Raw genomic sequence first — 288358 nt, 5'->3', positions numbered from 1 at the left:
TGAGTTACTTTTTTTTTTCTTTTTTTTAACCCCTCCAGCCCTATTGTAGTATGCATTCTGTATTCAGAATACAATTCACAGTATTAATTAATGATATATATTTTGTAGGAACAATTAAACTGTATCACTGATTTGTTATCCTACTTAAAACTTAACTTTTATCAGATAGTATATATATAAAATATATGTCCCACAATAATAATAGTGATGACTGCTTAAGGAAAGAAACACACAGACCTTGCTCAGGCGTATAGATAGGCAGAAGTTACTAGGCACTAAGTATATGTATATACCGCATCAGATTACATACACACATACATAGTCCTGTAGCATAGATAGTAACACTATGGTAAAACCACTTATTATGATAACCACTCACGGTTTGATGCATGGAGGATGGGTGGTCACAATGTTTAGGGCAGCTTGGGTGATCAATTGGATCCGTAGTAACCTTGGTCTGCTGAAACAAATGTGGTTCCAAGTGATGTTAAATTGCTAAGTCGCTTGAGGCAGTAGGTCAGACAGGTAGGTAGGAGAATGTCCCTAGCAGGCTATTGTTCTCCTGCCTAAAAGCGGAGAGGTCTCCCGCCTATATGCGGGAGAATCACCCCCTGCGGAGCGACCCCACTTCTCGGTGGCTGTCCCTGTTATTCTGGCCCTGTTGTTATCTCCTAGTGCTGGCCTGTTCAGATGTTTCTTTTCAAAGGTCGTTCCCGACGCGTTTCCTCTGACAGATGATGCTGTCAGATTCATCAGGGGTAAAGTAGATGTAGATACGGTATAATAACCGTAAAGCCCTATTGTAGTATGCATTCTGTATTCAGAATACTATTATTTTCCCTTATAACCATGTTATAATGGAAAATAATACAATCTACACACCACCGAACCCAAACCTGAACTTCAGTGAAGAAGTTCGGGTCTGGGTACCACATTCAGTTTTTTATCACGCGCGTGCAAAACGCATTGCACCCGCGCGATAAAAACTGAACAACGGAATGCAATCGCAGTCAAAACTGACTGCAATTGTGTACCTACTCGCGCGGGTTTCCCGCAACGCATTCGCAACGCATCCCTATCCGGACACGCTCGTCTGCAAGGGGCCTAAACATAACGCATCTGAAAATGTCAGAATAATTAAAATATACAAATATTTTTTCCTGCGCAGTGTACGCTTTAACATAAAAAAATAAAAACACGGGACTCTCCAATTTTTGGTCTTCTTATCCCCTCAAAAAAATCATAGTGACCAAAAACTTGTATGTACCTTAAAAATCCCATGCAAAGTCATCAACTGCAGCGCTCACCTGTGAGCTTTCTCTTGGAAGCTCGGAAAAAGGTCCCGGACAACGACCATGTAGCCTTCCATGTCATGATGAAAGACCGCTATGTCTAAGGTCTGAAACGCGTAGACAAAGTTTGTATATTTAATGTCTGGAGATTTTATTACAAGGAAATAAAGCTTTTTTACGGGAAGCTGGATTAGATTTTTCTTTGTGGAAGGGTACCTTAAAAATCGTACCAATAAAAATTACAGTTCATCCCACAAAAAACAAACCCTCATACAGCTCTGTGGATGGAAAAATCAAAAAAGTTATGGCTGTCAAAAAATGGCAATGCAAAGAAAATGTAGATTTTTTATATTTAGTAAAATGGAAAAAAATATATATATAAATTTGTTATCGCCATACCCACAGAATAAGGACGCCATGTTATTTTTAGGGCACTATCGAAAACCAAAAGAGTTTGTCAGAATTGTGAGTTTCTTTCAATTTACCCCACAAAGACACGGTAAATTAAATGGTGCCATTAAAAAATATAACTTTTCTTGAAAAAAATAAATCATAATATATTATTATGGCTATATGAACGGAAAATGCGAAAAGTTATGGCTATTGAAACATGGGGAGGCAAAAATGAAAATGGGCCAGGGATTAAAGCAAAATGGGATTTCTGCTTGCAGATTTTATGTTTTCCCGTAACACAACAAGGATTACCAGCAAAACAAACTGCAATATTTGCAGTATTATTCTGATTCTACAGTTTACAGAACCATCCCATATGGGGTTGTGAACTGCTGTATGGGCACACCACAGGGCTCAGAAGAGGAGAGTCATATGGCTTTTGGAGGGCAGATTTTGATGGAATGGTTTTCAGGTGCCATGTCATATTTGAAGAGACCCTAAGGTGCCACTACAGTATAAAATGACCCCATTTGGAAACTACACCCCTAAATTTTTTTTATTGAGGGGTGTAGTGTGCAATTTAACTCCACAGATGTTTTGCCACAAATCAGCGGGTGTGGACCCACTGAACCCCGTGACCAACCTCCTATAAAGGCGTTATCTAAGTGAACCCCTCATTCTTCACAGTACCCCTAATGGCGAAGATAGACTTTCCCGAGGCGAACACCAGCAGCTGGCCCAGGCAAACATGGGGTACCAGTGCGTAGTCAACAGGCCGAGTCATGACCAGGAGCGATAGTGCAGGACCAAAGAATGAGGCAGAGGCGAAGTCGTATAAGCAATGGGTCAGGGCAGGTGGCACAGTTACAGGTCAGGCAATCCTGGTCAGTAACAGGAGAGTCGAGACTGAGCAGGCAAGGATCAGACAGGTGGCGGAATCCAGAAGACAAGCACAGGTCAGGAGTTCAGGAACACAAGCAGGTACAAAAGTGACCTTAGCAGGACACAATGACCTTTGAAACTCAGGCATCTGGGAAGAGGGCTAGACCACTTAAATAGATGCAGGAAGGCTGGGATTGGACAGAAGGCCCGCACAAGTCACATGTGCTTAACCCTTAAGTCACAGGAAGTGCAGTGCGCCGGCCCTTAGAAAAATGTGCTACAGGAACAGGCTGGAAGACATGCCGCGCCCGGGGTGTAAGAAGGTACAAGCAATTATCGTGGATGATAGGTACGTGTCACCGAGGTTCCAGGCCTCGGTGGAGTAAGAGCCAGTTTTTATGTGTCAGCAGCAGTTGCTGTTTGACACCTTGGTACTTAGCATGGCTGTAATAGCTGATCCAGGATGGCTCTTACTGGGAGTAGTCAAAGTGCTGGGTGGATGACTACTCCCCACGTTCCAGGCCGGGTTTTGGCAGGCATAAAAACCAGCCAGCACTGCCAGGGGAAGAGGATTACCTCCGTCTGACAGTGGAGCTCAGGAGGTCTGTGTGCTGGGATCTGAGGCCTGTGCTGGACTGGTGTGCAGAGACCCGTGTGTCAGGGGAACAGGCCGCCTAAAGCCTGCATTTGAACTTTCTGAGGCAGAACTGCCACCAAGGTGACTTTTGTTTTCTTAACTTGTCATTGGGTGTGAAGTAACACCAACACTGCAAAAGTGACGTTTTGTTTTTGGCATCATGTGTGAATAAACAGTGAAGTTTGAATTACGAACTTGTATTTTGCCTCTGTACTGCGCCCGCTTATCCTAACTACCAGAGCGAATCCCCACAAGGGCTAGAAGGAAACGGTGGCTGTGTCTGGGGAGGATGGCACCTGCAAGGACAGAGCCTGGGACCGTGCGCGGTGGTGAATAGGGAAACACCAGCACGTCCGGCTGGACGTGGACAATGATGGAAACATCCAGGAAGGACAGTGCTCACCATGGAACCTGGGGCCACAGTGGTGAGTAGAGGAACATTGGCAGTCAGCAACCGCCGTTACACGTTTCATAGAGTTTAAAAACATTTGACAATGAAAATGACAAATTTCATTTTTTCCAATAGATTGTTGCTTTAGCCCTAAAGTTTTCCATTTTATAAGGGGTAACAGAGGAAAAAGCATGCCACAACTTGTTTTGCAATTTCTCCTGAATATAGCAACTGCCCATATGTGGTCGTACATGGTACATTTAGGCATAACGCAACGCTTTTTGTGGGCAGATTTCACTGGAAGGGTTCTCCGGTGCCATATCATATTTGCAGAGCCCAGTACAGTGTAAACCACCCAGTATTACCCCATTTTAGATACTAAACCCTTCAAAGAATTCACCTATGGGTATAATAATTGGCTTGACCCTATAGGCTTTTCAGAGATTATTTTTTTTAATTAGCACAGGAAATTAAAAATGTTTCAATTATATGTAATTTTATCCTCAAATGTTTCATTTTCTCAAGTGGTAATAGGAGAAAAGAGACCCCAATGTTTGTTATATAATTTTTCCTGAGTATGTTAATACCCCCTATGTAGTCATAAACTGATGTTTGGGCACACTGCAGGTTTCAGAAGAGAAAGAGCACCATGTGCATTAGAGGCCTGGTCTCCTGATTTATACAGCAATGGCAGACAACAGAAGGCTTTCTGAGATGAAGTAAATAAAAGAATCTTCATCCCCAAGAAGTAACCCCATTTTAGAAAACATACCCCTCACAGAATTTACTAAGCGGTGTAGTGAGCATTTTAATCCCACGGATGTTTTGCAATAATTAAAGCAGATATGCCATTTCAGTGCCCGATATGTTGCGTCCAGTGTGAAAAGTAAACCCTGTCGTTATTATGCAATTTCCTGGTTTTAGAAACACCCTTCATGTGGCCCTAATCTTTTGCCTGGACATTCAGCATGGATCAGAAGTAAATGAACCCCATGTGTTTTTAAGGCCCAATGTGGGGATTTACGCATCTTGTGCTGACAACTGTAGAGGCTCTGGGGTGAAATAATATATTGAACCTCTGAGAATTTACCCCATTTTGGAAACTATGACCTACTGTAGCATCAAGGTATTTATTAAGGGGTGCAGTGAGCATTTTGACCCCACAGGTGCACAAATGAATGTGCAATGAACCATGCAAAATGAAAATATAACATAATTGTTAGGCGGCTTCTACTGGTACAGAAATGCTATAAACGTGGACACACGGCAGGACTCAGAATGAGTGCCATTTGACTTTTGGAACTTTCTTCACTGATATGGCATTTCAGTGGCAAGTATTTTGAGCCCAGATTGTGATCCTCATGTGCCTGACCGTGTGACGTCCGTGCCTGTATTGCGGCCTGCAAACAGCGGATCCTCAATATACGGGCACAGGCCCTGTGCGCACCGTTTCATGGATGCGGACCTATTCACTTGAATGGGTCCGAAGTCCGGAAAATACGGTACGGAGGCATGGAGCGGAACTATGGAGTGCTTCCATGGCATTTCGGTCCATGCATCTGCACATGCTCTATTTTTTTGTGGTGATAGATCACACAGGTAGCCAGAAAGTGGCCAGCCCCTTTAAGTACCCACAGGTGTCCTACCACTGGCTGGTGAAAATTGGGAAGCATGCACACGCCCTATGGGTCAGTGAAAGCTGCCTAGTAGCTAGACGCAGGGTACGGCCTTCAACGAGGGACACAGAACTCTGGCTGCCAGCCCTTCAACTGAAAGGCAGGGAAGGATAAGCAGGGCTCGGCCACCAGGCAGCAGCAGGGTAAACGATGCGGCGCCTGTGTCCTCCCTGGATGGCCAGACAACAATGGGCATGGAGCACCGCCATAAAATCTTCCCACAGTATGATCCAGCAAAGACAGCTGTGCCCTGAATGAGCAAGGTGAGCAAGTTCTAGTTTTCATCCTTCCCTATACATACAATACTGTACATTGTCAATACATACTGGCCTGTGAGGCACTCTGCCTGTTTTCTTTGAGGCCCAGGAAGGCAGCCACTGTGAATTCAGGCTGTCCTAAGTTTGAAATACAGATCAGCAGCTAGATAGCCAAAAAAAAAAAGAATCACTTTACATATTTTATGTACAACCCCAATTACAGAAAGTTAGGACACTTTGTAAAAAGTTAATAAAAACAGAATCAAATATCTTAGACTCACTTATAGAATACATATCAGATGTTGAAAGTGATACATTTTACCATTTCATGAAAAAAATGTAGTAAACAAAGTTGGAACAAGGCCATGTGTACCAATATGTAGCATACCCTCTTCTTTTAAAGGGAACCTGTCATCAACTTTATGCTGACCTCACTGAGGGCAGCATAAAATAGTGACAGAAATGCAGAACGGAAATATGTAACGGAATGCACACGGAGTACCTTCCGTTTTTTTTGCGGACCCATTGAAGTGAATGGTTCTGCATATGGTCAGCAAAAAAAACAGAACGAAAGCGGCAAGAAAAGACGTGTGTGCATGAGCCCTAAGTAAATGTCTAGGAAGTGAGCAGACTAATTACTGGAGTTTTGGGAAAAGAATGTTGTCTCGTTCTTGTCTGATGTAGGAGTCTAGCTGCTCATTAGTCCTGGGTCTTCTTTGCTGGGTTTTTCATTTCATGATGCTCCAAATGTTCTCTATTGGTAAAAAGGTCAGCACTGCAGGTATGCCCATTTAGAACCCAGACTATTCTTCTGTGAAGCCATGCTGTTTGGAGACAGTATGGAGACAGTATGTGTTTTAGCAGCGTCTTGCTGAAATATGCAAGGCCTTCCCTGAAAGAGACGTCTGGGTGGGAGCTTATATTGTTCTAAAACTTCTACGTACTGTTCAGCTTTGATAATGTCTTTCCAGATGTGTAAGCTGCCCACATCATAGACACTAATGCAGCTCCATACCATCAGAGATGCAGGCATTTAAACTGCACTGTGAACAAGCTGGATGGTCCCTCTCCTTTTGAGTCCACAACACACAGCATCTTTGGTTTCAAAAATAATTTCACATTTTTATTTATCTGATCACAGCTCTGGTTTTCATTTTGACTTTAGCCAAGAGAAGACGACTGTGTTTCTGGATTGTGTTGACACATATCTTTTCCCTTTTTACCTTGCATTTGTGGATTGCATGGCAAACTGTGTTCACAGACAATGATTTCTGGAAGTGTTCCTGAGTCTACGCTGTTATTACCAGTAAGGAATTATGTCTGTTTTTAATGCCTGTGGACCCATAGATCAGGAGTATCCAATATCTTTTGATGACGTTATGTACTGTAGATGGAATATTCAACAGCTTCTCAATTTTACATTGAGGAACATTCTTCTGAAATTATTTCACAATTTTTAGGCACAGTTTTTAGCAAATTAGTGAATCTCTACCCATCTTTGCTTCTGGGAGACTCTGGCTCTCCAACATGCTCTTTTTATAGCCAGTCATGTCACTTAGTATCAAATTGCTCCTCCAGCAGTTTATTTTTATTTTTATTAGTACCACTTACTTTCCAAGCCTTTTGTTGCCCTTGTCCCAACTGAGATGCATTGCTGCTGTCAACTCATGGAATGGTAGAATGTCTTACTTTTAACATCTGATGTGTACTGTGTGTTCTATTGTGAATAAAATATGGGTCTATAAGATTTGCAAATCATTGCATTCTGTTTTTATTTACATTTTACACAGCGTCCCAACTTTCTTTTGGAATTGGAGTTTTATACATTCTGCATATACCACAGAAAATTTGTATTAGAGGCATTCTTCCCATAGTATACCTTTGACATAGGCTGTAAACACATTGTGAACAGAGCCTAATTTAAGAAATAGCTATATTACTTATTTTATGGTTTGACCACAGGATAGGCCATCATTATCTGGTTGGTGGGGTCCAACACCTCCCACCCCGCTGATCAGCTGTTCTGCAGTAGCTTCACCACCAGAAGTTATGCAGGGTTTTAAGTGTATAATACAGTTGGAATCAGTAGCTGTTGGCGCATGCACAGTTCTGGACTTCTGCATCTGCAGCACCCCAAAGTGGTGTTACCACTCCTGCACCCTGCTACTATCTTTTTTGGGCTAACACCAATGTCATCTATGTATTTTGTCCAGGCCCTCCACACTGTGCATTCCTAATCTGTTTGCAACTGTTGTATTCATGTAATGTACCTGGTTCACCAGCAGGTGGCAGGAAACCCGGCAGAGCTGTACTTAGGTAGAATGGAGTCTTCCATTCCATTTTTACCCCCCTCTGGAGAGAAGTGGGATTGTCCTATTTCATTTAGGAAGGGTGGGGACCAGTTAGGTCCAGTTTAGGTCTTCCCTAGACAGGGGAAGGGTGTGCAGGGGCAAATCTCTGCTGGAGGTGCCCACGCCAGCCAGAGCACCTTAAGCTCTGCTAGCCATGGAGGCCAAAGCTTGAAGCCTCAGGAGCCAGGAGGAAAGTTCCCTGGCATGAAAAAACAATATTAGAGAAACGCCAATAACTCAATATGTGTGGCAATATGCAATAGCTCACCAAAAATCTGAACACACACATATAATATAAATTCATTCTTTATTGTTTAAAAAATATAAATACATGATATTAAACAAAATACATATAATGGCAGCAATGCAGGACAATACTGCGACAAGAAAGAATCCCCCCCTAAAATCCCGCTATCAGTTTTACAACTCCTGAGGAATCTGTGCAAAATCTATGCATCATCATTGTACAAGACCAATTTATAAGTGCTGGGAGTCTCACTAAGAAATACTCCCATGTACACAAATAATCACCAGCATAAAAAGTAAATAGTGACACATAAACAATAGTGCAAAATAGCATGACAAAAACCAGTACAGACCAGGAGTAAGGGAGGGACACCAACCCCGACGCGCATTTCGTCTCACTTACTCTTGGGGGCGCATTATTTTGCACTATTGTTTATTAGCTACAGAGAAAAAGTGAAGCATACAGAAATAGTTGAGTTATACAGCCAGCCTGTCAGTACAGCAGAGTCAGAGAGCAACAAAGACATAGCAGGGTTGAGTTTGCCTGCCAGATTAATGCTAAAGCCTGCTGGAACCAAGACAAAGCCTGAAACTGCTTGGAGAAATGTTTATTCAAGTAAAGCTGCCATTGAACTTTATCTCAAGGTCTGGACTTATTTCTTCAAGTCCCTCAATTGTTCCCCCTATTTATTGCTTCAGAGCCAAAGCCTGGGTTCCAGCGGTATCCTGGTAGGAGCACCGTGACACACATAAAGAGACATTTTAGGCCGCACTATACCACTTGGCATTCCTACACCTGGGACATGCGATATATAGAGGGCCCTGGGGGGAGGCCGCCCATTGCACATCAAAGCGCCATAATATCATTTTGAATTTACGAGGTATGTGAAGCAACATAATAGTAGGGAGCTTAGACCTCTTTGGACTTTTCTGGGATGGGGCTGTGAAAGGAGATTTTGTAATAAATATTGTTTTATCTTTAGAAGCCGGAATGCATTTACAGGAGAGAGCTATTCTTGTGAAATAGCATCACATCCAGCTCTGCATGTCAGGTGCTTTTAGCTCATTTACACCAGAAGAGTAAGGTTGATGTACTAATACAGTGCATTCAAAAAAATCTGTAATATTCCTACCAATGCATTTATATTGCTAAAGCTCCCACATGTATGACTAGTTGTGAGCTGTCATATTCAACCGGATATTTTATGTCCTTCTGTCAAAAGGAGGTCAACAGCATGTTTTGGTGACCTTGGCTGCCTTTCATAAGACAGCACAGCTGAGTCACTTGTATTTAGAGAGAACAGACCTAAGTGCCTTCAGCTTTGAGGAAGAAGCCTGCTGTTATTCCCAGCCAAATATTACAGCCCAAATCTCTTTCTTTCTCAGCTTTTCTAAAGGTCTGTCTTATTCTATGACATGCACAAACCTTATAAACATCTTGTAAATGATAACTTAGAACACGGCTCTCCGGACACCTCCAATTGTGGAATAAAAGAGCCATATAATAAAATATTGCATGTACAAACATATATAAGTGAATGTTTGTTGGTTTGTTCTTCATAGGCTCCTACAGTATGTGCCATGCAATCTCTGCACCCAGGGCACATACTGTAGGAGCCTATGAAGAACAAACCAACAAACATTCACTTATATATGTTTGTATAGAGCTACCATATAGATCAAATGGGATGATAGAGCTACCATATAGATCAAATGGGCTGGGGAGCGTTCAGTGGAACGGACTTACCCCTGGGCACTGCACTGGGGGATTAAAACATGGATATCTCAGTTATGGAACCTGCACCTAAGATATGTTCACACTGATCTCCCTGCCACCGATATGGTGCTGGCAGTAGTTCTTCAGACAGACTCCAATTAAGCTTTTATAATGCATTGGGGTGGGTATTATTGGCAACATCAGATAACAGTTTATTGACTATTCAGTTGGGAAGATTTCTGTCACTAGGGTGTCACGACCTATTGCTGACCCTGTGGTGCCTGGGGTCAGAAGGTTGCAGCGGGTGGCTACTCGCCCGATCTCTAGGGATCGCTCAATGACCTAGTTGTGGGAATTGATTCCGGTCCAGGTTTTCCTGTTTTAGTTTACGATCCTTTTTGTCCTATCTAGGTATCGGTAGTTTTCCATTCAGCTGTTCTGGGTATGCCACTCCCAGCTACTATATATTCTCTCTTCCTACTTCCCTTGTTGCTAGATATAGATCTTCCTTTCAGGTTATCTATTCTGACCTGAGGTGGTGTTGCTGTGGAGCTGCTGGAGCAGTTGGAACCAGTGCTGTCGAATCTCTGGTTCTCTCCAGTTTGTTGTCTATTGTTTGTTGTCTCCCTTCAGGGATTATATGTGGTGTTTGTGTTGTTTGTCCACTCCCTGTTGTTACCCTAGGTGTCAGTGGTGAGGACTAGTGCTCCCACCGCCACCTTCCAGGGTAAGCCAGGGATGAGGCACGTGATCGGCGTACGGGTGAGCAACCCATCTAGGGACATCAGGGTAGCCAGGTGCCAGTGCTAGGTGAGTTAGGGGTCACCACTCCTCCCTCTGACTTGTGTTAGGGCACCTGGGTTCCCTTTCCTCTGCGCAGCACGTCGTGATAATTTCAGCCTTGAATCCTGCAAAATCTGTGGGCTAGATTACAGTATGAAATTTGGCACCATTACAACATAAGTAATGTAATTTATTAACAAAGTTACTCAAATATGTAAAATAGTGTACACTTAAACATTCCAGAAAAATTTATATTCTGTTGTCCAGACTACAATTTTATGGGCAGAACCTTATTCAGCCTATTCAGGCATTAATAGTCCTGTGACTGTGAAAACAAATTGTATAAACTTCCACAGGAGTGTGACCCAAGAAAAAAAAAAAAAAACCTGGAGTGGTGCCATTCTAAATTTAGCTGTAGAGCACAATGCTTACTGCCACCCAGTTGGTACAGCTGGGCGGCAGTAAGCACCCCTGTGCAAGGAAACTTAGGCTATGTTCACATATGCGTGAATACTGGTAGTTTTTATTCAGAGACATGGGCACCGCTGGATCCCCATTGACTATAATGGGATCCTACTGTGAGATGGGGAAACAGCTCTCCTTGTCTGAACACTGTTTGTGTGATTAAATTAAATGTTCTAGACTGACATTCTGCCGTTTGGCCACAAGATGCCGCTGTTTCCTAACACAGCTACAGACTGCACATATATCTCCATATTCATGAGAGAGGTGGGGTTCACACAAGATCTGGAGAGGAAGAGAAAGACAGAGGAGCCATCTTAGAGGGAGGTGAAGCTAAGGAGCTGTGTGAGCAGAGAGTCTGACAGCATTCAGGTGTGAGAGCAACCCTCAGATACCAGAACCGCAGCTGAGTAAAGCTGATCATGTCCAAGACCCTGATCCTGTCCAGAGGAAGGAAGATTGTGTCCAGAAATGCGGATGAGAGCAGAGTTACAAAGCAATATACACTGCGGTACCCCATGCTTGTTGGAGAGACGTTTGTTCTCTTCGGAGTCTCCAGCGGATGCAAAGCAGACCGGGGTCGGTAAGATCATGCACGCACCTCATCACAGTCTTGACGCCTAGAGACTGAGACCAGGCCTGTAGTTAGTTAGGGTTTCTGTTTGTGTCAGGCCACAAGTGTTAATACTTTTCAGTGCAAGGACTCCATAACTTAAAGGGACATTTTACCTTGGAGATCTGATAAATCCCCACAAACTTAAGCCAGGCAGGCGTTTTGCTCAGAAGGAATACTCAAAAAAAAAAAAGGAAAAAATATACAGTACAGACCAAAAGTTTGGACACAACTTCTCATTCAAAGAGTTTTCTTTATTTTCATGACTATGAAAATTGTAGATTCACACTGAAGGCATCAAAACTATCAATTAACACATGTGGAATTATATACATAACAAACAAGTGTGAAACAACTGAAAATATGGCATATTCTAGGTTCTTCAAAGTAGCCACCTTTTGCTTTGACTACTGCTTTGCACACTCTTGGCATTCTCTTGATAAGCTTCAAGAGATAGTCCCCTGAAATGGTTTTCACTTCACAGGTGTGCCCTGTCAGGTTTAATAAGTGGGATTCCTTGCCTTATAAATGGGGTTGGGACCATCAGTGGCGTTGAGGAGAAGTCAGGTGGATACACAGCTGATAGTCCTACTGAATAGAGTGTTAGAATTTGTATTATGGCAAGAAAAAAGCAGCTAAGTAAAGAAAAACGAGTGGCCATCATTACTTTAAGAAATGAAGGTCGGTCAGTCAGTCAGCCGAAAAATTGGGAAAACTTTGAAAGTAAGGGCTATTTGACCATGAAGGAGAGTGATGGGGTGCTGCGCCAGATGACCTGACCTCCACAGTCACCGGACCTGAACCCAATCGAGATGGTTTGGGGTGAGCTGGACCGCAGAGTGAAGGCAAAAGGGCCAACAAGTGCTAAGCATCTCTGGGAACTCCTTAAAGACTGTTGGAAGACCATTTCAGGTGTGTCCAAACTTTTGGTCTGTACTGTATGTCGTAATTGTTGTTCAGTAGTGAAGTTACATTGTACTACAGCCATTTACGGGGTGTATTAAGGAAAGATACCTATGTCCTATTAGCTGTTCTGCATTGATTTAACATTGTTTAACTTTTTTTTTGGGGGGGGGTGTATTAATAGGAAAAAATATATGTCATAATTGCGGTTCAGCAGTGAAGTTACATTGTACTACAGCCATTTACGGGGTGTATTAATAGGAAAGATACGCACGTCCCATTAGCCGTTCTGCGGTGAATTGTGATTGTTATATTTTTTTTTTTTCGGGAGTATTAATAGGATAAAAAAAGGAAAAAATATATGTCATAATTGCCGTTCAGCTGTGAAGTTACATTGTACTACAGCGATTTACAGGGTGTATTGAAGGGAAATAAGCCTACTTTCTATTATCCGTTCTGCAGTGAATTATGATTGTTATTTTTTGGGGGGGATTTTATTAATCTGAAAAAATATATGTCTTAATTGCCGTTCAGCAGTGAAGTTACATTGTACTACAGCCATTTGCGGGGTGTATTAAAAGGAAATATATGTAAGTCCCATTAGCCGTTCTGCAGTGAATTGTGATTGTTATATTTCTTCTTTTGGGGTGTATTAATAGGATAAAAAATACGATGAATTGCCCTTCTGTGGTGAAGTTACATTGTACTACAGTCATTTACGGGGTGTATTGAAGGGAAATAAACCTAATTCCTATTATCCGTTCTGAGGTGAATTGTGATTATTATTTTTTTGGGGGGGTATTATTTTAATTTAATTCTTTTATTATACAGTATGTCAGACAGACAAGTGACAGGCCCTTCAAAAGAAACAGCCGGTGGCCAAAATATTTCTGTTGCAGGCAGCAGAAGAGGAGGGGGGGGGGGGGGGGGTAGGGTGGCAGCAGCAGTCGCAGCAAGAGGCCTAAGCTTCCACTGTCATCTAGCAGTCGTGTCTTGACCAGCAACCCAGCGATGCTTCAGTGGTTGACTTGGTCTTCAACTTCATCGCAAGTGACATCAGACACCCCCAGCCAAGAGTTGGTAGGTTCATTTGACACGACGCTTAGTTGGAATGGCCCAGAAGTAGGCCCTGTGCCACCAACTGTCCTCAACCAGCCTCTGTAATTTTCTGCTTCCTCAGCGCGAGAAGTATTATATGCCATAGGATCGGCTCCACTTTTCAGTGAGGACGAGCTACTAGAGGACAGTCAGCAGCTACTACCCAGCCAAGATCTGGAGGAGACATCTGCCGCTTCCTCCAGTAGTCGGGCAAGTAGTGATGATATGAGTCGCATGGGAGCAGATGTTGAGAGCGATCAGGCTCCTGGCACTGAGACCGTTGAGGGGGACATTAGTGATGTGCAGACAGTAGCGGATGATGATGATGTAGCTGATCGCACTTGGGAGCCAGGTGAAGAAAGGGCTTCATCATCATCAGGAGAAGAGTGTGGCAGCTTGCGCGTGAGGCCGCGGCTGAACCAGCAGGGTGGTAGCGTGGCCGTGAGTCAGCAGGGTGGCAGCAGTGGGAGGTCGGGAGCCAAACGTGCCCTGAAAGTAGCGGTGCAGGGGTTCATGGAGTCAGCGGTAGCAGGCAGTCAGCACGGAGTGTTGGGGGGAAAATGGCATACTCGACGGTGTGGCAATTTTTTGTTAGGCCGCCGGAGGTGATCATGGCCATTTGCCGAATTTGTGGGCAGAAGGTGAAGCGTGGCGAGGGTGCCAATGTTGGCACCATGGCCTTTCATCAACACATGCAGCGTCACCATAAAGTGGCCTAGGAGAACCGTGGCTCCGATGTGGTGGTCCAGCCTGCTGCAGCAACCGCTGCATCACCCAGTGGCATGCACCCAATTTCATGCAGTCAAGGCTCCACCACCTCAGCCGAAGGGAGCTGTCTGTCCTTCACATCATCTGCTGGTCGTGATGCTCCTGCTTTTCCTCCTCCTCCTCCTACACTTCGTCAGTCATTCCATCAGTAATCGATCACCGAAGCAATTAACAATAGGCAACAGTATGCGTGCACTCATCCAACGGTGCAGAAGCTGAACATCCTTCTGACCAAGTTGCTGGTGCTGTAGTCCCTCCCTTTCCAAATGGTGAACTCTGAACCTTTCAGACTTTTGCCGAGCCGAGGTGGAGAGTCCCAATCCGTCATTTCTTTGCCAAAAAGACAGTACCAGTCCTGCACACATATGTAGAACAGAAGGTCTGCCAAAGTGCACAGCAGCGCCGATGTGCGGGGCTGTAACTATGGTCATGGACAATATATGTACTTTACGGCCCACTGGGTAAATGTGGTTCCTGCCCAACCAGACCAGCAACTTGACCAGTTGACGCCGCTATCACCTCCACGTTCTCACGCCGTTGGTCCTGCGACAATGTCCGCCTCTGCCTCCTCATCCTCAACTGTGTCGCCAGCCTCCACTACAGGGACAATTCACAGTGCTCCTCCAGCATACCATATGTGCAGGGCACAGCGGGGCCACGCTGTTCTGCACCTTTTTTGCCTGGGCGAATGGAGTCACACAGGGGAGGAACTGCTCTGCGTCCGTCATCAAGAAATCGAATACTGGCTTTCTCCTCGACAACTCAAAATTGGAACCATGGTGACCGACAACGGGAAGAACATGGTGTCGGCGCTTGCGTCAGGGAGGGCTGAGCCATGAGCCCTGTATGGCGCACATGTTCAATCTGATGGTAAAGCGGTTCCTGAAGTCTTCACCCCATCTGCAAGACATCCTAACAATGGCCAAGAAACTTTGCATGCACTTCAGCCACTCGTACACCGCAAAGCACACCCTCATTGAGCTGCAGCAGCAGAACAGGGTCCCCCAATATAGGTTGATATGCAATGTTTCCACCTTCCATATGTTTGATCGATTATATGAACAGAGAAAGGCCATAAATGATTTCTTGATGATACAGGTGGACAGAGGTACTCCCCTGTGTAACTTCGATGTTAGCCAGTGCAGCTTATGCGTGACACCTGCTATTTGCTAGGGCCCTTTGAGGAGGATACTTTATTTGTCAGTCGCCAGTACTATGGGATGAACAACGTCATTTCACTGATTTATGTCCTGGAACAGATGCTGCTAAATCTGGCTGGCCAGGGGACAGGAGATGTGGTGACTTCATCTCACTGCCACATGAGCCCTGTGGGGGCTGAACTAGAGGAGGAGGAGGACATTCAAGCACAAGCAGAGCTTAGAGAAATGGGTGGTTTTTCTACACTGGTGACAGGGGAGCAGGAGCAGCGGAAGGAACTACAGGGTGATAAGGAGGAGGAGGCAGAGGACCCAGACACACTGTGGCAGTATGCAGTGGAGATGAGGGCAGAAAGTCCCACTGAGTCACTTGCGCAAATGGCCCAGTGCATGCCCAGTTGATTGCATAGTGACAGCTGAATTGTCACCATTCGGCAGAGGGATGACTACTGGCTCTCTACCATGTTAGACCCTTGCTACCGGTCCAAAATGGGGGCCTTTTTTTATACCCGCTGAGAGGGAGAACAGACTGAACTACTATCAAGACATCCTATATAGTCAGTTGCCAGCTGCCTTTGTGCGCCATCGCCCATTCCCACGCAGGGTCCTCTGCGCTCATGTTCCACTGCCATGGCTGCTGGTGGGGAGGGGGGGGGGGTCAGGAGCAGTACCAGCGCCATCAGCAGCAACTTAAGTCTAGAGTCGCTGATGAGCAGTTTTTTTCTCCAGCCTACTGAAAAAATTACTCACCAGCAGCAGCAGCTAGACACAGAGCAGAACCTGAACCAGCAGGTTGTGGTATACTTGGAGTGCACCCTGCCACCCGATATCAAAGATCCCTTGGACTACTGGGCACCCAAACTCGATTTGTGGTCGCAACTGGACAAGTTTGTCCTGGACAAGCTTTCCTGCCCTGCCAGCAGTGTGGCATCAGAGCGGATGTTTAGTTTGGCGGGGGCCATAGTTGCCCCAAGGAGAACTCGCCTGTGCGGAAACTGACCTTTGTGAAGATGAATCAGGTGTGGATCAGTCAGGATTTTCAAACACCAATGCCTGATGCATCAGACTAGATCAGGATCAGAAACCTTCGTCACTCCAGCTGTTGTGAAACTACAACTCACAGCATGCTCCTTTCACTTCTGTGGGAGTTCAGAGGACAGCAAAGCAAGTGTGCATGATGGGAGATGTAGTTTCACACCACCTGGAGTGCTGGAGGTTGCTGATCCCTGTACTAGATCATCCATGGTGCCACACCTACACTTTGTCAAAAGAGACCTGTTTCTTCTGCTATCTGATTCAGCTACTATTCTGATGCTGACACCCGCCTGATGCCACACCTGCTGGCAGGTGCTCCTACTGCCACCCACCATCTTCAGCTGGTACTGGTATTGCCCCCCACCTCCCCACTCTGTCTCTGTGGTCTCCTCATGCTGCTGCCACATCACCACTCTGTGGTCTACTCATGCTGCCGCCTCACCACTATGTCACTGGGCCACTCTGTGGTCTCCTCATGCTGCTGCCACCTTAACACTCTGTGGTCTCCTCATGCTGCTGCCACATCACCACTCGGTGGTCTCCTCATGCTGCTGCCTCCTCTAAAATATGTCACTTGGCCACTCTGTGGTCTCCTTATACTGCTACCACATCACCACTCTGTGGTCTCCTTATGCTGCTGCCACCTCAACACTATGTCACTGGGCCACTCTGTGATCTCCTCATGCTGCTGCCACCACCTCCCCACTCTCTCACTGTGCTATTCTGTGGTCTCCTCATGCTGCTGCCATCTCCCCACTGTGTCACTGAGCCACTCTGTGGTCTCCTCATGCTGCTGCCACCTCAACACTCTGTAGTCTCCTCATGCTGCTGCCACATCACCACTCGGTGGTCTCGTCATGCTGCTGCCACCTCAACACTGTGTCACTTTGCCACTCTGTGGTCTCCTGATGCTTCTGCCACCTCCCCATTCTGTCACTGGGCCACTTTGTGGTCTCCTCATGCTGATGTCACCTTAACACTCTGTGGTCTCCTCATGCTGCTGCCACATCACCACTCGGTGGTCTCCTCGTGCTGCTGCCACCTCAACACTATGTCACTTGGCCACTCTGTGGTCTCCTTATGCTGCTGCCACATCACCACTCTGTGGTCTCCTCATGCTGCTGCCACCTCATCACTATGTCACTGGGCCACTCTGTGGTCTCCTCATGCTGCTGCCACCTGCCCGCTATGTCGCTGGGCTACTCTGTGGTCTCTTCATCCTGCTGCCACCTACCTCCCCACTATTCCACTGGGCCACTCTGTGGTATCCTCATGCTGCTGCCACCTCCCCACTATGTCAATGAGCTAATCTCTGGTCTCCTCATGCTGCTGCCACCTCCCCACTCTGTCACTGGGCCACTCTGTGGTCTCCTCATGCTGCTGCCATCTTACCGCTCTGTCATTGTCCACTCTGTGGACTTCTCATGCTGTTCCCACCCTCCCCACCCCATGACTGGGTCACTATTTTGCCTTTTTGGCCTGGCTGACATCATCATTTTTTTACCCTTCTTCTGATCTGTCAGAAGGAAGGAAAAATGAGACGCAAAACGGATCCTGTCTATGTAGCAGTGTAAGGCCTGTATGACATGGTCCCTATTTTACATCAGAATTGGCTTATGATTTGGTAGCCAAAAGCAGGAGTGGGTAAAAAACACAGAAGACATGCAAATATTCCATTCACGTGTCTTCTCTGTTTTGGATCCACTCCTGTTTCTTTTTTGCTTTAGCAATACTGATGGATTACTGACCCAGTGCTGACTGAGTGAAGGTGGATGCTCAAAAGACAGGATCCCTTTTTGGGGGTTATTGTTTTGACAGGTCAGAGAAAGGGCAAAATAATCAGTGATGTCTACACAAATTTACTGCTGACACCCTCCCCACTCTGTCAGGGGGGCTCTACTTGTATAAGCGTTTAATAGAACAGGTTCTGTAGACATCTATGTGGAATCAGCTGACGACAGTGTAAAAGTAGTGCACTCTTTCACGCTATAGTAGAATCTTGGGCCTCTGCATGGTTCTTTATACCTGGCGCTAACATTGACCTGTAAGGCTGAGTTCACATTTGAGTTATTTGGTCAGTTTTGGCCCCATAATTGACCAAATAAGTAAAGTGTGAAGTGATTCTAAGAGCGATGCCTGTGTCATACTGGCTCACAGTATTGTTTTACCACCACAGCGTGTTACTGCAAGGTACAGTATTCTACACCACTATACAGGCTCTCTGCAGCCAGGAAATAGCTGTTTTTTAATGCAATTCGCCACAAATAAATTCGGATCGAGTCAAATCTCTTTGGAAAATTAGGCGAACTGACCAAATAAAATTTTTGCGAAATTCACTCATTTCTAGTCATAGTATTAAAGCCGCATGCCTAATATAGTGTCAGTCGCCTTGTGTCTGAACACCCATAATCATAATAAATGGCACCAATTATAACATCATTGTACTTTCCTTGATATGCTTCTTACATTACATTAAAGAGTTTGTGCAGTGATACAATATTGAGGATTTCTCTTCAGGACAGGTCATCAGTATCAGATTGGCTCCCCTCCCCGCGATCAGCTGTTTGAAGAGGTAGTTGCTTTTGAATGAGCACTGCATCCTCTTCAAAGTTTAACTGCACCAAATTGTGCGGATTTTGTAGCAGAAACGCTATGGACTTGCCCCAGATTTCACCCTCTGCATTGCAAATGGGAAACTGCAGAAGATGTCTGCAAACATAAATTGACATACTGTGAATTTAAAATGTGCACTGCATGTCATTATGTGCAGCTTTCACTGCAGACACACTCTGCAGCATGTAGATGAGATTTTTTAAATGTTATTCACTTCGCTGCTATTGTAAATGCTGCAGATTTTCCACACGGAGAATCTTCTGCGGAGAAGCCACTGCATTTATGCTACGTGTGACTGTACCCTTATGGGATCTGTATTTTTTAACCAGAAATCAAACTGATCCCATTGGGATAAAAAAGGAAAATTTTATTAAAAGGTGCTTTTTAGCTCATGGTATCCCATGATGGTGTTGGCAACTCCTATCCAGAGCCATATTATGGCATTTAATGTTAGGTCGCGTGCACATCTGCGGCAAGTTGATCCGGCTACCCGATCCAGCACAATTGCCAGCTGTCGGCCGGACCAAAAACGTTGCATGCAATGGCCAGAAATCGGTCAGATCAGCAAAAGACCTCATTACAGTCAACAGGGATCTGGCGGAGAACTATAGAATCTAGCGATGCTGGATCCAGTGAAATACGGCAGGCTGCTCTCTGCCGAAACAGCCTACCGGATCTGCTGGCAAAGATGTGAACAAACCCTAAGTTTATGTTCTTTGCTACAGATTTTCATGTGGATCTACATGTCAATAGGCCTTGATCGAAAATGGTGGTGTGTGGAAATGGAGTAAGCTGAAGCTTTCTAACTAGGAAACCATGAGGTAAATATACAAACAGAGGGCAACTTGCGAAATCCATGCAGATGTCTTCTTGGCTGGATTGATATGAATCACTGGAGAACATCAGAAAAAATGTTTTTACACAATAGAAAAGTCACTGCCCAAAACACAGAGCTTGGTGCCCTGATAAACACACATTTTATATCAATATATTCTGTTCTGTTCATAAACCTTCTGCCAAGTGACTCCAGTGTTTCTTGTTGGTAAAGTGGTCATGATCAGCGCAGGCCTGGTAGAGGATCTCTGAAAGCGCACAATGTCACTGGTCAAAAGCAGAATTCCTATCTTTTGAAAGGAGTCATACTTAGCAATTGATTAATAACCTTTAATTCTGATAAAACAAAATGTAGAGAACATCTTATGAAAAATGGTATAATATAAAACTTAAGTCTACACATCCACTTCCTTTCTTCAAGTAAACTGTAAGAGTTACATTTAACACACTACTTAAAATAGCTCCCTTTTCTAAATATTTCCCTATAGCATTTTAGAACCTTTTCCACTTCATTCCAGAAGTTATATAAGGGTATGTTGACGCTAGACTTTTAGTTTGGATTTGATACCCCCCATTCTTCGTCTTAACTTTAAAGGAGCCTGCCAGCAGGTTTACAGCTATTTAACTAAGCATAGCAACTGGTTAAGTTTGTAGACAGCATGACATCCGTACCTTTCTTAGAGCAATCCGTTGCAGTGTTGTGTAGAAAAAGCGCCTTGTTCTAATATAAAAATTAACTGCTTGGTAGGTCAGTGCACCGAAATTTCATCCCTCTGCAGAGTAGGCAGCAACAGATTGTCTGCTTAGTTTAATAGGCAAAAACCTGCTGACATATTCCCTTTAAGGGCCACCAATTGGGAAATTAGTCTAATGCTTCACTTTCACCATTAATATTAGTGTTGAAAATAAAATAAGGCATAAAGATGTTTTGATTATAGGGTATGTTCCTTGAATGGATAGAAAAGTGTATACTTTTCTCTGACTCTATAGAAATTACTGGTTGGGTTACTTTGAGACATAATTGTACTCCAAAACTGTGGTGCAATTTTGGTGCTATATGGCGCATCTTATGCCCTGCCCCCTTTCCCATAAAGCACCACCCTCTTCCCACTAAACCATGCCCTTCTCATGCCTGTTAGAAAAAAGTGTAGAAACCTTAGATTGCACCACTTTTTAGACAGATTTTTGGCGCGGACACTTTGGTAAATCTAGGCCATTATGTGGTCCTGGCTGCATCTGTTTGGCTCACAAATTGTGTGGCTGTATTGTGCCTGCTGGAACATTTGAGCCTTTGAGGCGCTGTCCATGGGTAATAGCACCTGTTTAAGCATAGTGCAGGGCTAAACACTTTTATCTAACTCTATATCAATTATTGGTTGGCTAACTTTGAGACAGAATTTTCCGCCAGAATTTTGGCGTCAAAGTCACATTTTAGGCCTCACCCCAGTTCCCATTAAGTCACACCCATCTTCCAGTAAGTCACATCCTTTTCAGACTAGGCCTCTAAAACTTTATCTAAACCGAGATTCCATTATTATTAGTTTACTCCCATATTTAACGCTGACCAGTGGAGACTCTCCGTACAATATATAGGGGGGGGGGCACATAAGATACCATCAAAAATGGGGGAGCACTAAGAATTTTCACCACTTAATCACACTACTGAAAAAAACGAAATAAGTATATTATATAAATAAGATTACAAAATACGAGAGTATTGCGGTATGCAGGGATGCCTTTTTATTGTACTTTCCTAATACTTAAAAGACAAGCTTTCAGGAGTTTTCCTTTCTTCCTCGGTATTGCTTCATTACCTGAGAAAGAGAGAAACACTCTCGAAAACTTTTCTTTATAGTTTAATGCAATTTCAGCAAACACCAGGGCTGTGTAAATAATCCGATATGTTAAACATGTCACTAAAGAAAACCAATGAACAGACGCTCACAGGCTTATTCACAAAAGGGTGAAGAGTTTGGAGAAGAGAACAATCTAGGACAACATAACTGAATAGGAGAGTGAGCTGAATTGGAGAATTTTTTTCAAATCAACTATGTTGTCCTATATTGTTCACTTCTCCTGACTTCTCCAAACTCTTCACCCTTTTGTGAAATAACCCTGTGGGTGTTGTTGGTGTGTGCAACTAATACTACTTATTCTGCTTGTAACGCAGAATGCGGCGTCAGGGGTGCTTGTAACGCAAGGTGCGCTAGTCAGGGGTGCATGTAACGCAGGATGTGCTGGTCAGGGGTGATTGTAATTCAGGGGGTGCTGGTCAGGGGTGCATGTAACGCAGGGGGCACTGGTCAGAGGTACATGTAAAGCAGAGGGTGCTGGTCAGGTGTGCATCGCAGATAGAAAAGGTACTTACATTTCTGACGTTCTTGATTCTAGGTGACCCTGACTCCGTCCGTATTAAGTGCAGGGAGCCGGTGGTCATGTCCCCTCACTATTATAGGGTTTTCAGGTGTCACACAGTCTTAGGTACGTGTGCATGCAATCGTCTACCATTGAGACCCTTGCATGTGCATAGGGTCAGGGAGAGCTCTTAGGGTTTTAAAGGACTCACCTATATGCTCCTTAGTTTGGGATCAAGCCAGTCAGTCGTTTATTTATAAGTTGAATTTTCTGATGTGTTTTCCGAGAGTGGTGTCCAGGAGTTGCCCCCTCACCGGGAGTACGACTACCCTATTAATCTCATCCCAGGCGCCAAGCTGCCAAAATCACAATTGTACAATCTCTACCAACCTGAAAGAGTCGCTATGTGTGCTTATATCTCTGAGAGCCTGAGAAAGGGACACATCCGACCCTCGAAGTCACCTGTTGCCGCTGGGTTTTTTTTTGTTAAGAAAAAAGATGCTTCTTTAAGACCTTGTCTGGATTTCAGGGAGCTTAACCGTATCACGATTCGTGACCCATATCCGCTTCCTCTGATCCCGGACCTGTTTAACCAGATTGTTGGGGCTAAAGTTTTTTCTAAGTTGGATTTAAGATGGACATACAACCTAGTCAGGGTTAGGGAAGGGGACGACCCCTGAGGGTCATTTCGAGAATTTGATTATGCCCTTTGGTTCGATGAATGCTCCGGCCGTCTTCCAACATTTTGTGAACAGCATTTTTTATCATTTAATGGGGAAATTTGTACTGGTGACATTTAGATTTTTTCTCCTAATTTCAAGACTCATCGGGACCACCTATGTCAGGTCTTGCTGATTCTGCGGGAGAATAAATTGTACGCTAAACTGGAAAAATGTGTGTTTGCGGTTCCGGAGATTCAATTTCTTGGTTTTCTTCTCTCCGCTTCTGGATTTCGGATGGACCCTGAGACCACCTATGTCAGGTCTTGCTGATTCTGCGGGAGAATAAATTGTACGCTAAACTGGAAAAATGTGTGTTTGCGGTTCCGGAGATTCAATTTCTTGGTTTTCTTCTCTCCGCTTCTGGATTTCGGATGGACCCTGAGAAGGTCTGCGCTGTGCTTGATTGGGAGCTTCCTGAGAATCATTAGGCGCTGATGCGGTTTTTGGGTTTTGCCAATTATTACAGAAAGTTCATTTTGAATTATTCCTCTGTTGTTAAGCCACTCACTGATATGACTAAAAAGGGGGTGGATTTTTCCTCGTGGTCAGTAGATGCGCTTAAAGCCTTTTCTAGTATTAAAGAGTGTTTTGCTCGCGCTCCCATTTTGGTACAACCTGATGTCCCTCTACCTTTTATTGTTGAGGTCGATGCTTCTGAGGTGGGTGTGGGTGCAGTCTTATCTCAGGGTCCCTCTTCTGCCAAATGGCGACCGTGTGCCTTTTTCTCAAGGAAACTCTCCTCTGCAGAGAGAAATTATGATGTGGGAGATAGGAAGTTGTTGACCATCAAATTAGCTTTTGATGGCCACCCTATTACCGTTTTTACCGACCATAAGAATCTGGCCTACTTCGAATCGGCCAAGCGTCTGAACCCGAGACAGGCCAGATGGTCTTTGTTCTTTTCCAGGTTTAATTTTGTTGTCACTTTCCGCCCTGGGGTTAAAAATGAGAAGGCGGATGCCCTGTCACGTTGTTTTACGGAAGGGGGGAACATTGAAGACCCGGGTCCCATTTTGGCTGATGGGGTGGTCGCTTCTGCTCTTTATCCTGATTTGGAGGCAGAGGTTCAGGCAGCCCGGGCTCCTGATCTTTGTCCTCCTGGGAGGTTGTTTGTGCCTCTCGCTTTATGACACAAGGTTTTTAAGGAGCACCACGATACTGTCCTTGCTGGGCACCCGGGGAGTAGAGCCACAGTGGATCTCATTGCTTGGAGATTCTGGTGGCCGGCTCTTCGTAAGACGGTTGAGGGTTTTGTGGCAGCCTGCGAGACCTGCGCTCGTGCCAAGGTCCCTCATTCACGACCATCAGGTTCTCTCCTCCCGTTACCCATTCCTTCTGTCCATGGACTTCATTACGGACCTGCCTCGTTCCTCAAGGGAAGACTGTGATTCTGGTGGTAGTGGACCGTTTTAGCAAAATGGCGCATTTCATTCCCTTTCCTGGGTTACCCAATACTAAGACGCTGGCGCAAGCGTTTGTTGATCACATTGTTAAATTGCATGGCATTCCTTCAGACCTCGTTTCTGATAGGGGCACCCAATTTGTTTCCAGATTCTGGAAGGCCTTCTGTTCTCGCTTGGGGGTTCGGTTGTCGTTCTCTTCTGCTTTTCACCCGCAGTCGAATAGTCAGACCGAACACGTCAATCAGAATCTGGAGACATATCTGCGCTGTTTTGTGGCGGAGAATCAGGAGGATTGGTATTCTTTTTTGTCCCTTGCTGAGTTTGCTTTAAATAACCGTCGCCAAGAGTCCTCTGATAAGTCACCATTTTTTGGTGCATATGGGTTTCATGTTCAGTTTGGGACATTCTCTGGAAAGGGTCTTCTGGTTTACCTGATGAGGAGAGATATTTCTCGTCTTTGTCATTTATTTGGCAAAAGATTCAGGGTAATCTGAAGAGGATGAGTGAGAGATATAAGCGTGTGGCGGATAAGAGACGTGTGCCTGGTCCGGACCTGAATGTGGGTGATCTGGTGTGGTTGTCTACAAAGAATATCAAACTGAAGGTTCCCTCCTGGAAGTTGGGTCCTAAGTTTATTGGGCCTTACAAGATCTTGTCTGTCATCAATCCCGTTGCCTTCCTTCTTGATCTTCCTCAGACTTGAAAGATCCATAATGTTTTTTACAGGTCCCTATTACAACCTTATGTCCAACCCACTGTACCCTCCTCTTTGCCTCCTCCTCCGATTTTTGTTGATGGTAATCTTGAATTTCAGGTCTCTAGGATTGTGGATTCTTACATTATCCGTGGTTCTCTTCAGTACCTCGTTCATTGGGAGGGTTATGGTACTGAGGAGAGGATGTGGGTCCCAGTGGCGGACATTAAGGCCACTCATCTCATCAGGGTTTTCCATAGGTCTTATCCTGAGAAGGTGGGCTCTGGAGTCCACCCGTAGAGGGAGGGGTACTGTCACCGCCAGTTCTGTGAGAAGGTCTGACAGACGTTCTTCTCTACCTCTTGTATGACGTTCTTTGTTTTGGTTTCACTTTGTCATCTCCTTTCCTTCTGCCAGGTGTCACTTATTTAGACTATTCGTATTCCTTTATATTCCCTCCCATACTGCCTCACTTTGCGGTTTATACTACTTCCTGGATGAAGGAAGTACACTGCTGGAGGCTGCTGCTGCTGTTTGCTCAGATAAGTCTTTTCCTTTATTGTGTTTCCTTGCTGGCTTGATTCTAGGTGACCCTGACTCTGTCCGTATTAAGTGCAGGGAGCCGGTGGTCGTGTCCCCTCACTATTATAGGGTTTTCAGGTGTCACACAGTCTTAGGTACGTGGGCATGCAATCGTCTACCATTGAGACCCTTGCATGTGCATAGCAGTCAGAGAGAGCTCTTAGGGTTTTAACCACCTCAGCTCCCCTAGCTTAAACCCCCTTAATGACCAGACCACTTTTTACAATTCTGCACTACACTACTTTCACGGTTTATTGCTCAGTCATGCAACTTACCACCCAAATGAATTTTACCTCCATTTCTTCTCACTAATAGAGCTTTCATTTGGTGGTATTTCATTGCTGCTGACATTTTTACTTTTTTTGTTATTAATCGAAATTTACAGATTTTTTTGCAAAAAAATGAAATTTTTCACTTTCAGTCGTAAAATTTTTTAAATAAAACTACATTTCTATTTTAATTTTTCTCTAAATTTATTGTTCTACATGTCTTTGATAAAAAAAAAAATGTTTGGGTAAAAAAAAAATGGTTTGGGTAAAAGTTATAGCGTTTACAAACTATGGTACAAAAATTAGAATTTCCGCTTTTTGAAGCAGCTCTGACTTTCTGAGCACCTGTCATGTTTCCTGAGGTTCTACAATGCCCAGACAGTAGAAAAACCCCACAAATGACCCCATTTCGGAAAGTAGACACCCTAAGGTATTTGCTGATGGGCATAGTGAGTTCATAGAACTTTTTATTTTTTGTCACAATGTGTTTTGGGGTGTCTTTTTACACATGCCCATGCTGGGTGAAATAAATATCTCTGTCAAATGACAACTTTGTATAAAAAAATTGGAAAAGTTGTCTTTTGCCGAGATATTTCTCTCACCCAGCATGGGTATATGTAAAAAGACACCCCAAAACACATTGCCCAACTTCTCCTGAGTACGGCGATACCACATGTGTGATACTTTTTTGCAGCCTAGGTGGGCAAAGGGGCCCACATTCCAAAGAGCACCTTTAGGATTTCACAGGGCATTCTTTACACATTTTGATTTCAAACTACCTCTCACGCTTTAGTGCCCCTAAAATGCCAGGGCAGTATAGCTACCCCACAAGTGACCCCATTTTGGAAAGAAGACACCCCAAGGTATTTCGTGATGGGCATAGTGAGTTCATGGAAGTTTTTATTTTTTGTCACAAGTTAGTGGAATATGAGACTTTGTAAGAAAAAATAAATAAAAAAAATCATAATTTTCCACTAACTTGTGACAAAAAATTAAAAATTCTAGGAACTCGCCATGCCCCTCACGGAATACCTTGGGGTGTCTTCTTTCCAAAATGGGATCACTTGTGGGGTAGTTATACTGCCCTGGCATTTTAGGGGCCCTAATGCGTGAGAAGTAGTTTGAAATCAAAATGTGTAAAAAATGCCCTGTGAAATCCTAAAGGTGCTCTTTGGAATATGGGCCCCTTTGTGCACCTAGGCTGCAAAAAAGTGTCACACATGTGGTATCGCCGTACTCAGGAGAAGTTGGGCAATGTGTTTTGGGGTGTCTTTTTACATATACCCATGCTGGGTGAGAGAAATATCTCTCTAAAAGACAACTTTTCCCATTTTTTTATACAAAGTTGGCATTTGACCGAGATATTTCTCTCACCCAGCATGGGTATATGTAAAATGACACCCCAAAACACATTGCCCAACTTCTCCTGAGTACGGCGATACCACATGTGTGACACTTTTTTGCAGCCTAGATGCGCAAAGGGGCCCAAATTCCTTTTAGGAGGGCATTTTTAGACATTTGGATCTCAGACTTCTTCTCACACTTTAGGGTCCCTAAAATGCCAGGGCAGTATAAATATCCCACATGTGACCCCATTTTAGAAAGAAGACACCCCAAGGTATTCAATGAGGGGCATGGCGAGTTCATAGAAGATTTTTTTTTTTTGGCACAAGTTAGCAGAAATTGATTTTTTTTTTGTTTTTTCTCACAAAGTCTCCCTTTCCGCTAACTTGGGACAAAAAGTTCAATCTTTCATGGACTCAATATGCCACTCAGCGAATACCTTGGGGTGTCTTCTTTCCGAAATGGGGTCACATGTGGGGTATTTATACTGCCCTGGCATTTTAGGGGCCCTAAAGCGTGAGAAGAAGTCTGGAATATAAATGTCTAAAAAATTTTACGCATTTGGATTCCGTGAGGGGTATGGTGAGTTCATGTGAGATTTTATTTTGTGTCACAAGTTAGTGGAATATGAGACTTTGTAAGAAAAAACAAAAACAAAAACAAAAAAAAAAAAATTTCCACTAACTTGTGCCAAAAAAATGTCTGAATCGAGCCTTACAGGGGGGTGATCAATGACAGGGGGGTGATCAGGGAGTCTATATGAGGTGATCACCCCCTCGTCATTGATCACCCCCCTGTAAGGCTCCATTCAGACGTCCGTATGTGTTTTGCTGATCCACGGTGTCCGTGTTTTGCGGATACGGACGTCTGAATTGAGCCTTACAGGGGGGTGATCAATGACAGGGGGATGATCAGGGAGTCTATATGGGGTGATCAGGGGTTAATGAGTGACAGGGGGGGTGTAGTGTAGTGGTGATTGGTGCTACTTATTACAGAGCTGCCTGTGTCCTCTGGTGGTCGATCCAAGCAAAAGGGACCACCAGAGGACCAGGTAGCAGGTATATTAGATGCTGTTATCAAAACAGCATCTAATATACCTGTTAGGGATTAAAAAAAATCGCATCTACAGCCTGCCAGCGAACGATCGCCGCTGGCAGGCTGTAGATCCACTCGCTTACCTGCAGTTCCTGTGAACGCGCGCGCCTGTGTGCGCGCGTTCACAGGAAATCTCGCGTCTCGCGAGATGACGCGTATATGCATCTAGGAGGAATGAATCGACCACCGCCAGGACGCATCCCTGCGTTAGGTGGTCGGGAAGCAGTTAAAGGGCTCACCTATATGCTCCTTAGTTTGGGATCAAGCCAGTCAGTCGTTTATTTATAAGTTTCAGCTATCTGCAACTTCACCTGTGACTCATGCTCTGTCCTCGTGCCTTCTTCCTCTAGGCGTGGTGGCAGGGGAGGGGCGCGCAACAATGTTTCCTGATGTTAAATCCCCAAGCCGCATTCTTTTCTACCTCTGCAGACCCTGCTTGGCTGAAATACAAAGGCAGCCAAAGGCAGTGCTGCCCTCTCCCTCCCAGCCAACAGCAGCTGAGGAGGACGGGGGAAGATTCACTTGGCTACCGACTGCAGAGGAGCCCGTAGTGAAGCAGGTGGGCAGCATGGGCAGTACTTTCAGTTTGGCAAAACTGACAGACACAGATACACGGGGGGCATGCGGGGGCGCAAGTAATAACCTTGGGGCAATTGCCCCACCTGGCACCACTGTAGCAACGCCTATGACGCTGACATATTCCGCAGGACTTTACAGACATTACAAAGTCCATCAAGAATAACTCAGTGTCACGGATGATGTTGCAGATAGCTGGAACTTATGAATAAACGTCCGACTGGCTTGATCCCAAACTAAGGAGCATATAGGTGAGCCCTATAAAACCCTAAGAGCTCTCCCTGATTGCTCCGCCCATGCAAGGGTCTCAATGGTAGACGATTGCATGCCCACGTACCTAGACTGTGTGACACCTGAAAACCCTATAATAGTGAGGGGACACGACCACCGACTCCCTGCACTTAATACGGAAGAAGTCAGGGTCACCTAGAATCAAGCCAGCAAGGAAACACAATACAGGAAAACACTTATCTGAGTAAACAGCAGCAGCCGCCTCCAGCAGTGAACACTTCATCCAGGAAGTAGTATAAACCGCAAAGTGAGGCAGTATGGGAGGGAATATAAAAGGGAGACAATTAGTCTAAATAGGTGACACCTGGGAGAAGGAAAGGAGATGACAAAGTGAAACCAAAACAAAGAACATAATGCAAGAGGTAGAGAAGGACGTCTGCCAGAACTTCTCACAGAACTGGCGGTGACACGCAGCCGGCACTGTCAGGTGTGTATGCTGTCTAATTGTCACGAGTTGGAGGTCCCAGGAGAGACCTCCGCGTCGTCAAGCAATAAACAAATGGAAATCAGGTACAGACACACAAGAGTTTATTGCACAAACAAAAACCAGGGAAGGCAGCACAGACAAAACATGAGCTCTATGTACCGTCAGCACAGTGGGAGAAAACCCCCACTGCGCCACTACTAGTAATACTCCAGAGGGGCGTGACTAAGCAACTCCTGGTATTCACTAGGGTCCCAGATGGTAGGGTTAGACTTTGCAGCAGGAAGTTGCCACTTTCCACTCCAGAGCGTGAACTAGACAGTGACAGCAAGAACGAATGGACAACAGGTGCCAGAAGGTACCGATGGCACATAGGCAAACATAACATAGACAGGCAAATAAAAACAGGGCAACCAATAACACAAGCAGGAGTACATTACAAGGAAACAGGAGTGACAATGAGCAGAGAAGGACTTGCTCCACCAGTAGTAAACTGCATGGCCTTGCCCATGGCACTCTGCTGCAAAGAAAGGTGCAGCAAGGGCTTGCTGAACAGAGACATGAATATACACAAGGTAACAAACATAACTGGCAGAACAGATAACAAAACACAGGAAAGAGGACGGGAATGAACAAGTAGGAAACCCACAGAGCACAGACAGACACAGATCCCATGGGTCAGCAGCATGGGAGAGTGAGTACAAACAAGGAGCAGGACGAGACAACACACACCAGGAGAGCTGACACAGAATTGAGGAAACCTCAGCCTAAGGGCTCATTCAGACGGCCGTATGCTGTCCGCAAAAATACTGAATGCTATCCGTTTTTTTGCGGATCCGCAAAAAAACGGATCTGCAAAAAAACGGATAGCATTCAGTATTTTTGCGGACCCATAGACTTCAATGGGGCCATGTCCTGATTTTCACGGACAAGTATAGGACATGTTTCATTTTTTTTGCGGATCCGCAAAAAAACGGATAGCATTCAGTATTTTTGCGGACAGCATACGGCCGTCTGAATGAGCCCTTATATACAGGTTCCATGGGTGCAGCAGAGAGGCCACACCCAAGGAGCAGACAGAGAGGATTAACTCCTAATAGGCACACAGGGGAGTTAACCCATAAAGAACCACAAAAAACACACAGGAACGGAGCTGCAGCGAGAGCATAGACAGAAGGTCACAGCCAGAGGTAACGACTGTGACACTAATTGACCCTTGGAAGCACAAGACAAATTGCGATAATGAGTGGTGCTCTGCTCCATGAACTCGTGTAAAAACTTAAAATAAGAAAAATAAGTAGCGGCATTCACCGTAGTATACACTCCGCAGCTTTAGTGAAAAATAAAAAGGTCGGACACAGGCACTGCACAAAGGGTCAGGCAACAGTCGTTTCACGCTCCTTGCGCTTTGTCAAGCCCACTTTACAGACATTATCCTTATCATCACTTGCTGCTTCCAATCGAGCTCACAATCTAAGTTCCCTATCAGTATGTCTTTGGAGTGTGGGAGGAAATCGGAGTACCTTGAGGAAACCCAGGCAAACATGAGGAGAACATACAAATTCCATGCAGATGTTGTCCTTGATCTGATTCAAACCTAGGACTACAGTACTGCAAGGCACCAGAGATAACCACCAAGGCACTGTGCTGCCCACATGTCATGACAGGTCTGTTGGATTGATTGAGGACATTAGCACTATAAACACAGACAAGACTCTGTATGCAGATCCTCTCTCACTACCTGGTTTGCAGGGGAGGAATCTGTACTCCCTATCACATCCTAGAAGTTGGAATTGTCTATGGGCCAGATTTTTCATTAGCTCAAGTCAAAATAATGGAGTGAAAAAGTCGCAAATTTTGGCACAATCACTAAAACTGCGCAAAAATTGCGACTTTTATTGGCTCTGCTCTATGCTCGCCAGTTTTATGAAAGTGGGCGTGTTTTCTTATGTAAATGAATCTCTAGACAGATTTAGCATTGCGGCAATTTAGAAAAGTCGCTAAAAATTGCGCAATTTCACTCCAGTGAGGACCATGCTTATCTTATGCGACTTTTTAATAGAACATGTGACTTTTTCGCAAAGACGTGCGACTTTTGTAAAGCCGCGTACTGAAGGATAAACTTCTACCGTCAAACCACATTTATCACAGTATCAAAGGACCATAATTAAATCTGACTTAGCCAAAAGTGACTTTGGAGATATGTAAAAGTGGAGTAAGATGTAAGTGTAATGATAAATCTGGCCCTATGTCTTTTCTCTGCTAATTGACTCCACTTCAGCTGCCATAAAGCACACACACTCCCTGCTACACTGTCCATACGGACAACACAAGAAGGGTTTGTCTACAATATGGGCAAGTAAAGGCAAAAATATAAAATAAATATATAACATAAAGAATGGGAGACAAAACGAATACAGAGTGTAATACCGCGTCCAAAACACGTGTTAGTTCCAAAAATAAATTATATGATTGAATCCATCGTCCTGGCTGTCCCCTCATTCTGTGACAGCGCCTTTCCTCAAAAGGCCTACTTTTCTCTTTTACAAGAATTATTTAAAAAAAAAAAACTACATATTATTCCTCTTCCACAGATGTATATACATTTAATGTAACTGAAATCAAACACATGAGGTATTCCCTTTAAGGCTACAACAACTGAAGTAACTAGTCTAGGAGGAGACAATATATTCTTTGATCCACAAAATGGATGTAGATTTCACAGTCATTGGCTCCTAATTTGTCCTTACGCTTCTGCCCTCTCTCTATTTTCGTAAAAGGAAATAAATGAGAGTCCCCCGTGTAAAACATGCCAGAGGGAATATGTGATTGCATAAGGTCTAGTCACTTTGAGTCTGTTCCCCAGCCCCCCTCAGTCACATAATGATGTGTTGTCCACATTTCACACTTGGTGCTAAATAGGAAACGTCTATGTACATGCTGTAAATTGGGATGTAGGAGCATGGACATTGCACACAGCTGAGGCCTGTTTCTTACTGTTCCCTGCTGAGCCGTGCCATAATTAATCAAGCTTTTTTTTAGGTTTTGGTTAATTGTCAGCCCACAATAAATTGTTTTATTTTTTTGGCTTTGTGCCAGGTCTGATGATTTCACAGTCTTGAGTTTGATGTTCACACAGTACCAGACTTGAAATAGACTGGGGAGGGAAACACATGGACCTCAGGTCTTATGATATCTGGAACAGCTAGATCCTATAAAGATTTGATGATCTGCATCACTTTCCATTTAAAAAAGAGAAAAGGGCAATCATGTCATTTTTGGTTGTTTTAGGGCTCTTTCACACTTGCGTTCTTGTCTTCCGGCATAGAGTTCCGTCGTCGGGGCTCTATGGCGGAAGAATCCTGATCAGGATTATCCTAATGCATTCTGAATGGAGAGAAATCCGTTCAGAATGCATCAGGATGTCTTCAGTTCCGGTACGGAACGTTTGTTGGCCGGAGAAAATACCGCAGCATGCTGCGCTTTTTGCTCCGGCCAAAAATCCGGAACACTTGCCGCAAGGCCGGATCCGGAATTAATGCCCATTGAAAGGCATTGATCCGGATCCGGCCTTAAGCTAAACGTCGTTTCGGCGCATTGCCGGATCCGACATTTAGCTTTTTCTGAATGGTTACCATGGCTGCCGGGACGCTAAAGTCCTGGCAGCCATGGTAAAGTGTAGCGGGGAGCGGGGGAGCAGCATACTTACCGTCCGTGCGGCTCCCCGGGCGCTCCAGAGTGACGTCAGGGCGCCCCAAGCGCATGGATCATGTGATCACATGGATCACGTCATCCATGCGCATGGGGCGCTCTGACGTCACTCTGGAGCGCCCGGGGAGCCGCACGGACGGTAAGTATGCTGCTCCCCCGCTCCCCACTACTACTATGGCAGCCAGGACTTTAATAGCGTCCTGGGTGCCATAGTAACACTGAACGCATTTGGAAGACGGTTCCGTCTTCAAATGCTTTCAGTACACTTGCGTTTTTCCGGATCCGGCGTGTAATTCCGGCAAGTGGAGTACACGCCGGATCCGGACAACGCAAGTGTGAAAGAGGCCTTAGAGTCTTTTTGTTATTTGTTGTAACATAGTAACATAGTACATAAGGCCGAAAAAAGACATTTGTCCATCCAGTTCGGCCTGTCATCCTGCAAGTTGATCCAGAGGAAGGCAAAAAAAAAAACTGTGAGGTAGAAGCCAATTTTCCCCACTTTAGGGGAATAAAAAATTCCTTCCCGACTCCAATCAGGCAATCAGAATAGCTCCCTGGATCAACGACCCCTCTCTAGTAGCTATAGCCTGTAATATTATTACACTCCAGAAATACATCCAGGCCCCTCTTGAATTCCTTTATTGTACTCACCATCACCACCTCCTCAGGCAGAGAGTTCCATAGTCTCACTGCTCTTACCGTAAAGAATCCTCTTCTATGTCTGTGTACAAACCTTCTCGTCACAGTCACAGTCCTGGGGATAAATAGATGATGGGAGAGATCTCTGTACTGACCCCTGATATATTTATACATATTAATTAGATCTCCCCTCAGTCGTCTTTTTTTCTAAAGTGAATAACCCTAATTTTGATAATCTTTCAGGGTACTGTAGTTGCCCCATTCCAGTTATTACTTTAGTTGCCCTCCTCTGGACCTTCTCCAGCTCTGCTATGTCTGCCTTGTTTACAGGAGCCCAGAACTGTACACAGTACTCCATGTGTGGTCTGACTAGTGATTTGTAAAGTGGTAGGACTATGTTCTTATCACGGGCATCTATGCCCCTTCTGATGCAACCCATTATCTTATTGGCCTTGGCAGCAGCTGCCTGACACTGGTTTTTGCAGCTTAGTTTGCTGTTTATTAAAATTCCTAGATCCTTTTCCATGTCAGTGTTACCGAGTGTTTTACCATTTAGTATGTACTGGTGACTTGCATTATTCCTTCCCATGTGCATAACTTTACAAATGAGCATTCTCATTTTATATACTAACCTTTTATGTGGTACAGTGTCAAATGCTTTGGAGAAGTCCAGACATACGACATCCATTGATTCTCCGCTGTCAAGTCTAGAACTTACCTCCTCATAGAAACTGATTAAATTAGTTTGGCATGACCGGTCCCTCATGAAGCCATGCTGATATGGCGTTATTTGCTTATTTCCGTTGAGATGCTGTAAGATAGCATCTCTCAGAAAACCTTCAAACAGTTTACCCACAACAGATGTTAAACTTACCGGCCTATAGTTTCCAGGCTCTGTTTTTGGACCCTTTTTGAATATTGGCACCACATTTGCCATGCGCCAATCCTGTGGGACATTCCTTGTCAGTATAGAGTCTGCAAATATCAGAAATAAGGGTCTGGCTATGACATTACTTAATTACCTTAGGATACGGGGGTGTATGCCATCCGATCCTGGCGATTTGTATTAAGGCTGATTTCAGCCTGCATTTGTGGGCAGGGCGTAGCTCCCTATATATGCCTGCTAAAGTCTCCCCCCAGGTGGTGTGTCTCACTTACGATCGTAGGAGGAGCCACATCTAGCCGTCTAAGCAAGCTTCCCGGTTTTTTCTGTCTCGTCCAGGGCGATTTGCTGCACGGTACTACATTCCGGTGAGAAGTCTTTCTCCCCAAAGTAAGTTTTTTATGGAGCACGATGCTCCAGTACCTCCACCAGCAGGGCTCCTTCAAAATCGCCTTTGCGGTCCAAGGCGGAACGCATGCACTTCCGCCCGCCTCCTGTACACGCACTAACCAGCAGCCACTTCCACCCGAGGCGTCTTGCGTTCCAAGGTGGAACGCTCCTACTTCCGCCTGCCTCAGTCAGCCTCCCCAACAGAGCACAGACCGTTCCCACTCACTCACCCACCGGAGCCGCACCGGAGCCGCACCGGAGTCCTCCTTCCCCAGCATAAGGTACCGCGTACAACTGCAGTGGGTGGCACGGGTCTCGTGGCGTTCTATCAGGGTCTTATCCGTGGCACACATGGCGACACGGCCGGGCACACCGAAGATGGGTCTCATCCACCACGGCGAGGTCCTGACAGGTCGCCGTTCCTAACCGTTCACCCACTCAGATTTTCTCAGGCATGTCAGGTCGTCTGCCCAGCACACTCCGCGTGTCACTCTGATTCATCTTCATGTTATGTGTCTCCTGGATCGTCCAGGTTCAGTGCCAAACGTTGCATGGCACCTGGATTGTCCAGGCCAGTTTAAATGTTGTCTGTTACCTGGATCGTCCGGGCCCTGGCCTCATGTTGTATGTTACCTGGATCGTCCAGGCCCAGTCTCATGTTATACGTTACCCGGATCGTCCAGACCCAGTCTAAATGCTGTATGTTATCTGGATCGTCCGGGCCCAGTCTAAATGCTGTACAGTCATGTGAAAAAATTAGGACACCCTTTGAAAGCATGTGGTTTTTTGTAACATTTTTAATAAATGGTTATTTCATCTCCGTTTCAACAATACAGAGAGATTAAAGTAATCCGACTAAACAAAGAAAACTGAAGAAAAGTCTTTTCAAGATCTTCTGTAAATGTCATTCTACAAAAATGCCTATTCTAACTGAGGAAAAAGATAGGACACCCTTGCCCCTAATAGCGAGTGTTACCTCCTTTGGCTGAAATAACTGCAGTGAGACGGTTCTTGTAGCCATCTACCAGTCTTCGACATCGGTCTGAGGAAATTTTACCCCACTCCTCAATGCAGAACTTTTTCAGCTGTGAGATGTTTGAGGGGTTTCTTGCACGTACAGCCCTTTTCAAGTCACCCCACAGCATCTCAATGGGATTCAAATCTGGACTTTGACTTGGCCATTCCAGGACTCTCCATTTCTTCTTTTTCAGCCAATCTTTGGTTGATTTACTAGTATGTTTTGGGTCATTGTCATGTTGCATGGTCCAGTTCCGCTTCAGCTTTAATTTTCTAACTGATGGTCTCACATGTTCTTCAAGCACCTTCTGATACACAGTAGAATTCATCGTGGATTCTATGATGGTGAGCTGACCAGGTCCTGCTGCAGCAAAGCAGCCCCAAACCATGACACTTCCACCTCCATGCTTCACAGTTGGTATGAGGTTCTTTTCTTGGAATGCTGTGTTTGGTTTACGCCAAACATGTCCTCTGCTGTTGTGTCCAAATAATTCAATTTTGGACTCATCTGTCCAAAGAACATTATTCCAGAAGTCCTGGTCTTTGTCAACTTTATCGCTGGCAAATGTCAGTCTGGCCTCGATGTTTCTCTTGGAAAGCAAAGGTTTCCTCCTTGCACACCTCCCATGCAAGTTAAACTTGTACAGTCTCTTTCTGATTGTAGAGGCATGTACTTCTACATCAACAGTAGCCAGAGCCTGCTGTAGTTCTCGAGATGACACTTTAGGGTTTTTGGATACCTCCTCTTTTAGCATCTTGCGGTCTGCTCTTGGGGTGAACTTGCTGGGGCGACCAGTCCTGGGCATGTTGGCAGTTGTTTTGAAAGCCCTCCACTTGTAGACTATCTTCCGGACAGTGGAATGGCTGATTTCAAAATCTTTTGAGATCTTTTTAAATCCCTTCCCAGACTTATAGGCTGCTACAATCTTTTTTCTGAAGTCCTCTGACAGCTCTTTTGCTCTCACCATGGTGCTCACTCTCACTTCAACAGTCAGGAGCACACCAAACTAAATGTCTGAGGTTTAAATAGGGCAAGCCTCATTCAACATGCAGAGTAACGATCTACTAATTATGTGCACCTGGTGTGATATACCTGTGTGAGATCTGAGCCAATTTAAGAGGGAATACATGTGAGGGTGTCCTATCTTTTTCCTCAGTTAGAATAGGCATTTTTGTAGAATGACATTTACAGAAGATCTTGAAAAGACTTTTCTTCAGTTTTCTTTGTTTAGTTGGATTACTTTAATCTCTCTGTATTGTTGAAACGGAGATGAAATAACCATTTATTAAAAATGTTACAAAAAACCACATGCTTTCAAAGGGTGTCCTAATTTTTTCACATGACTGTATGTTATCTGGATCGTCCAGACCCAGTCTAAATGCTGTATGTTATCTGGATCGTCCGGGCCCAGTCTAAATGTTGTATGTTACCTGGATCGCCCAGGCCCAGTCTAAATGTGGTATGTTACCTGGATCGTCCAGGCCCAGTCTAAATGTGGTATGTTACCTGGATCGTCCAGGCCCAGTCTAAATGTTGTATGTTACCTGGATCGTCCAGGCCCAGTCTCATGTTGTACGTTACCTGGATCGTCCAGGCCCAGTCTAAATGTCGTATGTTACCTGGATCGTCCAGGCCCAGTCTCATGTTGTACGTTACCTGGATCGTCCAGGCCCAGTCTAAATGTTGTATGTTACCTGGATCGTCCAGGCCTAGTCTCATGTTGTTTTGTTACCTGGATCGTCCAGGCCTAGCCTCATGTTGTATGTTACCTGGATCGTCCAGGCCTAGTCTAAATGTTGTATGTTACCTGGATCGTCCAGGCCTAGTCTCATGTTGTATGTTACCTGGATCGTCCAGGCCTAGCCTCATGTTGTATGTTACCTGGATCGTCCAGGCCTAGCCTCATGTTGTATGTTACCTGGATCGTCCAGGCCTAGTCTAAATGTTGTATGTTGCCTGGATCGTCCAGGACTTGTCTTGCATGCGCACCTCCTGGATCGTCCAGGTCAAGTTCCATGTGGCATGTCACCCGGATCATCTGGGCTGTTTCAATAGTGTGCCTCTGGGTTCACCACACCCTGTCTTAGTCTGCCTCAGGCTCGGCTCCTGAGCCCTGCGGACGTTCAGGGGTCTCACGGTTCCCATCTTTTTTCTCGGCTATGTCATTCAGTTTACTTAAAATTTTCCCCCAGATTCCTAGGAGTGTTCCAGCTACTATAATTTCCAGGTAGAAAGTAGGCTAAAGTCTCGCAAGGTAAGATATCCGATACAAGAGCTATATCACTGGTAGGTCATGTTCTTGCTTTTCAGTCCGCATACACCTTGTCTAACTCTTATGATTGGTTTTCTGTCCGCGGCAATTCAGATCAAGTCATTCTTCAAAGTCGGTTCAGCTTAAGGCGGGTCCAAGATGTCGCAAGTGTCCGATTTAGAAGATAACATCTCTTCCTTGGGCTCGGCTGTCTCAGGTCGGGCCACCAACGGATCCCTCCGGAGCTGGACCATTCCAAAGTTGATTGCTGAACTGAATAGAAAAGGGATCCGGTATCCCGCATCTGCCAGAAAAGCAGAACTTTACAGAATTTTGATGTCTGAGGCTGGGCCCTCTGGGGAACAAACTTCCCTGTCATCCATTCAGCTCTCACTGTCCCAGCTCCAATCCTCCATCAGTGGTTTGGTCAGTTCGGTCTCGGGCATCCAGTCCAGAGTCGACGTTCTGGAAGTCCAGCCCTCAACATCCAGTCAAAATCAGGCTACCACGGCATCCCTGGCCACCTCACAGTTTCTCCCAGGTATTCACATACCTACCCCCCAAATTGCCCCGTCCCACTTCCTACCAGAGAATCTAAAAAAGGACATTCTGGCAGGGAAAGATATAAATCTAGCCTCCATCCTCATTGCATCCCATGATGTTCCAGGAGATCGCGTAATTAACTGTGGGGACGTGTCCATAGTCATGAAAGCTAAAGATGCACGTCTCAATAAGAAACTGACCATTCCGGAATTCGTGCTAGCTTTCAGTGTATTTAGAGATGTGGTCTGTTCAGCCCAGCCAGGCAGAAGGGAGGAACTGGACAGATACCTTTACCAGGTCACCGACCTGGGCCAGAAATATGGTGGATCGGCATTTTACGATTACCACCGGTCCTTCTCCGCTAAAGCAGCAGCAGCACTTTCCCATTTCCAGTTTGTCACCAATTGGGCGGAGATGGACACCGAGCTATTTTGCCGGCACTTTGCAGGTCTTAGGGCCCCCACCTGCTCGAACTGCCAATCCATATTTCATTTAACAGATTGGTGCCCGAACTCTAGCCCCGGCACGCCGCAAGGGGCGTGGCCCGGTCCCTCGGGTCCTCAGGGCAATCCCAGTTCAGTGGACAAACTAGGCCGGCCCATAGTATACCTCGGCAAAAGCCAGTTATGTAATAACTTCAACTTGGGTAGTTGTGCCTTTAATGCGTGTCGGGCCCTGCACATCTGTTCTTTGTGTTTCAGAGCTCACCCACGTGTCTCGTGCCCTAGGAAAACCTCTAAACAGTCATGACTAACCGACATCAATGTCGAATTACTGTCAAGTCTCCTAAAAAACCATCCTGACCGAGTCTTCACTGAATTCTTAATAGCTGGGTTCCACGAAGGGTTTCACACAGGGCTAGTCGCTCTTCCTCAAGCCAACTGGGAGGGTTCCAACTTATTGTCAGCCAGTCATGACCCAGAAGCAGTCGAGACATTGATACAAGCAGAGGTCAATAAAGGTTTCTTGCTGGGCCCTTTTTCTGATGTTCCCTTTCAGCACTGGCGCATTAGCCCTATCGGCATTGTGGCAAAACAATCATCAAATAAAAAACGTATGATCTACGATTTGTCCGCTCCACATGCTTCGTCCACCCCCAGCCTGAATTCACTGATTCCATCAGAGGAGTTCTCAATGAGATACTCTTCTATTGATCAGGCAGTCCAACTCATCTTGCTCTCAGGCAAGGGTTCTTGGCTCACCAAGGCAGATATAGCCGACGCCTTTAAGCTGCTGCCTATCCAGCCACAGCTTTGGGGTTTTTACGGCATCAGATGGTCCAATAAATTTTATTTTGCAAATCGTCTCACTTTCGGTTGCAAAAGCAGTCCATGGCTCTTCGACCAGTTAGCCCAGGCTCTCCACTGGATATTGGTTCACCACGGCGGTTTGCCAATGGTCATCCACTATCTGGACGACTTCCTGATAATTGAGAAGCGGCATCCTCACCCGACCGGTTTAAACACGTTGACGGAGCTCTTTAATCAGTTACAGGTCCCGTTAGCTCAAAAAAAGACAGAAGGGCCAGCCACACAGGTCACCTTCCTAGGTATCATCTTGGACACGGTCCGTATGGAAGCCAGGCTTCCTCCAGAGAAGTTAAGTAAAATCCGCACAGCCATGGACAGAGCCGTACTAGGAAACTCCATTACCAAAACGGAACTTCAGTCTCTTCTGGGAATGCTCAATTTTGCGACCAAGGTCATGCCGCAGGGCAAATCGTTTATGTCGAGGTTGCTGCAGCTTTTGCCCGAAGCTCAGGATCAGGACAGTATAATTTCGTTAGATAGTCATGCCAGGGCAGACCTGCACATGTGGAATTCTTTTTTGTCAAACTGGAACGGTATTTCTTTATTCATCCCTCCCCGAACCTCACTCTCCCCCATCGTTTTTTCAGACGCAGCGGGGTCAGTCGGGTTTGCTGCTATTTCCGGCAACCATTGGATGGCGGGCAAATGGCCCCCAGAATTAAGCTCCGACATAGATGCCTTAAAATCATCCCCCCTCATAGAGCTCTACCCCATAGTGGCAGCCGCTCAAGTATGGGGAAAACAGTGGGCCAATTCCTCTGTCCTTTTTGTCACGGATAGTCAGGCATTAGTTGACATCCTCGACAAACAAAGGGCTAAATCCCCGAAAATCATGTCGCTGCTACGCAGACTAGTATGGTTGTCCCTTTCTTTCAATTTCCGTTTTTCAGGGGAACATATCCAGGGACATAAAAATGTAGCAGCAGATGCATTATCTAGATTAAATTTTTCGATTTTTTTTCAGGAGATGCCCGACGCGGATCCCACGGGAGCCTCAATTCCGCCACACAACAATCTCGTGATGGACTAGAATCCCTCATTTCGACAGCAAAATATTTCATAAGTCAGTCCTTAGCCCCAAACACGGCCAGGAATTACAGAACCGGGTTGAAAGCATTCAGCAGGTTTAGTCTCCTTTATCCTCAAGACGGCCGGGACGAGACATCGTACTTACTGGCGTTCATAGCTTTCTGTCAATCCCAGCTCAAACTCTCTCACAGTTCCATCAAATTATATCTAGCAGGCCTCCAACACCACTTCATGCTTAGTAATCCGGACCGTTCTTCCATTTTTTCAAACCAGGCCATCAAGGCAACCCTTAGGGGAATTCAGAAAACCGCCAAACAAACTCCTTCCCGCAGACAACCGGTGTCCACCAAGCTGTTCAGGGACCTATCTGCCGCGCTAGACGGCTCCCCTTTTGGGCCCTTGTCCAGCACGGTATTACAAGCAGCCATGTTTTTAAGTTTCTACGGCTTTCTCCGACCAGGAGAATTCACCGGCAACACCCCGGGGCACGGCTGTCTTCGCAAAGACCAGCTGTCGTGGCACAATGATCATTTCGTTCTCAGCCTACCTCTGACCAAAACAAGCCAAACAGGGCCACCCACGGAGATTAAATATTTTCCTACCCAAAACAACTGGTGCCCAGTCCGGATTCTTAACAAATTATTATCCCTGTTACAGTCTGCTCCTCCCAACAGTCCTCTCCTACCCCTCAAAGATAAACCCCTCTCTTCACATCAATTCATCTCCCATATACGTTCGTTAACGGCAGGCCTTGGGTACGACCCAGGCGTCATCTCGGGTCACTCATTCCGCATCGGAGCGGCTTCGTCAGCCTCGAAACACCAAGTCCCTGCTCATGTCATCCGGTCCATGGGACGCTGGAGATCTTCTTGTTTCAATCGATACGTCCCGAATCCACATAGAGAAATATCCCAGGCTTTTCAATCGCTGGCGTTATAGGTCATACGAGACGGTAGCACACAATAAACCGATTGGCACGACTCAGTGTACTTGTCTTTTTTGCCCTCTCCAGGCCTACCCACGCCCGTGGCTCCCGGCACAACTCAGCCATAGTTTAGGTTTGGCATGCCTTACCCACGTTCAGGACGCATTCAGCCCTGCCCATAAGTATTAAGGCTGATTTCAGCCTGCATTTGTGGGCAGGGCATAGCTCCCTATATATGCCTGCTAAAGTCTCCCCCCAGGTGGTGTGTCTCACTTACCCCTCCCTCCCACCCCTCTTCTCACACACTCCAATAGGGTACGCCCTCTCCAGGCCTACCCACGCCCGTGGCTCCCGGCACAACTCAGCCATAGTTTAGGTTTGGCATGCCTTACCCACGTTCAGGACGCATTCAGCCCTGCCCATAAGTCTATTTTAATCTTTTTAAGTCGCTGATGAACTTCTTCCTGGGTCAGACAGTACACTTTTAATGGGGAATTTATTTTTACATTCTGCATGTCATCTGACAGTTTATTTTCCTCAGTGAATACATTGGAGAAAAAAAAATATTTAACAGCTTTGCTTTCTCCTCGTCGCTCTCTGCGACTCCCCCCTCAATACTCTTTAAAGGGCCGACACCTTCAGATTTATACTTTTTAACATTTATATAATTGAAGAACATTTTAGGTTTAGTTTTACTCTCTTTGGTAATTAATCTCTCGGTTTCTAGTTTGGCCGCTTTTATTAGTTTTTTACATGTTCTATTTTTTTCCTTATAGTTTTTCAGTGCTTCCGTGCTATCCTCCTGTTTTAGTGATTTATATGCTTTCTTTTTGTCATTTATTGCTTTCTTTACAGTTCTGTTTATCCACATTGGTTTCTTTTTGTTGCTTAACCTTTTATTCCCATACGGTATGTACCTCTCACAATGAAATTTTAGGATGTTTTTAAAGATATCCCATTTTGTGGCTGTATTTTTATTTTTGAGGACTTTGTCCCAGTTAGTTAGGCCTATGGCCTCTCTTAGTTGGCTAAATTTAGCTTTTTTGAAGTTTGGTATTTTTGTTCCTCCCTGTAGAAACGCTCTTTTGAATGATAATTGGAAGGTTATTACTTTATGGTCACTATCTCCCAGGTGTCCACCAACCTGCACGTCTGTTGTTCTGTCAGGCCTATTGGTTAATACTAAGTCCAGTATGGCCGTCCCTCTAGTCGGGTCCTGAACCAGTTGGGAGAGGTAATTGTCTTTGGTTATTGCCAAGAACCTGTTTCCCTTATGAGATATACAAGTTTCAGTTTCCCAGTCTATATCTGGGTAGTTGAAGTCCCCCATAATGACCACCTCATTATGATTTGCCGCCTCGTCTATCTCGTTTAGTAGTAGATTTTCTGTGGACTCTGGTATATTAGGTGGTTTATAGTAAACTCCTATTAGTCTCTACCCACAGTGACTCCACATGTTCATGTCCCTCACTTATATATTCCCGAAGTGTGGGCTTTAGACAGGACTTTACATAAAGGCAAACCCCTCCCCCTCTTCGGTTTTGACGATCCTTTCTAAACAGACTGTAACCTTGTACATTAACTGCCCAGTCATAGCTATCATCCAGCCATGTCTCAGTTATTCCCACTATGTCATAGTTCTCCTCACACATCACTAATTTCAGTTCACCAGTTTTATTAGTCAGTCATTTGAGAGGTTTATGTATATTTTTTACCCTACACTTTTCCTTCTGAACTGTTCTAGTCCCTCCTTCCTTTCCTCCCCCCATCCGACTACCTTTCCCCCGGTCTCTATCTGCACTATCTTCCCCTCCTATAGTGTAATTTCCCTCCCCCCCAGTCCCTAGTTTAAACACTCCTCCAACCTTCTAGCCATCTTTCTCCCCAGCACAGCTGCCCCTTCCCCATTGAGGTACAGCCCGTCCCTACGATAGAGCTTGTAGCCGATAGAGAAGTCGGCCCAGTTCTCCAGGAACCCAAACCCCTCCTTCCTACACCAGTTCTTGAGCCACTTGTTAATCTCCCTAATCTTCCACTGCCTTTCTTGTGTGACTCGTGGTACAGGCAGTATTTTGGAAAATACTACCTTTGAGGTCCTTGCCCTAAGCTTTTGACCTAAATCCCTGAAATCATTTTTAAGGACTCTCCACCTACCTCTAACTTTGTCATTGGTTCCGATATTGACCATGACCGCTGGATCTTCTCCAGCCCCTCCCAGTAATCTGTCAACCCGATCCGCGATGTGTCGAACTCTAGCGCCAGGAAGACAGCACACTGTTCGGCGATCACGGTCTTTGTGACAGATTTCCCTATCTGTTCCCCTAATAAAGGAGTCTCCCACTACCAGCACCTGTCTGGCCTGCCCTGCTCTCCTGGTTGCCTGCTTACTGGAGCTGACATTCCCCTGACTGGCAGAGGAAGTGTCCGGCTGCAGCAGTGCCGTCCCTGGACTGACATCCCCCTCATCTGCCAAACGTGCAAACTTGTTGGGGTGTGTCAGATCAGGGCTAGCCTCCCTGGCACTCTTCCCTCTACCCCGCTTTCTAACTGTTACCCAGCTAGCTACCTCACTTTCCTCAGCCTCCTCTCTGTCACCCTCCCCCTCATCTACCCCAAAGAGTGCTTGCTCGGTGAGAAGCAAACTCTTTTGCAAATTGTCAATGCCTCTCAGTGTTGCAACTTACCCGTTTAGAGACTCGATTAGCGATTCCAGACGGATAATTTGCTCACATCTTGAACAAAGATATACACCATTGCACGGCTGTTCCAGGACTGCATACATCATGCAAGATGTGCACTGGACTGCGTTGTCAATTGTGCAACACATACTAAATGGGGATTACAACAGTAAAAGTAAAACAGTAAATATGATTTAGAATTAGACCCTGTCTGCTGTAGTTGAAGGACTACCTAGAATTAAGCCAACAACACACAAGGAAATTATATCCAACTCCTTTTCTTAAACTCCTTTTTTTTTTAACTCCACTTAATAAGAAGCCCACTTAGTAGAGTAAGCCTCAGGAAGAGCAGGCTCTAGAGAGTCTAGTGGTTCAATTTATAGCACCTGGTTGCCCAGGCCACTCCCCTTAATCAAGCAGAGAAAAAAAATGGGCTTAAATAGCAACACCCAGCAGAGAAAAAATAAATAAATAAAGTTTTAAATGGCAGTACTAAAATGCAAAAACTTAACTTTCAAGGATCTCTGCTTCAAGCCACACTCAGTCACCTGCAATCACTCCCACAAATTCACACTCAGTACTAGAACTCCTTTTTTTTAACTCCACTTAATAAGAAGCCCACTTAGTAGAGCAAGCCTCAGGAAGAGCAGGCTCTAGAGAGTCTAGTGGTTCAATTTATAGCACCTGGTTGCCCAGGCCTTTTTGGAGGGGCCTGGTTGCCAGCCTCTTGCTCCAGGATTATGGGCCTTCTCATCAGCCCATGCTAAACTAAAACCCCATGGCGATTTGACTGTGTTTGTGGCATCTGAGCGCTGTTTGGATATTTTGAGCGCTCAGATCCAAGCCATCTGGGGATATGTTAAATGTCTATGTTACTGTAATGGTTGGAAGATTGTATATTTAAATAGTGATGTCTGTCCTATTGTCCCCACGTGTGTATTGGCGATTTCCTTTTGTTCTGAGAGATAATTGAATTACTCCTTGGTTGTCTCCAGGACAGAAGACATTGTGTATTCTCCTGCCTGTGATAATTACATCAACCCATTGTGTAAGGTAATTGTATCATAGGCAGAGGGGAGGATTTTATGTGGGAGTGTTTTACTGTATTGTACGTGTTTATTGGTTGTTTTTGCAAAACCCTGTGGGTGGTACTAGTGTGTAACAATGTTATATAAGATCAATAAATGCACAGCTCTGGGTGACTACTGCTTGACCCTCAACACGGAGCCTCGTCTCGTTCTTGGGGGGATTATGGGCCCTCTCATCAGCCCATGCTAAACTAAAACCCCATGGCGATTTGACTGTTTGTGGCATCTGAGCGCTGTTTGGATATTTTGAGCGCTCAGATCCAAGCCATCTGGGGATATGTTAAATGTCTATGTTACTGTAATGGTTGGGACATTGTATATTTAAATAGCAATTTCCTTTTGTCCTGAGAGATAATTGAATTACTCCTCGGTTGTCTCCAGGACAGAAGACATTGTGTATTCTCCTGCCTGTGATAATAACATCAATCCATTGTGTAAGGTAATTGTATCACAGGCAGAGGGGAGGATTTTGTGTGGGAGTGTTTTACTGTATTGTATGTTTTTATTAGTTGTTTCTGCAAAACCCTGTGGGTGGTACTAGTGTGTAACAATGTTAAATAAGATCAATAAACGCACAGCTCTGGGTGACCACTGCTTGACCCTCAACACGGAGCCTTGTCTCGTTCTTGGGGGGATTCATTGTATGCTGTTAGAGACTGATTGCTAGGAGTGTAAGCCGCTTGGGTGCGTTTCCTATTCGTCTGCTAGCAGCTATTCATGGGGTTCTGTTCGGAGTTTGGAGCATTCCCTTGTATGCTGTTACATTTGTAATGTTCTTTTTAAAGTTTGAAGGATTGACTGGGGAATGAACAGAGCACTTACTTGATGAACACCTTTTCATCTTTTCAGCTGTAGATCAAATGATCCTGGGCTCTTCTTCTGTCATCCAAGACGGCCACAATCTTCTAAGATTACCTGATGCATACTTTGTATTGGTAGTCCAAGACACTTCCTGCTTATCCAACTCTACTCTTGGATTGGCCACTACTGCTCACATGAGCAGTGTTGGCCAGTCTGAGGATAGTAGAAACTGTCTTTGGCTACCAAATGCACAGAATGCATGTCACGACTGTAGACAAGGAAACACACTCACACGGTGAGTCCTAACTGAAACCCAACCTTCTGTCCCTGCCTACTTCCAGAGCAAGCCCTAAGCGGCGAGTCCACAACTGGTCGACTGTCTCTATGCTGTTAAGTGCAGAGAGCCAAACCAAGCACCTGCAGTAAACACTGCAGGGACCTGTTCACATAGCACTGACAAACACACAGAGAAGGGTCGTACAGAAATAGATCAAAGCCGGGAGGTCAATACAGTACCAAATCACAGAGAGGAGGGTCACAAATAGCCAAGACAAGGGTCAAAACCGGACGGGAAACAGGGTACAAAATCGCAGAGCAGAGAGAGTGGTCCAAGTCAAGCCAAAGTCAAATCCAAATAGCAACAATCCAAAAACGCACAATAGCAACAGGAGCTCAGCAAGGGAAAACCTATAACTGGCAAGGGTGTATTGCCAGCAGGTGGTTTAAATAGAGCACCGAGTCCCTAGATCAGAACTTAATAGGTTAATAGGACTCAGCACCCCATCGAAACAGAATACAAGCTGTCCTGATATAGGCAGGCTGAGCAGTCACTCAGCCTGCTTCACAAACATACATGGGTGATACAAATAACTCACTATTCTCCCCCAGCCAGCATGTCCGCTCACGTCACCTGGGGGCATGGCTTCAGTGGGACAACACAAGGGGCGTGACCTAAGAGACGCATCACCAGGGGCCGCTAGAGCTCAGACAGGTAAATTGGTGACAATGCATCAGGTAGAATAAGAAGCAGTGTGGCCATCTTGGATGGCAGAAGAGGAGCCCGGGAACTGGCGATCTGTAATTGAAAAGATGAAAAGGAGGTCACTATGTAAATGTTCTGTTCGTTCCCCAGTTAATGTGAATTTTTCTTTTCTTTTTTTTCGTGAACCAGAGGGTCATTTAAATTTCCCCCCCTTTGACCATAATTCATCTCTATACTAGTTTAGAGTTTATACTTCTACTTACCAAATAACTTTGCTATGGCTCAAGCATAGACTGGTGACTTTTGCAAAAAAAAAAAAAACTTGCTTCTGATATTCACGTTTACAACATTTCCAATTTTACACTTCTATTAAGAACAAGATTAAGTCTACTTTCACACTAGCGCTTTTTGCGGATCCGTCATGCTTCTTATTCTACCTGATGCACACCTCCATGCCCACACAGAATAGTACACAGGGGTAAACCATTTGTATACCCTACCCTTATGTCTACATAATAGCCCACATACAGTACATCCTAAGAATAAGCAATGCAAACATTTATTTAAAGGGAAAGGAGCAATGTATATAATTCACCCTGAGTTAAAAGATGCTATAAGCAAATAATTCCTATTAATTACTACCAAAGTTAGTATATAATCCTTAAATACATTGAGAGTACAAAATTGATGACCAATCCTCAGGACAGGTCATCAATATCTGATCGGTGTGGGCCCGACTTCCGACATCCTTGCTGATCAGCTGTTTGAAGAGGCCATGTTGCTATAGTGAACATTGCAGCTTCCTCACAGCTTACAAAGCACAGTGCCGTACATTATATAGTTTCTGTGCTTAGTATTACAGTCCAGCCCCATTCACTAAAATGGGCTGAGATGCAACTAGACCAGGTGACCAATGAACATGATGTTACTGGCCTAGGAAGAGGCTGCAGCACTCGCCTGAGCACCGCAGCGTCTTAAAATAGCTGATTGGCGGAGGTGCCGGAAGTCGGGCCCCCACTGGTCAGATCTTGATGGCCTATCCTGAAGTCTCTGTTTTACTCCCTAAAAACCCTTTTAATTTTCTATTCCTCACTCTACATTGTGAAAAGAACGTGTCATTGTCAATGCCATACACCAGTATTTGTAGGCTAAATACTATATTTGTACTTAAGGAAAACATGCAGTACTTTTTTCCACTGATGGTTATATATAAAATGTAAATTGTCTAAATTTTATTTCCCTCTAACCCCCTGTAAAATATAAGTATAGAGTCTATGAGGTCACTAATACCAGTTTTATGGATTTTCCACCTGCATGAGTGTAACATTCTACCCTCTGGAACATGGAGTCCAGGCATTGGGTGACTGTTACAATGACCACAATTTTCATGGCCAGCTTAAAAAAGATTGTTAAAAATATCTTCACGTATGACAGACATTAAAGTCTCACATGGTGTGTGGATAAATGTTATTTTATTGCATCCCATCTATACCTTTTAAAGAGGCTCAGTTATCAAGAGTGAACTGTAATGTAAGATCCCTTTTTTATTACAAGAGCAGTGGAACAGAAATGATCACCTTTCAAAGGCTGTTCTCTTTAATCTGCCATCAAGGTTACTACATTACTGGACTTGGGTTTATGCTTTTTTCTATTTGCTCTGGTTACTGATCCACATATTGTTGACATGGGAAAATAGCAAAATCACCAAAGAATTTCTAGAATACCATTGAGATATTGATACCGTGACTCAGTCCAACCAACTTGCAGTTGACATAACCAGTAACCTCAACTGCCTGACCACACAGTTATTTGTGCACAAACGTCTGTACTTCACAAAAGAATTTAAAAGATATATATATATATATATATATATAACTATGTAAGTGCATAACAGAAAATATATTACTGGAAAATATAATTGCAAGTTGCAACACAAGTACTTTCACAGATACCAGAGCAGAAAACCATGCTTAATATAAACCTCTCTGAGACAATCACCCCAAATTGCATGGAAAAATGGTCTTCTGAATGTGTGGACTTCTGAAAGAAGTACTACCCTACTGTGCTCTCTCTTTCACCGTTACAGCTAGGTGACTCCCGTATACGCCATTCTGAAAGAAGATGACCACTATCCATACTGTTGTGTATGATGCAATTGCAAATCTGTCACAGGAATCTGGTCTGGATAAAGTAGTGGTCTTCTCAAAGAGTTAGTATTTTGGGGAGGGTTCACTGTAGTTTGCCGTCACCTACGGTGGCCTAATTGTGGAATAATAGGTACTACAGTTATAGTCTGGAAATGTTTATTTCAAATTTGGATAAGAGAAGGTATGAATTGTTATATCATTTGTGGCCATGTTTCTCCAATTTTATGTATAATAGCCATCATGTATTTCTCACCCCTTCCAGCTAACAGCAGTAGCCAAGACTCACAAGTAAGTTGCCAATGAGCAAAGAAAAAGTTACAAGCAAAAACCCATTCCATAGCCCGGTGGCCCGACATTGAGGTCTATTGGTCCTCACTTTGAGGCCTACCAGTAGATCACAGACTACTATTTGGCCCCCACTGGCATAGAAAGGACCTAATGGAAATCCAAGCAGACCGTTATAATTTTGCAGTGACCTTCAATCCCACCCTTAGAATAGTGTTTCCTTTTTCTGCAGCATGTTTATACACAGTGAGGGACATTTATCAAGACTGGTGTTCCCAAACGCCAGTCTTGATCCCTTGTGCGCTGGAGTGAGATGCACCTAATTTATTAAGAGGCAGATTCCTCCTAATAAATTAGTTGTGTCTCTGGTAGTCTGTGCACCAGAAATGGAAGTCTACGCCAGTTAGGGGTTAGTGTAGCCAACAGCTCTAACTTACTCCAGGCTCTGCACCATAATTTGAGCCTTATTTTACACTACAATAGTGGAGTAAATACTTTAACAAATTGCCCTCATTGTCTACAACTTCATGTGCAATCACAACATATATTGTGCACAATCTTTTCATGGACATGGATCATACATGACTATGACATAAATGGAAGCAATATTTTTATGAAAAGTTTGGTGTAATTTTTTTCTGCTGCAGAACTCGGTTCTGTAGGACACACCTTTTTGATTTCATGAATTGTTGCTTGTTTTCTTTTCTACTTTCACTATAAAGCATCCTGAAATCTGCCAACCAATCTGCTGAAAAGGTCCCAAATTGTAACAATGCCAGTTATTTACAAGACTGTTGAACTGGACTATAGCCATCATCTTTCCCAGGTACTAACAGTGATGTCTCCTGATACTCAGATACGCCAAGGATGTAAAGAAGGGATGAACTGTATAGCAACCAGTCACAAGAATAAACACTAGCAGGTAACTTGAATATAATATATTTAGAACTCACCAATAGATAACAAGAACTGCATGTAATAATAATGGATAATGGTCCAAACAGATGATGACAATAAGGTAATGGAGCAGACAAATTATGAAGAGTTCCTTCAGATCAACTTTGAATATAAATGTCTTTTTTTAGTTTTACATATTTTACAAAGAAAGGAGCCATATGTGAACTCTAATTATGTGCAAACAGTAGAGCCATTTAAATTAACTGATTACTATATATTTGTTTACTGAATAAAATATAGCATGCATAATAAATAATATATAAAACATATTGGGGCAGATTTATTAACCATGTCTGATATTTAGACAGCGTAAACCTACCTAAACTCAAATTGTATATGTATTTTTTAACTTACAGGGATATTAGCATTTTTATATTCAGTTATGATTGGCATTTTTGCAAAAGTTGCAGCAGGAGGTGAAGTTATTTGTGTTAACACTAAAGAAATTAACTTCTCAGAAAATGGCATTAAAACTTACATAGAACCTTTGCCCAGTTGCCTTATAAGTTGGCTAGTATTGAAACAGTCATATGATATATTGGCTATAATTTGCCAAAAGGCACGTGGAAAGAGAAGCTTGGTTTAAACCAAAAACTCCATGCCACCAAAAACCGTTCAAGGGAATTTATAATTCCCTTTACTCTTCTTTTTGGTGTAGAAAAATGGCAAACTGACAGATTTTCAACTTTTCAATGCATTTGTAACTTTTCTAGTGGCAATGTGCATTTTCACCACCTTTGCCAAGTCTACGAAGAAGGTGCGTGGTGAGGGCAGAGCAAGGGCATCGCGAGGGCCGGGCCATTGGTCCCGGGTGATTTATCATTATTTAAGCCAGAAAATGGGCTCTGAGCTGGCATAGATTTAATTATGGCACACGGAGAGGGCAGGTAATTGTCACGGATGGTGTACAGGAAACAAGACAATACCGTATAAACAATGTCTCTCTGGATCCACAACTAAGGAACAAAGGGAGACCCCTGCAATAGAGCTGCCGCTCTCCCTCACTGCTCAGCCTATGCGAACACCCCAAAGGTGGATGGCCGCATATCCACGTTCCTCGGCTATCTATTACCTGAAGACCCTACAATAGTGAAGGGACACGACCACCGGCTCCCTACACTGACACGGAGGGAGTCAGGGTCACGTGGATCCAGAAAAGACAAAAACATAAATACATAGACAGCACTTATCTGCAGATGACTGAGGACTGAGGACTGGGAACTGGGAACAGCATGCACACACACTCCAGGAAGTTGTATCAGCCGCACACTACTGCATTATGGGAAGGAACTTAAAGGGTAGCGATCAGTCTGACTGCATGACAGCTGAGATAGACTAACGAGATGAGAAACTAAACCAAAACAAAGAAATTCAAGGAGGAGGATCTGAGAAGCTCCTGTGAGCGCTTCTCAGCTGTCTGGCTGTGACAGTACCCCTCCCTCTAGGAGTGGACTCCGGACACTCAGGGCCCACCTTCTCGGGATGGGACCTATGGAAAGCCCTGATGAGACGAGAGGCCTTAATGTCCGTCACTGGGACCCACATCCTCTCCTCAGGACCATAACCCTCCCAATGAACGAGGTACTGGAGGGAACCGCGGACAAGACGAGAATCCACAATCCTAGAGACCTGAAATTCAAGATTTCCATCAACCATAATCGGAGGAGGAGGCAAAGGCGAGGGTACAATAGGTTGAACATAAGGTTTCAATAAGGACTTATGAAAAACATTATGGATCTTCCAAGTCTGAGGAAGATCAAGACGGTAGGCAACAGGGTTGATGACAGACAGGATCTTGTAAGGCCCAATAAACCTAGGACCCAACTTCCAGGAGGGAACCTTCAATTTGATATTCTTGGTAGACAACCACACCAGATCACCAACATTCAGGTCCGGACCAGGCACATGTCTCTTATCCGCCACACGCTTATATCTCTCACTCATGCTCTTTAGATTATCCTGAATCTTTTGCCAAATAGATGACAAAGACAAGGAGAATCTGTCCTCATCAGGCAAACCAGAAGAGCCCTCTCCCGAGAAAGTCCCAAACTGCGGATGGAACCCATATGCACCAAAAAAAGGTGACTTATCAGAGGACTCCTGACGACGGTTATTTAAAGCAAACTCAGCAAGGGACAAAAAAGAACACCAATCCTCCTGATTCTCCGCCACAAAACAGCGCAGATATGTCTCCAGATTCTGATTGACGCGCTCTGTCTGGCCATTCGACTGCGGATGGAAAGCAGAAGAGAATGACAACCGAACCCCCAAGCGAGAACAGAAAGCCTTCCAGAATCTGGAAACAAACTGCGTGCCCCTATCAGAGACTATGTCTGAAGGAATCCCATGCAATTTGACAATGTGGTCAATAAATGCCTGCGCCAGCGTCTTAGCATTGGGCAAACCAGGGAAAGGGATAAAATGCACCATTTTGCTAAAACGGTCCACCACCACCAGAATCACAGACTTCCCCGAGGAACGAGGCAAGTCCGTTATGAAGTCCATAGACAGATGTGTCCAAGGACGGGAAGGAATGGGCAAAGGAAGGAGAGGACCTGATGTCCGTGAATGAGGGACCTTGGCACGAGCGCAAGTCTCGCAAGCTGCCACAAAACCCTCAACCAACTTACGAAGCGCAGGCCACCAGAATCTCCGAGCGATGAGATCCAGTGTGGCTCTTGCCCCCGGGTGCCCAGCAAGGACCGTGTCGTGGTGTTGTTTAAAAATCTTGTGTCTCAAAGCGAGAGGCACAAACAACCTCCCAGGAGGACAAAGATCAGGAGCTTCTGACTGGGCTGCCTGCACCTCTGCCTCCAATTCAGGAAAAAGAGCAGAGACCACCACACCTTCAGCCAAAATGGGACCCGGGTCTTCAAAATTCCCATCTCCTGGAAAACAATGTGACAGGGCATCTGCCTTCACATTCTTAACCCCAGGGCGGAACGTAACAACAAAATTAAACCTTGAAAAGAACAAAGACCATCTGGCCTGTCTCGGGTTCAGACGCTTGGCTGACTCCAAATAGGCCAGATTTTTATGGTCAGTAAACACGGTAATAGGGTGTCTGGCTCCCTCTAGCCAATGGCGCCATTCCTCAAAAGGCAACTTGATGGCCAACAATTCCCTATCTCTCACATCATAATTTCTATCTGCGGAGGAGAGTTTCTTTGAGAAAAAGGCACACGGTTGCCATTTGGCAGGAGAGGCACCCTGAGACAAGACCGCACCCACCCCTACCTCAGAAGCATCAACCTCAAATATGAAGGGTAACGAAATATCAGGTTGTACTAGGATGGGAGCGGAAGCAAAACTCTCCTTGATATTAGAAAAGGCCTTACGCGCCTCTACCGACCAGGAAGAAAAATCTACCCCCTTTCTGGTCATATCAGTGAGTGGTTTAACAACAGAGGAATAATTCAAAATAAATTTCCTGTAATAATTGGCAAAGCCCAAAAAACGCATCAGCGCCTTCTGGTTCTCAGGAAGCTCCCACTCAAGCACAGCGCGGACCTTCTCGGGGTCCATGCGAAAACCAGAAGCGGAGACAAGAAACCCCAGAAATTGGATTTCTGGAACCGCAAACACACATTTTTCCAGTTTCGCATATAATTTATTCTCCCGCAGAATGAGCAAGACCTGACGTAAGTGTTCCTTATGAGTCTTGAAATAAGGAGAAAAAATCAAAATGTCATCCAAATACACTAATACAAATTTTCCCATTAAATGATAAAAAATGCTGTTGACGAAATGCTGAAAAACGGCTGGGGCATTCATCAAACCAAAAGGCATAACCAAATTCTCAAAATGGCCCTCAGGGGTATTGAAAGCCGTCTTCCATTCGTCTCCTTCTCTGACCCTAACCAGGTTGTATGCCCCTCTTAGGTCTAATTTGGAAAAGACTTTAGCCCCAACAACCTGGTTAAACAGGTCCGGGATCAGAGGAAGCGGATAAGGATCACGAATAGTGATACTGTTCAGCTCCCTGAAATCCAGACAAGGTCTTAAAGAACCATCTTTTTTCTTAACAAAGAAAAAACCAGCGGCAACAGGTGACTTCGAGGGTCGTATGTGTCCTTTTCTCAAACTCTCAGAGATATAAGCCCGCATAGCGACCCTCTCAGGTTGGGAGAGATTGTATAAACGAGATTTAGGCAGCTTGGCGCCTGGGATGAGATTAATAGGGCAATCATACTCCCTGTGCGGAGGCAAACCCTGAACTCCACTCTCAGAGAAGACATCCAAAAATTCAGAGAGGAAAGGTGGTACAGTCTTAGTAGAAACCTCAGAAACAGATGTTATGAGGCAATTCTCTCTGCAAAAGTTACTCCAACCATTTATTTGCCTCGCTTGCCAATCAATGGTGGGGTTATGTTTAGTGAGCCAGGGTAGCCCCAACACTAGAGAAGTAGGCAAACCGCTAAGGACGAAACATGACACATCCTCAACATGAGCATCACTCACAATTAAACGGATATTGTGAACTATGCCCTTTAATGATTTCTGAGAAAGTGGAGCTGAATCAATAGCAAAAACAGGAATATCCCTTCCCAAAGTGCATACCTGGAAACCATGAGTTATTGCAAATTGATTATCAATGAGGTTGACAGCTGCTCCACTATCCACAAAAATCTCACAAAAAATGCTCTTGCTCTCTACCGCCACCCTAGCAGGCAGGACAAAACGGGAACTACAAGCAAACGGAAAACCTTCAATTTCCGCCTCAACCCTGCCAATAGTAACAGACGGAACATTTTTAAAAGATTTTTTCCTTTTTGTCTCTTTATTACTCCCAGAAAACTGCCTGAATCTCCTTGAGGGACAAACATTTGCCAAATGATTTATACCTCCACAACAAAAACAAACCCTCCCATGCGGGCTGAATCTTCTATTGTCAGAGGCAATCAACCCCAGCTGCATGGGCTCCTGCTCAGAAGGGGCTGACAGCGACTGAGACTCCTGCGCACAGAATGAGACCGCTGCACTGTTCCGAGACTGAGTAGGACAGGAAGGAGAGATCTCTCGTCTCTTTCTAAGACGCCTGTCAATACGAACGGCCTGAGACATAGCAGAGTCCAAGGAGATGGGCCTCTCATGAAAGGAAAATGCATCTTTCAATCCCTCTGAAAGACCATGGCAAAATTGACTTCGGAGTGCAGCATCATTCCAACCAGTATCAGCTGCCCATCTCCGAAATTCGGAGCAGTATATCTCTGCGGATTGTTTACCCTGGCATAACAGACGTAGTCTAGACTCAGCCAGAGCAATACGATCCGGATCATCATATATCTGACCCAGGGCTAAAAAGAATTCATCCACTGAGCGGAGGGGCCGTGCCCCCTCCGGTAGCGAAAAGGCCCAAGACTGAGCGTTACCCCTGAGCAGCGATACAATGATCCCCACCCTCCGTTCTTCATCACCAGAAGAATGGGGAAGAAGGCGAAAATGGAGTTTGCAAGCCTCTTTAAAACGCACAAAATTCTCACTACCCCCAGAGAACGTATCCGGGAGCGAGATCTTGGGCTCAGCACAAACTCCATGAATGCAAGCTGAACCGGTCACTTGAAACTGAGAAAAAATCCTACGGAGATCAGCTACCTCCAATGAAAGACCCTGGAGGCGTTCAGCCAAAAGTGAAACCGGATCCATGCTTGAGACGGTTTTGGCGGCTGATAATGTCACGGATGGTGTACAGGAAACAAGACAATACCATATAAACAATGTCTCTCTGGATCCACAACTAAGGAACAAAGGGAGACCCCTGCAATAGAGCTGCCTCTCTCCCTCACTGCTCAGCCTATGCGAACACCCCAAAGGTGGAGGGCCGCATATCCACGTTCCTCGGCTATCTATTACCTGAAGACCCTACAATAGTGAAGGGACACGACCACCGGCTCCCTACACTGACATGGAGGGAGTCAGGGTCACCTGGATCCAGAAAAGACAAAAACATAAATACATAAACAGCACTTATCTGCAGATGACTGACGACTGAGGACTGAGGACTGGGAACTGGGAACTGGGAACAGCATGCACACACACTCCAGGAAGTTGTATCAGCCGCACACTACTGCATTATGGGGAGGAACTTAAAGGGTAGCGATCAGTCTGACTGCATGACAGCTGAGATAGACTAACGAGATGAGAAACTAAACCAAAACAAAGAAATTCAAGGAGGAGGATCTGAGAAGCTCCTGTGAGCGCTTCTCAGCTGTCTGGCTGTGACAGTAATTTATGACTAGTCCTGTGTCTCATCATAAATTGCGTGCCTCCTCCAGCAGTACAGTCCCTATCAAGGCTGCCATAGCACATGCCTGTCATCATAAATCATGGTCTTTGTATTGTAACAAAGTTATACCTATATATTTCAGTCAAACTTCTTCTAAAAGGATAGTTTGTTGGCTTTAAGCACAAAGGATGTATGTGTTGGGAGAATTTCCCATTGTACATACCAAACACCTTACCTATTTTACTACAAAATGCTGATTTGGCCTTTTCAGCTGTCAAAGGGACACTTTATTCACATATCACTGGCCCCTCTATTCCCTTTCCCTTCCAGAGTATTGCAAAAATGCAGTAGGGAAACTGATCCCAAAACTGGGGCCATCATTTATAACACCAGACGTTTCTCTGAGTCAGATAGAGTAATGTTGCATGCCATAATTCCCTGCCAACAAGCACACAAATTGCCAAACTTTTCCATCATTTGTATTTGGCTCCGGCAAAATAGAACTGGCTGAGAGTAATCTTTTTGAGTGTTATAACAATTGGAACAATCCTATTAAGTCCTCATGCAAACAACCGTATTCTACTCTTTTTCAAACAGATAGTACACTGACCCATAAAAGTCAATAGCGCTATTGACACATCAGATTTTTTTTTTATGAACCTATGTGCCAACCTGGGCACACAATGCACATGAAAAATATCTGTTTTTCAAGGATCTGTTTATTGCAGACTGAAAATTGGATACAGCCGTGTGCATGAGGCCTTAGAATCACAAAAGAAGCCCCCACAAGAGATTAGTTGGGCACAATTGGCTAGGAGGTTTTGTTTAACCTCCTCTGGACCAGAAAAACTAGCTATATGAAATGTTAAACTTGACTTCACATGTGTCTTTCTTCAACTCATGTCCTGTAGCTATTTCACATAAAAAGATTAGTTTATACAGTGAAAATTATATTTTTACAAGTTCTGGAACCTTAACCTTTCTAGAGATAGTAGGGTAGATTTACTAATACTTTAAAACACGGTAAACTTAGGCAGTCTTAAACTGTGCCAGATTTATCATAGTGGCTGATGCCAGGTGATAAATCTGGGGCACCTTTCGACTGTCTAGTCTACCTAGCTCTACCTATTTGTTGACTGTATTTTACTCCAAACATGCGCCAATTTTTTTTACACATTTTACAGCTCATGATATAGCATTTTAGTCACTCCTCTTACCAGTGATGCCTCACACACTTTCCACTAAGCCACGTCCCATTGTCAGACAAGGTGGAGAAAGTGTCAGAAATAGTTAGGTAAAAGGCATGTACACGCTATTTTTGCCGCAAATAGTGCCTAAATCCTGGCTCATTTTCAATAGTAAATCTGCTCCAGAACTAAATGGAAAAATCATTGCTTCTTTCAGGTGTTGGAATTTTAATGTAACCTTATTTGTCTGTCTCATTTACCTATCATATTACAACTAAGAATAATGGAGTATATAAAACATAACTTGCTGGATTATGCAACAAATAAAAGCAATTTACAGCAAAATGTTTACTTAGAACAGCACCTGTATGCATGGATTTGGGCTGAAAACAAGTAATAGTCATAGGTTCTAATATGTTATAGCTGATGACATACACTACAAGATCAAAAGTACTTGTATATCTATACCTTTGTTGAACTTTTAATTTCAGATATATGGGCATTAATGTTGCCTGCCCCCTTGCTGCTCTTCAGAGTAGTCTGCCCGGTAGATTTTGGAACATGTTTGCTGGAATTTGCACCCATTTAGCTGTAGGAGCATTGGTGGTGTTGGGCACCAAAGGATATTTTGTAGATTTCTTCCTTGTATTGAGGTGTCTTTTATCATCCCAGAAGTACACCTATGTCAGATGGGTATGTGCTAGCCTAAGATAGGTAAATAAAAGGTAACCCTAATGGAAGACAGGGATGATGTTCATGAATTGTACTGTTTAATCTATTTATTGTGAAATATGTTTTTGCTAAATATATGACACTTTTAGGTTCTTAAGTATATTTTTCGGTGAAGATCATGATATCTTACACACGCACTTATTGTACATAATAGCAGCACTTCCTGTGTGTTAAACGGTGGTTTTGGAACCAGTGTGTCAACCAAACAGATTTGGCTTGGCCAAATCCTATAGGTGTTTTTCTGGCGGTTCCCTGATCGTAACTCTTTAGTCCCTATACAGGGATCTGGACTTCGCTGCAGGGGAACCACCAGGCTGATGCCTCCTGCAGTAGTCTCTCTGTTTGGTTGACAGCTGATCCATGAGGGTCAAGAGACACTGGTGCGGGGCATAGAGGGTCAAGCAAAAGCATAGTCAGGGACAAGCCAAGGTCAAAACAGGCAGAGTATGTGCAATCCAATAAACCAAGGTCAAGGCAGGCGGCTCAAGGTCAGTATGGAAATCAGGCAGAGAACAATCAAGTATGGGAAACGGGAAGAATTTGGTACATGGGCAAACAAACGTAGCACACCTTTTCAGGATATTAGCGGACTAGAACTTATCACTCAGGCACCCTCCAGCAAGGTAAGGTGCCTTAAGTACCCCAAGATGGTCAGCCATTGGCTGGTGTGTGCATGCTGGTCCTTCAGGAGCAGGAGGGAGCATGTGCGCAACCTATAGGCAGAGGAGGAGGTCCTTAGCAAGCAAGCAGACTGCAGCCTGCATGGAGGGACAGAGATACCATGGCGGCAGGGCCTGCCAGGAAGGAGAGAGATCAGGTGGGTCAGTGCCACCAGGACCCATAGCGGGTAAGCAAAGCAGCGGCAGCCACCGGCCGCTTCTGTAACACCGTGCATATGTCAGAGTTGGCGTCCACTATCAACGAGCACCACAAATATCCACAAGGATGCTCCAGTGTATTTAGGGTAATTTATTCAAAACATCTAGTGTCACCATTAAACAAACCACAGGCAACGTTTTGGCCAGTCCTGCCCTTATGAAGCTTATTAAGGCTTATGAAGCTTATTAAGGCTTATGCTTATTATGGTTGCCACTGCGTAGACTGCCTGAAACGTCACTTGTGGCTTTCTTTACTGGTGACACTGGGTGTTCTGAATAAATTATCCTAATTGCATTGGAACTTTTGAGCTGTCCCTACTGTTGGATTTTTACTCTGCACTTGTTGAGTTGCATTTCAAAAGCAAATAAAATAAAAAATGGGAATTAAATCTCTGCTGTCCCCATGTCCTCTGAGTGACTGAACATCTACACCTACATCCAGAGGCAGGTGTCCAGCAGCTTCAGAGAGAGAAAGAGAGAGTGAGAGAGAGAGAGAGAGGGGTGGAGAGAGGAGGAGTAGGGGGAGGCAGGTACCCCTGCTCTGGCAGTCAATCAGTCTGATCTAAGCTCTGCCCTCCCTCTCCATACACTCTGCCTGCAACTGACTTCCCCAGGGAGAGCCAAGGAGCCACACTGAAGCACAGGTCTGCATTTAGCAACGGATGCTAAAAGGACACTGGATTATTAATTACAGGATCTGGTAGCAAAGACCTACAGCAAACACTGACACTGCCTAGGAAGGTGAGTTATCTGTTATATGCTGGAGTCATAAGAAAGTATATTGTGCATTAATATTAAGTAACATTTACAAGTAGTTTTGCAAGTAAAAGGATATAACAATAATAATCAAATATGATTTAATAATGAATATAAATGATATTTTCGGTGATTTTGAGAATCAGTTCTTTCCAAAAACTGCGTCCAGTTTGGAAGACATGCTTATTATAAAAGAATGCCTTGTATTTCTTCTGCTATGACTTTGTGCAATACAGAGTATCAAGTTCTCTCAAAGTTTTATATTTTCCAGCATTGGAAGAAAACACTTCTGTATATTTGGAAATGTCTATAAATGGTCTATTTGGACTGATTATTTCTTACTAAAATGTATTTTTACAGGGGGGTGATGCGCCTCCATGTATAAATACTGCATTAGGGCTTAATAAAAATGTTTTTTTAAAAATCATCCATGAAAATTTAAATTCAATTCAACCCCTATGCTTTGTAGTATATTCAGTGGGGCAGGAGATCAACATAACCATATTCTCTATGGGAGAGATCTAATAGCAATGCATACTGTATGGGTGTCCTTTCAGGGAGGGCAGGGAGTTGTCACTATATTAACTCTTTCACTTTGTGAAAAAAAAAGGTCAGATTGTACAGGGTTAAATAGCAATTTCAAGTGGAATTGCTTTTCTTAATAAGGTCCATAACATTTGCTTGAACCCACCTACTTCATCCCAGCCTGATGCATTGACACACTATATTTGGCCTGAATGAAAGAGAAAATTGTGCCGGATAATTACATAATTTTTTGCAAATTTTTCTTTCATTGGAATTGCAAATGTGCTGTGGGGGTGTGTCCCGTATATAAGTCTTGGCTGGTAAAAAAATGCTTTAAAGTTTTAATATGTAATAAAGCGACAGTCAACTGCTACAATATAGCACTGCTTAGTTACTGACTTGATGCCACTATGGATTTGTTAGACATGTTGTTGCTTTGCTAAAATACTATAAATGTAACATATGTGCCCAGAGTAGACTGTTGAGTTCCTATGTAGCACGGTACACTGGAAGGTAATAACTCTAAAAGTCTGTTTTAATTTTTAGAACATGAAATTCTAAATAGATATAGAAGTGTGTTCTAAGCCTAAGAAGACAAAATAAACCATAGTAAAAAGTTTATATTGAACTACTGTCTTATACTGAAGCTCACACCAAAGCCATGAATTGCATTACTAAAAACTCCAAGATATAACGTTATTTCACAACAGTTTGCTCTGCAAGAGGTAGTGATCACAAGCCTACGGGAATTTCCTGGGTTCAGCATGATGTTTGCATGCTCCCTCAATTCAAAATACCTCCTGATACCTTGGACTAACACCTTATCTTTGACTGTGTGCAGTTATGTAGACTTGTAGCTAGACTCCATCAAGGCAAAGTGGCTTGATTGTACCCCCTTGGCATTGAACAAAGTTGCACCAGGCACCTCCATCCACACTGTATTATAAGTACCATGGGGGCAAGGACCTATGTGAGTTTATTCACTGTACAGGTAAAAGCAGATGTGTAATTGCTGATGGTGTAGTGCTAGCTATACAAGGTCTGAATACAATCTGGCCTAAATCCAAAACCAAGAGATTCACTTTAAGCCTTTAAAGGGTTTTCCAGCCCCTTGAACATTTTTCTTCGAAAAATTTAATTCTTTCAAATAAACCGTGTAATGTTCCCCTTACTACTCCCCTGCTGTTCTTGTGTCCTTTGCTTACTGGGTCCCCAGCAATGAGATTTCGACACATGTGTGACCCCTGCATCCAATCATTAGTTGGAGTGGTGACCTCAGTGGTGTCCATCGCATGTCGAAATGTCATCACTGGAGGCTATGATACAGAGATCAATGTGGGACTTGGAAAGCAGTGATGGAGGAGAAGCAAGGAAAAAATGATTCTGGTTATTATAATATATACTTTTGGTATAAAAAAATTCAGTTGGCTGGACAACCCCTTGAAGACTGGCCTTTCAAATCCTCATATTTAAATAATAATAATATATATGTGAAATTCTTCTCCCCTGGCTATGCATCCACATAAAGAAAATGGAACGATTTTAGTAGCCACTCCAGCTTCATTCTACTATAAGGGAGTTTCTCATACATCTTCATTAATATATTATTACTGAACATTTTGCTACATGAGATATGTTACTACTGTACTGTATATTGTTATGGTTGTTCTACAATTGATTACATATCATTTCCAAATCTTATATAGTAAGAATACTTTCACACTAGCGTTTTTGTTTTCCGTTATTGAGTTCCGTCACAGGAGCTCAATACCGGAAAAAAACTGATCAGTTTTATCCTAATGCACTCTAAATGGAGAGCAATCCGTTCAGGATGCATCAGTTTAGTCCCTCTTACGTTTTTTGGCCGGAGAAAATACCGCAGCATGCTGCAGTTTTCTCTCCGGCCAAAAATCCTGAACACTTGCCGGAATGCCGGATCTGGCATTAATTTCCATTGAAATGCATTTATGCCGGACCTGGCATGCACAGACCTTTAAAAATGAGAACAAAATAAATACCGTATTCGTTTTTCCAGATGACAATCGGAAAGACGGATCCAGTATTGCAATGCATCCGTTTGCGTCCAGATTGCCGGATCTGCCTGCCGGAATCCTCTTCTGCAAATGTGAAAGTACCCTAAAACCTTCAATTCATTTCAAGTTAAGTTATTGTAGGTGAATAGGAAAGTCATTAAACATTATATTTGATATGTGCTTGGACTACAAGGCCAACCCTGAGGGTGAAAGTGATGTACGGCTAACAAGTCATTGTATCTGATGCACCCTGCTAGGTGGCACTGTTGTATTAGAATAGCCACAGAGATGATACATGAGCTTGAGGGAAGGGACTGTTATATGCATTGTCTACATGTAATAATTCATTACCACTTTCTGTATGAAATCACAATGCTTCGGGGACCCGCTTTGCTGTCTCGTAATTTGTGCAATATCTACTGTTCCTTAGCAAAGAGGGAACATGTATAACTAGTGCAGCGCAGAACGTAACCTCAACATGCGTGTTAGTCAGTCATGCAGGGAAGTACTGGTATTCAACCAGACACTATTATTATTATTATTATTAATGACCCGGGTGCTGCAAGTTCATTTATTTTACAACATTGAACATTTTATTGGATGAATTACCTGGATTCAGTGGTTTGGCTCTCGTCAGTTTTAAGATTTAATAGCATACCTGAAGAATTGGCCTGTTGCCTCCTGTTTCTAAGAGTTGGGGATTGGCACTAAGCTTGTTATGACACATGTGGGGGTATGAGATATGTTACTAGAGCAGCAATGTTTATGTCCGTAAAATACACTCATACACGAATGCAAAATAGCTATTTCCTTTTTCTATGTCTCAGGGATTTAACCTGTCAGTGATTAGATTTAGATTTCAAGGTCTATATGCTATTCTAAACATGTTTTATTTATTTTTTCGTAATAAAAGTAAAATTTTTGCTTTCTTTAATAAGCCCAAATTATGCAAAAAATAAAATAAAAGACAAAAACTATTGCACTCAAGAACTTGAGGTGTTGCCCATGGCAATCGATCAGATTTCATATACCAGTCAGAATATAAAAGCATTGACATTGGTTGTTGTGGGAAACAGCTCCAGTTCTTGTCAGCACTAATATTCGCACATAAGGCTAGACCTATTTAAAAGCTTCTAAGGCAAAAACATATGTCCCAATTGCAGATCTAACAATGCAATATTAGGACCTTTTTCACACAAACTCTTTTTTTCTACATTTTAAAAGCATGTTAAAAATTCCATGCATTTCAAGCATTGTAAAGCCGTTTTTTAATCATATTGGCGTTTTGGACACTGGTCTTAAATAGTTACTAACTTTTTCAGAGAAAAATGCCATGTTTGTCCCCCATTCTTTAAAATGACTTTGTGTCTGAAATTTATGAAAAATCCATCTTAATGAGAGTCTGCTCACTGAAAGATCAGAATACATATTCGCAAGGGTGGAGTGTGCAAGGGCTGAGTTAGACAGGACTCCATCAGAGACACCAAAAAGACTGTTGTAGCTAAATAGTAAGTTTCCATCTTAACCCAAGTTCTTTATCCATATCCTTACAGGTCAATACTGCTTTGTACTGTTCTCTATGATCCTAGGACTGCTTCTGAGTGAGTGAGAGTCTCGCAAACAGATGAGAAAACTGCTAAAAATGCCAGATACAAGTAATATAATGGCCAAAAATAGTGTTATTCCTCATGTACACACATTGTACTATTCATTAATGCAAAGTTTGTTGAAAGTTAGGTAGAGGTCTGCAGCCTCTTCCTAGGCCTGTGACATCAATGTACTTCGGTCACATGGCTTAGGTGCAGCTCTGCCCTATTCGAGTCAATGGGGCTGAGCTGTAATATCAAGCATTACCACTATACGATGTATGGTGCTGTCCTTGGAAAGCTGCTTTAAGCCTGCATCATTCACCAGAGCTTTGGTGAGCGCTGCATCTCCCTGAAACAGCTGATTGGCAGAGGCACCGGGACTCGGACCCCCGCAAATGTGATAATGATGACCTATCCTGAGGATAAGTCATCATTATCTTTTCAAGGATAACCCCTTTAAAGATTTGCTTCACAGCAGCTACATGTGTTTTAGACATAATAGACCGAAGGGGACTGGAGAGTTTTCTAGACTTGCTCTGTGACGTGCAGACATGGAAAATGTAAAAAACTATCTAAGGCTACTTTCACACTAGCGTTCGGGTGTCCGCTTGTGAGCTCCGTTTGAAGGGTCTCACAAGCGGCCCCGAACGCATCCGTACTGCCCTAATGCATTCTGAGTGGACGCGGATCCGCTCAGAATGCATCAGTCTGGCCGTGCGGAGGCAAGCGGATCCGTCCAGACTTACAATGTAAGTCAATGGGGACGGATCCGTTTGAAGATGACGCAATATGGCTCAATCTTCAAACGGATCCGTCCCCCATTGACTTTCAATGTAAAGTCTGAACGGATCCGTTCAGGCTACTTTCACACTTAGAATTTTTTTTAAACTATAATGCAGACGGATCCGTTCTGAACGGATCCAAACGTCTGCATTATAGGAGCGGATCCGTCTGAGCAGACATCAGACGGACCCGCTCTGAACGGTAGTGTGAAAGTAGCCTAAGAAGTATGTTTAACATAAAAACTTGATTTAAACAATGTCCTTTTCTGATAATGCACTCCCTTTAACCACTTGCTTACTGCAGCACAACTTTATATGTTGGGGTAGTAAGCTGTTAACTATACCCTGCCGTATGAAAGCAATTACGATTTGCCGACACCTTGTGGTGCTGCAGATTGCTGTGACCGCACCACCATTAAACAGCTGTGGTCACAACGAAGATCCCGGAGACCACTTCGGCATCTGATTGTTGGGACAAACTGTCACTGTGAAGAAAAGACGACAGAGGTGCGCTCAGCTAAGATCCTTGATGTGAGCGTGACCCCTGCTGGTTGTAAAGTTAGCTGTGAACCTGCTGTCTGTGAATTTCATAAATAAATATATAAATATAGGTATCAATTTTAACTATACTTAGTACAGCTTTTTGTGCGTAAAAACATGCATATTTTTTAATTCTAATTTTTTTTTTTAAAAGCCAAAAGCTTTAAATGTCCAAATTTCCCCAACATTAATTCCTTAGAGCAGGGTTCAGCAACCTGGGGTATTCCAGCTGCTGTGAAACTACAACTTCCAGCATGCACACTTGCTCAGCTTGTCTTGTAACTACCAAAGAAGTGAAAGGAGGATTCTGGGAGTTGTAGTTTAAGAACACATGGAGTACTGGAGGTTGCTGATACCTTAAAAAAAAAAATAGTAACTTTGAAGGAGTTTCTAATGTTTTGGCACTGAATAACATCTGTTCTGGCAGTGCCATGCTATTGAACTAGCAATAGAAAAATTGGCCGCCAAAATCCAAAATACTCTCCAGTCCTTTGAAGTCTTGCAGTGAGCCCAGCTAGTAGATAAATTACACAAACATACAGAATGGGTTTAGAAATGCTTTGGTTTGAAATCTTTGGTAACGGTTAGAAAAAAAGTTATAAGAATTTTTTTTCATATTTTCAGCCTTTTCTTCAATATTTTTTTTATATTATATCTGTCATCTAATGCGCCATGTAAAAAAATAATATAAAAAACATGAATGTTGGCACAGAAAATAAACACTCTGGTAATTAAGTGGTTAAAGCAATTTTAAAGTTTTTTTTCCCAGGATTTTTATATTGATAGCCTCTGCCAATCAGCAGTTGCACACAGAAACCCTGAGTTCATGACCTCATGAGGCCACGTGTTGCATTTTTCAGCAAAATCACTGCAAAAATAATATACAGTACATGCATATTTAAATTATATCATTATATATTGCGTGGCACCGCTTAATAAACAGGCATTATTATAAAAGGGGTTGTGCAACTTTAAACTTTTTTTTTTAAACAGACCTCACAGAGTGTCCAGACCCGTGGTGGCGATCATACTTACCTGGTCCCCATCGCTGAGTTCTGGCTCCATCACTCCAAGACCACCTTCACAAATCCTGGGTCTCTCAGAATCAACATCTTTTTGATAGAGTTCATGTCACTGCTGCAGTCAGTCACTGGCCGCAGCAGTCACGTGACCTCTCTCAATAGGATGTTGATTGTGAGAGACCCAGGACATGTGAACGCGGCCATGGAACAAAGGAACTGGAACCCAGAGGCAGGGACCAGATAAGTATAATCACCACAATGGGTCTGTCTACTCTGTGATGTCTGTTAAAAAAACATTTGCACAAGTTGCACAACCACTGTAATTTATATTTAATTTTAGTTTATTTTAATATATAGAAGTATGTCTTTAAAAGAGAGCTCGGCCAGCAAGGGGAGTGTGGAAACCTGTTTAACCCATTATATCTCTGGCTTGGTAACAGCTATAGATATGGGACTGGTCTTGTTTGAAAGCTGACATGATTGAAAAAAACAGTATCACAGCATTATCTCCTGTACAACAGAAGATATACAGTCAGGTCCATAAATATTGGGACATCAACACAATTCTAACATTTTTGGCTCTATACACCACCACAATGGATTTGAAATGAAACAAACAATATGTGCTTTACCTGCAGACTGTCAGCTTTAATTTGAGGTATTTACATCCAAATCAGATGAACGGTGTAGGAATTACAACAGTTTGCATATGTGACTCCCACTTGTTAAGGGACCAAAAGTAATGGGACAACTGACTTCTCAGCTGTTCCATGGCCAGGTGTGTGTTATTCCCTCATTATCCCAATTACAATGAGCAGATAAAAGGTCCAGAGTTCATTTCAAGTGTGCTATTTGCATTTGGAATCTGTTGCTGTCAACTCTCAAGATGAGATCCAAAGAGCTGTCACTATCAGTAAAGCAAGCCATCATTAGGGTGAGAAAACAAAACAAACCCATCAGAGAGATAGCAAAAATATTAGGTGTGGCCAAAACAACTGTTTGGAACATTCTTAAAAAGAAGAAACACACTGGTGAACTCAGCAACACCAAAAGACCCGGAAGACCATGGAAAACCACTGTGGTGGATGACGGAAGAATTCTTTCCCTGGTGAAGAAAACACCCTTCACAACAGTTGGCCAGTTCAAGAACACTCTCCATGAGGTAGCTGTATGCGTGTCAAAGTCAACAATCAAGAGAAGACTTCACCAGAGTGAATACAGAGGGTTCACCACGAGATGTAAACCATTGGTGAGCCTCAAAAACAGGAAGGCCAGATTAGAGTTTGCTAAACAACATTTAAAAAAGCCTTCACAGTTCTGGAACAACATCCAATGGATAGATGAGACCAAGATCAACTTGTACCAGAGTGACTTGTACCAGAGTGATGGAGAAGGAAAGGAACTGCTCATGATCCTAAGCATACCACCTCATCAGTGAAGCATGGTGGTGGTAGTGTCATGGCGTAGGCATGTATGGCTGCCAATGGAACTGATTCTCTTGTATTTATTGATGATGTGACTGCTGACAAAAGCAGCAGGATGAATTCTAAAGTGTTTCGGGCAATATTATCTGCTCATATTCAGCCAAATGCTTCAGAACTCATTGGACGGCGCTTCACAGTTCAGATGGACAATGACCCAAAGCATACTGCAAAAGCAACCAAAGAGTTTTTTAAGGGAAAGAAGTGGAATGTTATGCAATGGCCAAGTCAATCACCTGACCTGAATCCGATTGAGCATGCATTTCACTTGCTGAAGACAAAACTGAAGGGAAAATGCCCCAAGAACAAGCAGGAACTGAAGACAGTTGCAGTAGAGGCCTTGCAGAGCATCACCAGGGATGAAACCCAGAGTCTGGTGATGTCTATGCGTTCCAGACTTGAGGCTGTAATTGACTGCAAAGGATTTGCAACTAAGTATTAAAAAGTGAAAGTTTGATTTATGATCATTATTATGTGTCATTACTTTTGGTCCCTTAACAAGTGGGAGGCACATATGCAAATTGTTCACCTGATTTGGATGTAAATACCTTCAAATTAAAGCTGACAGTCTGCAGTTAAAGCACATCTTGTTCGTTTCATTTCAAATCCATTGTGTTGGTGTATAGAGCCAAAAATGTTAGAATTGTATCGATGTCCCAATATTTATGGACCTGACTGTAGCTGTTAGAAATCGTTTGGGAGTGATAGCAATTGAAAGTGAACGCCCCCGATTTCTAACAGCTAAATCTTCTGATGTAGAAAAGATAATACTGCATTTTATTCTTGTTTTAAAGATATTTATTTCAAACAATTGTTTTAAAAATGTAATGATATGAGGAGTTAAAGCAGCCCCTCCTTCCAGCTGGCTGTGATAGCCAGCGTGGAGAAGGAGAGGGGGTCAGTGGGGAGCTGATTGTCTGCAGTATAGGAGAAAAACAATATAAAATATATATATATATTCTACTGACCCACAGAATAGAGTTATTTATATCACACAGTGAATGCCATATAAATATATCCCGCAAAATAAAGTTATCATTGCTGTTTTTTATATTCCCCCTAAAAAATAATAAAAGTTATTAAATACACTATATAAACTCCAAAATGGTTGCTAAAAACACTACAGCTTGTCCCGCAAAATTCATACAGCTAAATTGAAGAAAAAATTAAAAAGTTATGACTGCTGGAACTGGTCCTCAAGGCTAGAATTAGACATATCACTAAGGCCCCTTTTACACAGGTGAGAATTCCGTGCGGGTGCAATGTGTAAGGTGAACGCTTTGCACTCGCACTGAATCCGGACCCATTGACTTCGATGGGGCTGTGCAGATGAGCGGCGATTTTCACACATCACTTGTGCGTTGCGTGAAAATCACAGCATGCTCTATATTGTGCGTTTTTCACACAATGCAGACCCCATAGAAGTAAATAGGGCTGCGTGAAAATTGCAAGCATCCGCAAGCAAGTGCGGATGCGGTGCAATTTTCACGCATGGTTTCTAGGGGACTATCGGGGTGGGGACCCGATCTTTATTATATTCCCTTATAACATGGTTGTAAGGGAAAATAATATCATTCTTAATACAGAATGCTAAGTAAATTAGGGATGGAGGGGTTAAAAAAAATAATTAAACTCACCTCATCCACTTGTTCACGCAGCCCAGCTTGTCTGCTTTCTTCTTCTTTGAGGACCTTGGAGGAAAAGGAATTTTGGTGACGTCACTGCGCTCATCACATGGTCCATCACCATTAATTATTTTATTTTATTTTTCAACCCCTCCATACCTAATTTACTTAGGATTCTGTATTAAGAATGCTATTATTTTCTCTTATAACCATGTTATAAGGGAAAATAATAAAATCTACACAACACCGAACCCAAACCCGAACTTCTGTGAAGAAGTCCGGGTACCAAACATGCCGATTTTTCTCACACGCATGCAAAACACATTAAAACGCTTTGCACTCGCTCGGAAAAATCGTGCATTTTCCTGTAACGCACCCGCAATGCCCGTGTGAAAGAGGCCTAAGGGGTTAAAAAAATGCACTACTGTCGCCTGAGTTGTGTGCCAACTAGATTTAGTTCAGACATAAATTTAAAATATACAGTAAAAGTCACATATTTGAGAGGGTTTTTTCAATTTTAACCCCTTCCAGACTGCCGTTATACATATATGGCAGAAGTCGGATCTTTAAATATGGTGCCTGCAAGCGAGCACAGCAAGTGCTATAGCCACAGGGATTTTGGTGTTTTAAACAGCAGACACCCAAGACTAATGTCTGCAATCAGCGATAACAGTGATCACAGACATTTAACCCCTCAAATGCTGTGGTCAAATGTGACCATAGTATCTGAGAGTGGAAAACCCGGGGGCACCGCGATCCTGGGTCCTGAATTGTTCCCCCAAGTAACGCAGCACTTGGGGGAACAAAAAAAAAAACAGAGGGGCAAATAAATAAATTACTGAATCTTTTCTCATAAAATTATATATCAGTCTACTCAGCTTCTCCTGCTATATAACATGCCACCTGCAGGTTGAACTGTATTTTTATGGTGGCGGGTTCCCTTTCAGTGTAGGTATAAAATATCTGAGTACATGTACATGACAGGTGTATGTACTTAGTAAGCCTGCCTTGCTCTCATTTAAAAGCCAGGATTTTTTATCTGGTGCCGGATATGGCCACATACTGTACAATATTTCATAGATATCTGCTGGGCAGTGATTGAAAAGCAGTATACTTTTCTGGATGCACTTTCATTTCATTGACCCTCCTATTGCAGAGCATCACACTATAATTATATCACACTAGATAGTATGATATATATTATATAATAGCTGCAATACCAAATACAGGCTGTGAACAAGAGGGTCAGTAGTAATCTCTACTTTCCAATGTTTTAATTTTGTTTTCTACTTAGGCTTGTTTCACACTTGCGTCTGCCAATCCGATAGGTTGTTCTGGCTTGGAACAGCCAGCTGGCCCCATAACCATAATGTGGTCCGGAAGTAATCCGGCAAATATGCAGAGAAACGGCTAGACAAATACCTTTTTGTCTGGCTGATTGACGCCATTCTGAGGTTTGCAGTCACCTATGCTATGACCATTTATATGTTGTCAGTAATAATCCAAAAGTTTAGATAACTTTTAGAAATGTACATCAATAAAAATATGTTAAAGAAAGGGGTCAGATGGAAAATATAAGCCCTTTGAAGTGCCCCATTCTGTTAGTTAATCTGTAAAGATAAGCGTCTGATAGATCTTTTGGAACTCATTAACAGGATTTCATTTCTTGGAGACAGAATTGATTCTTGCTTTTTTTTCTTCTTTTTTTTTGTCTTCAGACTTAACAGTCTGGCGGTGCAACTTAAAATGATGCATTCGTGTTAATTGTTCAGAATCAGTAACTCTTTAGTATTCATGCAACGTCATGGACAGGAGGTGGGGGAACGGGCACGGTAGTAGAGGCCTGATGGTGGTGGTAGTCCTAACGGTGTCTATGGTCCTCCGCTGCGCTCCCTGGGGCCAGTGCACAGTGAATGGAGGGGTTTACCCTTTGTTATCCTTGGGGGAAACATCCTGGTGAAAGGTACCCTGCCTGTTGGTGGTTGGGGTGCCCCTGGTGTTGGTGAGTTGTGGGGTGGAAGGCAGGAGGACAAAGAAGGCCGACATGGTCAGTCTTCCTATATATTCCTATATATCTGTACTTTCTCTCTAATTCAGCCAGACTGATGCAAATTTTTTCTCTCTCAATACTTTGGCACTACAATGCCCAGCTGCCTTTAGGAAGACCTGGGAACCGTAGACAAGTGCAATGAAGCCAAAAAGTGTATCTGTAATGGCTGTTAAACATCCAGGATAAAATGAAAATTTTCTTCCTCAGGGGCAGGTGTCAGAGCCTGGCTTCTCATCACCAGGCTGGCTCCTCCCCTGCGATGTTCCAGTGCTGCTCATCTCTTTAAGGGGGTTTTCTGAGACTTTTTTTTTTACTGAGGACCTATCAGTGTCTGATTGGTGGGGGTCTGACACCCGGATCCCCCACAAATCAGCTATTTGAGAAGGCAAAACTAACTTCTCACAAAACTGAACAGAACATCAGCCTTTCTAGAGAGGAGAGGTGTAGCAGCCCCACTTAACTACTGTTACCCTGGACTGGACAATAACCCCATATGCCACTCTCAGGAGAGCAATGCATCATGGCCTGAAAACACACAGACCTCACCATAATGCCTCCCCAACTGCCTACAGTAGCTCACAGCTATAGCCTGTTTCACCTGATGGAAAACGTTGTCAAAATACAACTTTATTCATCAGCGTATGCAAACTGGCTGCTTGAAATCAAGGGGACAGCGGTCTTTATGCTCAAAGACAAACTAGCCACATCCCCACCCTGCTTCTTTCCTTCTGATTGATGGCTCATTGCTTTTTTTCTTCAGACGCGATGAACCTGAGATTCTAACCATGCGCCCTTCTGTTTCATTTTCAGTGTCTGTGTGGTGAGCCGATCTTCAGAGTACCTGGCTGCGACTCACTGCGCAGGCGCCAACTCAATACATGCAGTGTTTTGGTATATGGGGCTTTAATGGTATTATTGAGGTTAGTAGATGTAAAAATGCATAGAAAAATGCGTACAAAATGACACAATTATCATAAATATTCAAGCAAGCATTTTCACATGTAATTTAAAATGATATACTGCCACAAGAAATGTTACATACATTTACACAGTATTAATTTTTACCTTGGTAACAGGTGGATTCATTATGATTGTACTGTCACTAGTGATCAGGCTTTGGATTAAATATTGACATCGCAAAATGTAAATTTAAAAGGGTTTTATGAGATTTTTTTTTACTGATGACCTAACAGCTGTTTGAGAAGGCATTGGTGCTCCTGTGAGCGCTGCAACCTTCTCGCAGTTTACAAAGCACGGCTCCTTACATTGTATAGCGGTTGTGCTCTTGATATCGCGCTCAGCCCCATTCATTTGAATGGGGCTGATCTGCTCCTTGGCCACATGACCCATGAACATGTCGGTGCTACTGCTTTTCGGACCCCCACCAATCAGATACTGAGGATAGGTCATCAGTAAAAAAAAAAAAATGACGGAAAACCCCTTTAATGTAAATTTAATTAAAAACTATTTCCTCTTTTTACATTCCAACATTAAATGGTTTTTCTAGCTTTTTGCACTTTTTTCAATTTAAAGACAAGCCTGCTCCACCTGTTGAAAAAAGTATAACCACCTGCTCCCCAACACTCTTTTTGCGGCTCCCTGACTCTCTTCTGTAGTCTTCCGGTAAACTTTCAGATGGATGGGGTCACGTGCGCTGCTGCAGTCGATGACTGGCCTTAGTGATGACATGTCCCCAATCAGCATGTGACCCAGCAGTGACTTACCACTTGGGGACACATCTACATTAAGACCAGTCATTGGCTGCAGTGGCGTATGTGACACTGTCTGTGCAGAAGACCATTGTCGAGAACAGGGGACAGAACAGAGCGGCAGTGAGCAGGTATGGATTTTCCCACAGGTGCAGCAGGCATACAAAAAAAAATGGTGAACAGCCTCTTTAAGCCAAACACTAGAATGGTCACTCAGTTCTTGTCTTGAAGCATTTAGGCTAGATATGCTAAACTAATAAAGCCAACTGTGAGGTAACAGAGTTTGTTGGATTCCCAGTGGAATTGGTGGCTGATATTGGTTTATGAATGATTATGTGGATAATTGATTAACGCAAAAATTGTAAAAAAAAATGTAAGTAACGTCTCAATTTAAATCTTAATTAAATCTTGCATTAGGGTTGGTTAATGTACGAGTACATGGAAAGATTGCCATCTGATGAAATGTGAGATTTTTTGATGCAGAAACTTTGACTGTTTCCATGATTAACCATGACTCATTATGCATTCTGATAAATTGGTTACAAGCGGTGAACTAATTAGTTTTTTGGCTAAATACAATGTAAAAGATGATCTGTCATGTCCTCACAAAAGTTCAATGGGCTGCATGCCTTTGCAGTTAAATCATCACTGACTCGAGAAGTGTTTTTATTTTACTTCTAGCTACTCCCATTCCACCAGTACTGGTGCGGTTCGCTAGTCTGACATTTCCTATTTTTTGCATCTTGTCAGCTTTTCTGTGTAAACTGGGACTGAATCAGCAGCCTAAGGGCTCATGCACACAAACGTATTTTCTTTCTGTGCCTGTTACTTTTTTTTTGTGGACCATATGCGGAACCATTTGTTCCAATTGGTCTGCAAAACAAAACTGAAGGTACTCCATGTGCATTTCGTTTGCGTATGTCCATATGTCCGTATTTCCGTTCCACAAAAAAATAGAACTTGTCCTATTATTGTCCACATTACGGACAAGGATAGTAGTTATATTAGGGGCCAGCTGTTCCGTTCCGCAAAATACGGAATGCACACGGACGTCATCCATATTTTTTGATCATAAAATACGGTCGTGTGCATGAGACCTAAGGCAGGATAGTAGCACTATACACAGAGACAAAGCTCTGTATGCATCACCTCTGTCAATTCCTGTTCCCTGGGGGAGGGGCTATACTCTATACACTTTTCTCTGTCACTAAACTCCTATTTATTTAAATTATCAGATATGCCCTGATAATGTCTATACAGGACAACACAGTATTGAAATGTGCACCTCTAGTATGGTCCTTCCCAAGAAAGTTTTTAAAGATAAAAAATAAATAATAAATAAATAGCTACATCATATATAAAGGAAGATGTTTCCTTTAACCCCTTAGGGACGCATGACGTACCGGTACGGCATGTTTCCCTTAGTCCTTAAGGACCCCTGATGTACCGGTACGTCATGGGTTTAAACCGCGAATGCGAATGCGGCGCGGCGGGGGTTAATCGGGACATGATGCCCACTGAAATCATTCAGCGGGCATTCTGTCACAACGCCGGGGGGGTCATGTGCCCCCCCCGTATCAGCGATCGCCGCAAACCGCAGGTCTGAATTGACCTGCAGTTTGCGGATTTACCTGCGGTTGCCATCGGGTCCCCATGCAGCTGTAGGGGGGACCCAATGGCATGGAAGGCAGCGCGATGTCTTCCGGTGAAGAGCCTGTGAGATCCAGCCCCCTGGTATTACACAGTATTACTCATACAGCCAATGCATTCTAATACAGAAGTATTGGAATGCATTGTAAAGGAATATACCCCCCAAAGTTCAAGTCCCAAAGTGGGACAAAAAATAAAGTGGAAAGAAAAGTTGAAAAAATAAAGTTTTCCCCCCAAATTTTTTTTTAAAAATTTAAAAATAAACAAAAACGTCATTTTCCCCGAATAAAGTTAAAAAAAATTGGTAACAATTAGGGGGGAAAAAAAGTATAAATATTAGGCATCGCCGCGTCCGTATCGACCGGCTCTATAAATATATCACATGACCTAACCCCTCAGATGAACACCGTAAAAAATAAAAACTGTGCTAAATAAACCATTTTTTGGCCACCTTACATCACAAAGTACAACAGCAAGCGATGAAAAAGGCGTTTGCCCACCAAAATAGTACTAATCTAACCGTCACCTCATCCCGCAAAAAAAGAGCCCCTACCTGAGACAATCGCCCAAAAAATAAAAAAACTATAGCTCAGAATATGATGACACTAAAACATCTTTTTTTTTGTTTGAAAAAAGCTGTTATTGTGTAAAACTTACATAAATAAAAAAAAGTATACATATTTGGTATCGCTGCGTTCGTATCGACCGTCTCTTTAAAAATATCACATGACATAACCTCTCAGATGAACACCGTAAAAAATAAAAAATTAAAACTGTGCTAAATAAACCATTTTTTGTCACCTTACATCACAAAAAGTGTAATAGCAAGCGATCAAAAATTCATATGCACCCCAAAATAGTGCCAATAAAACCGTCATCTCATCCCGCAAAAAATTAGACCCTACCTAAGATAATCGCCCAAAAACTGAAAAAACTATGGCTCTCAGAATATGGAGACACTAAAACATGATTTTTTTTTTATTTTAAAAATTATATTATTGTGTAAAACTTACATAAATAAATAAAAAGTATACATATTAGGTATCGCCGCGTCCGTATCGACCGGCTCTATAAAAATATCACATGACCTAAACCCTCAGATGAACACCGTAAAAAATTTATATAAAAACTGTGCTAAATAAACCATTTTTTGTCACCTTACATCACAAAAAGTGTAATAGCAAGCGATCAAAACGTCACACGCACCCCAAAATAGTGCCAATTAAACCGTCATCTCATCCCGCAAAAATCATTGCCTACCCAAGATAATCGCCCAAAAACTGAAAAATTTTTGCTTTAAAAATGAAATCATTGTGTAAAACTTACATAAATAAAAAAAAAGTATACATATTAGGTATCGCCGCATCCGTGACAACCTGGTCTATAAAAATATCACATGATCTAACCTGTCAGATGAATGTTGTAAATAACAAAAAATAAAAACGGTGCCAAAACAGCTATTTCTTGTTATCTTGCCTCACAAAAAGTGTAATATAGAGCAACCAAAAATCATATGTACCCTAAGCTAGTACCAAAAATACTGCCACCCTATCCCGTAGTTTCTAAAATGGGGCCAATTTTTTGGAGTTTCTACTCTAGGGGTGCATCAGGGGGGCTTCAAATGGGACATGGTGTAAAAAAAAACAGTCCAGCAAAATCTGCCTTCCAAAAACCGTATGGCATTCCTTTCCTTCTGCGCCATGCCGTGTGCCCGTACAGCTGTTTACGACCACATATGGGGTGTTTCTGTAAACTACAGAATCAGGGCCATAAATATTGAGTTTTGTTTGGCTGTTAACCCTTGCTTTGTAACCGGAAAACAATTATAAAAATGGAAAATCTGCCAAAAAAGTGAAATTTGGAAATTGTATCTCTATTTTCCATTAATTCTTGTGGAACACCGAAAGGGTTAACGACGTTTGTAAAATCAGTTTTGAATACCTTGAGGGGTGTAGTTTCTTAGATGGGGTCACTTTAATGGATTTTCTACTCTAGGGGTGCATCAGGGGGCTTCAAATGGGACATGGTGTCAAAAAACCAGTCCAGCAAAACCTGCCTTCCAAAAACCGTATGGCCTTCCTTTCCTTCTGCGCCCTGCCGTGTGCCCGTACAGCGGTTTACGACCACATATGGGGTGTTTCTGTAAACTACAGAATAAGGGCCATAAATATTGAGTTTTGTTTGGCTGTTAACCCTTGCTTTGTAACTGGAAAAAAATTATTAAAATGGAAAATCTGCCAAAAAAGTGAAATTTTGAAATTGTATCTCTATTTTCCATTAATTCTTGTGGAACACCTAAAGGGTTAACAAAGTTTGTAAAATCAGTTTACCTTGAGGGGTGTAGTTTATAGAATGGGGTCATTTTTGGGTGGTTTCTATTATGTAAGCCTCGCAAAGTGACTTCAGACCTGAACTGGTCCCTAAAATTGGGTTTTTGAAAATTTCGGAAAAATTTCAACATTTGCTTCTAAACTTCTAAGCCTTGTAACATCCCCAAAAAATAAAATATCATTCCCAAAATGATCCAAGCATGAAGTAGACATATGGGGAATGTAAAGTAATAACTATTTTTGGAGATATTACCATGTATTATAGAAGTAGAGACATTTTTTGGTAAATTTGGTATTTTTTCATAAATAAAAATGATTTTTTTTTACTTCATTTTACCAGTGTCATGAAGTACAATATGTGACGAAAAAACAATCTCAGAATGGCCTGGATAAGTCAAAGCGTTTTAAAGTTATCAGCACTTAAAGTGACACTGGTCAGATTTGCAAAAAATGGCCAAGTCCTTAAGGTGAAATAGGGCTGAGTCCTTAAGGGGTTAAGGCTTTGTTCAATTAAACGTTAGACTTCCTTAGGGATGCTTTGTATTTACATTAAAGGGAACCTGGCATCAGCTTTCAAGCTATTAAATAGAATACACTGCAGGCTAGGATAGTGTACTGTCATTTCAAGCATGTCCATGTTAATTTCATTAAAGCATACCTGAGTATTAAAAAAAAATAGTTTCTATAATGGCTCCATAATTCTCTCTCTGTCTTATTATTCATTGTTTCAACTGCACAGCTACATGCATTTCACTCACAAGCAGTGGTTGTCTCCCTTCTCTTGGATGTTCCAGTACTGTATGCAGTGACCTTACTTCCTTTCTATGTTTGTTTTCTTCTAGGGGAGCTCAGAAAACTGTTAAGGAGGGGGAAATCACACTTACAGAAAACTAGGAGGCTTAGAAGCAGTGTAGAAGCAGTTGTTTTATAGTAACATAGTAACATAGTAACATAGTACATAAGGCTGAAAAAAGACATTTGTCCATCCAGTTCGGCCTGTTATCCTGCAAGTTGATCCAGAGGAAGGCCAAAAACCCTGTGAGGTAGAAGCCAATTTTCTCCACTTTAGGGGAATAAAAAATTCCTTCCCGACTCCAATCAGGCAATCAGAATAACTCCCTGGATCAACGACCCCTCTCTAGTAGCTATAGCCTGTAATATTATTAAGCTCCAGAAATACGTCCAGGCCCCTCTTGAATTCCTTTATTGTACTCACCATCACCACCTCCTCAGGCAGAGAGTTCCATAGTCTCACTGCTCTTACCGTAAAGAATCCTCTTCTATGTTTGTGTACAAACCTTCTTTCCTCCAGACGCAGAGGATGTCCCCTCGTCACAGTCACAGTCCTGGGGATAAATAGCTGATGGGATAGATCTCTGTACTGACCCCTGATATATTTATACATATTAATTAGATCTCCCCTCAGTCGTCTTTTTTCTAAAGTGAATAACCCTAATTTTGATAATCTTTCAGGGTACTGTAGTTGCCCCATTCCAGTTATTACTTTAGTTGCCCTCCTCTGAACCCTCTTCAGCTCTGCTATGTCTGCCTTGTTTACAGGAGCCCAGAACTGTACACAGTACTCCATGTGTGGTCTGACTAGCGATGTGTAAAGTGGTAGGACTATGTTCCTATCACGGGAATCTATGCCCCTTCTGATGCAACCCATTATCTTGTTGGCCTTGGCAGCAGCTGCCTGACACTGGTTTTTGCTGCTTAGTTTGCTGTTTATTAAAATTCCTAGATCCTTTTCCATGTCAGTGTTACCGAGTGTTTTACCATTTAGTATGTACGGGTGACTTGCATTTTTCCTTCCCATGTGCATAACTTTACATTTATCAGTGTTAAACCTCATCTGCCACTTATCTGCCCAAGCCTCCAATCTATCCAGATCCCTCTGTAGTAGTATACTGTCCTCATCAGTGTAAATTACTTTACACAGTTTAGTGTCATCTGCGAAAATTGATACTTTACTATGCAAGCCTTCTACAAGATCATTAATAAATATATTGAAGAGAATAGGGCCCAAGACTGACCCCTGAGGTACTCCACTAGTGACAGTGACCCAATCTGAGTGTGTACCGTTAATAATAAACCACCCTCTGTTTTCTATCACTCAGCCAGTTACTTACCCACATACAGATGTTTTCTCCCAGTCCGAGCATTCTCATTTTATATACTAACCTTTTATGTGGTACAGTGTCAAATGCTTTGGAGAAGTCCAGATATACGACATCCATTGATTCGCCGCTGTCAAGTCTAGAACTTACTCCTCATAGAAACTGATTAAATTAGTCTGACATGACCGATCCTCACGAAGCCATGCTGATATGGCGTTATTTGCTTATTTCCGTTGAGATGCTCTAATATAGCATCTCTCAGAAAACCTTCAACAGTTTACCCACAACAGATGTTAAACTTACCGGCCTATAGTTTCCAGGCTCTGTTTTTGGCCCCTTTTTGAATATTGGCACCACATATGCCACGCGCCAATCCTGTGGGACATTCCCTGTCAGTATAGAGTCTGCAAATATCAGAAATAAGGGTCTGGCTATGACATTACTTAATTCCTTTAGGATACGGGGGTGTATGTCATCCGGTCCTGGCGATTTGTCTATTTTAATCTTTTTAAGTCGCTGATGTACTTCTTCCTGGGTCAGACAGGACACTTTTAATGGGGAATTTATTTTTACATTCTGCATGTCATCTGACAGTTTATTTTCCTCAGTGAATACATTGGAGAAAAAAATATTTAACAGCTTTGCTTTCTCCTCGTCGCTCTCTGCGACTCCCCCCTCATTACTCTTTAAAGGGCCAACACCTTCAGATTTATACTTTTTAACATTTATATAATTGAAGAACATTTTAGGGTTAGTTTTACTCTCTTTGGCAATTAATCTCTCGGTCTCTAATTTGGCCGCTTTTATTTGTTTTTTACATGTTCTATTTTTTTCCTTATAGTTTTTCAGTGCTTCCGTGCTACCCTCCTGTTTTAGTGTTTTATATGCTTTCTTTTTGTCATTTATTGCTTTCTTTACAGTTATATTTATCCACATTGGTTTCTTTTTGTTCCTTAACCTTTTATTACCATACGGTATGTACCTCTCACAATGAGTTTTTAGGATGTTTTTAAAGATATCCCATTTTGTGTCTGTATTTGTGAGGACTTTGTCCCAGTTAGTTTGGCCTATGGCCTCTCTTAGTTGGCTAAATTTAGCTTTTTTGAAGTTTGGTATTTTTGTTCCTCCCTGTAGAAACGCTCTTTTGAATGATAATTGGAAGGTTATTACTTTATGGTCACTATTTCCCAGGTGTCCCCCAACCTGCACGTCTGTTGTTCTGTCAGGTCTATTAGTTAATACTAAGTCCAGTATGGCCGTCCCTCTAGTCGGGTCCTGAACCAGTTGGGAGAGGTAATTGTCTTTGGTTATTGCCACGAACCTGTTTCCCTTATGAGATATACAAGTTTCAGTTTCCCAGTCTATATCTGGGTAGTTGAAGTCCCCCATAATAACCACCTCATTATGATTTGCCGCCTCGTCTATCTCGTTTAGTAGTAGATTTTCTGTGGACTCTGGTATATTCGGTGGTTTATAGTAAACTCCTATTAGTAATTTATTGTTGTTTTTAGCTCCATGTATCTCTACCCACAGTGACTCCACATGTTCATGTCCCTCACTTATATTTTCTCGGACTGTGGGCTTTAGACAGGAACTTTATATAAAGGCAGACCCCTCCCCCTCTCCGGTTTTGACGATCCTTTCTAAACAGACTGTAACCTTGTACATTAACTGCCCAGTCATAGCTTTCATCCAGCCATGTCTCAGTTATTCCCACTATGTCATAGTCCTCCTCACACATCACCAATTCCAGTTCACCAGTTTTATTAGTCAGGCTTCTGGCATTAGTATACATACATTTGAGAGGTTTATGTATATTTTTTACCCTACACCTTTCCTTCTGTACTGTTCTAGTCCCTCCTTCCATTCCTCCTTCCATATGGCTCATTATCTCAGATAGTTCTGGCATGTCCCCACTTCCTCTTAGTCGTCTTCTGGGTGTTTGTTACCAAGGATAGATCTTACCTGACAACAGGCAGTGGACTGCAAGTAAGGTGGAAGTGAAACCCCTAATGGCCTTAACTTTACAGCTTTTTTCAGGTGGATGCAAACATATTTTTATAAATGAAGGGATTTAGAAATTTGCTAGTTATACCATCCTCTATTAAATGAAATAAAATTGTGTGAAAGTGCAGTGACTCTTTAACCGGTTCCTGACCACCCACATTAATCGTGCAGCTACTGAACAGGGGGTCCGCTGTCAGTGACAGCAGGACACTCCATAGAGAAGGTAGGGGTGGTTCTTCAGTGTCCCTGCCTTTTAGATCGAGTGCTGTGTATACAGCTCAGGAAGCGCTATGCCATATCCTGTTCTAGCCCTAGCGATCATGTGGACCGCCGGGGCTAGGAAACTGCAGGAGCTGGCACGTCTTCCAAGACCTCGGTCAGTTCTGCAGTGAGGCTGTACAGTGTTGTATAGCGCTGTAAAGCCTCTCTGGGGGCTGTATTACCCCTGTAACTGGGGCTACTATGTCAGCCCCAGTTACATGAGAAATCTGCAATTAAGAAATAAAAGGAATGTTAAATCCCCCCCCCCCCCAAAAGGTCTTGTATGGCCTCATGAATGACACAAGTGTAAATACAAAAATAACCCATGATCTACCCATCACCTGAATTCCGTAAAACAAATAATAAACAATGCCAAAACAGCAATTTTCAGTCACCTGCCTCCCAAAAAACATAAAGCCAAGCTATCAAAAAGCCTTATGTACCCCAAAATGGTCCAGCAAAAGAGAACCCCTCAGACATTTACATTTGCATACATTTTTTTTTCCTATGGATGTTAGTCCATGGTGATGCAGAATATAACAGATTTTTTAATAAAAACTGATATTATTAAGCAAAAGTATTAAAACATGAAACAGCTACCTAAAATTTGGTATCACTATAATCATTTTAACCTGTGGTATAAAGTTATCATATCATATATAGCACAAGGTGAACCCCATAAAAATTAAAAACCCTGGACAGAATTGCCCACCTCACCCCCTCCCAAAAAATTTCATAAAAAGCGATCAGAAAGCCTATTGTACCACCAAAATGGTACCAATACATTCTTTATAGCTTGTCCCGCAAAAAATGAGACCTCACACAGCTCAGTGAACAAACAAATAAAAAAAAGTTATAGCCTTTAAAATCCATCTTAGCAAATTCCATATTATAAAATCCAGATCCCCAAACAGTAGACGACCACAAATGGGTGTCACCACCAGACATCTGTGAAGCTCTGACAGACGCTCTTTAGAACCTCCTGCTTGAGGTTCTTTTGTTTTGCTTTCGTTTTGTCATCTCGTTTCCCTCTCTCAGCTGTTATCTAGTTGCACTGATTGCATCCCTTTAAATCCCCTCCCATACTGCTTCACTTTGCGGTTTATACAACTTCCTGGAGTGTGTGCATGCTGGATGCTACAACTGATGCTGCTACAGATAAGTCTGTTCATTTATCTTTGTTTTCCTGTTTGCTTGATCCGAGGTGACCCTGACTCCCTCCGTATTAAGTGTAGGGAGCCGGTGGTCGTGTCCCCTCACTATTATAGGGTGTTTAGGAGTCATACAGTCGAGGAACGAGGGTATGCAAATTTCTACCATTGAGATTTTTGCATAGGCTGAGCAGCTAAGGGAGAGAGCTAGGGCTTACAGGGCTTACCCGTTGGTTCCTTAGTTTTGGATCAAGTCAGTCGGATCTTCATTTGTGTCTTCTAGTTTTCTGTTACACCATCCGTGACAATGGGTGTTTCTATATTCAGGAGAAATGGGTAAGAAATTGTCATTCTCCTTTTATCCCTTATGAAAAAGAAAGTTTGGGCCTAAAACACAATTTTCTTTTAAAAAAAAAGTATTTTTTCATTTTTACAGCCAAGTATTTATAAATTCTATGAAATGCTTGTGGGGTCAAAGTGCTCACTAAGGCTACTTTCACACTAGCGTTCGGGGCTCCGCTTGTGAGCTCCGTTTGAAGGGTCTCACAAGCGGCCCGGAACGCATCCGTACTGCCCTAATGCATTCTGAGTGGATGCGGATCCGCTCAGAATGCATCAGTCTGGCAGCGTTCAGCCTCCGCCTCCGCCTCAGCAAGCGGACACCTGAACGCTGCTTGCAGCGTTCGGGTGTCCGCTGGCCGTGCGGAGGCAAATGGATCCGTCCAGACTTACAATATAAGTCAATGGGGACGGATCCGTTTGAAGTTGACACAGTATGGCTCAATTTTCAAACGGATCCGTCCCCCATTGACTTTCAATGTAAAGTCTGGACGGATCCGTCTGAACTACTTTCACACTTAGAATTTTTTTTAAACTATATTGCAGACGGATCCGTTCTGAACGGATCCAAACGTCTGCATTATAGGAGCGGATCCGTCTGTGCAGACATCAGACGGACCAGCTCTGAACGCAAGTGTAAAAGTAGCCTAAACCCGTTAAAAATTATTTGGGTGGTGTGGTTTCCAAAATGTCACTTTTTTAATGGGCTTATTTATGGGTGGTTTCTGGTATGTAAGCTTCTTCTAAAATATGTTTGAAATAAATTGAGGGGTGTAGTTTCTATAATGGGGTCATTTATGGGTGGTTTCTATTATGCAAGCTCCTCAAAGTGACTTCAAATCTGAATTGGTCCTTAAAAAATAGATTTTGCTTCTAAAATTCTAAGCCTTCTAACGTCCTAAAAAAATTAAATTACATTTACAAAAGGATGTCAACATAAAGTAGACATATGGTGAATGTTAATTCATAACCATTTTATGAGGTATCACTATCTGTCGTAAAAGCAGTGAGATTCTAATTTAGAAAATAGTGAAGTATTCCAAATTTTTGGTAAATGTGGGATTATTTAATAAATACAGGTAAAACATATCAGTGCAAATTGCCCACTAATGTGAGGTACAATGTGTCACGAGAAAACATTCTCAAAATGGCTTGGATAAGTAAAAGCATTCCCAAGTTTGTCACGGAACCATGAACCAGACGTACAACAAGGGATAAGTGAAAATAAGAAGGCTTTATTGAAAATAAAGCTGTAAAGCAAAAGTCCAAACGGATGGCGAAACCGAAGCAGAGTCTTTGCGAAGCCAGAGGTCAGGAACCAGAAGGGTAGTCAGACGAAGCCAGGATCAGGAACCAGCAGGGTAGTCAGACGAAGCCAGGATCAGGAACCAGCAGGGTAGTCGGACGAAACCAGGATCAGGACCCAGCAGGGTAGTCGCACGAAATCAGGATCAGGAACCAGAAGCAGCAGCAGTCTAGAAGCATGTGAACACAGGAGGACCAAGCAAGGAACTGAAGCCACAGACCTCCTATATATATGAGCTAGGGCATCCAGCTCCTCCCAGTGGGAAGGAGGAGCCGCAGGGTGGGAGGCTACAAGAAACCCAGAAACCAAGATGGCCGCCAGCACATGTCAAACGAAGGAGAACAGCAAGAAGGTAAGACCATGACAGTACCTCCCCCTCAAGGGCCCCTCCTCCGCGGAGTAAAGAACAGTTTCTGAGGGAAGCGTGCGTGGAAGGCTCGGAGCAAGGCAGGAGCATGGACATCTGCGGAGGGAACCCAGGAACGCTCCTCTGGACCATAACCACGCCAATGGACCAAAACTGCACCCGACCGCGGACCAGGCGTGAGTCCAGGATATTGCTCACCTCATACTCCTCACGATTACCCACTTGGACCGGACGAGGCCGAGGAACCGAGGAAGTGAAACGATTACACACCAGTGGCTTCAACAGGGAGACATGAAACACGTTGGAGATCCGCATGCCAGGAGGAAAGCGCAAGGGCATAGGCTACCGGGTTTACCCTGCGAAGCACTCGGAAGGGACCAACAAAGCGAGGCGCCAGCTTGGGAGTGGGCACTCGAAGGTTGAGGTTGCGGGTGGACAACCATACACGGTCTCCGACCTGGTAGGAAGGAGCAGGCGCTCGTCTGCGATCAGCCTGGAGTCTCTGGCGCTGCGCAGAGACCTCAAGGGACTTCTGGATCAGTACCCAAGAAGCACGTAGGACGGAAAGGTGATCCTCCACAGCCGGAATATCCTGGGGAGAGAATACCTCCGGTAACACGGCAGGTTGGAACCCATAATTGGCCATGAAGGGAGACGTCCCAGAGTAAGAGTTTACCGCCGTGTTCCTGGCAACCTCAGCCCAAGGCAGGAGGTCAACCCAATTGTCTTGGTGATCGGAGACATAGCAACGAAGGAATTGCTCCAAGGCCTGATTGGATCGTTCTGCGGCCCCATTGGACTGAGGGTGGTAGGCCGAGGAGAAGGAGAGATGAATCCCCAACTGGGAGCAAAAGGCGCGCCAGAACCTGGACACAAACTGACTCCCCCGATCCGACACAATCTCCTTGGGCAAACCGTGCAACCGGAAGACCTCCCTGGCAAAAATCGTGGCCAACTCTTGTGCAGAGGGTAACTTCTTGAGAGGAACACAGTGGCACATTTTGGAAAACCGATCCACAATCATGAGAATGACCGTATGGCCTCGGGATGCAGGGAGGTCCACAATGAAATCCATCCCCAGGTGTGACCATGGGCGCTCCCCGGTGGCTATGGGTTGCAGAAGGCCCAACGGAAGGTGCCGAGGGGACTTACTCTGGGCACAAACGGAGCATGCCGCTACATATGCGGCGATGTCGGAACGTAGGGAAGGCCACCAGAACAGACGTGAAACAGCCCAGGACAGCTGATTCTTTCCAGGATGCCCCGCGGTCTTGGAGTTATGGTAGGTTCGCAACAACCGAGTGCGCAACTCCTCAGGCACAAAACATCTGCCGTTGGGTCTCCCAGAGGGAGCACCAGATTGAGCCGCCAAAATCTGCTCACCCAGGGGAGAGGTCAGGCTGGTGCGAATGGCGGCCAAGATCTGATTCGGAGGTATGACCGAAGTCGGAATCGACTCCTCCCTGGACAGCTCGGAGTACTGCCGTGATAAGGCATCCGCCCTGATGTTCTTGGAACCGGGTAGGTAGGAGACCACGTAATTAAAACGTGACAAGAACAGAGCCCATCTGGCCTGACGTGGTGTCAATCTCTTGGCCTCAGAAAGGTAGGTCAGATTCTTGTGGTCCGTCAGGATGAGGACCGGAACCACCGAACCCTCGAGCAAGTGCCTCCATTCTTTAAGGGCCTGCACGATGGCCAATAACTCCCTGTCACCAATCTGATAGTTGCACTCCGCGGAAGACAGTTTCCGGGAGTAAAACCCACAAGGAAGCAGAGGACCCTCTGGTGTTCTACGCTGAGACAGAAGGGCGCCTACTCCCGTCTCAGACGCGTCCACATCGAGGACAAAGGGCAACCCAGGGTTGGGATGCGACAGAATCGGAGCCGACACAAAGGCGGACTTTAGAGCCTCAAAAGCTCGGATGGCCTCGAGCGGCCAGACCTGGGAATTACTGCCCTTCCTGGTCAGATCCGTGAGAGGCTTGGCTAGCATGGAAAAGTCCCTGATGAACTTCCGATAATAATTGGCGAAGCCCAAAAAGCGCTGCAGGGAACGAAGACCACTGGGCTGGGGCCACTGTAAGACAGCCGAAACCTTCTCAGGATCCATGGAGAACCCCTCAGCGGAAATGATGTAACCTAAGAAGGTTACCTGGGATCGGTGAAATTCGCATTTCTCAAGCTTACCTGAACAGCTTGTTCTCTCGTAACCGTTGCAACACTCGTCTGACATCCAGAATGTGGGCCTCCATGGATTCAGAATATACCAAGATGTCATCCAAATAGACCACCACACACTGCTGCAACAGGTCACGGAAAACATCGTTGATGAATTCCTGAAAGACTGCGGGCGCATTGCACAACCCAAAGGGCATAACCAAGGATTCATAATGACCGGTCCTGGTGTTAAACGCGGTCTTCCACTCATCGCCCGCCTTGATCCTTACCAGGTTATATGCCGCCCTCAGGTCGAGTTTGGTAAAGACCGTGGCCCCTTTAAGGCGATCGAACAGCTCGGAAATCAAGGGTATCGGGTAAGCGTTCTTGATCGTGATGCGATTGAGACCCCTGTAATCGATGCAAGGCCTCAACTCACCGCCCTTCTTTTTCACAAAGAAAAATCCAGCCCCTGCCGGGGACGAGGATTTGCGAATGTGTCCGCTTGAAAGCGCCTCCCTCACGTACTCCTCCATGGCCTCATTCTCCGCTACCGACAGTGGATAGACTTTGCCACGAGGAGGAACGGCACCAGATTGTACCTCTATGGCACAATCGTATGGGCGGTGCGGAGGTAGGGCAACCGCGCGCACCTTATCGAATACATCCCGGTACTCCTCGTATTCAGGAGGCAACAGAGAGTCCGAGGAAGTACACAGCAACTTGACAGACCCATGGATGCAACTAGCCCCACACTGCGGTGACCACGAGAGGATCTCGGCCGATCTCCAATCGAAAGTCGGATTATGCTTCCGGAGCCAGGGGTACCCCAAGACCACCGAGTAGTGTGGAGACGAAATAACCTGGAGGCAGACAGACTCTCTGTGAATGGCACCAATGGCTATCCCCACTGGAAGGGTCTCATGAGTCACGTGTGGCGGCAGAAGGGGTCTGCCGTCTATCGCCTCAAGAGCCAGTGGGGAACCTCGAGCCTGCAGAGGAATGGAATTGGCGGCAGCGAACACATTATCAATGAACAAACCACCAGCACCAGAGTCCACCAACGCCTGGGTCGTCACCGAGCCCCCGACCCAGGAGAGGACAACAGTGATCAGGGGTTTGTCAACACGGGAAACCGGGGACGAGGAGACTCCACCCAAGATCTGCCCCCGACAGGATCTCAGGTGCGAGCGTTTCCCGGACGGTTCGGACATGCCAACCGAAAATGCCCACCGAGACCACAGTACATGCATCGGCCCTCGCGTCTCCGGAGTACCCTCTCCCCCTCGGACAGGCGAGCAAACCCCAGCTGCATGGGTTCACCCCCAGACAAGTCATCCCCAGGAGGCGTGGGAGGAGAGGGAGGCACGGGTGGGACAGCAAACGTAGGCGCCAATCTGTTAGAAAACCTCCGCAGGCTCTCCTTAAAGGAAGGTCTCTCCCTGAGTCTGGTGTCAATCAAAATCAGGAAAGAAATAAGAGACTCGAGCTCCACTGGTAGGTCCTTAGCTGCAACCTCATCCTTCAAGGCATCCGAGAGACCATGAGAGAAAGCAGCGACCAGAGCCTCATTATTCCAGCCCACCTCTGCTGCCAGGGTACGAAACTCAATGGCGTATTCAGCTACGGATCGTGAACCCTGTCTGATGGACATAAGGAGCTTCGCAGCAGAGGCAGCACGAGCCGGCACATCGAATACCTTCCGAAGAGAAGCAACAAAACTGGAAAACTCGGCAACCACCGGATTGTTGTTCTCCCATAAAGGGCTGGCCCAGGCCAAGGCCTTGTCCGAAAGCAGCGAGATCAAGAAGCCCACCTTTGATCTCTCAGTGGGAAAGGCATGTGGCAGCAACTCGAAATAAATGCCCACCTGGTTAAGGAAACCTCGGCACTGAGTTGGCTCTCCCCCAAAGCGCTGTGGAAGAGGGGCAGAACCGGTCATACCCCGAAACACCGCAGGTGCAACAACAGGTGTCGGGGTAGACTCTGGCGCAACAACCGGTGCGGCAGTAGGAGCGAGCCCAGGAGCGACAACCGACCCATCGGCAACGGGAGCGAAATGAGCCGTGCGTTCAAGCAGGGTTTGCAACGCCACAGCGAACCGACCCAACAGGTGATCCTGCTGATCAAGTCTGGCAACCAGCGTGGGTAGCGAGGATGGCCCTGTACCGTCAGAATTCATGGCTTGGTCCTAATGTCACGGAACCATGAACCAGACGTACAACAAGGGATAAGTGAAAATAAGAAGGCTTTATTGAAAATAAAGCTGTAAAGCAAAAGTCCAAACGGATGGCGAAACCGAAGCAGAGTCTTTGCGAAGCCAGAGGTCAGGAACCAGAAGGGTAGTCAGACGAAGCCAGGATCAGGAACCAGCAGGGTAGTCAGACGAAGCCAGGATCAGGAACCAGCAGGGTAGTCGGACGAAACCAGGATCAGGAACCAGCAGGGTAGTCGGACGAAACCAGGATCAGGAACCAGAAGCAGCAGCTGTCTAGAAGCATGTGAACACAGGAGGACCAAGCAAGGAACTGAAGCCACAGACCTCCTATATATATGAGCTAGGCATCCAGCTCCTCCCAGTGGGAAGGAGGAGCCGCAGGGTGGGAGGCTACAAGAAACCCAGAAACCAAGATGGCCGCCAGCACATGTCAAACGAAGGAGAACAGCAAGAAGGTAAGACCATGACAAAGTTATTATCACATAAAATAACACGTTAGATTTGCTAAATTAGGCTTGATCAGGAAGGGCAGTTAAATAGTCTGGTCTAGAAGTGGTTAAGGACTTGAGTAAATCAGTTCATAATGAATTGGGTTTGTTACAAATTTTGCAAAAACCTGTCCAAATTAACCTGAATCTTTTCAGGTTCACTGATGGATCCAGTAAAATGGAGCACAGCGCCGTTTTACTGCACATGTTGGCGGGAAAAAACATGAGAGAGGAAGAAGAAGGGTGCTCACATGACCCTGGAAAGCAGTGGGGGGAGAGCTTGCCATGATTGGCTCACAGGCTGACAGACAGCCTGGATCAGCTAATCAGTGGGGCAGAAGGCAGGGAGATGCCTGTGTAGAATGAGCAGAAGGTCATTCTATGATGAGCTGTTAATGAGGGTGGAACGTATGCAGTGTCTAACAGAAAATGATCTTAGACAGTATACAGAGATACAATTAAATATCTCTTCTAGTGTGACAGGGACAGTGTAGAAAAAGAATACAAAGAAATGATTATGTAGAATACTAGGGACTTTGATCAGGGAAATCAGTTTGAGAGAGTGAAGGGCTGGGACACAGCACTTAATAATACACCTGCAGCACAACCTAAAGAAAAAAATATTGTACAAGAAAAAATATTATTTTTTCTCTTTTGAACAGAGAGACAGCTGCTTTCCCCCCAAAACCTCAAGTTTCTGCCCAGTATTATTTCCAGGACATCACACCAGTAGCATTCTGCTGCTGAGCAATTTGACTTTTTTTTTTCCATGCATTATATCCATCTGGTGTTATTAAACACATTGCATTATAGCAAAACCATATTATGGCAATATTGCCATTTTATACCAGTTAATCAAACACAAATTGCACCATAGACAGAGATTTGCTGCCTATTCTGCATCATTATATTGTTGGTGTGTGTGTCTGGGGGGAATAATCATATTACAATGTGTGTTTTACAGTAGAGATAGGTCTTTTGAAATTACATTTTTAAATGAAAATATTATAGTAGTCAAATCTTACACCACTCTTTCCTGCATGATTATATTGGTGTTGTGGGGGAGGGGAGAATAACCACATTACAAGTTTAGGAACAAGAAGAGAAGAAAGAGGAGTGCTGTCTGTATTGGTAGATACAAGATTCGAGTATTTCTATTTCTATTATTCTTTATTGGTAGAATGAGGCGTTTCTGGGCCGTACTGGCCTCTTCATGAGATTTCACACCACTGTTTACACTAAAAACGTGGATGGATCGGCACTCAGATAAAAATAAATTCCTTTACTGATTCAGAACATGTTAAAACCACTGATTACGCATTTTGGGCAGGCATGCCCTTCTTCTATGAGGAACATTTTTTCTGCACTGTTCCGGGTTGCCACCCCAGGTCACGTGCACTATACCTGCATGGAGATGAGCTGATCCAAATTTTTCTCTGATCGTTTACACTAACATTGGTGTGAAACCTGGTAAAGGGACTAGTACAGCCCAGAAACGCATCATTCTAACCAAAAAAAGAATAATAAATTTAGAAATACTTCTATCCCTCCATCCACCGATATGGACAGTGCTCCCTTTTCTTCTCGTTCCTGGATATACTGCACTGTGACTGTGATAGCATGAGAGGGAGTCGTGTGGATGCATTCAAATGACTCCCGCACAACTCCCCTCCCCCAGGACCCATTTTTCCTGTAACATGCCAAAATGTGATAGCGTAACTATCTATACGCATTCCGCTCTTCTTTTTTATAAGTTTGCAATGTGTCTTTTACAATAGAGAAAAGTATTTTTTGAAAAGGTCTTTTTTTGTGTTTTTAAATGAAAATAACCCTATAGCCAAATCTTAACACTGGCCTTTCCTGCATCATTATATCGGGCGTTGTGGGGGGAGAATAATCACATTACAAGTTTGCAATGTGTGTTTTACAGCAGAGAAAGGTCTTTTTTTTTAAACTATGTTTATAAATGCAAATAGCACAGTAGTCAAATCTTACACCGGCCTCTCCTGCATCATTATATTGTTGGTGTGGGGAGAGAATAATTGCATTACAAGTTTGCAACATGTGCTTTACAGTAGAGAAGTGCCATTTTTTAAACCATTTTTAAACGCAAATAACACAGTAGTTATAAGACAGGTGCCAATACTGCTTTATTTTCAAAGTAAATTGTCATTATCAGTATTCACTGTGTTTGAAGGAGGGGAAGGACATTTAATTGCACATCCTTGTTTAAGTTACGCTTAAGTCTTTAAGTACGCTTGCAATTTTGATATAACCATTTCATAATTTGTGTGACTGTGTACCAAACCCGGAACTTTTCATTTAGGAAAATCATGAGTTTACATTAGGCCTTATAATAAAATGTTTGTAATACCGAAGGGTTCATAAAGAAAGACCTGGGTCTTGTCCATCCTGAGCCAGAATGTGAGTATTCGCAGCACCAGCTATCCAGCCAGAAGTAGTAGTAGTAGTATTAGTAGGCCACAGTTTTCCCTGGCTTGGGAAATGCTCAACATTATTATTGAGGAGAAAGAAGATGAGATTGTGGATTTGATGTGTTGGTGATCGTAATAATAATGGCACCTGTAGCCATGGTATTGGTGGTGGGGGCGGTAGTAGCGATAATGGCACTCTGGGCAAGTGCATAGCAGGGAATCGGGAGGGGGAGGGCCAAGGAGCCCACCATGATATATCACAGTCTGTTCAGTGGAGAGGAGGGTGATCGGGCAGATCGGGGTGCTGAGGAGGAGGTAACATCCAAGGAGGAGGGCAGCGGCAGCAATAAAAAGCACATGTGATGTACAGCTAGAACCTCCCAAGGAAGTGCCAGGGGCCAGATCTACTTTGTGAACTGGTGATGCTGTTGATACTGTGGGTGCAGCAGGCCCAAAACATTCCAGAACTAATTTAAGCTTGGCTGCCTTTAGCTATCTGCGAAGTGTGCGAGTATTTCCTGTCTGGCAGTTTTTCTCCACGCTACCAAAAGACAGCAGCATCATCCTTTGCAAGATCTCAAAGAGTAAAATAAACAGTGTGCAGTCAAATACAAACATAGGCACCACAGCTTTAACCAACCACAAGAAGATGCATCACCCAATCCAGTGGGAAGACAGAGGTGGCCGTAAACTAGACAACAGTTTCCTCCTTCTTTCAGTCCTATGTGCAGCATGGACACATCCGTGGGCAGTACAGTGTCTTTGTCATCGCAATATTCACTTACTGCTTTTTGCTCGCAGATTTCTTCTCCACTTTGTCTCCAGCCATCAATAATGGAATGTGTGGCCAGGAAGTAAATCTACTCGCCCAGCAATCTCGTGCACAATCTTAATTCCCACCTGGCCAATTTGCTGTCAGTCCATTTAGTAAAGTCTGCTTCCTTTAGGAAGCTGATGGCATGCACTCGGCTTCACTGGAAGATACCTAGCTGGCATTATTTCTCCCAAAAAGCTTTGTTGCAGAGAACGTCGGCTGCTCCTTGCAATTGTCGCTTTGCAGCCAGGTGCATGCCATGGTGGACACCTGGAGCAGGAACAGTGAATTTCTTTTACTGCCTAATGGGCCAATATTTTTTGAGGCAACGGTGAGGCAACACCCCAACAACAAGGCCAGGTCCTTTTGACACCTCCATGTTTGTGTCGGCCTGGCTCCCACACCAGGCACTTACCCATCTCCTCCAGCTTCTACTTCATGAACATGTCCTGTTGCTCAATTCATTATCTATAGAGCTATCTCTGTCAGTCCCATAGACTTTGGATTGCAGTGATCGTCGGGGGTCTTCCACCGATCAAACATTTCTCACCTGAATAACCCAGCCTATCCTTTTAATATCTTGATGCAACTTATGGATGCATTAGAAATACAGTGCATATATGTATGCAAATATAGTCATTGAAAAAGTAAAATGGGAGCCTAAAATCACTATTTCAGCTGAACAAACAGATTCACTATCCTAGCCATTTCATTGTTGATAAATTCTTAGGCCCCATTAACAGGACTGTATTTATGCTCCACATCCGATCCGCATTTTTTTCAGATCATTTGCAGACCCGTGCCTTTCAATGATCAAACTGATAATAAGATGGCTTAAATAAGTGTTTAGAGCTTTGGTCAGGGCAGACGGCTCCCATCAGCTCTCCAAGGACAGCGCCGTACATCATATAGTGGCAGTGCTTCGTATTGCAGCTCAGCCACATTCACTCTTATGGACCTGAGCTGCAACTAGGCCATGTGACCCATGTATGGAGTGCGGGCCTCTTCCAACAGCAGGACCACTGCCGACCTGATATTGATGATGACCTATCATGACGATAGGTTATCAATATTAATTACCAGATAACCCCTTAAATTTCAATTAGAGAGAGTGAGGCATACTAAAAGCAAATACTCCTAAATCTAGTTTGTATGGACAGCTTAACTTACCTCTTGAAAATCATATACCTGGCCCTGGCAATGTAAAGAGAATTTATGTCCGGAATTGTACACTTTTTTATGTTTTTTTTATACATTTTTATGCCAAAGCCAATGTCCTCTTAAGGAATTAAAAATCTTTGCTTTAAAAATGTATTTTTCTATCCCTTTCTGCAGCCTGAACCGTCTGAGCACATAAGGATGGAACAGAAATATGCTTTTTCTTGCCTTTTATTCCTGCTCCTCATGGATGGCTGCAGATTAGAACATATTAAGAGTAAGTAACATTTGTCTTTATAGAGCATGCAGCACTTGGGAGTAGTATTTAGTTTCTTAGATGACAAAGAATACGTTGCAGAAAGCTGCTACACAGTTTAGCCATTTGGATTAATTAGTCATTACAATAACTGTACTCAAAGTTTTGCTGTATTCTATAGGAACCGTTCTTAAATGTCAGTCGGCAGTGTGAGTATACCTTAATGAATTGATTTTCATGCAATTACTAAAGTTTTAGGAATTCTGTATGCATTGGTATTTTTTCTGCTATTGGATGTATTGTAGGAATGCATAAAGTATTTTATTTACCCTTCTAGTGAAGTTACTTGGTCTTTATGGCTGGTCTAGTGTCGGTATTGGTCAGCATGATTCTTCTAATAGAGCTAAATCCTTTTCTGCACATGTCCCTATGATAGTGCCTTCGTAATTTCTTTTAGGGGCCAGAACAAAGTGCTTACTGGTATAGATGATGACTAATCTGCTTGCTCTAAAAGCTTCTGTGGACTTGCTCCTCCTTTCTTCAATTGTTTGACATACCATCTTTGACCTCTGCATCACTCCCTTCATTGACTATGAACTTGACCTCAACCAGTTCCTGATCTTGTCTGCTTACTTGAGATCCTCATCTAGCGTTTTCCTGAACTTGTTGACTCCTTGAGACCTCAGACATTAGTTTGGTCCTTCAATTATCCATATTCTCTAATCCCACTCAAATTACTCTTCCAGTATCTTTAGCTTTTGGCTTTTGACCAGAAGCAGCAGTTTAGAAGGTAGACATCTTATATGTACAGCAGGGGTTTGTTCAGTTCAGTAACCAGCACCCATCTATGGTGTCTTATCTACCAAATTTTACTTCCACCAATCTTTTTCTCTAAATATATGTATACGTAGAAGAGGAAATCTGTGGAACATAGGCTTACAGTCAACAAAAGGTAAGGGAGCCATGTACAACGTTGACAGAAAAATAGAAACGAATCAATTGCTTTTCCAGATTGCAATTGCAATTTTTTTTCCAAAATCAGAAATAAAGAGCATATGTCAGCAGGATCAACCCCATTAAATGCAGGCATAATACCTGGTAGGGTTGATCCTGTCGAGTCAAAGGATACCTCATTTATATTTCTCTGTTCCTGAGAAAAATAACTTTTTATTAATATGTAAACTAGGTCTTCGTTGTGCCAAAGGGTAGAACTAACCCCCCTGGGAGCACCAGAGCTCCTCTGCTCTGCACTTGGAGCCACTCATCCCCTTGATTGACTTCTTGCCTGGCCCTGTAATTTGGCACCTGCAGTGTAGACTACACGATCAGTTCATGCTCAGTGACCTTGACTCTGCTTTACCAGCAGTGCAGATGACTGTTGCGAATGCTCTCATGACGTCATCCTCCACTGGGAAGAGTAGATGCTCGGCATTGTACGGGTGGAGGATGACGTCATCAGCACATGCACAGTAGTCATCTGCATTGCTGGGGAAGCAGAAGCAGATGCACTGTGCATGCACCAATCGTGTAGAGAAACTACAGTGCATGTGCGAGATTACAGGCAAGACAAGGTGTCTGGCTCTGTCAAACAAGGGGAAGAGGGGAGTGGCTCAAAGTGCAGAGTGAAGGAGCTCTGGACTCCAAGAGGCTTGGGACTGCCCCTCAGTGCACAAGAGACCTAATTTATGTATTAATAAAAAGTTATTTTTCTCAGGAGGAAGGAACCTATATGAGATATTGCTTTATTCGGCAAGCTCAATCCAGATATTATGCCCGATTTAATAGGGTTGGTCCTGCTGATACAGTCCTGATCAAAAGTTTAAGACCACTTGAAAAATGGAAAAAAAACATATTTTACATTGTTGGATCTTAACAAGGTTCCAAGTAGAGCTTCAACATGCAACAAGAAGAAATGAGAGTGAGACAAAAATTTTTTTGAGCATTCAATTAATTGAAAATAACGATTAAACTGAAACAGGCTGTTTTTCAGCTGATCCAAATTTTGGGACCACATGTCTTTAAAAGGCCACATCTGTGCAAAGATGTGGATTCATTGTCATTTTCTGTCAGGTAGTCACACGTTGTGATGGCAAAGGCAAAAAAACTCTCCCTTTTTGAACGTGGTCGGGTTGTTGAACTGCATAAGCAGGGTCTCTCACAGCGCGCCATCGCTGCTGAGGTGGGACGCAGTAAGACAGTCATTTGGAATTTTTTAAATGATCCTGAGGGTTATGGAACAAAAAAGTCAAGTGGAAGACCCCAAAAAATTTCATCAGCACTGAGCCGGAGGATCCAATTGGCTGTCCGTCAAGACACTGGACGATCCTCGACCCAAATTAAGGCCCTTACTGGTGCTGACTGCAGCCCCATAACCATCAGACGGCATCTGAGACTGAAGGGCTTCAAAAACAAAAAACGTCTTCAAAGACCTCGTCTCCTTGAACGCCACAGAACTGCTCGTTTGGACTTTGCAAGAGAGCACCAAACATGGGACATTCAAAGGCGGAAGAAAGTTTTATTCTCTGATGAGAAAAAATGTAACTTTGATGGTCCTGATGGTTTCCAACGTTACTGGCATGACAAGCAGATCCCACCTGAGATGTTTTCTACGCGCCACAGTGAAGGGGCGCCATAATGGTCTGGGGTGCTTTTTCCTTCAGTGAAACAATGGAACTTCAGGAAGTGCAGGGCCGTCAAACGGCCGCTGGCTATGTCCAGATGTTGCAGAGAGCATTCCTCATGACTGAGGGCCCTCGTCTGTGTGGTAACGACTGGGTTTTTCAACAGGACAACGCTACAGTACACAATGCCCGCAGGACAAGGGACTTCTTCCAGGAGAATAACATCACACTTTTGGCCCATCCTGCGTGTTCCCCTGATCTAAATCCAATTGAGAACCTTTGGGGATGGATGGTGTGACAAACTGCCATTTGCCACTGGGCATTATAGAAAACTTATGGCTAGCCTCCTGCCCTACGACTATGGCCCCGGGACATATTACCCTTCAGGAACAGTGTAACAGAACTATGCCGCATGTCTGCACTGTTAATAGGACCGAACGCGGTCAGCGGTGTATACTAAAGATTCTGTGGAACTAAAATCGGATGCGCAAATACACGAACACCGCTGACCCTTACCTTCTTCCATACTGAACTTTCAGCTCCAGAGACTAAGTCCCGTTCGAAGATGGGACTTAGTCGTTTTTTTTGCATGAAATTGACCGACCGCACAGCCCAAATCTATGGAACTGTTTTGGGCAGGAAATTGTGCTTGCGGTCGGTCATAAAGGACTTCCACTTAACTTTTGATCCGCTGGAGGGATTTGTGTGATTTTTGGAAGTGTTTCTGTTTGATGTATGCTGAGTTTAAATATGTAATTTTTATGGAGATGGAATGTATGGTTTTAAAGTTACAGTGTATGTTTAAAAACTGTATTTTTACTGTCTGTGATAGTTATGTTAATCCATAATTATATCCCAGACAGAAGGGAGGATTTTGTGTATTTGGGTGGTAATTCCTGCCCTGTTGTTCCCACATATGTATTGGTGATTTCCCTTTGTCCTGAGAGATAATTGAATTGCTCTTTGCGTGTCTCCAGGGCAGAGAGGAGGAAACCATGATGCATTGTGGGGACCTGCATAAATACGGGCGGGTAGCCCTCAATAAAGAGTTCAGTTCATGTTTTTTTAACCCTTCAAAATGAAGCCTTGTCTCGTTATTGGAGGGAATTGCTGCATCACGCTGGGGATTGCTATGCTCTGCATATTCCCTGGAGGAGAGATCTTTTCCACACGATCCTGAATGCTGGAGGTTCATTCAGGGTGGAAGGAAGACGGCGCGGCTCCAGTTAAGCTACGGCAGTTGTGGAGTCTGCGGTGGTCGTGGTGTCCAGTGCGGTGCTTGTGGTCCTCGGCGCAAGCTAGGAAGCGTCCATTAACGGAAGCGGATCCGTTACAGTGGTGGCAGCAGTAGGATGGCTTCCCTAGTGCGAGGAGCAGCATCCTGGGAACACCAAGCAAAACTGGAATATTGGTATAGTCACGTACGGTTTGACGCTATACTGAAGAGGCGGTTGGCTATCTACGGGCCTCTCCTAACAGAGGAACTTGTACCGGAAGTGAGGAGAGAACTGGGGGAGTATCTGCAGCAGAAAGCAGAATATCGGGCAGAGATAGCGAAGTATTCTGTCCCTGCGCCCCAGCAAAAGCGTGAGTTACAAGGGGCCGAAGGTGTCGTCCTTCCCCCCCAGCGGCAGTGTGTACCCCAGGGGGCCGAAGGTGTCGTCCTTCCCCCCCAGCAGCAGTGTGTACTCCAGGGGGACGAAGGTGTCGTCCTTCCCCCCAGCGGCAGTGTGTACCCCAGGGGGCCGAAGATGTCGTCCTTCCCCCCCAGCGGCAGTGTGTACCCCAGGGGGGCGAAGGTGTCGTCCTTCCCCCCCAGCGGCAGTGTGTACCCCAGGGGGGCGAAGGTGTCGTCCTTCCCCCCCAGAGGCAGTGTGTACCCCAGGGGGCCGAAGGTGTCGTCGTTCCCCCCCAGCGGCCGTGTGAACCCCAGGGGGCCGAAGGTGTTGTCCTTCCCCCCCAGCGGCAGTGTGTACCCCAGGGGGCCGAAGGTGTCGTCCTTCCCCCCCAGCGGCAGTGTGTACCCCAGGGGGCCGAAGGTGTCGTCCTTCCCCCCCAGCGGCAGTGTGAACCCCAGGGAGCTGAAGGTGTCGTCATCCTCCCCAGCGGCAGTGTGTGTTACAGGGAGCTGAAGATGCCCTCCTTCCTCCCCAGCGGCAGTGTGTACCCCAGGGAGCTGAAGGTGTCGTCCTTCCTCCCCAGCGGCAGCCTGTGTTTCAGGGAGAGGAGCGCAGCACCCTCTCTCCCCAGCTGCAGCTTACCCTAACAAGGGGAGACACCAATCGCCCAGACGGCGCAGATGGGACCGTGGTCTCTGCGCCTGACCTACCGGGATGCTGGACAGCCTGTCCAGATCACCCACTACCCTCACCAGGACAACAGGAGGAGGGGGTAAGTACAAATTCCCCTCCCCAGTTAACTCCTAACGTGGCCTCAGGGTTAACAGAGGCGATGTTAACCCCTACTGACTCCCATGTTCCTCTGGCTACTGAGCCGGACTATGGTCTCAGCACCCCAGCAGAAGAGCTGGCAGCTGGGCAGAGTGCAGTCGGCCTCTGCCCTTCCTCAAGTCCCCACAGCATGTTGCCCCATCACCACAGCAAAATACCCAGGTGCAGTAACTGTTTCTTGTGGGTGGGTCACCCTTGTACCTGTTTGTTGTGGGTGGGCTACTCGGACATTTGGTTACTGTGGGTTGGTGGTTCGACTAACGGGGGCACTGACCGACAGAAGGTCAGGTGCCTGGTTAGTCTTCCCCCCAAAGGGGAGATGTGTGACAAACTGCCATTTGCCACTGGGCATTATAGAAAACTTATGGCTAGCCTCCTGCCCTACGACTATGGCCCCGGGACATATTACCCTTCAGGAACAGTGTAACAGAACTATGCCGCATGTCTGCACTGTTAATAGGACCGAACGCGGTCAGCGGTGTATACTAAAGATTCTGTGGAACTAAAATCGGATGCGCAAATACACGAACACCGCTGACCCTTACCTTCTTCCATACTGAACTTTCAGCTCCAGAGACTAAGTCCCGTTCGAAGATGGGACTTAGTCGTTTTTCTGCATGAAATTGACCGACCGCACAGCCCAAATCTATGGAACTATTTTGGGCAGGAAATTGTGCTTGCGGTCGGTCATAAAGGACTTCCACTTAACTTTTGATCCGCTGGAGGGATTTGTGTGATTTTTGGAAGTGTTTCTGTTTGATGTATGCTGAGTTTAAATATGTAATTTTTATGGAGATGGAATGTATGGTTTTAAAGTTACAGTGTATGTTTAAAAACTGTATTTTTACTGTCTGTGATAGTTATGTTAATCCATAATTATATCCCAGACAGAAGGGAGGATTTTGTGTATTTGGGTGGTAATTCCTGCCCTGTTGTTCCCACATGTGTATTGGTGATTTCCCTTTGTCCTGAGAGATAACTGAATTGCTCTTTGGGTGTCTCCAGGGCAGAGAGGAGGAAACCATGATGCATTGTGGGGACCTGCATAAATACGGGCGGGTAGCCCTCAATAAAGAGTTCAGTTCATGTTTTTCTAACCCTTCAAAACGAAGCCTTGTCTCGTTATTGGAGGGAATTGCTGCATCACGCTGGGGATTGCTATGCTCTGCATATTCCCTGGAGGAGAGATCTTTCCCACACGATCCTGAATGCTGGAGGTTCATTCAGGGTGGAAGGAAGACGGCGCGGCTCCAGTTAAGCTACGGCGGTTGTGGAGTCTGCGGTGGTCGTGGTGTCCAGTGCGGTGCTTGTGGTCCTTGGCGCAAGCTAGGAAGCGTCCATTAACGGAAGCGGATCCGTTACAGATGGCAAGGGAAGTTTACAAAAATGGACAACAGTTCCAGACAGTAGATGGCCTTCGTGCGGCCGTCTTCACCACTTGGAGAAATGTTCCCACTCACCTCATGGAAACGCTTGCATCAAGCATGCCAAAACAAATTTTTGAAGTGATAAACAATAACGGCGGAGCTACTCATTACTGAGTTCATGTTTGGAAGTTGGATTTCTGTTTTGGGGGATTTTCATTTTTTATTTGGAGGTGTGGTCCTAAACTTTAAAAAACAGCCTGTTTCAGTTTATTCGTTGTTTTCATTAAATTGAATGCTCAAAAAATGTTTTGTCTCACTCCCATTTCTTCTTGTTGCATGTTGAAGCTCTACTTGGAACCTTGTTAAGATCCAGCCATGCTAAATATGATATTTTGCCATTTTTCAAGTGGTCTTAAACTTTTGATCAGGACTGTACATGCTCCTTATAGGGGTTATCCAATGATTAAGATAATAAAATGATAATCAGACATTATATAGTACATGCCAATCTCTTTTTTCACAAAGCTAGAACCAGCCCTGTACCGCACATGGATCCAGAGCTCCCTTCATTCATTGCTTTAATTGCTGGGCTCAGTTCTCTTTATGTGCATCTTTTCACAGGGGACATATTCATTCTGCTGCAGCTCTCTCCCTATCACAGGTCAGAGGTGTGTCCTTTCTGTTGCATCACTGTCCCTATCACAGTTCAGAGGGTGTGTCCTCAAGCTTGCCCTTTCTGCTGCAGCTCTCTCCCTAGAACTGTCACAGCTTCTAACAATAGAAACAGCTGACGGCAGTTGAAGAATGAAACTGAATATGTGTGTCCATCTTAGTGAAGTAGACAGAGAAATAAGGAAGGTAACAAACAGCAGGTGGCGCCATACAGATATATTTTATTGAATTACTCAATGACCATACAAAATTATTAATTACATGCAATTACATAAGTATGCAGATCCAGGTGCTGGTTTGAAAATTTAATACGGTAATATTTTTTGTGAGACAACCGCTTTAATCTTATCACAAATTTTAAAATTATTATATTACTTCATTTTACATAAGGCAAGCTCACTAGTATCTTAACCCTTTCATGACCGGGCCCAAAAAGGCCTGAATGTCCAAGCAACTTTTTGTCATTTTGTGCACATGGTGGTTTAGTGACCGTAGCTTTTTTTATTTATTTGACTACGAAAATAATTTTAGCTATTTTTCTTACTTGACATTAGGACTTTTTATTAGAATCTTTTTTTGATTTTTTTTTTAACTTAATTTATTTTTTACTTATATTTAACTTTTTTTTTTTTGGCACATAATATGTCCCCCAGGAGGTCATTAAAAGACCTTTAACTTTTTTTCCCCTGTTTCCACTGCATCCACAGGAGCCCCAGTTACAGGGGAAAACAGCCCCTGTGGGGGCATGACACACAGGCAGAGCTGATCAGGGTCTCTTTAGACCCTGCAGCTCTGCTCCTGCTCCAGACACCCCCCGAAGGTCACGTGACCGCCAGGACTAACAGGGGAACCCACACTGCTGCTTTCTGCTCCCTCCATGATGTGCTCAGGTACCGCTCTCCTGCCGGCACAGGGGAAGACAGAAGCGGTAATAAACCGCTCCTGTCTTCTCCTCAAGGTGCTTACTTTGTCTGTCAGCCGGGACCCAACCTGCTCCTGCTAGATTGCAGGATCAGGAGCTTTAATCCCAGCGCTGATCAGCACTGGGATTAAAGTGCTGCCAGCACATGTATATACGTGCTAGCTGCACGAGGCATGTGCAGATACCACGTATATAGCTGTATGGCAGTCGGGAAGGGGTTAAAATTGATTTGAATTAAAAGGTAGCCATTTTTCAGAACCTTTATACGGTATATTAGTTAGAAAGAGTATCTCTCTGTATAAAGGACCTAGAATATGTCCATTACGAGTGGGCAGTTGATTTCAATGGGAATTTTGTAATGCTTAACATTTCAGAACTGCTCAAAGTGAACAACTCTTTAACTGACCTATCATGATGTAGTTCATAGCAGTCCTAAATAAGTTCCAAATGTAAAGGGAACATGCCACGTTGAACATAGTGTCTGAATTGAAGGCAGCATGTTATAAAGCAAGAGGATCTAAGTAGGCTGATAAGTATTAAGGCCGATTAATTGGCCTGCATTTGTGGGAGGGGCGCCCTGCCCTATATCTAGGACGCACCTTTCTCCAGAGGGGGACGGGCGGCAGCAGTGTTCCTGTTACAGCCGGCGGCGTCAGCATCTCCTAGGCGGCAGAGCGTCACTTCCGGTCGGCGCTTTCTCCTGCAGTCCGGCGTCCTGTTCCTCCTCGTGCGGCTGCCTCAGCGCAGTGTCGGCTCCTTAGTCCGGTCGGTGGGGTTGGTCCCTCTAAGGTATGAGAGAGACATCCCCACACCGGAACAGCAGTCTGGCAGCACGCCCCGCTCCCACGTGACTTGCACGCAGGTAGCAGGAGTCAGCGGGACTCCGTTCGTATATTTGCTGGGGCTACTCGCATTAGGCTCTATCTTTCTGCATTGGGGGAGGCTTGTAAGGGAGTAAGGACGGGGGGAGGGGGGGAATGTCAATGAGAAGGCTAGTCTTTGAGGGCGGAGTTTCAATCTGCCTGATTAATCACAGCCTAGCTGTTTTTAACTTTTCTGTCAAGATGAATTTTGTATATTCACCATGACTGCTATATGGGGGGCAAAGTCTGGCACGGGCCGCCGTGCTGTCAGTTAGGTAGGGGGTTAATGCCATACAGCGTGATGGTGATGAGTTGTTGGGGGTAGTACCCCCAGTAACAAGCGCCCCTAGACGTAGGCCAGCAGGGGCACGCCAGACCCTTCACATTGTATGGCATTTTATTCCATTGTTCTGTTTCAGATGGGCAGGTTTCTCATTTGCCTGTCTTCATACACTTGTCGCAATTTGCTTGCTACATAGATAGCTGTGTTTTATTTTTTGGCATATGCACGTCAGCCGTTCAGCCAACTCCGTGAGAACCCCGGCAATCTGACAATCGTGTCTCGTCACCCAGCTTCGGGCCACCTGGACGCAGGCGCAAGCATTGTTAAAAAATAAAAATAAAATACTTATTCAGCTTAATTCATGCGGATAGGTCTATTTCCACGGTTGGTTCCTTGTGTTCTTCTCATATCAGCATCGTGTCCTGTTTCCGGTAAGGTCCTCCTTCTTTGTCTCCAATTTATTTTCCACTGTCACACGTCTCCTCTTTCTCCGTACCTCAGCTGTCAGGTGGTCACCAGGGTCGGTTACCTTTGCATGACGGTTTCTGCAGTGGCGGTGGTGGTGTCTAGGCACGGGTGGTAGTCAAATTGTTGCTAAACAGTGGTAGTGACGGTCTGTCTTTTTGCTTGCTTTACAGTCACAGAGAGCATGTCAGCTAGGTTGCCGGGAGACAAGTTGGTTAGGGTCCGCGCATCCATTCACAGTTTCGTCACTGGTAGGGTCACCACCAAGGTGGAACTGCAGTCGTTGTTAGGCATGTAAATTTTGCGATGCGCGTCATTCCTCAGGGTAGGTTTTCGTAGCCAGATTGTTACCACTCCCACTGTCATAGCTATCATCCAGCCATGTCTCAGTTATTCCCACTGCCATAGCTATCATCCAGCCATGTCTCAGTTATTCCCACAGTCATAGTTATCACCCAGCCATGTCTCAGTTATCCCCACTGTCATAGCTATCATCCAGCCGTGTCTCAGTTATTCCCACTGTCATAGCTATCATCCAGCCATGTCTCAGTTATTCCCACTGTCATAGCTATCATCCAGCCATGTCTCAGTTATTCCCACTGTCATAGCTATCATCCAGCCATGTCTCAGTTATTCCCACTGTCATAGCTATCATCCAGCCATGTCTCAGTTATTCCCACTGTCATAGCTATCATCCAGCCATGTCTCAGTTATTCCCACTGTCATAGCTATCATCCAGCCATGTCTCAGTTATTCCCACTGTCATAGCTATCATCCAGCCGTGTCTCAGTTATTCCCACTGTCATAGCTATCATCCAGCCGTGTCTCAGTTATTCCCACTGTCATAGCTATCATCCAGCCGTGTCTCAGTTATTCCCACTGTCATAGCTATCATCCAGCCGTGTCTCAGTTATTCCCACTGTCATAGCTATCATCCAGCCATGTCTCAGTTATTCCCACTGTCATAGCTATCATCCAGCCATGTCTCAGTTATTCCCACTGTCATAGCTATCATCCAGCCATGTCTCAGTTATTCCCACTGTCATAGCTATCATCCAGCCATGTCTCAGTTATTCCCACTGTCATAGCTATCATCCAGCCATGTCTCAGTTATTACCACTATGTCATAGCCATCATCCAGCCGTGTCTCAGTTATTCCCACTGTCATAGCTATCCTCCAGCCATGTCTCAGTTATTCCCACTGTCATAGCCATCATCCAGCCATGTCTCAGTTATTCTCACTGTCATAGCTATCATCCAGCCATGTCTCAGTTATTCCCACTGTCATAGCTATCATCCAGCCATGTCTCAGTTATTCTCACTGTCATAGCTATTATCCAGCCATGTCTCAGTTATTCTCACTGTCATAGCTATCATCCAGCCATGTCTCAGTTATTCCCACTGTCATAGCTATCATCCAGCCATGTCTCAGTCATTCCCTGTCAGGATAGTCCAGTGTTCCTGGACAGTCAAGCGCAAGCGGATTTGAGCATGTGGGACCACTTCTTGAGTCATGGGAATGGCGTGTCCATGTTTGTCCCGGCGGTCTCCCACAACTCCCCCGTCATATTCTCCAACAGCGGGGTCAGCACTGGTTTCGCTGCTATTTTTGGCCCCCATTGGCTGAATGGGGCGTGGCCGGAGGAGTTTTGTGAGGCCACGGGAATTTCCAGTCAACGGAGGCTAGGGACCTGTATCCCGTGGTGGCAGCAGCGCATGTTTGGGGTAACCATTGGACAGGCCGTACTGTGGTCTAAATGACCAAGACCTCCCAGTCAGGTCCCCCTACCCAGGTCAAATTCTTCCCCCACGTCTCACAAATGGGGTCCGGTCCACGTCCTGCAGGGATTGTCAGGGGCACTGGCCGGTCGCGGCACTAACACCCCACTGTTACCCTTCGGGACAGCAGCGTTGTCCACCTCCCAGTTCATAGCGCATGCGCGTATACTGGCGGTCAATCTAGGTTTTGACCCCCTCACGGTGTCAGGGCATTCGTTCAGGATTGGGGCAGCCTCGGCCGCTTCAGGAATCAGGTGCCAGCACACATTATCCGTAAGTTGGGCCGGTGGCGCTCGTCTTGTTACAGCCGTTATGTTCCGAACCCCGTTAGCGAGATTTCTTGTGCCTTTCAGAATTTGGCGTTGTAATACGTCAATGAACACGCTTTGTATTTTCATGCTGGGTTTTTGGCCTCTTTCAGGTGTACTCTCGACAGAAGCGGTTATGGCACAACTCAAGCCGCTAGTTCTGTTGGGGCATACATTAGGGGGTAGGTTCTTTCACACATAGCCCCGACCACAAGTATTAAGGCCGATTAATTGGCCTGCATTTGTGGGAGGGGCGCCCTGCCCTATATCTAGGACGCACCTTTCTCCAGAGGGGACGGACGGCAGCAGTGTTCCCCTCCCAGCCCGCCCTTTTCCTTTCACTCTCCTACAGGGTATGCCCTCTTTCAGGTGTACTCTCGACAGAAGCGGTTATGGCACAACTCAAGCCGCTAGTTCTGTTGGGGCATACATTAGGGGGTAGGTTCTTTCACACATAGCCCCGACCACAAATAGTTTTGTAGGAAAATATTCAGCATAACTTATAATTCATGAATTTATATGAATGTTCATTTTGGGCTTTGAAGTCAAGGAGGTGGTCCTATCAGTGACTGACAGCTATCTATGTATGCAGTCATAAAGGGAAGGCTGTCAATCACTGATAGGACCTCCTCCTTGACATCAAAGCCTAGAATGAGCAGGGATACCGCTGTCAATCAATGAAAAGACCACCCACATTACACCTAAGCATAAAAAGATCAGAAAGTTAAATTAATAAAGTACAAATTATACAGAATCTTTTCCGAATAAAAGTATATGTGTCACTATATCTATATCAATCTGCTCAGCTCCTCCTGTTCTATAACATCCTGCCTGTGGATTAGTCTGTGCAATTTATATAAAAGTATTCACTTTGTGATAGCAACAATTAGAGATGAGTGAAGTCTTTAAAATTTTGATTAGGCAGCTTTGCCGAAGTTTGACAAGAAATTTGATTCGTTACTAATTCATTTGTCACGAATTGCTATCAATCAGGTATACCTAGGCCACTCTGCCTTAGGGTACGTCCACACTGAGTGGCCGTGCTGTGGGCGGGTTGCATCCATGCTGCAGTGAAGAACCGTGTGGCCAATTAGCCTGCAGCTGCCTTTCGGTCTTCATTATTAATGGCCGTGCTGCATCTTTAATACACCTTTAAACATGGGGTGTATCCACTTCTCCAACCCCAGCGCTCTCCTGCCCTACAGGTGGAAGCCCTTCTTCTGCCATCTGCTTTTCCTCCTTTTCCACATCATCTAAAATCAATGAGAATATGTCATCAGGGACATCCAGCTCCTCCTCTCTCTGCATCTTGCTGACTTTTCTAGGACATGGAGATTTTGAAGGATGATTTGGAAGAAGTAAAGCCAGCAAAATATGAGGATGGTCATCATTAAGACCTGGCCCCCCCTAAGGGATGCAGACTGGATGGTATTGGTTGGCACACTGGCACTGGAATAATAAAGGCTTTCATTTTATTGGTATTGAATTACATATTTTAGTTTACGTCTGATGTAGAAATAAGTAAATATAGGAATAAATAAATAAAACTGACGCAGAATAATAAAAAATGAATTTAGGTACTGCATGGTAGTACTTGATCTATGTTTTACATAAAACATTTCCATTAGTACATAGCTAATTTTAGGTACAGGAATATAAAGCCTATTTGGATTGCACAAATGGTAATGCTGGATCATGAAGCACCTGCCTAATTTAATGAAGGAAGAGGGTTTCATTTACAGCTTCAAGTACCGAAACATGGCACTTGTAAAGGTCAGCATCATTAACAGTAGGATTACAAGAGTCTTTAGGAGGTTTATACTTCCTTCTTATCCTAGTAAACTTGTCCATAAATCACCTCATATGTGATTTTCCTTCCTAGGAATTGAATAAGCTTATTCATAGAGATAAATGGAAGCTGTGTAGATATATGCATCTGTATATGTGAAATAATAAAGATTCTACACTGCCTGTCAAAAAAAGTCACCACCAAAAAAGGCCTTTAGCTTTCATTAAGGCACGTATTCGCTGTGGCATTATTTCGATAAGCTTCTGCAATGTCACAAGATTTATTTCTATCCATTGTTGCATTAATTTTTCACCAAGATCTTGCATTGATGATGGTAGAGTCTGACTGCTGCGCAAAGGCTTCTCCAGCACATCCCAAAGATTCTCAATAGGGTTAAGGTCTGGACTCTGTGGTGGCCAATCCATGTGTGAAAATGATGTCTCATGCTCCCTGAACCACTCTTTCACAATTTGAGCCCCGATGAATCCTGGCATTGTCATCTTAGAATATGCCCGTGCCATCAGGGAAGAACCCAATTTTAGTCGTTTCTGCAATCTCCTTAGATGTTTTCTCTGCTTGATGCATGCCAATGATTTGACTCTTCTCAAACAGACTAACATCTTTTCCACGACCACGAGATGTGTCTTTTGACATGGTTGTTTAAGAAATGAGAAGCAACTCATTGCACCAGTTGGGGTTAAATAACTTATTGCCATCTGAAAGATAATCGCCCAGGCAGTAATTATCCAATAGGAGGCTCATAACTATTTGCTTAGTTAAATCCAGGTGGCGACTTTTTTTTTGGACAGGCAATGTATATACAAGATGAGATGCATGGAGGCATACAGGTATCATTTGTCCACAGATGTTGTAGCTGGGTCTGTAGTTTCTGCATACTTGTAAGTTGCCAAAGCTGGTGTCTCAGCTGATCCCATAAATGCTCAATTGTCGATAAATCTAACGATCAAGCAGGCCAAGTAAGTGTTGCATTCTGATGGGGATTCTCCTGTGAAAGCCTTGCTGTGTGTGGACAAAATTATCCTGCTGAGCTGTTAGTATCCCTCATATTACCACCAGGGATGACCGACTGTCTGCGTTGGCTTACTAGATCATCACACCAGCAGTTGGGGCAGTAGGTTGCTCCACAGCAAAGGCAGAATTGAAGCGCTCACCATAAGGTCTCCATACTAAAACCTGACTATCGTCAGATCACAAATAGAACCTGGATTTGTTGGTAAAGTTGATATGGTTCCAGTCCGTAGCAGTCCAAGTTTCTCATTTGCGAAACCACTGAAAACGAAGGTGATGGTGGCTGACTACCAATGGCAGGACACCTAATGACACCAAGTTGGCTTCTGTAAAGTGTCTGGTGTGTAAAGAAGGTGCCACCTGTGTCTAAATAGTGGACGATGAAACAGTACAAGCTGTTTGCGCTTGTTGGTGGATCAAACAATCCTCACTGCTGGTGGTCTGTCTGAGCTGTCCAGAGCCTGTTCACTGTGTGTGCATGCCCTCACATAACCACTGTTTCCAACACCTCCTAACAGCTAGGTCAGAACAGCCTAGATAACATCAACATCTTTCCATCACTTTAGAACCCTTACCCCTGGAATTCACTCTTATAAAAAGCAGCATATATTCACATAATTTGAGCTATTTGTATGCAATGATCTTTTGCTTATCTTGATCCTTATTTCCTCACTGAACCTCTTCTTGTGATTTAGCTGCCCATTTTTCCAATTTATCCAGGGCCTCTTGTAGCATTGACATATCTTTTGCAGAACATTAGATCATTTGGTATCACCTGCAAACACATAGTTAAATGGATTGTCCAAGAGTTTGATATTGATGGCCTATACTCAGGATAGGCCATCAATAATTAGTTTTTTTTAATGTCATTTTTTTTATTGTTAATAAACTTCCCTGGGGCAGCCATATTGGACAGATATCTCTCTTTTTTTTTTTCTTCTTCTCAACAAGTTGTAATTCAGTTCTGGAGAAGATGATTCCCCCAAAAAAACTTTCTTTTTTTTCTTCTTCATACTAAATTACAGTTCAGAATTAATATTATTTTAACTTCCCCTTAACCACCCATTACCCACCCCTCCCTACCCTTTCGATGCATCTCCAATCCCTCTATAACCCTAATAGCAAGAGAGGAGGAAAAGAGGGCTATGGAAGAAGATGGGGAAAAAAAACATGAGCGTTAAAAAATAAAAAATGGAGGTAAGGAAGTTAAAACCTCCAAGCATCCCATATCTTAAACCTTTTTTCCTGACTGTTTCTTTGCTCATATAGAATTTTCATAATTTTTAACTCTATTGACCAAATTTATCCATGCATTCAAATTTGGAACATTCCGTGAGAACCAGACTCGAGTAATCAAGAGTCTCGCCAAAAACGGTATTCTTCTAAAAAGAATCTTTTTATATTTATCACAATTTACCTTAGAAAGATCACTCAATAGCCAGCATTCAACCATAAATTAAATCGAGAGTTTCAATTTATTGGTAACAAAGTTATAAATCGCAGATCAGTATTGTTTAAGTACTGGGCAGGACCAAAGCATATGTAGGTGATCAGCCCCAGGTAAATCACACCGTGGACACTTAGAACAATCTCTTAAACCGTGTTTATATAGCCATAATGGCCTAACATACAATCTATGCAAAATATTAAATTGTACCAATACGTGATTAAAACTGTGAGAAATTAAACTTAAAAACACAAATGTAATAGCACTCTGCAACCAGCACTCTGCCCTGCCTCTATGCTGGATGTTGAATGAGGCATCGGTGTACATTTTGGCCAAAGCGTAATAAGCCACTCACCACGTCAAGGTCGCCTCTATGAGTGGTCCCTAACACTAGTTCCTACCTGTTTATGGGCCATGATAGCCACACAAAGTCCAGGGAGCGCAGGCACAGCATGCACACCAGGCACACTCTGCTTTTAACCCCGTCCGGTGCCGTGACAGTTTTCATCGGATCCAGGGATGCAAGTACCAACCTGCATGCTGAGACCACTATATACTTCTCCTGGAGCCAAATGGCTACTGGTAGGCGCTGTAAAAGTAGACTCAGTTTTATACTTTATTCGCTGACTGAATCCCCCACATTTTTTCTTTGTAGTATATATTGGAGGCGTGGCGATCTGCATGCAGTCATGCACACCTGACCAGTTAGTCTGCCCTCGAGGCTGGTTTTAAAGACAGTATAAGCTGACTGAATCCCCCAAATTTTTTCTTTGTAGTATATATTGGAGGCGTGGCGATCTCCATGCAGTCATGCACACCTGACCAGTTAGTCTGCCCTGGAGGCTGGTTTTAAAGACAGTATAAAACTGAGTCTACTTTTACAGCGCCTACCAGTAGCCATTTGGCTCCAGGAGAAGTATATAGTGGGCTCAGCATGCATGTTGGTACTTGCATCCCTGGATCCAATGAAAGCTGTCAGGGCACCGGACGGGATTAAAAGCAGAGTGTGCCTGGCGTGCATGCTGTGCCTGCACTCCCTGGACTTTGTGCGGCTATCATGGCCCATAAACAGGTAGGAACTAGTGTAAGGGACCACTCATAGAGGCGACCTTGACGTGGTGAGTGGCTTATTACGCTTTGGCCAAAATGTACACCAATGCCTCATTCAACATCCAGCATAGAGGCAGGGCAGAGTGCCGGTTGCAGAGTGCTATTGCATTTGTGTTTTTGCGTTTGTATGTGTATTTCGCCATAGCGATGTGCACCTGCATACAGGGTTGTGCTGACTGAATCCCCCACATTTTTTCTTTGTAGTATATATTGGAGGCGTGGCGATCTCCATGCAGTCATGCACACCTGACCAGTTAGTCTACCCTGGAGGTTGGTTTTAAAGACAGTATAAAACTGAGTCTACTTTTACAGCGCCTACCAGTAGCCATTTGGCTCCAGGAGAAGTATATAGTGGGCTCAGCATGCATGTTGGTACTTGCATCCCTGGATCCGATGAAAGCTGTCACGGCACCGGACGGGGTTAAAAGCAGAGTGTTCCTGGCGTGCATGCTGTGCCTGCACTCCCTGGACTTTGTGTGGCTATCATGGCCCATAAACATGTAGGAACTAGTGTTAGGGACCACTCATAGAGGCGACCTTGACGTGGTGAGTGGCTTATTACGCTTTGGCCAAAATGTACACCAATGCCTCATTCAACATCCAGCATTAAGGCAGGGCAGAGTGCTGGTTGCAGAGTGCTATTGCATTTGTGTTTTTGCATTTGTATCTGTATTTCACCATAGCGATGTGCACCTGCATACAGGGTTGTGCTGACTGAATCCCCCACATTTTTTCTTTGTAGTATAAATTGGAGGCGTGGCGATCTCCATGCAGTCATGCCCCCCTGACCAGTTAGTCTGCCCTGGAGGCTGGTTTTAAAGACAGTATAAAACTGAGTCTACTTTTACAGCGCCTACCAGTAGCCATTTGGCTCCAGGAGAAGTATATAGTGGGCTCAGCATGCATGTTGGTACTTGCATCCCTGGATCCAATTAAAGCTGTCACGGCACCGGACGGGGTTAAAAGCAGAGTGTGCCTGGCGTGCATGCTGTGCCTGCGCTCCCTGGACTTTGTGTGGCTATCATGGCCCATAAACAGGTAGGAACTAGTGTTAGGGACCACTCATAGAGGCGACCTTGACGTGGTGAGTGGCTTATTACGCTTTGGCCAAAATGTACACCAATGCCTCATTCAACATCCAGCAGAGAGGCAGGGCAGAGTGCTGGTTGCAGAGTGCTATTGCATTTGTGTTTTTGCATTTGTATCTGTATTTCACCATAGCGATGTGCACCTGCATACAGGGTTGTGCTGACTGAATCCCCCACATTTTTTCTTTGTAGAAATTAAACTTAAATTGATAAATATATTCCCCATCCCTCTACTTGAATCCTTGGGCAATCAACTCCCCAGGCCCTTTGTCCGGGTGATTATGTTTTAATAAATAGTGCCTTAAGTAGTAATTTATACAATTGTGCAATCTTAACCCTTTGATCTAAATTCCCTAACAAATCATTTAAAACAGTAGAAATATCTATCTCCAAAAATGATTTGTCCTTTACACTACATAGTGCAAATATCTGAACCAGTTCAAGTTACCCATAGTCTCCCATTGTGTTAACACCGAGAATGGAAGTATCTCATATCTCTCCATTCATCACTACCTGTGTATCATATATAATATAATTTTTTTGCCAAAACTGGTCCCCAGCTAATTTATCTAAGACTTGAAATTGGAAATTATGCCAGAGAGGAGTACACTGTAGAGATCCTTTTATTCTCAGCCACCTTCTAATAGTGTCCCATGACTTGGATAGTAACTTTGTAGCCTCTCTGTACTCCTGTTGAGCATTAATCGATTGCCCAGATTCCAATAGTGTGAATATATTGTTATATGAAGATCTCCTCACCAAAGTGGTACACAATACACTTTTCTCCCATTCACGATATATAGCTGCCCGGCTATAAAATAACCCTTGAAGTAGGGAAAATTCAATCCTCCCTGCTCCAACGGCTTGTATAGATATTCCAATTTAAGCCTTACCCGCTTTCTTCCCCACAACAGATCATTAATGATTTTCTCGATGAGTTTAAAAAATGTATCCTTTATCCATATGGGTGAATTCCTAAGGATATAGAGGAGTTCGGGTAAAATTACCATCTTCACCAGGGATACTCTGTCAGCTCTGAATAAGGGAAGTCGAAGCCATATCCCAATTTTTTATCTCAGTTTAGTTAACAATGGAATCAGATTAATTTGAAGAAAATCTTCAATCTTAGGGGATATAATCATACCCAAGTATTGAAAGGAATCAGAAACATTCAAATTGCTCGAAGTTCCCTCACCAGAGAGGACAAAAGCATCCACTGGCATAAGAGTGGTTTTTGACCAATTTATATCTAGGCCTGAAACTTTGCCAAAAGAGTTAACTATTCGGATGAGACTTGGAAGCGTTTTACTAGTATGATCCCTAAAGAAAAAAACATCGTCCGCATATAAGGAAATACGATCGTCCACCCCCAATGTTCCAAACCCTTCAATCCTAGAATCCTGCCTAACAGCCAAGGCTAGGGGTAAGGTCCCATCTACCAATGAGTCAGCGAATAACCCCAAGAGACTAGGGAGGATAACCTCTCTGTATTTGCGGTAGAATTCATATGGAAATCCATCTGACCCAGGGGAGGAGTTACCAGAGCATGCTTTAATTGCAGCCTCTAGTTCCTGTAAAGAAAAATCTGCCTCAAGCGATTACCTTTGAGTGTCTGTAAGGACTAGAAAGGAAATGGCATCCAGATAGGAGTCCATCATTTCATCCGTAATATTACTATCTGCCTTATAAAAATCAACAAAATGCTTCAAAAAAATTCCCTTTATACCTTCTTGATCACTAACAATTCTACCATATCTATTGAACGGATGTTATCTATAATTTTTTTTTTGTTCCTGATTGGAAATCACCCTCGACAATAGTTTTCCCGGACGACCCGATTCAGTGAAATATTTTTGACCCTCTGCTGGGCCTTATCCAACAAAAATCTGAATATGCCTGACCTGCGTTCTGAATGGCTTTTCTATTTTCTTGTGTCTTATTTCTAGAAAAGTCATTCATGGCTAATATCGCTGCTTCTTTTAAAGCCTTCTCCTTAATACCATAGCCTTTCCTTAAAGGGAACCTGTCACCTGGATTTTGGGTATAGAGCTGAGGACATGGGTTGCTAGATGGCAGCTAGCACATCCGCAATACCCAGTCCCCATAGCTCTGTGTGCTTTTATTGTGTAAAAAAAACGATTTGATACATATGCACATTAACCTGAGATGAGTCCTGTATGTGAGATTAGTCAGAGACAGGACTCATCTCCGGTTAATTTGCATATGTATCAAATCGGTTTTTTACACAATAAAAGCACACAGAGCTATGGGGACTGGATATTGCTGACGTGCTAGCGGCCATCTAGTAACCCATGTCCTCAGCTCTATACCCAAAATCCCGGTGACAGGTTCCCTTTAAGTTAGCAATGTTACTGACCAACATCCCCCTCATAAAGATCTTAAATGCATCCCACACTACTTGGGTTTTAGCTGAATTATGGTTAATATCCCAAAATTGCGCAATTTCCAGCAGAACTAATTAAAGAAGCAGAACTAATTAAATATTATTCCGATCAAGCCAATCCCTGGCAAGATCAGAAGAGTAAAAAAAAATTGTTCCATCATTAAAGATAACCTGAAGTTTGGCTGTATAAACAAATGAGTATTTAATATCCTTTTCCTGTAGACGTATTTTAACCGCAGTAAAACTGTCTCTTTTTTGGATCTCCTTAGAAAAGTCTGGGAAAAAGGACATTCTGTTCCCGTTGTATAAGATGGGAGGACACCCCCTCGCCCTTCTTAATATCATATCTCTATCTCGTGAGGCCAATATCTTCACCAAAAGTACCCGTGGCTGCCTTCCAGGAATTGGTTCACCCCCAGAAAATGTTCCTTTCTGAACTTCTCCAAAATCAACTGACCCAGATTATTTTCCTCTGTGCCCTCAGGTAGCCCCAGAATTCTCACATTACAATCACCTTGATCTGTCCTCCAGATCTACCACATTTTTTTTTAGCATGTTAAGGTCTATCTTTAAGGGGGAGATTTCAGTTTTAGCTGTTTTAGGTTTATTCTGTAGAGCGTCCACTGACTTTTCTATAGTAGTAACTCTGTCCTGAATCTTCGAAACATCATCCCTTATAAGGGCCACATCGGACTGGATTGTCCCGAGCTGCATTGAAATATCATGTATTAATTCCCCATTTTTTTTAACTGCCATCAATATTTCTTTTAAAGGGGAAGAATCTGCATTAAGTAGATCTCCTTCCTCCACCCTCTCCATCACCTCACCTTGGGGATGTTCATCCGATATTTCCTCCAACATAGTTGGGGAATTGTTATTATTTTTTTTAGGAATAATATCCTGCGTCCCTTTTTGTCCTGTTCTCGTGCTGATCTTTGGAGATTTCAAAAAGTGTTACATTTTTGTAGATTCCACAGGTTTCTGGCCTGTTTTTAACGCAGAAAAATCAGCTGAGCGTCTATTTTGCTTAGGGCCCATTTTTTTTTCCCCTTCCTCCTTTTTTTTTTCTTCTTTCCTTTTCCCTTCTTTTTTTTTTTTTTTCCTTTTGTTCTCCTTTTTCTTCTTTTTCCTTCCCTCTTTACACTCCTAGTAAGCTACTTGTAAATTAGTCCTTTTAAAAAAACAACAACAAAAAAAGCCCAAACACAACACAGGAGTAGAAGGAACAGCAAAAATGAGTGCCAAATTAGAAAGACCTCACCAATCTTCTTGTGAAAGATCAGGCAGACTACGGCAGATCCACGAGGCGCAGCACACACAGCACAGAAGGGGAACCAGCAAAGAAATCCACGAGACTCGGTGGCAGAATGACAGGACCGGCGGGTGCACCGATAGCAGGATCAGCATCGATGCAGTCCTGAAGCTGGAGACAGGAAGAGGGCACAGGGCCAGACAACCCCCTAGAAAGGTAAGACAAGGGGAAAGCCCTCCGAGAACTCCAGGCTCAATTTGGACCAGAGGGGACCTTCATGCGGAAGGAATATCGAGACATAGAAGAGCCCCGTACATCCAGGCAGCAGAGCATCCAACGGAAGGCTGGCCTACTAACCTTCAAAGTAGTCAGCGCTGAAAACCGCTATCATCTGGAAACACGGCCGCCACAGATAGACCCACAAACGGCCTGAGGCTTGAGAGCAAGTCCCACCATTGAGTAGCAGGAGACGCGGCAGGATGCGGAGGAGGAGAGGAGGGGGGCGTGACGCAGCTTGCCTACGTCATCACGTCCCTATGTCCCTGAGATATGTAGGCCATCAATATTTAATTAGTGAGGTTCCAACTCTTGGCATCCACAACGAACAACTGTTTGAGGAGGCCGCAGCTCTCTGGTGAGCAATGTGGTTTCATCACAGCTTACCAAGCACAGTATCATACATTGTATAGCAACTGTGCATCGTGTTGAAGCTCAGGCCTATTCACTTGAATGGGACTAAGCTGCACCTAGGCCATGTAACTGATAGCCTCTTCAAAGAATTGATTGGCGGGGGTGCTTAGAATCCCACCAATCAGATATTGAAGACCTATCCCGAGAATAGCTCATTAATATCAAAATCTCGAAAAAGCCATTTAGCATTTATACCAGGGGTCAGCAACCTTCAGCACTCCAGGTGTGGTGAAACTGCAACTCCCAGCATGCACCCTTGCTTGGCTGTTCTCAGAACTCCCATAGAAGTGAGTGGAGCATGCTGAGAGTTGAAGTTTCACAACAGCTGGAGTGGCGGTGGTTGCTGATCCCTGATCTATACTGTAAAAAAACACAAACTATAGAAATGCCATCCCCCCCTGCAGATCCAATTTATACTTTTAGATTTTTGTCGATTTTTGTCTAAATAGAAGTAAAAAGGCTTCCATGCTGAGAGTTAGTGGTGACGTGGAGTGGGACATATGCTTTTAGTTGTTATAGTGCCCTGTTCTATTGACAAACAGACAATGGTTCTTGTCTTTGCCACAGCTCAGGTTGTGAGAGTACTGACACTGGTAGGCCATAAGGTTATAAACTTTAGGTGCAATGGAGCAATGGAGCAACTGGCCACAATACCCCTGCATCAGGGAAGTATTACACCACAATAAGAGATAACGCCATTGCCACCTGCACTACCCTCTGGGTAATCTGTCAGCTCTTTCGAGCATATCTAACAAATGGTGATGCATGTTAGGTCAGTTTAACATCATGAAAACTGTACTTTTGATATGGCTGTCGCTCTTTCCATTCGTAAAAAAATGAAGTTTGTGTGATATACTAATTCACCTTCCAAGTGTCCAGTGGGGCATTATTAAAGGTTGTTGGAGCCCTAGCCTTCCTCTTGTGAGTGCCCAAGCCTGCCTCCATTAAGAGCTCAGGTCCACCATTACACATGTTTCCAGGGCAGCCCTTTGCTCCTTCATGACCGTCCCTCCTCCTGCGATATCAGAAGCTAGCCAAAATTCAGCCTGCCTGCTCATCCTGCGAGTCGCTAAAATCTGCCAGTCAACTCCTCTGTACATGTGAAAGATTATCACCACTAATTATTGGTGCCAGAGCCACTACCACTACCATCCTCTGATCCAATCATCCAGGCTAGTGGCACAAGGAGGAGTGCAAACATGAGGTATCTTGAAAATATGTTGTTGGCAGGGTCGGATTGTGTCTGAAGCCAAAGTGGGCCCCAAAAGTTCAGGAGAAAAATCTCATTTGGGGTTGCCTATGAAGCCTATCACTTGACACTAGGGTCTATTGATGATATAGGAATTGGGCCCTGAGAATAATTTCCTCTGGTGGGAACAATGAGCCCCAGTCCAACAATGGTTGTTGGTCTATGTAAGTCTTAGGCCTGAGCTTGTCAACTGTGAGAGTATTGGTGGGCTGGAGGCTGTAGTGGGCTTGTAAATAGCGAGAATATCAGTAGGCTAGAGGCATGGGAAAACAGTGACAAGGAGCATGTGGAAATGCGGTGTTGTAGGGACCCATAGGCAAGAGGTGACATTATGGTGTTCCCCAGCAATGAGAGAGAGAGAATGTCATCAGGAAGCAGATGGCAAGCTGACAGAGGGAACCATTACTGCTATAGAGAGCTCAGATTTTTTTCTGCCAGACAGAATAAGCTTCTAGAACTCTTTGCAGGCAGTTGGTATAAGCTGAGACTGTTATCAGAACTGAAAGGAGTCAACTCTAGGGAAGTCTGTGGGGTTAGGAGATGCATCAGCCCAGAGGGGAGCCAATACAATTTGCCTCCAAATGGGTGTCACTGGGATTAGAAGGCACTGTATAGAATATCAGCCTGGAGAGGACTGGTTACCAAGACATAGCTAGGGATTGATTTTATCCCCCCACAGGCTCTGTCTGTAATTGGCAATTGTTTTGGAACTCAGCTTCAGTGTGGTGGACATTAGCTGCTCTAAATACTCCCTTACACAGCAACAGCACGCAGTGAGTAGATGGGATCCTGCTCCTCTTCTTCTCTCTCACATACTTTTTCATAAAGAAGCAACAGCAGCATGGAAGACATTATACAGCAGTACTGTGCAAGGTTACAATTAACCCAGCACTGGGTTGAGATAGAAGAACATTCACTAGCAGGATCTGTGTATCTCGCTTTATCTATCTGCTGTAGCTCCTTCCTTCTCCTCTCCATAGACATCTATGGGCAGCAGCTGCCCTCTCAATGAGGCTCATAATCCATCTTCGTCATTGCCTCTTCACTGAAGAGAGATTTTATTAATGAGTTTCAGAGTGATTTATCAGTGTGCCAGACAGTGGTGAGGGAACATGAGTCTGATAAGTGGAGAAAGAGACATTTTTCTCTAATAAGATATATTACAAAGTTTGTTCTCTAAGTTTGTACTATTGATATGGACACTTGAAATTACAGGTACACATAATCATGCTTGATTTGGGCTATTCGGGGGTCCTTAACATGGACAATCCCTTTGTTTTGTATGTGTGTTATAATTTATACTCCTGTATACACAACAAAGAATTGCCTTATTTCAATACGCGTGTGTAGAATATTACAGTATATACCGTATATACACTGCGTGCAGAATTATTAGGCAAATGAGTATTTTGACCACATCATCCTCTTTATGCATGTTGTCTTTCTCCAAGCTGTATAGGCTTGAAAGCCTACTACAAATTAAGCATATTAGGTGATGTGCATCTCTGTAATGAGAAGGGGTGTGGTCTAATGACATCAACACCCTATATTAGGTGTGCATAATTATTAGGCAACTTCCTTTCCTTTGGCAAAATGGGTCAAAAGAAGGACTTGACAGGCTCAGAAAAGTCAAAAATAGTGAGATATCTTGCAGAGGGATGCAGCACTCTTAAAATTGCAAAGCTCCTAAAGCGTGATCATCGAACAATCAAGCGTTTCATTCAAAATAGTCAACAGGGTCGCAAGAAGCGTGTGGAAAAACCAAGGCGCAAAATAACTGCCCATGAACTGAGAAAAGTCAAGCGTGCAGCTGCCAAGATGCCACTTGCCACCAGTTTGGCCATATTTCAGAGCTGCAACATCACTGGAGTGCCCAAAAGCACAAGGTGTGCAATACTCAGAGACATGGCCAAGGTAAGAAAGGCTGAAAGACGACCACCACTGAACAAGACACACAAGCTGAAACGTCAAGACTGGGTCAAGAAATATCTCAAGACTGATTTTTCTAAGGTTTTATGGACTGATGAAATGAGAGTGAGTCTTGATGGGCCAGATGGATGGGCCCGTGGCTGGATTGGTAAAGGGCAGAGAGCTCCAGTCCGACTCAGACGCCAGCAAGGTGGAGGTGGAGTACTGGTTTGGGCTGGTATCATCAAAGATGAGCTTGTGGGGCCTTTTCGGGTTGAGGATGGAGTCAAGCTCAACTCCCAGTCCTACTGCCAGTTTCTGGAAGACACCTTCTTCAAGCAGTGGTACAGGAAGAATTCTGCATCCTTCAAGAAAAACATGATTTTCATGCAGGACAATGCTCCATCACACGCGTCCAAGTACTCCACAGCGTGGCTGGCAAGAAAGGGTATAAAAGAAGAAAATCTAATGACATGGCCTCCTTGTTCACCTGATCTGAACCCCATTGAGAACCTGTGGTCCATCATCAAATGTGAGATTTACAAGGAGGGAAAACAGTACACCTCTCTGAACAGAGTCTGGGAGGCTGTGGTTGCTGCTGCACGCAATGTTAATGGTGAACAGATCAAAACACTGACAGAATCCATGAATGGCAGGCTTTTGAGTGTCCTTGCAAAGAAAGGTGGCTATATTGGTCACTGATTTGTTTTTGTTTTGTTTTTGAATGTCAGAAATGTATATTTGTGAATGTTGAGATGTTATATTGGTTTCACTGGTAAAAATAAATAATTGAAATGGATATATATTAGTTTTTTGTTAAGTTGCCTAATAATTATGCACAGTAATAGTCACCTGCACACACAGATATCCCCCTAAAATAGCTAAAACTAAAAACAAACTAAAAACTACTTCCAAAAATATTCAGCTTTGATATTAATGAGTTTTTTGGGTTCATTGAGAACATGGTTGTTGTTCAATAATAAAATTAATCCTCAAAAATACAACTTGCCTAATAATTCTGCACTCCCTGTACTGTATGTCTCCTCTGTCTTTTTTTGTTTTGTATCTGGCCATTTGTTTTTCAGCACCCTTGCTTTTTGGAAGATCTTATGATCACTATTTATCTATATTACTTTGATATAAATGCTTTATTCTGTAAGTTACTCTAATTATCATCTTTAGAAACAGGATGCTTCTGGATTACCAAATATGAAAATAGGATTAAAGGGGTTCTCTCACTTCAGAAAATGACATTTATCATGTAGACACAATTAATACAATACACTTTCTACTAATGTATTGTGATTGTCCATATTGCCTCATTTGCTGGATTGATTCATTTTCCATGATATTATACACTTCTTGTTTCCATGGTTATGACCACCCTGTAATCCAGCAGCGGTGGCTGTGTGCCTCTCTAGTGGCTGGTAACGTGGGAGTGTGCAAAGGCCGGCACTTTTTCCTATAGTGTGCAAGCACAGCCACCATTGTTGGATTGCAGGGTGGTCATAACCATGGAAACGAGAAGTGTATATAATGTGATGGAAAAATGAATCCAGCCAGCAAAGGAGGCAATATGTACAATCATAATACATTAGTAAGTGCCTTGTATTAACTTCCTCTACATAATGCTATTTGCTGAAGTGAGACAACCCCTTTAACATTTATTGAGCTTTAACAAAAACAAACTGCCAGATATTCTTAAACAATAAATACCATTATACCAGTCCACACCAAACAGGAATAGGATCCGATATGACGAAGTTTTGAGAATTGCCCAAGAGAGGGATATGAGCGCCCTGCCGCCCCTCGCGGCGGCCGCACCAGGTCAGGTATGCAGGGCGGGGGGAGGGGGGGATGGGGGGCTGGGGGGGGGGGGGGGCCTTTGGGTTTTTGATATGTATGACAGAAAGTTGTTATTAATCCAGGGTAATCCTGGATATAGATGTTTTTGTATGTATATGCATTGTTTAGTACTGAAGCGATATATCGCTTAAATGTACCTGTCATACGTGCTCATTCTCTATGATTAGATATTTGTTTTATACTGTCCCTTCTATGTAAGAAAAGCAATAAAGATATTTCTACAAAAAAAAAAAAAAAAACATTTATTGAGCTGTATAATTTTCATCTATACTATCTTTCACTTGTCATCAGATTTGTCATACCATGTTGAGTCAACATTGTCTCCTCTGGATAAACACTGCCAGCCATTTTCAACTATGTAGGGAACTTTCTCTAGTGACAATGTCAGATACAGCTACTAGACATCATATTGTATTGCAAGCATATTGAAAGAATTCTTGTGTCTTCCCGTCTGCATTTTTGTAAGTCTAGTATATATAGCCACAACGCTGTTTCTGCATGGTTAGGTAGGCAAAGGGGATGGAATTCTTATACTGCCTTTTTAACATGTACAAAGAACCCATTCATTCATGTATCCTCGGAGGACAAAATAGGCAAAAACATCATGGCAAGAAGAGACACAATACATTTGTAAAAATTCATTTCTAACAAATTGCTGGACATAAAGTAAGACACATCTCAGCCTTTAGTTGAGCTAACACTTTACGGTCTATTTCAGCTCTTCAGAATTGTTTAGTAATTTAAAGTGTAAAGTGTCATGTTTTTTAGCATATGTTACTGCTGCTGCAGCATTATGCATAAAACAATCTTGTTTATTCACAAACCACTGTTTTCCTTCAGTTTTTCCCTTAGTTATGGCTTTTTTAATCCCTACAATATGTGGATCTTCTCAAGATGGCTCCTCTGCCAGTTCTCTCAGGCCACAACTACCTTTCCTCACTTCCCATACACACTTGCTGTAGCCAGCAGCTCCCTACCAGCCAATCAGATTGGATTACTGAGAGACACGCCTCCTCACTCTGAAGCCTAATGCAATCATGCAATGCCCCTCTGTCTTCTGTTTATTCTAAAGGGTAGACAGAAAGGCCCTAGCAACGGTCTTTTTAGGGACCAGTGGAAAGGGACAGGGTACATTAATGAAAGCTATTATAAGGTAATTACAGATCTTTTCACAATCATTGACAGACTAACTCAGGTATACATGCCTAGCTCTAATCAACTAGCAAATAAAAAAAAGACAGTTGCACTTTAAAAAGTACAGAGTCGATAGCCTTGAATATCCAACCCCCATGTAACACAGTCACATAGGTGGAGATTATGAATTGAGTTGTGGTGCAACCAATAATGGTGATTAGATATTAGAGGATGAATTATAATTTCTACTGGAGAAAAGCTAAACTTTTTGCATGCCATGAAAAATGTGGATCCACTAGAGATCTTCATCAAGGTTTACAAGTCTAGGGGTCAAGCACCTACTATTTATTCTTCATTGTAATGTTTATCTTTCCTGTTTGCATGCTAAAATATCATTCTTCTGTCTAAGCTGTATCTCATGTGTAGGTATATGCTTCTCAGCTGCTTTCTCTCATTTCTTGGCATTAGACTGAGTTTAAGCTGCCAATGTGTGAAAGGTTTTCTTTCAGTTAAAGTGTTTGGCTGTTTTGAAGACTTCACAGTCAGAGGTGCTGACAGCTTTGGGGTTACCTCCAATTGCTGGATCTAATAGACTGTTCTTCTGTGGTCCAGTTTATGGAGTATTCCCAGTAGTCACCAATACCTACAGACTGTGTTCCCTTTAGATTTTTTCAGACTCCAGAGACCAGGAACATTAAAGGCTCTTATTGAAAAGCCAAGAAACACAAACCAGAGAACCCACACGAATATTTCATTAACTTTCTATGCACAGCTTTTAATAGTGGAGAGCAGTCACAATCATGAGAATCCTGACTCTAGCCAAACCATCTCTTAACCACTGATATGCACTGAAGCTTGAGGATGTAACTGAAGGCTGCCTCTGTCACCCCTGTAGATTCAGAGACATACTGTGTCTTCCAAGACAGAAAATATCGAATTGGCGAGAGATGGCACCCTTACCTGGAACCATATGGACTTGTGTATTGTGTTAACTGTCTGTGCCGTGAGGTAATATTTTACAGTTGTATATTGTGTTACATAGGAGTTTATAATCCTGCTGATGTAAACCATATGTCACATGATGTGTCGTCACCAAGGTCCATTGCTGACAATAGTTATTATATTACATTCCTGTTGTCATTAAATTACAGTTGCAGCGTTCTGATGTTCCCCGTGGTCGCTGGTGATTGCTCGTGCTGCAGACTCCTCCCTGCCAAGTCTATGTTATATTATAACATGGGATATAAGTAGCTACAGTGACCGACATTGACAAAGTCATCCGTGAATGGCACTCTCATATGGGCATTTGTGGCTCACTCTTGGGAACTTTGGTGCCAGTAAATAGAGTCATGAAATATTTAGTGAAGGGTGAGCCATACATATTTTGGGTTTCCAAATCTTGGAAGGTATAGATTATGTACAGTTTAAGAATCCATATATTGACTCTGTGATATCTGAAATTTTTGTTTTGATAGCAAATGTTCACTTCTTCTTCTTCCGAAATGCCCACCTTTGGATAAGTATATTTAGCTAGTAGCTTTGTACTTTCCCTTGTTGTTTTCACCTGTTCTACAGTATTTCTTTTATCAGAACAATTGTTGTACTGCAATTTTTACAAATGTCCTCCTACATTCTAGAGCTACTGTAATAAGCGTTTCAACAGTATGTAATCTTACAAGGAGAGAGGAAGAAGTGTGAAATGCCAAGCAAAGTTTATTAAGGCTCCTTAGGTGGCATTTTCAAGAGTGCCACAACAGTTCTATGGTATTCAAGGAACACTGCCCCCTCAAAAATGAACTGATAATGGCAAATACTACAATCAGCGCTATTAGGAGGTCCAGATTGTTGCAAGGGAAGCAAAGCATTACTTTTAGGCTTTTGTTACATTACACGTGTTGAAATGGGCTCCAGTGCTTCAAGGCAACAGCGCTACCCATTGAGCCACCACTGTGAATAACTGCAACTTAATAAACATGAGCAAAAGTTTACACAACAGAACAAATGATTCACTAAGCAATGAAGAAAAATAATGGGCAGTTGTACAGGCCAATTTGTCAGCTGGTAGCATCAGCTGGTAGCATCATAGTCAATAACATGTAGTGGTCAGCAAGTGAGGACAGGAAGGTGGAAAACCAAAAAAATGCCAACTGAGTGTTATAATTGGTATTGTTCACCTTAGAAGCCCATAGAGTCTGAGGTCTGCACAAAGATTGTCAGGTCTATGGTTTGTTGAGAATTTGATTGTCCCTAGCTGTCCTGCTATACTATGAGACAGTTCTCTATGTATTTGTAATTTTTTTTATAGCTGACATACTGTATGTGTCCTCCCCCTAAACTGACCTTGTGGGTCGACAAATCCTGACACGAGTGGCGCGAGATGAGCTATTCTGAAAATAAAGAGCAATTTTGCGTGATTATTTTGGGAGGTATTTTCTGTATGCTTGTCAGCAATACTCTGCAGACACTAGGTGGCGCAGTAATAAAGATAGCTTTATTGGTTAGCTGTCAGTACTCGGTTAGCAGGGCTCAGCAGCTGTTTCTACGACTCCAGCGTTAGCCCAGCCTTTGATGAACAGTTTATGCACGTCATCCTATTTTTCCTCATGTTGAGGCTACTTTCACACTAGCGTTAAAGTATTCCGGTATTGTGTTCCAGTTTTGTTCCAATGCATTCTGAATGGAAAGCAATCCATTCAGTATGCATCAGGATGTCTTCACTTCAGTCCCTTTTATGGTATTTTGGCCAGCCAAAATTCCGGAGCACTTGCCGGAATGCCGGATCCGGTATTATTTTCCATTGAAATGTATTAATGCCGGATCCGGTACCAAGTGTTCTGGAAAAACGGATCTGGTTTCCCGGTCTGTGCATGCGCAGACCTTTAAATCTGTGAAAAAGATAAATACTGGATCCGTTTTTCCAGATTACACCGGAGAGACAGATCCTGTATTGCAATGCATTTGTCAGACGGATTCGCCTCCAGATCCGGAAACAAATGATATCTGTTTGCATACGGATTTCCGGATCCGGCAGCCAGTTCCGGCAACGGAACTGCCTGCCGGATTCTTCTAACGCAAGTGTGAAAGTACCCTAAGGCGTTCATTGAACAAAAAATACCTTTCGCCCAGCCAGAGAGAGGCAAGGAGTGTTGGCGAACTGGAGTAGTTACAAAGTAATTCACCAGCTCCAGTGAGTTAAATAGCTATACTGTATAATATTTCTGTCTCTTGCTTATTTGGCACCAACATATTTCTGATCGCTTTAAAGACATTTTCATCACTCACAATCTAGATTCCCTATCAGTACGTGTTTAGGGCGTGGGAGGAAACCGAGGTACTCAGAGGAAACCCAAGCAAACAAGGGGAGAACATACAAACTCCACACAGATGTTGGCCTTAGTTGGATTTAAACCCAGGGCCCCAATGCTACAAGGCACCATTCCATATCACTGAGCCCCATTGGCATACAGTCATGTGAAAAAATTAGGACACCCTTTGAAAGCATGTGGTTTTTTGTAACATTTTTAATAAATGGTTATTTCATCTCCGTTTCAACAATACAGAGAGATTAAAGTAATCCAACTAAACAAAGAAAACTGAAGAAAAGTCTTTTCAAGATCTTCTGTAAATGTCATTCTACAAAAATGCCTATTCTAACTGAGGAAAAAGATAGGACACCCTCACATGTATTCCCTCTTAAATTGGCTCAGATCTCACACAGGTATATCACACCAGGTGCACATAATTAGTAGATCGTTACTCTGCATGTTGAATGAGGCTTGCCCTATTTAAACCTCAGACATTTAGTTTGGTGTGCTCCTGACTGTTGAAGTGAGAGTGAGCACCATGGTGAGAGCAAAAGAGCTGTCAGAGGACTTCAGAAAAAAGATTGTAGCAGCCTATGAGTCTGGGAAGGGATTTAAAAAGATCTCAAAAGATTTTGAAATCAGCCATTCCACTGTCCGGAAGATAGTCTACAAGTGGAGGGCTTTCAAAACAACTGCCAACATGCCCAGGACTGGTCGCCCCAGCAAGTTCACCCCAAGAGCAGACCGCAAGATGCTAAAAGAGGTATCCAAAAACCCTGAAGTGTCATCTCGAGAACTACAGCAGGCTCTGGCTACTGTTGATGTAGAAGTACATGCCTCTACAATCAGAAAGAGACTGTACAAGTTTAACTTGCATGGGAGGTGTGCAAGGAGGAAACCTTTGCTTTCCAAGAGAAACATCGAGGCCAGACTGACATTTGCCAGCGATAAAGTTGACAAAGACCAGGACTTCTGGAATAATGTTCTTTGGACAGATGAGTCCAAAATTGAATTATTTGGACACAACAGCAGAGGACATGTTTGGCGTAAACCAAACACAGCATTCCAAGAAAAGAACCTCATACCAACTGTGAAGCATGGAGGTGGAAGTGTCATGGTTTGGGGCTGCTTTGCTGCAGCAGGACCTGGTCAGCTCACCATCATAGAATCCACGATGAATTCTACTGTGTATCAGAAGGTGCTTGAAGAACATGTGAGACCATCAGTTAGAAAATTAAAGCTGAAGCGGAACTGGACCATGCAACATGACAATGACCCAAAACATACTAGTAAATCAACCAAAGATTGGCTGAAAAAGAAGAAATGGAGAGTCCTGGAATGGCCAAGTCAAAGTCCAGATTTGAATCCCATTGAGATGCTGTGGGGTGACTTGAAAAGGGCTGTACGTGCAAGAAACCCCTCAAACATCTCACAGCTGAAAAAGTTCTGCATTGAGGAGTGGGGTAAAATTTCCTCAGACCGATGTCGAAGACTGGTAGATGGCTACAAGAACCGTCTCACTGCAGTTATTTCAGCCAAAGGAGGTAACACTCGCTATTAGGGGCAAGGGTGTCCTATCTTTTTCCTCAGTTAGAATAGGCATTTTTGTAGAATGACATTTACAGAAGATCTTGAAAAGACTTTTCTTCAGTTTTCTTTGTTTAGTCGGATTACTTTAATCTCTCTGTATTGTTGAAACGGAGATGAAATAACCATTTATTAAAAATGTTACAAAAAACCACATGCTTTCAAAGGGTGTCCTAATTTTTTCACATGACTGTATATGGAGGCTTCTTCTTGTACTTTGTAATTACTCTTGTTTGCCAACACTCCTATCCTCACTCTGGCTGGGCCAAAGGTAGTTTTTTTTTTTACCAATAAATGCTCTAAAAAGAGGAAAATTGGGTGTGGTGAAACCAACCTCGCCACTGGGTTTCGGAGGGGCCTGGCTACCAGCCTCTTGCCTCAGGATTATGGCCCATACTAACTTTAAAGGAGAAGACAGACTGGCCGCACAGCTTAAATCTGTCTTTGGAATTGTATTTTATGTTATGTGAGGGTACCCAGATAGCTAATTTTATTGTATTCGTGTAGTCTGAGTGCCATTCACCTAATAATATGCACTCAGACTTGAGCTATCTGGGGATATGTTAAATGTCTGTGTTTACTGTAAGGGTTGTGATATTGCATGTTTAAATGGTGATTTCTATCCTGTTGTCCCCACATGTGTATTGGTGATTTCCCTTTGTCTTGAGAGATAATTGAATTACTCCTCGGGTGTCTCCAGGGCAGAGAGGAGGAAACCATGATGCATTGTGGGGATGTATTGTGTCTGTGTATCCTGAATTGCTGCATATCTGTCCTGTGTCACAGTCTTCCTTCTGGTCCCCTAGGGGCGTGTCCACCAGATGGGGACCTGCATAAATACGGGCAGGTATCCCTCAATAAAGAGTTCCTGTTTTATCCTTCATCATGTTGAGGCTGGTGTTTGGGTAACTGATCGACACTAGGGGATTGCAATACGCTGGGAGATTTGCTATACTCCCCTGGCTATAACTACTAGCTCTTTTAAGAGCTGTTCCTGCTCTCTGGTTTTAGGAGAGGTTCACCCACTGTAGCCTGGAGCCTTGTCGTAGGTCCAGGGTGGGTAGGAGACGGTGAGACCTCAACAAAGCTTCGGCGGTTTGTGGGGTCTGCAGTGCATACGGTGTCAAGTGGAGTGCTTGGAGTCCTCGGAAAGCACTAGGAGCAACTATCAACGGAGGTACCCGGTCGGGGTGCCAGGAGATCCGCTACATTTGGTGGCAAGCAGTGGGATGGCGTCCTAGTGTGAGGAGAAGCAGCTCGGAGACACCGTTCGTGGAGTATATTGAGGGTAATGCTAGTATCAGTACAGTGCCCCTGGCTACAGCAGGATGGAATCGGCTAGTCTTCGGACAGCGTTCTATGACGAGGAGGAGGAGGCAGCCGCAGACTACAGGGATGCAGACAGAAAGGAAGTCTGGTATGATGCCCTGGAAAATGCCCAGCGGCGGCGAGGTGAGAGTCTCCCCAGTTATGAGCAGCAGCTACAGAAGCGTGTGGCGATGCGGATGGGTCTCTTGGGAGAGCAGCCCCTGGATGACTGGGTAACAGAGCTCCAGAGCCTGGTATGTAAGGAAATTTGGCTAGAGGATGCTTACCAGGCCCTAAGGTGGCATGTCATTCAACATTCCCCCTGGGCAGCTGAGCATGACAAGCCAGAGGGAGAGGAGTTTTATGGTCCTGGCTTGTTATGGGAGTCCTTTGCAGAGCCTGACTTTGGGATCCCTGCAAAGTCCAGACTTCAGAACATTTTCTACGAGAGGGAGGCTAGGCTGGATTGGGAGGACCCCCATGAGGTAGAGAAAGACCTGGCTCACCTAGCAACCCTGGAGTGGGAACTGGAGCAGGACTACCGAGATCTCTTCCACTCCATTGAGAGGGCTCAGCGAGAGAGCAGAGTGTCAGACCCAGGTCCAGAGCCCTTCAGCTGGAAGGATATTGTGGAGGTGTACTGGGAAGACCCGACTGAAGTATCCCCTGCTTCAGTACCAGCTACAGAGGTAGGGGACCTCATAGACTGGTCCTGGGGGGAAACCCATATGGCAGGTGGAGATGGGACCGAGATCTCTCCACCGGCCCTACAGGGATGCTGGGCAGTCGGCCCAAATCCCCAACGGCAGCCGGAGTTTCAGGGAGTAGGGACAGTTGGTCCTGCTCCCCAGCGGCAGTATGTTTTGCAGGGAGAGGAGAGCATCGTCTCCATTCCCCAGCGGCAGTGTACTTTGAAGGGAGAGGAGACAACCGGTCTCTCTCCCCAACCACAGGGGGACAGCACCCCTAACTCCAATGGTGCAGATGGGACCGCAATCTCTGCACCAGGCCTACCGGGATGCTGGACGGCCGGTACAGATTCCCCACCAACCCCACAAGAATGCCAGGAGGAGGAGGTAAGCAATCCCTCTTCTCCACAGCTGATCCGCAACAAGGTCCTGGGGGTAGGATTCCCTGACCCCATCCCAGCGGAAGAGCTGGCATCTTGGCAGAGTGCAGTTGGCCTCTGCCCTCCCCTATCCTTTTCTCCAGAGGCTGACTCCACACCGGCTTCCCCAGCGGAAGAGCTGGCATCTGGGCAGAACACAGTTGGCCTCTGCCCTCCTCTATCCTCTTCTCCAGAGGCTGACTCCACACCGACTTCCCCAGAGGAAGAGCTGGCATCGGGGCAGAACACAGTTGGCCTCTGCCCTCCCCTATCCCCTTCTCCAGAGCCGGACTTCCCACAGGCTACCCCAGCGGAAGAGCTGGCATCTGGGCAGAGCGCAGTTGGCCTCTGCCCTCCTCTATCCTCTTCTCCAGAGGCTGACTCCACACAGGCTTCCCCAGCGGAAGAGCTAGCATCGGGGCAGAACACAGTTGGCCTTTGCCCTCCCCTATCCTCTTCTCCAGAGCCGGACTTCCCACAGGTGACCCCAGCAGAAGAGCTGGCATCTGGGCAGAGCCCAGTCAGCCTCTGCCCTCCCCATCCTCTTCTCCAGAGCCGGACATCCCACAGTCTACCCCAGCGGAAGAGCTGGCATCTGGGCAGAGCGCAGTTGGCCTCTGCCCTCCTCTATCCTCTTCTCCAGAGGCTGACTTTCCACAGGCTACCCCAGCGGAAGCGCTGGCATCTGGGCAGAGCGCAGTCGGCCTCTGCCCACCAAGTACCTACAGCTCCTAGCTAGAGAGCAACAAGGAAGCAAGGAGTAGCAGATGCCCCCTCAACAGCTGGGGACATACAGAACAGAGCCAGGCCCCAAAATTCAACAGGTCCAGTATTGGGTTGTGGGTGGACTGCCAAACTAACTCAGATACCGACCGGCATGAGGTCAGGTATCTGGTTAGTCTTCCCTGGGAGGGGAAGATGTGTGGCGAAACCAACCTCGCCACTGGGTTTCGGAGGGGCCTGGCTACCAGCCTCTTGCCTCAGGATTATGGCCCATACTAACTTTAAAGGAGAAGACAGACCGGCCGCACAGCTTAAATCTGTCTTTGGAATTGTATTTTATGTTATGTGAGGGTACCCAGATAGCTAATTTTATTGTATTCGTGTAGTCTGAGTGCCATTCACCTAATAATATGCACTCAGACTTGAGCTATCTGGGGATATGTTAAATGTCTGTGTTTACTGTAAGGGTTGTGATATTGCATGTTTAAATGGTGATTTCTGTCCTGTTGTCCCCACATGTGTATTGGTGATTTCCCTTTGTCTTGAGAGATAATTGAATTACTCCTCGGGTGTCTCCAGGGCAGAGAGGAGGAAACCATGATGCATTGTGGGGATGTATTGTGTCTGTGTATCCTGAATTGCTGCATATCTGTCCTGTGTCACAGTCTTCCTTCTGGTCCCCTAGGGGCGTGTCCACCAGATGAGGACCTGCATAAATACGGGCGGGTAGCCCTCAATAAAGAGTTCCTGTTTTATCCTTCATCATGTTGAGGCTGGTGTTTGGGTAACTGATCGACACTGGGGGATTGCTTTACGCTGGGAGATTTGCTATACTCCCCTGGCTATAACTACTAGCTCTTTTAAGAGCTGTTCCTGCTCTCTGGTTTTAGGAGAGGTTCACCCACTGTAGCCTGGAGCCTTGTCGTAGGTCCAGGGTGGGTAGGAGACGGTGAGACCTCAACCAAGCTTCGGCGGTTCGTGGGGTCTGCAGTGCGTACGGTGTCAAGTGGAGTGCTTGGAGTCCTCGGAAAGCACTAGGAGCAGCTATCAACGGAGGTACCCGGTCGGGGTGCCAGGAGATCCGTTACATTTGGAGTATATTGAGGGCAATGCTAGTATCAGTACAGCGCCCCTGGCTACAGCAAGATGGAATCGGCTAGTCTTCGGACAGCGTTCTATGACGAGGAGGAGGAGGCAGCCGCAGACTACAGGGATGCAGACAGAAAGGAAGTCTGGTATGATGCCCTGGAAAATGCCCAGCGGCGGTGAGGTGAGAGTCTCCCCAGTTATGAGCAGCAGCTACAGAAGCGTGTGGTGATGCGGATGGGTCTCTTGGGAGAGCAGCCCCTGGATGACTGGGTAACAGAGCTCCAGAGCCTGGTATGTAAGGAGCTTTGGCTAGAGGATGCTTACCAGGCCCTAAGGTGGCATGTCATTCAACATTCCCCCTGGGCAGCTGAGCATGACAAGCCAGAGGGAGAGGAGTTTTATGGTCCTGGCTTGTTATGGGAGTCCTTTGCAGAGCCTGACTTTGGGAGCCCTGCAAAGTCCAGACTTCTGAACATTTTCTACGAGAGCTGGCATCGGGGCAGAGCACAGTTGGCCTCTGCCCTCCCCTATCCCCTTCTCCAGAGCCGGACTTCCCACAGGCTACCCCAGCGGAAGAGCTGGCATCTGGGCAGAGCGCAGTTGGCCTCTGCCCTCCTCTATCCTCTTCTCCAGAGGCTGACTCCACACAGGCTTCCCCAGCGGAAGAGCTGGCATCGGGGCAGAACACAGTTGGCCTTTGCCCTCCCCTATCCTCTTCTCCAGAGCCAGACTTCCCACAGGCGACCCCAGCAGAAGAGCTGGCATCTGGGCAGAGCGCAGTCAGCCTCTGTCCTCCCCATCCTCTTCTCCAGAGCCGGACATCCCACAGGCTACCCCAGCGGAAGAGCTGGCATCTGGGCACAGCGCAGTTGGCCTCTGCCCTCCTCTATCCTCTTCTCCAGAGGCTGACTTTCCACAGGCTACCCCAGCAGACGCGCTGGCATCTGGGCAGAGCGCAGTCGGCCTCTGCCCACCAAGTACCTACAGCTCCTAGCTAGAGAGCAACAAGGAAGCAAGGAGTAGCAGATGCCCCCTCAACAGCTGGGGACATACAGAACAGAGCCAGGCCCCAAAATTCAACAGGTCCAGTATTGGGTTGTGGGTGGACTGCCTGAACTAACTCAGATACCGACCGGCATGAGGTCAGGTATCTGGTTAGTCTTCCCTGGGAGGGGGAGATGTGTGGCGAAACCAACTTCGCCACTGGGTTTCGGAGGGGCCTGGCTACCAGCCTCTTGCCTCAGGATTATGGCCCATACTAACTTTAAAGGAGAAGACAGACCGGCCGCACAACTTAAATCTGTCTTTGGAATTGTATTTTATGTTATGTGAGGGTACCCAAATAGCTAATTTTATTGTATTCGTGTAGTCTGAGTGCCATTCACCTAATAATATGCACTCAGACTTGAGCTATCTGGGGATATGTTAAATGTCTGTGTTTACTGTAAGGGTTGTGACATTGCATGTTTAAATGGTGATTTCTATCCTGTTGTCCCCACATGTTTATTGGTGATTTCCCTTTGTCTTGAGAGATAATTGAATTACTCCTCGGGTGTCTCCAGGGCAGAGAGGAGGAAACCATGATGCATTGTGGGGATGTATTGTGTCTGTGTATCCTGAATTGCTGCATATCTGTCCTGTGTCACAGTCTTCCTTCTGGTCCCCTAGGGGCGTGTCCACCAGATGGGGACCTGCATAAATACGGGCGGGTAGCCCTCAATAAAGAGTTCCTGTTTTATCCTTCATCATGTTGAGGCTGGTGTTTGGGTAACTGATCGACACTGGGGGATTGCTATACGCTGGGAGATTTGCTATACTCCCCTGGCTATAACTACTAGCTCTTTTAAGAGCTGTTCCTGCTCTCTGGTTTTAGGAGAGGTTCACCCACTGTAGCCTGGAGCCTTGTCGTAGGTCCAGGGTGGGTAGGAGACGGTGAGACCTCAACCAAGCTTCGGCGGTTCGTGGGGTCTGCAGTGCGTACGGTGTCAAGTGGAGTGCTTGGAGTCCTCGGAAAGCACTAGGAGCAGCTATCAACGGAGGTACCCGGTCGGGGTGCCAGGAGATCCGTTACATTGGGATACAATTGTCTTGCAAATGAAAGACAGGGCTAGCAGCAGCGGAGGTGCAGACAATTGATGCATAGTACAATAATGTGTCTGATTCCCCCATTCTCACCTGCCACACTGCAACCCAGAGGGACTAACTAAATACCATAATATGGTTAATAAAACACCAGCGGCCGGTACAGCTTGTGATTTATCACTAACTGCCAGACTGCTCCTGGACTTCTAACAATGGCAAGTCGTGGTGCAGACTGACAATTAGCGGAAAACCACCAGCAATATCCATGGGCGGAATTTTATAAGCTGTAATTACTGTATCCCTCTGGATGGCATGATAGGAAGCAGGGACTTATGGGGAACTTAAAGTGGCTCTGTAAAAAAAAACTAAAAATGGCCCCCCATGTTGTAGGTGTCAGAATGCGAGGCAACACAAGTAGGCAGGGACAACAAAAGTAAGCAGGGCCAACACTACCATAGTACAACACAAAATACCACCCCAGCAGAACCAAGTACCATAGTGAAGCAAAAAATTACTGCGCTAGCAGAACCAAATAACACAGTGCAGAACAAAATATGGCCCAGAACCAAATACCACAATGTAGCACAAAATACTGCTGCCCCAGCTGCTGTATTCAACTGTCCTGAGGATAGCGATACAGTTGAATCGAGGAGGGCACCTGTGGGCGCCCGCCATGTACATAAGTACCTGATGCTCCTGCATTAGTTAATGCTAAGAGCATCAGCTCTATATGTTCCAACTGGTGGCTGTGAGGAGGGCTTAGGCAGCCCCAAGGATATCATCCCACTGGTAAAGTTCTCTGTAGGGTCTATAGACAGTCCACTCATGTTAGGAAGGGGTAAATCCAGTGAATAAAATGCTGGCCTTTGGTACCATGAGGTATCATAAGAAATTGCAGTCCTTAATATAATTGGAGGTAAGTGAAGTGTGGATGCATGTTGCCCCTCTTCTTTTAGAGCACCAACCCCTCAAGAAGAACATTTTAACTTCATCTTTGAGTAGATGTTTCAAAGATGCCCATTTTTTATCTATCAAGTTTGACCGGGAACCTTCCATTGCAGGGAGGAAATGTATTGTGCAGTAGAGTGAGATGTCCAAGTCTGCACTGTGGTAATCCAGTCTATACTCCACAACTGTGCTGCCCGCGATGTCCAGGTAAGCTTCAAAAATATTTCATATTTCTGTCTATATTTTTGCATGAATATTTTAGCTGAAAATTTCATTGGGCAGAGTATACACAGGAAGATACCTGTTTTTGCTGAATTTTTTCTGTAGAAAACCAAAATAAAAATACTGTAAAATATCTAACTCCATAATGAATAGTTTTTATAAGAAAAGTTCTTGCTATGAAGCTCTGAATCAGGTACTGTTGCTAGATCCCCATGCTCCTATAAACGCCTTATTTTTATGCTCCTATAAATGTCTTTGTGGTGCCCTTTACAATAAAGCAATGGGCAATTCCACATATTGGTAACCCCATGCATTACACAGTGAAATGTGCCCCTAGTGCACTGTTGGCCACACCAGGGATACATTGTTGAAAGCTAGGACTTGTGCCAAATACGCATGTCCATCCAATACCCCATACCAACAGGAAAAATGTACCAACTCTATTGTCATCAAAATTCCCATTAGGGGAGAGTACCCTGGTTCAAGCAACTCAAATAATATTTACAATGTCAAGGAATAATATCCTATGTTGCAAATCACATCTTGTCATGTGACCCATTTAAACCAATTGTTGATTTTTAAAAGTAATTAAAGGGGTTCTTTAGGCTCTCCTATATTGACCTATCCTCAGGATAGGTCATCAATACCAGATCAGCGGGGGTCCGACACCTGGCACCTCTGCCGTTCAGCTGTATGCCGTTCAGCTGTATGAGTAGACGGCACGTGCAGGGTGCACGTGCCATCTCCATTCTCTCTTTCTGCTTGCCGCTGCTTTGCCATAGACATGGTGAACAGCTGATCGGCGGGGGTGCCGGGTGTCGCACCACGCTTACCTGAGGATAGGTCATCAATATAGGAGAGCCTGGAAAACCCCTCTTAAATAAACAAGTCATCAGAAGTGAGTTTCTAACCCTATCCTCTCATTGAAAATTTGTGGGATGCCATGAGGGCATATTTAGCACCAAATGTTTCATCTTTTTATTCAGATGTCCACAGTTAACAGAACAAATAAAATGTGTATGTTGGGAATATTAGTTAAATAACAGAGTAACTAATAGAGATTGTACAATGATTAGATGAGGACTTAAAGGTGTCACAGGACAGGGGATAACTATTAGATTGATTAGATATTAGACTATAAGATATTTACATGTACACCATACCTCTCAAAGACCCCTCAAATGAACTGAGTGGCAGGTTTGGCATGTGAGTTGCTGCTCCATTCATCTCTGTTCCAGAGAGTAGCCAAGCCCCGTACTAGAGTAGCAGCTCACATGCACAAGCTGCCAGTCTGTTTATTTTAGGGGGCCCCAAGGGGTACAGGGTCCTTATTCTCAAGACTAGTGGGTGGTCCAGCAGTAGGACCCCCACGATCTAAGAGTTATCCCCTATCCTATAGATTTATCCTATACATTTTATGAAAATGCAACATTTAAAATACAATTTTAGATGTCAACATGTTTTACATCAAAACTAATTCTGCCATAATGTTATGTAACTCTGTCAAAATAGAAATCATGATCTGTAGCTGGTTGAGTGTTTTTTGGTAAAAAGATAGGGATAAAGTTTATTTTGAGTTTCGTTCTGAAACTTAGATGAATATTGGCCAAACCTGCCGACTTCAGCAGGACCAGCTGACTATTTAATGTGCATGGGGGCATCCTTACTGTCCCCCAGTGGCAGGGATTGAGGGACATAAGATTTCAACTGTCCGAACCTTCTGCTTCTGGGGAGATGAGCAGAGGAGTCTGGCGCAGCTTTCTCCCTATCAGGACCTTTGTGTGCTCAGTCAAGCAGACATATATATGGGTTGTCCGGAAGGGATACAATAGTTATCTATTGTGTATGGCGGCCCAACTTGTAGCCATATTTTCCATATTTAAGATTAACTGGAATATTTAGGTTCTCCATGCAGATATTATAATTATTGACACAGAAATTCAAGTATTTTAAATGTCAAGATGGTAGTTGCCCCTGGAGCAATTTACTTAAAAGCTAGTTACACTTTTGGTGGCATTTTGTTTTTTTTTATATTATTATTACATTGTACTCATTTTGAGCTAAAAATCCTTTTTTTAACTCGTCTTTATTTAAAATGATGAGTTGTTTGCCCTGCACAGCTTTGAGTTTATCTACCAGCAGGATCTATATTTGCTCTCTGCTCCCTCAGGCAGGAAGCACTGATCTTTGACCTTATGAACACTCATTATAACTCAGTTCTTATCTTACTGATAAGAATAGAATGTAGCTTAAATAAGTGTTTATTGGATGATGATGAGGAGGAGAAGCAGGAGATGGTTGCCTCCGCTACAGAGGGCAATACCCATAGCAGGTTTATTCCACCTGTTCAGCGTGGATGGACCGAAAAGGAGGAAGAGGATGAGGAGATTGAGAGTCCTCCTCCTGATGAGGACAGCGAAGTCTTGTCTGTTGGGACTCTGGCACACATGGCTGACTTTATGTTATGCTGCTTTTCCTGTGACCCTCGAGTTATACGCATTTTGGCCAACACCGATTACTGGTTGTTCACCCTTCTCGACCCCCGCTAACAGAGAACATCTCATCTCTCATTCCTGTTGTGGAGAGGACTAGCAAAATGGTGCAATACCAGAAGGTCCTTGTGGAAAAATTGCTCCAAACATTTTCAGCTGACAACGCTGGCAGCAGAGTACGTAGTTCCTTGGGCAACCGAGGAGGGGAGACGAGGGGAACACACAGCAGTTCCAACAGAGGCAAGGCAACACTCTCCATGGCCTTGGACAGTTTCATGACACCCCGCCAGCAACCTCACCCTGATGCACGGCCTATTGTCGCAAGGAGAGAAAAGTTTTGGAAGATGGTGAAGGAGTACGTAGCAGACCGTGTCAGCATCCTCAATAATCCCTTTGTGCCTTACAACTATTGGGTGTCCAAGCTGGACATGTAGTATGAACTGGCGCTCTATGCCTTGGAGGTGCTGGCCTGCCCTGCCGCCAGCATTTTGTCATAGCGGGTATTTAGTGCTGCTGGGGGCATAATAACTGATAAGCGCATCCGACTGTCAACTGAAAATGCTGACAGGTTGACTCTTATCAAAATGAACAAGGCCTGGATTACCCCTGACTTCTCTACTGCACCAGAGGAAAGCGGCTGAACATAAAGGCACTTTAAATGTGGCTTTTATGGTGTATTGAATACACTGTATTCCCATGCACCCCTTCCACCACAAAAAAAGGTATATGGTTCAATCTTCCTTTTCTCCTCCTCCTCATAATCATATCAACATGCTTATTAGAGGGTCAGCTCAGCAGCAGGCCCTCAACCATAATTTTTTCCATGGTCAGATCAGCAGCAGGCACTCGCCCCTTATGTTTTAGAGAGTCAGCTCACCAGCAGACCCTCAACCATAATTTTTTCGATGGTCCGCTCAGCAGCAGGCCCTCAACCATAATTTTTTCCATGGTCAGATCAGCAGCAGGCACTCGCCCCTAATGTTTTAGAGAGTAAGCTCACCAGCAGACCCTCAACTATAGTTTTTTCGATGGTCAGCTCAGCAGCAGGCACTCAACCATAATTTTTTCGATGGTCAGCTCAGCAGCAGGGCCTCGCCCATAATGTTTTAGATGGTCAGATCAGCAGCAGGCACTAGCCGCTAATGTTTTAGATGGTCAGCTCACCAGCAGACCCTCAACTATAGTTTTTTCGATGGTCAGATCAGCAGCAGGCACTAGCCGCTAATGTTTTAGATGGTCAGCTCAACAGCAGGCCCTCGCCCATAATGTTTTAGATGGTCAGCTCAGCAGCAGGCCCTCGCCCATAATTTTTTCCATGGCCATATCAGCAGCAGGCACTTGCCCCTAATGTTTTAGACAGTCAGCTCAGCAGCAGCCCCTTAACCATAATTTTTTCGATGGTCAGCTCAGCAGCAGGCACTCAACCATAATTTTTTCGATGGTCAGCTCAGCAGCAGGCCCTCGCCCATAATGTTTTAGATGGTCAGATCAGCAGCAGGAACTAGCCGCTAATGTTTTAGATGGTCAGCTCACCAGCAGACCCTCAACTATAGTTTTTTCGATGGTTAGCTCAGCAGCAGGCCCTCAACCATAATTTTTTCGATGGTCAGCTCAGCAGCAGGCCCTCAACTATTAATTTTTTCGATGGTCAGATCAGCAGCAGGCACTAGCCGCTAATGTTTTAGATGGTCAGCTCAACAGCAGGCCCTCGCCCATAATGTTTTAGATGGTCAGCTCAGCAGCAGGCCCTCGCCCATAATTTTTTCCATGGCCATATCAGCAGCAGGCACTTGCCCCTAATGTTTTAGAGAGTCAGCTCAGCAGCAGCCCCTTAACCATAATTTTTTCTATGGTCAGCTCACCAGCAAACCCTCAAACATAATTTTTTCCATGGTCAGATCAGCAGCAGGTCCTCACCCCTAATTTTTTAGATGGTCAGATCAGCAGCACGCCCTCGTCCATAATTTTTTAGATGGTCAGATCAGCAGCAGGCCCTCGCCCGTAATGTTTTAGACGATCACCAGCAGGCCCTTGCTCCTAATGTTTTTGAGGGTCACCAGCAGGCCAGCAATCATAATTTTTCAAGGGTGTGTGTGATGCCCTCCTTTATGTGTAATAAAGGATGTATTGGAGTGCAGATTCCTTGTAATTTTTGGCAGCCCTTTCACTTAGTGCATAGGCTTTATGAGTGTAGGAGTCCCCCTACCTGAACAATTTTACCACAATGTGAATGTGAATTGTATTGGAGTGCCTTTTCCTTGTAATTTTTGGCAGCACTTGCACTTTAGATACAAGTAAATATACAGGAAAGAATGTTTCCTAACAATTTTTCCTGTAAAAATTTTTAAAATTGGTGTACTACTCGGACAACATCGTTCCCATCAGCGACCTGGGAGTCCAAGATGCATCCAGACATCCTCCCCATGCTGTTCCCGAACCACTTCAGTGGTGTTTCCATCAATTTCTGACCTTTTCATGTGACCCAGACATCCTCCCCTCTTCAGAGCAGATAGTGCCTGGTTTAATGCTCCCCAAGCATCCCGAGGTTTTCTACTCAAGCACCCGAGCACTTTGGTGCTCGATCAACACTAATGACTATATTTTCGGTCCGCATATGTGGATCAAATGCGAAACCATTCATTTCAATTGGGCTGCAAAAATATGTCAATTTTTCTGCCCTGCAAGAAAAAAATAGAACATGTTATATTATTGTCCGTTTTGCAGACAAGAATAGGCATTTCTATTTTCTAACATAATGCAAGACCTTCTGAAGAGGAAAATGTGGAATGCATTCGGCTGGTATCCGTGTTTTGTGGATCTGCGACAGTAAAACGGACAGTAAAACGGATACGGTTGCATGCATGAAGCCAAAGGGAAGCTTTTAAGATCATTTCTTAATTAAAACAAAAATCTGACATTGCAGTGTGCTTTTAAACACTCTCTTTGTTACCATTGGCTTCGATCCATTTACTCATAGCCATCATATGTCGCTGTCTTTTTGACATTACTAATGCTAGTCCTAGACAGTCCTAGGAGACCAGAGAGTGTGATACAGGATGTTTCAGGACAATTGAGGCACTTTTAGTTCGGGTTGAATTTATTCGGACACCAATTGAATCGGATGACCAATTAGTATGACTAGACCTTAAACAAACTTTAAGAAATTCGCTCATCTCCACTCAGGAGTTTGCTGGAAATATCCTAGTTTGTTCCAATAATTATGAACCACAGTACTGCCGGTATACTAAAAGCTTATACGAGCACTTTCATGTATCCTTTCTTTCATTCTTACAGTTCATAGAGCTTTCTAACCTTTTATATTAACTTTCTATATATAGATTTCCCCCCTGAACTTTTCCAAATGGCAACAAACACCTTTACTTTATATGGAGATTATGAAACATGCTGCAATTTCCAGAAATCAAACTCGCAATGAGCAATTATATCCTGACCAAAGCTGTCAGATGTCTGGGACACAAGCCAAATGAACACTTGATGTTAAGAATAAGAATTGCATCGCTAAATGAGAAAATATAGAAATATAGTGCACAAATCAGCAGCAAAGAAAAATATCACAGATTCTAGTTAGTAGATTCTGTATGTAGGTTTATTAAAATGTATAACAGCCATTATAATAAAATAAAAGGTATATTGCTGAGGTGGTAGTTTTTTTTACAGTTATATGATCACTAACTTTTAACACAACTTTACATAAATCAATAGTGCAAGTGAATATAAGAAACGTTATGCCTTATCAGAGAAAAATGCCTCTTTCTTCAATTAACACCTCTTTTCCTATCTCTTCTTTGCTAAACTAACATTCTTTGAATTCTCTGCCAAATCCATCTTGAGAGGCCAAACAGGCTAGCAGCTCACTGAAGGATCAAATTACAGCTGCCCATAAACGTCTTTGGGGAGGAGACCCAGAGGAACAGTGAATCACAATAAAGCCTCATTCACACATCCATGTTCCACGGACATGTGCTGTACATGTTCTCCACGGACAGCACACGTCCCCATTCATTTTAATGTGTGTATTCACACATCTGTGTTTTAGCACGGTCCGTGTTTTTAGCACAGAAGCATGCTCTATTTTGTCCGTGTTCACAGATCCATAACGCCCATTATAGTCTATGGGTCCGTGAAAACCACAGATGCAACACGGATGCCATCTGTGTTGCATCCGTGTTTTACGGATCATTAGGTAGAGATGCTTTGAAAATTATTTTTCAGCTGTGCAGTGTCAGTGAAACACGGATGGCACACGGACAGCAAAAAGCGGACTCACCAACCCAACACGGATCCTTCACAGACATCTTCACGGATGTATCACTGACCACCTTCTCATGGATTTGATCACGGACGTGTGAATAAAGCTTAACAGAGACACAGGCCAGACACTGGGTTTGCAATAGTGTTATAGTTCATCCCAAGTGTTTTATTCACATCAATACTACACAGAACATATCTATAACGTCCTACATAGTAATTCTAGGTTAGAAAGTAGCAGATTATTCTGTTTCCTCCCTGTGTCACCTGTGAGAGACATCATTGCAGCTAGTCTCGACTCACTAGCTTAGGGACAACTGAAAAGTAGAGATGGAGCCTGGAGAGGGGAAAGCAGCAAAAAATGCAGAAGTTATATAATGGCCATAAATAGTGTTATTACTCATGCACACACACAGCAATTTATTCTGAAAAGTCATCTGGAAGTGATTGGCTCATAATCTCCCAATATAACAGTTTGCATGAAGGTTTTTAAATGTGCCCCATCTTGTTAGGGTACCCATTAAGACAAACAAGGATCTGACAAATTGTTTTTTAACCTTTCTGATCTATTGTTTCCATAGAGACAAGTCCCAATTTGTGTGGAAGACTATTATTCAGAATGCTGTAAGTAAGGCTACATTCATATCTGCATTGGAGGCTCGGTTCGGGGCTTCCATTACAGAGTTTGTCAAAAATAGGATGCAGGACTTTTTTTTCTGCTAAAAACTTTCTCCCAAAGGGAAACCTAATGGATCCCATTATAGTCAGTGGGATCTGTTAGTCTCCGTTTAGTTAGTCTCCCACACTTGTTATTTTTGTTCTTATGCTCCTATTACAGAGCAGGAGAACGTAAAGTAATAGCACTGATGTGAAATAAGCCTAACATAAATGCTTGAGCTAGGGGCAGAATTCCTAAAACTAAAAATACACAATAAATGGGCAATACATTTATGTATTAAGTGAATTAACTGAACTGAGTTCATTTTCTCTTTTTCTAAAGATCATAAATACTGTAAGTATAAAACTGAACAGACTCATCTGTAATCTAGAAGAGTTGGAAACTAGCAATCAGATTGGCTAAAGCAGAGATTAGAAATCTGATTGGAAATAAAAAATCAAGAACTGAACACGTTGGTCCGTTTACTTACATGAGTCATGATGACTGAGTGTAGGTCACAGGAGGTTTGGGAAGGCAGATCTGCTTAATGGGTTCTGTGTGCAGAACACTGGAATAATACTGATGATCTACAATCCTTGGTTCAAGAACTAAAAAATAATAATGTGAAAATCATCCTAAACCGTATACTTATGTTTAATCTACTTTGGAGATATATGGTCTGCTAGCTGTAGGCCATCTGTAGTTATCTTTAATTTTAAAGGTGTATTAGGAGTTTTCATACTGTTATGCCGTAACATTTAGTTTGGTGGAAGTGCTGAATCACTGTAGCACTGCTCCATTCAAGTGAACTGTGGTTCCTTCATCCTAAGAATCAGGCCAAGCGGACAGATTTCCACTAATGAATAAACAATTTTTTATCCTAGTGACATTTCATCACTTGTATTAAAACCCATTTAAATACATCTCACTGCAATGATCATCCCCAGCAGTATAAGCAGTGGAATAATATAATATTGTATACCTGGCATTAGATTAAAAAAACTTTACCATGCAAAGGTAGTGATATAAAGTGTTTTTCTAATATATTTTATTAGGGAATTCTGTTAAAGGTGTTCTCCGCCTTTTTATTTACTGATGATCTATCCTTTGTATAGGTCATCAGCATCTGCTATTCTGAAGTAAATAGGGCTGAGCTGCGCCCAGGCCACGTGACATAACCATGATGTCACTGGCCTGCGGGAAGCCTTTTCAAATAGCTGATCGGCAGGGGTCCTGGGTGTCGGCCTCCCACTGATCAGATGCCGATGACCTATACAAAAAGTGGAGAACCTCTTTAAATATTATCAGATGCATCCTCTAATGTCTTCCCTTAGCATCCTTTTAACAGACCATTGATAAGGAAATTCCATCTTCAGTGTTGTACTGAACGCTGAAAAGCGATACCTGTAAGCTGCAGAGGAAGGCTTCTCCTGCCCCAGCCCTAGCCACCCTACCCCTGCCTTGCATGTCTAATTTATTATACTAAAAACTAATGTAATGTTATATTCTTCATATGCAGTGTCCTGAAACACACTGCTTAATACTGTGATTGTGTTTCATAAAAATTTGCTTGTGCCTGAGTTCCCATAAAGTTGCATAGGGAGAGGGAGGTTCTAACAAGCCTCCCAGGGCTGACTTCGCCCTGCTCTCAGAGGTTAGTAGTTAGGAGGCAGGAGGAGAGGAGACAGACTTTGCTCTGTTCTCCTGGGCCTTGCCCAGGACTCCAGGAGGTACGCTACTTGAATATTTGGAATCCAGAAGCAGGATTTAGTAATCCTACATTGTAGAGTCAAGGCCAGGCACTATTTGAACTATAGTTCAGACAACCTTTTCAAAGAATGGAGAGTTTGCCTGCCATGAGGGAGACCACCCTTGGGTTGTATACTATTAGTACCAGAGGATCCATATTATTGGAAGACTGAATAGCCAGAGCAAGATCATGAACCAAGTAAAGTATCATCATCACTCCTGCATAAGTTAACCTGGAACCTACATTCATCACCTCACAGAGCCTGCTAATTGGGATTTGCAGCTTTATCATCTTCACTAACTTCATGTAAGACAAAGTCCTGCTATTGAATACTACTTATTGCAAGACTACAACTTACAAGTGAAGTTCCTGTTTGGTTCAACTACTGCCTCTCTCATCATTCTACTCTATCTCCTAATTGCACCTTACGGTGCTGGTGTCACAAACACAGGGGCCCAGCCACCAAAGCACCCTAAGCATACCCATTACCATCAAGAGCACCTCAACTTCCATCTGGCTGGTGTTCCCTGCAATAGAGAGTGCCCCGGAGGATTTAGTGCTGTCTTCCCTTCCACTGCATGCCGGCCCAGGGAGATACAGAAAAGTGAGTACAACTACTGCACCCATTCAGCACACCACACTCACTACACCCCTGTGGCCCAGTCGTCGCACATACAGCATTTCATCTGCTGCCATCACTGATTATTGTAGCCTCGATCCTCTCCCTATCTTCCCAATACTAACCAAAGACACACTGGGAAAATATAGAGCACAGGGGGTAAGGAAGCATGTACCCCTGACTCCACCCACTCCTCTGTCCCTGCCTACTTGCACTATCCGTCCTAGGCAACAGAGCGCAACTAGGCGGCGATACCTAACCTGCGTAAGTGCGGAGGGAAGGACAAACAGACAAATACAGGGAGGTCAAACAAGCAAGGTCAAAACCAGGATATCACAGCGGTATCAGGGAACAAGCAGAAGCAGCGTCAAAGAATAAACCGAAAGTAAATACCAGGAGAAGCTAAAACAGGACAAAGGGAGCAAGTGAGGGAAGTCAAGGTCAAAGACAAGCTGAAGTCAAATGCCAGGAGATACTAAAGTACAAAAGGAGCAAGCAAATCCAAAGTCAAATAACAAGCTAAAGTTCAATAAAAGGTGAAATGCCAATGTAGTATATACTAGGTATAGGACCTTAATCTCAGGCAACCTGTGGCCAGCAGACTGCCTGTTAAATAGGGGAGATCAGGAGTCATGTGACGTGGCCAGCGTCACATGACTCATCCCCCTGCATACAGCTGAGCGCCGAGTGCCCAGTTCGGGGCTCAGGCGCTTTGCAGTCACTATGGGAGCGGAGGACGCCGGCCACGCTAAGGAGGCGTGCATGGCTGGGTCCTCCCCGCCCCCCGTTGCTCTGAAGACGATGACGCAGCGTGTGTCCTCGCTCCAAACATATCGCAGGGCGCCGGCGGCACTAAATGGACGGAATGCGAAGTCGGCGCCCTGTGACAGAACCCCCCTTCTGCGAGGGGCCACCGGACCCAAAGACACAGGAAAAGGTTTTTCTGGATGAGCAAGATGAAATTTTAGAATCAACCTAGAAGCATGAATCTTATTCACTGGCACCCAGGACCTCTCCTTGGGTCCATAACCCTTCTAATGGACCAGATATTGAAATGAATTACGAACTTTTCTAACATCAATGATTTTAGAAAAAACTAATTTATTTTGACCATCCACCAGAACATGGGAAGGAACTGCCTGAGACGGAACTATGGGTGAAATATATTTTTTAAGCAAAGATTTATAAAATACATTGTGGATACGAAATGAGTCTGGCAACTTCAACCTAAAAGATACAGAATTAATGATTTAAAGAATTTCATATGGTCCAACAAATCGTGGTGCAAATTTCCAAGAAGACACTTTTAAGGACAAATTTTTTGTGGACAACCAGACTTTTTCCCCAACCTTAAAGGGAACCTGTCACCGGGATTTTGGGTTTTCATGTTAATTTGCATATGTATCAAATCGTTTTTTTTACACAATAAAAGCACACAGAGATATGGGGACTGGGTATTGCGGATGTGCTAGTGGCCATCTAGCAACCCATGTCCTCAGCTCTATACCCAAAATCCCGGTGACAGGTTCCCTTTAAAATCAATCCCTTTGGAACGCTTCCTATTAGCATTAACTTTCTGAACCTCCTGACCTTTTTCCAGGTTCGACTGAACCTGAGCCCAGACTGTGCACAGTTCTGAAGTTACACTATCCGTTTCAGGGTTAGGTGAGGAAATCGATGACCAGGAATTAAATCGAGGATGAAAACCAAAATTACAGAAGAACGGCGAGACTCCAGTGGAAAAGTTCACATGGTTATTGATGGCGAACTCTGCCAAAGGAAGATATTTCACCCCCAATTGCTGATTATCAGAGATGTAAGATCTTAAAAATTGTTCCACTGCCTGATTCAATCGTTCAGTCTGCCCATTAGTCTCAGGATGAAAAGCTGATGAAAAGGACAATGATATCTCACACCTCTGACAAAATGCTCTCCAAAACTTAGAAACAAATTGAACACCCCTGTCAGATACAATGTTCTCCGGAACTCCATGCAATCGTACCACTTGCTCAATAAAAACAGAAGCCAGAGTCTTGGCATTTGGGAGCTTAGCCAGAGGAACAAAATGTACCATCTTACTAAATCGACCACTACCCAAACCACAGATTTACCCTCAGAGGGTGGCAAGTCAGTAATGAAATCCATGGAAATATGTGACCAGGGTTTACTAGGAATGGGTAATGGTCGTAATTCACCAGCAGGACGTGTTCTAGGAGTCTTGAATCTGGCACATACCTCACAAGCAGAGACAAAAGAACTGACATCTATAGATAGCGTGGGCCACCAATAAGACCTGGACATAAGTTCCCTGGTGGCCTCAATACCAGAATGACCATATAAAACAGAATGATGGCACTCACCCAGCAACCAGAGACGAAAATGACCAGGAACAAATAACTTATCTGTGGGTGTCTGCTCCGGAGCTAGATGTTGTGCCGCCTCAATATCCGAAGCAAGATCCACGAATACAGATGCCACAATGATGTTACCCGGCAAAATAGGTTCAGGAGGAGTGTCAGGAGGTTGAAACACACAAAAACTTTGAGACAAAGCATCAGCTTTCACATTCTTACTTCCTGGCCTGAAAGTAATAGAGCAGTTAAAACGCGTGAAGAACAATGCCCATCTGGCCTGGCGAGGATTCAGGCATTTCGCAGATTCTAGAAATAATATATTTTTGTAATAAGTAAGAACAGTGATACAATGTTTGGCCCCCTCCCAAAAAAATTCTCCACTCCTCAAATGCCCATTTAATGGCTAGCAGTTCACGATTACCAATATCGTAATTCTTCTCAGTAGGAGAGAATTTTCGTGAAAAAAATGCACAGGGTCTTAGATTAGTAAGTGTAACTGATCTCCTGGCACCCCGACTGGGTACCTCCATTGATGGATGCTCCTAGTGCTTCCTGAGGGATCCAAGCACTCCGCTCGACACCATAACTACCACAGGAACAAGGAACAGGAACAGCTCTTACAAGAGCTAGGGGTTATAGCCAGGGGAGTATACAGTGTATAGCAATCCCCACACACATGAGATGAGGCTCTATGTTGAAGGCCAAAACAGGAACTCACTTTATTGAAGACCACCTCAGTATATATACAGTTCAAGAAGTCTAACAACATAAATCAATCAACCATGAACAACATGCAAACAGACATCTTCACCCCCTCCATAATGAATGAATAGGGAGAGAGGAGACACATGTGATGGGATTATCTCCTGAGTGAATCATAGGGTGATCTACTCATTTAGGAGTCGGCTGCTCATAGAGTCAGCTATCTTAATCCCATCACTAACACAATCAGTGGGAGTCTCAGTACATGGTTAACACCTTTTGGTGTTGCTGAATTCACACCCTGCACCTTTAATGGGCAATAGGAAATATGTGTCAAATAAATTCCACACATAAATCAGGGTTCATAGTTCCTTGTAACCCCAAAAGGTCTGAGGCGGTCTCCATAGTTCTGGGTCCATTGTCCAACGGAAGAAGGCTGGCCCTCAGGCTTCTCCAGCAGCCCCAGTGATGATTTAGTCCGTCACATTTCTCCCCTCCCAACAGTAGACTAACCAGGTATCTGACCTCCTGTCGGTCGGTGCCTGAGTTAGTCAAGTAGCCCACCCATAAATAAACACTGGTCCTGGCTCTGTTCTGTATGTCCCCAGCTGTTGAGTGTGCATCTGTTACTCCTTGCTGCATTGTTGTTCTCTAGCTTGGAGCTGTGTGTACTTGGTGGTCAGAGGCCAACTGTGCTCTGCCCAGATGCCAGCTCTTCCGCTGGGGTAGTCTGTGGGGAGTCAGCCTCTGGACAAGAGGATAGGGGAGGGCAGAGGCCAACTGCGCTCTGCCCAGATGCCAGCTCTTCCCCTGGGGTATCCCTTGGGGAGTCGGGCTCTAGACAAGAGGATAGGGGAGGGCAGAGGCCGACTACGCTCTTCCCAGATGCCAGCACTTCCACTGGGATGGGGTCAGGGAATCCTACCCCCAGGACCTGGTTGCAGGTTGGCTGTGGAGAGGAGGGATCGCTTACCTCCTCTTGCTGGCATTCCTGCGGAGTTGGTTGGGGATCTGTACCGGCCGTCCAGCATCTCTGTAGGTCTGGTGCAGAGACCGCAGTCCCATCTGCACCATCGGAGTTAGGGGTTCTGTCCCCATGTGGTTGGGGAGAGAGACTGGTTGTCTCCTCTTCCTGCAAGATACACTGCCGCTGGGGAATGGAGACACTGCTCTCTTCTCCCTGCAAAACATACTGCTGCTGGGGAACAAGACCGACTGTCTGGTGTCCGGGTAACGCTGGCTGTAGTTGGGGATCTGGGCCGGCTGCCCAGCATCCCTGTAGGGCCGGTGGAGAGGTCTTCCCAGAACCAGTCGATGAAGTTCCCTACTTTAGGAGCTGGTAGGGAAGCAGGGGGTATCGCCGCCCAGTCTTCCCAGTTGTAGGATGGCAGATCTGGCTCTGCTTGTCGGGTAGGTTGGGGCTGATCGGAGCTGAGCAGGTGTTGGTAGTTCTGCTCTAGCTCCCACTCTCTTGTTACCAGGTGGGTCATGTCTTTGCTCACCTCCCATCCTTCAGCATAAACATGCATGCCCATCCGGTAGTCGTAGATGTCCCAAAACCTAGACTCCTCCATGCTGCCGAGATCAATGTCCCCCTCCAAGGCCTCCCATAGTAACCCAGGTCCATCATGATCCTTCCCTTCAGGTAAGTCGTGCTCGGCCGTCCAGGGGGAATGTTGAATGACATTAGGGCCCGGTAAGCGTCATCTAGCCAAAGCTCCTTACATACCAGGCTCTGGAGCTCTGTTACCCACTCGTCCAGGGGCTGCTCTCCCAAGAGACCCATCCGCATCGCCACATGCTTCTGTAGCCGCTGCTCATAACTGGGGAGACTCTCGCCTCGCCGCCGCTGGGCATTTTCCAGGGCATCATACCAGACTTCCTTTCTGTCTGCATCCCTGTAGTCCGCGGCTGTCTCCTCCTCCTTGTCATGGAACGCTGTCCAAAGACTAGTTGATTCCATCCTGCTGTATCCAGGGGTGCTGTACTGATTCTAGCGTTGCCCTCAATATACTCCACGAACGGTGTCTCCTCGCAGTAGGACGCCATCCCACTGCTGCCACCACTGTAATGGATCTCCTGGCACCCCGACTGGGTACCTCCATTGATGGATGCTCCTAGTGCTTCCTGAGGGCTCCAAGCACTCCGCTTGACATCGTAACTGCCACAGGAACAAGGAACAGGAACAGCTCTTACAAGAGCTAGGGGTTATAGCCAGGGGAGTATACAGCGTATAGCAATCCCCACACACATGAGACGAGGCTCTATGTTGAAGGCCAAAACAGGAACTTACTTCATTGAAGACCACCTCAATATATATACAGTTCAAGAAGTCTAACAACATAAATCAATCAACCATGAACAACATGCAAACAGACATCTTCACCCCCTCCATAATGAATGAATAGGGAGAGAGGAGACACATGTGATGGGATTATCTCCTGAGTGTATCATCTAGGAGTCGGCTGCTCCTAGAGTCAGCTATCTTAATCCCATCACTAACACAATCAGTGGGAGTCTCAGTGCAGATTTAACCCCTCTTTGTGTTGCTGAATTCACACCCTGCACCTTTAATGGGCAATAGGAAATATGTGTCATATAAATTCCACACATAAATCAGGGTTCATAGTTCCTTGTAACCCCAAAAGGTCTGAGGCGGTCTCCATAGTTCTGGGTCCATAGACCGTAGGAAGGAGGCTGGCCCTCAGGCTTCTCCAGCAGCCCCAGTGACGATTTAGTCAGTCACAGTAAGTTTAGAGGGTCCCTGAGACAGAATAGCCCATCTTCAGAAGCATCAACCTCCACCACAAAAGGTTTCTCTTGATCCGGCTGAATCAAGACTGGAGCGTTCCCAAATGATCTATTTAGAGTTTCAAAGGCTTCTATGTCCTCAACAGGCCAGTTAACAAAATCCGCCGCCTTCTTGGTTAAGTCGGTTAAGGGTCTAGCAATTACAGAATTTTTTAAAATACATTTACGATAATAATTAGAGAACCCAAAAAAGCGCTGTAATGCTTTAAGGGAAGATGGCCTTACCCAGTCTTGAATAGCCTGTACCTTACCAGGATCCATCTTAAACGAGTGTGGAGTAAGGATATAACCTAGATATAAAATTTCTTGTACCCCAAAAACTAATTTTTCTAATTTGACCGATAACTGATTTTCTCTTAGAATTTCCAGCACTTGTTTGATATGACTAACATGGGAATGCCAAGTCGGGGAAAAAAATCTAAATATCATCAAGATTCACAATCATAAGTTTACCGATGAATTCTCTGAATATATCATTCATAAAATTTTGAAAGACCGCAGGAGCATTACTGAGCCCAAAAGGCATGATCGTGTATTCAAAATGTCCCTCTGGAGTATTAGGCTGCGTTCACACGGGCGAGTATTCCGCGAGGGTGCAATGCGGTAGGTGAACGTATTGCACCCGCACTGAATCCTGACCCATTCATTTCTATGGGGCTGTTCAGATGAGCGGTGATTTTCACGCGTCATTTGTGCGTTGCGTGAAAATCGCAGCATGCTCTATATTCTGCGTTTTTTACGCAACGCAGGCCCCATAGAAGTGAATGGGGTTGCGTGAAAATCGCAAGCATCCGCAAGCAAGTGCGGATGCTGTGCGATTTTTACGCATGGTTGCTAGGTGACAGTCTATTCACTGTATTATTTTCCCTTATAACATGGTTATAAGGGAAAATAATAGCATTCTGAAAACAGAATGCTTAGTAGGTGATCAGTTGAGGGTTAAAAAAAAATTAAAAAAATTAACTCACCTTCTCCGTTTGTTCGCGTAAGTCCCGGTCTCTTCTTTACTTCTCAAAAGATGAACTATGGGCTAAAGGACCTTTGGTGACGTAAGATCACATGCTCCAATCACATGGTCCATCACCGCGGTGAGTTAATTTTTTTTATTTTTTTTAACCCTCAACTGATCACCTACTAAGCATTCTGTTTTCAGAATGCTATTATTTTCCCTTATAACCATGTTATAAGGGAAAATAATAACATCTACACAACACCGAACCCAAACCTGAACTTCTGTGAAGAAGTTCGGGTCTGGGTACCACAGTCGGTTTTTTATCACGCGCGTGCAAAACACATTGCACACGCACGATAAAAACTGAACATCGGAACGCAATCGCAGTCAAAACTGACTGCAATTGCATTCCTACTCGCGCGGGTTTGCCGCAACACACCGGGACGCATCCGGAACTAATCCGGACACGCTCGTGTGAACCCAGCCTTAAAGGCAGTCTTCCATTTGTCCCCTTCTTTGATACGAATCAAATTATTTGCCCCTCTCAAATCAAGTTTGGAGAATTATGATGCCCCCAGAACCTGATTGAACAGATCGGGGATCAATGGGAGAGAGTATCGATTTTTTATAATGATTTTGTTCAATTCGCGATAATCAATACAAGGTCTGAGGTCTCCATCCTTTTTTTTTTTACAAAAAAGAACCCCGCCCCCATAGGAGAAACAGAGGGTCTGATGTGTCCTTTATTAAGACTCTCCTTAATATACTCCCTCATAGCATTGCGCTCTGGCCAAGATAAATTATATATCCTACCCATAGGGAACTTGGAATCCATCACTAAATCAATAGCACAGTCATAAGATCTATGAGGGGGCAGACTTCCCGGGTAAGATGGAGAGAACACATCATCAAATTCCTATATACAGTACAGACCAAAAGTTTGGACACACCTTCTCATTCAAAGAGTTTTCTTTATTTTCATGACTATGAAGGCATCAAAACTATAAATTAACACATGTGGAATTATATACATAAGAAACAAGTGTGAAACAACTGAAAATATGTCATATTCTAGGTTCTTCAAAGTAGCCACCTTTTGCTTTGATTACTGCTTTGCACACTCTTGGCATTCTCTTGATGAGCTTCAAGAGGTAGTCCCCTGAAATGGTCTTCCAACAGTCTTGAAGGAGTTCCCAGAGATGCTTAGCACTTGTTGGCCCTTTTGCCTTCACTCTGCGGTCCAGCTCACCCCAAACCATCTCGATTGGGTTCAGGTCCGGTGACTGTGGAGGCCAGGTCATCTGGCGCAGCACCCCATCACTCTCCTTCATGGTCAAATAGCCCTTACTTTCAAAGTTTTCCCAATTTTTCAGCTGACTGACTGACCTTCATTTCTCAAAGTAATGATGGCCACTCGTTTTTCTTTACTTAGCTGCTTTTTTCTTGCCATAATACCAATTCTAACAGTCTATTCAGTAGGACTATCAGCTGTGTATCCACCTGACTTCTCCTCAACGCAACTGATGGTCCCAACCCCATTTATAAGGCAAGAAATCCCACTTATTAAACCTGACAGAGCACACCTGTGAAGTGAAAACCATTTCAGGGGACTACCTCTTGAAGCTCATGAAGAGAATGCCAAGAGTGTGCAAAGCAGTAATCAAAGCAAATGGTGGCTACTTTGAAGAACCTAGAATATGACATATTTTCAGTTGTTTCACACTTGTTTGTTATGTATATAATTCCACATGTGTTAATTCATAGCTTTGATGCCTTCATAGTCATGAAAATAAAGAAAACTCTTTGAATGAGAAGGTGTGTCCAAACTTTTGCTCTGTACTGTATATGCAGGTAACGTCTTAGATTCAGCAGAGGTACCCGCCTGTATAATGGGTAAACAAGAGTTACACATGGGACCCCATTTTTCAAGCTCACCTCTGGTCCAATTAATGACAGGGTTGTGTAAATGGAGCCAGGGCATACCTAAAACCATTTCAGCAAGCAAATATTCTAAGATCAACAAGGAGCAATTCTTAGTGTGGGTTACCCCTACAGGCAGGGTTATTTCAGGTGTACAAAACTTAACAGTGCCCCTTAGCAGGTGGGTAGAGTCAATGGCTACAATGTAGATAGGATTGGGAAGGACTAACATAGGTATCCCCACCTAAAGAGCAAATTTAAGATCAATAAAGTTAGAGGCCGACCCAGAATCAATAAAGGCACTACCGGACCCCTTGTTTAAACCAAATGAAACAGTAACAGGTACCAATAACTTCTGCTTTACCACCCCAGGGAGTACCTTATCTTTAGATCCTTCTGGTTTGGGTGATCTTCCAGAAGGAGGGACCTTGGGACATTGCTGGATCCAATGATCGGAGTCACCACAGTAAAAACATGTACCACGATGACGAAGTTGGTCTCTTCTGGTCAAACCTAGGTGCATAGGTTCATCAGTACAAGGCTCAACTTTATCCCCACAGGACTGGTCTCTTGTTTTGATATAAGGCTACTTTCACACTTGCGTTCGGAGCGGATCCGTCTGGTGTCTGCACATGATGGTATCCGTTCAGAACGGATCAGTCTGCATTATATTTCAGAAAAAAAATCTAAGTGTGAAAGTTAGTCAGACGGATCCGTCCCGACTTTGCATTGAAAGTCAATGGGGGACGGATCTGTTTGAAATTGCACCATATTGTGTCAACTTCAAATGGATCCGTCCCCATTGACTTACATTGTAAGTCTGGACGTATCCGTTTGGCTCCACACGGCCAGGCGGACACCCGAACGCTGCAAGCTGCGTTCGGGTGTCCGCCTGCTGAGCGGAACGGAGGCCAAGCGGAGCCAGACTGAGGCATTCTGAGCGGATCCGCATCCACTCAGAATGCATTGGGGCTGTATGGATGCGTTCGGGGCCGCTTGTGAGCGCCTTCAAACGGAACTCACAAGCGGAACCCCGAACGCAAGTGTGAAAGTAGCCTAACCTGTGGAAAAACGAATGCTCCCTTTGTCTCTCCCTAATGCGTCTGTCCAGTCTTACAGCAAGCGTCATGGTTTGCTCCAAGGTGTCAGGAGAGGGATAACCGACAAGCATATCTTTGGGAGTCTCCGATAGACCAGACCTAAACTGACTTTTAAGAGCTGGTTCATTCCAACCGGAGGGAACTCACCATTTATGAAATTGAGTACAGTAATCTTCTACTGGTCGGTCACTCTGCACAAGAGATTTCAACTGAGTTTCTGCTACTGACGCTCTGTCAGGTTCATCATACAAAACTCTGAGGGACTGAAAAAATGTGTCAACAGACCTAAGACACAGAGAGTCGGGGGGTAACGAAAATGCCCAGTCTTTGGGGTCACCTTGTAATAAGGACATAATAATTCCTACTCTTTGCTAGGGCAGAACCAGAAGAGTGAGGGCGCAAACGGAAATACAGTTTGCAACTCTCCCTAAAGGCCAAAAAACAATTGTGATCCCCCGAGAACCGATCAGGAGGCTTAACATGTGGTTCTACCTGTAGAGCGGATAACAAAGAAACAGAGAGGTTTCGGACAGTTTCCTGTGCTTGAAATCTCTCCCCTAACTCCTGGACAATCTGAGCCAGATTTTGGACATGATCAGTGAGAGTTTGCAACGGATCCATGATTAGGTAGTAAGGCCTGAGTGTCACGCCCTGCCCTGTGAGTTATCTGAGAAGATCTGTCAGACTTGCTGCACGTGAATCTATCTGACAGATTGCTTTGTTTTGGCTTTGGGCAGGATCCCACCCTATCACAGTTTCTGCTCATTAGTTTGTTAGTGATGCTATTTATACCTGCCTCTCACTATAGCCCTTGCGGTTTATAGTTTCTCCTGGAGTTCTCTGCTCGTGTTTTGTGGATCTCCTGCTCCCAGTTAATCTTCAGTTAAGTCCTCCTTCCTTTCCTTCTGTTGTTTGTTCTGGCTAGGCCTTAGGTAGACGCGGGTTCCTTCATCCTGTGCAAGGAACCGGTTGTCTTTTCGCCTGCTCCCTAGCTGAGGGTTTGTATCAGTTGCAGCAGGGCTTAGGTTCGAATGCATGAACACTTCTACTATCGAGATTTGTTCATGTTGGTAGCAGTCAGAGAAAGGTTCAGGGATAGTCAGGAGGTGACCTTTCCCTGTTCCCTAGCTGTGGGGCCTAGCCTGTTGTTTTGTGTAATTTTGTTGTGTTTGGTTTTCTTCCCTTCCCTCACCTTTCGTGACACTGAGATTCTGTCACGGGGTTGGGTAAGGAAGCATGCACCCCTGACTCCACCCACTCCTCTGTCCCTGCCAACTTGCACTATCCGTCCTAGGCAACGGACCGCAACTGGGCGGCGATACCTAACGTGCGGAAGTGCGGAGGGAAGGACAAACAGACAAATACAGGGAGGTCAAACGAGCAAGGTCAAAACCAGGATATCACAGCGGTACAAGGGAACAAGCAGAAGCAGCGTCAAAGAACAAACCGAAAGTCAATACCAGGAGAAGCTAAAACAGGACAAAGGGAGCAAGTGAGGGAAGTTAAGGTCAAAGACAAGCTGAAGTCATATGCCAGGAGATACTAAAGTACAAAAGGAGCAAGCAAATCCAAAGTCAAATAACAAGCCAAAGTTCAATACAAGGTGAAATGCCAACGGAGTATATACTAGGCATAGGACCTTAATCTCAGGCAACCTGTGGCCAGCAGGCTTCCTGTTAAATAGGGGAGAGCAGGAGTCATGTGACGTAGTCAGCGTCACATGACTCATCCCCCTGCATACAGCTGAGCGCAGAGTGCCCAGTTCAGCGCTCAGACACTTCGCAGTCACTATGGGAGCGGAGGACGCCGGCCACGCTAAGGAGGCGTGTGCAGCCGGGTCCTCCCCGCCCCCCCTCATTGCTCTGGAGACGAGGACGCAGCGCGCGTGCTCGCTTTGAACATATCGCAGGAAAGTGAAAGTGCAGATCTCTGCCCGGAGAGCCTACTAAGATCAACCGTGCATGCGTTGATGAAGTCTTACCAGCACATGCACAAGGTTTCAAGTCAATCAGACCATGAGGGGTAGCAGTCATAGAAACATAGAAGATTGACAGCAAAAAAAGACCACCTGGTCCATCTAGTCTGCCCTTATATTATTTCTTCTTTATCTTAGAATAGACACGTGTCAATCACAGGCATGTTTAAATTCACTTACCGTACATTTCTGAACCACATCTGATGGGAGTTTGTACCAAGTTTCAACCACTCTTTCAGTAAAATAATATTTCCTGACATTGCTCCTGATCTTACCCCCAGCTATTTTAAGATTGTGTCCCCTTGTTCTTGTGTTTAGCTTATTATTGAGAACCCTTCCCTCCTGAACCTTATTTAAACCTTTAATTGGCACGAGGAAGAGGTATAGTGTTGGTTTGAGAAGATCTAGGCCAGATCCTTGGTACTCCAATATTTTGCATAAAAATAATAATTATGTTGCAATGGTACTTACAGACTTCATTTATTCACCATGATAGCAACATAGTTTGTAAGGCTGAAAAAAGACATACATCCAGTTCAGCCTGTTATCCTGCAAAGTTCATCCAGAGGAAGGGAAAAAAAAGCATCAGGTAAAAGCCAATTTTCCTAATTTTAGGGAAAAAATATTCTTCCCAACACCTATCAGACAATCAGAATAACTCTGGATCAACGACCCTAGAATTCTAGTAACTATAATCTGTAATATTATTACACTACAGAAATACATCCAGGCTCCTTTTGAAATCTTTTAGTGAGTATACAATCACCTCCTCCTCAGGCAGAGAGTTCCATAGTCTCACTGCTCTTACCGTAAAGAATCCTCTTCTATGTTGATGGAGAAACCTTCTTTCCTCTAGATGCAGAGGATGTCCCCTCGTCACAGTCCTGGGTACAAATAGATGATGGCAGAGATCTTTGAACTGACCCCTGAAATAATTATACATGGTTATTAGATCTCCCTCTAAGCGAAATAACCTTAACAGGTAGCATGCCTGGTTTAATAGGGTTGATCAAGGTGACGGATGCTTTTTTTAGGCAGTATCCCTGCAAGTGGAAAACTTGAATACTTTCATGTTTACAACATTTGCAATATTTGGTTGTTATAATTTTAATCTCACATGTTTATTTTAAAAAGCCTATTATATGCAGACAAGTCAGTCCCAGTTATTCTGGCGGACAATAATAAATTGTTATGTAATCTTTTGAAGCAGCCAGACTGACGCTCCATCGTGTCTGAGCACCAAACATAGAACTAAGAGAATAGTTTAAAAACTATGTTCAGGACAAGCAGCTACTTCCTGTTAATGTCATATACCCTGTATGTTTTTTGCAACTTCTGAGCTTAGATATGGTAAGAATATGAGCAGTCAATGTGCAGCAGTGCATAGGATGGGAGTGGTAGTGGCCCTGTTGAAGTATTGTGTGTACTTACTCAGGCCATTGCTCCCAGGAGATTGGTGCAGTGGAAATGTAGTATTAAAGAATGAGGCCAGAATTGAATGTAACAATTTTTTTTTTTTTTACTAAGTGCAATGTAGAACTTTAAATACATTCAATTGCAGCAGATTTTGAGTACAATCTTCTGGCATCAGTAAGGATCATGGAGGTAAGTTGGATGGCTGCAACCTTAGCACTTAGGTGGTACTGGTCTAGTAATGTTCTGGATGATGGATGTCGTAGCCATAGTCCCTCACCTTGTTGTGGATATGAGACTGAAAGATCTGAAGCCATTACAAGATGGAGCTGACATCCAGGAATACTCCCCACTTATCTATAGTTTACATTCCTTAGCTATGCTAATTGCGCAGAAGTGAATTTTTTTTTTTGTATAATGACCAATGGAACAATGCCACGAGCTTCAGGGGTGGACGCCCCTCTTTGATGTACACATATACTGCTTAACTTCCTCTAATAAGCGAAAGAATTTTGCTTTGATCCTTGAAGAGGTGTCAGTGTGATTTTCTCAGTCGTGCACAACTAAGGGTACTTTCACACTAGTGTTAGAAGAATCCGGCAGGCAGTTCCGCCTGCTGGATCCGGAAATCCGTATGCAAACGGATATCATTTGTTTCCTGGTTCCGGATGCGGATCCATCTGACAAATGCATTGAAATTCCGGATCCGTCTCTCCGGTGTCATCCGGAAAAAGGGATCCGGTATATATTTATTTCACATTTTTAAAGGTCTGCTCATGCGCAGATCGGAAAACCGGATGTGTCAATGCGGCAGTTTCCTGTACACTTGGTACCGGATCCGGCATTAATACATTTCAATGGTAATTAATGCCGGATCCGCATTTTGGCCGGAGAAAAAAACGCAGCGTGCTGCGGTATATTCTTCGGCCAAATACCGTAAAAGGGACGGAACAGAAGACATCCTGATGCATACTGAGCGGATTGCTTTCCATTCAGAATGCATTAGGACAAAACTGATGCATATTTTTTTCCGGTATTGAGCCCCTATGACGGAACTCAGTACCGGAAAACTTTAATGCTAGTGTGAAAGTACCCTAAGGCCCTTGCAGACGAGCATGTCAGGATGCGTTGCGTCTGTGATCAGGGAAAATCGTGCGAGTAGGTACGCAATTGTAGTCAGTTTTTATAGCGCAGGTGCAATGCGTTTTCACTTCTTCACTGAAGTTCGGATTAGGTGTTCTGTATATTTTATTATTTTCCCTTATAATATGGATATAAGGGAAAATAATAGCATTCTTAATACAGAATACTTACTAAAATGTGGCTTTAGGGGTTAAAATAAATAAATAAATTAACTCATCTCATCCTGTTGTTCGCGTAGCCGGCATGGTCTTCTTTCTTCTTCTTTAAGGACCTGTGATTTCCACACAGACCCATTAATTTCTATGGGGCCTGCGTTGCGCGAAAAACGCAGAATATAGAACATGCTGCGATTTTCACGCAACGCACAAGTGATGCGTGAAAATCACCGCCCATCTGAACAGCCCCATTGAAGTGAATAGGTCGGGATTCAGTGCAGGTGCAATGCGTTCACCTTACGCATTGCACCCGCACGGAATTCTCGCCCATGTGAAAGGGGCCTAACAGCTTGTAATTTGGAGCAGACAGTTGATAAAATAGCACAGCTTTTGTGCATCCACAACAACAACCTCACAGCAGGGTCTTCAAATGCTTGATGTAGCTGTCTGTCTTCTCAAGGATTCACTTGAGGCTTAGGATAAGGTTGATTTATCTAGAGAATCTGTAGCAGGAACAGGAGTTCAGACATGTGCTTCTTCGCCTTTCTGTAGCTCAACAGTAAGGTCTCGTTCACACGAGCGAGTTTTCCACGCGGGTGCAATACGTGACGTGAACGCATAGCACCCGCACTAAATTTTGACCCATTCATTTCAATGGGTCTGTTCACATGAGCGTTTTTTTTCACGCATCAGTTCTGCGTTGGGTGAAAAACTCAGCATGTTCTATATTCTGCGTTTTTCACGCAGCCCTGGCTCCTTTCACATGGGCGAGTTTTCCGCGCGGGTGCTATGCATGAGGCGAATGCATTGCACCCGCACGGAATCCGGCCCCATTCATTTCAATGGAGCTGTGTACATGAGCGTTGTTTTTCACGCATCAATTCTGCGTTGCGTGAAAATCGCAGCATGTTCTATATTCTGCGTTTTTAACGCAACCCTGGCCCCATAGAAGTGAATGGGGCTTCAGTGAAAAACGCATTGCATCCGCAAGCAATTGCGTTTTTCACTGATGGTTGCTAGGAGATGTTTTTTGCAAACCATCAGTTTTTTATGACGCGCGTAAAAAAAAAACGCACTGCACCCGCGCGGAAAAAACTGAACAACTGAATGCAATCGCAGACAAAACTGACTGAATTTGCTTGTAAAATGGTGCGAGTTTCACTGAACGCACCCTGAACGCATCCGGACCTAATCCGTCAAGCTCGTGTGAAAGAGGCCTAAGGCCCCTTTCACATGAGTGAGAACTCCGCTTCGGTGCAATGCGTGATGTGAACGCATTGCGCCCGCACGGAATCCGGACCCATTCATTCAAATGGGTCTGTCTACATGAGCGGTGGTTTTCATGCATCACTTTTGCGTTGCGTGAAAATCGCAGCATGTTCTATATTCTGCAATTTTGATGCAACGCTGGCCCCATAGAAGTGAATAGGGCTGAGTGAAAATCGCATCCTCAATCAAGTTTGGATGCGATTTTCACAGATGATTGCTAAGAGATGTTGTTTGTAAACATTCCGTTTTTTATCACGCGCGTGCAAAACGCAGTAAATTGCATTGCACCCGCGCGATAAAAACTGAACAACTTAACGCGTTTTGCAAACAAAACTGAATGGCTTTGTTTGCGAAATCGCTCAAGTTTTCACTGCATGCATCCGCATCGGCGTGCCAAGGGGCTCTAGAAAACCCTTCACCTTAATATGCCATCACTTTGCTACCTGGATGTCACCATTCTGTCCTCTGGGTATTCCACCACTCTGTACCCTGTATCCCATCACTGTCCTTTGTGTGTAGCCGCTCTGCCCCGCTTATGCCCATTGTGCAAAAAAACACAACCAGCTCTAGAAAACTCTTGTTGGTCATTTCTTTAATTTTTCATAAAACGTTAAAATACAAAATGTGGATGCTTTGGCAGGATGAGATAATCATCCCAGAGCAGAATATGTGGACCACCTTTCACGTGTTGCTTCATAGTTTTTATATTTTATTCTTGACTTTTCTCCCTCATATCTAATACACTGAATGTATCTACACACAGAGATATTGATAACTCTCTCATTCGCAACTCACTTTCAAATCAGGTGCGAGGCAACCGGATTTTCACCCATGCCAGGGGCATCCACTACTCGTTAACTTTCTGCTTTGCACAAGTAGCCTGCTCTACACAAGCTGGTAGAATCCACTGCGCAGTACGTCTCCTCCTGCAGTGGAGGAATACAGGGGGGAGAGGAATATTGAGTAATGGATTCCTGTCTAAAAAGACCTCTAATTGTTGCCCATAGCAACCAGAGCTTGGCTTCAATTTCTTAAACTGCTGTGGTAAAATGAAAGCTATACTGTGATTGGTTACTATGGGCATCAAACTGTTTTCCTTTAGACAGTTTTGATAAATCTGCTCACTAAATACAGTTTATATGTAAAACAGCACATTTATTAGAATAGTCCATGCAGGGAAATGGGAGGCAGGCTGAAAGGCTGTGCTTCAACAGTTAGAGGTAGCGCTATGTAAGTCTACTTCAACCTGATTATCTGAAGTGGTTACGCCATGTAACTAATTGCCCCCCTGAACCTAATATCTGGTTGTGCCATCCTTGGCAGTAAAAACTGCAATCAAAGGTAAATAATTTGCAATGAGGTTTTTGAGCAGGAACTTCCTGTTTAAGGTCTTGCCACAGCATCTCAATTGGATTCAAGTCAAGACTTTGACTTGGCCATTCCAAAACCATTTTGTTTCTTCTAACTCCCTTTTTCGTGGTACATAGGCTGATACGGATGCCATACCGTGGCGTCCGTACCAGCCTTTGTACAATACATCAATGATAACCCCTTTTCCTCACGGTTTACTCATGCTACTCACCCCAACACGATTACCTTTCTTGATCTAACCTTAATAGGTAATAATGCAACAAAAAAATTACTACTAAATTGTATCGTAAACTGACTTCTCATAATACTATACTTGCTACGGATAGTTGTCATTCCAAGCACACTATCCGTATCATATCTGTAGGTGAATTTATCAAGGCACTCTATGCCTGTTCACATGATAAATGAAACAAACAAAAGACATGGAGCTCATAGAATACCTATAAAAATACGCACGAGTATGCTCTAACTTTGATAGGGCTTATCTGCACTGTGTTTTGCGGTTGGTTCTGGGTAATTATTTTTTCATGATCCTGACATTACTGACCCATCGTGATATTGTTCTTCCATTTAGATTAGTTGTTGTTATTGTATTTATTAATCTATGTGGTCTGTGTAAAGCTGGGATGGTGTCTTTTCTCTGCCACCTTCATTTTTTTACGGTAATATGCTTGTAATTTATTGATACGCTATTAAAGATATATTTTATAGGTATTTTATGAGCTCCATGTCTTTTGTTTGTTTAATTTATATGTATTTGGGAGCTTTACCACCATTATTGCTTTAGGGTGCCCTTTCATTTTGCCACAACACTTGTTGATATACTATAATCCTGGCATTAGGGACACCTATGGTTATTTGTATTAATGACTGTTCACATGATGCGGATTTTGAAAGACAGTGCATCACAATTAGTGATAGTCTCACAGAACGGGGTTATCCCATATGAATGATAAAACGTGCCATGAATATTGTCCAAACCAAACATAGGACTTTTTTGATAAGCAAAAATAAAAATAAACAACAAACATCAAACAATAAATGTACCACATTCTTCACAGATTTTTCCCTTCAGTCAGTATAATCAGATTATTTCCTTGGTCACCAAATACTTCCCTATATTAGATGATGACCCCCAAGTGAAAGATAAATTATCTAATGGGTGTAGGTTTGTGGTGAGACGGGTTAGAACCCTAGGCAACCTGGTGGCACCCTCTATGTATTCCTCTCAGATCAGCAAACCCACTAACTGGCTTTCCTCTGAGGCCCCTTTCACACGGGCGAGACTTCCGCGTGGGTGCAATGCGTGAGGTGAACGCATTGCACCCGCACTGAATCCGGACCCATTCATTTCTATGGGGCTGTGCACATGAGCGGTGATTTTCACGCATCACTTGTGCATTGCGTGAAAATCGCAGCATGCTCCTCTTTGCGCGTTTTTCACGTAATGCAGGCCCCATAGAAATGAATGGGGTTGCGTGAAAATCGCAAGCATCCGCAAGCAAGTGTGGATGTGGTGTGATTTTCACGCACGGTTGCTAGGTGACGATCGGGATGGGGACCCGATCATTATTATTTTCCCTTATAACATGGTTATAAGGGAAAATAATAGCATTCTGAATACAGAATGCATAGTAAACTAGGGCTGGAGGGGTTAAAAAAAAAATATATATATTTGAACTCACCTTAATCCACTTGTTCGCGCGGCCGGCATCTCTTCTGTCTTCTTTCTTCAGGACCTGGGTAAAGGACCTGTGGTGACATCACTACGCTCATCACATGATCTATCACCATGGTGATGGATCATGTGAATGACCATGTGATGAGCGTAGTGACGTCATCAAAGGTCCTTTTCCTCACAGATGAAGACAGAAAAGATGACGGCTGCGCGAACAAGTGGATTAAGGTGAGTTAAAATATATATATATTTTTTTTAACCCCTCCAGCCCTAGTTTACTATGCATTCTGTATTCAGTACAAAATAATACAATCTACACAACCTTGAACCCAAACCTGAACTTCAGTGAAGAAGTTCGGGTCTGGGTACCAGAGTCGGTTTTTTATCACGCGCGTGCAAAACACATTGCACCCGCGCAATAAAAACTGAACAACGGAACGCAATCACAGTCAAAACTGACTGCAATTGTTTACCTACTCGCGCGGGTTTGCCGCAATACACCAGGACGCATCCAGACCTAATCCGGACACGCTCGTCTGCAAGGGGCCTAAGGGTTTTTTCAAATGTTGTACCCACTAAACAGGTGAAATCTACCTACAGCAATTATAGACATATGTTGGCCTCATTTGTAAATTGTAATAGCACTTACATTGTTTATATTATTGGGTGCAACAAATGTAATCTTCAGTATATAGGTTGCACTACACTTGGCTTGAAAACTAGAATCAGAGAACATTTGAACAGTATAGCAAATCCTGAACACAAAAGCCTGTCCAGGGCTGCAATACACTTTGTGAATATGCACCAAGGAGATACAAGGTCACTTCAGGTGAAAGCAATCAAAAAAGTGCACCGACCCAAACAAGAAGGGGATTGGAAGAGGGTTCTCTTCAGACGTGAAGCCTTTTGGATACTGAATATGGGCAGCCGTTATCCAAATGGCTTAAACCATAAAATGGATTTGGCTTATTTTTGTATTAATTATGTCATTACTCTTTATTATTTTTTATTGGTGTGCTTTCTTGCATATTCTCTATAGGCACAGTCCACTTTTCCATACCAGATTTTCCAAAGTGTTGTTCTCCATGCATGCATTGTTTTTCTGCATTTAAACTCATTTTACCTTTTATGTATTATGCCATGACTAAGGGCTCCTCTGCCTGAAACCGGTCGACACTATGTTTTTAACTTGTTTGTGTCCTGAGATGAAATAAAGACATTTTGGGGCACATTTATTAAATGGGTTGTCGGGGTTCAGAGCTCCATTTTCACCCCGGCAGCCCCCCTGACTTGAGCATCGGAGCAGTTCATGCTCCGATGCTCTCCTTTGCCCTGCGCTAAATCGCCCAGGGCAAAGGCATTTTTTGGAGATCCGGTGACCTATCGGGCTCTCCATGGGGCTGCCAGGAAGCCCGTTGACGTCACCGGCACTGATGGGCGGGAGTTAGCGCTGCCCTAGCCAGTAAAACGGCTATGGCAGCGCTAAAGCCCACCCATCAGAGCCGGTGATGTCAACGAACACAGTGTGTTATGATAAACAAAAGAGCCTGTGTACCTGCGCGATTTAGCGAAGGGCAAGGGAGCGCATTGGAGCATGAGATGCTCCGATGCTAGCCTTAGGGGGGCTGCCTGGGTGAAAATAAGGGTATGTCCGAGTTCAACTCTGAACCCGGACAACCCCTTTAAGACTGGCGTTCTATACGCCGGTCTTAATAAAGTCCCATAGCTGGCGGTGGATCCGCCAAAGTTATGAAGAGGCGCAGGCATCCGGCGCCAGTTCTAAGTGTAAGACAGCTTCCGAGCTGTCTTATGTACATTTAGACCATTTTCTACGCCTAAAACAGGAGCAGAAAATGATGAATTAGACGGGCATGCTGACTTGTCTCCTTCCCTGCCCACACCATGCCCACAATTTTGGACCTGGCGTGAGCGGGGAACCGTTGCGCCGACATCTGCTTCTGAGATACACCTAATTTAAGAGTATTTCAGCTTAAATGACCCCCTTTATGCTTATCCTGCGAGGGCTGAGCAGACTACACGTCAGACAAAGTGAACAGAAATGGATGCAGATACTTAAGTCCAATGTGCAATGGGTGTGCCAGGGTACTGCAGCTCAGCTCTCATTCTGCTCAGCTCTTGTTCAATGGTAAACTATACAGTGGAAGGAGCATTCCTTCAATGGTATAATTTCCGGTGCTGGCAGCTAGCCAAAACACCTAATAGATGTTATGCCGGGTGTCAGACCCTCACTGATCTGATATTGATGACCTATCCTGATGTCATGAATATATAAGTACTAGCACACCCTTTAATGTAACTGTTTTCCTTTTGGTTGTTCCTTTCACAGGGGATGGCATGTTGTCCTGGGAGCACCATGAAACAGAGACATTTCGACAGCCAGCAAACAGAGAGGCAGTAAGTGTATAGTGATGTACATCACTCGATATTGGTCTGTGGAAAAGGTTTTAAGAAAATACAGTAACTGGAATATGGTTGAAGTCAACAAGAGGTCATTCAGAACCCATCGAGTACTGCTGATATATACAGTATATGGAATGCAGCTTTACCAAGTACAATGCTGTCCATTTGATGGTGGCTGTGCTTGTTATCATAGCTCAGCTACATTCACTTGAATAGGATTGAGCCACGTGACCAATGAACATGACATCGCCGGCCTAGGAAGAGGCAGGTTCAGATAGCTGAAGGGCGGGGGTGCTGGGAGTCGGACCCACACCCGTCAGATATTGATGACCCATCCTGAAGATAAGTCATCCGTTTTAAACAATCCCTTGAGGCCTCTTGCACACAAACGTTTGTTTTTTTTCCATTTACGTTCAGTTTTTTGCGTTCTGTATACGGAACTATTAATTTCAATGGATCCGCAAAAAAAAGGAAGGTACTCCGTATGCCTTCTGTTTCTGTATTTCCATTTTTCTGTTCCGTTCAAAGATAGAACATGTCCTATTATTGTCCGCATAACGGACAAGGATAGTAGTATTCTATCAGGGGCCTGCTGTTCCGTTCTGCAAAAAACGGAATGCACACGGATGTCATCCGTAGTATTTTTTGCAGATCTGTTTTTTGCGGACCACAAAATACTGAAAAAGCCATATGGTCATGTGCGAGAGGCCTTAAAGAGGTTGTCCAGGAGTAGAAAAGTGCAGAATTCCAGAAAAAAGCATGTTCATCGGCTGTGACTGGTATGGTAGCTCAGCCCCACTGAAGTGGACAGCAGATGAGCTGCATTAACATAATCAACTGTGGACACATGTGACTTTGTGTCTGGAAGTAAAGAGCCATTATTTTTACTGAGAGCCATACTGAGCCATACTGATCGATTAAATATTGGCAAAATGGTAAGAATTTTTTCCTTTGTCATTGTGTTTGAATTCCTACAGCGGCATTCATATCAGAGATCTTATGACCATTCATCTGGCTCAAGTGCTTTGAGACATGCATTGAGCCCCCCTAAACACCCTAGTACAAGAAGTAACCGTGGAGTTGTCGCTGACCCTCAACAAGCTTCAGGAACTATTGTACAGATTGTCATAAACAACAGCCACAAGCACGGGAAAGGTATGCCACCATCAAATGATGTAGAATTTTTCATATTGAAATAGACCACATTTTGCTTTAATTTTGTATTAAGCCTTATGGCAGAACAGTTCAGAGCCATTCACACTGCTTCTTTTTTGAGGTTAAAACTCCATACAGGTCAGGTATGTGGGCGACATTACAAACAGGCGACGGCCATTTCGCATTTGTCATGACACCGGTGTGCGTCTTTTACGTCGCACCTGGCGTCATCACCATAGTTACCAAATCAACAAAAAACGTAAACATTAAAACACAGTGCGATGGACACTTTCTATTACTATTATAGAAGTACACTAAATTCGTTTTTGGCATTTAGTCCTTGTGGACCCATGGCCCCTGTTCTCATTATCCATCTCACTTCTCTCTGCTAGAGTGCTTTATGTCTGTCTCCTCCACTTAAAGCCATATGTACCAACTCTAGACCTGCAAATTTCAATACCCTGCTATCTCCATTGTGGGCTTCATTTCCATGCTCAATCAACCTAGGTGATTTTAGATCTTTTAGATCTTATATGCTCCTTGAAGCGTTTATGCAAGTGTCTGATGTCTGATTCCCCGTATAAAGATATGCCTCGCTCTCACTATCTGTTCACCCTTGTAGTTCCCTTTCAGGATCATCCTCTCTAACCAATTGGTCTTGGCAACCTTTTATTTTCTCTGTACTGGTCTATCTTTTATCGTACTACTTTTTCTAAAGCTGATTACTGAGTTGTTACTTACTTTCCCTTTTAGCAGTTCATCATTCCTCAGAATGTGCCAATTACTCAATATTGCCCTATGTATCTCAGATGCCATAGGACTATCTGTAAATGTAGACACTGATCTGTCTCCCCTTCTGTGGTACAGTACCTTCCTTTCTTGTCTTGTTTCTGGCCATATATTAACTCTTCCCTACTTTTACACAGTGCCCTAATGCAGGCCTCATCTATTAACTTCTCTGGATAATTTCTCTCTAGAAGTCTAATTTTTAATTTCTTGGCCTGTTCAGGGAATTCCGTTTCATTACGGTTTATCCTCCTTAATCTTATGAACTTCCCATAAGGTATTGCCTTTTACACATATGGAGGGCTGAAACTCCTGAAGAACAAGATAGAATTTGTGACCGTTGATTTTATGTACCCCTCTGTGTGTATTTTCCCTTGCTTGACCCTCGCCATGACATCCAAAAACTCCACCTGGGTTCTACTTATTTTACTTGCAAACCCCATGTTCATGGTGATGCATGTATTGAGGTGGTCCACAAATTCCCCATATTGCACTTCGGTACCAGTCCACAACACAAATATATCATCTATAGACCTCAGAAAGAGTTTTGTATAAGCCACATATTGACTTGCTCTCACATGAGTGGATGCAGTGTGGGTAAATCTGCTGCGTGAAAGAGCCAAGCCCCACTCTGGACAGCAGAGACACGGAGCAGTAACATGATTGATAATGCTCCGTGCATCTCTGTGATCTTTTTACTACAACATCACAGTGAGATAAAGTTGTCACTGTGATGTTGTAGTAAAAAGGTCCCAGAGAGGCACGGAGCATTATCAATCATGTTAATGCTCCGTCTCTCTTCTAAATACAGTGGATATAAAAAGTCTACACACCCCTGTTAAAATGTCAGGTTTCTGTGATGTAAAAAAATTTGACAAAGATAAGTCATTTCAGAACTTTTTCCACCTTTAATGTGACCTATAAACTGTACAACTCAATTGAAAAACAAACTGAAATCTTTTAGGTAGAGGGAAGAAAAATATTAAAATAAAATAATATGGTTGCATAAATGAGCACACCCTTAAACTAATACTTTGTTGAAGCACCTTTTGATTTTATTACAGCACTCAGTCTTTTTGGACATGAGTCTATCAGCATGGCACATTTTGACTTGGCAAGATTTGCCCATTCTTCTTTGCAAAAACACTCCAAATTTGTTAAATTGCGAGGGCATCTCTTCAGATCAACCCACAGATTTTCAATCGGATTCAGGTCTGGGCTCTGGCTGGGTCATTCCAAAACTTTAATCTTCTTCTGGTAAAGCCATTCCTTTGTTGATTTGGATGTATGCTTTGGGTCGTTGTCATGGTGAAAGATGAAGTTCATCTTCATGTTCAGCTTTCTAGCAGAAGCCTGAAGGTTTTGTGCCAATATTGACTGGTATTTGGAACTATTCATAATTCCCTCCAGCTTAACTAAGGCTCCATTTCCAACTGAAGAAAAACAGCCCCAACGCATGATGCTGCCACCACCATGCTTCGCTGTGGGTATGGTGTTCTTTTGTTGATGTGCAGTGTTGTTTTTGCGCCAAACATATCTTTTGGAATTATGACCACAAAGTTCAACCTTGGTTTCATCAGACCATAATACCTTTTCTCACATGCTTTTGGGAGACTTCAGATGTGTTTTTGCACATCTGTAGCCTGGCTTGGATGTTTTTCTTCGTAAGAAAAGGCTTTCGTCTTGCCACTCTACGCCATAACCCAGACATATGAAGAATACGGGAGATTGCTGTCACATGTACCACACAGCCAGTACTTGCCAGATTTTCCTGCAGCTCCTTAAATGTTGCTGTAGGCCTCTTGGTAGCCTCCCAGACCAGTTTTCTTCTCGTCTTTTCATCAATTTTGGAGGGACGTCTAGTTCTTGGTAATGTCACTGTTGTGCCATATACAGTTGCAAGAAAAAGTATGTGAACCCTTTGGAATGATATGGATTTCTGCACAAAATGGTCATAAAATGTGATCTGATCTTCATCTAATTCACAACAATAGACAATCACAGTCTGCTTAAACTAATAACACACAAATATTTAAATGTTACCATGTTTTTATTGAGCACACCATGTAAAAATTCACAGTGCAGGTGGAAAAAGTATGTGAACCCTTGGATTTAATAACTGGTTGAACCTCCTTTGGCAGCAATAACTTCAACCAAACGTTTCCTGTATTTGCAGATCAGATGTGCACAACAGAACTGTTTCAGTTCAGCAATATTATTGGAATGTCTGGTGTGAATTGCTTTCTTGAGGTCATGCCACAGCATCTCAATCGGGTTGAGGTCAGGACTCTGACTGGGCCAATCCAGAAGGCGTATTTTCTTCTGTTAAGCCATTCTGTTGTTGATTTACTTCTATGCTTTCGGTCGTTGTCCTGTTGCAACACCCATCTTCTGTTGAGCTTCAGCTGGTGGACAGATGGCCTTCAGTTCTCCTGCAAAATGTCTTGATAAACTTGGGAATTCATTTTTCCTTCGATGATAGCAATCCATCCAGGCCCTGATGCAGCAAAGCAGCCCCAAACCATGATGCCCTCAACACCATACTTCACAGTTGGGATGATGTTTTGATGTTGGTGTGCTGTGCCTCTTTTTTTCCACACATAGTGTTGTGTGATTCTTCCAAACAACTCAACTTTGGTTTCATCTGTCCACAGAATATTTTGCCAGTACTGCTGTGGAACATCTAGGTGCTCTTGTGCAAACTGTAAATGTGCAGCAATGTTTTTTTTGCACAGCTGTGGCTTCCTCTGTGGTATCCTCCTATGAAATCCATTCTTGTTTAGTGTTTTACGTATCGTAGATTCCCTAACAGGGATGTTAGCATATGCCGGAGACTTTTGTAAGTCTTTAGCTGACACTCTAGGATTCTTCTTCACCTCATTGAGCAGTCTGCGCTGTTCTCTTGCAGTCATCTTAACAGGACGGCCACTCCTAGGGAGAGTAGCAGCAGTGCTGAACTTTCTCCATTTATAGACAATTTGTCTTACCGTGGACTGATGAACAGCAAGGCTTTTGGAGATACTTTTATAACCCTTTCCAGCTTTATGCAAGTCAACAATTCTTAATCGTAGGTCTTCTGAGAGCTCTTTTGTGCGAGGCATCATTCACATCAGGCAATGCTTCTTGTGAAAAGCAAACCCAGAACTGGTGTGTGTTTTTTATAGGGCAGGGCAGCTGTAACCAACACCTCCAATATCATCTCATTGATTGGACTCGAGTTGGCTGACACCTCACTCCAATTAGCTCTTGGAGATGTCATTAGTCTAGGGGTTCACATACTTTTTCCACCTGCACTGTGAATGTTTACATGGCGTGTTTAATAAAAACATGGTAACATTTAATTCTTTGTGTGTTATTAGTTTAAGCAGACTGTGATTGTCTATTGTTGTGACTTAGATGAAGATCAGATCACATTTATGACCAATTTGTGCAGAAATCCATATCATTCCAAAGGGTTCACATACTTTTTCTTGCAACTGTATTCTCCACTTATGATGACTCTTCACTGTGTTCCATGGTATATCTAATGCCTTGGAAATTCTTTTGTACCCTTCTCCTGACTGATACCTTTTAACAATGAGATCCCTCTGATGCTTTGGAAGCTCTCTGTGGACCATGGCTTTTGTTGTGGGATGCGACTAAGAAAATTTCAGGAAAGACCAACTAGAGCAGCTGAACTTTATTTGGGGTTACTCAGAGGCACTTTAAATGATGGCAGATGTATGTTGACTCCTATTTAACATGATTTTGAATGTGATTGCTTAATTCTGAACACTTCTACATCCCCAGTTATAAGAGGGTGTGCAGACTTATGCAACCACATTATTTTAGTTTTTTTTGTTTACTTCCCTCCACCTAAAAGATTTCAGTTTGTTTTTCAGTTGAGTTGTACAGTTTATAGGTCACATTAAAGGTGGATAAAGTTTTTAAATGATTTATCTTTGTCTCATTTTTTTACATCACAGAAATCCGACATTTAGACTTTTTATATCCACTGTATATACTTTTCATAAAATTTTGCTAACACATTAGCATAAGTGCAGGAGACCAGGGTCCCCTTCACAGTTCTGGCATTTTGATATATCAATTTTTAACCAAACATAGGTGCATTATAAGATAAAATAAACCCTAACCCTTCCCCAACAAAGTCAATGTATTCAGGACTCTTATTAATTTTATCCAGGAAATACACTATGATAAATCTGGTGCAATCTTACTTATGTATTATTATTAATTTTAGACTGTTTTAGTCAATCTGCCCCCAAATATATTAAGTTGCTAAGAAAAAGTGGAGTAGTTGAACTTTGAAAGAAATCTGCAACCAATTTTGACACCCCTCCCTCCATATCTTGAAATAATTGTATTAGTTTTTGTTCTTTTTTTTTTACAGTCTTTTCTGTTCATCCGAGTGTGGTCCTATCAGTTTTGGTTACTCAAAGAAACCTTGGCAAAGTAATGCTGTTGATGTTTTATTTGATGAATGGCCTGTAATATTATTTGGCAAAAGCTTCTATTTGAGTATATGGTATTTGGCAAATGTGTCTATTAGAGTTTGTTTCTGCCAAGAAAAAATCTTGAGTAAGACACAACCTAAGTACTGGGAGAGTTCTTGGAATAAAAGTATGGACCGCTATGGACTTACTATGAAGTGCGGTTGGCAGATCTTTTACACCCCTTTGAAAAGTAATTGTTCCCTTAAATCAGTGAACTCTTTTTGCATGTTCATTTTCTATCCTAATAAACTTCACCAGGGAACCGTCAGGTCTCAAGGAATATCTGCTTACATTTCCATGTTCTCTGCAGTGTGCGTCTCAAATGGGAAAACATACTCCCACGGAGAGTCTTGGCACCCTACCTTGCGAGCCTTTGGAGTGGTGGAATGTGTGCTGTGTACGTGCAACTTCACGAAACAAGAATGCAAGAAAATAAGCTGCCCGCAGGAATACACGTGTAAATATCCTCAGAAAATAGATGGGAAGTGCTGTAAAGTATGCCCAAGTAAGTGAAAACAATCAGAAAAAAGATGGAAGTCAAATTCACTAAAATCTACAATCCACAAGCAGTGGCTAGGGTTATTGCTCTTTAGGGTACCTCTGCATGTGGAGGATATGCTGCAGATTGTCCTCAACAGATTTCTGTGTGAAAAAATCCACAGCATATTACAGTAGCAGCAAAGTGGAGTTTTCAACACGATGCAACGTAGAAATTTTGCATTGAATACGTGCAGCAATTGACATTCAGTATGGATTTAAAATCCATAACATATCAATTTATGCTGTGGATTTCTATCAAAACCAAATTTTGATGTGGATGTTCCACTGCATGTCGTGTGGACATACCTCAATTGTAAGAAATGTCAATGTAGCAGCTATATTCTTCAGCTATGTAAAGTCTAACCACTCCGTTCCCACTCACTCACTGTCACCAGGTCCAGGTAGGACTGTTGTAGTATAGTGAATTATTCACTGTCCAGAGCTACACTTGGGCACACTATTGCCTCTATTTGCAGCTCTAAGGGTACGGCCACACAGTCAGGTTTCTGCATTCAGTTTAGGGAGCCAATACCAGGAGTGAATTTAAAAAGGAGAAGTCTTATCTCCTGATTGTGGCTTTCAAAACTGCATGCATAAACCTGACCAAGTGGCTGTAACCTAAGGGTGGGTTCACACACATATAGGGCCAGATTTATCATTACTCTGACAGCTCACTCCACTTTCACATATAGCTAAAGTCAGTTTTAGCCAAGTCAGATTTATGATCGGCCCTTTAAGACTGTAATAAATGTGGTTTGACGGTAGAAGTTTATCTGTCAGTAAGCAGCTTTATAAAAGTCGCACGTCCTTAAGAGAAAGACGCATGTTCGATTAAAAAGTCTCATAAGATAAGCATGGTCCTCACTGGAGTGAAATTGCGCATTTTTTTGCGACTTTTTTGCGACTTTTTAAATCGTCCCTATAGTAAATCTGTCTAGAGATTCATTTGCATAAGAAAACACGCCCACTTTCAGAAAACTGGCGAGCATAGTGCAGTTTTAGCGTTTGCGCATTTTTTTGCGACTTTTTCGCTCCATTATTCTGACTTGAGCTAATGATGAATCTGGCCCATAGGGTTTTAGGGCCTCTTTTTTGTTTTAACTCTTTGGCATTTTTTCTGGCATTTTGAGATCTCCTCTTTTATAGGGAAAAATATCACAAAAAACGCTGTTGTAGAGAAAAAACTGCTGCTAGAAAAATGCCATTAAAAACACTTGCAGTATTAGAGAGCGATTTCTATGCCTTTTTTTTTGTGAGACAAAACCCCTAGAGCAAAATCATGTCTGTAGGGACCCTAAGGGTTTATTTACATGTGGCAGATTTGTTTCCGTAAAATTTCTGCGACTATCCCAGTCTCAATGAAATTCATGTACTTGTCATGAAAACAGGTGACTGGAACTGACTTGCAGTTATGGAAATGTCTGTAGCAAAATCTGCCACATGTTAAAAGGGGCTTCCCATCTCAGACAATGGGGGCATATCGCTAGGATATGCCCCCATTGTCTGCTAGGTGCGGGTCCCACCTCTGAGACCCGCACCCACAACAAGAACGGAGCGGGGAGAGTTGTGGCTGGGAAATCCGGGGTCCGTCCACCACCAAGGGCTGCTCCCCGCTGCTCTCATAGAAGTGAATGGGAGCGCACCGTGCACGCGCGGCCCCTGCTCCCATTAATTTCTATGGGGCAGACGGAAATAGCCGAGGCAGTGCTCGGCTATTTTCGGCAGCCCTATAAAAATAAATGGAGGGCGGCTGTGCATGCGCAGTGTGCCCTCCGTTCATTTCCCTGCTCCGTTCTCATTGTAGGTGCAGATCCCAGAGGTGGGACCTGCACCTATCAGACAATGGGGGCATATCCTAGCGATATGCCTCCATTGTCTGAGATGGCAAAACCCCTTTAATATACCCTAATAAAGGTTATTTTAGTACAGCGAATCATTCAGCTACATAGTGCCAGTCTGATACCTCTTGCTGTTACCAAATCTGACAAGGGCAGTTGTGTTCTTGTCAGTATACACTACCAGAAAATGAAAAAAGAACACCTACAAGGAGTTAAAGGGGTTACATGGGAATTTGATATTTATGACCTATCCTCAGGGAATGTAATCAATATTAGATCGGCAGGGGTCTGACACCCAGCACCCCTGGCAGGAGGCTATTCAAAAAGGTTCTGAAGCTCCTTGAGCACTTAGGTCTCTTCCTAGGCTGTGTCACGTCACGTTCATCGGTCATGTGGTCAGGTGCAGCTCAGTCCTATTCAAGTAAATGGAGCTCAGCTGTAATACCAAGCCCAGTTGTTCTCAAATGTATGGTGCTGTGCTTGGTGAGCATTGAGGAGGCGGTAGCGCTCACAAGAGCTCCGGTGACTGCAGCATTCTATTCAAACAATAGATTGGTGGGGGATAAGCCGTCATTATCAAATTCCTGGATAAACCCTTTAAGATAAAAGTATGTTTTCCAATAAGGCAATGCAGAAGGGTGTTAACATGTAAAAGCAAACACTATATGTAGCATGTAGTGAACAAAGTTCCAAGATCCTGACTTTACATACAGATGCTCCACAGACTTTTTTCTTTGTCTGAGATCACTGTTGTTTTTTGTCCAACAGAACTGTTTTTCATCTTCTCTCTTAGGCCGTTTTCACACAGTCAGTGTTTGATCAGTTATTTCCAGAAGTGATTATGAGCCAAAACCAGATGTGTAGGCTACAATATTATGGACAGATTTGCATCTGTTCTGTTTTTGACCAGTGATGGCCAGTTCGCAGTGTTCGCCAGCGAACACATGCGAGCTGCCATCTTAACTGACAAGTCCGGCGGTGCACAGGTAAGCCCTACCTGTGCCTGTGCGCGAGCCGGTCTGAAATGAAATGCGGTCTCCGGGAGCAGGCAGTTCCGAGAACAGCCCCTGGGGGCCGTTCTCGGAACTGCCTGCTCCCGGAGACCGCATTTCATTTCAGACCGGCTCGCGCACAGGCACAGGTAAGGACTTACCTGTGCCTCGCCGGACTTGTCAGTTAAGATGGCAGATTGCATGTGTTCGCTGGCGAACACTGTGAACTGGCCATCTCTATTTTTGACTAACACCTGGTTTTGGCTCCCAATCACTGATGGAAATCACTGATCAAGCACTAGCAGGGTCACAGGACTGTTGATTGGGTGTAGTTGAGGTGTTCACTATGCCTGCTAGACAAAGGCCTGCACCATTTGTGCAGTTAGGGAATTTTAAAAATGGCTGCATAGTAGGAGTTTGAGAAGCTGGATGATCCATCTGTCAAGTCTCAGAGAGAGTTGGATGAGAAGTTTCTGTAGTGCATCAGTGGTCAGGTGAGGGAATTGGATGATTAAGACACCAAGATCGGCATGTAATCTCCCTATATACTGCAGTATCTCAAAGGACAACCATGGCATCACAAATTAGTTCTGCAGTAGCCTGTGCAGTGACCACTGGGACCATAAGAAACTGTCTTCTTGAAGTAGGACTGCATTCATTTACTCTACTAACTCATTTGCCACTGACCTCTCATCACCAAGAGCTTCTGCACTGGTGTTGCCAGAGAGCTCACTGGAGGCATAAATGGCAAATAATAGTGTTTAGTGATGAAAGCAGGTTCTGCCTTGGTACTAACATAGTGCGGAGACACACAGGCCCAATACCAGGTGTCATGGTGTGGGGCACTACTAGCTACCAAGGCTATTCTTGTCTAGAAATCGTGGAGGGAACATTGACCAGCCTTCGGTATGTTCAGGACATTGACCATTTTTTGACTTGTGGAGACATGGTGTTCGTCCACACATTGCCTATGCTACACAACATGCCCTTCAGGGTATACAGCAACTCCCCTGGGCAGCTCCATTGCCAGATATCGCCCGCATATCTGGGACTGAATAGGGTGATGAATCTCCCATGCACAGCAGCCAACAACCATCTTGGCTGAACTTTGGGTCCGAGCTTGGAATGACATACTGTACCACAGGTTGATATCCAGCATCTGTATGACCGTTACCTTGCCAGAGTGGCAGTCTGCATCACAGCAAGGGGAGATGCCACATAGTATTACTGCGACCATGTCTCAACATCTGCAATGCTGCAGAACCCAAAATATAGGGTGCACCACCTGCCTTGGTTGACCACTAGCAGTTTATACTTTGTCGGTCTCAGCTCAATTGATTTAAAGGGGTTATCCCATGACTAATGTAAATGAAAACCAGACATCACATAGTAAATGAGAACCTCTTTCTAACAAAGCTAGAACCAGCTCTGTACCTCGCATGGATCCAAAGATCTCCACATTCATTGCTCTGCTACATTTATATCAAGCTGACAGCTCAAGGGGAGTGTCGTGTCTCAGCTCTCCCTATCACAGCTCAGGAGGCAGTTGAAGGATAAAACTGAGCATGTGCGGCCTTCTCAGTGAGCAGGTCAAAGAAATAAGGAAAAAAAACAGCAGGAGGCGCTATACAGATACATTTTATTGAATACCTCAATGGCTATGCTAAATTTATAATTACATGCAATTACAAAAGTATTGAGATCCAGGTGCTGGTTTGAAAACTGTAGAATATTTTTCATACGACAACCCCTTTAAGTTTTTCAGGTGCTCTTCTTAATTTTCTTCTAGTGTATATGTAATAGCCTATCCACATTGCTAAAAAAAAAAGAGCACTACTGGTAAGGGGCAGTGTTCCCTCTAAGATGTGCATTCTGGAAAGGAATGGGTTAAAATAACTTACTAAGGGCTTGTTCACATCAAGTACAGTGACTGAGTCACACCACACAAAAACAAAAGATTTTGATTTTAGAAAAACTGACTTTTCTAAAATTAGATTAGTGGTATACGAGTCCCTATCAGATTGGAACAGTTTCAATGGAGTCCAGGAAAAATGGGACTACTAGTGGCACTATTGAAGGCAACAAGCATTAGGCTTGTCAGTAAAAGCAAAAAAAGGAAGAGACCACTGTGGTACTCAGCAGAAATGGCCAAAATCATTAAAAACAAAAAGATAGCATTTAGTAATTATAAAATAAAAAAAATGAGAATGACAGGCAAATTTATAAGATTAGGCAGAGAGAGGCCAAACAAGTTATAAGAGCTTCTAAAGCACAGGCAGAAGAGAAATTAGTTCAGTCAGTGAAAAAAGGCGATAAGACATTCTTCAGATACATAAATGAACAAAGGAAACTAAAACAAGGAATTAACAAATTAAAAACAAAAGAAGGAAGGTATATGGAAGAAGATAAAGAACTAGCTGACTGCCTCAATGAATACTTCTGTTCATTTTTCACAAAGGAAAATGAAGGAAAAGCTGAAAAGTCAGCTGTCTAACATTAATACAAATAAGTCACAGGGGCCTGATGGTATACACCCAAAGCTATTAAAAGAGCTTAGCGGTGAACTAGCAAAACCATTAACAGATTTATTTAACCAATCACTGGTAACAGGAGTCATCCCAGAAGATTGGAAATTAGCAAATGTTGTGCCCATTCACAAGAAAGCTAGTAGGGAGGAATCGGGCAACTATAGGCCAGTAAGCCTGACATCAATAGTGGGGAAATTAATGGAAACCATACTTAAGGAGAGGATTGTGGAACATCTAAAATCCCATGGATTGAAAGATGAAAAACAGCTTGGGTTTATTTCAGGGAGATCATGTCAAACTAATCTTATTGATTTTTCTGATTGGATGACTAAAATAATAGATGGCGGAGGTGCAGTAGACATCGCTTATCTAGACTTTAGTAAGGCTTTTGATACTGTCCCACATAGAAGGCTAATCAATAAATGAGAGTCTTTGGGCTTGGACTCCCATATTGTTGAATGGATTAGGCAGTGGCTGAGAGACAGACAACAGAGGGTTGTAGTCAATGGAGTATATTCAGACCATGGTCTTGTTACCAGTGGGGTACCTCAGGGATCTGTTCTGGGACCCATATTGTTTAATATCTTTATCAGTGAAATTGCAGAAGGCCTCGATGGTAAGGTGTGTCCTTTTGCTGATGACACAAAGATTTGTAACAGGGTTGATGTTTCTGGAGGGATACATTAAATGGAAAAGGATTTAGGAAAACTAGAGGAATGGTCAAAAATCTGGCAACTAAAACTTAATGTTGATAAGTGCAAGATAATGTACCTGGGGCGTAAAAACCCAAGAGCAGAATATAAAATCAGTGATACAGTCCTAACCTCAGTATCTAAGGAAAGGGATTTAGTGGTCATTATTTCAGAAGACTTGCAGGAAATGCTTGCAGAATTCTTGGGTGCATAGGGAGAGGCATTACCAGTAGAAAGAGGGAGGTGCTCATGCCGCTCTACAGAGCACTAGTGAGACCTCATTTGGAGTATTGTGCTCAGTACTGGAGACCATATCTCCAGAAGGATATTGATACTTTGGAGAGAGTACAGAGAAGAGCTACTAAACTAGTACATGGATTGCAGGATAAAACTTACCAGGAAAGATTAAAGGACCTTAACATGTATAGCTTGGAAGAAAGACAAGACAGAGGGGATATGATAGAAACTTTTAAATACATAAAGGGAATCAACAAGGTAAAAGAGAAGAGAATATTTAAAAGAAGAAAAACTGCTACAAGAGGACATAGTTTTAAATTAGAGGGGCAAAGGATTAAAAGTAATATCAGGAAGTATTACTTTACTGAGAGAGTAGTGGATGCATGGAATAGCCTTCCTGCAGAAGTGGTAGCTGCAAAAAAGGTGAAGGAGTTTAAAGAGGACTTTTCACTAGAATAAAAAATCTAAGCATACAGACATGGAGAGCGGCGCCCGGGATCTCCCTGCACTTACTATTATCCCTGGGCGCCGCTTCGTTCTCCCGGTATAGGCTCCGGGATCTTCATATGTTCGGCTCAACCGAGTGGAGCTTGCCGGCGTCTCCTTCTCCCAGGCTGTAGTGCTGGCCAATTGCAGCGCTCAGCTCATAGCCTGAGAGAAAAAAAAACCTCTCAGGCTATGAGCTGAGCGCTGAGATTGGCCAGCGCTACAGCCTGGGAGAAGGAGACGCCGGCAAGCTCCACCCAGTTGAGCCAAACATATGAAGATACCGTAGCCTATACCGGGAGAATGGAGCGGTGCCCAGGGATAATAGTAAGTGCAGGGAGATCCCTGGGCGCCGCTCTCCATTTCTGTATGCTTAGTTTAGGTTTTTTATTCTAGTGAAAGGTCCTCTTTAAACATGCATGGGATAGGCATAAGGCCATCCTTCATATAAGATAGGGCCAAGGGCTATTCATAGTATTCAGTATATTGGGCATACTAGATTGGCCAAATGGTTCTTATCCGCCGACACATTCTATGTTTCTATGTTTCTCGTTGCCTCCTTTTGCCTCTTCCTCCTACTCCACTTCCTCCTCTACCGCCTCCTCATCCGGTCAGCGTAACACCTGCACCACCAACTTCAGCACAGCCAGGGGAAAATGACAGCAGGCTGTTTTGAAACTCATCTGTTTGGGGGGAAAACCCCACACCGTGCAGGAGCTGTGGATGGGAATGGAACAACAGACCGATGAGTGGTTGGTGCTAGTGAGCCTCAAACCTGGCTTGGTGGTGTGCAATAACGGTCGAAATCGCATAGCAGCTCTGGGCCTAGCCGGTTTGACGCACATCCATTGCCTGGCGCATGTGCTGAATTTGGTGGTGCAGAGGTTCCTGAAAAATTACCCCAATATGTCAGAGCTACTGCAGAAAGTGCGGGCCGTCTGTGTGCGCTTTCGGCGTTCTCACCCTGCTGCTGCTCGCCTATCTGTGCTGCAGCGTAATTTACGGCCTTCCCGTTCACTGCCTCAAATGCGACATACCCACAAGGTGGAACTCCACCTTGCACATGCTGGAGAGACTGTGCGAGCAGCAGCAGGCGATAGTGGAGTTTCAGCTGCAGCACACATGGGTGAGTCGCTCTGCGGAACAGCACCACTTCACCACCAACGGGTGGGCCTCCATGCAGGACGTGTGTGCCGTGTTTTGCTGTTTTGAGTACTCCACCAACATGGCCAGTGCCAATGATGCCGTCCTCAGCGTTACTATCCCACTTCTATGTCTCCTTGAAAAAACACTTTGGGCGATGATGGAAGAGGATGTGGTACAGGAGGAAGAGAAGGAGGAAGAGGGATAATTTTCACGGTTATCAGGCCAGTCATTCACAAGTGGCTCGGAGGGTGGGTTTCTGCACCAACAGAGGCCAGGTACACAACTGTTCAGCCAGGATACAGTTCTGGAGGATGAGGAGGATGATGAGGAGGAAGAACCATGTTCACAGCAGGGTTGCACCGAAAGCAGCTCATGGGCATCAAAGGAGCGTGGCTGGGGGGATACAGAGGACACAAACGATACACAGACGACAGCTTGTCGTTGCCTCTGGGCAGCCTGGCACACATGAGTGACTACATTCTGCAGTGACTGCGCAATGAACGCTAAGTTGCCCACATTCTAATCTAGTGCTGATTACTGGGTGGCCATGCTTCTGGATCCCCGCTACAAGGACAACGTGCCGTCCTTAATTCCGTCACTGGAGCGTGATCGGAGGATGCGCAAGTACAAGCGCATGCTGGTAGACACGCTACTGATGGAAGCACAACACGCTCAGTGGAAGCACAAGGCGAAGTCAGAGGAGGAGGAAGAAGTCTCCACCACAGCTGGGGCACCGCCAGCACCTCAGAAGGGAGGATTAGCATGGCCGAAATGTGGAAAAGCTTTGTCAGCACGCCACAACAACCAGCACCACCAGCTGATGCGGAATGTCTTAGCAGGAGGCAGCATTTCAGCAACATGGTGGAACAGTACGTGTGTGTACGCCTACATTTACTGACTGAAGGGTCTGCCCCATTCAACTTCTGGGTCTCCAAATTGGGCACATGGCCTGAGCTTGCCCTTTATGTCTTGGGGGTGCTGGCCTGCCCTGCGGCCAGTGTATTGTCCGAAAGTGTGTTTAGCACGGCAGGGGGTGTGATCACAGACAAGCGCAGCCGCCTGTCCACAGCCAACGTGGACAAGCTCACGTTCATTAAAATAAACCAGGGATGGATCCCACTGGACTTGTCTGTACCTTGTGCTGAATAGACAAGTATACCGGCCGCACCCAACCAATGTTATACTCCAGTGCACTTTCTCTTTGCGTTCTCGTTTCCTTTTTCCAATGTTTTGGGGCCTTCCCAAATTTTAAATAAATAAATAAATAATGGGGGAAAAAAAGGCTTTCTCCTTCTCGTCCACCCCCGATTCCACCTACACCGCCACGTCCACCGTTTCCTCAAACTCCTACTCCACTTTGACCTCCGCCTCCTAGTTCAAGATTATTATTTTAAAATGTATTTCTATTCTATGTTATTTTAAGTAATTTCCCTATCCACATTTGTTTGCAGGGCAATTATCCTGCTATTGCCCCCATTTTTCTTCCTTTTACAGCCCTCTAGCCCTTACTATGACTATTTTACAGCCATTTTAGTGCACCAAAGTTCGGGTCCCCATATTGACTTCAATAGGTTTCGAGTTCGGGGTCAAGTTCGGGTCCCAAACTCGAAGTTCGGCCAAACCCGGCGAACCCAAACATCCACTGGTCCGCTCATTTCTAGTCACCGCACATGGTTCATGGGGAGAAACTCAGTAATGGCTTCCAGATATTGTTGCAAGTGTGCTGTCCATGCATGTCTTTACAATAACATGAAATGCAAATATCATGCATTGTATGATTAAGTCCATTAAAGCACCATGTCTGAAATGATAGAAAGAAATGATAATATGCAATTCTATGTCACTCAAGCCCATGAAATCTATACCTGTAGATTATATTTATGGATTATGTCATTGGACTTTAGTTTCAACTTCTTTGTGGTACACTTGGCACAGTGTCCTATTCACTTCTACAACTATAATTCTAGATGCCATGATAATTATACATGTTATGTGCATGGTGCTGCAACTTGATTGTAGAAAACAGGAGTGAATGGGTAGAGAAAAAATTGGTAATATATTGTTATAGTTTATATGTTATAGTGTATATTGTGAAGAGTCATCAGTGAGTAGGGCAGGGTTGCTGGGAGAATTACAAAAATTTCCCGCAGTTGACCTGAGTTGCCCTATAGGTATACAGATTTTTTTATCACATGGGTGAATCTATTCTAAACAAATTTGTTATTATTTTCCAAAAACTTTGGTTTCCAATGAATCTGAATTTTTTGGGGATTCATCCCGAACAAATGACACAAAATGTCAGCCACTATTTTATAGAGACCTTGGATAAAGTCTTAGGAGACCTCAGAGTGTTATGCATGACTTTTCAGGGCAATTGGGACACTTTCTTTTTGGACCAAGTTTATTCGGAACGAATGGGATCTGACACCCAATTCAAATTTGGGAAATTCGCTCTCTAATCACAACCTATTGTCTGCCAATGGAGTACAGACTACAGAGGTAAAATAGAACATTAACTAATTACAAGGTTGACAGGGATGCCAAGGGCAACTTTAACCTTCCCTGGCTGATGTGATAGAAGTGTCCTCATCAGCAGAAAAATTCCTGTAGGAGGTTTTGCTGGTAGGGAAGATTCCTAATATTTTGTTGACAGCATGTGCAGGCTAGAGGCATTCATCAAAAATGTATAGCTTGCTTGGCTGTGGAAATGTGTGATAACTGTTAGTTTCTTGCTTCTCTACTAATACAGAGGAAATCCCAGAGCCGCAGTCAGGTGACAAAGATTATCTCTGTGAGGAGACCATCCCTGTCTTTGAGTCTGTATTGATAGAGGAAGGCGAAATGGTCAGGAAAATAGCAGTGGTGACAGAAGAGCCTCCAGTAGCAGAAATTCACGTATGGATAATCCAGAAAGGTAATGAGTGAATAAGACATTTAGGTATTGCCCTTTTGCGATATAGATTTTCTAACCAGACATGACTATATACACTTGTTCTGTTCCATCTAAACACCCTTGAACCCTTATATTTGGTAGGTGTTCTGCACGAGTTTCACACAGAAAAAATGTCTAAGGAAGAATTTGAAGATCAGCAGGAATTTAAACAGATAACACGGACAACTGCAAGTAAGTTCTCACGTATCAAACTCTAAACATATACAGTATATATACATGTTCTAGAACTCACATTTAGCTCACTTTCATACGATCAGTATTTTTAAGCCACAACCAGGATTGGGTCCAAAACACAGAAGAGACACAAATCTTTCAAATATACTTTTTCTCTGTGGCCTCCACTCCTAGTTTTGGCTTACAAATACTGATGCAAAATACTGACCAAGTACTGACCATGTATCTCCTACCCTATGCCTCCTGGAAGATATATCTCTTTTGAAGACTACTAAATCCAATTTTGGGTAATTGTTAGAGCTTTAATGTTGGCCAAGATGTTGTTTTTCAATTTCTAATAGTGTTCCCAGTTTTGTATATTGGAGAAAGTCACTGAAATCTATGAGTACCAATGAAAAACGGCCTTTGTACAACAAGGATGGGTCAAATATCTGTATGCTTCTTGGAACCCATGGTTAGTGGCATTACCAGATGATTTTAGAAGGTTAATACTAATGTGATACTTGGTTGATGCCTTCCTTTTTCCTCTCCCTCTCTCCTTTCCTTATCATAGGTGGGTGGTGGGTAGTAGGGTTTGCTACTTTTTGTGTATCTCTTTTTGGCTGCATTTTGCTTAATTATGTATACTGATGTTAAAAAGTAAACTCAGAAAAAATAATACTGACCATTTGGTAGCAGCATGTGTGTCAATCCAGACGTGGAAGAAAAATATGTAACATGCGGGTTTTGCCTCAAATCTTTCTAATGATTTGCCACAGATTTCAGCCTTTGCATGTGTGGCATAAATCAGTTCCACAGCATGCCCTGAAATCTGCTGGTATCACCTTTCTTTATAATATCATTTTTTTTTTTTTTGGAAGTGGAGGAGCAATAAATGAATGAAACATAGATATTACAGTACAAAAGCTAAATTATTAAAACTTTGGCATATATTATGGTGTTTTAGTGCTTATGGGCGTAATAGAGAGGACTGATTACCAGACTGTTTCTATTTTGAGACAAACCATCTTTTTTTTTGTTTTATATACTTGTTCTTGTCCCTTGTAATCCAATTATACAAATGTTACTAAATTTTGATGCTTTGCTTGTTAATCCAGTGAGCTACTGTCTCTGGCAAAGTTATGGTAAAGTTTACAGCTAAATGGTGGTCTCATGAACCAGCTGGGCCATTGAGGTTTTGTCCCTAGTGAGACATGATCTAGTGATTTAAGATACCCATACTCCTTCAATAAATGTCCCCTGACTGCTGTCTCTCCTGAACCCACCATACACATACACAATTGTCCGACACCTCTGCCAGACACTTCTGGCAGAGGCATATCTCCCAGCAGAATTATTATACTTTGAAGTTTAACATGCCCGATCCTTTTCTCTCCCAACATCAGCTGTCTGGGAAGAGTTGGATGCTCCCATACAAAAAAGATTGTCAGACAGTCATATTTGGTTGATGATAGTCTAATGTGTATGGGAGCCTTTAGTGTCATAGTAGCCGGTCCCTGGTGACCTAGTGTGTTAGTACATAGTCCCTACATTTTCAGTTGATTATCAGGTATGGCTATCTGGTAATATACTGTACATGGCCCAGTCATTAAAGGGCATAGGTCAGCAGATTTGTAACTATGAAACTGGCTGACCTGTTACATGTACGCTTGGCAGCTGAAGACATCTGTGTTGGTCCCATGTTCATATGTGTCCACATTGCTGAGAAAAATGATGTTTTACTATATGCAAATGAGCCTCTAGGAGCAACGGGGGCGTTACCATTACACCTAGAGGGTCTGCTCTCTCTGCAACTGCCGCGTCCTCTGCACTTTGATTGACAGGATTAGACAGGCATGATCACAGGTTTCTATAAATGTTGTTTAGTGAAATATATTTAAATATATGCACTTTTCTGCAGACATAGGAGAGAGAGAGACAGATACATAAATGTATCCTTGAATTTATTTTAACCAATTCATCTTGCAAATCTTTCTGGTCACATTTAAACCACTAAGTTACCACATGCTTATTTATTCTCAGGCCAGTGGAAAATCTTTAGCGAGGGCGAAGCTCAGATCAGCCACATGTGTGAAACTCGAATTTGCCGGACAGAACTGGAAGACTTGGTGAAGGTTCTGTACCTGGACAAGACTGAAAAGGGTCATTGTTGAGAGCAAAAACATTGAACGGGAAGAGAAAACCAGAGACCGCCTAAAGACATTGGATTCGTAGCCGGACTGCAAGCTGATTCTGCTTAAGTCAACATTGTCGCCAAACCCAGAATGTAGGGACTATTAAGAATGGTGTGTTGAAGAAAAGTAACTGGCAGATCCAAGTGTGTAGGAGTCTGTGAGCAGTTAAATGCTTCCTCTTATGCCTAAGAGGGTTGGCATCAACTGTGAAAAAAACACAGGTTTCTTCTTTACGAGAAAAAAAATGTTTATTTGGAAAGTTAAAATTAATGGAATAAGCATAACTTAATAGAAGAACGGAAGGCCCATAACGTAGAAACTTCACAATTCATATGTATATGCGTGTCTGCCTGAACATACCCGCGTGGTGAATAGTTCCCCAAGTGTGGCATTTAATTAGAAGGCAACATATTATATTGGCATTGACACAACTATGCCTGATTTTGCCACTAAATTTGGAGTTTGCTTTTCATGTAACCTTGATTATGCAAAGGTTTCTATTCTTGTCTTTAACGCTTTACTGAGCTTCCATTGTGCAGGTTTTGTGTTGCAGGACAATCTGACATTAATACAAATTAAGGAGTTTTCCCCTATAAATCATGATTCTGGGCCAAAGCTACTTAGATTTAACTGTTTAGCCTCACTAGGATCAGGCTGTTTTAAATGTTCTTCTAAACGATCTTGACACCACTATGAATGCAGTGGTCGTGTATTAAAGAGAATAAACCACCAGCCTTTAAAATGTTTTAGAGTGTGTAAAGCTTTTATATAGGTTTGTATTGGTTATCCCTTAGGGCTCATTCACAGGACTAGTGTGCTATCTGTTTTGTTTTTTTTACTTTTTTTCAGCACACAGACCCTTTCATTTCTATGGGGCCATGCACAAATCTTTTTTTTTTTATATATTTTGCAGATCCATATATTTGATCTGCAAACCTCCTATTCTTGTCTGTATTAGCAAATAAGAATAGTCCTTTCTATTGGTGGGAGTGAAAAGAATATGGAATGCACATGGAAGCTATAAATGTTTTGTTGATCCGACTGAAATACAGACATGGTCATATGCATGTGGCTTTATCTGCAGGAATTTCTAGAGGCTGCAAAATACAGTATGTCTCTATATAAAATATATGATTTTCTTCTTCTGCTGTAGCTTTACCTCCAGGTAATATTAAAAAAATATATGGAATAAGTTTTGTCAAGCAACATTTAAAAAACTGACTCTAAAGAAAAACACAAGTCACTTGACCCTTGAGTTGTCCTAGCTATTTGAATTGCATTTGACAATTTCCTGTTAGGGTGCTGCCACACATTTAGGCTTTTTGATGAAGTTCTGGAAGCCAAAATCTGGAGTGGATCTTAACATGAGAGAAAATATTAAGGGCAGATATAACTTCTCAATCTTTTCAATTCACTCCTGGTTTTGGCTAAAAAAACTGCACCAAGAAACCTAAACGTGTGGCAGTACCCTTACTGAGGAGGCATAACTCCACTTTGTTACGTCAACAATGAAACTGCAGAACCAAGAAGGAAACGTCATGAAATTATGGAAATCACAGGATCAACAGACATGTTAATGATATGCAAATGATAAAAAATGGAAACAGAATATTTAAAACATCTCGATTTATACATTATTGAGTATGATCATTACACACAGAAATGCACACGTTTACATGCTATCAGTGAGGTTCCTAATGATTCTCTGAGGAATGTACTACCATGCTGAATGCACTTGGGCATGCAATTCATCAAGATCTTCTGCTGGCAGCTCCCTGTGCAATTGCCAGCCAATGACGTCCCAGATGTGCTCAATGGGAGACAAGTCCAGAGATGTTGCAGGCCATAGTAGCACATTTAGGTCATGCAGGCTACTCACAGTAGCACAAGCAACATGTGGTCTGACGTTGTCCTGTTAAAGACTGCTCCTAGGACACTTTGGAGAAATGGCCGTACCACTAGTTCCATGGTCAAATCAATATAACGACAAGCTGTTAGTGTACTGTACCTGGAATGAAGACTAGAGGGGTCCGGCTACTAAACATTATGCCATTCCACACTATAATATCTGGAGTAGGACCAGTGTGACATTCCCTTGTAAAGGCCTCCTAATGGTGTTGCCTACATGGTATCTGGACCAATCTCTGGCTATCTTTGCATATGAGACAAAAGCGGGACTCATCACTGAAGAGAATAGATCTCCATTTCAGCCTCCATTGCTGTCCTGCTGTGCACCATGGTATCCTTTGAGAGTGGTAGCGTTAGGTCAATGTAACATCTGTAGCTGGACATCTGGCTCATAACCCAATGTTGTGCAAACGCCTTCTGATGGTTTGTGTAGATGCTGTTTGCCACCCTGGGCTTGAGATGTGACATCCAGTTTCACTTGCAGTACAAAATGGGTCACTATGCACCATTCTTCTAATCCGTCTGTCCACAGGTTCGCCTCTGTGTACCTCTTGCTGCCATTCCAGTTCTTTCTTGTTCTCCCAACCACAGGGACACAAAACATTAAACAATTCTGACTTCTCAGCCTAAACGAGTAGCAATCTGCCTTGATAAACCAAGCTTTCTCAGTTCAAGGATTCTGCCCCTCTCAGTTTGTGACAGGTAGCAATAACTGGCATGTCGACAAACAGGAGGCATCGCACAATCATCCCATATGCCTTGATCCAATTTTTGAGGTTTCATGTGGCTTAAAACTTTTAATATGGCTTTTATGTCCCCCCCCCCCATCCCACGTGCCACAGATTGGAGCTAGGTGTTTTAAAAAGTGACAATTTACAGATCTTAGCGACACCTGCAACTTTCTTGATTTGCATAACCTTATGGCTTGTCCTTCTTGATGTTGCAATTTCAATGAGTGTATTTCACAATGTCCAAAAAGCAGCTGAGATATACAGTTTGGAAAAAAGTAAGCTTCCTGGACTTGTGACTATGACATGACAGATATAAGGGATAACTGCAGAAGTACTTAAATATTTTGAATGGAGTTAGACTTTATCATTATGATATGTGAAAGTGCTACATAGCAAGTGTAAGTAAAGTATATGTCAGTATTGTTGAGCCTTATTAAGAGCAGTATACAGTAGGTGTGCATTCAATGTGAGATTTACCATATAAGAAATATTGTGAAAAGTTATGAAGAATTCTAAAACTTTATTTTAAACATTTTGTGTACTGTGATAGTCTGGTGCTCTCAACCCTATATACAGTTCAAATTAAAGAGGATTTCTGCCCAAAAATTTAAAATATCAATTTTCGGAATTCATTTTGTTTTACTTTGATATATAGTGATATTACATATTGACTGTTCCATTGCGGCAGCCATTTTTGCAAAATTGGCAACAGGAAATGTGGCAATATTGAATGGACTGCTCTAAAACAGATTACTAGATGTCACTTTGTCAGTATGTTTAATCAATAGTGTTGAGCGCGAATATTCGAATAGCGAAATTTTTGATCGAATATCGGCACTTCGCTAATTCGCGAATATTTCGAATATAGTGCTATATATTCGTTATTTCGTATATTTGTTTTATTTTTATTTTTTTATTGTTACCCTAGCTTTTGAAAAGGCGGTACTTTTAAGAGATGATTCCCTGCTCCCTGCCCGCTCAAGTCAGTGCCGCCTCTATCTAATTCCGGTGCGCATGGAGCGTCCCCATCACCATGGGAACGCATCCATGCTAGAATGTACTGTCGGATTTCAGAATCAAGTTGCAATCGCAATCCGAATAATATAACTTAAATAAATCGCATAACGATTTTAACTTGTACCTGGTTTACAATGGTTGGCTTTCTTGAATTAACGAAGATGGAGAATATTTCGTTTTGACTAATAAATATATTCGTCATCCTCGCTAATTGAAAGTTAATTAGTAAACCAGGTCTAAGTTGAAATCCCAATGCGATTAATTCAAGTTATATTAATCGCATTGCGATTTTAACTTGAAGCTGCTGCTGGGTCTCTAATGAAATGGGTCAGCTTGCTAGAATTAACGAAGTTAACGAATATGGAATCTAGCAGTGCTAATTTGCAATTGCAATGCGATAATATTTGCTATTATTATTAACCGCATTGCGAATCCAACATTTATAATCCACTATTCTTAGATACTGTATAGTACTATATTCGTTTTGTGGAGCATTAAACATAGGGAGATAAATCGCCTTACTCGATAATTACGTAGTTGTCATTATCGCTTAATGCGATAATAACTTAAATTGAGGAAGATGTAGAATACTTCGCTATCTTTGTTGATGTAGATTCTACATGAACGAAGATAGCGAAGTATTCTACATGAACAAAGATAGCGAAGTATTCTACATCAACGAAGATAGCGAAGTATTCTACATTGTACAATACTTCGCTATCTTCGTTGATGTAGAATACTTTGCTATCTTCGTTCATATAGAATACTTCGCTATCTTCATTTATGTAGAATAAAGAATACTTTGCTATCTTGATTCTTTTATTAATATAAAGACATAGAATATAGCGCAATATTTGGGTTAAATCTAGATCTACAAGATTAAAGATTAAAGAATAGGAAAGTTGCCTTATTATTAAGTTATAAGGCAATTAGAAGTTATAATTTATAACTTCTAATTTTAAGCTTAAAAATCGCAATATCCGAATGATTAAATCGCATATTAATCACGATAAATACAAAAATGACGACTATTCGATTAGACGAATATAAGACGAATATTCAAGCGAATATTCGCGAAATCAAATATGACACCTCCCGCTCAACACTATTAATCAACTACAATATAATTTGTACCGTCCACTGGTAACCAATATGGCTGCAATTTCAGATCTACTAATACGTTTGCATTTTAAGTTAAAATTCTGCATAAATTATCATTGTAATGCATAAAGTAACACAACAGGAATCATGGTACACATATAATTTTGCTGGCCATCTGGCTTGTAGCATTCATATGTATGAAACTTTACACATGTTCTCATCGGTCCTCATCATTTTGGCATAGCACTAAACAGTTAGGCCTTTACCAGTGTAGACAACCAAACTTGGGTTTGGAAAAATATGTCCTCGTCTTGTCCCCAGGAAGATTTTCTAATGTTCCACTTGTGGTATTAATGAAAAGTTTTTAATTTCTATTTCTATTAAATCTGAATTTCCTAATATTTTAACTATTCATACAGGAAACAAAGCACCTTCAGCTTAATTGTCCCAGCTGGTGACACAGACAAAGGCCTTTCTGTTGATCTCATGTACAAAGCTCAGAGCTGGCTGAGTTCTGCAAAATTTTGCAAGAGAAATGCAAGGTCCGTCATTAAGGGTTTACGGCCCGTGTGAGTTATTTTAAATCCGATGCCTTCATCTCACAGCTGGTCCTTTGAGTGGGCTTGGATTCTTCTAGCTGACATCATCAGCAGGGCATAACAAAGGAGTCGCTCATTTGAAGTGAGCCATGGATGCCATGTGTACAGCTTTCACTCCAGGCAAACACGATTCCTAATGAGCTCTTGGCGAGAAATGGTGCTGTCCATACTAACTTGTGTCTTCTTCACAGCACTGCCCATACAGACCGCTATTTATGTGTCAGATCTGTAAATGAGACCGGGAAACTTGCTGTTGCATCATTTTCTGGCTTTGAAGTATGGGCAGGCATAACAACCGCTTTCAATTATGGAGTATCTTCTCAGTTAAACTGTTGAGCTTCATGGGTGTTTATATTTCATTGAAAATAAGTTGTCAGCAGAAAGAAAATATCAAAGGACCAAAAAATGAGATGAGAACAACATTACATCATTAAAGTCCATGACACAGAGTTTTTAGACTTAAAGGGGTATTCCCATCTGGACTTTCAGTGTACAGCTACATGGGGATTTTGGGCATGACACGTGTTGTGCGCCAGTGTCGCAACCAAAGTATCGCAATGTAATAGAAATCAATGGGGTCGCAGCTCCACTCGCACGTTTGATGCGGCCGTGACCCACAAACCACAAACAATTGCAGCATACATGCGAGACGCACTGCGACCTCATTCATTCTTATGGTAGCCCTGTTACACTGTGATCTGTGGTTGTGTCACAGCTGTTGTGGCCAAAATCATCATGTAGCCAAGCCCTTATGGCATAACAATAGGATATGCAATTAACGTTCAATAGGTGCGAGTCCAACTTCTGGGACACACTCCTATCTCAAGAACAGGGCCTGGTTGTGAATGGGAAGCAAGCTACACATGCCCAGCCGTTTTATTTCACTGCTATGGGACTTCTGAAAATACAGGGTGGGCCATTTATATGGATACACCTTAATAAAATGGGAATGGTTGGTGATATTAACTTACTGTTTGTGGCACATTAGTATATGTGAGGGGGGAAACTTTTCAAGATGGGTGGTGACCATGGCAGCCATTTTGAAGTTAGCCATTTTGAATCCAACTTTAGTTTTTTCAATAGGAAGAGGGTCATGTGACACATCAAACTTATTGGGAATTTCACACGAAAAACAATGGTGTGCTTGGTTTTAACGTAACTTTATTCTTTCATGAGTTATTTACAAGTTTCTCTTTGTTTACAGCCATTGACATGTCGCCGAGGTTAACACGTGAGGAGCGGATATAAATTGTGTTGATGTCTGGTGAACGCAGTAACTGGGTCATTGCAGCAGATTTCAATGCAAGACACCCTACGAGACCATCCATCTCCCATGCTACAGTTAGCAAACTGCTTGCTAAGTTTCATGAAACTGGTTCAGTGTTGGATTTGCCAAAATGTGGACGCATGAAATCTGTCTCTAATGAAGGAAACATCAGTGGCTGTCCCAGCTTCATTCAGCAAGAGCCCACAGCGTAGCACTCGCCGCATGTCACTGGAGAGTGGCATTAGTCGAACATCCCTTCGGTGGATATTAGCTACTCACAAATGGCACCCTTACAAACTCCAGCTACTGCAGCATCTCAACGAGGATTTGCAGAATTTGCAAAACAAAAATTGGAACAGGACCCTCAGTTTACACAGAAGATTTTGTTCAGTGATGAGGCAAACTGTTATGTGAATGGTGAAGTTAACAAACAAAACCACCGCTATTGGTCTGACACTAACCCACATTGGATAGATCCCTCCAAGACTGTTGGAACAAAAAAAATGATGGTATGGTGTGGTATATGGGGTACAAAGATACTGGGGCCATTCTTCATCAATGGAAACCTTAAGGCCACTGGATATGCGAAATTGCTATATGATGATGTGTTTCCCTCTTTATGCACTGAAGCTGGCACGTTCCCTGAGTTTTTCCAGCAAGATGGTGCACCACCACATTATGGGTGTCAGGTCCGAGCATTCCTAGATGAACAGTTTCCTGGAAAGTGGATTGGTCGTCGTGGGCCAGTTGAATGGCCCCCAAGGTCTCCCGATCTGACCCCCTTAGACTTTTATCTTTGGGGTCATCTGAAGGCAATTGTCTTTGCTGTGAAGATACGAGATGTGCAGCACCTGAAACTACGGATACTGGAAGCCTGTGCTAGCATTTCTCCTGTGGTGTTGCTATCAGTGTGTGAAGAGTGGGAGAAGAGGGTTGCATTGACAATCCAACACAATGGGCAGCACATTGAACACATTTTATAAGTGGTAAGAAACTTGTAAATAACTCATGAAAGAATAAAGTTACGTTAAAACCAAGCACACCATTGTTTTTCTTGTGAAATTCCCAATAAGGTTGATGTGTCACATGACCCTCTTCCTATTGAAAAAACAAAAGTTGGATTCAAAATGGCCAACTTCAAAATGGCCGCCATGGTCATCACCCATCTTGAAAAGTTTCCCCCCTCACATATACTAATGTGCCAAAAACAGGAAGTTAATATAACTAACCATTTCCATTTTATTAAGGTGTATCCATATAAATGGCCCACCCTGTAGTTCAGCACTGGCTTGGCTATTTTAAAAAAAATCCCACAGTGGTACATGGAGAGAACTCCCTGCATGCATGGTGTGCTTCTCATTCATGGTGGGGTCACGTTCTTGAGCTAGGAAGTGCAGCCCACACCTTTATACGGAATCTGTTGCCACAATCTTGGACTATTATCTGCAGTATTACATAGGTTGAACCACTGATACAGCGTTCAGATCACAATTTTTTATTATTCTACTGCCCCCATTTTTTATGTCAGCTCTGGTGCACTAAAATACTGTATATTGTCTGGACTGCTGTGCATGCGAAAAGGAGTCCTCTCCAACATATTAGCACAGCAATCTAGACTGTGTATTTCAACACAGCTTTGAGCGCTGACAGCGATGCAACGAAGGGCAGTAGAAAAATAAAAAATAGTGATATGAACTCCTTATCTCCAGTACTTCTCATGTACTACTGCAGATATTAAAATATTCTCTTTTAAGCATATCCTGTCAATATGCCATAAGTATCCAGATGAGACAACCCCTTTAAAATTTAATTTTAAGAATTATTTTCAACCCTATTGAAATTGACTAAAAATTTTACATTTTATTTTCAAAAATTTCATTTGGCAGTATAAAGTATGGGTAGAATATGCAAATAGTAAATAAAGGGTCAGCTGCACTTTGATGCCTTCATGGAGGGCAGCATAGGGTAGTGACAGACCATCTGATCTCACAGCGCGTACCAGCACTGCAAGAGAGATGACCCCCATGCTGCTCGCTGACCCCGACATCTTCTTTCCTATGCACAAGTGGTTAACACTCTTACCTCACAGATCTGGGGTCTTAGTGAAGAAATTCGTGGCACACCAGAGTAGTTTTGATGCAATTTAATTAATTCATTGATGTTTTACATCATTTCACAACTTCATGTATATATACATAATTGATACATCCGGATAGCAAATTAGGCTTGTATAACGTGTCCCAACGTTTCGGCCATATATCTGGCCTTTGTCAAGGGATCTATGAAAGATTATATGAATAAAAATCTCTGATAGGTACATATAATAATGAAGGTGAACAGAAGGTCATATATAAATAATAAAATATACAAAAGATGGTCAGGTATATATGTCAAGATATAAAGCAAAACAAGAGAAAATATAATTTCATGCGTATCATCCCTGAGAGAAAGTCACAGTGTGGCATTGACAGGAAACATCTGTGGGGTAATGGAAAAGGCGCCATGTTAGCATAATAGACATGCGTCAGTGTAAGTCACTGAATACGTTCATATAGGCAAGACATTGTCATATAAATCAGGAAGTATGGCTGGGTGCCCCACAATATGTTACCAAAGGTGTCAGGAGATATTTATTGCTGTAAATAGACCTGTTGGGGAAGAAAGAGACCAGCGATTACCTGTGGTTGTAATAGTGGAGAGCTTGTCCGGATATGTCCGCAATGAAAGGCGCGCTTGGATTTATAAAGGGTACTAGATTGTACCGTCTCTGTAGTGGCTGCGTGCGTCCGTGATGACGTCACGCCGCTCGCGCATGCGCGCTAGCCTCTACTGGTCAAGTGAGGGCATGTGATTTGCCCTTACTATAGGAATCGAACCGGTGGTATATAAAGGGCCCTAATATCATGTTATAAATATAAGGAGGGCGCTATTGGGTCACAGCTAATGGCTGGTCTGGTGGGGATGTAAGATAATGAAGACAAATAATGAAGACAAATGACATTATATGGATAAGATGTAGTTAGTACCGTCCTATATTAGTCACAGATAATGGCATATAGTAATAATAGTAATAATAATAACCGGGTTATATGGATGAGTGGGAAAAAGGGAAAGGAACAGTGGGAGGGTAAAGGGTTGGAGGTAAGGGAAAAGGGGAAACGGAAAGGATAAGGAAGGGGGGGGTTTGGAGGGGTAATCTCACCCATATGTTCTAGATCTAAACTCCCATTTTATCGAATCTGTGAAAAAAAACATATAATAATCATTATTAGGGAAATAGACACATAGGATAGAACAATAGTAATAGTAGCACAGAGTCCATTATATATTAAAGAAAAAGTCACATTCCCGGTTTAATCCTCTGGGATTCAATGTGTCCAGGCGGTGAATCCAGTATGATTCCCTTTGTTTAAGCAACAATATCTGATTTCCACCCCTCCGTGGGGTTTTTATCTGCTCTAATACCTGAAATCTTAAAGATGAAATCTGGTGATTCCATTCCTTAAAGTGAGCAGGAATAGGTAGAAGTAACTGATTGGTCCTGATAGTGGATTTGTGTTTCGAAATCCTGTCTCTGATATGTTGGGTGGTTTCACCCACATAACATAGTCCGCATGGGCATTTGATTAGATAAACCACATTTGCGGAGTCACATGTGAAAAAGTCATTAATTGTGTAACGTTTACCCGAATGTGGGTGTGTTATCGTGTTCCCTTTAATCACACTTGAGCACTGCGCACAGTGAAGGCAAGGTTCCTGTTTTGTGGGGTGCCAAGGAACCTGTCTGCTCGGACCAGTCCATCCCTGATATTTTTACTACGTTTATAACAGGTTAGAGGCGGAGTTTGGAATTCTGTTATCCTTGGATAGGCTTGTGTCAGTATATGCCAATGACGTTTAAGTATGTACTGTATCTTTGGTGTTAAAGGATGGTAAGTAAGTATACTGGATATACGTCTAGAGGATTGTGACTGTGACTTGGTCATATCTGAAGATTTAGGTTTTTGTGCAAGGGAATCATTGGGGTAGCCTCTCTCAACAAATTTCTTGGTCATTTCGTCTAATTGTTTTACTTTTGTGGAGGAATTGCTGACGATGCGTTCTACTCGAGTGAATTGGGAGCGTGGTAGTGATTTCTTGGTGGCTTTTGGGTGATTACTGGTATATAGTAGAAGGCTGTTTCTATCCGTTGGTTTATTGTAGAGATCAAAGGCCACGTTACCATCTTCATCTTTTAATACTAGGGTGTCCAGAAAGCTAATCTTGTTACTGTCTATTTGTATAGTGAAGCTCAATTCATGGTATATACTGTTAAGATACTGGTGAAAGGCTTCTGCGCTGGATGTGGGTCCACTCCATAGACAAAAGATGTCGTCGATGAAGCGTAACCACACCCGGGCATGTTGCTGAAAAAGAGGGTGTTGGTATACATATGTCTCCTCAAAATAAATCATGTATGCATTAGCATACGGGGGGGCCACATTCGCCCCCATCGCGGTTCCCCGTTTCTGGATGTAGAATGTGTCGCCAAAAAGGAAAAAATTCTCGTGTAATACTGTGGAGAGAAGGGCTAGACAAAATGCTTGTTGCTGACCGGTGAGTCTAGATTGCGTTTTGAGTATGTTGGCTGTTGCTTCAATGCCCTTCTGATGTTCTATGGACGTATATAGACTATTTACATCCATAGTTATTAATATGGAATTAGCTGTTGGTGTGCTCTGACTTAGTTTGGTGATGAAATCTTGGGTATCTAGTAAGAAGGAACGTGATTTTTTGATAAGGGGGGTCAGGATTTTGTCTAGATAAATGGATAGAGGTGAGAGTATCGAATCTGTGGAGGCAACTATTGGTCTACCAGGGGGATTGTTGAGATTTTTATGGATTTTAGGGAGAGTGTAGAAAACTGGCGTAATTGGGTGTTGTTTTGCCAAGAAGGTGGTGGTCTTGTCATCTATTATCTCTTGTTCTTGATAGTGTCGGAGTATATCTTTAATTTTTTTAGCAATGCTGGGAGTTGGATCAATTTTGAGAGGTTCGTATGTGTCATGATCATTCAATTGATTGGAAATGTCTGTGATGTACATTGTTTTATCCATGACCACTATGGCCCCTCCCTTATCTGCTGGTTTGATCATAATTTTGGTGTTTGTTTGTAGTTCTTTTATGGCTCTCTGTTCCTCTACCGTCAGGTTAGAGGAATGTTTGAAATCACCCCTGGTGTATGAATCCAGGGTCTGCTGTATGGTTTGTTTAGTAAATGAGATGTAGGTCTCTACTGGGTGGTATGACTTAGGGGGCATATAGGAGCTTTTGTTCCTAAGACCTAATGTTTGCAGTGCCAAGGCATCATTCGTATTTCCACCAAGTACCGCACTTTGTTGGTCATCTTGGCCAAAATGAGTTTTTAGTCTAATGGTTCGGTAGAACCGTTGTAGCTCTTGTTCCAGAAGAAAAGTATTAAGTGGGGTAGTGGGGCAGAATGATAGGCCTTTTTGTAAAACTGAAATTTGTGCAGGTGAGAGAATCACAGAGGAAATGTTCATCACTAAATTGTTCATATTACCTGTGATCGAGTCAGGATGCGGGTGTCTGGATCTCCTCCTCTGGCTTCTCCGCGGTCGCCTCTTCCTTGTCTGTAACGATTGCGGCCTCGTCCTAAAAAATGCTGGCGGCGTTGGGTGTTGATCCTTCCGCTTTCTGAGCCGGATGAACTTTGTCCTGAAGAAAAGTCGTGGTTTCTGTTGTCCCAGCCTGCTTGTGAATTGGGGTCGCGCCATCTGTACACCCTGTTCAGCCTATAATCCTCGGCGTCGCAGATAAATTTGGCCCTTTTGGTTCCTTCTGTGTATTTCTGATATTCAGAGGTTTGTTTAGATGTTTTTTCTTTTAATGTTGTCCACTCTTCCGTAGATAGTAGACTTGATAGTTGTTCTTCGGTTGCTGCAATTTGTTTCTGAAGGTCTTCTATCGTATGGCGGGCTTTGTCAATAGTTAATAGCATAAGATCGAATGAGCATTTATTGATAATGTTCTCAAAGCGGTCACAAAAGTCGATGTCGTCCTTAAATAATGTCGGACGTAGATGTGACCGTAGGCCTCTCGGTATACGATTATTTTTATGGTACTCTGTGAGGGTACTGCAATGTAAAATCAGAGAGGTTAATCTACGTAGATCGCGTGTGTAGTCTCTTGTCTTCCATTCTTGTGCTGGTATCTGTAAAAAGTCGTTGCCAAACTGGACTTGAGAGATGATGCTGTTGGTGGTTTCAATGTCATACGAGAATGTATTTGACGACATCTGACCTTGGGGTGCTGGATCTGCAGATTCGTCAGTGTAGGGGATGATGAGATCCGCACACCCTGTTAGGGTGGTGGGTGCCCACGGAGGACGTGGAAACGTCACGTAGCAAAGTGAAGAAATTCGTGGCACACCAGAGTAGTTTTGATGCAATTTAATTAATTCATTGATGTTTTACATCATTTCACAACTTCATGTATATATACATAATTGATACATCCGGATAGCAAATTAGGCTTGTATAACGTGTCCCAACGTTTCGGCCATATATCTGGCCTTTGTCAAGGGATCTATGAAAGATTATATGAATAAAAATCACTGATAGGTACATATAATAATGAAGGTGAACAGAAGGTCATATATAAATAATAAAATATACAAAAGATGGTCAGGTATATATGTCAAGATATAAAGCAAAACAAGAGAAAATATAATTTCATGCGTATCATCCCTGAGAGAAAGTCACAGTGTGGCATTGACAGGAAACATCTGTGGGGTAATAGTAAAGGCGCCATGTTAGCATAATAGACATGCGTCAGTGTAAGTCACTGAATACGTTCATATAGGCAAGACATTGTCATATAAATCAGGAAGTATGGCTGGGTGCCCCACAATATGTTACCAAAGGTGTCAGGAGATATTTATTGCTGTAAATAGACCTGTTGGGGAAGAAAGAGACCAGCGATTACCTGTGGTTGTAATAGTGGAGAGCTCGTCCGGATATGTCCGCAATGAAAGGCGCGCTTGGATTTATAAAGGGTACTAGATTGTACCGTCTCTGTAGTGGCTGCGTGCGTCCGTGATGACGTCACGCCGCTCGCGCATGCGCGCTAGCCTCTACTGGTCAAGTGAGGGCATGTGATTTGCCCTTACTATAGGAATCGAACCGGTGGTATATAAAGGGCCCTAGTATCATGTTATAAATATAAGGAGGGTGCTATTGGGTCACAGCTAATGCCTGGTCTGGTGGGGATGTAAGATAATGAAGACAAATAATGAAGACAAATGACATTATATGGATAAGATGTAGTTAGTACCGTCCTATATTAGTCACAGATAATGGCATATAGTAATAATAGTAATAATAATAACCGGGTTATATGGATGAGTGGGAAAAAGGGAAAGGAACAGTGAGAGGGTAAAGGGTTGGAGGATCTGGGGTCTTGACTTGGTGCCCAACCAAAGGCAGTGCATGGAGGCTGAATTCTCTCCTTATGTTTGCGTAGGTTTCCTAGGAGTACTCCAGTTTCCTCCCACATGCCATTAAAAAAAGCATGAACAACACAAATTTGGGGTACTCACTCTTGAACTTACAAAGTCCATATTTGTATGTCAGAAGATTTGTCCCAATACCCGCTTACGTGAGGTGCCATGACTTTATTATCAACTAACACAAGTGGACCATACTTACCTGACTTTGAGGCATAGCAATTTCACTTGTCCACCCTGTGGCATATTATTCTGTCCGTCCATGTAAATTCTGAGAATGAGGGTCTGAGATTATTTATAATGTTCTGGGTAATTTAGAGACATTATCTCTCGTCAGGCTGGATAAGGGTTGTAGAAGGGTAATTGTCCCTGGTCTCTACAACCTGGGTTACTATTGCTGCCCGTGCCCAGGTGTTTCCTTACTTGGGTTCCCCAACCTGGCCAGCTGCCAGGTCCTGTTTCCCCCCCTTTACCTCACAGATAGCGGACCAGGCCACTGGTGTCATTTGCTGCTCTGGCGAGGTGCAGAATGTGCTTCCATCCTCAGTCTGATTTCTCTGCCCGTAATTCTTCCCCAGCCTATGTCTTTGTTACGGTGCTGTTTCTTGTGACATCGTGTTGCTGTGTAGGATGCGGACTTCTGTGGTTTTGGGACTTGGGACTTGTTTGCCCCTATGTTTGTCTACAATGTAGGGGCATAGGCGTGCACAGCCTATTGCATTAGGGTGTGCAGCCTAAAGTACAAACACACACACGCCCCGCGCACGTGTGTATGTATGTATAAATATATACACTGCTCAAAAAAATAAAGGGAACACTTAAACAACACAATGTAACTCCAAGTCAATCACACTTCTGTGAAATCAAACTGTCCACTTAGGAAGCAACACTGAGGGACAATCAATTTCACATGCTGTTGTGCAAATGGGATAGACAACAGGTGGAAATTATAGGCAATTAGCAAGACACCCCCAATAAAAGAGTGGTTCTGCAGGTGGTGACAACAGACCACTTCTCAGTTCCTATGCTTCCTGGCTGATGTTTTGGTCACTTTTGAATGCTGGCAGTGCTTTCACTCTAGTGGTAGCATGAGACGGAGTCTACAACCCACACAAGTGGCTCAGGTAGTGCAACTTATCTAGGATGGCACATCAATGCGAGCTGTGGCAAGAAGGTATGCTGTGTCTGTCAGCGTAGTGTCCAGAGCATGGAGGCGCTAACAGGAGACAGGCCAGTACATCAGGAGACGTGGAGGAGGCCGTAGGAGGGCAACAACCCAGCAGCAGGACCGCTACCTCCGCCTTTGTGCAAGGAGGAACAGGAGGAGCACTGCCAGAGCCCTGCAAAATGACCTCCAGCAGGCCACAAATGTGCATGTGTCTGCTCAAACAGTCAGAAACAGACTCCATGAGGGTGATATGAGGGCCCGACGTCCACAGGTGGGGGTTGTGCTTACAACCCAACACCGTGCAGGACATTTGGCATTTGCCAGAGAACACCAAGATTGGCAAATTCGCCACTGGCGCCCTGTGCTCTTCACAGATGAAAGCAGGTTCACACTGAGCACATGTGACAGACGTGACAGAGTCTTGAGATGCCGTGGAGAACGTTCTGCTGCCTGCAACATCCTCCAGCATGATCGGTTTGGCATTGGGTCATTAATGGTGTGGGGTGGCATTTCTTTGGAGGGCCGCACAGCCCTCCATGTGCTCGCCAGAGGTAGCCTGACTGCCATTAGGTACTGAGATGAGATCCTCAGACCCCTTGTGAGACCATATGCTGGTGCGGTTGGCTATGGGTTCCTCCTAATGCAAGACAATGCTAGACCTCATGTGGCTGGAGTGTGTCAGCAGTTCCTGCAAGACGAAGGCATTGATGCTATGGACTGGCCTGCCCATTCCCCAGACCTGAATCCAATTGAGCACATCTGGGACATCATGTCTCACTCTATCCACCAACGTCACGTTGCACCACAGACTGTCCAGGAGTTGGCAGATGCTTTAGTCCAGGTCTGGGAGGAGATCCCTCAGGAGACCGTCCGCCACCTCATCAGGAGCATGCACAGGCGTTGTAGGGAGGTCATACAGGCACATGGAGGCCACACACACTACTGAGTCTCATTTTGACTTGTTTTAAGGACATTACATCAAAGTTGGATCAGCCTGTAGTGTGTTTTTCCACTTTAATTTTGAGTGTGACTCCAAATCCAGACCTCCATGGGTTGAAAAATTTGATTTCCATTTTTTTATTTTTGTGTGATTTTGTTGTCAGCACATTCAACTATGTAAATAACAAAGTATTTCAGAAGAATATTTAATTAATTCAGATCTAGGATGTGTTATTTTTGTGTTCCCTTTATTTTTTTGAGCAGTGTATTATAAACATACACACACAGGCCGGGCCTCACCCTAGCGTTGCCGTGACTCCGCCTCTGCGCAGTGGCGACTCTAGGAACAATATATAGGGGGGGCACATAAGATATCACAGTCAAAAATGTGGGGCCACTAATAATTTTTACCACTTAATCATACTACTGAAAAAAAACAAAAAAAGTATATATAAATAGGATTGCAAAATACGAGAGTATTGCGGTATGCAGGGATACCTTTTTATTGTACTATCCTAATACTTAAAAGACACGCTTTCAAGAGTTTTCCTTTCTTCCTCGGTATTGCTTCAGACCTGAGAAAGAGAGAAACACTTTTCTTCAGAGTTTAAAGCAGTTTCAGCACTATAATAAAATTTACTTACAAAAGAAGCTATTCAGTCGTCTGCTGTGCTGTCCTCTTCTTGCTTTCGCGGATCTTCCCCTCCTTTCAGTCTCTCCTCAGTGCGCAGGTGCACTGTTATGGGGGATCTGTGGATGACACAGTGTTATGGGGGATCTGTGGATGACACACTGTTATGGGGGATCTGTGGAAGACACACTGTTATGGGGAATCTGTGGATGACACACTGTTATGGGGGACCTGTGGATGACACAGTTATGGGGGATCGGTGGATGACACACTGTTATGGGGGATCTGTGGATGACAACCCTCTGTTGTCTGTCCCTCAGCCACTGCCTAATCCATTCAACAATATGGGAGTCCAAGAACAAAGACTGCAATTTATTGATAAGCCTTCTATGTGGGACAGTATCAAAAGCCTTACTAAAGTCTAGATAAGCGATGTCTACTGCACCTCTGCCATCTATTATTTTAGTCATCCAATCACCCAATCAAAAACATCAATAAGATTAGTTTGACATGATCTTCCTGAAGTGAACCCATGCTGTTTTTCATCTTTCAATCCATGGGATTTTAGATGTTCCACAATCCTCTCCTTAAGTATGGTTTCCATTAATTTCCCCACTATTGATGTCAGGCTTACTGGCCTATAGTTGCTCGATTTCTGCCTACTAGCTTTCTTGTGAATGGGCACAACATTTTCTAATTTCCAATCTTCTGGGACGACTCCTGTTACCAGTGATTGGTTAAATAAATCTGTTTGGTTTTGCTAGTTCCCCGCTAAGCTCTTTTAATAGCTTTGGGTGTATCCCATCAGGCCCCTGTGACTTATTTGTATTAATTTTAGACAGCAACCTCTTCTTCTGTAAACACACATGCATCAAAAGATTCATTAGTCTTCCTTCCTAACTGAGGTCCTTTTCCTTCCTTCGTAAAAACTGAACAGAAGTATTCATTGAGGCAGTCAGCTAGTTCTTTATCTTCTTCCATATAACTTCCTTCTTTTGTTTTTAATTTGGTAATTCCTTGTTTTAGTTTCCTTTTTTTATTTATGTATCTGAATTAAGTATGTATCTGAAGTAAGTTATGTATCTAAAGTAAGTCCTTTACCAGTGCTTGTTGATATATACCAAGTTTAGTATATTTAAATACAATCCATGTATCCTATAATGGATTTTTATATATAATTTTATACTACAATTCCTAATTTTATACTGTCTATTTGTTTGTCACTTAGAGACTTTATATTAAATTCCTGGTATACTTTTACCTGACTACTCTATTAAGAGTTAATTTTGTTCACCACTCTGACTTTGGAGCTCGGCAAGCTCAGAAACATCCAATGCCTAGCCCACGTGTTAAACCTTGTGGTTCAGCGGTTTATCAAAATCTACCCCAATTTGCCTGAGCTACTGGTGAAGGTGCGCTGCGTGTGTGCACACTTCCGCAAGTCATCGACAGCTTCAGTCGGTCTGTCAACTCTGCAGCAGCGCTTGCAATTGCCAGCTCGCTGGCTGTTGTGTGACGTGAGCACATGCTGGAACTCATCGTTCCACATGTTGGCCAGGCTTTGTGAGCAGCAGAGGGCAGTAGTGGAATACCAGCTGCAACATGGTCGTCGCCTTTCCAGTCAGCTTCCGCTATTCACAAGCGAGGAGTGGGCATAGGTGTCTGACCTCTGTGAGGTTTTAAGAAACTTTGTGGAATCAACACAAAGGGTGAGCGGCGATAAGCGGCTATTATCAGCGTAACCATCCCACTTCTGTGTCTACTCAAACACTCGCTGCTCACAATTAAGGACGACGCTTTGCATGTGGATGAGGTGGAAATGGGGGAAGACATTACACAGGGTGATAGCCAGACCACCCTCAGTTCGTCTTCTCAGCGCAAATTGGACGATGAAGAGGAGTAGGAGACGGTTGCCTCCGCTACAGAGGGTAGAACCCATGGAAGTTTAATTCCATCTGTTCATCGTGGGTGGGCAGAAGAGGAGGAAGAGTATGAGGAGATTGAGAGTGATCCTCCTGATGACGACAGCGAAGTCTTGCCTGCTGGTACTCTGGCACACATGGCTGACTTCATGTTATGCTGCCTTTCCCGCGACCTGCACATTATACGCATTTTAGACAACACGGATTACTGATTGTTCACCCTTCTCGACCCCCGCTACAAAGAGAACTTCTCATCTCTCATTCCTCTGGTGGAGAGGATGAGCAAAACGGTGCAATACCAGAAGATCCTTGTTGAAAAATTGCTCCAAAAATTTCCATCTGACAACGCTGGTGGCAGAGTCCGTAGTTCCTTGGCCAACCGAGGAGGGGAGACAAGGAGAAACCCACAGCAGTTCCAACAGAGGCAGGGCAACACTGTCCAAAGCCTGGGACAGTTTCATGACACCCCGCCAGCACCCGCACCCTGATGCGCGGCCTAGTGTCACAAGGAGGGAAAAATGTTGTGACCGTGTCAGCGTCCTTAATGATCCATCAGTGTCTTACAACTACTTGGTGTCCAACGTGGCACGAACTGGAGCTATACGCCTTGGAGGTGATGGCCTACCCTGCCACCAGCGTTTTGTCTGAGCGGGAATTTAGTGTTGCTGGTGGCATTATAACAGATAAGCGTATCCGCCTGTCAACTGAAAATGCTGACAGGTTGACTCTTATAAAAATGAACAAGGCCTGGATTGACCATGACTTCTTGACTCCACCAGTCCACCAGAGGAAAGCTGATGAACATAAAGGCACTTTAAATGTTTTCTTTATAATGTACTGAATACACTGTATTCCCATGCACCCCTTCCACCACAAGCATGGGTATATGGTGGAATCTTCCTTTTCTCATCCTCCTTCTCCTCTTCGATCATATCAACACATGCTTATTTATTGCATATAATGCCCTCACATATATGCCCTTCACATATAATGTTTTACAGGGTCAGCTCACCAGCAGGCCCTCGCATATAATTTTTTTAGAGGGTAACCTCACCAGCAGGCCCTCGCATATAATATTTTACAGGTTCAGCTCACCAGCAGGCCTTCACCTACAATATTTTAGGCCTCATGCACACAACCGTTGTTTAGGTTCGCATCCGAGCAGCCGTTTTGGCGGCTCGGATGCGGGCCCATTCACTTCAATGGGGCCGCAAAAGATGTGGAAAGCACTCCGTGTACTGTCCGCATCCGTAGCTCCGTTCCGCGGCCCCGCAAAAAAAATATAACACGTCCTATTCCTGTCCGCGCTTTGCGGACAAGAATAGGCATTTATATTGCCGGAGCCCGTTCTGTTCCGCAAATTGTGGAAGGCAACATGGGCGCCTTCCGTTTTTTCCGTATCCGCGGTTTACGGCACAGTCGTGTGCATGAGGCCTTACAGGGTCAGCTCACCTGAAGGTCCTTGCATATAATGTTTTAGAGGGTCAGCTCACCTGCAGGCCCTTACCTATGTAAGGGTCAGCCCCTAGAATACTGTTCTTTGCACAGATATCTACAATATGGTGCTACATAGACTGTAATGACTTATTTCAGCCACTAGAGGCCACTGTGGCTCTGAGAATGAGGAAGCTGAACTGTTGCTGAGATGCACAAGAGGTAGGAGGAGCCAGAAGTTCCCGGGGTTTGAGTCCTGGCTAGAGGTGGGAGTGTCCTGAGAGCTGTGAGAGGATGGCTGCCATGTTAGGAGCCAAGTAAAGGCTAGTGATGGGACATGGAGCCTGACTAATGGAGTCCTGAGAAGCTGGCTGTGCTGGAGACAGGCCAAGATAGACTCTGAACTGAAGTGCTGCAGCTGTGACCCAGAGAAAAAGACTTCACTGTGTGTTCCAGAAGAAGTGGGATCGTGTAGAGACCCGTACCAGACGAGTACCAGCCGAGTACCAGCCAGATCCTTCCTGCCAGAGGTGGAGAGCTGCATCTGTTGTGACCAGAGAGAGAAAGACAGACAAGCAAGCGACCGGACCTGGATCCAGACTGCATCTTATGGGATCCAAGAGAATCTGCAGAACTGTGAGTCGCACCGGTGCTGATCTGTGATAGGTTATAGAGTCAGGGACTTAGTGCGCTGTAGAAGCGTCCCCTGGGTAGCAGGGCTAGATTGGAAATAAGTGTGGAGAGTAGCCTGCAAGCTGACTGTTTGCTGTTTAGCTTATTTTGTGTCTATGCAAAATCTCATTACCACTGTTGTTGTTTTATGTTCACCTGTTCATACCATTCCTGTCATTGACCCATTGTGCCTCTGGTGCGGTGGTACTGTATTGTTACTCAGCTTTTCTGGCAGTTACATTTGGTTCTTTAATAAAGCTGGCTTTTGCTTCAGTCACCTTGTCCGCTGTACTGTACTTGAATCCTGCTTTGCGGTCTCTCCCTCCTCTGACCGCTACAAGTGGCGCTGCGAGCAGGGTACAGTCACAGAGATGGAGGCGGCTGAAGGCAATGTGCATAATGCTAATGTAAACACCTCAGGCAATGGTGGAACCCCTGCAAAGGCCCTCCCTATGGGCATGTTGTTTAACTTGCTACCCAAATTTGATGGCCAGAATATGTCACTGTCGGACTGGGTGATAAGGTTACGGAGCGCTGCTAGGATTTACAATGTCGGCCCAGAACTCCTGGTGGAAATCACGTTAGCCGCCTTAGAGGGTGAGGCCCGGAAGACTGTTTTCCTACAACCAGAAGCCACCCGTAGAACGTTGGAACAGATTGTGCATTTTCTAGAAGAAATATACGGTGAGACGACTAGTGCGGGGCACCTCTGGGCAACGTTCTTTTACCGGATTCAGCGAGAAGAGGAAGGGGTCTCACAATATGCAATGGCGTTACAGGGAATATTGGCCAAGATACAGAAAAAAGAGGCAGACGGAGTAACCGGCCTGGGGCCCGTGGACCATATACTGCGGGAACAATTCATTCTGGGACTCTATAGCACTCCCCTGAGACAGGCCCTGCGGGAACGAGTCAGGGTGGACCCTGCCCTAACCTTCCGACAAATATTGGCAGAGGCAGTGGCGCGGAGTAAAGAGGAAAGTTATGTGTCCGGAGTGATACGGACCCAGACTGTCACACCCCACAGAGTTACAAAGAGCGAAGAGGTCCTAGTCAGAGTGGTACAAGACTTACAGAGCGCTCTGAGTGCTATGCATGAAAAGTTGACGCACCTGGAAAAACGGATGGAGTCATGTTATCTCCCTGAGGCGGCCTGTCCAGCCCAACAACAAGCCTATCAGGCGACCCTGCAGGTTCCTACACCAGAACCTCCCCACCAAGTTCTAGGGGCACCTCCCGCACGCAGGCGGAGAGGGGGCCGTCGAAGGGCACAGTGTTGGCGGTGTGGAAATATAGGACATTTCGCCAGAGAGTGTTGGAGTAAGCCGCCTGGACACCCAGAACCTCTGGATTATTGGGAGCGAGCCACTCCACACAAACCTACCCAGACAGCATTTCAACAGCGGATCCGATTTTGTGGGACCCGGAAGAGAGTCCCAGCACACCAATCTGTGGTAATACCGCGAGAGAAACGTCCCAGAGGCGATTTGAGTGTTGGGAGGTACGGCCATACAAAGTGAGCAAGGGAGTGCATCCCGATGGTCCTGCTTACAAAGTGCAGATTGAAAAGGAGGAGTTTGCCTCACGGACTCTACATAGGAATATGCCACGGCCATGCCGGTCCGAAGAACCCAGGTTAACAGCTACCAGTGGAGAAAGTCAGGTCCTAGCAGATAGTCAAGACCTCTGGAGATCCAGTAGGTCTACTGCAGGGGTTCCACCAAACAGGTACACTGCTGATGGGTTCATTTGGTCTGCCTGTAGGTATGGTGGACAATGTTGTACTGCCGTTTAAATGTTCCATTAACCCCTTTGTTTTCCATGGACTATATAGCGAGGCCGAGGACGTCCGCCATTAAAGTGGGGGGGCATGTAAGGGTCAGCCGCTAGAATACTGTTCTTTGCACAGATATCTACAATATGGTGCTACATAGACTGTAATGACTTATTTCAGCTGGCTCTGAGAATGAGGAAGCTGAACTGTTGCTGAGATGCACAAGAGGTAGGAGGAGCCAGAAGTTCCCGGGGTTTGAGTCCTGGCTAGAGGTGGGGGTGTCCTGAGAGCTGTGAGAGGATGACTGCCATGTTAGGAGCCAAGTAAAGGCTAGTGATGGGGCATGGAGCCTGACTGATGGAGTCCTGAGAAGCTGGCTGTGCTGGAGACAGGCCAAGATAGACTCTGAACTGAAGTGCTGCAGCTGTGACCCAGAGAAAGAGACTTCACTGTGTGTTCCAGAAGAAGTGGGACCGTGTAGAGACCTGTACCAGCCGAGTACCAGTTGGATCCTTCCTGCCCGAGGCAGAGAGCTGCATCTGTTGTGACCAGAGAGAGAAAGACAGACAAGCAAACGACCGGACCTGAATCCAGACTGCATCTTATGGGATCCAAGAGAATCTGCAGAACTGTGAGTGGCACCGGTGCTGATCTGTGATAGGTTATAGAGTCAGGGACTTAGTGCGCTGTAGAAGCGTCCCCTGGGTAGCAGGGCTAGATAGGAAATAAGTGTGGAGAGTAGCCTGCAAGCTGACTGTTTGCTGTTTAGCTTATTTTGTGTCTATGCAAAATCTCATTACCACTGTTGTTGTTTTATGTTCACCTGTTCATACCATTCCTGTCATTTACCCATTGTGCCTCTGGTGCGGTGGTACTGTATTGTTACTCAGCTTTTCTGGCAGTTACATTTGGTTCTTTAATAAAGCCGGCTTTTGCTTTATTAAAGAACCAAATGTAACTGCCAGAAAAGCTGAGTAACAATACAGTACCACCGCTGTCACCTTGTCCGCTGTACTGTACTTGAATCCTGCTTTGTGGTCTCTCCCTCCTCTGACCGCTACACCTACAACCTTTTAGAGGGTCAGCCCACCAGCAGGGCCGCACCTAAAAATATTTACAGGGTCAGCTCACCAGCAGGGTCACACCTAAAATCTTTTACCGGGTCAGCTCACCAGCAGGCCTGCACCAAAAATCTTTTACAGCGTCAGCTAACCTGCAGGCCCGCACCTAATTATACCTAATAGGTAATTTGCTCAAATGCTGCCTTGCTTGGATGTGGTAGCCGTAGCTGTTTCTCAGGCTCCCTCTCTGGAATCGAACCATAATTCCCCCATTACCTGTGATCACCATGGTTTGTGCTGAAAATAACATAGAAAGTTGATAGGGCAGACATCCGAATGGATCATTGCCGTCATGGGGACATGCAATCGGCCCCAGGTTATGTAGAGTCACCAGAGCGGCAGCAGGCCCTCACCCATATTGTTTTAGATGGTCAGATCAGCAGGACCTTGCTTCAAATGTTTTTGAGGGTCACCAGCAGGCCATCAATCATAATTTTTCAAGGCTTTGTATGATGCCCTCCTTTATGTGTAACAAAGGGTGTATTGGAGTGCCAATTCCTTGTAATTTTTGGCAGCCATTTCACTTAGTGCATAGGCTTTATGAGTGTAGTAGTCCCACTACCTGAACAATTGTACTACAATGTGAATGAGGCCCTCCTTTATGTGATATACAGGTTGTATCGGAGTGCCTCTTCCTTGTAATTTTTGGCAGCACTTGCACTTTATATACAAGTAAATATACAGGAAAGAATGTTTCCTAACAATTTTTCCTCTAAAATCGATTTTATCTTCAGTTTTGTGTGTATTATTGTCAGTCTGTAAAAGTGGCGTACTACTCAGACAACATCGTTCCCAGCAGCGACCTGGGAGCCCAAGATACATCCAGACATCCTCCCCATGCTGTTCCCGAACCATTTAGGTGGTGTTTCCATCATTTTCTGACAGCCTCCCCTCTTCAGAGCAGGGGGTGCCTGGTTTAATGCTTGGGTTCTCCCATTGACTTCCATTATACTCGGGTGCTTGGTAGAGCACCTGAGCATCCCAATGTGTTCGGCCAGAGCACCCAAACACTTTGGTGCTCGATCAACACTATTCCCTGGTACATTCCCTGTAACTAACATTTTTACAATTTCATTGAATGTGCAAAAAAGTTACTTCTTGCGGGTTGCTTGAATTGCAAAGCACACTAAGCAATCTGAGTGTCAGCTGGAAATGTCACAGCTTCTTACAATTTTGAGGGAGCAGGACTGGGGCAGAAAGAGAATGTGATGTCGAAGGAAGAATACTTGGTGGTCAAGACTAAGGGAGAGATTTATCAAACTGGTGTAACGTAGAACTGACTTAGTTGCCCGTAGTAACTAATCAGATTCCACCTTTCATTTTCCAAAGGAACTGTGAAAAATGAAAGATGGAATCTGATTGGTTGCTATGGGCAACTAAGCCAGTTCTACTTTACAGCAGTTTAACAAATCTTCCCATAAGTGCATAAAGCAGTGGGGGCATGCTGTTATGCCTGCCATCATTACCTATACACATGGTCAGTGGAGGCAGCACCAAGTAACTGGGTATTGTATGAACAAGTAGCGTGCCAAAGGGGGAGTGTCTGCCCCGGGTGCCAGCTGTGAAGGGGGCACCACAGCACATGTTGCAGACATCAAGCTGTCAGGTAAGACACAAACAGCTATAGGATTCCTTTTCCCTGACAGCCTGCTTTCTCTGTTGCTGTGCTGCACACAATTCTCTCTCCGGCGCCACTTCTCCAGATCCAGCACCAGCCCAGTCCTCTGCTCCCCTCCTCCCAGCTATCTAACAATGAGGACTGGGGAGTGGGTGGGGATACAAGCCTTACATTCTATATGGGGGAACCGTTAGCCATCTACAGAAAGCTGCAGGACCTTCCGTAATGTCACATGATCAAGGTTCTTCAGCCAAACGCTGCACTGGAGGTCTAAACTGGGTGAATAGGGTAAGTGTCATATGGTGTGTGTAAATAGAGTGTCATCTATGTGGTGTGTAAATATGGTGTTATGTGTATAAGGTGTGGTGTGTGTATAGGGTGTTGTGTGTGAATAGTGTGTCATTATACAGTGTGGTGTGTGTGTATATAGGGTCGGTATTACTACTGCGAGAGGGCATAACAACTGTTAAGGAGGCACAGAGATGGCATATCTACTGTGAGGTGGCGCAGTGAGGGCATAACTACTCTGAAGGGGGAACAGTAAGGGTATAACTACTGTGAGGGGGCACAATGTGGGCATAACTACTGTGAGGAGGCACAGTGTGGGCATAACTATTGTTAAGGGGTGCAAAAGAGGGCATTACTACTGTGAGGGGGCACAATGTTTTAAACGTTGGGGGATGACAGAGAAAGGACGTGCCCCAGGTACCAAACACATTAGGCACGCCACTGGCATGAACCTGCTATTCCTGTAGCTTTTCTATTTGTGAACAGCATGGCACTATTATTTAAACATTGTTATTTGTGCATTGTATGGTAATTTATTTAGACTTTGGTTGTTCTAATTTCAGATTAACTAGGCTATCTTCAAAATGCATAAAAAGTATTTTTTTCAGCACTGCACACAATATGGTACTATTATGTGGAAAATATTTTGATGTATTATGATGAAAATTATTGGGCACTAATTTTGTACACTGTATTGTCCATACACAAAAATTATATTTAGCATTTTATTAAATTGTAGCATGTTAGTAGCTCTATCACAACTTGTCATGATTTAGCAATTTGAGTGGAAAATTTTAACACACGCTATAATACCAGTGGGAAAAAACAACCACAGGAATTACCAAACATGAAAGACGAGACCAAGTCACCCATATGGACACATAGGTAAGTGGTTTTGCTTGGGGAAACAGCAAATATGATGGTGCTCAACCAAGCCTTTATATATTCTCAGTGCATATACCATAATACATTAAAAATTATTTTCTTTTTCCATGCATACATCGGCATTATATAAGAAATAACTACTAAACCCATAAAGCTAAGGGAGGAATAACACTGCCTGATCTTCGGGCAGTGCGAGTGCCAGTGGAAGATAACACATCCATCTGCGCTCATTTGAACCAGCCTGATTACACAGGCCGATGCATATTGAAGGTGGAAGGAACAATTCCTACAGCAGTTGTTCCTCCCTCATTCTTTTTATTATCAGCAACATATCCCTTATTACACAGAGATGTGCTGCCGATAATTGGGCATCTTCTATCCTGATGAACGAGCGCTGCTCAGTTATATAAGATGGTAATGGGAGCAAGCGTTCATAATCCTGAAAATTGCCCCAAAAGTGTGCGGTGTAATAGGGCCTTAATAGAAGCTCTGAGGATAACACACAGGTACTGCATACATAAGGTCTCCTTGATTTTTAGTATATGGGAAAAAGAGTAGCCATGCATAAAAAATGTTTAATTGTTCATTTTTTCCCGTCTATAAACTAGATTTATTGGTACATCAAGCTTCTGAAATTTGGGCCCAAAAACACCATATAAAATCATACTTTCCTGTTACATTTCTCATGTAGAGAAAAAAAACATGAGTGATACAATGTACAGTTGCAAGAAAAAGTATGTGAACCCTTTGGAATAATATGCATTTCTGCACAAATTGGTCATAAAATGTGATCTGATCTTCATCTAAGTCACAACAATAGACAATCACAGTCTGCTTAAACTAATAACACACAAAGAATTAAATGTTACCATTTTTCTATTAAACACACCATATAAACATTCACAGTGCAGGTGGAAAAAGTATGTGAACCCTTGAATTTAATAACTGGTTGAACCTCCTTTGGCAGCAATAACTTTAACCAAACGTTTCCTGTAGTTGCAGATCAGACGTGCACAACGGTCAGGAGTAATTCTTGACCATTCCTCTTTACAGGTTTCAGTTCAGCAATATTTTTGGGATGTCTGGTGTGAATCCCTTTCTTGAGGTCATGCCACAGCATCTCAATCGGGATGAGGTCAGAACTCTGACTGGGCCACTCCAGAAAGGTGTATTTTCTTCTGTTTAAGCCATTCTGTTGTTGATTTACTTCTATGCTTTGGGTCGTTGTCCTGTTGCAACACTCATCTTCTGTTGAGCTTCAACTGGTGGACAGATGGCCTTAAGTTCTCCTGCAAAATGTCTTGATAAACTTGGGAATTCATTTTTTCTTCGATGATAGCAATCTGTTCAGGCCCTGACACAGCAAAGTAGACCCAGACCATGATGCCCCCACCACCATACTTCACAGTTGGGATGAGGTTTTGATGTTGGTGTGCTGTGCCTCTTTTTCTCCACACATAGTGTTGTGTGTTTCTTCCAAACAACTCAACTTTGGTTTCATCTGTCCAAAGAATATTTTGCCAGTACTGCTGTGGAACATCCAGGTGCTCTTGTGCAAACTGTAAACGTGCATCAATTTTTTTTTGGACAGCAGTGGCTTCCTCTGTGGTATCCTCCCATGAAATCCATTCTTGTTTAGTGTTTTACGTATCGTAGATTCGCTAACAGGGATATGCCAGAGACTTTTGTAAGTCTTTAGCTGACACTCTAGGATTCTTCTTCACCTCATTGAGCAGTCTGCGCTGTGCTCTTGCAGTCATGTCTTACCGTGGACTGATGAACAGCAAGGCTTTTGGAGATACTTTTATAACACTTTCCAGCTTTATGCAAGTAAACAATTCTTAATCGTAGGTCTTCTGAGGCATCATTCACATCAGGCAATGCTTCTTGTGAAAAGCAAACCCAGAACTGGTGTGTGTTTTTTATAGGGCAGGGCAGCTGTAACCAACACCTCCAATCCGATCTCGATGATTGGACTCAAGTTGGCTGACACCTCACTCCAATTAGCTCTTGGAGATGTCATTAGTCTACGGGTTCACATACTTTTTCAACCTGCACTAAACGGGGCTGGAGAACGGAAAGGCTGAACAGTGATGTGAACAAAGCCTTACTAAAATAATGCAATTTTAGGTACAATATGCAAATAGTAAATAAATGAATGTGTTTACATGAGGTACAACACATGAACAGAAAAAAATGCATGGCTAGTAGGGTTGAGCGAACCCAAACTGTAAAGTTCGGGTTCGTACCGAACTTTAGGATTTTTGGACCCCGGACCCGAACCCAAACATTTCAGTAAAAGTTCGGGTTCGGGTTCGGTGTTCGGCGATTTCTTGGCGCTTTTTGAAAGGCTGCAAAGCAGCCAATCAACAAGCGTTTAACTGTCTGACCTTAGAAGCCATCACAGCCATGCCTAATAATGGCATGGCTGTGATTGGCCAGTGCAGCATGTGACCCAGCCTCTATATAAGCTGGAGTCAGGTAGCGCTGCATGTCACTCTGCTGTGCTTAGTGTAGGGAGAGGATGTTGCTGCTGTGAGGGAGAGAATAGGAAAGAATCTGTGATCAGAACTCGAATCTAACTCAGCGATCTACATACATTTAGTTGTGTGGGTGCAGTGCACAATCTTTTTACCCTGCTCTGAGCCCAGTGACAAAATAACTTTTCTCCGTCTGTTAGGTGTGCGGCGGCCATTTTATGCAAGCTCAGTGCACCAGCACTGCATCTGAGCTTTTGTGACATTCAAATCCAAGCTTGAAATACTGCACTAATAATCTGGTTTTAAAAAAATCATCCTTTTTTGGCAATATACAACATCTTGTGGCTTTGCAGGATTAGTCAGTGTGCAATTTAAGCTAGAAATACAGCCCAAATTTTCAGAGTTTTTTAAAACACCCTTTTTTGGCAAAATAGACAATTTTACAGCCCTTGCAGCATCAGCACGTGTGAAATTCAAGGGTTATATACAGCTCTCATATTCTGTTAGTAAAAAAACACACTTTTTTGGCAATATCCAACATCTGGATTAGTCAGTGCGCAATTTAAGCTAGAAATACAGCCATAATTTTCTAGGTTTTTAAAAACACACTTTTTTGCCAAAATACACAATTTTACAGCCCTTGCAGCATCAGCACGTGTGAAATTCAAGGGTTATATACTGCTGTCATATTCTGTTATTAAACAAACACCAAGTTTGGGCAAAAAACTAAAATTGCGGCCTAGTCTGGATCAGGACGTGTGAGATATACCCTTTGGATACTGTGGTTATATTCTTCTATTAATAAAACACCCTTTTTTGGGCATCGGCATTCAGCACGTGTGAAATTCAAGAGTTATATACTGCTGTCATATTCAGTTATTAAACAAACACCCGTTTTGGGCAAAAAAGTTTATTTTGCAGCCTTTGCTGCATATGTCATTGTGAGATACACCCTTTACATACTGTGGTTCTATTCAGTTATTTGAAATACAGCCATTTTGGGCAAAAAACATTATTGCGGCCTAGTCTGTATCAGGACGTGTGAGATACACACTTTAGATACTGTGGTTATATTCTTCTATTAATAAAACACCCTTTTTTGGGCAAAATACACAATTTTTCTCCCCTTGCAGCATCAGCACGTGTGAAATTCAAGGGTTATATACTGCTGTCATATTCTGTTATTAAACAAACACCCAGTTTGGGCAAAAAACTTAAATTGCAGCCTAGTCTGGATCTGTACGTGTGAGATACACCCTTTTGAATACTGTGGTTCTATTCAGTTATTTGAAATACAGCCATTTTGGGCAATAATCTTTAATTGCGGCCTAGTATGGATCAGGGCGTGTGAGATACACCCTTTACATACTGTGGTTATATTCTTCGATTAATAAAACATCCTTTTTGGGCAAAAATACACAATTTTTCTGCCCTTGCAGCATCAGCACGTGTGAAATTCAAGGGTTATATACTGCTGTCATATTCAGTTATTAAATAAACACCCGTTTTGGGCAAAAAAGTTTATTTTGCAGCCTTTGCTGCATATGTCATTGTGAGATACACTCTTTACATACTGTGGTTCTATTCAGTTATTTGAAATACAGCCATTTTGGGCAAACAAATTTAATTGCGGTCTAGTCTGAATCAGTCGGTGTGATATACACCATTTAGATACTGTGGCTATATTCTTCTATTAATAAAACACCCTTTTTTGGGCAAAATACACAATTTTTCTGCCCTTGCAGTATGAGCACGTGTGAAATTCAAGGGTTATATACTGCTGTCATATTGTCTTATTAAACAAACACCCAGTTTGGGCAAAAAACTTAAATTGCGGCCTAGTCTGGATCTGTACGTGTGAGATACACCCTCTAGATACTGTGGTTCTATTCAGTTATTTGAAATACAGCCATTTTGGGCAAACAAATTTAATTGCAGCCTAGTCTGGATCAGTCGGTGTGAGATACACACACCCTTTATATACTGTGGTTATATTCTTCTATTAATAAAACATCCTTTGTGGGCAAAATACACAATTTTTCTGCACTTGCAGCATCAGCACGTGTGAAATTCAAGGGTTATATACTGCTGTCATATTCTGTTATTAAACAAACACCTAGTTTGGGCAAAAAACTTAAATTGCGGCCTAGTCTGGATCTGTACGTGTGAGATACACCCTTTACATACTGTGGTTCTATTCAGTTATTTGAAATACAGCTATTTTGGGCAAAAAACATTAATTGCAGCCTAGTCTGTATCAGGACGTGTGAGATACACCCTTTAGATACTGTGGTTCTATTCAGTTATTTGAAAAACAGCCATTTTAGTCAACAAACTTTAATTGCGGCCTAGTCCGTATCAGGACGTGTGAGATACACCCGTTACATACTGTAGTTCTATTCAGTTATTAAACAAACACCCATTTTCGGCAAAAAACTTTAATTGCGGACTAGTCTGCATCTGTACGTGTGAGATCCAACCTTTATATACTGTCGTTCTATTCTGATATTAATTAAACACCCATTTAGGGCAAGATCCTAAATTTGAGAAATATGAGAAGAGCGTCAAATAAGGGACGTGGCCCAGGTCGTGGTGCTGCTGGTGGAGCTCCCGTTGCAGGGAGAGGACGTGGTCGATCTCTGCCAGCTACACGCACAAGTGAAACCTCTTCCTCAGGTGCGAGTAGGCGACAGAACCTGCAGCAGTATTTGGTCGGGCCTAATGCGGCTCTACGAATGGTGAGGCCTGAACAAGTATAGGCGATAGTAGATTGGGTTGCTGACAGTGCCTCCAGTTCCTTCACATTGTCTCCCACCTAGTCTCCTGCTGAAAGATCAGAGTTGGCACCTGCAGACGATGTCCTTCAGTCTTTCACCTCACCCCCTTGCAAATCAGCCAAGCAGTCTGAGCCCCAAGTCATGCAGCAGTCTCTTCTGCTTTTTGATGACTCTGTTAGCAGGGTTTCCCAGGGCCATCCACCTATCCCTGCCCCAGAAGTGGAAGAGATTGAGTGCACTGATGCCCAACCACTTATGTTTCAAGAGGAGTACATGGGAGGACCATCGCAGCACGTCTCGGATAATGACGAAACACAGGTGCCAACAGCTGGGGCTTTCGAAAGTGTGCAGACCGACAAGGAGGGCAGGGGTGAAGACTGGGTGGAAGATGATGTGGAGGACGATGAGGTCCTCGACCCCACATGGAATCAAGGTCATGCGAGTGACCTATGTAGATCGGAGGAAGAGGCAGTGGTCGCACAGAACCACCAGCACAGAAGAAGAGGGAGCAGGGTGCAAAGCGGAGCGGCCGTCCCCTAGACAGTACGCCTGCTACTGCCCACCGCAGCAAGGGACCGAGCACACCAAAGCAAGCTCCAAGGAGTTCCCTGGCGTGGCAGTTCTTCAGACAATGTGCTGACGACAAGACACGAGTGGTTTGCACGCTGTGCAATCAGAGCCTGAAGCGAGGCATAAACGTTCTCAACCTGAGCACTACCTGCATGACCAGGCATTTAAGTGCAAAGCACAAGCTGCAGTGGAGTAGACATCTCAAAAACCAAGAAAGTTCTCTGGCTCCTCCTGCTTCCTCTTCTGCTGCAGTCTTTGCCTCTTCATCCACCTCTGGAGTGACAGTGCCACCTGCCACCCCAAACAGAGGATCTGCCAGCAACACCACCACCTGGGTCACCAAGCATCTCCACAATATCCCATGGAAGCTTTCAGCTCTCCATCTCCCAAACACTGGAGCGGAAGAGGAAGTACCCACTACCTACAAGCGATCCCTAGCCCTGAATGCCAGCATTTCTACATTACTGGCCTTTGAAATGCTGTCATTCCATCTGGTGGAGACGGAGAGCTTTAAAGACCTTATGGCGGTGGCTGTCCCACAGTACGTCGTGCCCAGCCGCCACTACTTTTCCAGGCGAGCCATCTCTTCCCTGCACAACCAAATGGGGGACAAAATCAGGTATGCACTGCGCAACGCCATCTGTGACAAGGTGCACCTCACTACGGATACGTGAACCAGTAAGCACGGTCAGGGACGTTATATCTCCATAACAGCACACTGGGTAAATGCAGTGGTGGCTGGGCCTGAGGCGGATAGCAGTTTGGCGCATGTCCTTCCACCACCGAGGATAACAGGGCGCTTCAGTTTGCCTCCTGTTGTTTCCTCCTTCTACTCCGCTTCCTCATCCTCTACCGGCTCCTCATCAGGTCAGCGTAACACCTTCACCACCAACTTCAGCACAGCCAGGGGTAAACGACAGCAGGCAGTTTTAAAATGTATCTGTTTGGGGGACAAACCCCACACCGCACAGGAGCTTTGGACGGGCCTTGAACAACAGACTGATGAGTGGTTGGTGCCAGTGAGCCTCAAGCCCGGCCTGGTAGTGTGCGATAATGGGTGAAATCTTGTAGCAGCTCTGGGACTAGCCGGTTTGACGCACCTCCCTTGCCTGGCGCATGTGCTGAATTTGCTGGTGCAGAGATTCCTTAAAAATTACCCCGATATGTCAGAGCTGCTGCATAAAGTGCGGGCCGTCTGTGCGCTCTTTCGGCGTTCTCACCCTGCTGCTGCTCGCCTGTCAGCGCAGCAGCGTAACTTCGGCCTTCCCGCTTACCGCCTCATATGCGACGTGCTCACAAGGTGGAACTCCACCTTGCACATGCTGGCCAGACTGTGCGAGCAGCAGCAGGCGATAGTGGAGTTTCAGCTGCAGCACGCACTGGTGAGTCGCTCTGCGGAACAGCACCACTTCACCACTAATGACTGGGCCTCCATGCGAGAGCTGTGTTTCTTGTTGCGCTGTTTCGAGTACACCACCAACATGGCCAGTGCCGATAACGCCGTTCTCAGCGTTACTATCCCACTTCTATGCCTCCTTGAAAAAATGCTGCTGGCGATGATGGAAGAGTATGTGGCACAGGAGGAGGAGGAGGAAGAGGGATCATTTCATAGGGTTTACGGCCAGTCATTCACAAGTGGCTCCGAGGGTGGGTTCCTGCACCCACAAACGCCAAGTACACAATTGTCCAGCCAGGGCACAGTTCTGGAGGATGACGAGGTGGAGGATGAGGAGATGGAGGAGGAGGAACCTTGTTCACAGCAGGGTGGCACCCAGACCAGCTCATGGCCATCACTGGGGGGATACAGAGGACACAGACAATACACCTCCCACAGAGTACAGCTTTTCATTGCCTCTGGGCAGCCTGGCACACATGAGCGATTACATGCTGCAGTGTCTCTGCAACGACCGCCGAGTTGCCCACATTCTAACTTGTGCTGATTACTGGGTGGCCACGCTGCTAGATCCCCGTTACAAGTGTGGTGGTCACAGGAGGGAGAGACCGCAAAGCAGGATTCAAGTACAGTACAGCAGACAAGGAGACTGAAGATAAACCGGCTTTATTAAGGAACAAGATGTAACTGCCGGAAAATCGGATTAACAGTATAAACAGGTTTACACAGAATACTTGAACAAGAGCTAGAATAAATTGCTGCGTTCAACAGCAAACACATAAGAGTCCAGGCTACACTCAGCTGATATACTCCTATCTACCCCTGCTACTCAGGGTCTGCTTCTATCACAGAAAAGCACCGGTGCCAGTCACAGTTCTGCAGATTCTCCTTGATCCAACAAGATGCAGTCTGGCTCCCGGTCCGGTCGCTTGCTTGTCTGTCTTTCTCTCTCTGGTTACAGCAGATGCAGATCTTCTTCAGCTCTGGCAGGGAGGATCCAGCTTGTACTGGTCTCTGACACACGGTCCCACTCCTCTGGAACACACGGTACAGTCCTCTTTCTCTGGGTCACAGCTGCAGCACTTCTATCTTGGCATGTCACCAGCACAGCCGGCTTCTCAGGACTCCATCAGTCAGGCTTCATGTCCCATCACTAGCCTTTACTTGGCTTCTAACATGGCAGCCATCCTCTTACTGCTCTCAGGGCATTCCCACCTCTAGCCAGGACTCAAACCCCGGGAACTTCCGGCTCCTCCTACCTCTTGTGTATTTCAGAAACAGTTCAGCTTCCTCTTTCTCAGAGCCACAGTGGCCGCTAGTGGCTGAAATAAGTCATTACAGTCTATCTAGCACAATATCGCAGATATCTGTGAAAAACATTATTCTAGGGGCTGACCCTTACACAAGGACAATGTACCGTCCTTAATTCTGTCACTGGAGCGTGATCGTAAGATACGCGAGTACAAGCGGACGCTGGTAGACGCGCTGCTGGTGGCATTCCCACCTGACAGCGGGGGCACAGTGGAAGCACAAGGCGAAGGCAGAGGAAGAAGTCGCCAATGCAGCTGGGGCACCGCCAGCACCTCAGAAGGCAGGGTTAGCATGGCCGAAATGTGAAAAAGCTTTGTCAGCACGCCACAACAACCAGCACCACCAGCTGATATGGACGTCTTAGCAGGAGGCAGCATTTCACCAACATGTTGGAGCAGTATGAGTGCACACGCCTACACATACTGAATGATGGGTCTGCCCCCTTCAACTTCTGGGTCTCCAAATTGGGCACATGGCCTGAGCTTGCCCTTTACGCCTTGGAGGTGCTGGCCTGCCCTGCAGCCAGTGTATTATCTGAATGTGTATTATCTGAATGTGTGTAGCACGGCAGGGGGCGTCATCACAGATAAGCGCAGCCGCCTGTCCACAGCCAATGTGGACAAGCTCACGTTCATTAAAATGAACCAGGCATGGATCCCACAGGACTTGTCCATACCTTGTTATACTACAGCACAATTGTTCATTCTTGTATTTTGGATACTTCAAACTCTTTTGGAGTGTACCCTAATTAAAAAAAAAAATTAAAACCAAAAACCAGTGTTGGCTACCTCGTCCTCCTCCAACGCTGCTTCCACCTACAACGCTACGTCCACCGCCTCCTCAAACTCCTACTCCATATGGACCTCCACCTCATAAATCTAATTTTTTTATTTTATTTGTACATATTTGATTTTATTTTATGTCATTTCACTACTTTGTCTGTTACATTTTCTGGTGCGATTCACCAATTTTTGGGTGTGATGTACCACTGCTATACCTAGTAGACAGGTTAAAAAAATTCACAAATTTGTCTGTTACTTTTTGGGTGAAATTCACCAATTTTTGGGTGTGATGTACCACTGCTATACCTAGTAGACAGGTTAAAAAAATTCACAAATTTGTCTGTTACATTTTCGGGTGAAATTCACCAATTTTTGGGTGTGATGTACCACTGCTATACCTAGTAGACAGGTTAAAATAATTCACAAATTTGTCTGTTACATTTTCGGGTGAGATTCACCAATTTTTGGGTGTGATATACCACTGCTATACCTAGTCGACAGGCAAAAAAAAAATCACTAATTTGTCTGTTACATTTTCAGGTGAAATTCACCAATATTTGGGTGTAATATACCTAGTTGACAGCTTAATAAATTTCACTAATTTTTCTTTTACATTTTTGGCTAACATTAAACTATTTTTTTCTGTCATAGACCCCAGCTCTACCAAGTAGACAGGTTAATAAATTTCACAAATTTTTCTGTTACATTCTTGGATTGACATTTTACAATTTTGGACATGAATAAACACCTGCTCTGCATAGGTGACAGGGAATAACATTTAAGAAATTCTTCTTTAATTGATGCGCACCACCTCCTTTCATTCAATGCTTAAATTTTAACAAGTTGTCCCACATTTGCGCTTCAATAATTTGTCCCACATTTGCGCTTTAATAATTTGTCCCACATTTGCGCTATAATAATTTGTCCCACATTTGCGCTTTAATAATTTGTCCCACATTTGCGCCTCAATAACTTTTCCCATATTTCTGCTCGATCCCCAAAAAATGTAATCCATTTATATACCTTGGATGTGGTCTCTCTTTCTCACGCTCTCTCTCCGGCGTGGAACCCTGATTCGCCGATAACCGTTATCAACATGGTAGTCTCAGAAAATAAAACATCGAAAGTTGATAGAGAAGATATCCAAATGGATGGTGGATGTCACGGGGCACCTCTGCATAGATGACAGGAACATAAATTTACAAAAATCGTCTGTTACATTGTCAGGTGACATTTTTCAAATTTTGCCGGATAGAAACCCCTGCTCTGCATAGGTGACTGGGAATAAAATTTCTGAAATTCTTCTTTAATTCATGCTCGCCACCTCCTTTCATTCAATGCTTAAACTTTAACAAGTTGATCCACATGTGCGCTTCAATACTTTGTCCCATATTTCCGCTCTATCATATTTAATTTGAAACAATTAAACTCCCTTGGATGTGGTCTCTCTTTCTCACACTCCCTCTCCGGCATGGAACCCTGAATAGCCGATAACCGTGATCAACATGGTAGGCTCAGAAAAGAACATCGAAAGTTGATAGAGAAGATATCCAAATGCATGGTGGACCTCACAGGGACGTGCGATCAGGCAGAAGTTATCTAGAGTCAACAAAGCGGCAGCAGGGCCTCTCCTGGCTAACGTTTACAAATCCAAATTACCACAGTGACATTCCCTATAATTTTTTATTAATCATTCCAATAACAGGGCATCTTAAGAGTCCTGTATTGTTATTTATCGTCACTATCTCCCCGAGTCGGGAGTGGGTAATTGCCACGCGCCCCCTCCTTAACTTGGAAGCTTATGCTTCAATACTTTGTTCCACATTTCAGCTTGATTACGTTTAATTTCATCCAATGACCTCCCTTGGATCCCTTTCTCAGGGTCCCTCTCCGGCCTGGAACCCTGAATCCCGCCACCAGTGATCACCATGATAGGCGCATAAAAGAACATCGAAAGCTGATAGAGAAGATATCCAATTGGATTGTGGACCTCACGGGGACGTGCGACATGGTGGATCAGTATGTATGCACACGCCTACATGTACTGAATGATGGGTCTGCCCCCTTCAACTTCTGGGTCTCCAAATTGGGCACATGGCCTGAGCTTGCCCTTTACGCCTTGGAGATGCTGGCCTGCACTGCAGCCAGTGTATTGTCTGAACATGTGTTTAGCATGACTGGAGGGGGTTATCACAGGTTATATTTCCCAATGTTTTGGGGTGTACCCTAATTTAAAAATAAATAAATAAATTTAAAACCAAAAAACTGTGTAGGCTACCTTCTCCTCCTCCACCGCCGCTTCCACCTACACCGCCATATCCACCGCCTCCTCAGCCTACTCCATATGGACCTCGTCCTCCTAGATCACGATTATTATTTTATATTTGTACGTATTTTATGTCATTTAACCCCTTAAGGACTCAGCCCTATTTCACCTTAAGGTCTTGGCCATTTTTTGCAAATCTGACCAGTGTCCCTTTAAGTGCTGATAACTTTAAAACGCTTTGACTTATCCAGGCCATTCTGAGATAGTTTTTTCGTCACATATTGTACTTCATGACACAGATAAAATGAAGTAAAAAAAAAAAATTTTTATTTATAAAAAAATACCACATTTACCAAAAATTTGTAAAAAATGGCAAATTTCCAAGTTTCAATTTCTCTACTTCTATAATACATAGTAATACCTCCAAAAATAGTTATTACTTTACATTCCCCATATGTCTACTTCATGTTTGGATCATTTTGGGAATATTTTAATTTTTGAGGATGTTACAAGGCTTAGAAGTTTAGAAGCAAATCTTGAAATTTTTCAGAAATTTTCAAAAACCCAATTTTTAGGGACCAGTTCAGGTCTGAAGTCACTTTGCGAGGCTTACATAATAGAAACCACCCAAAAATGACCCCATTCTATAAACTACACCCCTCAAGGTATTCAAAACTGATTTTACAAACTTTGTTAACCCTTTAGGTGTTCCACAAGAATTAATGGAAAATTTCACTTTTTTGGCAGACTTTCCATTTTAATATTTTTTTTACTTTTACAAAGCAAGGGTTAACAGCCAAACCAAACTCAATATTTATGGCCCCGATTCTGTAGTTTACAGAAACACCCCATATGTGGTCGTAAACAGCTGTACGGGCACACGGCAGGGCGCAGAAGGAAAGGAATGCCATACGGTTTTTGGAAGGCAGATTTTATTTACACCATGTCCCCTGATGCACCCCTAGTGTAGAAACTCCAAAAAAGTGGCCCCATTTTAGAAACTACGGGATAGAGTGGCAGTATTGTTGGTACTAGTTTAGGGTACATATGATTTTTGGTTGCTCTATATTACACTTTTTGTGAGGCAAGATAACAAGAAATAGCTGTTTTGGCACAGTTTTTATTTTTTGTTATTTACAACATTCATCTGACAGGTTAGATCATGTGATATTTTTATAGACCATGTGGTCACGGATGCGGCGATACCTAATATGTATAAAAAAAAATCATGTTTCAGTGTTTCCATAGTCTGAGAGCCATAATTTTTTCAGTTTTTGGGCGATTACCTTGGGTAGGGTATGATTTTTGCGGGATGAGATGACGGTTTTATTGGCACTTTTTTGGGGTGCGTGTGACTTTTTGATCACTTGCTATTACACTGTTTGTGATGTAAGGTGACAAAAAGATTGTTTATTTAGCACAGTTTTTATTTTAAATTTTTTACGGTGTTCATCTGAGGGGTTAGGTCATGTGATATTTTTATAGAGCCGGTCGATACGGACGTGGCGATACCTAATATGCATACTTTTTTTCCCCCCTATTTTTTAGCAATTTTTTTTTAACTTTATTTGGGAAAACGACGTTTTTGTTTATTTTCACTTGAAACTTTAAATTTTTTGGGGGGAAAACTTAATTTTTTCAACTTTTTTTTCACTTAATTTTTTGTCCCACTTTGGGACTTGAGCTTTTGGGGGTCTAATCCTTTACAATGCATTCCAATACTTCTGTATTGGAATGCATTGGCTGTATGAGTAATACTGTGTGTATTACTCATACAGCTTCCGGCCTATGAGATCCAGGGGGCAGGATCTCACAGGCTCTTCGCCGGAAGGCAGCGTAATGCCTTCCTTAGACATCGAGCTGCCTTCCATGCCATCGGGTCCCCCCTACATTGGGACCCAATGGCACCGCCGCACAGCCACCGCAACCGCAGGTAAAAGCCGCAATTGACCTGCGGTTTGCGGCGATCGCCGATACGGGGGGGGTCACATGACTCCCCCCCAGTGTTGTGACAGGATGCCCGCTTAATGATTTCAGCGGGCATCCTGTTCCTATTAACCCCCGCCGCGCCGCAATGTCTGTTTAAAGTTAGGATGTACCGATACGCCCTGAGTCCCTAAGGGCTTAAAGTTATTTCCCTATCCACTTTTGTTTGCAGAGCATTTGCCATGCTCCTAACCACATTTTACTGGCATTTGCAGCCCTCTAGCCCTTTCCATGACATTTTTACAGCCATTTTAGTGCTCAACTTTTTTGTGAAGTTCGGCCGAACCCGTCGAACCCGAATATCCAGGTATATATATATATATATATATATATTCAGCAGGCTGAACTCAGCCTGCTTTTGTGGGAGGGGCGTAGGGGGCTTCTTAAGCTCCACCGCCCAGCTCACCTGGTGCACGTCCTCTCTCGCCTTTCGTTGGTAGGAGGAGTTGCACCGGTCATTTGTTCACTTCCGGCCAAGCTGCCCGCACGTGCGGCGATTCTGTGCGCCAGAACCCGTCGCTTCTTAGGTAAGTTGCCCCCTCCGGTTTCCTTTTCACCCCCCTCCAGGTTCCTTCCTGCCACCCCGCAGCCGTTACCTCCGCACCCGGCCGGTCCTCTGCCTCTCCCGCCGCTTCCGCCTGCCGTCATGCGCTCCAGCGTGGAGCGCATCATGTGACCGCCGCGCGGCGAGCCGGAAGTCGGGGGGGGGCACCGGCACGGTCCGGCCGTGCTCCCTGTACCTCGGAGCCATTGAAGTTAATTCCCCCGGGTCCCCAGCGTCGTCCTCCAGAGATCCCCCATCTGACATGCTATGCTGCTGTCATGTTCATGACATACCGTTAATGGGGTGATTCCCGGCGGCGCCAGAGCCGCCCCATGCTGGTCCACCCGCATCCAGCCCCCTAATAAACATCTGCAAACCTTGTCTCCACCATGCTCCTCCGGTTTCTGTGTGGCGGATATCTTCTCACACAGAAGCAGCAGCGGGCTCGGCACTGGGGTGATGACACCGGGGGCGCGCCCCCCCGCCCCACGATGTAGCAGAGCTGGGTGTTCCACACACAGCCGGCTATGCCCAGCAGCTTAAACTGTTAGCTGCACCAGCCTGCATCCATCCATGGTGCCCCATCTGCCGGGTTGTCTGGGGTCGTGGGTGCCGGCGGCTCCTCGGGGGCCCACGGTCGTCCATAACTCGCACTTGTCCTGCGGTGCACCGCCTGCGACCCGTGGACGGGCGGGCACTGCTCGGGGGAGGGCGCCTGGTTTCCGCGACCCGTGAGAACTAGAGTTGAGCGAACACCTGGATGTTCGGGTTCGACGAGTTCGGCCGAACTTTCGAAAAATGTTCGGGTTCGGGATCCGAACTCGACCCGAACTTCATCCCGAACCCGAACCCCATAGAAGTCAATGGGGACCCGAACTTTTGGGCACTAAAAAGGCTGTAAAACACACCCGGAAAGGGCTAGAGGGCTGCAAAAGGCAGCAAAATGTAGTTAAATCCCCTGCAAACAAATGTAGATAGGGAAATGATGAGTTAACATAAAATAAATAAAAATTAAACAATATTAATTGGAGTGAGGTCCCATAGCACAGAATCAGGCTTCAAGTCACCCACCAATGGAGAAGGTCACTTACTATTATTTTGACCACAGCACCCAGACAAAGGAGAGAGGTCCCACAGCAGAGAACCAGGCATCATATCACCCACCACAGGAGTAGGCCACCATTTAGTTACTTTGACCCCTACACCCAGACGGAGGAGAGAGGTTACACAGCAGAGAATCAGGCATTTAGATCACCCACCACAGGAGTAGGCCACCATTGAATCAGACCCCGGCAACCATGTCAGATGGCACAAGCATAAGCTTTATATCAATCAGCACAGGAGAAGGCGACTTTGAAAGACTTTGACCCCTACACCCAGATGGAGGAGAGAGGTTTCACAGCAGAGAATCAGGCATCATATCAACCACCACAGGAGAAGCCACCATTTAGTTACTTTGACCCCTGCACCCAGGAAGAGGAGAGAGGCACCACAGCACATATTCTGGCATCATATCAGCCACCACAGGAGAAGCCACCATTGAGTTACTTTGACCCCCGCACCCAGGAAGAGGAGAGAGGCACCACAGCACATATTCTGGCATCATATCAGCCACCACAGGAGAAGCCACCATTGAGTTACTTTGACCCCTGCACCCAGGAAGAGGAGAGAGGCCCCACAGCACATATTCTGGCATCATACTAACCACCACAGGAGAAGCCACCATTGAGTTACTTTGACCCCTGCACCCAGGAAGAGGAGAGAGGCCCCAAGCACATATTCTGGCATCATATCAGCCACCACAGGAGAAGCCACCATTGAGTTACTTTGACCCCCGCACCCAGGAAGAGGAGAGAGGCTCCACAGCACATATTCTGGCATCATATCAGCCACCACAGGAGAAGCCACCATTGAGTTACTTTGACCCCCGCACCCAGGAAGAGGAGAGAGGCACCACAGCACATATTCTGGCATCATATCAGCCACCACAGGAGAAGCCACCATTGAGTTACTTTGACCCCTGCACCCAGGAAGAGGAGAGAGGCCCCACAGCACATATTCTGGCATCATATCAGCCACCACAGGAGAAGCCACCATTTAGTTACTTTGACCCCTTCACCCAAACAGAGGAGAGAGGTTCCACATCAGAGAATCAGGCATCATATCAACCACCACAGGAGTAGGCCACAATTTAATGGGACCCCGGCAACCATGTCAGATGGCACAACCATCAGCTTCATATCAATCAGCACAGGAGAAGGCGACTTTGAAAGACTTTGACCCCTACACCCAGACGGAGGAGAGAGGTTTCACAGCAGAGAATCAGGCATTTAGATCACCCACCACAGGAGTAGGCCCCCATTGAATCAGACCCTGGCAACCATGTCAGATGGCACAACCATCAGCTTTATATCAATCAGCACAGGAGAAGCCACCATTGAGTTACTTTGACCCCTGCACCCAGGAAGAGGAGAGAGGCCCCACAGCACATATTCTGGCATCATATCAGCCACCACAGGAGAAGCCACCATTGAGTTACTTTGACCCCCGCACCCAGGAAGAGGAGAGAGGCACCACAGCACATATTCTGGCATCATATCAGCCACCACAGGAGAAGCCACCATTGAGTTACTTTGACCCCTGCACCCAGGAAGAGGAGAGAGGCCCCACAGCACATATTCTGGCATCATACTAACCACCACAGGAGAAGCCACCATTGAGTTACTTTGACCCCTGCACCCAGGAAGAGGAGAGAGGCCCCACAGCACATATTCTGGCATCATATCAGCCACCACAGGAGAAGCCACCATTGAGTTACTTTGACCCCCGCACCCAGGAAGAGGAGAGAGGCACCACAGCACATATTCTGGCATCATATCAGCCACCACAGGAGAAGCCACCATTGAGTTACTTTGACCCCTGCACCCAGGAAGAGGAGAGAGGCCCCACAGCACATATTCTGGCATCATACTAACCACCACAGGAGAAGCCACCATTGAGTTACTTTGACCCCTGCACCCAGGAAGAGGAGAGAGGCCCCAAGCACATATTCTGGCATCATATCAGCCACCACAGGAGAAGCCACCATTGAGTTACTTTGACCCCCGCACCCAGGAAGAGGAGAGAGGCACCACAGCACATATTCTGGCATCATATCAGCCACCACAGGAGAAGCCACCATTGAGTTACTTTGACCCCCGCACCCAGGAAGAGGAGAGAGGCACCACAGCACATATTCTGGCATCATATCAGCCACCACAGGAGAAGCCACCATTGAGTTACTTTGACCCCTGCACCCAGGAAGAGGAGAGAGGCCCCACAGCACATATTCTGGCATCATACTAACCACCACAGGAGAAGCCACCATTGAGTTACTTTGACCCCTGCACCCAGGAAGAGGAGAGAGGCCCCACAGCACATATTCTGGCATCATATCAGCCACCACAGGAGAAGCCACCATTGAGTTACTTTGACCCCCGCACCCAGGAAGAGGAGAGAGGCACCACAGCACATATTCTGGCATCATATCAGCCACCACAGGAGAAGCCACCATTGAGTTACTTTGACCCCTGCACCCAGGAAGAGGAGAGAGGCCCCACAGCACATATTCTGGCATCATACTAACCACCACAGGAGAAGCCACCATTGAGTTACTTTGACCCCTGCACCCAGGAAGAGGAGAGAGGCCCCAAGCACATATTCTGGCATCATATCAGCCACCACAGGAGAAGCCACCATTGAGTTACTTTGACCCCCGCACCCAGGAAGAGGAGAGAGGCACCACAGCACATATTCTGGCATCATATCAGCCACCACAGGAGAAGCCACCATTGAGTTACTTTGACCCCCGCACCCAGGAAGAGGAGAGAGGCACCACAGCACATATTCAGGCATCATATCACACACCACAGGAGAAGGCCTCTTTCAGTGATTTAGGCCTTTGCACCCAGACAGAGGAGAGAGGCACCACAGCACATATTCTGGCATCATATCAGCCACCACAGGAGAAGCCACCATTGAGTTACTTTGACCCCTGCACCCAGGAAGAGGAGAGAGGCCCCACAGCACATATTCTGGCATCATATCAGCCACCACAGGAGAAGCCACCATTTAGTTACTTTGACCCCTGCACCCAGGAAGAGGAGAGAGGCACCACAGCACATACAGTATTCTGGCATCATATCAGCCACCACAGGAGAAGCCACCATTGAGTTACTTTGACCCCTGCACCCAGGAAGAGGAGAGAGGCCCCACAGCACATATTCTGGCATCATACTAACCACCACAGGAGAAGCCACCATTGAGTTACTTTGACCCCTGCACCCAGGAAGAGGAGAGAGGCCCCACAGCACATATTCTGGCATCATATCAGCCACCACAGGAGAAGCCACCATTGAGTTACTTTGACCCCCGCACCCAGGAAGAGGAGAGAGGCACCACAGCACATATTCTGGCATCATATCAGCCACCACAGGAGAAGCCACCATTGAGTTACTTTGACCCCCGCACCCAGGAAGAGGAGAGAGGCACCACAGCACATATTCTGGCATCATATCAGCCACCACAGGAGAAGCCACCATTGAGTTACTTTGACCCCCGCACCCAGGAAGAGGAGAGAGGCACCACAGCACATATTCAGGCATCATATCACACACCACAGGAGAAGGCCTCTTTCAGTGATTTAGGCCTTTGGACCCAGACAGAGGAGAGAGGCACCACAGCACATATTCTGGCATCATATCAGCCACCACAGGAGAAGCCACCATTGAGTTACTTTGACCCCTGCACCCAGGAAGAGGAGAGAGGCCCCACAGCACATATTCTGGCATCATACTAACCACCACAGGAGAAGCCACCATTGAGTTACTTTGACCCCTGCACCCAGGAAGAGGAGAGAGGCCCCACAGCACATATTCTGGCATCATATCAGCCACCACAGGAGAAGCCACCATTGAGTTACTTTGACCCCCGCACCCAGGAAGAGGAGAGAGTCACCACAGCACATATTCTGGCATCATATCAGCCACCACAGGAGAAGCCACCATTGAGTTACTTTGACCCCTGCACCCAGGAAGAGGAGAGAGGCCCCACAGCACATATTCTGGCATCATATCAGCCACCACAGGAGAAGCCACCATTTAGTTACTTTGACCCCTGCACCCAGGAAGAGGAGAGAGGCACCACAGCACATATTCTGGCATCATATCAGCCACCACAGGAGAAGCCACCATTTAGTTACTTTGACCCCTGCACCCAGGAAGAGGAGAGAGGCACCACAGCACATATTCTGGCATCATATCAGCCACCACAGGAGAAGCCACCATTTAGTTACTTTGACCCCTTCACCCAAACAGAGGAGAGAGGTTCCACATCAGAGAATCAGGCATCATATCAACCACCACAGGAGTAGGCCACAATTTAGTTTATTTGACCCCTGCACCCAGGAAGAGGAGAGAGGCCCCACAGCACATATTCTGGCATCATATCACACACCACAGGAGAAGGCCTCTTTCAGTGATTTAGGCCTTTGGACCCAGACAGAGGAGAGAGGTCAGAGATTAGCTTCATATCCCCCAGCACAGCAGAAGACCGCTTTATTTGACTTAGGCCTCAGCACCCAGACAGAAGACAGAGGTAGCATGGCAGAGGTTATGGCTTCATGTCACCCGTTAGTTTAACCGGCCACTTTCATCTGGTTAGGCCCCGGCGCCCAGACAGAGAAGAGTTTCATTCAACTGTGGGTTTCATAAAATTTGTATCAAATAAAGAAGTGGCCCGTAGCACAACAAGACATGTTTTAGGCAGTTAATAAGGACTACTCTGCACAAGGGAGGGACAGGTCCTGTGGGATCCATGCCTGGTTCATCTTTATGAAGGTCAGCTTGTCCACGTTGGCTGTGGACAGGCGGCTGCGCTTGTCAGTAATGACGCCCCCTGCCGTGCTGAATACGCGTTCAGATAAAACGCTGGCCGCCAGGCAGGAAAGCACCTCCAAGGCATAACATGCTAACTCTGGCCACGTGGACAATTTCGAAACCCAGTAGTTGAATGGGGCCGAACCATCCGTCAGGATGTGGAGGGGTGTGCAGACATACTGTTCAACCATGTTAGTGAAATGCTGCCTCCTGCTAACACGTTCCGTATCAGGTGTCGGTGCAGATAGCTGTGGCGTGGAGACAAAACTTTTCCACATTTCTGCCATGCTAACCCTGCCCTCAGATGAGCTGGCCGTGACACAGCTGCGTTGGCGACCTCTTGCCACTCCTCTGCCTTCACCTTCCACCTGTTCCCCTGTGACATGTGGGAATGCTCTCAAGAGCGCCTCTATCAGCGTGCGCTTGTACTCGCGCATCTTACGGTCGCGCTCCAGTTCAGGAATTAAAGTGGGCACATTGTCTTTATACCGGGGATCCAGCAGGGTGGCCACCCAGTAGTCTGCACACGTTAAAACGTGGGCAACTCTGCTGTCGTTGCGCAGGCATTGGAGCATATATTCGCTCATGTGGGCCAGGCTACCCATGGGTAAGGACAAGCTGTCCTCTGTGGGAGGCGTATCGTCATCGTCCACCGTATCCCCCCAGCCACGCACCAGTGATGGGCCTGGGCTGCCACCCCGCTGTGAACTTGCGTCATCCTCGTCCCCCTCCACCTCCTCCTCCTCATCCTCCTCGTCCTCCAGTACAGTGCCTTGGCTGGCGACTTGTGAACCTGTCCTCTGCTGCTTAAACAAACCTCCCTCTGAGCCACTTCGAACAGACTGGCCCGAAAGTGTTAGAAACGAGCCCTCATCCTCCTCCTCCTCCTCCACCTGGGCCACCTCCTCTAACATCATTGCCCTAAGTGTTTTCTCAAGGAGGCATAGAAGTGGTATTGTAACGCTGATAACAGTGTCATCGCCACTGGCCATGTTGGTGGAGTACTCGAAACAGCGCAGCAGGGCACACAGGTCTCGCATGGAGGCCCAATCATTGGTGGTGAAGTGGTGCTGTTCGGCAGTACGACTGACGCGAGCGTGCTGCAGCTGAAACTCCACTATGGCCTGCTGCTGCTCGCACAGTCTCTCCAGCATGTGCAAGGTGGAGTTCCACCGGGTGGGCACGTCGCATATGAGGCGGTGAGCGGGAAGGCCGAAGTTCCGCTGTAGCGCAGACAGGCGAGCAGCGGCAGGATGTGAACGGCGGAAGCGCGCACAGACGGCCCGCACTTTATGCAGCAGCTCTGACATGTTGGGGTAGTGGTGAATGAACCTCTGCACCACCAAGTTCAGCACATGCGCCAGGCAAGGGATGTGCGTCAAACCGGCTAGTCCCAGAGCTGCCACGAGATTTCGCCCATTATCGCATACCACCAGGCCTGGCTTGAGGCCCACCGGCAGAAACCACTCGTCGGTCTGTTGTTCAATACCCCGCCACAACTCCTTTGCGCTGTGGGGCCTGTCCACCAAACATATGAGTTTCAGAATGGCCTGCTGACGTTTACCCCGGGCTGTGCTGAAGTTGGTGGTGAAGGTGTGTGGCTGACCGGATGAGCTGGTGGAAGCAGTGGAGGAGGAAGCCGAGTAGGAGGAGGAGGCTACAGGAGGCAGAGAATGATGCCCTGCGATCCTAGGGGGCGGAAGGACGTGCGCCAAGGAACTGTCCGCCGGGGGCCCAGCCGCCACTACATTCATCCAGTGTGCAGTTAGTGAGATATAGCGTCCCTGGCCGTGCTTACTGGTCCACGTATCTGTGGTTAGGTGGACCTTGCCACAAATGGCGTTGCGCAGTGCACACTTGATTTTATCGGACACTTGCATGTGCAGGGAAGGCACGGCTGTCTTGGAGAAGTAGTGGCGGCTGGGAACCACATACTGCGGGACAGCCATGGCCATCAGCTGTTTGAAGCTGTCTGTGTCCACCAGCCGGAATGACAGCATTTCAAAGGCCAGCAGTTTAGAAATGCTGGCGTTCAGGCCAAGGGCTCGAGGGTGACTCGGGGGGAATTTGCGCTTCCTCTCTAAGGTTTGAGATATTGAGAGCTGAACGCTGCTGTGTGATATAGTGGAGACGCTAGTTGACGGTGGCGGTGGTGGTGGTGTCGGTGGCACATCCTCTGTTTGCTGCTCGGCAGGTGGCAACATTCCTCTCGAGGCGGAAGCCGAGGCAGCAGCGGTAGAGGGAGCAGGGGGAGCCTCAGCGAGTGCCTGGTTTTTAAGGTGTGTACCCCACTGCAGTTCATGCTTTGCATGTAGATGCCTGGTCAAGCAGGTTGTGCTGAGGTTCAGAACGTTAATGCCTCGCCTCAGGCTCTGATGGCAGAGCGTGCAAGTCACTCGGGTCTTGTCGGTAGGACATTGTTTAAAGAAGTGCCATGCCAGGGAACTCTTTGAAGCTGCCTTTGTGGGGCTGGGTCCCTGTTGGCGATGTCCAGTAGCAGGCGAACTCTGGGGGCGGCGGCTCGTCTGCTTTGGCCCCCTGCTCCCTCTTTGGCTTCGCTGTTGTCTCGGTCTCACCACTACCTCTTCCTCTGAACTGTGAAAGTCATCGCCACGACCTTCAGTCCATGTGGGGTCTAAGACCTCATCGTCCTCTGCATCGTCTTCCACCCAGTCTCCCTCCCTGACCTCCTCCTGTTCAGTCTGCACACTGCAAAAAGACGCGGCAGTGGGCACCTGTGTTTCGTCATCATCAGAGAGTCGGTGACTCTGCTGTGGTGGTATTCCCATGTCCTCTTCATCTGGAGACATAAGTGGTTGTGCGTCAGTGCATGGTATGTCTTCCTCCACTGGGGAAGGGCTAGGTGGACGCCCCTGGGAAACCCTGGAAGCAGAGTCTTCAAACAGAAGAAGAGACTGCTGCATAACTTGTGGCTCAGACCGTTTCCCTGATATGCTTGGGGGTGATGTGACAGACTGATGGGCTTGGTTTTCAGGTGCCACCTGTGCGCTTTCCGCAGAAGACTGGGTGGAAGACCAATCGATTAATGCCTGTACCTGCTCAGGCCTTACCATCCTAAGAGCGGCATTGGGCCCCACGAGATATTGCGGTACATTCTGCCGGCTAGTTGAGGGAGTTCGTTCCCTACTGTGTGCGCCTGGGGCCGAACGGCCACGTCCTCTACCAGCAACAGAGGCTCCACGGACACCACCACGACCGCGTCCTCGTCCCTTAATAGTATTTTTCTTCATTGTTGCGATTCAACTCGCACCACAATGAAATATATTATTTTTTATAAGCAAAATCCCCTCACTGGAATACTTTCAGTCTTTTGACTGTATGGATTACAGATGGAATGACTGTTATATGTGAGTACCGCTTTCTTTGACAGATTCTAGTATGGGTACATATATGTTTTCCCAACCCCAGCACATTAGTTTGCTAATTCCAGATGTATGAAACGCAGGCCTAACTGTATCTAATATATTGAACGCCAGATAAACTAACTTGGCCTTTTTTAAATAAAAAAAATTCCCTCACTGGAATACTTTCAGTCTTTTGACTGTATGGATTACAGATGGAATGACTGTTATATGTGAGTACCGCTTTCTTTGACAGATTCTAGTATGGGTACATATATGTTTTCCCAACCCAGCACATTAGTTTGCTAATTCCAGATGTATGAAACGCAGGCCTAACTGTATCTAGTATATTGAACGCCAGATAAACTAACTTGGCCTTTTTTAAATAAAAAAAATCCCCTCACTGGAATACTTTCAGTCTTTTGACTGTATGGATTACAGATGGAATGACTGTTATATGTGAGTACCGCTTTCTTTGACAGATTCTAGTATGGGTACATATATGTTTTCCCAACCCCAGCACATTAGTTTGCTAATTCCAGATGTATGAAACGCAGGCCTAACTGTATCTAGTATATTGAACGCCAGATAAACTAACTTGGCCTTTTTTAAATAAAAAAAAAATTCCCTCACTGGAATACTTTCAGTCTTTTGACTGTATGGATTACAGATAGAATGACTGTTATATGTGAGTACCGCTTTCTTTGACAGATTCTAGTATGGGTACATATATGTTTTCCCAACCCCAGCACATTAGTTTGCTAATTCCAGATGTATGAAACGCAGGCCTAACTGTATCTAGTATATTGAACGCCAGATAAACTAACTTGGCCTTTTTTAAATAAAAAAAATTCCCTCACTGGAATACTTTCAGTCTTTTGACTGTATGGATTACAGATGGAATGACTGTTATATGTGAGTACCGCTTTCTTTGACAGATTCTAGTATGGGTACATATATGTTTTCCCAACCCCAGCACATTAGTTTGCTAATTCCAGATGTATGAAACGCAGGCCTAACTGTATCTAGTATATTGAACGCCAGATAAACTAACTTGGCCTTTTTTAAATAAAAAAAATCCCCTCACTGGAATACTTTCAGTCTTTTGACTGTATGGATTACAGATGGAATGACTGTTATATGTGAGTACCGCTTTCTTTGACAGATTCTAGTATGGGTACATATATGTTTTCCCAACCCCAGCACATTAGTTTGCTAATTCCAGATGTATGAAACGCAGGCCTAACTGTATCTAGTATATTGAACGCCAGATAAACTAACTTGGCCTTTTTTAAATAAAAAAAATCCCCTCACTGGAATACTTTCAGTCTTTTGACTGTATGGATTACAGATGGAATGACTGTTATATGTGAGTACCGCTTTCTTTGACAGATTCTAGTATGGGTACATATATGTTTTCCCAACCCCAGCACATTAGTTTGCTAATTCCAGATGTATGAAACGCAGGCCTAACTGTATCTAGTATATTGAACGCCAGATAAACTAACTTGGCCTTTTTTAAATAAAAAAAATCCCCTCACTGGAATACTTTCAGTCTTTTGACTGTATGGATTACAGATGGAATGACTGTTATATGTGAGTACCGCTTTCTTTGACAGATTCTAGTATGGGTACATATATGTTTTCCCAACCCCAGCACATTAGTTTGCTAATTCCAGATGTATGAAACGCAGGCCTAACTGTATCTAGTATATTGAACGCCAGATAAACTAACTTGGCCTTTTTTAAATAAAAAAAATCCCCTCACTGGAATACTTTCAGTCTTTTGACTGTATGGATTACAGATGGAATGACTGTTATATGTGAGTACCGCTTTCTTTGACAGATTCTAGTATGGGTACATATATGTTTTCCCAACCCCAGCACATTAGTTTGCTAATTCCAGATGTATGAAACGCAGGCCTAACTGTATCTAGTATATTGAACGCCAGATAAACTAACTTGGCCTTTTTTAAATAAAAAAAATCCCCTCACTGGAATACTTTCAGTCTTTTGACTGTATGGATTACAGATGGAATGACTGTTATATGTGAGTACCGCTTTCTTTGACAGATTCTAGTATGGGTACATATATGTTTTCCCAACCCCAGCACATTAGTTTGCTAATTCCAGATGTATGAAACGCAGGCCTAACTGTATCTAGTATATTGAACGCCAGATAAACTAACTTGGCCTTTTTTAAATAAAAAAAATTCCCTCACTGGAATACTTTCAGTCTTTTGACTGTATGGATTACAGATGGAATGACTGTTATATGTGAGTACCGCTTTCTTTGACAGATTCTAGTATGGGTACATATATGTTTTCCCAACCCCAGCACATTAGTTTGCTAATTCCAGATGTATGAAACGCAGGCCTAACTGTATCTAGTATATTGAACGCCAGATAAACTAACTTGGCCTTTTTTAAATAAAAAAAATTCCCTCACTGGAATACTTTCAGTCTTTTGACTGTATGGATTACAGATGGAATGACTGTTATATGTGAGTACCGCTTTCTTTGACAGATTCTAGTATGGGTACATATATGTTTTCCCAACCCCAGCACATTAGTTTGCTAATTCCAGATGTATGAAACGCAGGCCTAACTGTATCTAGTATATTGAACGCCAGATAAACTAACTTGGCCTTTTTTAAATAAAAAAAAAATTCCCTCACTGGAATACTTTATGGCTTTTCACTGTATGGATTACAGATGGACTGGTATTAGTAGGGGTGACACAAGCACACCCAAGTCCCTGATGTAGGATTTCTATGGCACAGACCACTATTACAAGTGATTAATGGACGTTGGGAGAGATTGTGCTGCAGCACTAGTCCCAAGATGGCCGCCGCCTATCAGCCCAGTAACATGTGCCACAAAATGGTCTGCACAACCTTTAAAAAAAATAGCCTTGGACTGTGCTGCTAAATCGCTATTGGTCTGAATCCCAGGTGTAGATGTCTGACTTGTTTGGAGCTTTGGAATGCACACTGTGGCAGCTTCTGCTGCAGCACTACAAGTCGCAAAATGGCGGCCGGCGGTCAGCCCAGGTACATGTGGATGGAAAAATCACTCTGGCCACTCTAAAAATAGCCAATCCCTATCAAAAAAGCAGCTCAGCTGCAGTTGTTCAGATGAATCACAGGTGGAGGAGAGAAATTTGCTTCCAGTTATTCAATTATCCCTGCCTATTCTCGCCCTAGCATCAGCTGCGTCTATCCCTGTTCTATTCACATCGGGAGTGAGCACGTCCCGACGTGCGCACAAGCTTATAAAGAGGCTGAGTCACATGCTGCACTTGGCCAATCACAGCCTTGCCAATAGTAGGCATGGCTGCGATGGCATCTTAGGGCAAGTAGTATGATGCATGTTGATTGGCTGCTTTGCAGCCTTTCAAAATGCGCCAAAATACATGCCGAACGACGAACCCGAACCCGAACTTTTACGAAAAAGTTCGGGTTCGGGTCCGTGTCACGAACACCCCAAAATTCGGTACGGACCCGAACTATGCTCGAACTGTTCGCTCAACACTAGTGAGAACCCCTTTTGGCGTGACATTGGTTCCAGCGGTTGGTAGTTGCGCAAGGGGCATGGGTGCTACACAGCGTGTCTAACTGCCTCAACTAACTTGCGGTTGAGTGGTGGCTGCCATGCTTTTGTGACGGAGGGATTTCTCCAGCGGCTTCAGGGTGCGCAGCGGCCGCAGCAGGATTTTGCTCAAAACCGGCACAGCAGTCCTGCAAGTGCTCCGCTTCATGTCATTTTCTCTGGAATGATCATGCGCGGGGTGCCTGCCGTGAACATCCTGTCCCATTCTGGCCAGCATTGCCAATTTCCAGCTCCCAATCGCTTGTTGATCCAGCACAGCGGACCTCTCAAAAAAAAATAAAAAATTGGGTGCATGTACGCTCAGGTTTCCAACACATCCATCTTTCATGATTCTCCTCTCCACAGGAACATTACTTCTTCACATTACTGTCCTCTCTCTTTCTTGTATGTCGAACCTTACTGTATTCCCTCTTTCCATATGTCGTTGCTATCTCCATGTCCTATCCCTCTCTTCGTCTTCTCCTCGGGTCACGCAAGCCATGTCTTTTCACGCTGGTGCGCCGCACCACACATTCTCACTCCAACCTCCTGGCCTGGTACGCCCAGGCCCTACGTTTCCCAACAGACACCCTTACCAGGTATGCCCTGGACCATTCCTTGCCCTTGTTCACATGTCTCCAGCTCCGGCCCCCAGGATCGCCCTGGTACATGTTTCACTCAGCAGACCCCTCGTTGCTAGTGTTTCTATCAGTCAATGGTTCATGGTCCATGCTCAATCACCCCCTCCATACTGCCGGTTCCGCTCATTCCACGCATTCCCCACACAGTGCCCGCCTCCGCAGCAGTCACACGTTTCGTTTCTGGTACTGGCACCGTCATACCCCATGAACATCTGGTTACGTCCCTGTCACGGTTCATGAAGTCAACATGTACGGTCTTGTTCTTTCAGGTGCTAAGCTAACCCGTGGGTGTTCCTTAGAATTTATTAGTTTTTTTCAGGTAAGTAGGGGACACGATTCGCTATTTCGGCCTCCCGGCATAGCCAATCATGGCATCATATACCGTTCTTTTTAGGTGAAGTAGTGACAAACTCGGCTTCACTACATCTTCCGTCCCTTTAAATCGCTGCGCAAATGGCTCCGGTGAATTAAGGTAAGTTGACAAATCACGCCTAGCAAGGGGACCACGCGTCCTCTGGTCACCGCCCTGACGTAAGACACCCCCACCCCGCCACGAGCATTCTTCGGTAGCACCGACCGCGCCCATCTCACTTTTCCCCCGCCAGATTTCGTCATGTCCCTCTTCATTTTTTCAGCTCAAAATATGTCTCATGTTTCCGATCTCGAGGACGCTCTATCGATCGTAGAGTCCGTGGTATCGGAGCAAGCAAGTCGTTCATCTTACCGGACGTGGACAATCCCCAAGATGATCGCCAAGCTGAACAAACGTGGAATCCGCCATTCGGCTACAGCCCGAAAGGCCGAATTATACCGCCTTCTGTTTCCAGAGCCATCCACAGGGTCCACGGAGCAAGTCTCCATGTCGACCATACAGTTGTCCCTCACGCAACTGCACGCTACCATCAACAACCTGTCCAGTTCCATCTGCGACATAAATACCAGACTCCAAGCAGTCGAAAGCAGGGACACTTCACCTTCCGCTCCCACCAGTCCCTCCCCTGGTACTTTCACTTCCCGGCCGTCTTCCCCAGGTAGGTTTTCCGGGGCCTCCGAGATAGCTCCTTCCTTTTTTGTACCCGAAAACTTGCGCAGCGACATACTCGCAGTTAAGGACGTCAATCTGGCGGCGGTCCTCATCTCCACCCATGACACGGTGGAAAACAGGACCATCACATGCGGTGATGTGTCCGTTGTTCTGAAGGCCAAAGACACTCGCCTGAACAAAAAACTCTCCATCCCAGAGTTTGTGCTCGCGTTCAGCCTGTATCGGGACATCATCTGCTCGGCACAACCAGCTAGAAGGGAGGAGCTGGACGCGTACCTATACAGGGTCACGGAGCTCGGGTACAAATACGGAGGATTCGCCTATTATGACTACCATCGGTCATTCTTGGCGAAGGCAGCCGCAGCCCTCGCCCAATTCCAGCATGTCACCAACTGGGCATCTTTAGACATGGAACTATTCTGCAGACATTTTGCCGGTCTCAGGTCCCCATATTGCTCCAACTGCCAGTCAGTACTGCACGCGTCCGACTGGTGCCCAAACTCGCATGTCACCTCCCAGCCCAAACAGCAGCCCAGCACTTCAGCCCCTCAAAAGCCGGGTCCGCTCCTGGATAAATTAGGTCACCCCATCGTGTATCTAGGAAAAAATCAGTTGTGCAACAACTTCAACACTAGCTTCTGCAACTACAGCAAATGCAAAGCGCTCCACATCTGTTCCACCTGCTTCCGAGCCCATCCCCAATCCTCCTGCTCCCAGCGCTCGGCAAAAAGCTGACTAGCCGACATCAATGTCCCCCTTCTTGTTTCCCTCCTCCAAACCCACCACAACCCCGGCTTCGTAAAATTTCTGCAATCTGGTTTTTCAGTAGGCTTCCACACCGGTCTAGTCACCTTGCCCCGGGATTCCTGGGAGGCCCCCAATCTCGTGTCAGCCATGGAGGACCCGGCCTCGGTGGATTCTCTTCTGCAGGTCGAGTTGCAGAAGGGATTCATCATAGGCCCTTTTCCCACACCTCCTTTTCAGGTCTACAGGGTAAGCCCCATCGGTCTGGTCAGCAAAAAAAACACCAATAAAAAACGTTTAATCTACGATTTGTCAGCGCCTCATGCATCCAGCGTCCCGAATCTCAACTCTTTGATTCCGTCTGAAGAATACTCAATGCACTACTCGGCCCTGGATGAAGCCATTCAACTGATCTTGCAGGTAGGGGCGGGCGCTTGGCTCTCAAAAGCGGACATCTCGGACGCCTTCAAGCTGTTGCCAATCCAACCTCACCTTTGGAGGTTTCACGGAATCAAATGGAGGGACCAGTACTATTTCGCCACCCGCCTCACGTTCGGGTCAAAGAGCAGCCCCTGGCTCTTTGATCAGTTCGCACAGGCCCTCCATTGGATTCTGGTAAACCACTGCAACTGTCCAAGAGTCATACATTACCTGGATGACTTTTTAGAACCCCAACCACGTGCCCGACAGGTTGGAAAGTCTCCTTAGCATTTTCTCTGCTTTACAGGTCCCAGTAGCGCCATCCAAGGTTGATGGCCCTTCCACGGTCATCATTTTCTTGGGCATCTCGTTAGATACCCGCAGAATGGAAGCCAGACTCCCAGGGACAAACTAGTCAGACTCCAGACGTCCATTTCCGCTCACGTAGGATCCAGGACCATGTCCAAGGGCGACCTGCAGTCATTACTGGGCTCTCTCAATTTTGCCACCCGTATCATGCCACAGGGGCGATCCTTCACAGCAAGACTCCTCCAATTGTTGCCTAAAGCCACAACGCAAGACTCGCTGATTCAGCTGGACCGTGAAGCCCTGGCCGACCTAGACATGTGGAGGATCTTCCTGTCAGCATGGAATGGCATCTCCCTGTTCGTCCCTCACTGGAGTCCCACCTGTCCGACTGTGTATTCAGATGCGGCCGCATCCGTCGGATTCGGTGCCTTATTCGGCCACCAGTGGTTCGCGGACTCCTGGCCCTCCCAAATACACTTGGACCCTCAAGCCATTCAGTCCTCTCCTCTCCTAGAGTTATAACCCATCGTGGCGGCCGCACAAGTCTGGGGCGAAGAATGGAGCAACATGCCGGTATGCTTCATCACCGACAACCGCACGGTCGTCGACATCCTCGCCAAAGACAGGTCCAGCTCGCCAAGGTCATGCACTTCCTACGCAAACTCACCTGGCTAGCCCTTAAATACAACTTCCATATTTCTTGCACCCACATCCAGGGCATCAGGAACGTTGCAGCAGATGCCTTGTCTCGCCTAAATCTAAACCTTTTTTTCCAGGTCATGCCACAAGCCGAGAGAATTGGGATACCCCCCCCGGATTTCGACTCCCTGATCCTGGACTAGACAGGCACTTATTAATGGCTCAATCTTTCATCCGCAAGTCCCTGTCCGAAAACTCCACCAGGAACTACCAGTCAGGTTGGAAGGCTTTCAAGGTTTTTTCTCATCTTCATCCCAGGGGCGACGCGAGCGAAGTCACATTCATCATGGCTTTCCTGGCATACTGCCACAAAGACCTACACCTTTCGTACAGCACCATCAGGTTGCATTTGTCAGGGGTCCAGCATCACCTCATGATCCGTTATCCGGACAGCAACTCCATTTTTTCTTCCCACGCCATTAAAGCCACACTGCGGGGTATTCAAAAGAGCTCAAACAAGTCCGAACCCTCCAGGCAACCCATCTCAGGGGACCTGTTCAGGAAACTCTCATCCTCCCTAGACGGCAGTCCTTTTGGCCCTTTCAGAAGCTGCATTCTCAAAGCTGCCCTCTACTTAAGTTTCTACGGCTTTCTCCGCCCCGGGGAATTCACCGATACCTCTCCTCACAACACAGGCCCCGCACTAAGCCAACTCACCCGCAGACACGAGCGTTTCATTTTCACCTTGCCCGTCTCCAAAACATCACAAACCGGGCCCCCCGTGTGCATAGAATATTTCCCTACTACCAACCCTTGGTGCCCTGTGGTCATCCTCAACAGGTTACTAACCACCCTGGGCAACCGGGCTCCTGCCAGCCCTCTCCTTCCTTTCCCGTCACGGCCACTTTCGTCCTCACAGTTCATTAAACACATGCGCAGCCTCGCATCAGGGTTAGGTTTCAACCCCCAGGCCATCTCGGGCCATTCATTAAGGATCGGAGCCGCCTCTGCTGCATCCAAACATGGGGTCCCGGCTCACATCAAAGGTAAAATGGGTCGATAGAAGTCCTCCTGTTTCTCGCAATACATCCCGCATCCAAAAGCCGAAATCGCCAGAGCTTTCTCTGACTTAGTATTGTAATACTACCATCCACAATAAAGAGTTGTATCCTAACCATCCCTACTTGTTTTTTTGCCCCCTTTATTTGGCCTACCCTCGTCACGTGGCTAAAGGCACACCACTAGCCTCCTAGTTAGATTAGGTTCAGTCCCACTCACCAGGCTTCGCGCCGTAGCCAGGACCACAAATTCAGCAGGCTGAACTCAGCCTGCTTTTGTGGGAGGGGCATAGGGGGCTTCTTAAGCTCCACCGCCCAGCTCACCTGGTGCACGTCCTCTCTCGCCCCTCCCTCCCGGCCCTTCTTCATACATTTCCCGCAGGGTATGCCCCCTTTATTTGGCCTACCCTCGTCACGTGGCTAAAGCCACACCACTAGCCTCCTAGTTAGATTAGGTTCAGTCCCACTCACCAGGCTTCGCGCCGTAGCCAGGACCACAAATATATATATATATATACACTCACCTAAAGAATTATTAGGAACACCTCTTCTATTTCTCTTTAATGCAATTATCTAGTCAACCAATCACATGGCAGTTGCTTCAATGCATTTAGGGGTGTGGTCCTGGTCAAGACAATCTCCTGAACTCCAAACTGAATGTCAGAATGGGAAAGAAAGGTGATTTAAGCAATTTTGAGCGTGGCATGGCTGTTGGTGCCAGACGGGCTGGTCTGAGTATTTCACAATCTGCTCAGTTACTGGGATTTTCACGCACAACCATTTCTAGGGTTTACAAAGAATGGTATGAAAAGGAAAAAACATCCAGTATGCGGCAGTCCTGTGGGCAAAAATGCCTTGTGGATGCTAGAGGTCAGAGGAGAATGGGCCGACTGATTCAAGCTGCCGTTGACTGAAATAACCACTCGTTACAACCGAGGTATGTAGCAAAGCATTTGTGAAGCCACAACACGCACAACCTTGAGGCGGATGGGCTACAACAGCAGAAGACCCCACCGGGTACCACTCATCTCCACTACAAATAGGAAAAAGAGGCTACAATTTTCACGAGCTCACCAAAATTGGACTGTTGAAGACTGGAAAGATGTTGCCTGATGAGTCTCGATTTCTGTTGAGACATTCAAATGGTATTGAATGTCCGAATTTGGCGTAAACAGAATGAGAACATGTATCTATCCTCTGATGGCTACTTCCAGCAAGATAATGCACCATGTCACAAAGCTCAAATCATTTCAAATTGGTTTCTTGAACATGACAATGAGTTCACTGTACTAAAATGGCCCCCACAGTCACCAGATCTCAACCCAATAGAGCATCTTTGGGATGTGGTGGAACGGGAGCTTCGTGCCCTGGATGTGCATCCCTCAAATCTCCATCAACTGCAAGATGCTATCCTATCAATATGGGCCAACATTTCTAAAGAATGCTATCAGCATCTTGTTGAATCAATGCCACGTAGAATTAAGGCAGTTCTGAAGGCAAAAGGGGGTCCAACACCGTATTAGTATGGTGTTCCTAATAATTCTTTAGGTGAGTATATATATATATATATATATACACTGCTCAAAAAAATAAAGGGAACACAAAAATAACACATCCTAGATCTGAGTTAATTAAATATTCTTCTGAAATACTTTGTTCTTTACATAGTTGAATGTGCTGACAATAAAATCACACAAAAATAAAAAAATGGAAATCAATTTTTTCAACCCATGGAGGTCTGGATTTGGAGTCACACTCAAAATTAAAGTGGAAAAACACACTACAGGCTGATCCAACTTTGATGTAATGCCCTTAAAACAAGTCAAAATGAGGCTCAGTAGTGTGTGGCCTCCACGTGCCTGTATGACCTCCCTACAAAGCCTGTGCATGCTCCTGATGAGGTGGCGGACGGTCTCCTGAGGGATCTCCTCCCAGACCTGGACTAAAGCATCTGCCAACTCCTGGACAGTCTGTGGTGCAACGTGACGTTGTTGGATTGAGCGAGACATGATGTCCCAGATGTGCTCAATTGGATTCAGGTCTGGGGAACGGGCGGGCCAGTCCATAGCATCAATGCCTTCGTCTTGCAGGAACTGCTGACACACTCCAGCCACATGAGGTCTAGCATTGTCTTGCATTAGGAGGAACCCAGGGCCAACCGCACCAGCATATGGTCTCACAAGGGGTCTGAGGATCTCATCTTGGTACCTAATGGCAGTCAGGCTACCTCTGGCGAGCACATGGAGGGCTGTGCGGCCCTCCAAAGAAATGCCACCCCACACCATTACTGACCCAATGCCAAACCGGTCATGCTGGAGGATGTTGCAGGCAGCAGAACGTTCTCCACGGCGTCTCCAGACTCCGTCACATCTGTCACATGTGCTCAGTGTGAACCTGCTTTCATCTGTGAAGAGCACAGGGCGCCAGTGGCGAATTTGCCAATCTTGGTGTTCTCTGGCAAATGCCAAGCGTCCTGCACGGTGTTGGGCTGTAAGCACAACCCCCACCTGTGGACGTCGGGCCCTCATATCACCCTCATGGAGTCTGTTTCTGACCGTTTGAGCAGACACATGCACATTTGTGGCCTGCTGTAGGTCATTTTGCAGGGCTCTGGCAGTATTCCTCCTGTTCCTCCTTGCACAAAGGCGGAGGTAGCGGTCCTGCTGCTGGGTTGTTGCCCTCCTACTGCCTCCTCCACGTCTCCTGATGTACTGGCCTGTCTCCTGGTAGCGCCTCCATGCTCTGGACACTACGCTGACAGACACAGCAAACCTTCTTGCCACAGCTCGCATTGATGTGCCATCCTGGATAAGCTGCACTACCTGAGCCACTTGTGTGGGTTGTAGACTTCGTTTCATGCTACCACTAGAGTGAAAGCACCGCCAGCATTCAAAAGTGACCAAAACATCAGCCAGGAAGCATAGGAACTGAGAAGTGGTCTGTGTTCACCACCTGCAGAACCACTCCTTTATTGGGGGTGTCTTGCTAATTGCCTATAATTTCCACCTGTTGTCTATCCCATTTGCACAACAGCATGTGAAATTGATTGCCACTCAGTGTTGCTTCCTAAGTGGACAGTTTGATTTCACAGAAGTGTGATTGACTTGGAGTTACATTGTGTTGTTTAAGTGTTCCCTTTATTTTTTTGAGCAGTGTATATATATATATATATATATAAAATCCAAAAAACGGACAGCAGATCCAGTAGAAAAAGCAGTGGTTTATTCGCCCATGTGGTACAATGAGGCAACGTTTCGGCCTAAACACAGAGCCTTTCTCAAGCATAAAACACAACGGAGGTGCAAAGTATAAATAGCACATACCATTCATAAAAAAGTGATTAACATGATTAGAAGGTGGAGCAATCAATTTACATAATAATATAAAAAAAAAATCATGATACATAATAAAAACAAGTAAAAAGCAACATAATGTGATACATGATTATAGTCACAAAGACATGATTGTATATAAATTAAATTAATGGTGATTAAATGTACATAAAGCACTAAAATCGATAAGTGAGACTAATTAAGCGCAAGTGCTGTGCATCATAATAATGATATTAAAATGTCAGGAGGTGGGACATAGGAATAAAAAATAAACATACCCTTTAGATATACCGTGAATCCACATGCGATTGGCCGCCAAACTCGGCATGTAGTAACTTACAATGCGCAGGCGCCAGGTTGCGTCAAAAGTGTGTGACTCAATGCCGTCAGTGGAGCATGCGTATCGCATGCCTCCCCTTCTCCGGCCACTGCGCAACAAGTCACACAAACTGAATCCTAACGCGCATGCCCGTATGCTTTACTTTTATTTTTGCCATTTTCCAGGTTTTGTCATTATATATCTATTATAAAGTCCTCAGAGTTGTCAGGAGAACCCTGTTTTTGGCTGCGTTAGGAGGTGCATATGGGGTGACGCTGTATTGCGCGATTTGCATGGCGGTGCGGGGCTTACATTGCATGCCCACTGATGAGGAGGGTGTACCCCCTTGACAAGGAGTATCCCCTCCCTACCTTTTTTATCCCCTCTCTACCTTTTGTCTTCCTGCATTCCGTTACTATAATGTAAACCAACTCTGGGCAATTTTGCCAATATCCAATATGGCGCTGCCCGGTATGACATCATACGGGCATGCGCATTAGGATTCAGTTTGTGTGACTTGTTGCGCTGTGGGCGGAGAAGGGGGAGGCATGCGATACGCATGCTCCACTGACGGCATTGAGTCACACACTTTTGACGTAACCTGGCACCTGCGCATTGTAAGTTACTACACGCCGAGTTTGGTGGCCGATCGCGCATGTGGATTCACGGTATATCTGAAGGGTATGTTTATGTTTTATTCCTATGTCCCACCTCCTGACATTTTAATATCATTATTATGATGCAAAGCACTTGCTCTTAATTGGTCTCACTTATCGATTTTAGTGCTTTATGTACATTTACTCACCATTAATTTATTTTATATACAATCATGTCTTTGTGACTATAATCATGTATCACATTATGTTGCTTTTTACTTGTTTTTATTATGTATGATGAACTTTTTTGAATATTATTATGTAAATTGATTGCTCCATCTTCTAATCATGTTAATCACTTTTTTATGAATGGTATATGCTATTTATACTTTGCACCTCACTTGTGTTTTATGCTTGAGAAAGGCTCTATGTTTGGGCCGAAACGTTGCCTCATTGTACCACATGGGCGAATAAACCACTGCTTTTTCTACTGGATGTACTGTCTATTTTTTGGATTATTTTATTGGGTAAGGAATTACACCCTGGAACATAGCACCTGACGTATTACCTGGTAATTGGTGCTGCCATTTTTATATATATATATATATATAGATAGATAGATAGATAGATAGATAGATAGATAGATAGATAGATAGATATAGATATATAGATAGATACAGTGGATATAAAAAGTCTATACACCCCTGTTAAAATGTCAGGTTTCTGTGATGTAAAAAAATTTGACAAATCATTTCAGAAATTTTTCCACCTTTAATGTGACCTATAAACTGTACAACTGAATTGAAAATCAAACTGAAATCTTTTAGGTAGAGGGAAGAAAAAAAATAAAAATATAATAATATGGTTGCATAAGTGTGCACACCCTTAAGCCGAATGCACACGTGAGCGGTCCGTGGTATCCCGGCCTGGCATCCTGCTGAGAGCAGGAGAGCACGGCGTCATTGGTTGCTATGACGTTGCACTACAGTAATACACTCGTCTGATCTACACGAGTGTATTACTGTAGTCCAGAGGCGGCATGAAGCGCACGGCGTCATAGCAACCAATGACGCCGTGCGCTCCTGCTCTCAGCAGGACGCCAGGCAGGGATACCACGGACCGCTCACGGCCGTGTTCCACGGCCACGTGCATTCGGCCTTAAACTAATACTTTGTAGAAGCACCTTTTCGTTTTATTACAGCACTCAGTCTTTTTGGATATGAGTCTATCAGCATAGCACATTTTGACTTGGTGAGATTTGCCTACTCTTCTTTGAAAAACACTCCAAATCTGTCAGATTGCGAGGGCATCTCCTGTGCACAGCCCTCTTCAGATCACCCCACAGATTTTCAATCAGATTCGGGTCTGGGCTCTGGCTGGGCCATTCCCAAACTTTAATCTTCTTCTGGTAAAGCCATTTCTTTGTTGATTTGGATGTATGCTTTGGGTCGTTGTCATGCTGAAAGATGAAGTTCCTCTTCATGTTCAGCTTTCTAGCAGAAGCCTAAAGGTTTTGTGCCAATATTGACTTGTATTTGGAACTGTTCATAATCCCCTCTAGCTTAACTAAGGCCCCAGTTCCAGCTGAAGAAAAACAGCCCCAAAGCATGATGCTGCCACCACCATGCTTCACTGTGGGTATGGTGTTCTTTTGGTGATGTGCACTGTTGTTTTTGCACCAAACATACCGTATCTTTTGGAATTATGGCCAAAATGTTCAACCTTGGTTTCATCGGACCATAACACCTTTCCCACATGCTCTTGGGAGACTTCAGATGTGTTTTTGCAAAATGTAGCCTGGCTTGGATGTTCTTCTTCGTAAGAAAAGGCTTTCGTCTTGCCACTCTACCCCATAGCCCAGACATATGAAGAATACGGGAGATTGTTGTCACATGTACCACACAGCCAGTACTTGCCAGATATTCCTGCAGCTCCTTTAATGTTGCTGTAGGCCTCTTGGTAGCCTCCCCGACCAGTTTTCTTCTCGTCTTTTCATCAATTTGCCTTTTCATAAATTTTGGAGGGAAGTCCAGTTCTTGGTAATGTCACTGTTGTGCCATATTTTCTCCAATTGACGATGACTGTCTTCACTGTGTTCCATGGTATATCTAATGCCTTGGAAATTCTTTTGTACCCTTCTCCTGACTGATACCTTTTAACAATGAGATCCCTCTGATGCTTTGGATGCTCTCTGTGGACCATGGCTTTTGCTGTGGGATGCGACTAAGAAAATTTCAGGAAAGACCAACTAGAGCAGCTGAACTTTAACTTGGGGTTAATCAGAGGCACTTTAAATGATGGCAGGTGTACGCTGACTCCTATTTAACATGATTTTGAATGTGATTGCTTAATTCAGAACACAGCTACATAAGTGTGCACACTTATGCAACCACATTATTTTAGTTTCTTTTGTTTTCTTCCCTCCACCTAAAGGATTTCAGTTTGTTTTTCAATTGAGTTGTACAGTTTAGGTCACATTAAAAGTGGAAAAAGTTTTGAAATGATTTATCTTTGTCTCTTTTTTTACAGCACAGAAACCTGACATTTTAACAGGGGTGTGTAGACTTTTTATATCCACGGTATATAAATATACAGTATATACATATATTTTATTTTTATTTTTTTAACTTTTTTATGATTTTTTAGCTCATGTTTGAGGCTTCAAGAAGTGATGACCACTGAGCAACAGCTGAGAAAAGGGAAGTGGTCATTAACCCTATCAACACTGAATCAAGAGAAATCAAGGAGGCTGTTAGATTGCTCCACGCTCAACCAATCTACTTGATTTCCTGACATCAGTCACCTGAGGGACCGTGACAATTACTTCTCTTGTCCTGTATACTGGCTGTAATCCTCAGTTTCTGCTCATATTCTGTACCCCTGTATCACAGTCAAACCACGGTCACCTGACCAAAAACTTCTTTTAGGGGTCCTATCTATATGTTAAAACTTTAACCTTTATTATTTACTTTTAAAACAAAAATAGTCAGAGAAACCAATACTACAAGGTAATTTAAAAATATCAGGTTGCAGTTACGGGCTAAGTCAGTTAACTTATGTCTTTTTTTGGGCCGCTGTCGATCGCTCTACATTCTATTTAAGAGGTGGTTAACCTCATGGATACTGTGTGGCCATGTATCACCACAGGTTAGCAGGTTGTTTTACGAGTGACGCTGTTCTTAGGAGGGTCTTGCCAGCATATCCGAATATTACATATAGAAGGGGGCAGAATGTCAGGGACCATCTGGTTCATAGTTTTCTGCCTAAAATACATACGGATAATGCATTATGGCTGAAGTCAAACATACAGGGCTCATTCCCCTATGGTAACTGTACATTTTGCAAATACTTACCCAGAATTTAAAAATTCTGAAACCCAGTAGATGGTCGGGAATACACTATCAGGGAATTTTTTAATTGCCGCAGTAGCGGCATTGTGTACGTGGCAACGTGCACCTGTCCAAAGTTATATGTGGGCAAAACAATACAGGAACTAAGAAGAAGAATTTCTGGACACGTCAGTGCTATCAATACTAAGAAGGATACCCCTTTCTCCAGACATGTTGCATGCGTACACAGTGGAAACCCCAAAGTGTTAAAATTCTGGGGTATTGCAAGAATAAAACTGGGACCAAGAAGTGGAAATTTGGATCTGAAATTATAGGTGGAAGTTTACAAGAGGAAGCCAGATGGATCTATAGACTACAATCCTTGAGTCCGAGGGGCCTCAATGAGGGCTTCTCTTATACAGCTTTCATTTAGTAAGCTATGATCCATGTAAGGAGTTAAGTAGCCATATAATGCTGATATTGCCATTAGTGTAGATATAAGATGCTAATACACTATAAATTAGAGAAGCCCTTATTATTGGGTAAATTAGCCTGCAATACAAATCATATTCCCCTCCCTTGTCACTGATCCTATACATGAAAGGAATAAGGCATAGGATAGCCCATGTGATAGGCACCTATGGCATTGCTAGGGTATCCATGAACTCCCATAGTATCACAGTGATCACTTGTTGACTATTGCATGAGCAGAAAGGAAAGGGTTACTGCATTGAGAATGACATAGTCCAACCTCCTACCCCTGTCAAGAGACACTGGTCACTTGATATGGAGGATGGGGGCGTGTCTGTGCCGAGGTGAATCGTATTGGTAGTAAGGAAGCGGCGCTTCCATGACGTCGCATTCCCTGGTTCAATGCAGCACTCAGAAGGACGAGCGCAATAGGCGGTAAGAAAGCATCTTTAGTGATGCGATACAATGGAAGGGGGTGTGCCTTTGGTGCGATTCATCTCATTGGTGGAGGGGAGTGACACTTGGATGATGTCACTCCCCCCGCCTACTTGTTATTCCCAGCGAGGCTCACAGGATGGGTTGATATACATGCCAGTCGCGCAGTACCCAGAAGGAAGCGCGTAATAGGCGTCAAGAAAGCATCATCAGTGATACGATAATATGTAAGGGGGTGTGCGATTCAATTCATTGGTGGAGAGGAGCAGCACTCGGCTGATGTCACTCCCCCCACCCACCTGCCAATCCTGGTGAAGCCCACAGGACGGGCTAATACATATGTCAATTGCAGCAACACAACTCGATTGGTGGAACCCAGATTTTGGGAGGGGATAGATAGTTTATTTAACCACCTCAGCCCCCATAGCTTAAACACCCTGAAAGACCAGGCCACTTTTTACACTTCTGACCTACACTACTTTTACCGTTTATTGCTCGGTCATGCAACTTACCACCCAAATGAATTTTACCTCCTTTTCTTCTCACTAATAGAGCTTTCATTTGGTGGTATTTCATTGCTGCTGACATTTTTACTTTTTTGTTATTAATCGAAATTTAACAATTTTTTTGCAAAAAAATGACATTTTTCACTTTCAGTTGTAAAATTTTGCAAAAAAAAACGAGATCCATATATAAATTTTGCTCAAAATTTATTGTTCTACATGTCTTTGATAAAAAAAAAATGTTTGGGTAAAAAAAAAAAATGGTTTGGGTAAAAGTTATAGCGTTTACAAACTATGGTACAAAAATGTGAATTTCCGCTTTTTGAAGCAGCTCTGACTTTCTGAGCACCTGTCATGTTTCCTGAGGTTCTACAATGCCCAGACAGTACAAACACCCCACAAATGACCCCATTTCGGAAAGTAGACACCCTAAGGTATTCGCTGATGGGCATAGTGAGTTCATAGAACTTTTTATTCTTTGTCACAAGTTAGCGGAAAATGATGATTTATTTTTATTTTATTTTTTTCTTACAAAGTCTCATATTCCACTAACTTGTGACAAAAAAATAAAAACTTCCATGAACTCACTATGCCCATCAGCGAATACCTTGGGATGTCTTCTTTCCAAAATGGGGTCACTTGTGGGGTAGTTATACTGCCCTGGCATTCTAGGGGCCCAAATGTGTGGTAAGGAGTTTGAAATCAAATTCTGTAAAAAATGGCTGGTGAAATCCGAAAGGTGCTCTTTGAATGTGGGCCCCTTTGCCCACCTAGGCTGCAAAAAAGTGTCACACATGTGGTATCTCCGTATTCAGGAGAAGTTGGGGAATGTGTTTTGGGGTGTCATTTTACATATACCCATGCTGGGTGAGATAAATATCTTGGTCAAATGCCAACTTTGTATAAAAAAATGGGAAAAGTTGTCTTTTGCCAAGATATTTCTCTCACCCAGCATGGGTATATGTAAAATGACACCCCAAAAAACATTCCCCAACTTCTCCTGAATACGGAGATACCACATGTGTGACACTTTTTTGCAGCCTAGGTGGGCAAAGGGGCCCACATTCCAAAGAGCACCTTTCGGATTTCACCGGCCATTTTTTACAGAATTTGATTTCAAACTCCTTACCACAAATTTGGGCCCCTAGAATGCCAGGGCAGTATAACTACCCCCACAAGTGACCCCATTTTGGAAAGAAGACATCCCAAGGTATTCGCTGATGGGCATAGTGAGTTCATGGAAGTTTTTATTTTTTGTCACAAGTTAGTGGAATATGAGACTTTGTAAGAAAAAAATAAATAATAATAAATCATCATTTTCCGCTAACTTGTGACAAAAAATATAAAATTCTAGGAACTCGCCATGCCCCTCACGGAATACCTTGGGGTGTCTTCTTTCCAAAATGGGGTCACTTGTGGGGTAGTTATACTGCCCTGGCATTTTCCAGGGGCCCTAATGTGTGGTAAGTAGGTAAATGACCTGTGAAATCCTAAAGGTACTCTTTGGAATGTGGGCCCCTTTGCCCACCTAGGCTGCAAAAAAGTGTAACACATGTGGTATCGCCGTATTCAGGAGAAGTTGGACAATGTGTTTTGGGGTGTCTTTTTACATATACTCATGCTGGGTGAGAGAAATATCTCGGCAAAAGACAACTTTTCCCATTTTTTTATACAAAGTTGGCATTTGACCGAGATATTTATCTCACCCAGCATGGGTATATGTAAAATGACACCCAAAAACACATTGCCCAACTTCTCCTGAGTACGGCGATACCAGATGTGTGACACTTTTTTGCAGCCTAGATGCGTAAAGGGGCCCACATTCCTTTTATGAGGGCATTTTTAGACATTTGGATCCCAGACTTCTTCTCACGCTTTAGGGCCCCTAAAATGCCAGGGCAGTATAAATACCCCACATGTGACCCCATTTTGGAAAGAAGACACCCCAAGGTATTCAATGAGGGGCATGGCCAGTTCATAGAAATTTTCATTTTTTTGCACAAGTTAGCGGAAATTGATTTTATTTTTTTTTTTCTCACAAAGTCTCCCTTTCCGCTAACTTGGGACAAAAATTTCAATCTTTCATGGACTCAATATGCCCCTCACGGAATACCTGGGGGTGTCTTCTTTCCGAAATGGGGTCACTTGTGGGGTATTTATACTGCCCTGGCATTCTAGGGGCCCTAAAGCGTGAGAAGAAGTCTGGAATATAAATGTCTAAAAAATTTTACGCATTTGGATTCCGTGAGGGGTATGGTGAGTTCATGTGAGATTTTATTTTTTGACACAAGTTAGTGGAATATGAGACTTTGTAAGAAAAAAAAAAATAATTTCCGCTAACTTGGGCCAAAAAAATGTCTGAATGGAGCCTTACAGAGGAGTGATCAATGACAGGGGGGTGATCAATGACAGGGGGGTGATCACGGAGTCTATATGGGGTGATCACCCCCCTGTCATTGATCACCCCCCTATAAGGCTCCATTCAGACGTCCGTATGTGTTTTGCGGATCCGATCCATGTATCCGTGGATCCGTAAAAATCATACGGACATCTGAATGCAGCCTGACAGGGGGGTGATCAATGACAGGGGGGTGATCAGGGAGTCTATATGGGGTGATCAGCACAGTCATTGATCACGCCCCTGTAAGGCTCCATTCAGACGTCCGTATGCGTTTTGAGGATCGATCCATCTATCAGTGGATCCGTAAAAATCATGCGGACATCTGAATGGAGCTTTACAGGGGGGTGATCAATGACAGGGGGGGAATCAATGACAGGGGGGTGATCAGGGAGTCTATATGGGGTGATCACCACAGTCATTGATCACGCCCCTGTAAGGCTCCATTCAGACGTCCGTATGTGTTTTGCGGATCCGATCCATCTATCAGTGGATCCGTAAAAATCATGCGGACATCTGAATGGAGCTTTACAGGGGGGGTGATCAATGACAGGGGGGTAATCAATGACAGGGGGTGATCAGGGAGTCTATATGGGGTGATCACCACAGTCATTGATCACGCCCCTGTAAGGCTCCATTCAGACGTCCGTATGTGTTTTGCGGATCCGATCCATCTATCCGTGGATCGTAAAAATCATGCGGACATCTGAATGGAGCTTTACAGGGGGGTGATCAATGACAGGGGGGTAATCAATGACAGGGGGGTGATCAGGGAGTCTATATGGGGTGATCACCACAGTCATTGATCACGCCCCTGTAAGGCTCCATTCAGATGTCCGTATGTGTTTTGCGATCCGATCCATCTATCAGTGGATCCGTAAAAATCATGCGGACATCTGAATGGAGCTTTACAGGGGGGTGATCAATGACAGGGGGGTAATCAATGACAGGGGGGTGATCAGGGAGTCTATATGGGGTGATCACCACAGTCATTCATCACGCCCCTGTAAGGCTCCATTCAGACGTCCGTATGCGTTTTGCGGATGCGATCCATCTATCAGTGGATCCGTAAAAATCATGTGGACATCTGAATGGAGCTTTACAGGGGGGGTAATCAATGACAGGGGGGTGATCAGGGAGTCTATATGGGGTGATCAGTGGTTGATAAGGGGTTAATAAGTGACAGGGGGGGGGTGTAGTGTAGTGTAATGGTGTTTGGTGCTACTTTACTGAGCCACCTGTGTCCTCTGGTGGTCGATCCAAACAAAGGGGACCACCAGAGGACCAGGTAGCAGGTATATTAGACGCTGTTATCAAAACAGCGTCTAATATACCTGTTAGGGGTTAAAAAAAATCACATCTCCAGCCTGCCAGCGAACGATTCGCCGCTGGCAGGCTGGAGATCCACTCTCTTACCTTCTGATCCTGTGAACGCGCGCGCCTATGTCGCGCGTTCACAGGAAATCTCGCGTCTCGCGAGAGGACGCGCCGGCGCGTCCACCCAGAAGAGCAGGGCCGCCGCAAAGACGCAATCCTGCGTACGGCGGTCCTGAGGAGGTTAAGCAGGCGAAATAGAGCGTGTCACGCTATTACCCCAACTCCCCTGACGAAGCCGCAACGCGAAACATGTCGGGTGGGGTAGTGACAATCTACAATTTTTTAGACAGGTTGCAGTATAGGGCAAGATCCACAACCAGCAGAGTCGCAATCATTGTCCAGCTCAATGCATATTGTGCAAATGTTCGGAGGCAAACTGCCTGATCTCCAGGCAATGTTCGAACTGCCTGATCTCCCAGCGTGTGAGATGTGTGAATGAATGATGGATGTCTGTCGCATAGGGATATAGGAATACATCTCATCTAGTTACAATAGAAACTCCTATACTTAGGACCTATAGGGACACCAAATAATTCACCATTGAAAACACACCTGCTAACCTGTGGTGATACATGCACACAGTATCCATGAGGATAACCACCTCTTAAATAGAATGTAGAGCAAGCGACAGCGGCCCAAAAAAGACGTAAATTAACTGACTTAGCCCGTAACTGCAACCTGATATTTTTAAATTACCTTGTAGTATTGGTTTCTCTGAGTATTTGTTTTAAAAGTAAATAATAAAGGTTAAAGTTTTAACATATAGATAGGACCCCTAAAAGGAGTTTTTGGTCAGGTGACCGTGGTTTGATTTACAATCTCCTGAGGGCCCTATAGGGACATAAATCTGGTTGCCTGTATCACAATGACACTTCCCGTATTCAGTATACTGGGTGTATTTATTAGTATCTGCTCTTATTCTGTATATATGGACACTGCACAGTACAACTTCTCTTATCCTGTATACTAGGTGTAATTCTCAGTATCTGCTCATATTCTGTATATATGGACCACTTCTCCTGTCCTGTATACTGGGTGTAATCCTCAGTATCTGCTTATATTTTGTATTTATGGGCACTGCAGTACCACTTCATCTGTCCTGTATACTGGGTGTAATTCTCAGTATCTGCTCTTATTTTGTATATTCGGACACTACACAGTACCACTTCTCTTATCCTGTATATTAGGTGTAATTCTCAGTATCTGCTCATATTCTGTATATATGGACACTGCACTGTACCACTTTTCTTGCCCTGTATATTAGGTGTAATACTCAGTATCTGCTTGTATTCTGTAAATATGGACACTGCACAGTACCACTTCTCCTGTCCTGTATACTAGGTGTAAGCCTTAGTATCTGCTCTTATTCTGTATATATGGACACTGCACAGTACCACTTCTCTTGTCCTGTATACTGGGTGTAGGGTCCATTCACACGTCCACAATTTCGTTCCACATTTTGCGGAACGGAATTGCGGACCCATTCATTCCCTATGGGGCAGCACAATGTGCTGCCCGGACACAGATTGAAGATCCGCAATTGCGGACAAGAACTAGGCATATTCTATTAGTGCCGGCAATGTGCGGTCCGCAAAATGCCGGAACGCACATTGCCGCTTTCCGTGTTTTGCGGATCCGCGGCTCCGTGGATCCGCAAAATAAGTTGCGGACGGTGTGAGTGGAGAGCCTAATACTCAGTATCTCTATACTGTATATGTACTGTATTTGGGTGCCGGCGTGTAGCGTTTTGCGCCGGTCGCTCCGCAACAAAGTTATCAAAGTCATTTTCAAAGGTAGATTTGTAAATCCCAACAGGCTAATAAAGTTGGTATAGGGCACACAGTTTTAACATTGCAAGTAATCCTGTTCTTAATAGCACATAGTTTGGTAATTTCAGAATCCAGTTCGGATCCTGTTCGTGATGCCAATTGGAATGCAACAAGCCCCCCGGTGGAGCGTCTGGGTATCCCTTGCCCCTTAGGAGGTTTCTACGAAATATGTCCCTCTTATAGAGCAAGTTATCGTGACGCCAGTTGCAGTTAAGCAACGAGGACATGGAGTCCCCTTTGTAGATGGTAGTGTGGGTACCCAGGTGTAGGATTGCCAGTGTGGTGTAGAGTGGCCTACAGTCTCTCTGAAGGTGTTATAGGCACGTGTCACGGTGCTCTACATGGATATCCTTGGATCCATATGTGGTGCCGAAGCAGTGCAAAAAGGGATGAATAACTTGGATGATGAAGTGAGTAGAATAAACGGAGTCCAGACTTGGTATTAACGTTGAACACAGCTTTACTTGGTATAAACGGTATCCAAACAGTTTCAAAACGGTATCTTGGTCATCAGCAGATATTGGCTTAACTCTGGCAGGCAAACACTTCTGCAACAATCTTAGCTCTGCTATGCTGTAGCTTCCTCAGCTCTGCTATGTTAGCTAGAGTGAATAGGAAATTTTCCTCTTCTGCTGGAACTTAGCTTTAGCTGTAGTCTGTCTCTTACTTTAATCCTAGGAATTTCTTCATAGCTTCAAGCTTACTTGGCTTGGATATAGGCAATGCAAGCCCAGGAGGGGACAAGCAACCTTGTAGAACTTTTGTAGGCAGGGCCTGCAGGCCCAGCAGAGCAGACAATGCTCTGCTGGCCGACATACAACCTCTCCCCTAGGAGGGTAGATGAGAGACTGACTCACTAACACTAAACTCCTCCCTCTCTAGAGAGGGCTGAAAGGAACTGGAAGGTTCCTCTTCAGGGAATCTATCACACTGCCAATGTTGCTGCCAGGCAATGTGAACTACGCAATTGCATGAACATGAACAGTTTCACAAGAATAAATATGCACATTATACAGGGATGACATAAAATATATTTGGATGACATAAATTACCAGATTAGAGACAGTAGTAAGGTGCAAAAGAGTGGCACTCTGGGTCATTACATATATATGGACACTGCACAGTATGCCTTCTCTTCTCCGGTATGCTAGGTGTAATACTCAGTATCTGCTCGTATTATGTATATATGGACACTGCACAGTACCACTTCACTTGTCCTGTATAATAAGTGTAATTCTCAGTATCTGCTTTTATTCTGTGTATATGAATGCTGCACAGTGCTACTTCTCTTTATACTGGGTTTAATTCTCAGTATATCCTCTCTTTCTGTATATATTGACACTGTACAGTACCACTTCTCTTGTCCTGTATACTAGGTGTAATACTCAGTATCTGGACGTATTCTGTATATATGGACACTGCACAGTACCACTTCTCTTATCCTATATACTAGGTGTAATACTCAGTATCTGCTTGTTTTCTGTATACAAGCAGATACTGAGTATTACACCTAATATACAGGACACTTCTCTTGTCCTGTATACTAGGTGTAATACTCAGTATCTGCTCGTATTATGTATATATGGACACTGTACAGTACCATTTCCCTTGTCCTGTATACTGGGTGTAATTCTCAGTATCTGCTTTTATTCTGTGTATATGAATGCTGCACAGTGCCACTTCACTTTATACTGGGTTTTAATTCTCAGTATCTCCTCTCTTTCTGTATATATGGACACTGTACAGTACCACTTCTCTTATCCTATGTACTAGGTGTAATACTCAGTATCTGCTTGTATTCTGTATATATTTACACTACACAGTACCACTTCTCTTATCCTATGTACTAGGTATAATACTCAGTATCTGCTTGTATTCTGTATATATTTACACTACACAGTACCACTTCTCTTGTCCTGTATACTAGGTGTAATACTCAGTATCCTGCACGTATTCTGTATATATGGACACTAACACAGTACCACTTCTTCTGTCCTGTATACTGGGTGTAATACCAGTATCTGCTCGTATTCTGATATATGGACACTGCACAGCATCATGTCAATTATCAGTAAATTTACAGATAGTTCACAGCCAGTTTTATTTTTCTGCTTTTCCGTGTCCCTATCTCAATTATGAAGATGATTTGGTATAAATGTGAACAGAGATGAATATTGGATATTAACATAGTAAAGATAGTAACATAGTACATAAGGCCGAAAAAAGACATTTGTCCATCCAGTTCGGCCTGTCATCCTGCAAGTTGATCCAGAGGAAGGCAAAAAAAACTGTGAGGGTAGAACCAATTTTCTCACTTTAGGGGAATAAAAAATTCCTTCCCGACTCCAATCAGGCAATCAGAATAACTCCCCTGGATCAACGACCCCTCTCTAGTAGCTATAGCCTGTAATATTATTACATTCCAGAAATACATCCAGGCCCCTCTTGAATTCCTTTATTGTACTCACCATCACCACCTCCTCAGGCAGAGAGTTCCATAGAATCCTTTTCTATGTTTGGTGTACAAACCTTCTTTTCCTCCAAACGCAGAGGATGTCCCCTCGTCACAGTCACAGTCCTGGGGATAAATAGATGATGGGATAGATCTCTGTACTGACCCCTGATATATTTATACATAGTAATTAGATAGTCGTCTTTTTTCTAACGTGAATAACCCTAATTTTGATAATCTTTCAGGGTACTGTATTTTCCCCATTCCAGTTATTACTTTAGTTGCCCTCCTCTGGACCCTCTCCAGCTCTGCTATGTCTGCCTTGTTTCACTGGAGCCCAGAACTGTACACAGTAATCTCCATGTGTGGTCTGACTAATGATTTGTAAAGTAGTAGGAATATGTTCTCATCACGGGCATCTATGCCCCTTTTGATCAACCCATTATCTTATTGGCCTGGCAGCAGCTGCCTGACACTGGGTTTTGCAGCTTAGGCTCTGTCACACTTGCGTTGTCCGGATCCGGCGTGTACTCTCCACTTGCCGAATTACACTCCGATCCGGAAAACGCAAGTGTACTGAAAGCATTTGAAGACGGAACCGTCTTCCAAATGCTTTCAGTGTTACTATGGCACCCAGGACGCTATTAAAGTCCTGGTTGCCATAGTAGGAGCGGGAGCGGGGGAGCAGTATACTTACAAGTCCGTGCGGCTCCCGGGGCGCTCCAGAATGACGTCAGAGCGCCCCATGCGCATGGATGACGTGATCCATGCGATCACGTGATCCATGCGCTTGGGGCGCCCTGACGTCACTCTGGAGCGCCCGGGGAGCCGCACGACGGTAAGTACACTGCTCCCCCGCTCCCCGCTACACTTACCATGGCTGTCGAGGACTTTAGCGTCCCGGCAGTCCATGGTAACCACTCTGAAAAAGCTAAATGTCGGGCTCCGGCAATGCGCCGAAACGACGTTTAGCTTAAGGCCGGATCCGATCAATGCCTTCCAATGGGCATTAATTCCGGATCCGGCCTTGCGGCAAGTGTTCCGGATTTTTGGCCGGAGCAAAAAGCGCAGCATGCTGCGGTATTTTCTTCCGGCCACCAAACGTTCCGTACCGAACTGAAGACATCCTGATGCATCCTGAACGGATTACTCTCCATTCAGAATGCATTAGGATAAGTCCTGATCAGGATTCTTCCGGCATAGAGCCCCGACGACGGAACTCTATGCCGGAAGACAATAACGCAGGTGTGAAAGAGCCCTTAGTTTGCTGTTTATTAAAATTCCTAGATCCTTTTCCATGTCAGTGTTACCGAGTGTTTTACCATTTAGTATGTACGGGTGACTTGCATTATCCTTCCCATGTGCATAACTTTACATTTGTCAGTGTTAAACCTCATCTGCCACTTATCTGCCCAAGACTGCAATCTATCCAGATCCCTCTGTAGTAGTATACTGTCCTCTTCAGTGTTAATTATTATTAATTATTATTAATTGTCTTTCTATGATTTCTTATGTTCGTCTGTTTACTACAGAAAGTAAAGAGCAGAAGCTTAAAATGTGATCATATGATGAGAACAGCGAGATCCAGCCCTGAGCACATGTTAGTCAGTGGAAATAAAACCAGGCACACAACGATATAGGGGGAAATAGAGAATTTTATTTCATTGATAATCTTATTAATGATGGGACAGATGTTTTGATGTAAATTCCAAATCAAAGTCAAGGATGTGTTTACATCCATTGATCTTTTATTGATTCCGGGGAAGGCAAAAAAAAAACCTATAGGGGGGAAAATTCCTTCCCGACTCCGCTTAGGGCAGTCAGACTATTTCCTTGATCAGAAATTATTAATCCAGAGGAAGGCTAAAAAACATCACTGAGCTCAGCCATCAGCTTCTAATGAGGAAAAATTCCTTCCCGACTCCATGCATGCAGTCAGATTAGTCCCAGAATCAATTACTAAATAATCTGTCCACAAGGGGCTGGCCAAATTGTACTTTGAATTAGGGTGAATGGCTGAATTGGGGGAGGGCAACTGTGTTGATCCAGAAGATAGGAGAGAAAAAAAACCCTTTATGACATCTGTCAATCTGTCCTAATCTAAGGGGAAAAACACTCCTTCCAGACTGCAAATAAAGCAGTGGGAAAATAGTCCCTGGATCAAATGCCCGTACACAGTACTCACATCTCCAGTGGGATTGTCTCCAGTATCCAGTCTTTCCTATCCTGTTATGGTCCTTCATACTGTGGTATATATGACAGGATGGATCAATACAATATCTGGATTTACACAAATGTTTAATGCCCATGAAATTGAGCTTCACATTTGGAGCAACTCCTAAATCTTGAATCATTAGTAAATTTATACAACTGTATAGGAACACTGCTTATTTCCATCTATATACCTGGATCTGTTCTTCTGTCCATGCCATTGATCTCTCCAGGGGCTCAGGAGGACATCTTGCTCTGGTGACATTAGAGCTGGGTGGAGGGTTTTACCAGGTGACGAATGAAAACCCTCTGAAAATGGCCTGATGTTTCAGTGGCAATCGTCGCTTCTTGCCGCTGCTGCCGTCCATTCTGTCCAGGTTTGAATCGTCTGGAACAGCGTTGAGGTATAGATGGCTACAAGAAAAATAAATAGATATAAATGAGGATATGGTCATCACAATTGTTCACAGACCTAATAAGCTTATGCTGGAATATTTCCACATGTAATATAATTACCTTATGTACTCATCCCCCACCATAATAAGATATGATTTTTCTGTAGGAGTATAAAGCATATTAAATTCCATATTAGGGTAGTTGCCTGCACTCGTTACTGGGGGTCGCAGCCAACCAGTTTATTTAAGAATTATTTGTTACAAATATAATTATGACTTTACCTTACAAAATACATTCAAGGTGCGAACTACTAAAAACACATAAAAGCTCTGTATGCTGACATGCATTACTGGAGTTGAAGTTCAGTGGCCCAATCCCGAAACCACCATGTCCTGTGAAGATTGCTACTGCTTGAAGGCTCAGCCCCCCTCCTTATTACCTGCCAACATGTCCACCTATCAAGCCCCTGACATTCAGAATCATATACCGTGTATGAAGTGTATCTACAGCATGGTAGACTTTCTGTTTCTGTACTTACTACAGGGATGTGTGGTGGTGGCATCTGAAGGGCTTCCACAGAGACCCAGTCAATATACTGGAAGAAATGATGGCCTCGGATGTTACCGTGGACTCCGAAGCGCTTGGCAGGATCTCTCTGGAGGAGCTGAAAATGAGAAAGGTAATGATAACTTAGTGACTATAACGACCTTTGAGCACAATGACCAATCACATTCCTGATCTTACATTTTCAGGGGAAAGCTGGGAAATGAAATCTCCACTTTTATCTTGCGCTAGTTTTGATAAGGCCGCATGCACACGACCATGGTATGTTTTGTGGTCCGCATATCGCGGATCCACAAAACACGGATGGCGTCCATGCGCATCCTGCAATTTGCAGAATGGCACGGACAGCTTTCAATATAAATGCCTATTCTTGTCCGCAAAGCGCGGACAAGAATAGGACATGTTATATTTTTTTAGCGGGGCCACGGTACGGAACAACGCATGCAGACAGCACACGGAGTGCTGTCCGCATCTATTGCAGCCCCATTGAAGTGAATAGGTCCGCATCCGAGCCGCCAAAATTGCGGCTCGGATGCGGACCAAAACAACGGCCATGTGCATGAGGCCTAAATTTGATAATGTTTATTCTGTCTGAATGCTGGACTCGGGCTGTAGTGTCAGCAATGGGAGATTTTAGAAATCTGTGGCTACTTGTTAAATAAGCTCAGAGGGGTGGACTGAGTGTGTAGACTTGTCCTCAGGACATTAACTACCAGACTCGTACTTTGAAGGGAAACTCATATTCCAACTATCCAATGGGTAATTTATTCCCAAAAATGTTACCATAAGAAAATGACTATAATGTCTGCCTCAGTGCTGGTAAAAATAGCAGCTCATGCTGCTCCTATATAACCAGGCTCCGGACCTGGACTCTCGTCAGAGATTGTGCTATTGCTAAGTCTGTGTTGGATCTCGTCAGGTTGTGGCTCCAAGGGTGACTCCTCAGCATCCTCTGTTGTGGAGACCAGTATTGTCACCTTGTATACTACAGAAGTCCTGGTTGTGTATTGTTATCCAGCGAGCAGCACCTCTGAGGGGGGACCTCTCCTAAACACTACAGTGGTGAGCAGGGGCGTAACTAGAAGTGACTGGGCCCCACAGCAAATATTTGTAAGGGCCCCTCCAGCGCGCTTCGCACCTCCCTCCTCCTGTGTAAACCCCACTCCTTTGGCACAGTGTAGCGGTATACTGTATATTGTGTGGCACAGTAGATGCTATATGTGTATAACATAAACATATTTCATATGAAAACTTACAGTTACTTGACCCTTGGGGATCTCGGACACCACTTCAACACTTGGCCGGGGGCTCGGCGGAGCTGATGTTGTGCTTTATCCTAATGAGAAAGATTTCATAATAAGGATTTGGAGAAGGGGCAGAGGGATAGCAGAGCAGGGAGAGGCTGGTGCTGCTACTAGGGGGTCATACCATGGGGGAGTAATAAAGCCCACTATAATGCCCCCCCCCCCCCAGTAGTAATAATTCTCCTTATAATGTGACAGTGCAAAAATACCCCCTTGTAATGCCCCCAGTTGAGCTAATGTCCCCATAGTGCCCCCATAATGTCCCAGTATAAAATACCCCTATATAGTGCCCCCAGTAAATTCCCCCATAGTGCTCCTCTCCCCCCTTCCTGCTAGTGCCCCCCATAATGTACCAGTATAAAATGCCCCATATATAGTGCCCCAGTAGATGCCCCTCAGTGTCCGGCCTCTGATAGGCTGCCGGCCTAGTGTCCCCCATAATGCCCCCCAATAATGTGCCAGTAAGTGTCCCCATAGATGCCCCCCCCCATCATGTGCCAGTATCCAGTGCCTCTCTCCTCCCCCCACATGTCCCAGTATCATAGTGCCATCTCCCCCCCCAATGTGCCAGTATCAAGTGCCTCTCTCCTTCCCACCCCCCATGTGCCAGTATCATAGTGCCAAACCCCCCCATGTGCCAGTATCAAGTGCCTCTTTCTTCCCCCCCATGTCCCAGTATCATAGTGCCATCTCCCCCCCAAAAAAGTGCCAGTATCAAGTGCCTCTCTCCCCCCCATGTGCCAGTATCATAGTGCCAAACCCACCCATGTGCCAGTATCAAGTGCCAACCCCCCCCACATGCCAGTATCAAGTGCCTCTCTCCTCCCCCCCATGTCCTAGTATCATAGTGCCATCTCCCCCCCCCACAAAAAAAAGTGCCAGTATCAAGTGCCTTTCCCCCCCCCCCCCCATGTGCCAGTATCAGGTGCCAACCCCTCTCCCCCCCATGTGCCAGTATCAGGTGCCTCCCCCCCCCCAGGTGCCAGTATCAGGTGCCAACCCCCCTCCCCCCCCAGGTGTCAGTATCAAGTGCCTCTCTCCTCCCCCCATGTCCCAGTATCATAGTGCCATCTCCCCCCCCCACAAAAAAAGTGCCAGTATCAAGTGCCTCCCTCCCCCCCCCCCCCCCATGTGCCAGTATCAGGTTCCAACCCCCCCAGGTGCCAGTATCAGGTGCCAACCCCTCTCCCCCCCCCATGTGCCAGTATCAGGTGCCTCTCTCCCCCCCATGTGCCAGTATCAGGTGCCAACCCCCCCTTCCCCCCATGTGCCAGTATCAAGTGCCCCCCGCTCCCCCCATGGTAGTAACAGTCGGGTATTAAAAAAAATAATAAACACTTCTACTTACCTCCATGTCAGCGATGCGATGCAGCCTCTTCCTGTGTCCCGCCCTGTATGTCCATATATGGAGTCAGTGCTTGTATTTCAGAAAAGTTTCTGCTGGGATTCGAACCCACGACCTTCTGTATCAGAGGCAAAGCACCTAACCACAAGACCATAAGAGCTGCCTTGCTGCTGACTGAAAAAATATGAGACTTCTACTGTTTCTTCTCTTTCTTCCCCCCCATGTCCCAGTATCATAGTGCCATCTCTCCCCCAAAAAAGTGCCAGTATCAAGTGCCTCTCTCCCCCCCATGTGCCAGTATCATAGTGCCAAACCCACCCATGTGCCAGTATCAAGTGCCAACCCCCCCCCCCACATGCCAGTATCAAGTGCCTCTCTCCTCCCCCCCATGTCCCAGTATCATAGTGCCATCTCCCCCCCCACAAAAAAAGTGCCAGTATCAAGTGCCTCTCTCCCCCCCCCCATGTGCCAGTATCAGGTGCCAACCCCTCCCCCCCCCATGTGCCAGTATCAGGTGCCTCCCCCCCCCCCCCAGGTGCCAGTATCAGGTGCCAACCCCCCTCCCCCCCCAGGTGTCAGTATCAAGTGCCTCTCTCCTCCCCCCATGTCCCAGTATCATAGTGCCATCTCCCCCCCCACAAAAAAAGTGCCAGTATCAAGTGCCTCTCTCCCCCCCCCCCCATGTGCCAGTATCAGGTTCCACCCCCCCAGGTGCCAGTATCAGGTGCCAACCCCTCTCCCCCCCCCCCCATGTGCCAGTATCAGGTGCCTCTCTCCCCCCCATGTGCCAGTATCAGGTGCCAACCCCCCCAAGGTGCCAGTATCAGGTGCCAACCCCCCTTCCCCCCATGTGCCAGTATCAAGTGCCCCCCGTTCCCCCCATGGTAGTAACAGTCGGGTATTAAAAAAAATAATAAACACTTCTACTTACCTCCATGTCAGCGATGCAGCCTCTTCCTGTGTCCCGCCCTGTATGTCCATATATGAAGTCAGTGCTTGTATTTCAGAAAAGTTTCTGCTGGGATTCGAACCCACGACCTTCTGTATCAGAGGCAAAGCACCTAACCACAAGACCATAAGAGCTGCCTTGCTGCTGACTGAAAAAATATGAGACTTCTACTGTTATAGCTGGCTAAGTGTACATCTATACACATGACTGCTGCTCATATAAAGAGATATAGCAGAGCTGAGTGTGCTGGGAAGGCTGTCATATAGAGATATAGCAGTGCTGGCAGGGGCGTAGCTAGAAATGACTGGGCCCCATAGCAAAAAAATTGATGGGCCCCCCCTCCTGGATCTCCCACCCCCACATACCTATCGGACCTCCCATCCCTTCCAGAGCTCCCACCCCAACATCCCCACACCCCTCCCTAGATTCCCCTCAGTGTCATCCACATATCCCCCCTCAGTGTCATCCACAGATCCCCCCTCAGTGTCATCCACAGATCCCCACTCAGTGTCATCCACAGATCCCCACTCAGTGTCATCCACAGATCCCCCCTGTGTGATCCACAGATCCCCCTCAGTGTCATCCACAGATCCCCCTCAGTGTCATCCACAGATCCCCCCCTCAGTGTCATCCACAGATCCCCCCCTCAGTGTCATCCACAGATGCCCCTTCTCACTGTCATCCACAGATGCCCCCCCTCACTGTCATCCACAGACCCCCCCCCCCTCAGTGTCATCCACAGATCCCCCCTCAGTGTCATCCACAGATGCCCCCCCTCAGTGTCATCCACAGATCCCCCCCTCAGTGTCATCCACAGATCCCCCCTCAGTGTCATCCACAGATCCCCCCTCAGTGTCATCCACAGATCCCCCCTCAGTGTCATCCACAGATCCCCCCTCAGTGTCATCCACAGATCCCCCCTCAGTGTCATCCACAGATGCCCCCAGTGTCTTCCACAGATCCCCCCCCCCTCAGTGTCATCCACAGATCCCTCCTCAGTGTAATCCACAGATATCCCCCCCTCAGTGTCATCCACAGATATCCCCCTCAGTGTCATCCACAGATATTCCCCCCCTCAGTGTCATCCACAGATATACCCCCCTCAGTGTCATCCACAGATACACCCGCCTCAATGTCATCCACAGATACACCCCCCCCCCCTCAGTGTCATCCACAGATACACCCCCCCTCAGTGTCATCCACAGATACACCCCCCCTCAGTGTCATCCACAGATACACCCCCCCTCAGTGTCATCCACAGATACACCCCCCTCAGTGTCATCCACAGATATTCCCCCCCCTCAGTGTCATCCACAGATACCCCCCCCCTCAGTGTCATTCACAGATATCCCCCTCAGTGTCATCCACAGATATACCCCCACTCAGTGTCATCCACAGACACACCCCCCCTCAGATTCATCCACAGATATCCCCCCTCAGTGTCATCCACAGATATCACCCCCCCAGTCTCATCCACCGATACACCCCCCCTCAGTGTCATCCACAGATATACCCCCCTCAGTGTCATCCACAGATACACCCCCCCTCAGTGTCATCCACAGATATCCCCCCTCAGTGTCATCCACAGATATCACCCCCCCAGTCTCATCCACCGATACACCCCCCCTCAGTGTCATCCACAGATATACCCCCCTCAGTGTCATCCACAGATACACCCCCCCTCAGTGTCATCCACAGATACACCCCCCCCCTCAGTGTCATCCACAGATACACCCCCCTCAGTGTCATCCACAGATATCTTCCCCCTCAGTGTCATCCACAGATATCCCCCCTCAGTGTCATCCACAGATATCCCCCCCCCCCACCCAAAGCCGCTTCCTAGCTAATTTATTCACTGCACTTGCCTCTGTGAAATTGAAGAGAAGCGCCGTAATCTCGCACAGGCGCACTGGCAGAGGCCAGGAAGACGGTGCATGCGCACTTCAATGCCTCTGCCAGTGCGCCTGTGCGAGATTACGGCACTTCTCTTCAATTTCACAGAGGCAAGTGCAGTGAATAAATTAGCTAGGAGGCGGCGCTGGGCGGGGAGATTGCAGGCACAGGCAGCATCGCTTCGCGGGCCGCATTTGGCCCGCGGGCCGTAGGTTGGGCATCACTGGGCTAGATGATTAGAGCAAAAATATTTCTATAAATCGTTTTTAAAAATGCTTAAAAATGATCATTGGTAGCTTAAAAACGGATGTGACTTTCAAGTCTGATGATGAATTTACCAGTAATCAATGTTCCATTATGAAATTAATGAACCTAAAGGCCAGATTTATATGTGATCAATAGTGATAGAAGCAGGACCAAAAAATACACAGGTGTACTGAAAGAGGCCTCTATCTTTAGCTAGTTTGCACGTATGGTACCTGCACCTTGCTTGAAGAACAGGATTTCCCCGAACCTGGTCGCTTCCACATCCAGATGGAGAAAGAATGGAGAGGTGACTGCATATATTCATGTCTCTTTTCATTCACTTCTATGGGAGTTACCGAAGCTGACCATGCATACATGGCTCTTTCCAAAACTCTCACAGCAGTGTTTGTAGAAAGAGAAGTGCACATGCACAGTCACCTCTTCATTAATTTCCCGCCTGGATACAGAGGTCACCTCTACAGGCAGGTGGGAGTTCTATATGTAGGTGCACATCCTAGAGGTTAGACATGCATCTGTCAGACATATATGGCATATCCTATAGATATTCTACAAGTGTCTAAGTTGAGAATACCCTTTTAACTCCAGCACAATCAGATTGCTTGTTATAAAATAAAACATCACACGTACGAGATGTCGACTCCAGCTTTTAGCCATGTGAGTTATGGATTTGTTTACAGGAGTTATGCTGGGTGATGTCATTGCGAGATCCAGTGTAGGTCAGTCATTTATTGTCTTTAGCTTTATGTGAGATATTTATAAAAGAAAATATTATAAGCAAATATTATGCAAGTCTGCCAAGTGAGAACCCAAGGAGAACCAAGGAACATAATATATTCTGTATAGGACTTGGAATGTGTAAGAAATATAATGTTAATATACAGGGTGGGCCATTTATATGGATACACCTTAATAAAATGGGAATGGTTGGTGATATTAACTTCCTGTTTGTGGCACATTAGTATATGTGAGGGGGGAAACTTTTCAAGATGGGTGGTGACCATGGCGGCCATTTTGAAGTCGGCCATTTTGAATCCAACTTTTGTTTTTTCAATAGGAAGAGGGTCATGTGACACATCAAACTTATTGGGAATTTCACAAGAAAAACAATGGTGTGCTTGGTTTTAACGTAACTTTATTCTTTCATGAGTTATTTACAAGTTTCTGACCACTTATAAAATGTGTTCAATGTGCTGCGCATTGTGTTGGATTGTCAATGCAACCCTCTTCTCCCACTCTTCACACACTGATAGCAACACCGCAGGAGAAATGCTAGCACAGGCTTCCAGTATCTGTAGTTTCAGGTGCTGCACATCTCGTATCTTCACAGCATAGACGATTGCCTTCAGATGATACGAGATGTGCAGCACCTGAAACTACGGATACTGGAAGCCTGTGCTAGCATTTCTCCTGCGGTGTTGCTATCAGTGTGTGAAGAGTGGGAGAAGAGGGTTGCATTGACAATCCAACACAATGGGCAGCACATTGAACACATTTGATAAGTGGTCAGAAACTTGTAAATAACTCATGAAAGAATAAAGTTACGTTAAAACCAAGCACACTATTGTTTTTCTTGTGAAATTCTAAATAAGTTTGATGTGTCACATGACCCTCTTCCTATTGAAAAAACAAAAGTTGGATTCAAAATGTCCGACTTCAAAATGGCCGCCATGGTCACCACCCATCTTGAAAAGTTTCCCCCCTCACATATACCAATGTGCCACAAACAGGAAGTTAATATCACCAACCATTCCCATTTTATTAAGGTGTATCCATATAAATGGCCCACCCTGTAGTATAGATTACAGTATAGAGTGTTCTGAAAACTTTTAGATAAGATAATTGGGGAAGCTAATGCTGGCTGTCTTGTTTTCTTCCCAATTTTGTGTAACCCAAAATGTAGGCACAACTAAATCAATACTACTTGGGAAAAGCAATCAATCCGCTTAGCCTTCCTGCTCTTCAACTCCCAACATTTGCTACTTGAAGAGTCATAGATAGGAGTGCTGTTAGGGTAGTGTCACATAGCTTTTTGTGGCAATTATCAAACTAAAATCAGGTGTTGATCCAGAAGGAAAGAGAAGTCCTTCCTTTATACTTCTCATTCCTTTCAAAACCACTTCTGGTTTTGGATCAAAATACTACATCAAAAACTGCCATAAAAAGCTATGTATGACCCCCTACCCCCCATACTGGTCACTCTGCATAATCATTTTAATATTCTTCTCAGTAAGTGTCTCAATAGCTCCAGTCCATATGACGTTCTAATATCATCTAAAATGTTTCAAATGAAAATCTGTTGTAGGTAATTCATTATCTCATGCTTGTTTGAAATAAGCCTGCATCAAAGTTTGAGAATGAGTAATGTGACAAAATATATATATTTTTTTTCATGGCAGGGATATCATTTTTAAATATTAAAATACTACTTTCTATTTGTGAGCATAGTTATTTCTAATAGATGATATAGTTTTTGATTTGATACAAATACTGGTGGTGTCAAGAATGAGAGACCTACCAATGAAGTGATTAAACATTTTGTAAATGGTCTTACCCATTGATCCTTGACTTTGACTTGTTTACATCATGGTTTCATTTCCATTGCTCTGCTTTATTACAAGATCAGAGCAACGAAAAATAATGGCAGTATCGAATCTATCACTTGGAGCACACTAATGGCACCTGATAGATCCAATTAATGTTAATGTTGTGCTCCTTTGGCAGGCATTTTGACGGAACCTGCAAGAAAAGCATCTAACAGCCTCCAACACAGAACCAGCCTTATAGATTTCTTTAGACACCATTGATTTGATGTGGCAATAAGAGAACAGACGGTACTTAGCTTGGACATTCTGAAGTATGTGAATTTCAATAAAGCAAAGCTTCTTCTCATTCTACAGAGAATGGTTTAAAATAGGAACAGCAGCAACCATTTGTAATGTACTCTTCTCACCCAAGGACAGTGGCTGCCATGTAGGTGATCATTCTCCAACATCCGCTAGTGCCACTTTTTTTTATGGGGATCCAATTGACCTATCAGTCTGCTTTAGGAGTGTGGGAGGAAACTGTAATACTGGGAGAAAACCCCCTCAAACACTGGGAGAACATACAAACTCCATGAAGATGCTGTCCTTGGTAAGATTCCATCCAGGACCCTAGTGCTGCAAGGCAACAGTGCCAACCATTGAAGCAAGAAGTCTTCTGCATGCTATTGTCCATTGGAAAGTGAAAAATGTACACATTACTTCCAAATAAAAATGAGAAAATAATTTTTACTTGAATCGGATTCAATCCGAAATTTGTAAAAATTCAAATTATGTTAAAATCCGAATTTCTGGTGATTTAATTTGAGTGAATTTTGAAGAGAAGAGAGAAAAAAAAATTATGAAAAAAAAGAAAATGTGAGAGATTGACATTAGAGGGAAAAAATATGAGTTCCTGATGGCCTCAGGGTGTCATACCTAAATTTTAAAGCTAATTGGAGCAATTTCTATTCGGGTAGAATTTGTTTGGACCTGAATTGAATATGTACAGTAGATCAGTTCGACCATGTGGAACCCAAGTTGAATTTTGAGCCATTCACTCATCTCTACTTCCAAAGTCTGTTACTGTGATAGTAACTTGATCAACTTTTTTCCTCTACGCTCCATTACTCTGCAAAAACACCTACTATAACCAGTATTTTATAGATATTATGTATGGATTATGTTGGATTTAGCAATCACAAAAATAATTTCACATGAAACCTTGCAATGTGTCCAGGAAGCAAAAGCAAATCTTGAGTTTTAATTTAGATGTTTGCACTGCAGGTGTAGGAAAAGTTAGATAAACACACTGGTTCGGAAGATACAGCATTCATCCTTCTTAATTACAATAAAGGTTAAGAGGCAAGAACCTCGGTAGCAGATTTACTACAGCTGTCTACAGCTGTCTCACGCCTTTCAGCAGTTCTTTCCAGATAAAATGAATTGGAGACATTCCAATGGGTTTTGCCTTGAGAAAGAAGATGATAAACATATAAACACAAGAGTATTCCTCTCTGTCCATTTTTTAAATATTGTTTCAAATTAGGACAGACCAATTGTCTGTACTGGTTTCTTTGTGCAATATCCTGGAAAAGAATCAGTAATGGAAATCAAGCAGAGATGACTTAGGTCAATGCAATATATTATTTTCAGATCTGCACAACACAATTTTTTTTGCTGCATACCACAAGAGCATCACGGGTTTTACTGACTAAGTTGGCCTTTATGGCCTATAAAACCTATTTTTTATGATACATGTATCAAGTTTCTGTATTTCCTCTTAGTTTTGAAGAAAGAATGTGTTTGATCTTTACGAATCAGGCCTAACAAAACTTTGGCGGGACAGGAGTCGAACTATACTGGAGTGCCAAAACTGCTGCACACCCCAGGGTCACGTAAACATAAAACAGAAAAATGGCAAAACTTACAAAAAAGGTTATTTTCTTCCAATTTATTTTACAATTATTGGAGATATTAGTGAAGAAATTTTTCTAAATACTGTATGATTCTGGGTGTCGGGTCAACATCCAACGGATAAAATTTCAAATATCCTGACTGGAATTTGTAACACTAAGCCCAAGTGTAGTTAACCTTGAATGTGCTGGATTGGGTAGAATGATGATAATAATATAATTCTATTACTAATGCTAATTATTATGTCATTTTTGTATTACTTTTTTGTAGCATAGTATAATAATGAGAAAATTAATGGAAATCTGTCACCAGGAAATTCACTGATATATCATGAAAAATGCCTTTTAGAGCTAGCTTAGCTGAATGTAATGATACCTTTTTACTAAGCAATCCATTGCTTCAAATACTTTTTATCCATATGCAAATGAGAAATTAAGTGCACCAAGGGTGGGTCCAAGGCACTCTGCGCACTTTTGCATCTCCTGCTTCCTGTGCCACCCCCTCCCTCTCTTTCCTGATTGACAGTGCCAGGAGAGATGACAGGAACTCTGCCCTGTAAGTCAAGAAGTAGAGTGGGAGCATGTCATGATTAATGATTAATCTAAGGCTACTTTCACACTAGCGTTCTGCTGTCCACTCGTGAGCTCCGTTTGAAGGGGCTCACGAGCGGAGCAGAACGCTTCCGTCCAGCCCTGATGCAGTCTGAATGGATGCGGATCCGCTCAGACTGCATCAGTCTGGCGGCGTTCAGCCTCCGCTCCGCTCGCCTCCGCACGGCCAGGCGGACAGCTGAACGCTGCTTGCAGCGTTCGGGTGTCCGCCTGGCCGTGCGGAGGCGAGCGGATCCGTCCACACTTACAATGTAAGTCAATGGGGACGGATCCGCTTGAAGATGACACAATGTGGCTCAATCTTCAAGCGGATCCGTTCCCCATTGACTTTCAATGTAAAGTCTGAACGGATCCGCTCAGGCTACTTTCACACTTAGAAAATTTTCTAAGTTTTAATGCAGACGGATCCGTTCTGAACGGATGCAAACGTCTGCATTATCGGAGCGGATCCGTCTGATGAAACATCAGACGGATCCGCTCCGAACGCTAGTGTGAAAGTAGCCTAAGTAGCACCCATTGTATCTGATATGCGATTTTATGTGCTACGTGTCATTTGGCAAAATCATTGTAACAATAATTTCCTGCCCCTAACATACGTTGTACCTATAAAGACTCAAGGTGTGAATTTTGGTGACCACAGGAGGCACAGAGACAGCTAAAGCAGCTCTAGTCTAAGGAACTCAATAATCAACATCCTTAAGGGGCAACTAAAAGAAAGGGAAATTCTAATGAAAAACAAATAATTCTGACGCTTGTAAGATTTGTTGGAATTTGACACATTACAGGTTACAAAAATATTTCTGACATTTCTTATTCTCTCTAATTGCAAGAGGAAAGGATTCAGAATGTTCCTCAGTTTCATCACTCATCAGTCCCAATGGTGATAGCTTTCGCTCTGTCTAGGAGCTATTTTCAGAAAGTATATAAAGTAATTAGAGATGAGCGAAGTTTTGAAAAAGTTAAGAAATTTGATTTGTTACTAATTAATTTGTCACGAATGGCTATAAATCAGCTATACCCAGGCTACTCTGCCTTAGGGTACGGCGACACGGAGCAGCCGTTCTGCTGGCGGGTTGCGGCCATGCTGCGGTGAACAACCGCACAGCCAATTAGCCTGCATTTTTTTTCATTTAATAATGAATAATAATCACACTGTATCATTCTTAATGGCCGCACTGCACTTTTAAGGGGCCGTTGCTGGTATGGGGTTTGGCTGGTTAGGTGAGGGCACAATATGCATATTATTGCTGTTCTTGCCTGCAATCTTCTGCAGGTTATTTGACAGTAAACATTGAATATTAATTCGCTCTGGCATACCCACTTCTCCAGCCCCAGTGCTCCCCTGTGCTACAGGTGGGAGCCCTTCTTCTGCCATCTGCTTGTCCTCCTTTTCCACATCATCTAATATCAATGAGAATATGTCATCACAAGCATCCGCAACCTTGATGACTAAACTGGTAACTTTTTACACATTTTTCCTTAAGGCTGTGCACATTGCCTTAAAGGGTTTCTACCACTTCGTTTGGACATATTTAGCTGTCAGACACTAGCGATCCGCTAGTGTCTGCTCTACCAAACAATGCTATTATAATAGCTTTTTGTGCAGCCGTTTCCATAAAAAATGAACTTTTATCGATATGCTAATGAGCCTCTAGGTGCTATGCGGGCGTCTTTTCAGCACCTAGAGGCTCGGTCTACCTTCACAAATGCTGCCCAGCGCGTCCCTCCAGCCCGCCCATCTCCTTTGGAATGCGATCCTCCCTCTGAGTCAGCGGACGAATTCTCGAGCATGCGCCATGCGCGTCTGTCTTTGGCGCAGGCGCAGTTAATGTCTGACTGCTTTCTGCACAGACATCTCCACTGCACCTGTTCCTCGGAGCACTATGACGTCATCGGCACAGGCGCAGTGGAGATGTCTGTGCAGAAAGCGGTCAGACATTAACTGCGCCTGCGCCAAAGACAGACGCGCACGGCGCATGCGCGAGAATTTGTCCGCTGACTCAGAGGGAGGATCGCATTCCAGAGGAGATGGGTGGGCTGGAGGGACGCGTTAGGCAGCATTTTGTGAAGGTAGACCGAGCCTCTAGGTGCTGAAAAGACGCCCGCATAGCACCTAGAGGCTCATTAGCATATCGATAAAAGTTCGTTTTTTATGGAAACGGCTGCACAAAAAACTATTATAATAGCATTGTTTGGTAGAGCAGACACTAGCGGATCGCTAGTGTCTGACAGCTAAATATGTCCAAACGAAGTGGTAGAAACCCTTTAAGGCATCTAGAACTAGGAGAAGGACGCAGCCCACTGTCCATAGCTCCCATTAGAGCTGATCCCCTCTTAACTCACATTTTTAGCAGCAGAGTTACCCTCAATGATGTTAGACTGCTTGTGACTTTACCACTTGGTCCTCCCTGTGTAGCAACAGCACATGATCCCAAAGGCACAGGACATACTGGCTCCTTCCCCTTCCAAGTCTGTGGGGAAAAAAAGGTTAAGGGCATATGCAAATCATACAATATAATGCCTAGGCTTTCTAAACTGACACAGGGCAAAGTGGGACCATTAGTATTAGGCGTCCTCAGAGGCTGTCCATATGAGCAAAGAAGCAAGGACGCTAACTATCTAGCTAACAGTGGAAAGTCCAAAGTCCATATAAAGTGCATAAGAGTCACATTACTGTACCCTTATAAAAGAGTCCATACAATGGGCCAAAGTGCGTTGAACGTTGCAAAACTTAAATACTTAGTTCAAAAACATAATGCAAAAATATGGAAGGCTCCCAACCCATGGATGGTAAATGGTATGGCATGAAAAACAGAGGTGGGGCCCCACTGTTGAGCCTGTGAGGTAGTACAGAGTCATAAATCACAGCAATGTCATTGGAATTTTAGTGAGAACCTTTTAAGGCAGGTGGGGTTCCCACTTAACCTGAGAAGGGGGGAAAGGGAATTGGCGCCGGTGGGGCGCAACATGGAGGCATTGTTGAAGATATTAAAAATGGGTGGAGTCCTAACAAACATGTCCCTCTGGGTGAGGAACAACACAGGGCAACAAAAATTAACAAACGGGCCAACAAGTTCTCACCCTTCAAGTTCAGTCCAAGATGTGGCTCCAGTAGTTCTTGGTTTTTCAATTTTTTTCACAGCATGAGGTCTCTTACAGGAGGGCTGGAAGTCTTCCGCCTGGGTCCCATTGTTTGAGGGCGCAATAGTCTTACTATAAGCTGTGTGACATCCTCAACACTGTTACTGCTAGCTCTGGTGCTCTTTGCAGCTGTAACTCCAGCAAAAACTTTATCTGCGATCTCCTGGTGGCCTTCTGTGGCAGAACTTGGAATTCATGATCACCCTCCTCTGGAGGATCCTCTGTAAGTTTTGGCCTTTTGCTTGTAGGCAAAATATTCTCCGGACAGCAATAAAGGATAGATCCTTGGTCTTTCATAGCAAGAAGCTCCGCATTCGGCAGTGGTTCCGGAGTGCATGGAGCAGTATCAGTGGACTCCTCACTGGTAGATAGGTCACTTTCAGTGGTTGTAGGATCTGGTAGTGTCCTCACCAGGTTTGACGTCTTCAGCAGGCAGCTGAGAGGAAGTTCTTGGCGTTTTTGTAGGCTTCATGCAATTCCCTTTCTCTGCGCTATTTCTTTATATCTTTTTATGCTTTTTCTTCTTTCTGATAAGTCACCTTCTCCACTACGCATCCTCTCCATCTTTTTCCTTTCTTCTTCTTTCTTTATCAGGTCCTGTAATGCACTCCTCCTGCGGGCCTTCCATCCGGCAAGGTAATTCTGCCATGTGTCATTCTCTTCTTTAAGTAGATCACTGACATTCCTCAGATGTTCTTGGGGGGCTTCTCCTGATTAACGTTGGAGCCAAGAGTACCCAAAGTAGTATGACATACAGTCAGGTCCATAAATATTGGGACATCGATACAATTATAACATTTTTGGCTCTATACACCACCACAATGGATTCGAAATGAAACGAACAAGTTGTGCTTTAACTGCAGACTGTCAGGTTTAATTTGAGGGTATTTACATCCAAATCAGGTGAACGGTGTAGGAATTACAACAGTTTGCATATGTGCCTCCCACTTGTTAAGGGACCAAAAGTAATGGGACAGAATAATAATCATAAATCAAACTTTCACTTTTTAATACTTGGTTGCAAATCCTTTGCAGTCAATTACAGCCTGAAGTCTGGAACGCATAGACATCACCAGACGCTGGGTTTCATCCCTGGTGAGGCTCTGCCCGGCCTCTACTGCAACTGTCTTCAGTTCCTGCTTGTTCTTGGGGCATTTTCCCTTCAGTTTTGTCTTCAGCAAGTGAAATGCATGCTCAATCGGATTCAGGTCAGGTGATTAACTTGGCCATTGCATAACATTCCACTTCTTTCCCTTAAAAAAACTCTTTGGTTGCCTTTGCAGTATGCTTTGGGTCATTGTCCATCTGCACTGTGAAGCGCCGTCCAATGAGTTCTGAAGAATTTGGCTGAATATGAGCAGATAATATTGCCCGAAACACTTCAGAATTCATCCTGCTGCTTTTGTCAGCAGTCACATCATCAATAAATACCAGAGAACCAGTTCCATTGGCAGCCATACATGCCCAGGCCATGACACTACCACCACCATGCTTCACTGATGAGGTGGTATGCTTAGGATCATGAGCAGTTCCTTTCCTTCTCCTACTCTTCTCTTCCATCACTCTGGTACAAGTTGATCTTGGTCTCATCTGCCCATAGGATGTTGTTCCAGAACTGTGAAGGCTTTTTTAGATGTCGTTTGGCAAACTCTAATCTGGCCTTCCTGTTTTTGAGGCTCACCAATGGTTTACATCTTGTGGTGAACCCTCTGTATTCACTCTGGTGAAGTCTTCTCTTGATTGTTGACTTTGACACACATACACCTACCTCCTGGAGAATGTTCTTGATCTGGCCAACTGTTGTGAAGGGTGTTTTCTTCACCAGGGAAAGAATTCTTCGGTCATCCACCACAGTTGTTTTCCGTGGTCTTCTGGGTCTTTTGGTGTTGCTGAGCTCACCAGTGCGTTCCTTCTTTTTAAGAATATTCCAAACAGTTGTTTTGGCCACGCCTAATGTTTTTGCTATCTCTCTGATGGGTTTGTTTTGTTTTTTTCAGCTAATGAGGGCTTGCTTCACTGATTGTGACAGCTTTTTGGATCTCATCTTGAGAGTTGACAGCAACAGATTCCAAATGCAAATAGCACACTTGAAATGAACTCTGGACCTTTTATCTGCTCATTGTAATTGGGATAATGAGGGAATAACACACACCTGGCCATGGAACGGCTTGGGATGTGAACGCCGAGCGAACCTCTGGATTCTGTAGGACTAGGAAATGTTGTGCCCCGGCTAGGTACAAACGGATGGTGCTGGGTGCCAGTTTGAGGTTGACATGGCAATGGGCCATTAAAGCCATGATGTAAGACACGAAGGCTGTATCCTGTTGAGGATGGTCCCTGGAAAATTTTTGAAAGAGGTTCCAACCTGTGCTGTAATTGCGAGCCGTGTTGACAGAGAGGGATCGGTGCATGAGGTCCTTGGCGGTTGCCAGCAGAGACCTCAATCCAACATCAGGTCGCTGAAGCCGGGAATCCGGGCCCCGGTCCGGTCTGCTTCTGGACATACCTGAAAAAAGGTTTGAAAATTGAACCTAGATAAGGCATCGGCCGCCGTGTTGCTGGCACCTGGAATATGGGAACATGAGAAGTGAAAGTTATTGATCATGGCCAGCCAGACCAGTTTGCGCAAAAGGGACATGACCCTGGCAGACTTAGCTCGGCCTTTGGAGATGATGTCCACCAGGTCCTGACTGTCAGAGATAAACATGACGCTGGAATTAGCCCAGAGGTGACCCCAGACGGATGCGGCCGCCACGATGGGATAACATTCCAGAAACGGTGACGAACTGAGGGACTGAGGGTCAGAGCTGACCTGAGGAGGCCATGGACCAGCTAACCACTGGGACCCGAAGACCTATTAGCAGGGGCGTACATAGAAATCACTGGGCCCCATAGCAAGAATCTGACTTGGGCCCCCTAACCCTGCCCTGGCTCCTCCCCCTGCCACACCCCCATTTGCCAATAAAGAAATGTATACTTGACCTACTGAAACAGTTAGGGATAAATCTTTTTTTTTTTATTTTTCATTACCTCTCATACAACCGCTGATATGACAGTGCTGTATGGGGAGTAAGGAGCTCACTGGGGCTGCAGTGAGCCATGCACAGTGCCCATCACTGCTCCTGCCCGTCTGCTTTGGTAAAGCTGGACATAGATGGGCTATGTGGACTTTAGCAGAGTGGGCACAGGACAGTGGATACAGGGCGCCATATGTATGCGAGCACAGCTGAACGAGTGCCTGTGTCCACTGTGCTAAGGCCTGACATAGCCCATCCCCACATTTTAACTCCTTTGCTACCAGCGCCATTTTTTCATCACTTCTCTAACACCCAAAAATGTGATAAAAAAGGCACACACATTCCAAAATGGTATCAATAAAAACTACAGTTCATACAGCAAAAAATGAGCCCCCACACAGATCAGTAGATATAACTATAAAAAAAAGTTATGGGGGTCAGAATATGGTGATGTGAAAAGTAAATAACTTTTTTTCAAAGTTTAATTAATTTTACACTATTTACACATAAAAAAAACCTGTACATATGTGGTATCATTGTAATCGTACTGACTCAGAGAAATGAAGGGCACAGGTCAGTTTTGTCGCAAAGAGAACACCGTAGAAACAAAACCCATAAAACTGTGGAGAATTATTATTTTTTCACTCCCATTTGGAATTTTTTTGCCCGCTTCCCACTACATTGTATGCCATATGAAAGAACAACTTCTCCCCGCAAAAATTAAGCCCTCATATATCTATGTGAATGGAAAAATAAAAAAGTTATGGCTGAAGGAAGATACGGAAGAAAAACGAAAATACATAAACGAAAAAAAAATAAAAAACTCCAGTATCCGAAAAATGCCCCCCAAAATGCCCAGGCACCGCATACAGATAATACTTATGCCCAGTGGGGGGGGCAGCCAATAGCAGGCCGTGTCGGAAATGAGCCTCCCTAGCGTCACCCGCGATGCTAGGGAGGCTCGTTTCCATCGTGGCCTGCTATTAGCTGCCCCCCCCCCCCATGTCGCTGGATGTTTTCATCTGCGTGACGGGATGGGGGCAGTGGCGGCTGTGTGGGCATCAGGAGCAATGTGGGTGCCGGAGAATGAGGTAAGTACGGTGCCCTGGCATTTTGGGGGGCATTATAGGGGTTAGATAGCACAGTGTGAACATAGCCACTAATCATATCCCCACCCCCGCAAGGTGACTGATGTGCTGGGGAGGGGGGGCCCTGTAGGTTCATAGAGGACTCAGGAGGACAGCGTGCTCCCCCCGGGGGAAGGGGGAGGGTTAGGAGGAAACCACACTGTCCTCCTGAGTCCTCTATGATCTTACAGGGCCCCCCACCCAAAAAAAAAACACTGCTTGCTGCTGCCCTCCCCCCCATCAAGAATACCCATCCAACCATACATGAACTTTAACTTTTTGACTGACTGCTGTCTTCTTACTGTGGCAGGCACACTATAGAGCGGTCCTTCTGTCTGTGTCGGGGAGGCTGCACTCACTGGCTGATGGGCAGATGGCGGGCAGCGTGTAAGCTTAGAGCGGAGGTAGGAGGACAACTACGAGCGCACTCTGTGATTGTTGAGCCTGCTCCTGCTGCGATACACTGGCCAATTAGCAGCAGGATCGGCCAGTGTGAAATGCAGCAGACGCCGGGAGCCCGCAGCTGGAGCCTGTAGCCAGGTCAGATAGGAAGCTGGCGCGTAAACCAAGGGGAGGGGGGGGGGGGGCGGAATAACACAAGTGGGCGGGCAACGGCAGCCTGAGCGCCTCAATTAACTATGAATAAAAACTTGTGCAGAGTAGACTTAGGGGGCGGGGCCTTCCATGCGCTCCGGGCCCCCCTGTGCTGCGGGCCCCATAGCAACGGCGTGGTCTGCCTATATTGGCGGTACGCCACTGCCTATTAGCCTTGGCTAGGTTTTATATATTTGATATTTGGCTTTGCGCCATACGTACACATTGTAGGATATTTGTATCATTCTTCCAGCCTTGATATGTTCTGTTATTCAGTGGTGCTCCATCATCTTGAGTGCTCCCCACTTACCATTGTATTGTTTTTTATGTGCATTTTAATACATTCTTGTCTCTTGTTGAGACTATAATAAAGTTTACATCCATTACTATTTGTGCTAGCCTTGTCTCTCTTTTTTGGTGTTACATCGTACGTGCAGGCTCAGCACGTGTACTCACATTTCCTGTGAGTCATTCTCTATTGGTGATATATATTGGGACCCGAAGATGGCAGCGAAACCCCGGGATGCCGCGGCATCGGAAAACACCCTGGTAGATGACTGGGACCATGAGGGGACGAACAGGCTGACCCTGTTCCAGGTTGAAAGAAAGCTGTCCCACATGCGCAAGTCTGCCATGGCAGCCCTGTCCAAGTGGACAATGCTGCTGGGTTCAGAGGCTGTAGGAAGGAGCGAGAGCAGGCGGGAAATGAATGCCCTGCCCTGGGGCATCACCCTCAAGGCAAAGTTCAGCCGGCCCAGGATGGACTGAAGCTCGACCTTGGTCACCTGGGAAGAGGTGATGGCCCCGGCCACGACTTCCCGGATTTGGGACAGCTTTGCCTCTGGAAGCCTGGCCTCCATCCTGTCTGAGTCCAGGACAATACCCAGGAAGGTGATGGAAGTGACTGGCCCCGAGGTCTTCCCCTGTGATATTGGGATGGAAAGGGCGGCAAAGAGCTCCAGTAGGGAGTGCAGCCCGGATGGCTGACATAGCGGAGGTTCGATGAGGAGAAAGTCATCCAGGTAGTGGATGACCGCTGGGGCGCTGCCGTGGCGGATCAGGATCCAGTGGAGAGCCTGCGCCAGTTGGTCGAATAACCACGGGCTGCTTTTCGAGCCGAAAGTCAACCTGTTGGCAAAATAGAACCTGCCCTCCCACCGAATACCATAGAACTGCCATAGGTGAGGGGCGATGGGCAGCAGTTTGAAGGCCTCCGCTATGTCAGTTTTAGACAACCAGGCGCCTTTCCCGGCGCTAAGGATGAGGGCAATGGCTTCGTCGATGGATGCATACTTCATGGAAAATTCTTCGGAAGGAATGAGTGAATTGATGCTGGGGATGACCGAATCATGGGGGGCGGAGAGATCGTAAATCAAACGTTTTTTATTTGAATCTTTTTTGGACACTATTCCTATGGGGCTGATCCGCCAGCGCGAGAAAGGAACCTGGTTGAACGGGCCCAGGAGGAACCCTTTCTCCACCTCCGAATACAGGAGTTCCTGCACAGTGGCGGAATCTGACCTGGCTGACTGCAGATTGTCGCACTCCCAGTTGGAATGGGGGAGTGCCACCAACCCTGTGTCAAAGCCGAAGCAGAGGCCAGCGATCAGGAAGTGAACGAATTGCGGAACCGGATGTTCCCGTAACAGGAGGGCCAGGAGGTCAATGTCGCAATCGGCCAGTCATAGGCGCCTGGACGCCTTCTTGGGACATGTGGACCTGGGGTGAGCCCTGAAGCAGATGGAGCAGATGTGCAGAGCCCTGCAACCGCTGAAGAGACAGGAACCGAAGTTAAAGTTGTTGCATACTTGGCTGTTGCCAAGGTAAACAATGGGTCTGCCCAACTTATCAGTGGAGGAGGGACTGCGGGGGACCCCGGAGGGGCCTGGGATGACCTTGTCTGGTTGGGCCGTGGCAGTTTGAGGACACCACTCTGTGGCATGAAAAATCGACTGACAAGTCGAACAAGCGGGGGCCCGGAGACCGGCAAAATGCCGGCAGAACAACTCCATGTCCAGCGTGGCCCAGTTGACGGAGAACTGAAACTGGGTCAGCGCGGCGGCGGCCTTGGCTGAAAAGGAGCGGTGGTAATCGTAAAAAGCCGTGCCGCCGTACTTGTGCCCAAGATCAGTGACCCTGTGTAGATACGTGTCCAGCTCCTCCCGGCGAGCCGGATAGGCGGAGCAGATCACGTCTCTCTACAGGCCAAAGGCCAAAACAAACTCAGGTACAGAGAGCTTGCGATTGAGACGGCCATCCTTGGCCCGAAGGACCACCGAGATTTCCCCGCAGTCAAAGGTCTTATTATCTGCGGCATCGTGGGACGCAATCAGGATGGACGCGAGATTCACGTCCTTGCCCGCCAAGATGTCCCTCCTGATGTTGTCCGGCACAAAGTGCTCAGGAGCCACCACGGGAGCAGCCGGGGACGTACCTGGAGCCGGAAGCTGATATAGAGGGGGATCGGTGATGGGGACCACCGCCTGGGATGACGCCGGTGTTCTGGACTCCAAGTCCACCACCCTGGTCCTGATGTCGGCAACGGATGAGATGAGCGAATCCAATGAGGCCTGTAGCTGTACCAAGGACTGCTGGATGGCTGGGGGTGGATCTTCTCTTTCAGGAGGGCTGGGTTCGGTCATCAATAGCCTGTAAAGCTCGGCCTTTCTGGCTGACGCTGGGTGCCTGATACCCCTTCTGCCCAACTCCGCAATGAGCCTTGGCACGGTCCATCTTCGGAGGGCTGCTGGGCCGCCTTGGCCGGAGACCGAAGTACCCGGGAGAGACAATGCGTCGTCAACGTCTGATACCTGCGACATGGCTCCGAAGATAGCAGAGACCTTGCGAGACCTGGAAATTAGAGACAACAATATGGCAGCTGGAGAGGTCGTGGGGGCGTGTACCATGACTACTGAGGTCGTGGGCGAACGTATTTGAGGACGTACCTGAGAGCGTGGAATCAACACCCTTGCCTTACCGTCCGAGGATCGACGGGAAAGACCCGGCTGGCCCTGAGGACTGGAAAAGTTAGGAGCGAC

At 44.6% G+C, this 288358-nt stretch overlaps 1 protein-coding gene across 2 annotated transcripts; it reads left to right on the top strand.

The window, feature by feature from the left end:
- The first annotated feature begins 61112 nt into the window (after positions 1-61112).
- Positions 61113-191240, top strand: CHRDL1 (chordin like 1). 2 transcript variants are annotated; one of them, XM_040405685.1, is made up of 11 exons: positions 61117-61264; positions 73737-73846; positions 95617-95716; positions 125287-125399; positions 136655-136748; positions 167742-167809; positions 168793-168970; positions 174560-174754; positions 185458-185622; positions 185743-185832; positions 187858-191240. In XM_040405685.1, exons 2-11 carry the CDS (start codon positions 73805-73807, stop codon positions 187986-187988), a joined length of 1176 nt encoding a protein of 391 aa, XP_040261619.1. In that variant the 5' UTR covers positions 61117-61264; positions 73737-73804; the 3' UTR covers positions 187989-191240. The 2 variants fall into 2 exon arrangements, with proteins under 2 accessions (XP_040261620.1, XP_040261619.1); XM_040405686.1 differs by lacking the exon at positions 73737-73846 and having other exon boundaries at positions 61113-61264.
- The last annotated feature ends 97118 nt before the right edge of the window (positions 191241-288358 follow it).

The sequence above is a fragment of the Bufo bufo genome, chromosome 8 (assembly GCF_905171765.1).
Source record: "Bufo bufo chromosome 8, aBufBuf1.1, whole genome shotgun sequence".
NCBI lineage: Eukaryota > Metazoa > Chordata > Amphibia > Anura > Bufonidae > Bufo > Bufo bufo.
Note: the sequence above shows the minus strand (reverse complement) of the source record. Positions and strands in the feature narration are given on the sequence as shown.

Bases quoted from the DNA above. Each gene is read 5' to 3' on its own strand.
- CHRDL1 (XM_040405685.1), top strand. From the start codon at position 73,805: ATGCAGTGTTTTGGTATATGGGGCTTTAATGGTATTATTGAG. The intron at 95,717-125,286 runs GTAAGTAACATT...TCACCCCTGTAG, and splicing joins CAGATTAGAACATATTAAGA to ATTCAGAGACATACTGTGTC. The intron at 167,810-168,792 runs GTAAGTGTATAG...GAATTCCTACAG, and splicing joins AGCCAGCAAACAGAGAGGCA to CGGCATTCATATCAGAGATC.